Genomic DNA, 233,199 nt, shown 5'->3' on the forward strand with positions numbered 1-233,199 from the left:
AATGGATTCATCTTGCTTCCTCGTCTAAGATGGCCGTCTCCTTCTCCCATCTGGTCAGTTGTCCTAGCGTCTTCATCCACGCCTCCTCCACGTTGGCCTGGTCTCCTGAGCTTCCTTCCTCGGTGCACTCCCGTTGGCTTTCTCTGGAGTCACTTATGCTCAGATGATGGGTGTGTTTATGATGAGAGATGAGCGAACTTACAGTAAATTCGATTTGTCACGAACTTCTCGGCTCGGCAGTTGATGACTTATCCTGCGTAAATAAGTTCAGCCTTCAGGTGCTCCGGTGGTCTGGAAAAGGTGGATACATTCCTAGGAAAGAGTCTCCTAGGACTGTATCCACCTGTTCCAGCCCACCGGAGCACCGGAATGCTGAACTAATTTATGCAGGAAAAGTCATCAACCGCCGAGCCGAGAAGTTTGTGACGAATCGAATTTACTGTAAGTTCGCTCATCTCTATTTATGATGACTGAAGGACTGTCCTTTATAAATGTGGGCGTGTTTATCCTAATTCAGGATGTATTCCCTATCTATAAATATACATACCATATTTTTCACCGTATAAGACGCACTTTTTCTTCCCCAAAACTGGGGGGGGGAAAGTCGGTGCGTCTTATACGGCGAATACACACACCTATCACGGCGGTCCCTGCGGCCATCAACGGCCGGGACCCGCAGCTAATACAGGACATCACTGATCGCAGTGATGCCCTGTATTAACCCTTCAGATGCGGCGATCAAAGCTGAACACCGTGTCTGAAGCGAAAGTGACACTAACCCGGCTGTTCAGTCGGGCTGTTCGGGACCGCCGCGGTGAAATCGCAGCATCCCGAAGAGCTTACAGGACACCGGGAGGGACCTTACCTGCCTCCTCGGTATCTGTTCTGTGCCGGGATCCCCTGCATGGCGGAGCTCTCCTTCGACGTCATCACGTCGTCGAGCACGCCGTCCCGTCATCCAATAGGAGCGGCGTGCGTAGCGACATGATGACGGCGACAGAGAGCGTGGATCCCGGGGAAGAAGATGTCCGGAGCATCGGGGACGCGGCGACAGCGATGGAGCGACATCCAGGGCAGTGGTGACGGGTCCGGAGCGGCGGGGACACGTGAGTACTACCTCCTATCCAGTGGTCTTCAACCTGTCCGGGCATGCTGGGAGTTTTAGTTTTGCAACATCTGGAGGTCCGCAGGTTGAAGATCACTGTTGGGTGCAGAATCTTTTTTTTCTAGATTTTGCACCTTTAAAATTGGGTGCGTCTTATATGCCGGTGCGTCCTATAGGGCGAAAAATACGGTATACGGTTTACCTTGTAGGTTGGTTGAATATGCATTAACTCATGGGTGTATGCATTATGTACTCGTTCCTGATTGGAAATTACCACCCATCCACATATGGCCTTGTTCTTCCTCACACTACATGAGTACTTGAAATAGAATGGCAATATGTCATAGATTCCATATCTATATATACTATACTGTGATATTCTTGAAACAACTGCTGGTGAGCTTGTTATTTCAACACGTGGTTACCATTACTTTAATACATATATATTCAATGATATTGTATATTAAAAAATAAATACATCTCATGATATTTTACAGTTACCATCGCAGAAAATATATGTATCTTCTTTAAGGGACAAGGAGACCCTGGCAGTTCAGTAGAATAATAAAGAGAAAAGGATGGGCGATATACGTTAGGAAGGCCGGTCTACGAGAACTCATCTGGCAGGGCATAATTATGTCTTATACACAGAGAACTCACATGGAAAAAACACAAGATCAGATTACTCGTCTTCCCAGTAATTACACATCCCTTAAGTGATTTAGCGCACATAACATCTGAATAAAGACCTGATCATTCTGATTGCAATTTAACGGGAAAATCCTCGAAGAAAATATTGTAGAAACCTTAACCCATCTTTATTCTGTTTTCCCATCAAACAGCTGATTATTCTAACAGTTACATGTGTTCTGCTCATCAATTATTCTAAGAATTCCATGTATAGGTAGAATATATCTCCCCCCCCCCCCTTTAAAGGGGTATTCCTACCTGATATGTATGTCTCTTGTGACCCTTGTGTTGTCTTCTCTGCTTGATATTCTTTGCCATCCTTTCCTCCCCTTACCTACATCTCCCAGAAATCATTGCAGCCTCTGCTCTGCCAGCCAGCTCACTCTCTGAGAGCAGCCCCCACCCTCCTGCTCTAAGCAGTAGAGAGAGGTTCAGTGTCTGATTGGCTTAGGCTGCACACACCTCCCAGTTTTCACCACTAAAGGTAGCATGATTCATCAGCGCAGAGCAGAAACCACATGGTCTCTCTCTCTCTCTCTCTCTCTCAGGAGGGTGGGGTCTGCTTTCAGAGAGGGATTCAGAGACAGACTGGATGGATGGATGATGTCATTCCCCCACTTCATCCATGTATGTGACAACCAGAGGGGAAACTGCTCTATATAGCTAATAAATTATATTCATTATTTATGGCTGTTTAAATAGGTTGATGAGAGGGAAAGGATGGGCTATGGGTGAAGTTCCCTGGAAATACCCTGTTAATCACAGTTTGTCAATGCTATAGATTTTATGCTTTCCTTATAATTGCAGTTGTCCTAGACTCACGTCAGTACAATAAACTTCATTGCTTTTTTTTCCAGTCCCAGGACATATTGTGGTGACATGTTACCCATAATCGTATTGCATGGTCAAGTTTAATCTTCAATAAAATGTTTGTTTAGTGACAAGATTAGGATTCTAATGTTGATAAAAAAAAAAATCTCCACTTACAAGGAGAATCACTAGATTAGACTCTATGGTATACACCCAGCTCATATTCCATGGAAGCTTAGAAGGCTGTTGCTCCCCCCCAACCATAGATAAGTACGTACAGAACATTTTTCACATGCCTTTATTTGAGAGCCCTTAAGTGCCCCTCAAGTTGCAACATCCTAATAGCTGACCAACTTACCTTTATAAAAGTCTCCAAGGGTCAGCTTGACATGCAGCTTTTTAGAATGCCACACGGGACTGAGCTTTCAGAGTTTGTACTGTTCTTCACGGTGACTGACTAAAATGAAGAAAAAGTTAAAAAGGATTTTTACCTAATAGATTTAACGCCAACATTTGTACATATATGGTGGATGGGCACTTGGGAAATAAGGCTTGGGTTCAGGAGCTATGTCAACTACATATGGTGCTGGCTGTTTATCCCCTAGATGCTAAAGTCAATAGTAATCACTGCATCTAGGCTGTTAAACAGAAAACGGGGCTACCCAGGTCAACCAATCACAGCTGGGGGGTTAAGTAAAGGCCTCTAGACCCGACATGGTAATACAACCTGCCAGAGGCCTCTGACCTCCCATTACACCCCGCTAAAGGCAGGGTGTAATGTTAGATTGCTAAAACAATACAGTGCAATACATTAGTATTGCAGTGTACCATACAAGTGATCAGATGTTTAAGTGTGCCTAAAATAGTGCAATATTTCAGGATTTAAAAAAAAATCTTTCTATTTAAAAATCTTAATCCTTCCAGTACTTATCAGCTGCTGTATACTACAGAGGAAGTTCTTTTCTTTTTGAATTGCTTTTCTGTCTGACCACAGTGTTCTCTTCGGACACCTCTGTCCATGTCAGGAACTGTCCAGAGCTGGATAGGTTTGCTATGGGGATTTGCTTGTACTCTGGACAGTTCCTGACATGGACAGAGGTGTCATCAGAGAGCACTGTGGTCAGACAGAAAGGAAATTCAAAAAGAAAAGAACTTCCTCTGTACTATACAGCAGCTGATAAGTACTGTAATGATTAAGATTTTTCAATAGAAGTAATTTACAAATGTAACACTTACGTTTCTGAAGACAGGACTCCGGTGTATGTGGTCCGCTGGACCTGTGTAGCAGATGACTCGGACCATACCAGGGAGCAGAGTCGAAGGTGCCGCTGGTCTTCACCAGAGCCTGACGCAAAGCAGGATGGGCTTGCAGCTGCAGGCGACACCCAGGTCGCTACCCCTGGCACGGCTCGACCACACAGGCGGCCGAGGAGATGCGAGGCACAGGAGGAATGAGGCAACTTGTAGTCTGGATAGCAGTAGGTCAGGGCAGGCGACACGGTAGCATAGTCAGGACGTAGCAGGAGTTCAGTAGTCAGGCAGGAGAGGGACAAGGTCAAGTCACAAGAGCAGGAGATCTGGTACACGGCAAGGCAATACAAGGGAAAGCTTTCTCTAGAGCACAAGGCAACAAAGATCCGGCAGAGGGTGGTGGAATTTATAAACGTACTGGCACTTTAAATCTTAAAGCTCCGGTGCACGCATGCCCTAAGGGACGGGGACACGCGTGCCGGAGAGAGGTGGCGGCAGAGGCAGGAGAAACACCCGGAGAGTGACGGACTGGGGCTCGCATGCGGGCGCGTCCCACGATGTGAGTCCCAGCCCCGTCGGCAGCAGAAGGTAAGGGGACAATGTGCTCACGGCCAGTGTGTGAGGCCGGGGCGCATAGTGTAACAACAAATCAGTTTAACTTTCTGGGCCAAGTTGATTTAAAAAAAAAATAGTTTTCCATTGGAGTACCCCTTTAACCTAGTAAAATATAATGGTATTTATACCACACAGGGCACACCAAAAATAATGCCTAATGCCAGAATTAGGGTATTTTTTTGGGTCACCTTGCCTCAAAAACATGACAGATTAGAAGATAATCAAAAACTTGAAGGTAACCTAAACCATTATAACAAAATCACGCTGACTGGGAAAATATTCTGACCGGCAGAATAAAATAAACATGTCGTTTTTGTGCTATGTTGATTGTACCCCTTGATTTCTGTGAGCTTCTGTGGCATGACCATGGCCACTTTACCCTCAACCTGCAACGTCATAAAAGAAAATAAAAAAAGTTATGACTTTTGCAAGGCAAAGATGAAAGAAAAAATATCCATGAAAATAGCCTGGTCCTTAAAAGGTTAATTCCTTAAACGCATGTAGGAAACAAGTCGCAGTCTGATTGGCTTTTAGGGTAACAAGGCCGGTCTTACTATTAGACCATTTAACAAATATATTGGGCCTCATTTATGCAGTGATCTATTAAAAAGCAAGATCTGTTGTACCCACTGGGTGTGTGAAAAACTTTAAAAACACAGTTCAGATCATAACCTCAATCCATCCCTAAATAAACCTGTTAAAGAATATACACTGTAAACTGATGGTTATAGAGGATACATATGGTGTGAGTTTTGCACACTGACAGTAATACGGCTGCAAATTAAAATCATTCCGTTAGCCACTTGCATCCCAAATGGGGGGGGGGGATCTCTAGTTTAGGGCTAGACCCTTGGGGAGGGGGTGACCCCTAAAGGTTGTTTGTACAGTGGTCCCTCAAGTTACAATATTAATTGGTTCCAGGACGACCAGTGTATGTTGAAACCATTGTATGTTGAGACCAGAACTCTATAGAAACCTGGTAATTGGTTCTAAAGCCCCAAAATGTCATCCAAAAATAGGGAAAAGGGAGGATGAAAGAAAAATAAGTAGATAACTAATATAGATAAAGCAAATCCTTACATATAAAAGTAAGAAAGATCTGCTGGGAGCTGTAAATCACTGTCTATGTCAGTGTTTCCCAAGCAGGGAGCCTCCAGCTGTTGCAAAACTACAACTCCCAGCATGCCCGGACAGCCAAAGGCTGTCCGGGCATGCTGGGAGTTGTAGTTTTGCAACAGCTGGGGGCACCCTGCTTGGGAAACACTGGTCCATGTAGAGGACAGGAGCTTATTTGGGGTCCTGTACAGTACACACAATGTCCTAAAAAAGTAACATGGAGTCTCCCTCACCTGGTGTCCAAAGGAGCAGGTAACCCTGGCACAGGTAAAGAGTACAGAACATGTAATACCTCTCTGTACTGTAGGGGGCGCAACCAGACATCAGTCAGTGCATACGCTTCAGTAATACAGGTGTTTTACCAGTAAATTGCCCATTCCGATTGGTCAGTTCTCTTGGCCATTGACAAGCTTCACAGATCTGGACTGTTTTCGTCCAGATTGGCATTGTATGTTGAGTCTGGTTTCAAGTTACAATGGTCCAGAAAAGACCATTGTATGTTGAAACTATTGTATGTTGAGGCCATTGTAAGTTGAGGGATCACTGTATTGTTATTGTGTCCTGGAATTCCCTAGGGATTTTGTATGTATGTATGTATGTATGTATGTATGTATGTATATATGTGTGTGTGTGTGTGTGTGTGTGTGTGTGTGTGTGTGTGTGTATATATATATATATATATATATATATATATATAAATTTATTTATGACCTGAGGAAGTTGCCGGAGCAGCTTTAAAACGCGTTGTACGCACTAAACAGTAATTTTAATGTTTTACAAGTTTGCTCTACGGCCATTTGTTATGCTGGCAGAGCTTCTTGAATCCCCAAGAGGAGTGGTCCAAGTATTTCTTATTATTTCTTTAGTGAGGTATTGCCATTTTTGCCCCCTGTATTGAGAATGTTTTGTTTTTTTAACAGTTAAAGGTATACCAACATATATTATCCCCAATATATTCTATAAGGATGCTCTATTGACATTTGTCCATTACCAATTATGGCTTGTGGACACATAACGGGAGATTTATCAAAACCTGTCCAGAGGAAAAGTTGCCCGGTTGCCCATAGCAACCAATCAGCTCGCTTCTTTCATTTTTAACAAGCCCTCTGAAAAATGAAAGAAGCGATCTGATTGGTTGCTATGGGCAACTGGGCAACTTTTCCTTTGCACAGGTTTTGATAAATCTCCCCCATAATGGGATATTTATCAATACCTGTGCAGAATAAAGGTTGCCCAGTTGCCCATAGCAACCAATCAGATCGCTTCTTTGATTTTTCAAAGGCCTTGTTAAAAATGAAAGAAGAAATCTGATTGGTCGCTATGGGCAACTGCACCACTCTTCCTCTACACTGGTTTTGATGACTCTCCCCCATTGGGTGTATACAGCAAATGTGTGGTGTGACCATAACCTAACACAGCTTTTCTAGCTCCTGGACTGACTATATAAACCTATCACTCTTTCATAAAGAAGCAGACATTTGTGTTTTCTTTCCTGAAGACTCTTATCTCAGCAGCTTAATCTCCCATGTCAAAACAGTTTATATATTCAAGAGTTGGCAGAACATTTTCTTCTTGTAGTCTATAGAAGACCACGGCAGTACCTTGAATATTTCTGCATCTACAAGCGAGACCTTCACATACTAAACCAGCAACAACAACAACAACAAAATCAATTCTTCCTTTAGGCAAAATAAATAAATGAGGGAGGGAATTGTTGGGTGTTGGGATTTACTCCCATTGGGGGAGATTTATCAAAACCTGTGCAGAGGAAGAGTGGTGTAGTTGCCCATAGCAACCAATCAGATTGCTACTTTCATTTTCCACAGGCCTCTTTAGAGGCCTGTGGAAAATGAAAGAAGCGATCTGATTGGTTGCTATGGGCAACTGCACCACTCTTCCTCTGCACAGGTTTTGATAAATCTCCCCCATTATGTTTGTTTAATGAATTATTTCTCCTCGGCATTGTTAGTAAATCCAGGATGGTATTTTATGTGAATGCTCATTTTTGTCACTGACTTATTATTTGTTTTGCTTTATTTCCGATTAATAACATAAATAAATAAATAAATAAATAAATGCACGTAAAGCAGAATAACAATGTAGCTAAGAAAAGCAGAATCTTTCACGTGTTCACGTTTCTCCTGCTCAGTGATTCGTGCTGGACTTTCTCCTATTTCCAAGCCTGGCAGGAGGTATCATGGTTTGATGCTCTGTTTTGATATTCACATCTACAATTATACTTTTAGAATCCTTTTTTATCTCAAGGATGTTATTCTTTGAATACAAACTTGTCAATGGTTTCCCACACACAGCGCCTCCTGAAAGTATTTTAACAAGGAACCATTTCCCTCTATGCCTGAGCACACAGTCCTCCTAAAGTGCTTTTAACTCAGAAAAATATTTCCCAGCCCCCTTGCTCATGATAACATGGCATACTTAAAATTCCCCAGTGCACATACAGCGTAACACTAGAAGTATTATATACAGTGACATGCTCTGCCCTGAGGTGAAGGCATATATATGCACATGACAAGTAACCACGGTTGGCACTGAAGCTTATTGTGTAATTACGCGAATCATATTAAAGGGGTACTCCGGCCCTGAGACATCTTATCCCCTATCCAAAGGATAAGATGTCTGATCGCGGGGGACTCGCCACCCACCTGTTTGAGCTGCACGCCGCGGTGCCAACTCACAAACAGCCGGGTGGCGACCACAGGGCCGGAGTATCGACGTCACCCCCCCCCCCTGCCCCCGCTATGCAAGTCTATGGGACGTCATGCCCCCTCCCATAGACTTGCATAGCGGGGGCGGTGGGTGATATCACACGGGGGCGGAGTCCAGAGACTTTACGACGTCTATGGGACGGCATGTCACGCCCCCTCCCATAGACTTGCATAGCGGGGGGGTGACGTCACACGGGGGCGGAGTCGTGACATCACAATGTCTATGGGACGGCATGTCACACCGCCTCCCATAGACTTGCATAGCGGGGGCGGGGGGTGACGTCACACGGGGGCAGAGTCGTGACGTCACGACGTCTATGGGACGGCACGCCACGCCCCCTCCCATAGACTTGCATAGCGGGGGCGGGGGGGTGACGTCACACGGGGGCAGAGTCGTGACATCACAACGTCTATGGGACGGCACGTCATGCCCCCTCCCATAGACTTGCATAACGGGGGCGGGGGGTGATATCACACGGGGGCGGAGTCCTGACTTTACGACGTCTATGGGACGGCATTTCATGCCCCCTCCCATAGACTTGCATAGCGGGGGCGGGGGGTGACGTCACACAGGGGCAGAGTCGTGACGTCACGATACTCCGGCTCCATGGTCGCCACCCGGCTGTTTGTGAGCTGGCACCGCGGCGTGATGGGTGGCGAATACAAGATTGCGGGGGTCCCCAGCGGTGAGACATCTTATCCCCTATCTTTTGGATAGGGGATAAGATGTCTCAGGGCCGGAGTACCCATTTAACCCAACTGGGTTTTAAGCAGATATAAATCTAAGTTTAACCCCTTAAGGACGCAGCTCTTTTTCACCTTAAGGACTGAGCCCTTTTTCACAATTCTGACCACCGTCGCTTTATGAATTAATAACGCGAAAACGCTTTTACCAAATACTCTGATTCTGAGACATATTCTACTTTATTTTGGTGGTAAATTTTCGGCGCTACTTGCCTCCTTTTTTGGTGAAAAATCCCAAAATTTCATGTGCCGGGATGCCTGCTGAATGATTTCAGCAGGCATCCGACTCCGGTCCCCAGCCGGCTAGCGGCGGGGACCGGAATTCCCACGGGCGTATCCATATGCCCTCAGTCCTTAAGGACTCGGGATGCAGGGCGTATGCATACGCCCTGTGTCCTGAACAGGTTAAGGTGGCCATCTATTATTTCACAGATGCATGTGTAATATTAAACTTAGAATTTATTACGGAACCAGAAAACTGCCCATAAAGTCTGAATTCATATATAACATTTTGAAGGAGATTTATCATGCTCCGTAGTAGATTTTTTTTTTGCGTCAAAAAGTCGCACATACGACTTTTCCATACATGCTGTGACTTTTAGATTTTTGCTTATTCCAAAGCACATTTCTGAAATCTGCTCACATAGTAATTTTTTTTTTTTTTTACTTTGCAGTGGCAATTTATGAAGAAAAAAGTTGCATCTCCATTTAAAAGTCGCATATGTATTCCAGGTCCAACCTGGCTTACAGAAAGTGCATACGTCCGCAGAAAAGGACATTAACACCCACTTTAACAACTGTTCTTGTTCTGCATCATGAAACAAAGCTACTACATTAATGTTAATTATAAAAAAATGAATTATATAACTAATAACACCTTGTTAATTTTAGGACACGTACATGCTGGCATACTCAAAACATTTTTAAATGAATGTTGTGTTAAAATAGAATAAGGCACAAAATAATTGTGTTAGAATTTTTACAGACTACGTAAATAACCCATATGTGGCACTAAAATCTTTCCTTAAAAAAAACAGAAACATCCATAGTGAATACAGCTTTATGAACATTTTGGGTAAAGTACCGAGCTGTTTTTTTTTGTGGCTTCACTATTGTTTATGTGCCTGTTGGTGCTGCACTGTCTTCCTTCCTGACGTAAACTCCGGCCTCAGCGCAGCAACGCAAGACTCCACCCACCGACGTCACAAAATGTGGGCTCAAGACTTAAAAAAAAGCCTCCAGAATAAGGATATTCATGGTGCGGCATAGTATGTTTTTAATATTTTTATTATTTCTGAGGAGGGTGGATGTGTTGTTGTGGGATAGTTGGAGTGCAGCTATTTAGTGCCAGACCGGCCAGTCAGGGTGTCGCCCGATGCGGTACGCCCCCCACCCCTCCCAGTCATTCTCTAGTAATGATACTGGTAATAAAGGGTAGATAAAGAACTTTGGCTACTAACATAAGGGAAAACTTTTCTACTTTAAAAAATGCTTATGTCAGCGGGTTTCGCAGGTTTCCCGGGTTTTGCTTACGTGCGATTTATTTATCAAGGTCATGCGACTATTTGATAAATAGGACGCATGTAAGCAAAAGTAAGTAAAATAAATTGTCATATAAAAGCCATACGATTGAAAAGAATGATAAATCTCCTTCTTTGTCTTTACATTGTAGGCACATGAAAGGATAATGGCAAAAAATGATGCTGATATCTACCTCAGTGGGTCTATTTACCTAAATGGATTGAATGTCGTCTACTAGTGAGGACATTCAGTCCATTCTCTAAATGTATATATTTATTATTTGGAACTCAAAAACCCAACCGACCACAAGTCGCACAAAGAAGAAGTACATGTTTGGGAATGGGCCAAGAGTAATTATTAGTAGAGTACATTCAGTCAACTAAAGTGAATAGGCCTACATGGTATAAGTCGGCACACCTTTATCTCAATGTACACCTCAGACGTACTGCCCGAGCAGGATGTGAATCCAGCCTAAGCTTGAAAATGGTGCCACATGATGGAACTATTCTCACTATTTCTATCAATTTTCCATTATTCAATTCAGTAAGTAAACCTCAGTAAGATATCAGAGACAGACAGAGGCCCCCACTGGAGTCTATCACATCACTCTGATATCTGGTTGTATGTTTATTGTGTATTTACCTCATCTAGACTTGAAGACCATCCAGCACTAAATTTCTTTCTAAGAAGATATACTCCTTAAGATCATTTTCCAAGGTTCCAGTGAGGTAGCTGCAGCCTTATCGGGTTCTATACTGCCAATTAACTAAATCCCAGCTAAACGTCAAAGGGGTATTCCAGGATTTTTTTTTTATTTGACTATGCTACAGGGGCTGTAAAGTTAGTGTAGTTCCTAATATAGTGTCTTTACCTGTGTGTGACGGCTTTCTCACAATTCTTCTGTGATTATCGCCCCAATATTTATTTTTAACAGCATACAAAATTACTGCTGTCTCGGATTTTTCCCAGCTTGCAATGCGGTCGAGACCTGACTCACTAGTCAGCTGATGACAGGGAGCCTGTCTGCTTCAATGGGTGAAGAGAGCAATCTGCAAGTAATGCAACAGCTGGAGGCACCCTGATTGAAAACCACAGGTCTGCAGCTCATTTATGTTTCAATGGGTGGGGTAGCTGATGTGTAGGAAGGAGGAAAATATAATTCTGGGATTTGTAGGCAAACAAGAAAACTGAAAACAGGAAATACTCACAGCATAGCCATTTAGCCCAAGACAAGCGCAAATCCTTCCTAAGCATGTCCATTACTGTCTGCCAAGTACGTACTAAAATCTCCTTATGCTGGCTAACCCCTTTAAGAAACGTCTACCATCAAGAACAAAACATAAAATTATCTGGATACAGCGCTGTAACCCTCAGAGGATGAAAATCTGCAGAAGCCGATGTTAGGTTATCCAGGACTATTTATTATGTTTGGGGATGTGTCCCCCCTTTTTATGTGAGAGACAGAGGAGACACTACGGACTCACATGGTAAAGGGTTGACACACCCCTGAAATGTGATGTGTTTGAGATAATAAATATTCTATATTATAATAATATTCTAAATATTATTTATTGATAATAAATATTCTTGGATAACCCAACAACAGCTTCTGCAGAACTTCATCCATGCAGGATCACAGCACTTTATCTGGGTAATTCTTTGTCCTTTATGGTAAAAGCAGGTGCTCATAAAAAGCCAAAGTAAGGAAACTGGTAGCAGCGTAAACAGAAGATAGAACCAGGGAACCAGGATCAGGAACCAGAGTGAATGTTGGCTTAGTCAGGAACACATTTGGAGATTAGAGACCATGCAAGAGCAGAGACAGCATAAACTGTGTGCAGTTAAGTAGCCAGGCCCCAGCATGGAAGGGGCCATCTGTTTAGCAGGTAGCCAAGGAAACATGGAGCTGCTCATTATAATCAGCTAAGGTGTTGCTGTCTGCTGAGAAGCAAAAAATAAAAAAATTGCACAATGGCTGACTGTAGTGGGCAGGCAAAAATTCATAAAAAAATTAAAAAATAAAATTAATATAGAATTTGTGAATTAAAGTCAGTCTTATACTATATGCCCACCCTTAATCTAATGTAGGATTAATGGACTATTAAACAGTGGTAACTAGTGTTGAGCGTGAATATTTGAAATGTAAATTTTAACCACGAATATCGGCACTTCGCGATTTCGCAAATATTTAGAATATAGCGCTATATATTCGTAATGTCGAATATTACACTTGTCCCGGATCCCCAGGCGAGCGAGCACCGCTTTGTGATATAGGTGAGGCGAGTAAAAGTTTTTTTTTTAAATCATCCTGGCATTAGCAGAGCAAGGGAGGGAAGGTGACAGGAGGGGCAAGAGGGGGTGCAAGTGATGATGAGGGGGGGGGGGGGGGTGCAAGTGATGATGAGGGGTGGGTGTGTGTGTGTGCAAGTGATGATGAGGGGGTGCAAGTGATGGGGGGGTTGCAAGTGAAGGGGGGGGGGGGTTCAAGTGATGCGGGGGTGCAGGGAAGGGGGATGGAGGTGACAGGGAGGGGGATGATGATTTGGATGTTTAGGAGAACTGGCTACTTTCCCTACCTGGCTACCTACACAATTACCAGCCTGGCTACTTCCCTACCTGGCTACCTACCTTATTAATTTCCTGGCTACATACCCACCTACTTAGCCATCTGGCTACCTACCTACATAGTTACTTACCTACATAGCAACCTAATTACCTAACTACCTACATACATAAATAGCTACCCACTTACCTACCTATGAACTTACCTACCTGCATAGCTACCTACCTACTTATACCCAAGGAAAATCGCAGCACACCAAAGTAAAAAGTGCAGAATTCAGTGCAGTTTATTCCATTTCACCTCTCATGCTTGACAAAAGCGAAGAGAGGTCGCTGAAACGTAGCCTGCTCTCTAACACTGTTTGATATGGAATAATTCTGGGGGTGCACTGTAAAAATGCAGAAACTAAGATGTTTATCTTGCAGATGCTGCAGTGATGGGTTTTGGCTGGGAGAAGTCATCATGGTGGTCTGAGCCAGATGGAAAACAGAAGGAAAGAGGACGCCGCCGACCGTAAAAGCCGTTAATTGTTAGTCACTTAATGTAAATGTATATTATTGTGCAACATGACTGGGGTCTGATTCTGGGGTCTGTATTATGGTGGGGTCTGATTCTGGGGTCTGTATTATTGTGGGTGGTGATTCTGGGGTCTGTATAATAGTGGGGTCTGATTCTGGGGGTCTGTATTATGGTGGGTGGTGATTCTGAGGTCTGTATTATGGTGGGTGGTGATTCAGGGGTCTGTATTATATAGGGACTTCTGATTCTGGGGTCTGTATTATGGTGGGTAGTGATTCTGGGGTCTGTATTATGGTGGGTGGTGATTCTGGGGTCTGTATTATGGTGGGTGGTGATTCTGAGGTCTGTATTATGGTGGGTGGTGATTCTGAGGTCTGTATTATGGTGGGTGGTGATTCTGAGGTCTGTATTATGGTGGGTGGTGATTCTGGGGTCTGTATTAAGGTGGGTGATTATTCTACGGTCTGTATTATGGTGGGTGGTGATTCTGGGGTCTGTATTATGGTGGGTGGTGATTCTGGGGTCTGTATTATGGTGGGTGGTGATTCTGGGGTCTGTATTAAGGTGGGTGATTATTCTACGGTCTGTATTATGGCGGGTGGTGATTCTGGGGTCTGTATTATGGTGGGTGGTGATTCTGGGGTCTGTATTAAGGTGGATGATTATTCTATGGTCTGTATTATGGTGGGGACTGATTCTGGGGTCTGTATTATGGTGGGTGGTGATTCTGGGGTCTGTATTATATAGGGACTTCTGATTCTGGGGTCTGTATTATGGTGGGTAGTGATTCTGGGGTCTGTATTATGGTGGGTGGTGATTCTGGGGTCTGTATTATGGTGGGTGGTGATTCTGAGGTCTGTATTATGGTGGGTGGTGATTCTGAGGTCTGTATTATGGTGGGTGGTGATTCTGAGGTCTGTATTATGGTGGGTGGTGATTCTGGGGTCTGTATTATGGTGGGGTCTGATTCTGGGGTCTGTATTATGGTTGGTGGTGATTCTGGGGTCTGTATTATGGTGGGTGGTGATTCTGGGGTCTGTATTATGGCTGGTGGTGATTCTGGGGGTCTGTATTATGGTGGGTGGTGATTATGGGTCTGTATTATGGTGGGTGGTGATTCTGGGGTCTGTATTATGGTGGGTGGTGATTCTGGGTTCTGTATTATGATGGGTGGCGATTCTGGGGTCTGTATTATGGTGGGTGGTGATTCTGGGGTCTGTATTATGGTGGGTGGTGATTCTGGGTTCTGTATTATGGTGGGTGGTGATTCTGGGGTCTGTATTATGGTGGGTGATTATTCCATGGTCTGTATTATGGTGGGTGGTGATTCTGGGGTCTGTATTATGGTGGGTGATGATTCTAGGGTCTATTATAATGGGGTCTGATTCTGGGGTCTGTATTATGGTGGGTGATTATTCTATGGTCTGTATTATGGTGGGTGGTGATTCTGGGGGGTCTGTATTATAGTGGGTGGTGATTCTGGGGAGTCTGTATTATGATGCGTTAGTCCATTGGCTGTCCGGGCATGCTGGGAGTTGTAGGTTTGCAACAGCTGGAGGCACACTGGTTGGGAAACACTGATCTAAGGGAATGATCTGACATTCTCTATGCTATTCTCTAAGTTTCAGCTCAGGAATCTGCACTCAGGACTTTCACGCCTCCACCTACGTGTCGCTCCCTGATCGGCTTTATGTAAGTGTTTGTAATTATTTTACAAGGGCTTAAAATTAAAGTGAGAAGCAACACATTAGAAAATGGCTCTGTGCATAACAATGTGGAGCCAGAGGTGAATCTCACATCAATTCTTCACAGCTGAATTAATGTCCTTCAGTCAGTGAAGCAGGAAATACATTCACAATGAATTAAATTTCTTTTTGGACTGGGTAGGTACAAACACTGGATTTCTGCCAAAAAATCCATGTGAGCTCATGCACCAAAATAGAGCCAACAAGAGGCTGAGCAATTTAAATTCTTGGGGCAGACTGGGGACGATGCACGGCTTCAAATAGTCGTCTCATTCAGACTCCACCATCATTCCGTTAATGTATTCGATCTACTCCGATGGATTCCTTCCCTTATAGGCATCAGAGGAGCTTTGTTTCAAAGTGATTGCTTGTAAAAGGACACTTACATGTGACGTACGTTCATATGCGGACATGTTGTAACATAAAAACTGCAAACCAGATTTTTCTTTTCTGCTCATATAATGCTAACTCGCCAGGAGTATTCTAGCGGTGAAACATTTGTTTAATTTCACTCACTTGTATCCATACATTTCAAACCCCTAGCTGAGTCATGTGATCCCTAGTCTGACAACCAGTAAATGACATTCTCTAATGTGTACACAAGATGTTAATCTATCCTTTGAACTACAGGGCAACAGCTATCAGACCCCTTTCCATCCAGCTCCACCATTCTTGTTTCTCTGTATGTTCCTCTAAGCATAGAGTTCTGATGAAGCGATAAATTCTGCCTTAGGGTGCATTCCCACACGGCGTATACGCAGCGTATTTCACGCTGCGCAAAATTTACGGCAGCAGCAGCAGGAAATACGCTGCATATTCCTTGCTCACTATACACGCAGGGCTTTCCGCCGGCAGCCCTACGTGTGTAGTGAGTTTTGGAGGCGGAACCGCGCGTCACAGACACGCCGGCGTGTCTGTGAAGTGCGGTTCCGCCTCCAAAACTCCCTACACACGCAGGGCTGCCGCCGGAATGCCCTGTGTGTATAGTGAGCAAGGAATATGCAGCGTATTTCCCGCTGCTGCCATAAATTTTGCGCAGCGTTAAATACGCTGAGTATACACCCTGTGGGACCGCTTAGGGTGCGTTCACACGGAGTAAATGAAGAGTAGTTCACGCCGAAAAATTTATCGGCGGAAAAAATAATTTTATTTTTGCGGGAAATTCGCGCAGAATTGCAGGGTTTTTCACTGAAGGGGTTTTTCAGCCATTTCCGCACAAATTGCCCGCAAATTGCGCAAACGATGTCAGGCGGAATTTTTTTTTTTATCATTGACTTCAATTAATTTCTGCTAACGGATTCCGCTTGAAGAATGAACATGCTCTTTCATCAAGCGGAAAGGAATTCAGCGTCGGAATTCTGCTCGCAGAATTTACGCAGTGTGAACAGGACAGCGGCAAAAACATTAAAGTCAATGGGCAGAGGAGATGTGCATTAATTTGGAGCGGAGAATTCAAGAGGAATTTCTTGAGTAAATTCCTCTTGAATTACTCAGTGTGAACGAACCCTTATCTGAAGAGACCAGGAGTACAGTCATTTAGTAGGTGATACATCTACAATGATTAGCTACAGAGTTACACAACTCCCCTGGTTACACTGTCTGCCTCTTCTGTGTGCAGATGCTCTAGTGCCATGGTCTTCAACCTGCGGACCTCCAGATGTTGCAAAACTACAACGCCCAGCATGCCCGGACAGCCGTTGGCTGTCCGGGCATGCTGGGAGTTGTAGTTTTGCAACATCTGGAGGTCCGCAGGTTGAAGACCACTGCTCTAGTGTATACTATGTCACTATTCTCCTGCTAGTAAGAAATAACACAATGGGACAGTCTGAAGTTGTATACACAAGAATATTCAGGAGAATGCAGTGTGAGTAGAAGGGCAAAAGTGCTCTGTATTTATCACTTGTTGCACTAGGACTCAAAACAAAGTGCAGAGATGAGATTTCACAGTCTTTGTCAAGCCAGGGGCATCATGGGGAATATACCAGCAATAAGAGAAAGAACCTGCATAGCCTCTCAAGTAGATATAAGATCTGGGTCTTTGGGTTACACCCTAGGGTAGCAAGGCGATAGGTGGGGTGCTCTGCCCTGAATGAGCACAAGTCCATAAAGCAAACTATTAAGGAGAGTAGCGTCTCTCACAGTCTAAGGGTTCTAAAACCAATGTTTATTGAAGCATAATGCACATATGCTGTACTAAATTACAAAAAAAAATTTGCTTCCTTAAGGACATTTGGTGGATTTAAAGGGGTACTCCACTTGAAAAAAAAATTTTTAATCAACTGGTGCCAGAAAGTTAAACAGATTTGTAAATTACTTCCATTTAAAAATCTTAATCCTTCCAGTACTTATTAGCTGCTATATGTTCCACAGGAAATTCTTTTCTTTTTGAATTTCCTTTCTGTCTAACCACAATGCTCTCTACTGACACCTCTGTCCATGTCAGGAACTGGCGAGAAGCAGGAGCAAATCCCCATAACAAACCTATCAGTTCCTGACATGGACAGAGGTGTCAGCAGAGAGCACTGTGGTCAGACAGATAGGAAATTCAAAAAAGAAAAGAACTTCCCCTGGAGCTTACAGTAGCTAATAAGTACTGGAAGAATGCATTTTTTTTCCACTTAAAAGGCTTCCCCCCCTCTCCTTCTAAATGTATTCACTGTGCAAAAAATGCTTACATCTGCCTGGAGATGGATCAGCTCTCTGAAGTATCAGGTTAAAGCTGCCCATAGAAGTCTATAGGACGGGAGGATAGTGGCTGAAGGGAGACAAATGCAGATATGCAGACCCAGAAGACGAACTAGAAAGTGTTATGTCTCATCCTAGTGCTGGAGTCACAGCTGCACAGTGCTGCTCTATAATGTCATCTACACTGCTGCTGCCTATGAGGGTGTGCTGTAAAGATATATGGGAGCAGAATCTCTTCTTACACATGTACTGTATTGTAGCCATCATAGCAGCTAGTGAATGGGTGAAGTGATGAAAAATGCCATTTATAAGGTGGCTAGAAATAATGCTGCACCTTGTGAACACACAACTGCTTATCCTGAAAAGTTAACTGAAAGTGTATATACACTTTCTTGTAAGAAGGCTGTGGCACACCAAATTCCTATTTCTATTTAAAAATCTTAATTTTTCGCCAAGATAAATTACATTGTTTCTTACATTCACCAGTACTCTCTGTGCAAAGTATGTTGAAAGCATGGTGTCCATTCAAGTGTACATTCAAATGGTGCTGTTAAATCTCAGATTTTCCTATCACAAATCTGTTAAAAGGGAATATACAAGTTAAAGTTCAGTAGTTTAATTCAATAGCCCCATCTGGTGGAAACCACCGATAAAGACATTTCCATTGGACATTTTAGTGCATCTGATGATTCCTAAAACTGAAAGTGGATTCATCAGCATGGCCTCACCCATTTCTCATTTATTTTCTCTTCATGCGGCCAATTGAATTTTCTGGCTATTAAGCCCCTAAAAAAAACATCAAAAATGCAACTTTCTAGCTCCCATTGACTACATATGAACCCAGCATAACAAACCTTAGGTAAGGTCTAGTGCTCTACAACTATTCACAAGTGTTTACTTCTTGCACAAGAAATAATCTGACTGACACACACACACACAAATATATATATATATATATATATATATATATATATATATATATATATGTATATATATATATATATATATAGACACACACACACATACACACACAAATACATACACGAGCATACGCACAGTAGTTGGCAACAAAATAATTCTGTGTAAATGGAAAATAAATGATTTGGAAACCAAATACAATACATACAGACCAGTGTAAAAGAAAAAAATGTAAGGAAAATACACACTTACTCAATTTTCCATAACATCTTCGAATGAAAGAACTCAATAAACTAAGCTTCATGTCCTGCACATTGAAAGGCTCCACATTAATGTTTGTAAAACCAACGAAACTTAGTGGGGAAAAAGAAACCAGAATGTTAAAGCATTACTTTTTATCTAACATGATGTACCTCACGCTATTACTTTGTTATGCCTTTACTTTTTACCAGTTTTTTTTGGGTAATAGGTTTTCACTCTCATACAGCATGGCACAGAAACCCCTCCACATTGGTACAAAACCTGATGGTAGGAGTCATAATGAGAGATCAGGAACGACTCATTTCTATGTGCTGACTAGAGACCAGACCTTCAGAGACCCTCAGCTGTTAAACACAGCTTGTTATTTACTGGACAAAGAAAGCTACAAGAAAAAGAGGATATTTAATCCTTTAAAGGGGTACTCCACCCCTAGACATCTTATCCCCTATCCAAAGGATAGGGGATAAGATGTCTGATCGCGGGGGTCCCGCCGCTGGGGACCCCCTGCAATATAGCACGAAGCACCCACCTGTTACTGCTCTAGAAGCTCCCGACCACGGGGACAGAAGATCGTGACATCACAACTCCGCCCCGTGTGACATCACGTCCCGCCTCCTCAATGGAAGTCAATGGGAGGGGGCGTGACGGCTGTTGTAGACTATATTCTTGCTGTACAGTGACAAACAAGGAGTAAGAGAGAAGAACACATCTCTGTAAATTGATGTGATGAGTAGAGAAATTTTCTAGCCTTGTTGTGTGTAAAAACATCAATTAGGTTCTACCAGTCAACACATTTTGTACCACTGCCCTTGTACCGCAGGACGACCCCAGGATAAGCTTTCAGGTATACACAGTGTACCATATTTTTCAGCCTGCAAGATGCAGCTGACTATAGGAAGCAGCCCTGGTTTAGATTTAAAAAAAAGTTCATTATAATGAAACTTTTTTTTTGCTGGTCTAAGGCAGCGGAGGGGTCAGTTTTGGTGGGAATATTGATTACATTTGTAAATTTGGATTAAATTTGGAATTTTTGCTTAGTGCATCGTCCTCATCCTCTGACCTGCATCATGCTGGGACTGGCTGCTGTAAGACAGACACAGAAATGTGGCCGCATTACGTTTGTGCGAATCTGTCCTAAATGTTGATACACCACGCTTGGATATTGTTCTAAATTTTAGTGTTTATCCTGTTTGTAGACTTGGCAGGGAGTGAGACAGGTTCTGCAGCGCCTGACACAACCTTAGCCACAAGTTGGACTGATTTTAGTGTTGGCTTATCCAGTATAATATGCGAGTGCACCTGGGGAAATACCAAAGTTGATTTTAAGTTCCTGAGAGGTTTTGCACTGTGGCATTGGGTACTGTAGGAATGCATAATATATGGCAGCAGAATATATCTGTATTCTATAGGGAGACCTTCATTTCATAGTGTATATTGTTACTAAATTCCCCAGGGCTTAATTATCGCTTTAGGAACACAACAGGTTTTGGCTTTGTGGACACAGCCAATATTCATTTTTGCATTAATTATTTCTTCCTCGCCTTAAGGACCAGGCCAATTTTGTTTTTGCACTTTTGTTATTTCCTCCTCCCCTTCCAAAAATCATACATTTTGCACCTACAGACCCATATAAAAGTTTATTTTTTTGTGTTTCCAATTGTACTTTGTAATGACATCACTTAATTTATAACAAAATTTGCAGCAAAAACACAATTTTGTAGAGGGCTTCTGTTTGTACGCAGTGCAGTTTTCGGTAAAAAATAACACCTTACACCTTATCTTTATTCTGTAGGTCCATACGTTTACAAGGATACCCAATTTATGTATTTTTTTTCTGCATATGGGGCTATATGAGAGCTAATTTTTTGCGCCGTGATCTGTAGTTTTTTTTTTATCGGTACCATGTGTGTTTTGATGGGACTTTTGGATCACTTTTTATTAATTATTTTTATGGTATATGAAGTGACCAAAAATGCACAATTTTGGACTTTGCACGGTCGATAGCGTACACATAAAAAAAATACCAATTTACTTTACATTATATTTTAATAGCTTGAGCATTTACGCACGAGGCAGTACCACACAATTTTTTATTTTTGATTACATTAATTTAAAAATTGGAAAAGGGGGGTGATCCAAACTTTTATAAGGGGAGGGGCTTATTCACATTTACTAACTTTTTTTTTTTTAGTCCCCAGAGGGGGCTATAACATACAATCTTGTGATTGCATACACTGTTCAATGCTGAGCTTTGGCTCAGCATTTATTAGTGTTATTGGGGCTCTGCTGCTCTAGCCTGCCATGGCTGGCTGCAGCATCAAAGCACCGATCGGACGGCGAGGAGGCAGGTAAGGGCCCTCCTGCTGTCCACTCAGCTGAGTACCATTATGCAAGGACATATCTATCTATACACCATTCATCCTTAAAGGAGATCTGCAGCCATAGAACACTTTTCCCGTATACGCAGGATAGGGGATAAGTGTCTGATCGTGGTGGGTCCAAACGCAGGAGCCAACCGCGATCTCCTGTACAGGGCTCAGGCTCTGCTGTGGCTCTCCAGTGCACGAGGCGTGTCGCCCGCAGCAAGACGCAGCAGCTGACACGCCCCCTCTATGTATCTTTATGAGAGAGGCGCAGATGAAGCATTTGTGCAACCCGCCTCTCCCATAGAGCTGTATGGAGGCGTATCGTCGACCTCACTGAGGTAGACGACACGCGCAATAGCCGCACAGAGGCTAGCGGTCGGAGCCCCCTCGATCAGACACTTATCCCCTATCTTGCATATAGGGGATAAGTGTCTGTGGCTGCAGTACTCCTTTAAGAGGTTAAAAAATAAACTCATTGGGGGACATGTATCATTATTTGTGTATGGTAGAAGCATTTTACCCCTTTTCCCGAATTCTAAATTATGTGCAGAAGCGCTAAATTTATCAATCAAGTGCAATGAGCTTCATAAATTGCTGGTAAATATAGTCATCTCCTAAATCCACTCTTTGGAACATAGAATCAATGATTTAGAGCATCTTGCTACGTTAAGTCCAAGATGGCTTATATTTGCGCAAAAAAAACAGCTCTTGCGGCAAAATTTTTGGTGTAAAAAAAAAAGTACGCAGTTAATAAATCCATGTGTACTATAGATGTCACTCCAAGGTACCCTGATTCAGCCACATCTGGAGGACATGCTCTAAAAAAACGTGCGCAAAAAAAGGGCTTGCGCAAAATTTTGTGCAAAAAAATACACACAAAACAGGGGTAAAATCTTTGATACATGTCCCCCATTGTTACTATTCACAGAACTATGTGCAACTTTGCAATTACACCTTCTATTTGACTATAAAATGTTTGAAAAAAAAAACAATAAAAATATTGGTGGGGAAAATTGAAAAAACCCAAACCCAGTTATTTGCTCTTTTGCAAAATGTCCACAAAAAGAAAACTAATATAGTGGCACCGATACCTGAATGATTCCAGCTCCACGAGATGGATAGTATCACACCCGAACGCGCACCAGAATAAGTCAGCTGACGGCGGTGCTAGGACGATAGGAAACCCAATCAGTGTAATAAATAATACAAAGAAAAACAGGCGTCCTGCACTCACCGTCCAAATTCTGATCAAACAGCTCCTATCTCGGGCTGGTCCGTCCGGCACATCAGGCAAAGATAGAGTGGGGCGCTCAGAGCGCCCCACTCTATCTTTGCCTGATGTGCCGGACGGACCATCCCGAGATGGGAGCTGTTTGATCAGAATTTGGACGGTGAGTGCAGGACGCCTGTTTTTTTCTTTGTATTATTTTGCAAAATGTGATTGCTAATTTGCTTTCTACACAGCACACTTTACAGTAAAACTGACATGTTATCTTGATTCTGTGGGTCAACACGATTACACAGATACCTATAGTTGCATAGCATTTCCATCATATAAAAAAAAAAATTGACTTTTGCTTTTTTTTTTTTTTGGTAACAAAATAAGTGTGTTTAAAATTAGCCTATCATGAGCCCTATAACCAATTTTTCTGCTATGTGAGTGTTCACTTTCTGCACTGCAATCTGTAGTTTTTATGGTACAATTTTGGTTTAGAGGGAAATAACTCTGCATGCAGCGATACCAATATTTGTCCGCAGCCAGCAGGCTAAGTAGAACGTAGTAATGGAGAAAGGCTTTAGCGAGATCGTCGGCTTTGGAATGGCGCAGGACCTGGTCCTGCGCCATTCCAAAGCCGGCGCTCTCGCTGAAGCCTTTCTCCATTACTATATATGTATCAGGGCTGCCGACCAGGCACCGAGACCAGACATTCAGGCTCTCATTTAGTCATACAGGCAGTCATTCAATCCCCCCCTATCCGGAACAGATTTTGTATGACAGATTTTCAACTTCACCAGATATTTGAGAAGACAATACTCACATTTCAATGTCATTTTGCCTCAAAGAAGTTTCACTGTAAACCAATACAAAGGAGAAGATGGTACTTTAATAACCCAGCAGTGAAGTGTTGTAAATAGGCTGTGAACTTGACTGGTGCATGTACAGGACAATACCCACTGCCATCCGGGTAATCATCACATCAATACCTCTGTGCAGTATTTACTGCCTAAGGGTACGTTCCCACACGGCGTATTTGCTGCGTATTTGCTGCTGCGTATTTTATTTTCCCTGTTGAAGTCAATGGGTAGGAAAATACGCAGCACCAAATACGCAGCAAATACGCAGCAAAATACGCCATGTGGGAATGCATCCTAAGACAAGATCAGTTCCCATTCTGCAAGCAAAAAAGCTTTAGTCAAAGTTAGATTTGGGGAAGCCTCAGTTACGTACAGTATATGTAAGGATCGCAAAGCACATCATTTTAGATTGGTTTATCGCAAATTATTTAAATGTTGTCACACCATTAACTCTTATGTTTAGGAGAAGGGGGGTCCCAAGTATCCTGTCAGAATGGAGCAATTGATGTCGAGTACAGAACTTAAGCCCCTCTGGATAAGAGCTATTGGTGGGGCAACCCCTTTAAAGTTTGGGCTTAAAGGGAATGTGTTCGTTCCAAATCATGCTCACAACTCAAGTGACGTTTTTCTCCCATAGAAGTCTATAAGAGTAAAAAAAATAAAATAAAATAAAAAAAAAAAAACAGCCAAGAAAAACGATATGTGGGTTTTAACTTTGGTGTTTTTTGCAGGCGGTTTTTATTCTTTTTTTTTTTTACTTTAGCGATCAAAAAAAGTGATGGCGATACCTTTTTTAAAAAAAATAAAATTTCATAGGGTACCATAAAAAAAAACATAAAAAATACAGTAGTGATGGAAAAAATTGTATTTATTTGAAATTTATCTTTTTTATAATGAAATTTTTATACATTTTTAAACAGGGATCAATTTATGTGTGCGGGCAGAACACTAAAAATGTAGCAGACAATAATAAAAGTGTAGTGTGTGGTTTTTCACTTTTTTCCTTTCCTTTTTACATTTTTTAGGTAGTACTACTACTCCCAGCATGGAACACACTGTTCCATGATGGGAGTTGTAGTACCTGTACTAATTGATAGATCGCCCCGGGTCCATTGCGATCCTCCTGTATAATGTATAGATGCAGCCGCTCTTCTATGGTCCCCTCTACTGCCGTATATATGCACCTATTCATATTTCCCGCAGAGAGTTGTGATTGGCCAGATGATTCCAGACAATCACAACTCTCTGTGGGAAATAAGAATAGGTGTATATATACGGCAGTACAGGGGACCAAAGAAGAGCAGCCGGCCGCATCTATACATTATACAGGAGGATCGCATTGGGTGTCAGAAGTGACATCCGCTGTGAACTTTCCTTAACTGCAGGTACTATAGCTCCCAGCATGGAGCACACTCTGCTCCATGTTGGTAGCAGTAGTACCTGCAGTTAAGGACTGACCACAGCGGATGTCACTCCTGACACCCCCTGCGATCATCCTTCATCCCTGAGATGCGGATCGGCTTTCTCCTGCGCTCACATCTTTGCTCTGTACTCTCACCACTCACCATTCATATTTCCCTATGAGAGCGGTGATAGGCTGCCACCATCCGGCCAATCCCCAATCTGGGTGGAAAATATGAATGAGTGATGTGAATTTCTACTCACATCACTGGCCGGCCCAGAGTATAGTGCAGAGATGTGAGCACTGTATAGAGCCACTCAGCATCTCTGCTATATTACGTGCGATCGCATCAGGTGTCAGGAGTGACACCCGGGGCGATCTGTCTATTAATACAGGAACTACTACTGCCATCATGGAACAGTGTGTTCAATTCTAGGAGTAGTAGTACTACTACTACCTAAAAATATAAAAAATAAGAGCCCAAAAAAAAAAGTTAAAAACATACTCTACATTTTTATTATTGTCAGCTACATTTTGTGCCCTGCCCGCCCACATAAATTGATCCCTGTTTAAAAATTAATTAAAATTTCATTATAAAAAAATATACATATCTTCCATCACTACTGCATTCTATTTTATTTTATTTTTTGGTACCCAACAAATTTTTAAAAAAACAAAGGGGCCAAAAATGCAATTTCCACTCAAAGGCAAAAAACGCCAGAAAAAATGCAAGAAAAAAAAATGCCAAACACAGGAAAATGCTGTGTCGTGTTTTTTCTTGCGTTTTTTTGGCCCACAAAAAACCAAGTTGAAACTTAACCTTAATGAGTTACTGCCTTATGACAAGTCTTCTAAACATGTCAAAAGTTTAGATCTCACTCAGTCCTGAGACCCACTGCAATAGAGGGCTTTACTCCACCACCTGCCGTTTAAATCAGACTCATTCACTTTATTAGTCTATGAAGTAAATAAGTTGGACAGAGTGGCCGGCCGGGTAGTGAAGAGTGCTGCTGTGCACTTCTCTGGCTTTTAACCCATGGTTACATCAGTTTAAGCAGTCAATGATGAGTCAAATTATTATTATTATTTTTTTAACACTTTAAGGCCATATTCACACACACAAAAAAAAAAAAAGAAAAAAAAAAAGGCCTACATCTGTCTCCAGGTTGCGTGTGGTATTACAGCCGAGTACTATTGCCATGAATGGAGCCAAGTTCAAGTTGTAATACCACACACACAACATGAGGAGCTGTGGTGCTGCTTATGGAAGAAATTAGCCGTTTTTCTATTCCTGGAGAATGCCTTTAAAGGAGAAGTCCCATGTAGAAAAAGTATTGTGTTTTAAATGCAGAAGCAAAAGTTATATCACTTTGTAAATCACTGACTTCACCCATCTTGTAAGTAAAACCTGTTTTTCTAGCTTCTTTGTTCAGAGAGGAAGTTCAGCAGCTCCCTGTTCTGATGACTTGCGACCCCCCATTGAGCTGCATTATGCTGGGGGCCGTGATGTCACAATTTCCCATAGTTCTGCAGCTTAGCCAGCTCTGTGCACGGCCAGGGCACCTCCCATGTGCAGCTTCAGCCAATCATAGAAGCCCCAGTGAGCTGAGCACATGTCTTCATCTCCTCGGCAGGGAAGCATCTGACAGCCAGCTCAGTGTTTATAACAGCAAGAACGATGTCCCAATGTCCCAAGAAGAAGCAGAGGGGGAGGGGGAGATCCCTGCTTTCCCCTGCACTGATTACAATCTGACAGCAGGTCAGTCTGAAAGAAGGATGTCCTGAGAATAGAAGCAGGGGAAGGGAAACACTGAGCCTGCTGTTAGGAAAGTGATCAGTGTCTAGGTCAGTGTATCCCAACCAGGGTGCCTCCAGCTGTTGCAAAACTAAAACTCCCAGGCATGCTGGGAGTTGTAGTTTCACAACAGCTGGAGGCACCCTGGTTAGGAAGCACTGGTCTAGGCTGGGCTACTTCTATGATGAACTGAAAGGCATTATGGGAGACAGGAAGTCAGGGACCTCCATGGACCAGGAAGTACTGATCTTTCAGAGGGGATTGCAGGAGAAGGGAGAGGGTGAGATACATGAGGAGCAGATTGTCAGCATGGTGAGCTGATGCACTTTCACATGATAGAAAAAAAAAATTGTGACTTGGTCCATGATACTTCTTCTTTAATGCTACATCTAATACAAAAGCTACTACAGTAGCATTACACAGCAGCCGTTCAGATGAACAGTTTAGGTCTGCCAAAACAAGAGCTGCTCATACAGCGTGGCTCCGTTTTGCCTCAAAGAGGGGGTGATTTCACACATATCTATGTATCCTAAGAGAGAGTGTATGTGTGTATATATTTATTTATCTTGGAGTAGTATAAGACACCTACCTTCAAGAAATTTTTTTTCCATGGGCAAAAATATATTTATAAATAGGGATGCACCGAAATTTCCCCTTATTGCATTTTCACCTAATGGAATTCCGGGTCAAAAATTCTGGGGGGCGTGGCCTAACCCCTAAATGACACAGGTACGCCCTGGGCGCCAGGGACTTCGCGCACCAGGACATGCCTGTATGCTCTGAGTCCCGCTGTGGCTATGACACGAGTGCTGGAGCTGCGCTAGCAGAGACCGCGGATCCCGACTGTTTTCAGCAGCCAAGGACCCGCTGGTAATGCCGGACATCAGCGATCGTGCCGATTTCCGGCATTAACCCCTCAGATGCCGTGATCATTATTGATCACGTGGATGTGGAAGATAAAAAGGACTCGCGGTGGCGCTGCCTTGGAAGTCGAGGAATCAGATTCGGATGCAGTAGGTATTTTTAGGTACCATGTATTTTATTCATACCATTATCGATCACAATATCTGTGGTGGTTCCGGTGGCTGATGTGATCGCCCACAGCATGGGCGCGGGGATCAGATCAGCTAAAATGGTGGCCGGAGGTCTCCTCAGCTGCCTCCTGCTGACATTGTAGGGTCTTCTTCTCTGGCCTGCCATCTAGTAGACCAGAGAAGTAGATCACAGATAACGCTGATCTGTATTTGCAATCTAAAGATTGCAATATATAGTCTAGGACAGTGTTTCCTACCAGGGTGCCTCCAGTGGTTGCAATACTACAACTCCCAGCATGCCAGGAGTTGTAGTTTTGAAACAGCTGGAGGCACCTTGGTTGGGAAATACTTGTCTAGGACTAGAAAAGTGTAAGAAAAAAAAAAAGTTTTAATAAAAGTGAATAAGCAAAAAATAAGCCCTCAAACATTCCTGCATACAGAAAAATAAAAGTTAGAGGTCAAAGTTCTGCAAAAAAAAAAGTGGGCGGGGCAATGCATTTTTGGTTTCGGTTTTCGGCCAAGCATAGCCAAAATTTTCGGTTTCGGACAAAAATTTCCCTTACGGTGCATCCCTATTTATAAAACTTATATTCTTTAGATGCCCTCTTGAATCCCCAATGTAAATAGGACAGCTAAGGGTGAATCCATACAGAATAATGAATATAGAGCGTTCCAAACATGCACTGCAGAAGGCCACCTATAGGGTACCCCATGGTGGCCAATAGGAACAATTCATATGAACTTACTACAAACCATTTGTCATCACTTAAAGTCAGAACCTTCTTTTTTTTCGAGAGACTTTGGCTTGTCAATGACATCATTCAGGAAATGTGAGGTCACAGTTGGAGATTTGAATGTTTATATAATTTTGTATCCAAAGCACTTCGCTTGTACAAACTCAAAAAACGATTGATAAAGTTAACACAATGAACACAAGCAACAAATTAAATAAATATTAACGCACGGTCACGTAGTGTTCAGTTTTTTTTTCTTTTAAATTAAATATTTTGTAATCAACTGATAACATTCCAATATTCGGCATGTCGCCCAAGTTTCTAAACAGCACAAGAAACATAGCAAAATGATCAATACACACAGCTTTTCCTGAGCTTCTATACCTAACTGAATACAAAATGAAAATGTTCCAAATAAATAAGAATATTTCAAGGATTTGAAAAAATGGAAAGTAAAGGCAATGTAAAAAATAAAAAATATCCAAAACATTCATATTAAAATGGGCCGTTCTTGTGTCGACCACATTTTCTGGAGGCCAATTAACTCAAAAGCATCAATTTATATAGAAAAATTGAGGCAAGGGGGTATAAGAATCGTATTAAAACACATGGCTACAAGGTATTCTCACATCCTGAAAATCGATATCAATCTAATAAACCAACATATTTGACAACACATGTATAATTCATTGTCACAGTTATAAATACTCAAAACGTCCATTTTATATAGAAGGAAGTAACGAGGAGGAGGGGAATAGGAAAGAAGAAGAAGTCTGGATATGTTTACATAGCGACAGAAGTGTTCCTCAGATTAAAGGCTTCTTTTTTTTCTTCCAAAGCAACAAGAAGTATGGCCTTTGTTTGTATAATAAACTGATGTGCCTGGAGTCAAAATACTATAGATTTCATGGATTAGATGAAACTTTGCATCCAAGAGGTCATGGAATATGTATGTTTTCAATGTACCCAAGAAAATTGGACTCAAAACCCAATGATCCAATCATTTTCATAACTTTAACAATGTGCGAACGTTTGTTATTAGGACTATAGTCACAGGGGTTCAGGGTATGTTCACACTGCAGAATCTTCGCGAGTGTTGATTCAGTCAGGCGACCGCCACCGCTTTTGGTGGTAGGACCACGGGGCACTGACCACCATTGACGGCTATGCAGTACTCGCGGAATTCCGCGCAAAGAATGAACATGTTCTTTCTTTGCACGGAACAATTTCAGCTGTGGAATTGTCCGCCGCTGAAATTCCGCAGTGTGAACGGTTCTCGCAGAAGACCCATTCACACTGATGATAATTTTCACAGCACGGAATTCTACTCACCTAATTCTGCAGTGTGAACATACCCTTATACTAAAATGAAACTTCTCCAGGATGATCCTTTCAAACTACTTCCAATATCCCCTCTGATATGGAGAAAGTAGCATGTTCGGGTTCAATAGTATGTTCTGGTTTTTAGTAAAGGACTATAACTGTATATATGGATGCATGTCTAGTGCTGAAGGTGTACAACATTTGCACCCTTTCCTGAAAGTAAGACATACACATACAATGTGATGCAGCAGATTACAAGCAGGCATTTTCTGGGAATACTGCATTTTATTTTTAGGAAAACTGAAGGAATGGCTACAGTAAGCCACTGCTCGATGGCAAAAACCAGGTATAGGAACGATTCTTAGGACAAGGGGGAGGAAAAAGGGTCAGGAGGGCTTAAATTCCATAAAAATCAATTTAAATTATGTTATTTTTGTATATTTATATATATTTATATATTTATAAATAAACACTGACAAATATCAGATTTCTTTTCTCTTAGTGCACTGTTGTACGAAAAATGGTTTTAGTGCAGTTTCCTAAATAAAAAAAATAAGGGAACAAAAAAAAACAAAAAACAATGCAGCGTACAAAATAAATGAAAAAACAAAATCCGAACATTTGAAGGAAATGTAATGTGGGAAAAAAAAAAGGCAACATGCTACAGTATGAGACATGGTAATAGTTTTTGGCAAATAAATTAGAAAAATATGAAGATCATATTCTGCATGGAGAAATTCAATAGGTTTCCGACTTAAAGCATATGAAATGCATAGCATTATTTCATTGTACATATAAGATAATGGTCTTATAGTTATTTTTTTTTCGGTTTAAACTCTTTATGCAGGTGAACATCTGTAGGTTATTAAAACAAAATGCTGAAAAAGTATAATTTTACACGTTTGGGCTATGTCAGAGCCCTTCTCCATCTTGAACTCTGTCCCCAAACAGTAAAAAGTTCATTACTGACTGAAAGCTTCAAAAGATGACTGAACTGCAGAATCACACTTCGGCCCCAAGCTCAAGCACCCCAGTCTCAATCACAGCAACATATTTGTCCTCAATCTTAATCAGCAGGATAGTTTTGTCAATGTGGGACCTATTACAAGGGTCTCTGCTGCAAGGCACCCAGCGGTGAATTACCTGTGGAAAGCGACACAAAAGAACAGAGCGAGAGAGAAAGAGGGGGAGGGGAAGAGATCAAGAGAGAGAGACACTAGCGTTAGATGGCGGTCTTATGAAGTTGCTCACATATCATTTGGTCCTTTTGACATGGAGATTCAATCAATACAATTGTTTTACTGTACATAGCTTATTATACATTGTTAAAGGATAACTCTGGGATGTACAATTTATACCCCCATCATAAGGATAGGGGATAAGTGTTAGGTTAGATCGAGGGGGGGGGTCCGACCGCTGGGGCCCCCTGCCATCTCCCGAACAGAGCCCCGACTCCCTGCATGAAACAAGCGTTTTCGACCATAGCATGAAGCTGCGGCAGACACGCCCCCTCCATGCAGTTCTATGGAAGAGCTCCGGCTCTGCCATAGAACTGTATGCAGGGGGGGTGTCTGTCGCCGCTTCCGGCCGTTGTCGAAAATGCCCGTTCCATGCAGGGAGTCGGGGCTCTGTTTGGGAGATCACGTTGGGCGCCAGCAGTCGGACCCCTCGCAATCTAACACTTATCCCCTATCCTTAGGATAGGGGATAAGTTGTACATCCCAGAGGTATCCTTTAACTTTATAAAATACTGGGATATATTATGTGATTATGTGTGTGTGTCTCTATATATATATATATATATATATATATATATATATAAAAAAAAACACACATTATATATATAAATAAAATTTTTATTGACTATAACAAAAACAGGCATCGATATTTGCCTGTTAGGGCTTGCCGCAAAGTATACATTGCCTTTACTTTCCCTTTTCTAACCTGAATTAGGAGATCGAAGTCCTAAGTGTTATGACAAGCTATCTGCAGCTCTGCAAAAACTCTGTCCCAATTGAAGTCTGCAGATCTTATGCAAACCTATACATCTCCATGGTAACAGACTAAAATCTAACTGTGTAATCCTGACCACGCACACATATTCCCTTTCAGGCTGCCACTACCTTCCTGCTAACAAACATTTGGTAGGTTCACAAATAGTAGGTGGCAGAAGGAAAGGATTATTAGTATGACTGCAAGACCAGAGGACGCAGAGTTTGTATGTGGTCTGTAACCACATCCTAAAGCACAGGTAATTAAAAATAAAGGGGTACTCCGGTGGAAAACATTTTATATTAAATGAACTGGTGCCAGAAAGTTAAACAGATTTGTCTATTAAAAAAGATTACTTCTATTAAAAAAAATCTTACTTCCAGTACTAATTAGCAACTGTATTCTACAGAGGAAATTATTTTATTTTTGAATTTCTTTTTTGTCTTGTCCACAGTGCTCTCTGCTGACACCTGATGCCCGTTATCAGGAGCTGTCCAGAACAGGAGAAAATCCCCATAGCAAACCTATGCTACTCTGAACAATTCCTGACACGGACAGAGGTGTCAGCAGAGAGCACTGTGGACAAGACAAAAAAAAGAAATTAAAAAAAGAATAGAATTTCCTCTGTAGCATACAGCTAATAAGTACTGAAAGGATTAAGATTTAATTTACAAATCTGTTTAACTTTCTGGCACCAGTTCATTTAAAGAAAATGTTTTTTTTTCCCCCACCGGAGTTCCCCTTTAATAAAGTGTCTTTACTTGAGATACATGGGGTCAAATAATAAGGTTGGCTGGAAAGGGTAGACATAACTTAAAAGTTGCAGAAAATTCAAGAACAAAGAAGATACCATACAAATGTGCACACCCAAAATGAGAGAAGATAGATAAAATTATTTTATGCCATAAAATGATTTATTTTGTCTAATTTTGGGTGTGCACATTTGTATGTTATCTTCTTTGTTCTTGGATTTTCTGTAGTATGTTTTATATACCATTGTAGCACCCTGCATCACATATTAGGGTATGTTCACACTGGGGAATTACCCACGGAATTCCGCGAGTAAAATTCCTCACAGTGAACGTTAGCATCTGTGTGAATGGGTCTTCCGCGAGACCCGTTCACACTGCGGAATTTCAGCGGCAGACAATTGCGCCGCTGAAATTGTTCCGCGCAAAGAAAGAACATGTTCATTCTTTGCGTGGAAGTCCGTGAGCACTGCATAGCCGTCAATGGTGAAGGCGCAGTGCCACACGGTCCTTCCGCCGCCGCCGGCTGCCAGGCTGAATCTCCGCTCGCTGAATTCCGCGAACGGAGATTCAGCTACAGTTCCGCAGTGTGAACATACCCTTAGGCTGAGCCCCCCTTTTTTTATTTGTTATAACTTTAAAGTTGTCATTTTGTCTCTAATCTTCAGCGTATATTTGCACAGGGCAGATTGTGTGGCATAAAAATGCACTGGTACTACCGCACCAGAGGTGCAGCTGAGTACACCATGCAAATATACCCTATGGGTGCCCATACACACAGCTATCCATATGCAGTAGCTCTGTGCTTCATTTGTACTTGGTAAATATGATGCTTTATATGATTCAAGTAACAATGATTCTAAGATTCAATACACAGTGTAACAAGCTATACTAGTCCACAAGGGAGGTGGAGACACTGCATGGGTCTAATACAGTATTTTCCAACCAGGGTGCCTACAGCTGCTGCAAAACTACAACACCCAGCATGCCCGGACAGCCTTCGGCTGTCCGGGCATGCTGGGATTTGTAGTTTGGCAGCAGCTGGAGGCACCCTGGTTGGGAATCAATGGTCTAATACTTGTAGTCTGTCACAAAAACATCTGGTCAGCAAACACACGCCTTTAGGAGTCATCATTTTAGTACAGTGGTCCCTCAACATACAATGGTAATCCGTTCCAAATGATCGATCATTAGTTGAAACCATCGTATGTTGAGGGATCCGTGCAATGTAAAGTATAGGACAGTGGTCTCCAACCTGCGGATCTCCAGATGTTGCAAAACTACAACTCCCAGCATGCCCGGACAAGCAACGGCTGTCCGGACAAGCAACGGCTGTCCGGGCATGCTGGGAGTTGTAGTTTTGCAACATCTGGAGGTCCGCAGGTTGAAGACCACTGGTATAGGAGGTTATTACTCACCTGTCCCCGCCGCTCACCGCTGCCCTGGATGTCGCCCTCCATCGCTGTCGCTGCGTCCCCCGGACCGTCTCTGCTGCGTCTCTTCATCGCCGTCATCCCGTTGCTGTGCACGCCGCTCCTATTGGATGACGAGACGGCGAGCGCGATGACGACGATGGAGAGCACCGGCGATGCAGAGGATCCCAAAGAGGATGGTCTGGAGCGCCGGTACAGGTGAGTGACACCCACCGGACCACACGGGGCACCTTAAACGGCTATCTGGCAGTAGCTGAAGCAGTCTGCGCTGCCGGATAACCATTTATGCGATGGCCCCCGACATAAACAGCATCGTATGTTGATGCTGCCTTCAACATGCGATGGCCTCTGAGAGGCCATCGTATGTTGAAATGATCATATGTCGGGGCCATCGTAGGTCGGCGGGTCACTGTATATTGTATATAAGACACACACATACAAGACAGACAGATGAAGGGACATGAAGAAACATAGATAAAAGCCATGTACTATGACATAATAAAGATATTGGGTGGGGGGCTTAACCTAGCCGGACCCAGGGGTCTACCGTACAGATACACAGTGTCCCATTTATGGACTTAATGACAAGACAAGAGACATGGCAAGTAAGGGATGGGGGGATAATTATTTGATCGTGAGGGGTCCGACCGCTGAGACCCCCCCCATCTCCTGAACAGGACACCATCTCTCAGAGGAGCATGTGCTGTCTGATCGTAGGGGGTCCAATAGAAATGAATGCAGACACTTATCCCCTATCCTGTGGACGGGAGATATGTTGTCGTTCACCCTTTAATTGTGAGATCTTCTACAACAAAGGGGAAGTATATTAAGATATTTAGCTTTTTATTTTTTATAGAAGCATTTTACATTTCAAGGAATACACTTTACAACACTTCCTTTAAAAACTGCCTTATTGCACATTTTACCAAGAACAAGGCGAAGAACAGAGTTACCGCATGTGTCTACCGCAATGTGTACCGGCGCCCTAAGATTATATAACTAGGTTTATATTTGACCCTTGTAATAGAACCCAAGGTGTATGCGAGATGTCAAGCAGCCTGTAAACATTTCCTGGAAATTATATGTATAGATTAGAAAAGGCGACTCTTCATATAGGAATCCCCCCCCCCCCCCCCCAAACTTCTGGCAAAATAATGTGGGACTGAAAACTCAGATGTACAAGTAATCCCTGTTTATTAAAGCAGCAGTGCAACAATCTGTCCCACCTAAGACAAATTTGAGTAAAACCCAAGATTTGTGGAACAGGAATTAAGAGTCTGATGAGCAAAAACCTCCATCTTTAGCAACTATTCAACAACAAACAAAAAGAAAAATACTTTATTAATTTAAAATATCCTGACAGATGGAACAATGTAAATTTGTCATCAAGGATAAGAACAAAAAGAAAAAATATATATATATGAGTTTCTCCCTTGGAGATATTAATAGTAATCACAATGACTGCAGCAACCTACATGGCCTTCCATGCCTTCCTGAGGGCTCCAGTCTTTCCAGCTGTTTTTCCCGGCTTTTAGCCGCACTAGCTCATCTGGCCATTGCAGCTCTTTTCTTTTGGATATATTTACCCCTTCAAGCACCTGGCTTGGATCCACGATCTATGAAGGGTAAAAATACAACATTAATTTACATTTCAGAATACTGAAAAAACAAGACAACAGTTATGTGCGCCTCGATAAGGTGAGTAAGGCTCTGTTTATGACACGGCAGCGTGCCAGGGAGAATAGCGGGTAAAAAAATACTGCTTGTGCCGTCTTTTTCTCCAGCTATTCCCGACGGACCCCATAATAGTAAATGGGATCCATCAGGACCAGTTGTTGCCCCGTCATGAGAACGGCCGTTAAAGGCACAAAAAATAATAAGATAAACAAATTATACTTTAACGGCAGTTCTAGATGGGGCACAATGGCATTGTGAAAGGGGCCTAAGAGAGAAAATGGTTGGAGAAGGCAAGCTGCTCATAATCCACTAGCCTAAAGGAGGCCATATAAATCCAATAGCTGTTGACCAACGCTTGTTTGACAGCTATTCCTAATAATCTCCCCATACACATGTAAGCTTGGTTCATTAAGATTCTCAAGGTATCTCAACCATGGAGGAAGTAGACTCAGAGTCTAAACTGCAGGCTCTGGACAAAAATCTGTGTTAGGGTAGGGTCACACGGGCTGTGTGTGTCAGCTGGTGACTGCCGGTGAGAGTCACAAATGGACACACAGAGTGACGGCAGTAGCAGGGAGCTCGCGCTGTCGTAGCTCTGACTGCTGGCTGCCCATCCGAAGCGGATGCGCTCCCATGTGACCCTACCCTTAGAGTGTATTCACACGTACTGTATCCTGCGCTATTTGATGGGCAGGATTTGAAGGTGCAGATTTAAAAAAATGACTGAACACGGCTTCAAATCTTGTGCATCAAATATGCGCAGAATACGGTGCGTGTAAAATACAACCGTAGGGTGTATTCACACATATGGTATTCTGCACATATTTTATGCACAGGATTTGAAGCTGCAGATTTCCTACTATGTGCAGTCATTTAGTTTACACTGAACTCTGCATCTTTAAATCCTGGTCATCAAATATGAGCAGGATACTGTATATGTGAATACACCCTTAAGAGTCTAGGTAAGAATGGAATGGCCAGATTGGTTCAGGCCAACAGTGATTACAATGCTCACACTGTGTTTCAGCGTTATGTTCAACATGTTTGTGGGAAATCTCCTGAGGGTAATAGAACACTTCTCTATATGGAATTAATGTACATGCTCATTTTCATAAGGTATTTTCTACATGGTAGGACCAAAAACTCCAATGCATTAGAATGGGTGCAGAATCTAAGCCCGAATCCTTAATACACCTGTGACATCCACTCCCCAGTATTAGGAAAATGTAGTTCCGAACTCTGGGAGCGGGCTTTGGGGGTCGCCACACTCCCTTGTGACGTCATGCTCTGGCCCCTCAATGCAAGTCTATCAGAGGGGGTGTCACACCCCCTCCCATAGACTTGCATTGAGGGGGTGTGCCGACCTCCGAAGCCCGCTTCCGGCATTCGGAACTAAAGGTTATGAAAGCTGGGGAGTGGAGTACCCCTTTAAGGCTTTTAAATAGAAGTAATTAAGAAATCTGTTTATCTTTCTGCCACCGAAGTACCCGTTTAATGCCGGGTACACACATGCGGAAATTCTGATTCCGGCATTCGCAGAAAGAATTCTGCAAGGAAATGAATTGCCATCTATGAGACTGCGCATTTCAGAGCGGTCCTAGCGCCCGTGGGATTTTTCAGATGTGCAAAATGTCTGCCGGTATTTTCCTGCGGAAATTCTGCACATTTTACGTTTGTGTGAACATGGCCAAGATCACACTGGATTCTTACATTTACAACTGGAACAATGTCACATGGCCACTGACAAACACAGCTCTGTGACTACTATAAGGGCTTGTTCACACAGCAAAATAGTGCCACCTTAAAATCAGTGCTGACTTTGATCCAGATTTACACCACAGCGTTTATTAAAGGCTCCCTTTGATTTCAATGAAAGCTTCAAGGCAGAACAAGGGGGTATTTATTTTTCTGCCCCACAAATCAGGAGAATGAGCAGGACAAGGCTGTGGCAGTGCACTTCACTCCTCAACTTGCAGCAGTCTCCGTCCTTAGGCCCCATAACCTTACATTGGAGCCGCAGAATATAGATCACAGAGCTACTGCACACTTCTCGCTCACTCTCCTGATCGGTGGGAGTGTCAGCACGGAGACTCCAATTGATTAAAAAAAATTGACATACGCAGACATGTCAATAGTTTTGATGACCAGGACACTAAGATAAGGCTGCACTGATTTTGATGCATAAATTGTTATGTTTTCCACAGGAAAAATCTACCTTTTTTTAAAAAAATTTTTTTTTACCTGTGTGAACAAACTCCGAAGCACATGTCCATTTCCAGAGGAAGAGTAAGTGAAGTGTAACTGCAGATACACAGAAAAACTAATCTATCGGTTGTAATGAGCAGAGTGGCCACGGTGGTCTGTGCTGCTCTTATCAATATATTAGGAGACAGCTCTGCTTCTTAGACTCCCATTTTCAGTATGGCAGCTAGCCCTGAAGCAATAATGTGCCATTGGAAGCTACAGCCAGCAGCATGGATGAAGGCCAGAGCTGCTCATTAGAAGGCTAATAGAGTTTAAGAGACAACAAATATTTTGCACAATCCTCCATTATAATAGTATTTCTACATTATACTGAAGTCCTAGTCCTTAATTTAATATTCATGTGGTCCTGGAATAACCCTTCTAAAACAAATAACTGTACAGCTGAGGCTGAAGAATACGTTGCTTGGAAATCTAGCCTTGGGCAAAAATAGGCAGATTCTGATAGGTTAAGGAAATAACCCTAGAAATAAATAGCAGGATCTCAGAGTTAAAGGGGTTATCCAGGAAAAAACTTTTTTTTTTTTTATCTATCAACTGGCTCCAGAAAGTTAAACAGATTTGTAAATTACTTCTATTAAAAAAATCTTAATCCTTTCAGTACTTATGAGCTTCTGAAGTGAAGTTAAGTCCTCTCTGATGACACCTGTCTCGGGAAACGCCCAGTTTAGAAGCAAATCCCCATAGCAAACCTCTTCTAAACTGGGCGGTTCCCGAGACACGTGTCATCAGAGAGCACTTCGACAGAAAAGAACAACCTTAACTTCAGAAGCTCATAAGTACTGAAAGGATTAAGATTTTTTAATAGAAGGAATTTACAAATCTGTTTAACTTTCTGGAGCCAGTTGATTTATATAAAAACATTTTTTCCTGGAATACCCCTTTAAGACTAACAGGAAACCTCTGAAGGCTCCCACTACCCTAAAACCAAAATTGGAGTGGCTAGGCAGCATGATATATATATATTATATATATATATATATATATATATATATATATATGGAAGTATCATATAATGCACAAACATATTACATCAAAACTGTCCATACCTGTACTCTGTACATGACGTCTTCTTTTTTGGCTCTTGAGTGTGTTGCTGGACTAGAATTGCCACATGACTGTGTTTCAATAAGATTTCCCCCTTCAGTTCCCAAAAACCCCACTAAAGTGTGCCGCTTGCATGCAGGTATACTCTGGCTGGAGCTGCTAGAAGAAGGAAGGCCAATCACAACTGATTGGCTGGTGGGGTCTGCTTGGTTTGCTATGGATAAACGTGACTGGATGGATGTTGGGAGATTTCGAAGAGAGATCTGGCTGGTAGAGGAGCGCCTGCAAGGCACAAATCCTGTGTTGGACGTCCGGAGGGATGAATGACGGCTGTTGTAGCAATAAGATGACTGACTGGCTACAGAGCCACGAGCGGGGGAATGTCGGACAAGGCTTGATTGCATGGAGTGAGAACTGTGGCTGGTTCCTAAAACACATACACACACAAAAATAAAAACATCCAAATATAAATAAATAATGTCTTCTTTCAAATCAACACTGTCACTTTAGAAAAAACAAACAAACAAAAAAAAAAACTTCTGACATGTCATAGAGCTAGAACAAGCTAGAGGAAGTTCACACCAAGAGTGCCATCGCCTGGCTCTATGCCACATGACAGAGGTAATCCCCTAAAACCAGTGGTCTTCAACCCGCGGACCTCCAGATGTTGCAAAACTACAACTCCCAGCATGCCCGGACAGCCAACGGCTGTCCGGGCATGCTGGGAGTTGTAGTTTTGCAACATCTGGAGGTCCGCAGGTTGAAGACCACTGGTCTAGACTTTAGGAGTCTCTCACTCTTCTCTCCTCATTCTTTCTTGTGATTCGTCAGGGGTCTGAAGACTCAGAACCCAATTAATCAAAACTCTTGACATGTCTCTACGACACTTCAAAAGTTTTCAAAATAACAGTTGTGCTTATAAGAACTTACGGCTACTATGCGCATGAATTTGTTTAATTAATTAATACAAATTATCTATCTATCTATATATATATGGGAATATGCAAATCAGCTAATTACATCACCTTTTCAAGGCGATGTTCCCTGGTATCAGCTTAGCTCCAGTTACGGAATATAAAAAGCTAATCGGGATTAATGCCAAGCCAGAACTCTCTCTCCAGAAGGAAAGAGCACCCATCTGCAGACAGCTGTATCAGGGTACCCCGAAACCCCTTGCTTCAACTGATCCGTGTCATATTGTATGTGTCACAATCATACTTTAAACAGTGCTCATCCTTACCTAGTGTTGATAGATGAGGGACTCCTGGAGGTTGGAGGCGTGAAGTCTGTACATGTCCTGTACCCCCAGGAATTCCCCCTTGTGATACACTGATTTGAGCATCATTTGCATTAGGAGGGTTGTTACTGTTTATGGAGGTCCCGCCTCCAGCATCAGAGTCCTCTATATTTCCTCCACTATTACATCCTGCTCCACAGCCTTTCCTTAACCTAGATGTCAATAACATGAACAAAAAATGTCAAGATAAAAGATGACAAATCATACATACTAAAAGGAGACCTATCAGTTATCTGGACAAGTCTGTTTTAGTAAAATGTACCCAGTTCTCCAACAATAAGCATAAAAACTGTCCATTTAAAAGAAACATAAGAATTTACTAAACCAGACATACCAAGATGGCCGACAGTTCCTCTATAACAACTGCAAGGATTTCTATGGATCAAACTTATAAAACAGACTCCCTTTACCTGTGCCATGTAGAAACAATAAAATTCCTGATATTTGCCACACTTATTGGCCCTCCAAGAATTTCCTTGAGCTGATCATGGCTGTCAGAGTAAGAAGTTGTTAGTGGTGAGACATAGATGGGATATCCAATAGGCTGGTCACAAGAAGAGTTGATCATGTTCCTTAGAGCCTGTTTAGCATTTTGTATGCTTCCTCTCTCGGGGTTACGGTTCCGAAGAAAAACTAGCTCCTGCTGTTGGCCGGCCCACAGTCCACGGACACATTCTTTGTTTACCTGTAAGGAAAGGGCACATTGGTTTTTATGAAGCATTTATACCGAGTAGAGAGGTCTGCAGGTTACAATGACAATATACAAAATAAGCCAAATCATTCATCATGAATGTTACTGAACAGCGGAACGTAAAAAGGGTAAGACAAATTGGTCACCTTGATAACCCGGAAACTGAGATAGCGCTTATTTAACATAATGATCTTGTATTCGTTTGTTCCGTCATCCATGACATGGCGCAGGGCCAGCAGTGAAGGAGAGTTTGAGAGAACTGCACTTCTCCATGCTGGATCGCCCTCATGGGCAATGACTAAATTTTGCTCATGGGACATGATGGCTTCATACAACACTGCTGGGTCATCATACTCATCTGGAGATGTAAAATGATCCTAAAGTGGAGAATCAAAAACAATGGAAAAAAAAACTATTATTGGCAACATACAACTCTCCTAGTAAAAACATTATGGTCTGATGGAAGCAATAAAAGACACTTTTAGAGATGAGCGAACTTACAGTAAATTCGATTCGTCACGAACTTCTCAGCTCGGCAGTTGACGACTTATCCTGCATAAATTAGTTCAGCCTTGAGGTGCTCCGGTGGGCTGGAAAAGGTGGATACAGTCCTAGGAAAGAGTCTCCTAGGAATGTATCCACCTTTTCCAGCCCACTGGAGCACCTGAAAGCTGAACTAATTTATGCGGGAAAAGTCATCAACTGCCGAGCCGAGAAGTTCGTGACGAATCGAATTTACTGTAAGTTCGCTCATCTCTAGACACTTTTTCACCTCTATTAAGTAAATAGCGCACATGGCAAACATACATTGGAAATAGTGAGAAAGTAGATTTACTGTAGCTCTGCACACTTTCAATACTTTACAGAAAATCCTCTGAACAAACCTGGTGAAGTTTTAGTGACATTCGGATTCCAGGGACTACAACTTTTCTAAGTAATTCCATATCTGCAAAAATCCACTCATCACGAATGGAGGAGATGCGAAAATCTCCCTTAAACAAGGCATGTAGACCGTAGAGGAAAGACTCCAAGTTACTAATAGTAGAAAAAGAAAAAATATATATATTAAAAGGTCAATCTCATAACTAGGGCTGGGCGGTATACCGGTTCATACCGAATACCGAAATTTTTGTGCTGCACGATATGAATTTTAACCCATACCGCAATACCGGTTTGGCCCCTCCCCCTCGGGAATGAATGAATCAGCCCAGCGCTGCGCTGTCCCCATCGGGGAACTAATCCTATGTGACCTGTGAGCGCTGTTCTGCCCCCCCCCCCCCCAATTATTAGCCCAGCCCAACGCTGTCCCCATCAGGGTACTACTCACATGTCACCCGCATGCGCTGCCCTCCTCGTCCTGTTTGTTGCGGCCGCCGGTGCTGACACACTATACCAGTGGTCTCCAACTAGCGGACCTCCAGATGTTGCAAAACTACAACTCCCAGCATGCCCAGACAAGCAACAGCTGTCTGGGCATGCTGGGAGTTGTAGTTTTGCAACATCTGGAGGTCCGCAGGTTGAAGACCACTGGTATAGGAGGTTATTACTCACCTGTCCCCGCCACTCACCGCTGCCCTGGATGTCGCCCTCCATCGCTGTCGCTGCATCCCCGGACCGTCTTCGCGAGCGCGATGATGACGATGGAGAGCACCGGCGATGCAGAGAGTTGTAGTTTTGCAACATCTAGAGGGACGCATGTTGGAGACCACTGCTCTATACAGTACGCTGTATCCCTATGCCCGGGCTGCAAAAATGTAACAAAAATGTAACAAAATAAACTTTAACTCACCTCCCGTTAGTCCGGTACCGGCCTCACTTGTTTCCTGGGGACGGGAACGTCGGACAGCTGTCAGCCTATCACCAGCCGTAACGATGTTCCGCCTCGGCCGGTGATAGGCTGAGCCCACTGTCATATAAGAAGCAGTCTTCTTACATAACAGTGGGCTCAGCCTATCACCAGCCGAGGTGGAACATCGTTACGGCTGGTGATAGGCTGACGGCTGTCCGACGTTCCTGTCCCCAGCGTAAGGCCGACATAGGTGCGTTAAAGTTTATTTTGTTTACGTTTTGCTGCCCGGGCATAGGGATACCGCACAGTATAGAACGTCAGCGCCGGCGGCCGCAACAAACAGGACGAGGAGGGCAGCACATGCGGGTGATATATGTGAGTATTTACCCCGATGGGGATGTGGGCTGATAATATGGGGGGGGGGGGGGGGAGGGCTAGGAAATACCGTTATTTAACGTGGAATCGCCAAAAGTTTAAAAAATACCGTGATACACACATTTGGTCATACCGCCCAGCCCTACTCATAAATTCATAGCAAAGAATAGGCAGGAACTGTATGTAAATAATAGTGTAGGTATCATACAATACAGCAAGAATTGTGGCAACACTGCATTAGGAAAACAGCAACAAAAACAGTGACTAAAGTGAGTAAGAATAAAATATAAATAAAATGGTGCATAGAGCAAAACTAAAAATCACCAATTATGACTTTCAAAAGTAACACAATAGGCTGACAAAGTCTAGAATCTACTGTGCAGGGATGTCAATTGTACTTTTATACATTTGCAATTAGTCATACAATGATTTAAAATGTAGTTTTTTTTTGTTTTTGTTTTTTATGTTGAATTGCAGCATGGTGGGGAAAAAAAATGGATAATAAATATCCAGTCCACTTTACCTAGACATATGATGAGATGCTGTCCCGAGAGCTCTTCTCCCCAAAATACAAAGTCCATAACAAAGTGTCACCAGAGGGGAATCTTTTTCTGCTTCAATAGGCTGTGAGGAAAACAAATATATTATTGTCCATATTAAAAGGAAAGGAATGAATGTAGTGTTCATGCAGGCTGCTGCCCCATTTAAAGTCCAAGTTATCATCATTCCTGGACCTAAAAAGGAGTGCAATGCACTTTCTTGCCAAAATGGGGGGACACCAGACCCTTCGTAATTAAATACTTATAACCCATCATGTGGCTATAAGCAATAAGTGTTGATTTTAAATAAGAATAAGAAAATAAATGTACATCTCCACAGTGTAATACAATAAGGGGGCTGAAACAACTAATCGATTAATCAGCAACTAATTGATTATAAAAATAGTTGCCAAACGGTTGGTTGATTATTTAGTCATTTTCTACTCTTACCTAAGTATGGGTAACGTAATGCCTTATCATGTATAGACTTCGCTTATGGTAACCCGCCTCTATTGAGTCTTTTCTCAGAGATCTCTTATAAGCCAAGGGCGATCTCAGATCACTCCCCCCACTGACTATTATTCTCTCTCTTACCTCTTCCACCTCCCCCCATTTTGGCTGTAACTTCTGGTCCCTGTATATAGGATTCCCGACCAGTTACAGGCATTTTTAGGTGCTCATGTTGATCATAGGGACCAGAGTATCTTATGGGTGAGACTGAAGGCTTACTTACCGGGATGTCTCAAGTCTAGTATTACCTATCTAAAATGGGAATCCTCTCGTACTGAGGAGGACCTGGCATCTAGATGCTCGTAATTGGAGGCTAGGTATATTGCTGACTCCTCGGATGCCAATAGAGATGCGTGGTTGTCAATGGGTAGATTATATATGCAACACTTAAGTGAGAGGATGAACAGGAAACTTTTTCACCAAACAGTTTTATTTTGAAAATGGAAACCAAAACAATGCCTTGCCCCCCATTCTGAAGATTCATTCAAAAACAGGCGAGATATTGACTGCTACTGATGCCATAGCTCGCTGTTTTACTCAATTCTATAGCGACCTATATGAATCCAGTGTCCGCTATGATTCAGAGGAACTGGAGTTATATATGAATGATATTCAATTTCCTTCCTTGTCTGTAGAAGATAGGGATTTTTTAGTTGGGGATCTCCTGGTGGAGGAGCTCCTTAGGGACATAGCGAAAGGTAAAGCTTCTGGCCCTGATGGCCTCCCACTGGAGGTTTATCTTAAATATCTTCCTCCTCTCTTTGGTCCTTTGCAATCCATGTCCAGAGAGTCCTTTCGGTCTGGTTCCTTGCCTAGGTCCCTCTATGAGGCCACCATCGTGGTCTTGTTGAAACCTGAAAAGGACCCCCTAGAATGCGGTTCTTACCACCCGATATCACTTCTGAACATGGATTACAAAATCCTGACAAAAGTCTTAGCTAACAGGCTAAATAAAGTCACACTCTATTGTCCATGTTGACCAGTTAGGATTTATACCTGGCTGTTCTACCACTGAAAATATTAGACGTGTTCAGACGATTGTGCAGCTAGGATCTGCCCTTGGCGTGGACTGGGCCTTTGCCTCGCTGGACGCGGCCAAGGCATTCGACTCCGTCGAATGGCCATACCTTATGTCTGCTTTGAGGAGCTTTGGCGAGCGCTTCATGCGTTGGATTTCTTTTTTATATGCTGCCCTTACAGCCCAGGTGTTTGTGAACATGACTTGCTCTCCTTCCTTTCTCCATGGGCACGGCACCAGACAGGGGTGTCCTTTGTCACCGCTCCTGTTTGCAGTGGAGCCCCTGAAAATATTAGGTCTGATGTGCCTCTGTAAGTGTTGTACCTGAATTCGCACAACCTGTCCAGGTGAGCACGTCCCCACTCTCCAAAGATCTTCCATCCTAGGTTTGATGATCCTGCACAAGGAAGCGCGTTTTTGTCTTTTTCTCTTTCTAGATTCTATTTGTGGCCTACAGGTGGTTGATCATTTTAAATATTTGGGTGTGGTAATTCATAGAGATTCTAGTTATGACTTTTCCTTAAATGTATCCCCTCTCCTGACTCTGGTCAGATAAGTTCAAAGTCTGCAGCTCCCTCCGTCTGTCTCTGGCTGGATTAACTTAGTTAAAATGATTATTTTGCTTAAATGCTTTTTAGTTTTGGAACACTCATCTACTCTGGTGCCTACTTCCTTCTTTAAGTCCCTGCACAACTGCTGCCTTCTTTCATATGGGGTAATTGTAGATCTAAACTGAAAAGGTCTACAGAGGCTGAAAGATATGGCGGGTTACGCTTTACCCGACTTTCATGTATATTACTTGGCGGGACAGCAACGCCTCTTGCGTTGCTGGTTTTGCCCACTGCATTACCAAACTCTGAACATCATTTGGCCCATTATGTTAAGGCGGCTGACCTGCGGGTTTGGCTGGAGTCTCCGTCCAATGCGGGGAGAATAATATTCTCAAGTCGTTCTCTCAATTGCAGGATGAGTTCGGCCTCCCTAGAACTTCCTTCTTTAAATATTTACAACTGCGGCATGCCCTTGCTAGCCAGTTCCCTAGTCTAGGTACCTCGATTTCGGAGTATCCTTTGATTGGAGTCTTATGGTTTCAGGGCCCTAGGGGGCTCATTTCTGTGTTGTATACCCACTTGATAACCACTAAACACTCCAATATTCATCTTGTGTCCGGGGACTACTGGAAATCCCGCCTGTCCTCTTTATCATCTGAGGAGTGGCAGGAGGTGATCTCCTCTCACACTTCAGTGTCACTGGCAGCTAACAACTAAATGGTTCAGCTCTATATCATTAATCCTAGCTATCCAACTCCCATTCGGTTGCATCGTATGGGTAGGATGCCAGATTATCATTGTCACCGCTGCCACTCATCCCGTGCAGATTTCTGGCATCTTATGTGGGATTGCCCCTATGTCTCCGCATTTTGGCAGGATGTGGTTAGGGCTGGGCGGTATACCGGTTCATACCAAATACTGAATTTTTTGGGCTGCACGATATGAATTTTCCCCCATACCGCAATACCGGTTGGGCCCCTCCACCTCGGGAATGTATTATCAGCCCAGCGCAGCGCTGTCCTCACATCAGGGAACTAATCCTATGTGACCCGCCAGCACTGTTCTGCCCCCCCCCCCCAATTCATTATCAGCCCAGCGGGGTACTACTCACATATATCACCCGCAAGCACTGCCCTCCTCCTCTTTGTTGGGGGCCGCCGGGCGCTAGAACTCTATACTGTACGCCAGTGGTCTCCAACCTGCAGACCTCCAGATGTTGGGAGTTGTAGTTTTGCAACAGCTGGAGGTCCGCAGGTTTGAGACCACTGATGTGCGCTGTATCCCTATGCGCGGGCTGCAAAAGATAAAAAATATAAACTGTAACTCACCTACGTCGGCCACACGCTGGGGACGGGAATGTCGGACAGCCGTCAGCCTATCACTGGCCGCAGCGATGTCCCGCCCCGGCCAGTGATAGGCTGAGCCCACTGTCATGTAAGGAGCTCTGGCCCGCCTCTTACATGACAGTGCGCTCAGCCTGTCACTGGCTGGGGCGGGACATCGCTGCCATTGGCTGTCCGGGCATGCTGGGAGTTGTAGTTTTGCAACAACTGGAGGTCCGCAGGTTTGAGATCACTGGCGTACAGTGAGTTCCATCGCCGGCGGCCCCCAACAAAGAGGAGGAGGGCAGTGCTTAAAGGTGACATATGTGAGTAGTACCCTGATGGGCTGATCATTAATTGGGGGGAGCAGAACAGTGCTGGCGGGTAACATGATTTGGGGGGAAGCCGAACACCGCGCGCGGGTCACATGATTGTGGCGGGGGGGGGGGGGGGGCAGAACAGCGCCGGTGGGTCACATGTTTGGGGGGGGGGGGGGGTGAAAATACCACTATATACCGTGGAACCGCCGTAAGTTAAAAAAAAATACTGTGATACACATATTTGGTCATACCGCCCAGCCCTAGATGTGGTTGCATTATCGACCACAGTACTCTCTGTCCCCCTACAACCCCTTGTGTGTCTGTTTGGGGTACTTTCTGAGGAACAGTGGATGCACCATGTGCGTAACTTTTTGAGGGAGTCCCTTTTCCTTGCTCGGAAAACTACAGCCATGAGATGGATGGACCTCCTACTCTATCCAGTTGGAAACGATCAGTTAATGCAATTATTCCTTATGAACAGATGATATTTAAACATAGAGGCTGCCCTGGGAAGTTTGATGTGGGGTGTGTGGTGCTCCTCTATCTTGACACAGTACACAGTGCTAACCTTTAGAGCCACTTGAGATGTCCTAGTAGCTCAGTTTATAAGAAAATGCTGAATTGCTTAGACCCCCCCACTGTATGCTGTTCTTCTACCACTCCTATCCCCCATCCATTGCCTGCTTATCCATTGCCAGGTGTTATATGCTCATTTGTATGTATGTTTTAGTGACCTCCACTTCTAGTGCTCTTTTTAGTCATCACCTGATATTTTGGCTCGATGAGCCCTATGCCTGAGTACTTGATAAAAAAAAATAAGGATACACAGCAAACCAAGGAATAAAAGCAATAAGAAAATATTTAAATGGCCAAGGCCATTTTGCTAAACTTTTTACATGTCCTAGCAAGGAGGGGAACATGCAGCAGCGCAGACTCAGCCGGCTCCCAGTTCTGAACAGCCCCAAATCAAAACTTTTGACATGTTGCTAGTACATGTGAAAAATGTTGCATAATGACAGGTGCACTTTAAGCTGTTACGCCCAAGCACTTTCTACCTATTCATTTACCTTTTCTCTGCGTGAGGAACAGTACTTGATCCAGTTCAGATAGCTTGCACAGAAGCTCTCTCTGGAAATGCCAGCCAAGCGAAGGTCATAGTCTTCATCAATGTTTGGATTAAATGTAGGGTCCACATCCACATAGCAGTGATCTGAACATGGTCTGAGTCCTTCCTGCATAGTTTCATTGGCCAACCACTCCTCCAGCTTCGCAGAGGTGGTCACATAATAAATAATGCCCTAGTAGAACATACAGACACCAGTTAACACATCATTGAGCTATAAGAGAAGCAAAACAGACTGCAATCTATAACAAAAGAGGCAATACTGGCACTGAGCATTGGCGAGTCACAGATTTCAGATAGAACCATATAGGTTTAGTCTGGGTAGTGCTCAGCTATATAAGTCCAGGGTTTAAACAATATAATAGAAGAGAATTCCAAAGCAGCACTCACCCTTGATGTTAATATAAAATCCTTTATTGGGGTTTTCTTTAAAAAAGGCATGGAAGCAAACCGGTTGGCAACGAATGTTTAAGCTGCCAGGTAGCTTTAACCCCTTAAGGACTCAGCCCATTTTGGCCTTAAGGACTCAGACAATTTAATTTTTACGTTTTCATTTTTTCCTCCTCGCCTTCTAAAAATCATAACTCTTTTATATTTTCATCCACAGACTAGTATGAGGGCTTGTTTTTTGCGCGACCAGTTGTCCTTTGTAATGACATCACTCATTATATCATAAAATGTATGGCGCAACCAAAAACACTATTTTTGTGGGGAAATTAAAACGAAAAACGCAATTTTGCTAATTTTGGAAGGTTTTGTTTTCACGCCGTACAATTTATGGTAAAAATGACGTGTGTTCTTTATTCTGAGGGTCAATACGATTAAAATGATACCCATTATTATATACTTTTATATTATTGTTGCGCTTAAAAAAAATCACAAACTTTTTAACCAAATTAGTACGTTTATAATCCCTTTATTTTGATGACCTATAACTTTTTTATTTTTCCGTATAAGCGGCGGGATGGGGGCTCATTTTTTGCGCCATGATCCGTACTTTTTTTTGATACCACATTTGTATATAAAAAAACTTTTAATACATTTTTTATAATTTTTTTTTTAATAAAATGTATTAAAAAAGTAGGAATTTTTGACTTTTTTAATTTTTTTTCGTTCACGCCGTTCACCGTACGGGATCATTAACATTTTATTTTAATAGTTCGGACATTTACGCACGCGGCGATACCAAATAGGTCTATAAAAAATGTTTTTTACGCTTTTTGGGGGTAAAATAGGAAAAAACGGACGTTTTACTTTTTTATTGGGGGAGGGGATTTTTCACTTTTTTTTTACTTTTACTTTTACATTTTTTTACATTTTTTTTTACACTTGAATAGTCCCCATAGGGGACTATTCATAGCAATACCATGATTGCTAATACTGATCTGTTCTATGTATAGGACATAGAACAGATCAGTATTATCGGTCATCTCCTGCTCTGGTCTGCTCGATCACAGACCAGAGCAGGAGACGCCGGGAGCCGCACGGAGGAAGGAGAGGGGACCTCCGTGCGGCGTTATGAATGATCGGATCCCCACAGCAGCGCTGCGGGCGATCCGATCGTTCATTTTAATCGCGAACTGCCGCAGATGCCGGGATCTGTATTGATCCCGGCACCTGAGGGGTTAATGGCGGACGCCCGCGAGATCGCGGGCGTCGGCCATTGCCGGCGGGTCCCTGGCTGCGATCAGCAGCCGGGATCAGCCGCGCATGACACGGGCATCGCTCCGATGCCCGCGGTTATGCTTAGGACGTAAATGTACGTCCTGGTGCGTTAAGTACCACCTCACCAGGACGTACATTTACGTCCTGCGTCCTTAAGGGGTTAAAGCACCTAGCTGTTATGCCAGTGTTTTCCAACCAGGGTGCCTCCAGCTGTTGCAAAACAACAACTCCCAGCATGCTGGGAGTTGTAGTTTTGCAACAGTTGAAGGCACCCTGGTTGGGAAACACTGTTTTATGCTAATATTTTCATTGTTAACCAGTTTTCAGCCTCTGTATATGCCAAACTCTGCCATGCCGTTTTAAAGAAACTCTGATAAAGAATCTTTTTAATTTAATGTCAAAGGTGAGTTCTGCTTTTGGACTCTCCTCTTATACGGGTTAAACATTAGACTTACATAGCTAAGCACCACCCAGACTAAACCAATGCATTAAGGGGTACTCTGGTGGAAAACTTTTTTTTTTATTTATTTATTTTTTTAAATGAACTGATGCCAGAGAGTTAAACAGATTTGTAAATGACTTCTATTAAAAAAATCTTTAACCTTCCAGTACTTTTTAGCAGCTGTATGCTACAGAGGGAATTATTTTCTTTTTGAATTTCTTTTTTGTCTTGTCCACAGTGCTCTCTGCTGACACCTCTGTCCATGTCAGGAACTGTCCAGAGCAGCATAGGTTTACAATGGGGATTGGAAGGGTAAAGGTTTTTTTAATAGAAGTAATTTACAAATCTGTTTAACTTTCTGGCACCAGTTGATTTAAAAAAAATATATATATTTTCCAGAGTACCCCCTTTAAGTCTGTGACTAGTCAATGCTCTGATTTATTGCAGTATTTGCCAGTATTGCCTCTTTCCTGATATAGAGTGCAGTCTGCTTTATTAAACACTCTTCTATTATACTGTTATAAAATTGCACTCTATGGTGAAGAAAGCCCAGGACATAGATATAAATAAATGGTACAGTGATCCCTCAACCTACAATGGCCTCAACATACAATAGTTTCAACATACAATGGCCTTTTCTGGACCATTGTAAGTTGAAACCAGACTCAACATACAATGCTACGGACAATCCAAATCTGTGCGTGTCAATGGATGGAAGAACTGACTGATGATGCACTGACTGATGTCTGGTAGCGCCTCCTACAGTACAGGGAGATATTACATGTTCTGTACTCTTTACCTGTACCAGGGTTACCTGCTCCTTTGGACACCAGGTGAGGGCGACTCAATTTTACATTTTCAGGACATTGCATGTACTGTACAGGACCCTGAAGAAGCTCCTGTCTTCTACATAGACCAGTGTTTCCCAAGCAGCGTACCCCCAGCTGTTGCAAAACTACAACTCCCAGCATGCCCGGACAGCCTTTGGCTGTCCGGGCATGCTGGGAGTTGTAGTTTTGCAACAGCTGGAGGCTCCCTGCTTGGGAAACACTGACATAGACAGTGATTTACAGCTCCCGGCAGATCTTTCTTTCTTTTATATGTAAGGATTTGCTTTATCTATATTAGTTATCTACCTATTTTTCTTTAATCCTCACTTTTTCCTATTTTCGGATGACATTTTGGTGACTTCAGAAACAATTACAAGGTTTCCATAGAGTTCTGGTCTCAACATACAATGGTTTCAACATACAATGGTCGTCCTGGAACCAATTAATATTGCAACTTGAGGGACCACTGTAATTAGGTGCTCACTATTGCTGTTCTATAGTTAAGGCAAAACACTGGGAACCGCTTGTAATAATAACAAAAAGGTGTCAGCAACTGCAGCCCTTTGGTCTGGACTTGTATAGAATACACCAGCAATGCAGAACCAGAATTAGGAATAGGATGCATATGAACTACTACTGTCACTGCTTCTCTGTCTATTTCATACCTTAACATAGTAGGTAGTTAGAATCCGACGAAGGTCAAAAACCTGAAGCATGGAGGCTGCACTGTTATCTGTAATGCTGTAACCTTCTAAAACATACTTGGTCACCAAGACCTCCCATGCCAGCCACCGCTGACCAAAGGCGGCATTGAAAGAGAGCATGTGAGGGACATGTCCAGGTTCACAGCAACAAAATCCCTCATCCTCTTCAACGCCTTCTGTGATCGCCTCTACTTCACGTTGCTGACAATATGTGCCTAGTTTTAGAAGAGAAAGGAAATAAATGCATGAATTTATTGCAGTAAAATATCCAGGAGAAATATTAACCCCTTGAGGACACAATCATCTTTCAAACCAGACCTGTATTAGTTAAAATATTAATTAATATTTGGGATGCTTTTACCCATCGTACTGATTCTGAGAGTTTTTTTTTTTGTTTTTTTGGTGACATTCTCATTTATAAAATAAAGATGAAGTTGATTTGGCAATCAATTCAAAAGAGCAGTCCTCAAAGATACATATAGAAAAAAGTGGATAGAGAAGGATCCAATAAAAGTCATGCAATGTATTCAATACAATAAAATACAATAAAGATAAAAATGAATCAATAAGTCTCCCGCCGCCCTAGCAGGGCCCGTGCATCGGGCGAAGGAGCTTAGGAGTTATAAAAACAATATGAAACAATGTAAGGGTGGATAACAACAAATGTATCAATTGCAGTGTGTATACCAACTGGATATTATATCCAAAAAAATAGATGCCGGCTGGGTTATGCCGAGATTAGTTCAGTGCGTTATTGCTGGATTGAGTTAATTGGAGGCAAAGTGAAAAGGTTCAGCAGTAGAAGTACAATATAAATCCATTCCAGCAATGGAAGTGTAATATAGGACAGTTCAACAATTGTGCAAGAGTTAAAGGGTTAAAATTTTCAACTCCTTAAAGGGGTACTCCGCCCCTAGACATCTTATCCCCTATCCAAAGGATAGGGGATAAGATGTCAGATTGCTGCGGTCCTGCTGCTGGGGAGCCCCGGGGATCTCTGCTGCAGCACTGCGCTATCATTACTGCACAGAGCGAGATCGCTCTGCACGTAATGACGGGCAATACAGGGGCTGGAGCATTGTTACGTCACGGCTCCGCCCCTCGTGACGTCACAGCCCGCCCCTTTCAATACAAGTCTATGGGAGGGGGCGTGGCGGTTGTCACACCCCCTGCCATAGACTTGCATTAAGGGGACGGGCCGTGATGTCACGAGGGGCGGAGCCATGATGTCACGCTGCTCCGTCCCCTGTATCACCCATCATTACGCACAGAGCGAACTCTCTCTGTGCTGTAATGATAGCGCGGTGCCACAGCGGGGATCCCGGGGCTCCCCAGGAGCGGGACCGCGCCGATCTGACAACTTATCCCCTATCCTTTGGATAGGGGATAAGATGTCTAGGGGCGGAATACCCCTTTAAGGACACAGAGCTTTGCCCTAACACTTATAATTCTCTACCTGCAGACCCAGATAAGTGCTTGATCTTTGCACAATCAGTTGTATTTTGTAATGACACCACTCATATTACCAAAAAGTTTTAGGGGAAAAAAAAAAAAAAAAACAACTCTTGGGGGTTCTGTTTCCACTCGGTGCGCTTTTCTGTAAAAATGACACATTCAGGGAGGTTTATCAACCCCTGTGTAGAGGAAGAGTTGTCCAGTTGCCCATAGCAACTAGATTGCTTTTTTTTTTTTAATAAAAAAAAGTCCTTTAAAAAATGAAAGACACAATCTGATTGGTCGCTATAGACAACCGCACCACTCTTCCTCTACACAGGTTTTGATAAATCTCCATTATCTTTATTCTGTAGGTCTGTATAATTCCATTCATACCCAATTTACAAAGGGGTTTTGTGTTATTTTACTGATTTAAAAAAAATTACAACTTTTTGTAATGTTATATTTTAATAGTTCAGATATTTCCGCACGTGGAAATACCACATACGTTTAGGTTTATTTTAATTTTCATAATTTTATTTTAAAAATGCGAAAAAGTGGGGTGAGACTTTTAGCTGCAATCTTCACCTGCTCTGAGATCAGACAACACAAAGCGAGGTATGGGACCTCCAGCTGTCCCCTAAACTGATCAGGACCCTGCAATTTTGCTCTGGTGGTCCTGATCAGCAACCACAGCTAACTGGCTGAGCAAATTTGCCACTTTTTATCCTGGCATCTAAAAGGATTAATGCCGTACATCATGTACGCAGATGTCTGGCACCAGCCATGGGTTCCAGCTGCTGATACCAGCCAGAACCAACGGGGTATGAAGCGCACTTAGCTTCTGAGCATGCTTCATAGACTGGGAGCAGGCACAAAGCATACATGTAAGCCCTGTGACATCTAGGGATTAAAAAGCTAAAACTCCATCCAGTTAAACAGATTTTAAAACTGATTTGGGTTAAACAATAGGGTATTCCAGTGAAGTCCCTCAGAAAACGAATAGAGCGCCAATTAAGAATGTGCACAGACACTCCCCTCTATTAACTTCTCTGGTGATTGGTGAGGGGGTTGCAAACAGCCGGACCACTGGTTAGTTAGCCCTTACCCAGTGGATAGAGGATAACTTTACATTAGGAGTATATACTGTGTTTAGTCAGAGCATAATTTAACACTAACTACTAATGAAAACTTTTTTTTTTTTTTTTTTTTTTAAATCAACTGGTGCCAGAAAGTTAAACAGATTTGTAAATCACTTCTATTAAAAAAATCTTAATCCTTCCAGTACTTTTTAGGGGTTGTATACTAAAGAGAAATCCAAAAAAGAAATGCATTTCCTCTGATGTCATGACCACAGTGCTCTCTGCTGACCTCTGCTGTCCATTTTAGGAACTGTCCACAGCAGCATATGTTTGCTATGGGGTTTTTCTCCTGCTCTGGACAGTTCCTAAAATGGACAGCAGAGGTCAGCAGAGAGCACTGTGGTCATGACATTTAATTTTCATCACATCTGGGTACCTCTGAATTCTAAGCCTCGAAGCTGAAAGGTGACAAGTCCATTGCCAATTTCTATAAGGTGGACGAGAGCATTGAGATAATCTGAGGCGAGGATAAAACAGTCTCCTGTATTGTAATTGCCCCAGCGTCCAAGCAGAAGGTCCCCACAAAGACTGTGCTGTAATGAGCGTGTCAGATGCTCATAAAATATTGAGTTCAGATTGTTGTCATCTGACCCTATAAAGTAAGAAAAGAAAGGACAAAATTATACTCAACTTATTTGAATTTACTTTTTCAAAAGAATCCTATCAGAATGGATACGACGCCTTGCATAATATTCTTCTTATTTCATAGATTTTTGAAGGTTTCATATAAATGTGGCATAGTAACATGGTTCAACAATGTTTCAAAAAAAACTTTTCATAGAAGGTCCTAAAATTGTACTTGCATTTGGGCCGTGGATGTGCTATAGCAAATGCCTTTAAAATTTTGGTGCATAATTGCAACTTAAAGGGGTTATCCAGGAAAAACTTTTTTTTCTATATCAACTGGCTCCAGAAAGGTAAACAGATTTGTAAATTACTTCTATTAAAAAATCATAATCCTTTCAGTACTTATGAGCTTCTGAAGTTAAGGTTGTTCTTTTCTGTCTAAGTGCTCTCTGATGACACGTGTCTGGGGAACCGCCCAGTTTAGAAGCAAATCCCCATAGAAAATCTCTTCCAAGACAGGTGTCATCAGAGAGCACTTAGACAGAAAAGAACAACCTTAACTTCAGAAGCTCATAAGTACTAGGGGTGTGAATCACCAAGAATTTGGCGATACGATTCGAATCGCGATACCAGTGTGGCCATTCGATATATCCAGATATATTGCGATACCGTCTAGGTGACGATATATCATGATATATCCCGATACATCGCCCACCAGGGAGCGTTCACAGATCCCTATAGACACCGCTGTCAGTTTTGACAGCGGCGATCTAGTAGTCCAACGCGCACTTTTCTCATTTTATCCCGTCCGGGCTGCAAAATAAAAGAAAACACACTTTCTCTTACCTGCCAAAGAGCCCCCGGAGCTCCGGTACAGGTGTTCGGTCCCCGGCTGTATTCTTCTTACTTCCTGTTAGCCCGGCATGTCACCCGGAGCTTCAGCCTATCACTGGCCAAGGCGGGACATCCGGGACATCGCTGCGGCCGGTCATAGGCTGAAGCTCCGTGTGACGTGCCGGGCTAACAGGAAGAAGAATACAGCCCGGGGACCGAACACCTGTACCGGAGTGTACAGGAGCTCCGGGGGCTCGTTGGCAGGTAAGAGCAAGTGTGTTTTCTTTTATTTTGCAGCCCGGACGGGATAAAATGAGAAAAGTGCGCGCCGGACTACTCCTTTAATAGCCAGCCGCGGCGATCGCCGCATGCTGGCTATTAGCGGCGGCCCCCGGCTACTGAGAACTGCCGGGGGCTGCAGAGTATGGAGCGGGCACGAGTCAGAGCCCGCTCCGTACACCCCGAGCGCCGCCGCGTCAGATCCGGCCTGCCCGGCTCCACAAATGTGGAACTTGTATCTCTGCGCTCGAGCTACATGATTTTGTATGTTTTGCTTATTTTATTTCCCGAAAAAGTTATAAATAAATACTTTAAAAAAAAAAACAAAAACAATAAAAAGTCAACTTATAAAAGCTTTATATATAACCTAGACAATATTCTGACACACAAATTTTAGCAAACAGCCTGATCCAGTTTGATAAATAAATTGATAAATAGATAAATAGATTGATAAATAAATTTGGCACATTAAAACTGTAAGAATTAGACTGTTTTAGGAAGTCCGGGCCCATTGCGCACCATGCTGTACTACTGTAGTCTAGGATCATTTTGCTGTCCTGTGACATAATTGTGAATTTTTTTTTGTACGGTGTTGTCATCATTTCGGTATTGTGATGTCTGTGTGGTCATTTTCCATTATTACAGCACTGACAGAAGCTTAACACTCCCAGAACAATAGTGGGGTGGTGAAAATTCTCTCTAGTATCACCACCTATGGGTAGAGAGTAGGAAGGCTGCCATACAACTTAGACCAGTGTTTTTTTTTCCAACCAGTGTGCCTCCAGCTGTAGCAAAACTACAACTCCCAGCATGCACGGACAGCCAACGGCTGTCCGGGCATGCTGGGAGTTGTAGTTTTGCAACAGCTGGAGGCACCCTGGCTGGGAAACACTGCCTGAGACAGTTGGCCCGAAGCTGTATTGGCACCTTAATACCAATGTGTTATTTATCTTTGCCCTGAGAGTTAGTTTTATAATTTTTGTGGTAAGAGGTCTGTATATCACAGTAAGAATACGGCACAGTAATATCAAAATGCATTTTTACAGGTATACAGAGTAGTAATTGCTGAAACCTGTGCTTAGTAGGAATGCTGTACTATATGACATGTAGAATAGTGGGATTGTGTTACGCCTCTGCCCCATTGACCTAATTATCTATAATTATTATTATTTTTTTTCCATATTTCATTTTACTTCATGGAAATTAGTATATACCTGGATTTCGGTCAAGTTGAGAGGCTAGCCTTGTATTTGAATGATCCACACGCTTTGTGCTGCAAGAAATAAAAATATTGTTTACAAACCATAAAATATTTAATTTACTAATCAAAGGATTATACACAAACTTTAAAATTAAAAGTATACTACATCTTGAACACTAAAGCTAAGTAGGGGTGGTCTTTTTACAGGGGAAGATAGCTGCTCGATACAAGCACTGATCAACGATGTACTAGTCAATTAGTTATTGAAAAGTGGAGCGCCGATAACACTGATCATGTGCTAAGGCAGAGCATTGATTAGTGTTTCCAATAGTGTATGCAATAGGGTGAGAACATAAAGCCTCACATGCATCATGAGGACTAAAATTGGTGAAAATTAGGTTTACATTTTTCTTTTTATAACTTTATATATAAGCCCCTTCTATATTAACCCCTTAAAGGGGTACTCCGCCCCTGGCATCTTATCCCCTATTCAAAGGATAGGGGATAAGATGTTAGATCGCCACGGTCCCGCTGCTGGGGACCCCGGGGATCCCCGCTGCGGCACCCCGCTATCATTACTGCACAGAGCGAGTTCGCTCTGTGCGTAATGACGGGCGATACAGGTGCCGGAGCAGCGTGACGTCATGGCTCCGGCCCTCATGACATCACGGCCCGTCCCCTTAATGCAAGTCTATGGCAGGGGGCGTGACGACCGCCACACCCCCTTCCCATAGACTTGTAATGACGGGGGCGGGCCATGATGTCACGAGGGGCGGAGCCATGACGTAACTATGCTCCAGCCCCTGTATTGCCCGTCATTACGTGCAGAGCGATCTCGCTCTGTGCAGTAATGATGGCAGGGTGCTGCAGGAGCGATCCCCGGGGTCCCCAGCAGCGAGACCCCGGCGATCTGACATCTTATCCCCTATCCTTTGGATAGGGGATAAGATGTCTAGTGGCGGAATACCCCTTTAAGGACCAAGCCCCAGGCCAATTTTATTTTTGCATTTTCGTTTTTTTCCTCCTCTTCTTCTAAAAATCTTAACTCTTATATTTTCATCCACAGACTAGTATGAGGGCTTGTTTTTTGCGCAACCAGTTGTCCTTTGTAATGACATCACTCATTTTACCATAACATGTATAGCACAACCAAAAAAATACAATTTGTGTGTGAAAATTAAAAAGAAAACTGCAATTTAGCAAATTTTGGAAGGTTTTGTTTTTATGCCATACAGTTTACAGTAAAAATTACGTGTTCTTTATTCTGAGGGTCAAAACAATTAAAATGATACCCATGATTTCATACTTTTCTATTATTGTTGCACTTAAAAAAAATCGCAAACTTTTTAACCAAATTGGTATGTTTAAAATCCTTTTATTTTGACGACCTATAACTTTTTCATTTTTCCATATAAGCAGCGGTATGAGGGCTCATTTTTTGCGCCGTGATCTGTACTTTTTATTGATACCACATTTGTATATATAAAACTTTAAATTTTATTTATTTATTTTTTTTACACTTTATGGGTGTAAAATGGGAAAAAGGGACATTTAACATTTTTATAGGGTGAGGGGATTTTTCAATTTAAAAAAAAAAAAAATTTAGTTTTTACTTTCCTTTTTACACTTTAATAGTCCCCATAGGGAACTATTTATAGCAATCATTCGATTGCTAATACTGTTCAGTGCTATGTATAGGACATAGCACTGATCAGTATTATCGGTCATCTTCTGCTCTGGTCTGCTCGATCTCAGACCAGAGCAGAAGACCCGTGGAAGGCAGCGGAGGCAGGTGAGGGGACCTCCGTGTGCTGTTCTGGATGATCGGATCTCTGCGGTAGCTCTGCGGGAGATCCAATCATCCATATTTCTGACCGCACTCCCGCAGATGCCGTGATTTGTATTGACAACGCCATCTGAGGGGTTAATGGCAGACATCCGCGCGATCGCGGATGTGGGCCATTACCGGCGGGTTCCTGGCTACGATCAGCAGCCGGGACCAGCTGTGCATAATCCGGGCATCGCTCCGATGCTCACTGTCATGTATAGGACGTAAATATACGTCCTAGTGCACTAAGTACCCCGGCACCAGGACGTAAATTTACGTCCTTGGTCGTTAAGGGGTTAAAAGTTTACAGAAAAATGCTAAACAATAAAACAATACATTACCTTTAACTATGGAACCCAATTCAACCAACCAAAATGTGATACATTTAAACCAACTAAGAATTGCTATACTTATTAGGACCTATAATAAACAAAAAACTATAGCTTCTAATGGGTAACATAAGTGCATATTCGAGATGAGCGAACTTACAGTAAATTCGATTCGTCACGAACTTCTCGGCTCGGCAGTTGATAACTTATTCTGCATAAATTAGTTCAGCTTTCAGGTGCTCCCGTGGGCTGGAAAAGGTGGATACAGTCCTAGGAGACTCTTTCCTAGGACTGTATCCACCTTTTTCAGCCCACCGGAGCACCTGAAAGCTGAACTTATTTATGCAGGATAAGTCATCAACTGCTGAGCCGAGAAGTTTGTGACGAATCGAATTTACTGTAAATTCGCTCATCTCTAGTGCATATCATGACTAGTTTGTGACAAGTAATGCTAATGATAATCTAGGAATTGACTATTTAGACTTCATTCACTCTTCTATGTTACGACTAGGTGTGAAAGAACTATATTCTACAACAACAGCAGAAGCGGATGAACAGAACCCTTTCCTAAAAAAGGATTAACCTGAAAAGATGGAACATGGAACAACAACAATTAAAAAAATTTAAGTGAGGAGAGCAAGGTAAGTGAGCCATTACACCTTGTTCACACTGGTGTGGTGCGGGGCGGCGTCCGTTGCTGCCGTGGCGCCGTGTCTGCGGGCGGGTGCGGCCCATAGACTGGTTTGAGAGGCATTGGGGCCGCTCTGCCAGTGGGTCGCAAGCCCCCCCCCCCCCCCCGTGGGCGCCTGTGTCGCGGCGGTGGTGGTCGCCGCCCGGTGCTACACCATTTTATGCTAGGGACGTTAGGGACCCACTCTAAATAGGTGGCCTTGACGTGGCGAGTTGGCTTGTACTTTTTGATCAAAAATGTATACTAACAACCTGTTAGTTTTTGATATTATGCTGAGAAGCAATCAGATCATTATACAAGATTGTAGACTGTATTCTACTCGAATTAAAAAAAAATTTAAGTGGTAGACAAAGTGAAATGTTGACACAAATATGTTTAATGATGATGGCAGTGTAATGCACTAATAGTCTCATTTTACAATTACTTACTTGTAGTCTCTTTCCCAGAACTTTACAGGCCTCACATATGAAGTGATGAATATTGCACTACCAAGGAAAGGGTTCAAAGGGGTTGAAAACAACGCAGACACAATTGCCTGGACAAACAGCATAGCGGAATCTAAAGAACGTGGTTAAGGAATCAGATCTTTTCATGAGATATTGCGTCACATATGGAACACGGACATGAACAAATTGTAACATTTTAAGAACTCTTAAAACCATAAAAGATACGAGGTACGGCGAACGGCTGGGCAAAGGCATGGAATGCTGATCCCCATGTAATCTGCCACGGAGCAATGTATGTGTAGACAAAGCGTAACTTGTAAAACAGCTCCCAAAGCTGAAACAAAAAAGTAAGAGAGTGCCATTGTATTCTTTATACAAAATCATCTATACTGTCTTCTGCCATAAAGTACAAGTACTTGACACTAAGGCCATGTTCACACGGAAAATCTCTGTGCGGACATTCCAGAGACTGCGGGCACCGGTATAATATGACGATGCTAGGATCACACAGGAATGTGCTGTCTTATAGACCGTAATGCATTCCGTGCGGTGTCTGCAGAAAGAATGAACAGGTACATTCTATCTGCGGACACGGAAAACGGAATTTCCATGCCGGAAAAATCTGGCATAGAAATTCTGCGGTGTGCACAGCGCAGCGGAATCAGCTTGGATTCAACAGGACTCTGCTGCAGAAATTCCAAGGTGTGAACATAGTCTCACATGCATCATGTGCCCCATCTGTGATTCAAATAAATGCAAATTGGAAACCACTTGCCAGACAAGATGCATCAACACAACCATACAGAGTTTTCCAGGGAAGGCTTTTTTGTTTATTGTTTATTTTAAAGATGGTTAGGTCGATCCCTCGCCATTGCTGTTTCGACAGTGCTTGGGTCCCTGCTGCTCACCGCTTCCTAACATCGAATGTCAAAAATGTCAGCTCTGCCAAACATTGGCCACAATGGTTAACTAAGCAGGTATTTCCCAAATGTCTACATTACCAGGAAGTGGTGAACTGAAGTGAGTTTTGAGCTTTTATTCATTCACTTACCCAGACCCTGACAGATGAAAACTTTTGACATGTCTCTGTGTAATGTCAAACTTTGTAAACTATATTCATAGATAAAATAACCCAGTAGAAAATTGTAAGGTTTTTCTGGGGGATTATTTTGCCGCACATTTCACAAGCAGCAACAACTACAGAAGACTTGTAATATTATTGGCACCCATTCAAACTTGTCTGGACAAGCAGTATACATAAAGTAAGAATGTATCTTGCAATGTTTAAGTATATACCTTGCTGAAGAGGATGGACATAAAGAACAGGTCTAGGAGGAGTTTCTCTGAGCAATCCTTATAATCAAATGTGAAGAAAAGTACAGTGAAGATGAAGGTGGCATACTGGCATGTAGGGCTACTGTAAGACGACCTTAGCAGCTTCATTCCAGCAATAGTGATCAACAATGCACCAATCCTGTGGATAAAAAAATATTTGATAATTAGCCTTATAGAAAGGGTAAAAAGGTCAAAAGGGGCTTTTCAGGCTTTAAAAAATAATGTCTTAGCCTCAGGATAGCCATCCATACAGGAAGGGAGGGGGTCTGACTCTGGGAACCCTTATTAATCAGCTGTTTGAAGTAGTCCTGGGCTTGGGCAAGCTCCAAGCCTCTTTATTGCTTACATTCAGTTTTGCACATTATTGTTAAATTATTATACAAAGACCTTATGAGCAGAACCTGATACACTATAAAAAAGGCACAGTATCAAAACCCTTCAATGTTTGATCATCAGGGTGTCCATCAATGTCATACTGAATGTTTATCCTGCAGAGGGCCATCAATTTTGCCATCTAAAATAAAGTCAACTGGTCAGTGTATGGCTAACTTAGTATACATATGGGTAGAATGGATAATATTCTAAGAAATTTGCTGGTTCCCATGTACCATTTTCTATGTTAGTACAAAGACATTTATATACTGTGGTTAAAGCTGTAGTTCAAATATACTCACTCTGCACCAAGCTTCTTAGGGCTACCTATATCCTTGGCACCATTGCTGAGTTCATTAAGAACTATGAGTGGATAAATAACATTCTTCTCCACAAAGAGCAGCCAGACATGAGCCTTTTCGAACCACATCATATAAGCAGCATCTTGGAAGGCAAAATAAATGTTTATTTTTACCAGATAAATTTCACTGGAACAAACTTGCACACATCCATAACATTAAACACCTGTTTCATTGAGCAAGCAAACACTATAAATGCAGCTTATAATTATTACTTTTTATATATATGTATGGAGATATAACCTGATGCGGTTGTGTGATCTGTCAAAGGCCCAAAGAACAGCTACTTGTTATATTTATGTACAATATTTATAATTTGTGCACGACTATAACATAAGTGTCATAGATGGACAACTGACTATGGAGAAGAAAATTTATGATTTGCCTCGTCTCCATCAAGCATCCTTGCATGAGGTGACAGACAAGTGTTCAGCTAAACAGCTCTCTCTCCATTCACTCCTGCACTAAGGCTTCTACATCCTTCACTATGTTAGTGGTGCAGGACCTTTTCCTGAGCTGTGCAGGACCTTGCCACGTGATAAAAAGATGTTATCGTGCAGGAGACTTTGCACTACTCCAGACAATGTAGTGAAGGATAAAGAGGCCTTAGTGCAGGAGTGTATTCAAATTGAGAGGGATTTTCTTCTTTTATGGTCTGCAGGTATCGGGATGGGTTTTGGGTAAATTTGCTTGAGTACATGTATAGTTTTGACAAGCCTAGTCATAGTGCTGACTACATGGTTCATAGTCCTGCTATCTCTGCAACTTCTTGCTGGATTCTAGTTTGCTCCCAGAGGAATAATTTGCCACATTGCACATTTAATGATATCATTAAAGTCATATTACCCTTAAACTACTTACTTCGAACTTCAAACTGGTAATATTCCTTTGTTTTTAGCAGCGGGTGTGAGAAGCAGTGCCAGGGAAGCTGTTTGCGTACTTGTGGTAAAACGTAGTGAGTAAGGAATCCAACTGAACCAACTACTGCATAGAGAACGTAACTCAGAACAGGCTGTAAAACAAAGAGTTTAATGCATCAGTAGAGATTCAAAGTGCTATTTATTTTCTTAATGAAAACTTAAATGCCCAAACCAAAGGCAGCATAAAACACTGTCAGGCTTTGCTACCACAACAATCTACTGTGAAAGGCTGTGCCGCTTCAGAGTAACTATGATTGTATCTCTACCTATCTACGTATTGGGAGGGATCTGTCGATCAGAGCAGGGGACTGCCCCGACAACACTGAGCGTCATGAATACAAAGTGAATCATAAATGGTTGTGATAGGGAATCGGGAAAGTGTTTAAAGGGGTACTCCGCCCCTAGACATCTTATCCCCTATCCAAAGGATAGGGGATAAGATGTCAGATCGCCGGGGTCCTGCTGCTGGGGACCCCGGGGATCGCTGCTGCAGCACCCCGCTATCATTACTGCGCAGAGCGAGATCGCTCTGCACGTAATGACGGGCAATACAGGGGCCGGAGCATCGGTACGCCACGGCTCCGCCCCTCCTGCCGTGACGGGCCGCCCCGTCAATACAAGTTTATGGCAGGGGGCGTGGCGGTCATCACTTGCATTAAGGGGACGGGCCGTGATGTCATGAGGGGCGGAGCCATGATGTCACGCTGCTCCGGCCCCTGTATCGCTCGTCATTACGCACAGAGCGAACTCGCTCTGTGCAGTAATGATGGCGGGGTGCCGCAGTGGCGATCCCCGGGGTCCCCAGCAGCGGGACCACGGCGATCTAACATCTTATCCCCTATCCTTTGGATAGGGGATAAGATGCCAGGGGCAGAGTACCCCTTTAATGCTACTTGTGGTTCAGGCCACATGAAACTAGTGACCGCTTCATAGATACAAAAACGCTACACATGTATACATATGGCAAAACACACGCATACATACACATTATATATATATATATATATATATATATATATATATATATATATATATATATATGTTAACAAAAATAGAGTATAAATATTTTACCTGTAATGCTGTAAACACAGTGCTGACGTGAATTGCAAAATAGAGAACTGCTATGACCACACAGACAACCAAGTCAGACTGAAGCCGTTCATTCTACGAAAGGATACACAAAAAATTTTTACTATAAAAACGGTACTGCATTTAAGATGGATAAGCCTACTGAAATAAAATAAAATATATATATTAAAACTAGACGACAAGTTAAAAGAGATATTCCGAGCCTCTAGGAAAGCGTTTCCCAACCAGGTTGCCTACAGCTGTGGCAAAACTCCAAATCCCAGCATGCCCGGACAGCCAACGGCTGTCCGGGCATGCTGGGAGTTGGAGTTTTGCCACAGCTGGAGGCACCCTGGTTGGGAAACACTGCTCTAGGATCTGCACCAACGTGGGTAACAGGGGGTCCCCTGGCATGACTGCTTGGCCTGAACTGTTACTCCCAAAAAAGTGAATTCAGGAGACACACACATGCAGCTCCGGTGATCCCAGTTCTCCACATGGGTTCTGGTCCTAGATTCAGTCATAAGTGGGAATTCCCCCTTGAGCATCCTACAAGCTCTGGGAATTGTTACAGGCGTTGTCCTAAAAATATTTTTTACGGTCCTAGAGATAAGATGTCTAATAGATGTGTCCGCACTCATCAGATATTCCCCGTATAGGACCATCAATGTCTACAATGGGAATACCGCTTGAATTTCCGCAGCTGTGCCCCTTCGTTTCTGATCGGCTTTCCTCAGAAAGCTGAGTATGCAGTGTATGCATTTCACAATGAGCCTGTAAACCGCACACTCAGCTTTTCAAACAGAGTCAACAGAAACAAAGAGTAACATCTCTCAGCTGAGTAATTCTGCCCTTTCCTTTTAGAGATCAGTGAAGCTCTTAGCAGAACCACGACAGTAAAAACTTCTGACATGTCACTATGACACATTAGAAGTTTGTAAAACTTTAAGAGCTGTATGAAAGTTTCCTTTTATTATTGTGACAGCCCAATGCAGACGCATTAATAGCTGTCAGATGATCACACATCACTAAAATACGAAAAGAAAGCTGAACTGCAAGAGACAAAAAAAGGTATTGCCTACTTATAGTGGTCTCGATTATGAAGTCCTACTATTTTAACTATTTGAAATTTTCTCATTCCATCACTTGATGCTATTTACTAGAGATGAGCGAACTTACAGTAAATTCGATTGGTCATGAACTTCTCGGCTCGGCAGTTGATGACTTATCCTGCATAAATTAGTTCAGCTTTCAGGTGCTCCCGTGGGCAGGAAAAGGTGGATACAGTCCTAGGAGACTCTTTCCTAGGACTGTATCCACCTTTTCCAGCCCACCGGAGCACCTGAAAGCTGAACTCATTTATGCAGGATAAGTCATCAACTGCCGAGCCGAGAAGTTCGTGACGAATCGAATTTACTGTAAGTCCGCTCATCTCTACTATTTACTTTTTCACTGAATAAAACTTTGCCAAATAAGAGCTCATACTTAAAAAGCTACTTACAACAGAATTTCTTAACTTCTCAGGAAGGGGGTCTTTCACTTCTGACAGAGGGTCCTCTGGATTTTTGTCCTCATTGTTTGGAAAGAGTTTTGATTGCACCAATGAGCTAAAACAAACCAAGATAATATATATAGAGAGTTGAGCGAAGTTACAATAATTTGATTTGTTACGAACATCGCGGCTTGACTATTGATTTCTTTGGTCTGCATAAATTATTTCAGCTTTCCAAGTGCTCCGGTTGCCTGGAATAGGTGGATACAGTCCTAGGAGACCTAAGATTGCAGTCCCGGACTTTTACAGGCAAACAAAGCACTTGGAAAGCTGAAGTCATTTTTTTTTTTTCACAGACTAAAGTAATCAAAGGCCGAGCCATAATAAACCAAAATTACTGTAATATCGCTCAACTCTAATAATAAATACATTATTGGAAGGTGAACAAGAATACTTTTTGTAACACAGAGGTCAGTAATGTGATGCACAGACACTTGGCTGTCCACATGACTGCACTATGGTCCAGTTGTGATGCTTTTATGTGTGGAGTAATTGTTAATATTGGTGGTGGGGTCAGCACAGGTACCATGACCGGTCTGTGCAATTTCTGCTACAGTAGCTCATATGTGAGATTGGACCTGGCCAGCTAGACTTTACTACCCATGCCTTGGGCTCCGTGACCCTGTGGCTCGTACCGCTGTACATTCTTGGGCCATTTTATATAGTTAATAACCACTGCATACTGGGAACAACCCACAAGACTTGACTTTTTAGTGACGCTCTGATTCAACAACAATTTCTCTAAAATCAGAAATTGCTTCTTGTCAAAGTCCTTTGGATCTTTATATTTGCCCATTTATTCGACTTCCTATACATCAACTTTAAGTACTAACTGTTTTTAATGGCTGCTCTAAAGTCACATTTAAAGGAGTAGTCCAGTGGTGAACAACTTATCCCCTATCCTAAGGATAGGGGATAAGTTTGAGATCGCGGGGGGTCCGACCGCTGGGGCCCCCTGCGATCTCCTGTACGGAGCCCCGACAGCCCGCGGGAAGGGGGCATGTCAACCTCCGCACGAAGCGGCAGCCGACACGCCCCCTCAATACAACTCTATGGCAGAGCTGAAGCACTGCCTTCGACAATCTCCAGCTGTGCCATACAGATGTATTGAGGGGGCGTGTCGGCCGCCGCTTCGTGCGGGGGTCGACACCCGCTATCTGGCCGGAGAGCCTGGCCCCCGTACAGAGAGATCGCAGGGGGCCCCAGCGGTCTCAAACTTATCCCCTATCCTTAGGATAGGGGATAAGTTTTTCACCACTGGACTACCCCTTTAAACTTAGGACCAGAGTGCTGCAAGGCTACAGTGTTAACCCCAAAATTGCTGAGTTGCCTGTCTGTAGAGAAATATAGCCCACAAGTGTGTATAAGATACTATAGCTGTCACAGGTAAGAAATCCTGCATCAGCCATGTTTGGGTTCGCCCAGCTTTTACTATAACCTTTTCTTATTTTATAATCATGCCAGATAATGATTTTTTTTCCCCATTTTATGTTTAAGAGTAAAATCACATCGATCTGTCTTCATCAGTATACACTGCAAAATGTATGTTCACCAACTTACATGAGGACAGAGGGATCGCTGCTCTGTCTGCTGAGATGGTAAGAAACTGCCACTAGTACACCACAAAAAATAGAGAACAATACAGGAACATGCGGGGCGTCCCAGGGATCCTGAAGAGGAATATAAAAAGTCTTAAATATTCTTTCTGTATTTACTCATCCTAGATACATGTAACACAATCTAAAAGTTCTAGACACTTATCACATTAGCAAAAGCACATTTTTGAGGCTCAGAGGCATACCTAACAAAAGATGAAAAATTAAGGGTTAAAAACAATGCCGACAGTTACTATAAATAAAACATTACAATGACAGACAAGATGGAGAAATGTGAAACACATCAGCTATTTAATATTTATTATTTGCTGTACTAAAGGAACACAGACTGTGCTCCATGTATTACCCCTAGTGGTTAACAAAAAGGTAATAAGAAGGCACCTGATTCAATTTAAAGGGGTACTCCGCTGCTCAACGTTTGGAAGAAACTGTTCCGAATGCTGGAGCTCGTGACATCATAGCCCCACCCCCTCATGACATCACACCCCGCCCCCTCAATGCAAGTCTATGGCAGGGGGCGTGACAGCGTTGCATTGAGGGGGCGGGGAGTGATGTCATGAGGGGGCGGGAAAATGACATGACTAGCTCCCGCCGCCGGCTCCAGTGGTCGGAACAGTTTGTTCCAAACGCTGAGCAGCAGAGTACCCATTTAAAGGGGTATTCCAGGAAAAAACTTTTTTATATACATCAACTGGCTCCAGAAAGTTAAACAGATTTGTAAATTACTTCTATTAAAAAATCTTAATCCTTTCAGTACTTATGACCTTCTGAAGTTAAGGTTGTTCTTTTCTGTCTAAATCCTCTCTGATGACACCTGTCTCGGGAAACGCCCAGTTTAGAAGAGGTTTGCTATGGGGATTTGCTTCTAAACTGGGCGTTTCCAGAGACAGGTGTCATCAGAGAGGATTTAGACAGAAAAGAACAACCTTAACTTCAGAAGCTCATAAGTACTGAAAAGATTAAGATTTTTTAATAGATGTAATTTACAAATCTGTTTAACTTTCTGGAGCCAGTTGATATATTAAAAAAATTTTTTTTCCTGGATAACCCCTTTAAGTACCACACCAACTGCAAACTGAGGAACTATGTAATCTTCAGTTCATCTGATGTGTTTTGCACAGCTATGTCATTGCAGTTCAATTTTGACTAGTATCGGCAACATATAGTGCAATTATCCACATCCTAACCTTAACCAAACTAGCCAAGATGAACCTAAAACTCAAATTGGGAGAAATATTATTTATTAGAACTTATTTTAAGGGTCTCAGTCTCGAAGAAACTTCTGACATGCCCTAGTGACAGGTCAGATGTTTTGATCAATGGCCGTCATGATGCAGACACCACTGATCCCTGAAATGGGCTCTGTGCCCTTGAAGAGCATCATAAAGAAGTTTTTAGTATTGACAGTTAAAATACAACCTAAACTAAATACAGCAAACCAAAATAACTGGGGTAAGACTAAGGGTGGATTCACACCATGTTTTTGCAATACAGTTTTTTTCAGGTTTTTGATAAAAAAACAGATTCCTCAAAACCTGACTAAACTGTATATCAAAACGTGTGTACAAAGTTTTATCTGTATACTGTTGAAAAGTGATGTCCGGTTGAATCCGTTTTTTAAGAAAAAAAATGCATACGTTTTGAACTTTTCACTCCATTATGAATAAAGTTTCACTTGTTTGATTGAAATTCCAAGAAAAAAAAACTGTGGGAAGTCAAAAACCGTATGGTAAAAACTGGATGGAACCGTACACGCATACAGTCCTGTACGGTTCCCATTGACTCCCATGTTTAAAAAAAAAAAAAAAACTTATACGGGTCAATACGGTTTTTCACCTGGACCAAAAGGCCACGGTTTTCTGTAAAAAAAATAATAATAATAAAGGAAAAAACTGTGTGGTGTGAAAAACGGAGACAACTGTATGCAATATGGTGCATACTGTTTTGAATGGAAAGTCTATGGGCACGGTTTTCTGTACAGTTGCATACGTTTTTTTTTTTGTTTTTTGTTTTTTTAAACCGTATCCAAAAACTGTATAGAAAATCGTGGTGTGAACCCACCCTTACAAGGATAAAACTTTACTTTTAATGCAAAGTTATCCGATAAAAACATATAACCTCGACAAACAAGATACTTCCAGTGAAAGATAACCCGCAGTCCTAAAAAATCCATAACCCGCAAGTGTCTTGTATCCACAAGTGGAGAATAATGCTCCACCCTCACAGATATCTTATTACACACGATCACAATTATTCCACTATATCTGTCACAGATAATCCAATATTCTACAATGATGTCTAGTATTGCATCAGTAAGGCAAACTATTGTTACATATGATCATCCCACAATATATAAACACATATACACCAACAAAGGAAAACCAGTAATGAACAATATACTTTAACACATATGTAATTCAACATACATTTAAAATATAAAGAGATATAAAATCAAGGCACCACAGGAACAACTGCAGAAAAGTGGAGAGGGTACGGTAAGTACAGATACATGGAGTACAGGGAAAAGTACACTTCTAAGCAGAGAGGAGATCACAAGGAACATGTACAGAACCAAATTATACATTAAGTCAATTAGTATACAAGAGAAATGTTACAAGGGTATAAAAAATTAGCATAGGAACACAAAAGATAAGTAGCATCCTGCCGTGCACTGCCTACCTACCACCTATATGCGTTTTATGCCTGATGAAGCTGCAAACTTGCAGTGAAACGCGGTGCATCTAAGGATTAAACTATCTTTGATTTTACCTTGTTCCCACTGAGTTTATCCTGCGCCTCCTTGATCCCTTGATCAAGCCTCCTTGATCCCTCACTACTACTATGTGCTTACCATTGTTGTGTATGTTGGTACACAACTATTTGGGGTGAGCCGCTTTTATGCCTCTGTTTTATTCATTTATATCTCTTATCACACCAAGGAGTAGGGATTAGGGATCGACCGATATAGTTTTTTTTTAGGGCCGATACCGATAATCGGTGGAGGTTAGGGCCGATAGCCGATAACTTATACCGATATTTCGGTATAAGTTATCGGCTATTTATCCTTCCGCGACACCGCTGCAGGTCATTGATTTAAAGCGGGCGCTTTAAATCAATGCACTGCAGTGGCTTTTGCGGTGCCATAGGCCGCCGCCACCCGCTTCTCTCCCCCTACCTGTCAGGGTGGTCCGGGCCATCCATCCTTCCTGTAGTGTCCGGCGGCATTCCGGGCAGGCTCCGGCCTAGAAACGCAGCATAGACGCCGCTACGCAGTGACGCCCGTGCGCAGCGACGCACCTGACGTCACGGCGTAGCGGAGTCTATGCAGCGTACTAGGCCGGAGCCTGCCAGGAGTGGAGAAGAGGACCCCCGGAGAAGAAGGACAGCCCGGACCGGTTCACCCTCCACCCGGAATGCCGTCGGACACTACAGGAAGGATGGATGGCCCGGACCACCCCCATTACGGGTAAGTTTAATTATTTTTATTGACTCGGAGGGTGGGGGAGGGGCCCGACCGGTATAGCGGTATGGGCAAAAATCCATACCGTGGGAAAAAAAAAAACGGTATCTGGTATACCGTCCAGCACTACGGTGGGGGGTGCAACGCGGTGCGTGGGGGGGGCGTTCGCGGTGCGGCGGTGGCGGTGCGCGGGGCATTATCGGCTTATCGGCAAGGTAATTGCCGATAATGCCCAAAATCGGGATTATCGGCCGATAATATCGGCCATACCGATAATTGGTCGATCCCTAGTAGGGATCGACCGTTATTGATTTTTTTAGGGTCGATACAGATAATCTGTGGCCTTTCAGGCCGATAGCCGATAATTTATACCGATATTCCGGTATAAATTACCGGCTACCAAAAGTAGAGCGGACCCCGGGAACAGGTAATTATAAAACCGGGGATGGGGGAGGCAATGGGGCACGGCGGTGGTCTCTGGCCGGGGCGGAGCATTATCGGCAAGGTAATTGCCAATACCGATAATGTCTAAAATCGTGAATATCAGTGATAATATCAGCCAAACCGATGATCGGTCGATCCCTACCAAGGAGCGCTCTTTTCTTATTTATAGATCATACTGTATATGGTATATCTGACTGTTAGGTGTCCCTTCCTTTACGTATAATCCCTGATGATGTTATGCATTTTTTTTGCCTTCCTGATGCAGTATCAGACATCTTTATGCAATATTAACTAAACTTTATAAAAGCAGAATGAAGAAGTAAAGCAGTCGCACTCCCCACTCTGTAGCAGCAATATTTATTCATGCATGTTCAGCGGGTACAGTCATACAGGGGCGCCGCATTAACTAAACTGTGTTTACATATTGTGGCATGATCATATGTACATGTAACAATAGTTTGTCTTACTGATGCAATACTAGACATCATTGTAGAATATTGGATTATCTGTGACAGAGATGAGCGAACGTACAGTAAATTCGATTCGTCACGAACTTCTCGGCTCGGCAGTTGATGACTTATCCTGCGTAAATTAGTTCAGCCTTCAGGTGCTCCGGTGGGCTGGAAAAGGTGGATACAGTCCTAAGAAAGAGTCTCCTAGGACTGTAACCACCTTTTCCAGCCCATGGGAGCACCTGAAAGCTGAACTAATTTATGCAGGAAAAGCCATCAACTGCCGAGCTGAGAAGTTCGTGACGAATCAAATTTACTGTAAGTTCACTCATCTCTAGTGACAGATATAGTGGAATAATTGTGATAGTGTGCAATAAGATATCTGTGAGGGTGGAGCATTATTCTCCACTTGTGGATACAAGACACTTGCGGGTTATGGATTTATGACTGCGGGTTACCTTTCACTTGAAATATCTTGTTTTTCGGGGTTATATGTTTATATCAGATTAGTTTGCATTAAAAGTTAAGTTTTATCCTTGTTAGTTTTACCCCAGTTATCTTGGTTTGCTGAATTTATATGGTGGGGAATGGTCAAGCTCAGTGGTCTCCAACCTGCGGGCCTTCGGATGTTGCAAAACTACAACTCCCAGCGTGCCCGGACAGCCAACGGCTGTCCGGGCACGCTGGGACTTGTAGTTTTGCAACATCTGGAAGTCCGCAAGTTGGAGACCACTGGTCTAGCTTATAATATACTCCATTGTAATAAGCGAACAGGTTTTGGTTATGATTAACTAAATAAAGTGAATGAAATAAGGAGAACATATTGAAGCAAACAATAATACAAAACATTAAAATCAGTCGAAATTTCTATAACTGTAGTCCAGGTGATACGCATTCGCTAGTTGATCATAGGACCCCTGTATATTTGCACAAAACTATTTTTTGAGCCGTTTGCTAATCATTCTCCTATGCTGTAGTGGACTGCCATTAGAGATAAGCGAACTTACAGTAAATTCGATTCGTCACGAACTTCTCGGCTCGGCAGTTGATGACTTATCCTGCATAAATTAGTTCAGCTTTCAGGTGCTCCCGTGGGCTGGAAAAAGTGGATACAGTCCTAGGAGACTCTTTCCTAGGACTGTATCCACCTTTTCCAGCCCACCGGAAAGCTGAACTAATTTATGCAGGAAAAGTCAGCAACCGCCGGAACTGAGAAGTTCGTGACAAATCGAATTTACTGTAAGTTCACTCATCTTTAACTGCCATACCTAATGGCTTTGTAATTACTTACCTTAAGAGCACCATAACACAGTCCATAGAGTAAAGCTACTGCCACAATGCTACGAATAAAGCTGTAAAGTGCTGCAAGCAGGCTGGTGGTAGCTGAAAAATAAAATTACGAGTTGAAATTTAGTAACAATTTGTAGAACAATGAGAATTATTGAAACCTAACACTGGGAATTCCATGCAGTAAAAAGTTCAGATAACTGTTGCTTCCTGCGGTGCACCATGACACAGTCTGTTACTTTCCCTTGCAGGAGGCAGGCTGTGTTGGCCTTGTATAGTGATCACTGCAAACAGGTAAACCACCCCCATAATGCGGTGTCCAATGGGCACACAATGTCGCCACAACATCATACAGCCAGTGACCATGCTTGAGGTTTCACCATCATGTGGCGATTGCAATACAGACCATCCCTGGACAAACATAGCCACTTCCTGCAAGCAGAGAAAGTAACCGGCTGTATTGTCGTGCTCCTTGCCGCTGGGTCTGTTTGGGTCTTAAAAAGGTTGTCCAATCACCCAAGCTTAGGCTGGGTTCACACTACGTTTTTACCATACTGTTTTCAATCCGTTTTTTTCTAAAGAAAACCGTATGGCAAAAAAAAAACGGATGGAACAGTATGGTAAAAGTAAACCGTATGCGTTTTTAAACAATATACTGTTTTTAAAAGTGCATACAGTTCCATCAGTTTTTATAAAAAAAAAAAATAAACATACGTTTTTGAAAATGTTCTCCATTTTTAATGGGAGGGGTCTTGGGTGGGGACTTTAGGATTCAAATGCGCATTTGCAAAGTAAAAACGTATACGTTTTTCCCGTATGGAACCGTATACATGTGCGTTTCTCATTGATGTCGATGTTAAAAAAAAAACGTATGCGGTTGCAGTACGGTTTTTAAACCGGAGACAAAATCGTGGTCAACCACGGTTTTGTCTCCGGTTTAAAAACCGTACTGCAACCGCATACATTTTTTTTTAACATGGACTTCAATGGCAAACGCGAATGTATGCGGTTCCATACGGGGAAAACGTATACGTTTTTACTTTGCACATGCGCATTTGAATCCTAAAGTCCCCACCCAAGACCCCTCCCATTAAAAATGGACAACATTTTCAAAAACGTATGTTTAAAAAAAAAAAAAAAAAAAAAAAACTGACGGAACTGTATGCACTTTTAAAAACAGTATATTGTTTAAAAACGCATACGGTTTACTTTTTTTCCATACTGTTCCATCTGTTTTTTTGCCATACGGTTTTCTTTAGAAAAACGGATTAAAAACAGTATGGCACAAACGTAGTGTGAACCCAGCCTTATCCTGTATCCACAGGATGGCGATAAGGGGGTGGGTTGGTTGGTTTGACTGCTGTGATCCCTTGTCATCATGAGAATGGGACTTCTCCTACAGAAAGTGAACGTAACAGCAGCATAAACACATCCTGTGCTCCATTTCAAGGGAAGACCAACTCCTTTGAATAAGGAATCAGTGTTAATTTTGGGCAATCCTAACTTATTGTTCTTTCTTAATGTTTATAATGTTACCGGTAGCTGTCAGTTTAGGTCATCATACACATGGTCAGACTGGGTCTTGCATCTGTATCGAACTCATATTAAACCATCCTTAGGGGGGATACCTTTACTATGCCTGATAAAGTTATGTTCACACTGCGGAATCTCCACTGGCGCAAAAAATACTTTGGTGGTAGGACCGCTGGGCACTGTGCAGTCACCATTGACGGCTATGCAGTACTCGTGGAATTCTGCGCAAAGAATGAACATGTTCTTTCTTTGCACAGAACTATTTCAGGGGCGGAATCGTCCGCCGCTGAAATTCTGTAGTGTGAATGGGTCTTGCGGAAGACCCATTCACACTGATAGTACTGTTCACTGTGCGGAATTCCGCAGCGTTAACGTACCCTAAGCCAGAATCCTGGCTCTACCTGTACCTAAATGGTAGTGCACAGCAAGTAAGACATTGACTATGCTGTATGCACCAAAAATGTTGCCAGCTGCAAAAGTAATAGTTGGTGTAAACTAAAACTCAACAGTGCAAACAGCTTAGACCAGGCTTAGGCAACCTTTGGCACCCAAGCATCATGGGAGATGTAGTCCAAAACATCTGCAGTGCTGAAGGTTGCCTATGCCTGGCCTAGACAGTCTACAGATGCATCAGATTTATCAATCGGACGGAGCTTCAGTGATAAATTTGGCACGTTTGACATCAGTCTACGTTTTCATGAAAACATGCTGAAGTTTAGTGGTCAGGGAGATGTACACTGAAAGGGATTGTCTATAATGTGGTAACCTCTAAAGTATATAACACTAAACTTTATAACTGTCATAGAAAGCAGCTCTTACCATTTCCACCAAATACATGTATATCCACTTGTTCACATAGGTACATAACAAATGTGTTCACCTGAGGCAGAAGACCAATAAAAAACACAATTGGGAAACATAGAGTGAACACTGTGAAAAGAAAAAAAGAAAACATATGGAAATCCACACGGTTATGTATAAGAGGCATTGTATTTTACAACTAGTTCTAGCTTTCAATTATTAGCACTGTAACTGAATTAAAAGGGATTGTCTGGTGGCAGAAAAAAAAACAAAAAACAACCCCCCCCCCCCCCCCCCCCCAAAAAAAAAGCTACCTTCGCCATTACATGTGTTATTAAAGCAAGTTTTAGCAACGCACAGGACCTAAATGTCAGAGCAACATACAAATATCTCTGCTAGACCACTGCAGAGAAAACCATGACAAAGAAGGGCTGGCACAGGTATTGCACCGCGGCGCCCCCCTAGCACATGTCCCGCACGGCACGACTACAACTTCCAGCATGTCCTTACTATAAGGGGCACGCTGGGAGTTGTAGTCGTGCGGGGCGGGCAGTAGATGTGCTGGCGGGTGACAAGCTTCCCTGGCTTGCTTGTTACCCTCCTGCACATCTCCCACCAGCCCCCCGTCGCATGACTAGAACTCCCAGCATGCCAAAGGCTGTCTGGAAATGAGGGGGGTTGTAGTTTAGCAACAGCTGGAGGCTCCCTGTTTGTACACGCTGCTTTATGGGCCCTCTCTCCAGGGGAGAGCGCCATAAATGTACGAACCTATTTTCCGTGTTTTTTCTTCTCATTTCAGATCCATGTATCCTGTGGACTACTTCGGATTCGGTGGACTACGTCGATTGCCAGAGTTTTTTTTAAATAAAAGTTTTTTAAACGTGTTGTGTTTTTAAAAATTTACTTTACAGGCTCAGTAGTGGAGGCCGTCTTATAGACCGGGTCCATTACTAAGTCGGGGCTTAGTGTTAGCCCCAAAAACAACTAGCGCTAACCCCCAATTATTACCCTCATAACAACCGAGACAGGGGTACCGGGAAGAGCCGGTACCAACAGGCCCAAAGCGTCAAAAATGGCGCTCCTGAGCATAGGTGGTAACAAGCTGGCATTATTTAGGCTGGGGAGGGCCAGTAATAATGGTCCTCGCCCATCCTGGTAATATCAGGCTGTTGCTGCTAGGTTGATATCTGGCCGAGAATGAAAATACGGGGTACCCAATGAGTTTTTTTTTATAAAAAAAATAGAGTTCCACCTGTTTTTTATTCTCAGCCAGATACCAACCAAGTAGCAATAGCCTGACCTTACCAGGGTGGGCGAGGACCATTGTTACTCCCTCCTCAGCCAAAAAAAAAAAAAATCGCCAGCCTGTTACCTCCTAGGTCCAGGAGCAACATTTTTGACACTCCAGGCCTGTTAGTATCGGCTCTTCCCCCACAAGCCCTAGTTAAACATTTTTTTATTTTTATTATTAAACCATAAAACCGCTGGTCATCGTAGTCCACTGAATCCGAAGTAGTCTTCTGCATACACGGATCTGAGATGAGAAAAAAAAAACACAAAAGAATGGGTTAGTACATTTAGGTGGAAAATTGTGGTTACAAAAATGTAATAAACAAATATACTTTTTTTTATGCTTATGTGTGCTAATAAAATGGTATTCCAAAATGATTTATTGTTTTTATGCTAATGTGAGCCAAATTCATCAACCCCGTGATAGTATGATAAATATGTCACACAACGGCAAAACCAAGGCAAAAAAATGACTACAGAACTCGCTCACCAAAGCAACAATGATAAATGTCCCCCATGGTTTATTGGAAGGATTTGTCATTACTTTAAATCAGTGTGAACAGAACCTAATGCTCTAAACATCAAATGACTGGTAAGGTAACGTAAGACACACTTACCAATAACTAAGTCCCTTGCTGAGATGAGGAGCACAGGATTGGTGAAGGCCATTCCATATAATTTGTATTTGGTGGCAGACAGGTTTTTGCTTCCATAGTCCAGTAACCAAATAAGGCCACAACAGGCACAGAAGTAAACAGGCCTACTATAGGCTATGATACGGTTATGGCCCTGAAATAAACAATTACATATACTTTTGTCATGCTAGGAATAAGAACCACAGTGGCATAACATTGTGTCTATTATTTATTCTTATTTTTTTGTCTTAAAACTGAATACTTACATGTCTAGGTGAAGAAGAATCAGGTTGAACACTCTATAATAAAGAGAAAACAAATGTAGATTTTTAATCTTAATCACTTTATGTGGTGTTTCCCAACCAGTGGCTCAGGAGAAATATGTAGCTATCTTGCACAAAATGACCACAAGGTCAAGTAGACGATGACTGCTCAATGGGATTCAAGTTATAGGCTCACCTTGAGAAGGGAGTACTGACAGCTGGCAATAACAAGACAAAACTGGAAGACCCAGATATCTTTGAAGAAGCCTTCTGTGAGAAGAATGGAGCCCAAAAAGGCAACGAGAATTGCAAGGATGATAGACAGGACATTTTCTAGGATCTCTCTATTCCTGAAAAGGATTTATGGCACGTTAGTACCTCAAAAGATTAGTATTACTACATTATACGTATTATATTAATTTGGGAATGAAACAACATCACAATCAGAAGCAGTTCACTTTTTACCTCCTTTTGACTGAGCACAACTCAATTTTAACAAAACGCAATTACACAAAATGCCGTTAACAGTAAATTGCATTTTCACATCTTAATTAAAATTATAATAAAAATTTGTATCAACCCTAATATTTTGCTTAAAGGGGTACTCCGGCCCTAAGATGTCTTACCCCAAGGGTCCCGCCGCTAGGGACCCCCGCAATCTTGCATTCAGCACCCACCTCGGGGAGCTGCACGCCGCGCTGCCAGCGCAGAATCTGCCATGTGATGACCATGGGGCCGGAGTATCATGACTAGAGATGAGCAAACTTACAGTAAATTCGATTCGTCAAGAACTTCTCGGCTCGGCAGTTGATGACTTATCCTGCATAAATGAGTTCAGCTTTCAGGTGCTCCGGTGGGCTGGAAAAGGTGGATACAGTCCTAGGAGACTCTTTCCTAGGACTGTATCCACCTTTTCCAGCCCACCGGAGCACCGGAAAGCTGAACTAATTTATGCAGGATAAGTCATCAACTGCCGAGCCGAGAAGTTCGTGACGAATCGAATTTACTGTAAGTTCGCTCATCTCTAATCCTGACTACCACGGGGCCGGAGTATTGTGACGTCACGCCCCGCCCCGCGCTATGCAAGTCTATGGGAGGGGGCATGACGGCAGTCATGCCCCCTCCCATAGACTTGCATAGCGGGGGCAGGGTGTGACGTCACACGGGGGTGGATTCGTGACGTCACTATACTCCTATACTCCCGTGGTCGTCACGCGGCAGATTCCGAGCTGGCAGCGCGGCGTGCAGCTCCCCGAGGTGGGTAGTGAATGCAAGATTGCGGGGGCCCCAGCGGTCAGACATCTTATCCCCTATCCTTTGGATATGGGATGAGATGTCTTCGGGCCGGAGTACCCCTTTATAATCAGTCTTCATTATAAAAAAAAAAAGTGCAAAAAAATAAAAATAAAATTACAAGTAAAGTAACATGTACCACTTGCTGTCTTTACCTGTCAAACAAGGCCAAGAGTGTCAACCTGTCAAAATTGATGCCAACCCAGAGATTGGGCAGAACCCAGAAGCGGTAGTAGTGTTTCACTTTGTGGGATGCCTGCTCCTGGGGCTGCATCTGGTCCTGCAGGTCAGGGCTTAGGTCAATATCTGGCTGCTCTAGCAAATCTGTGTCTATGGTCAGCAGCCGGTTTAATCGAATCTGAGGAAGAGAGAGCTACCAGAGAGTTAGGAGGAGACACCTCATGATGCAACTTCATAAAGACATAAGACGACTATTAATACAATATTAGCTAGACTGGCACCAAACAAGGAAAGATATTTCTGCTTTCACTTTAAACAGTAAGGCCAGAAGAAATTTCCTTGGAGTGTCTATTTTATTGCACCATATAAATCTTTGCCAGGGAAAAGCATTTTCCATTTACCAGTGCACATTGTTAAATAGGACTAAAATGATTGTGTGTAAATAATTCATGGCCTTTGTTATGTCTTATTTGCGCTCACAGCAAACAATGTTTTGTCATCGTAAATCATCTGTTCTGGCTCCAGCGATCGTCGGTTTCAACCATTAAGCAGGAAGCTCGGAAAGTATAAATATACAAGACGGAGAACAGGGTTACCCTGCTAGAACTAAAAGCAAGTGTCTTCTAACGTGCACAAGAGTCTGGGCCATAGGGCACGGAACAGAGGATGACAAGGTTGTAAAGAAGACCCAGGAAATATTTTTACATCCAGGATAATAGAATTGGGGGGAGCAAAATGAAAATAATCTTACTAGATCGTGTGGGTAGAATCGAACTGAGGTAGAACTTGATACATGGGAATCTGTGTCACTGTAAAAGAAACACAAAAAAGTCAATTGTGACAATAATTTACTATTATTAATATACTGAATATGAAAAAATAATCAATACAGCACACATTACATAATAAATTAAGCATCAACGATGTACTAAGATACCGGGCCCCTGTCTTTAACCCCTTAAGGACGCAGGACGTAAATGTACGTCCTGGTGAGGTGGTACTTAACGCACCAGGACGTACATTTACGTCCTAAGCATAACCGCGGGCATCGGAGCGATGCCCGTGTCATGCGCGGCTGATCCCGGCTGCTGATCGCAGCCAGGGACCCGCCGGCAATGGCCGACGCCCGCGATCTCGCGGGCGTCCGCCATTAACCCCTCAGGTGCCGGGATCAATACAGATCCCGGCATCTGCGGCGGTTCGCGATTTAAATGAACGATCGGATCGCCCGCAGCGCTGCTGCGGGGATCCGATCATTCATAACGCCACACGGAGGTCCCCTCACCTTCCTCCGTGCGGCTCCCGGCGTCTCCTGCTCTGGTCTGTGATCGAGCAGACCAGAGCAGGAGATGACCGATAATACTGATCTGTTCTATGTCCTATACATAGAACAGATCAGTATTAGCAATCATGGTATTGCTATGAATAGTCCCCTATGGGGACTATTCAAGTGTAAAAAAAAATTTAAAAAAATGTAAAAGTAAAAGTAAAAAAAAAAGTGAAAAATCCCCTCCCCCAATAAAAAAGTAAAACGTCCGTTTTTTCCTATTTTACCCCCAAAAAGCGTAAAAATTTTTTTTTATAGACATATTTGGTATCGCCGCGTGCGTAAATGTCCGAACTATTAAAATAAAATGTTAATGATCCCGTACGGTGAATGGCGTGAACGAAAAAAAATTAAAAAAAAGTCCAAAATTCCTACTTTTTTAATACATTTTATAAAAAAAAAAATTATAAAAAATGTATTAAAAGCTTTTTATATGCAAATGTGGTATCAAAAAAAAGTACAGATCATGGCGCAAAAAATAAGCCCTCATACCGCCGCTTATACGGAAAAATAAAAAAGTTAGAGGTCATCAAAATAAAGGGATTATAAACGTACTAATTTGGTTAAAAAGTTTGTGATTTTTTTTAAGCGCAACAATAATATAAAAGTATATAATAATGGGTATCATTTTAATCGTATTGACCCTCAGAATAAAGAACACGCGTCACTTTTACCATAAATTGTACGGCGTGAAAACAAAACCTTCCAAAATTAGCAAAATTGCGTTTTTCGTTTTAATTTCCCCACAAAAATAGTGTTTTTTGGTTGCGCCATACATTTTATGATATAATGAGTGATGTCATTACAAAGGACAACTGGTCGCGCAAAAAACAAGCCCTCATACTAGTCTGTGGATGAAAATATAAAAGAGTTATGATTTTTAGAAGGCGAGGAGGAAAAAATGAAAACGTAAAAATTAAATTGTCCTTAAGGCCAAAATGGGCTGAGTCCTTAAGGGGTTAAAGGGGTACTCCGGCGCTAAGACATCTTATCCCCTATCCAAAGATGTCATAATGGAGCATGGCGACCCCCAAAGCCAGCACCCAGCGTTCGGAACTAAAAGTCACTGTGATCCCATCACTTGATTAGAGGGAGTTCGCATGGATTGGACCAGCACCAATAAAAAGTGGTGGATTTATAAGATGGGAATGCCCCTTTAAATTTTTCTACAGTTGCATTACATAACTGATCTAGATGAGATGTAAAAGGACATGGAGAACTTTGCTCTTCTGCAATCAAATATACTGAGATAAAACTGATAAGCTGAGAGGAGATAGAGCTCTAGTTACCGGCAAATATCTGCCTGTTATCCTTGGTTTACTGCTGAAGAAGAGTGCAGAGATAAATGTATACTTTTTTTAACCATAGGTCTGTATACATTTACAGGGAATTTCAATTCTATAGGGTATAACCTCTTGAAACAATCAACATACGGGACTAATCAACGTAACAATTTGAGTAACTTTGTAGATACATTTGATCAGTACAAAAAACACAATACAGAGTTGCAGCCTCTAGTTAGGACTAGAGATGAGCGAACTTACAGTAAATTTGATTCGTCACGAACTTCTCAGCTCGGCAGTTGATGACTTTTCCTTCATAAATTAGTTCAGCTTTCCGGTGCTCCGGTGGGCTGGAAAAGGTGGATACAGTCCTAGGAAAGAGTCTCCTAGGACTGTATCCACCTTTTCCAGCCCACCGGAGCACCTGAAAGCTGAACTAATTTAGGCAGGATAAGTCATCAACTGCCGAGCCGAGAAGTTCGTGACGAATCGAATTTACTGTAAGTTCGCTCATCTCTAGTTAGGACCAATCCTGCTGGTTTAGGGTAGAACTGCACAGCAAACTATACGCCCAGAAGTGATATTTTGTGTGCGGCAGGTGCAACTGAATCAGTCAGTGCTAGGACTGCTCAGACATGCGCAGTCATTTTTACGATGTATTTCTGCTACCGTGTTAATGGGTCCTTAACCCCTTAAGGACCAAGCCCATTTTGACCTTAAGGACCAGGCCAATATTTTTGCGTTTTCGTTTTTTCCTCGCCTTCTAATATCCATAACTCTTTTATATTACCAGCCCCAGGCCCATATGAGGACTTTATTTTTGCATGACTAATTGTAATTTGTAATGACTCCTCATTTTACCATAAAATGTACCGTGAACCCCAAAAAACATTTTTTGTGAGGAAATTTAAATAAAAACCACAATGTAGCAAATTTTGGAGGGTTTCGTTTTCACACTGTACACACTACGGTAAAAATGATATGTTTTCTTCTAATCAATACGATTAAAATTATACCCATCTTTACACACTTTTCTATTATTGTACTGCTTTTAAAAAATATTAAAGTTTTAGTACAATCAGTATGTTTAAAATCGCCCTATTTTGACCCCCTATAACTTTCACTTTTCCGTATACGGGGCTGTATGAGGGCTCATTTTTTTGTGCCGTGATCTGTACTTTTTATCAATAGCACATTTGCGTATATGAAACTTTGAAATCACGTAAAACATTTTTAGAAAATGTGACAAAAAGCAGCATTTTTCAACTTTATTTTTTTACGTTTACGTCGTTCACCGTACGGGATCATTATATTTTGATAGTTCGGACATTGGCGCATGCGGTAATACCAAATATGTTAATTTTTTTTTCTTATGCTTTTTGGGGGTAAACTGGGAAAAAAAGGGACAATTAACATTTTTATTGGGGGAGGGTATTTTTAACTTTTATTTTATTTATTTTTTTTTTTACACTTTTTATGTCCACATAAGGGTCTATTTATAACAATCATTCGACTGCTAATACTGTTCACTGCTATGCATAGGCATAGCACTGATCAGTGTTATCGGTCGTCTTCTGCTCTGGCCTGCTCGATCTCAGACCAGAGCAGAAGACCCCAGGAGATGGCCGGAGGCAGCGCTGCGGGCGTTGCCATCATCCACTTAAAGTACCGCACTGTGGCAGATGCCATGATCTGTATTGATCACGGCATCAGAGGGGTAAGTGGCAAACATCAGCGCGATTGCGGATGTTCGCCATTACCGGCAGGTCCCTGGCTGCTGATAGCAGCCGGGACCTGCCGTGCATGACGCGAGCACCGGTCTGGTGCCCGCGGTCATGACGGCGCGTAAATGTATGTCAAGGTGTGTTAAGTACCAATGCACCATGACGTACATTTAAATCAATTGTCGTTAAGGGGTTAAGGTACAGTCACACAGAGGATCTGCTGCAGTGTAAGTAAATGACTCAACACTGCATCAAAACTGCAGCAGATGCTGCACTACTTTCTCGTGAATATAAATAATCCACAGGATAGGGGATGGGGGTCCAAGCACTGGGCTTCACTCTGTTATCTTTATCTGGTTCATAGAGGTGAATGGAGCAGCTTTAATCACATGCAGAAACATAAGTTCTTTACACTGAAGACTCTACAGTATTCCGATGTAGGAATTAAGAAAATGTTTGTTTACTTGGCCATTAGATTAAGGTCAGCTTAACCAGATTTTGGAGGGATAAGCCAATCACCGGATGTGTATAGGGGCTCCTCGCCTCTCTCTTCTGTCCACAGATGAGCTGGGTGAGAAAATGGTCGGCATGCTGGATTATAACATGTATGATCCTTTTGTTTTCAGGAAGATAATCAGGATACATGCATGCTCAGGTGTGCATGTGGAGACCTAAAGAGACTGCTGTCTGCCAAACAGCTATCTGCAATGTAGGGCCAGATTTTAGGGTTGTTTCATAGATGCCCTCAAATGCTTTAACGGCAGGGGTCCAAATGCTGTCACCCACACTGATCATTAGAGCGTAGTGGGAGCAGCACTAGGAAAGAATAGTAACACTTTGTGTCCTTACGTGTCTGCTGTTTCCAGTGATGCAACAGGAGGGACCTATGAGTGGAGGGTAAATCCAATATTATTAACATTTGACCGCTAAGCGGTCACTAAGACCCTAAATTTCCCACCCAATATAAAACTTAACGTTTAATGAGCCAAGATTAAAATAACCTCACACATATTGATCCATAGTGCATTGATTGGCATGACACTGCATGCTATAGAAGTGAATTGAAAAATTAGACTGTGGCTGCAGTCCACAGTCTATAGTGTGAGACAATTAAAAATCTAAAAATCTAACACATTGCCCGCCCGCCCGTGAGGGTGTGAGGTTATTTTAATCTTGGCTCATTAAACGTTAAGTTTTATATTGGGTGGGAAATTTAGGGTCTTAGTGACCGCTTAGCGGTCAAATGCTGTTTCCAGTGGTCACACAGCTGGCTCATATAGTGAAGAGTTAACTATGCCAGTGTTTCCCAACCAGGGTGCCTCCAGATGTTGCAAAACTACAACTCCCAGCATGCCTGGTTGGGAAACACTGAACTATGCCACTTTTTGAAAACATACAGATCGTTCACCCAAATGTCCATGATGAGACAGTTTAAAGGGTGCCTCTCATCAAAAAAAACTTTTGATATATTATAGATTAATGTATGCAGAATAACTTTACAATTGCATGTTATTAAACAATATGCTTCTTTCTATTTAATTTTCCACTTTGAAGAAATGACCACTAGGGGTCTCCCTACCAGTCCTGGCAGCAAGCATTTCAGACTCATGCTGGAGTCCTAAACACTACGAGCTGCCAGTCTGCTTTGTTCACAAAGGAGAACACTCAGAGCTGCCAGCCTGCTTTGTTCACAGCCTGTTTGGCTGTGAACAAAGCAGGCTGGCCGCTCTGAGTGTTTAGGACTCCAGCATGAGTCAGAAATGCTTGCTGACAGGACTGAACGGGAAAAATACAATAAAAAGAAGCATATTTTTCATTAACATGCTATTGGAAAGTTATTCAACATTCATTAATCTAAAATATATCAAAAAAAGTTTATTTGATGAGAGGTACCCTTTAATTTCTATTTACATTTCATTAAGTAATTGAAAAGGTTTTCCAATCTGAGACCACAGGCAAGGTAGGTCTGGATCCCAATCTGTCTGACATTTATGGCATATCCTGTACACATGACAAAAATGTCCCAGATGGGAATACCCCTTTAAATAGACAGACTGATAGAACTTCTGTATGATATGTTATGTTTTAACACCAACCAGAGGTTATTGGATGTTCTTCTTGCAGCTGGCTCAAAGTTCACCAGCGACATGTCACAGCCACCAGTTTCATAGAGTGATGGGGTGAATTTACCTGGAGGTGATGGAGAAAATAAGAGAACACAGGACTGGTTAAACAACTTTACACAAGTGAACACAGGATTTATGTTGATAATAACATTAATGCATTTTTCCCACCTTATGTTATGCTAAAAAAGATGCCCTCAGACACAAAGCTGTTCAGACACAAATCCAAAAGACAAGCTAAATATTCCAATTTAGGATCGCATCACAAACGCATGGCTGCAGTGCTGCGTTGGGGCCAATGTATGACAGAGTTGCTGTACAACCAAGCAAAACACTGATAAAACAGGGTTCCGATCACTTTCCATGGCAAAAAAAAAAAACGCAGCACAAAAAAACTGCAAGAAGGCTTTTTATGCAACATTATTTTCTATAAAATTCTTAAACATTTATAATATCCCAAAAAAATTAAAATAGTCTTTGTGAGTGTGGGCACCTTTACACGTAAAAACATCAACAAAGAATATCAGCATTGAAGTCTTACAACGTGAGGAAGGAACAGAGTCACTCTTAAAGGGGTGTTCCAGGCAAAAACTTTTTATATTATATTATATTATATTATATTATATATATTATATTATATATATTATATTATATATATTATATATATTATATTATATATATTTATATATATATATATATTTATATATATATATTTATATATATTTATATATATATATATATATATATATATATATATATCTATCTATCTCAACTGGCTCCGGAAAGTTAAACAGATTTGTAAATTACTTCTATTAAAAAATCTTAATCCTTCCAATAGTTATTAGCTTCTGAAGTTGAGTTGCTGTTTTCTGTCTAACTGCCTTCTGATGACTCACGTCCCGGGAGCTGTCCAGCTCCGATGGGGATATTCTCCCATCATGCACAGCTCCCGGGACGTGACATCATCATTGAGCAGTTAGACAGAAAACTTCAGAAGCTGATAACTATTGGAAGGATTAAGATTTTTTAATAGAAGTAATTTACAAATCTGTTTAACTTTCCGGAGCCAGTTGATATACAAAAAAAAAGTTTTTGCCTGGAATACCCCTTTAACCTTTCCAGGATCACCATTCAACACCACACACTTCAATTACACAGCGAAAAAAATCACACAAGAAGACAAAAAGCAGAAGGTAAAAGGAGGAAATAGAAAATATTACGGATTACTCAAACTAAGGTGATCTTTATGGAGTGTTAAGTAGGGAATACGTGAATTAGGATTCACTAAAGGTTAATAGGATGTAAGAGGACAAAATGGTAGGGCAAATGTATAGTGCAATGGCAGGGCAATATTAATTTGTGCAATTTTCTAATATACTTTGTGTGTCAGCTCCTCACCATATCCAAGATCTGTGGGATGCCACAAATATTTTATTTTAAAACAACAAAGTGAATGAATGAATGAATGAATAAATAAATAAAATAAACAAAAATAGCTGGAAAGCTACTATTTAAAGAGGACCTGTGGTCAACCCCAAAAAATTAGATTTCATGAAACAGCTGAGGGTGATCAGGGCACCCTAAGATATTTAAATGACAGTATAAGGCTTTAAAAAGGGTTACCCAGGAATTTATTTATATATATATATATATATATATATATATATATATATATATATATCTACTGGCTCCAGAAAGTTAAACAGATTTGTAAATTACTTCTATTAAAAAATCTTCATCCTTTCAGTACTTATGAGCTTCTGAAGTTGAGTTGTTCTTTTCTGTCTAAGTGCTCTCTGATGACACCTGTCTCGGGAACCACCCAGTTTAGAGGCAAATTCCCATAGCAAACCTCTTCTACTCTGTGTAGTTCCCGAGACCAGCAGAGATGTCAGCAGAGAGCACTGTTGCCAGACAGAAAACAACAACGCAACTTCAGCAGCTGATAATTATTGAAAGGATTAAGATTTTTTAATAGAAGTAATTTACAAATCTGTTGAACTTTCTGGAGCCAGTTGATTATTATATATATATATATATATATATATATATATATATATATATATATATATATATATATATATAAAGTTTTTTTCCTGGAACACCCCTTTAAGATCTCCTTCATACACCGAATAGGTCTGCAAATATTTGAAAACTCAATTTTATACAGTAATTTTAAGCCTTTTTCATAGCTTTAACGAAAAAGTTTTTACTTTTTTTTAGCTACATTTGTAACCAGTTTTTTTTATATTTGGAGAAAAACTTCAGCAAAACTAATGTGTGAAGCTTATGTGTGAGATCGGCTGGTTTCTCCGTTTCACTGTTTCCGCCCCAGTCTGTTTAATTTTGCTGCATGCAAAACGTAGCCAACCAGGTTACTGTGTATGCCAAAAATAATGTATAATGTAAGTCAATGGGAATCAGATTATGTGGTTCGGCATAAAGCAGCATCAGTTTTTAGCATGCGTTAACATATTGGTTTTATTTTCCTATAGAACAAATATGCTAAACGGACAGCAATAACGCAGTGTGAACGCTTTCCAAGCAGCATTTTAAAAGTAGGATCTTAAAAGGTGTACTACGGCGCTAAGACATCTTATCCTCTATCCTTTGGATAAGGGATAAGATGCCTGATCGCGGGGGTCCCGCGATCAGGCATCTTATCCCCTATCCAAAGGATAGGGGATAAGATGTCTTAGCACCGGAGTACCCCTTTAAAATGGTACTCCGCTGCTCAGCGTTTGGAACAAAATGTTCCGAATGCTTAGATCCGGCACCGGGAGCTCGTGACGTTATAGCCCCGCCCCTCATGATGTCACACCCCGCCGACTCAATGCAAGTCTATGGGAGGTGGCGTGACGGGCTGTCACATCCCCTCCTATAGACTTGCCTTGAGGGGGCGGGACGTGACGTCATGAGGGGCGGGGCTATAATGTCACGAGCTCCCGGCGCCAGATCTAATCATTCGGCACATTCTGTTCCAAACGCTGAGCAGCGGAGTACCCCTTTAAGTTCTGAATGCAAACTGACAGCAAACAAAACTTAAAAAACTGTGAGAAATTTGGATGGAAAGTATGTAAGAAAATGTCATAACATTATAAAAAAGGGGATCTAAAACTGTCCATCAAGATGTTTTTCCTTAGGGCTTTAGAAACCTGATGCGGTGTTGCACATAAAGTCAACATACTTTAGCCAAGCTGTTCTTTAGCCAAGTTTCATATCACGGGTGAGAATGACATTGCCTTGCATTAGGGTTAAGCAGGCCACATAAATAAAGCATTACTATCATTTAAAAAAATAATAATAATTTGATGCGCCATGTAAAAATTTTTGATCAGCGCTGAGACCCCGCCAAAAGCAAGAAACCGCTGGGAGATGCCCGCTCCCTGGCTTGGCACTCGATGCAGGAGACTGGCTTCATTATGGTCTATGAAGCCTGTCAACTAGAGACTGGTGGGGTTCTCAGCACTGATCTAAACTTCGGATGAGTGAAAAGTTTTTTTTAGAAATAGTAACACTTTAAAGTCAGCCGACCCACCGAGTTTGGTAGGATCAGCCATTAATCTCATGTACACGGTGGCCTCACTACTATCCTACAATGGCACATGTCAGGGATAAAGTAGGGTAAGGCATGTGGAATTTCGACCTGATCTTTTCGTTCTCAATGAAACATGCTGCTGCCAAAGGGATTTAGCAAGTGCCATCTCCCCATACACAATGCATGCATGAACAGCTGAACTGAGCACGCTTTTGTATGTGGTGATCAGGAGAGATAGCAATCTGACCATCTTTAGACTCATGATAGCAAAAGTTCTTCTGCCCTAATCTCACCTTAAAAAGGGTACTCCATTGGCAAACTTTATTTATTTTTTATTAGCTGGTGTCAGAAAGTTAAACCGATTTGTAAATTTCTTCTTTTCTCTTTACATTTCCTTTCTGTGTCTGACCACAGTGCTCTCTGCTGACACCTCTGTCCGTGTCAGGAACTGAGCAGCATAGGTTTTCTATGGGGATTTGCTCCTACTCTAGACAGTTCCTGACACAGACACAGTCAGCAGAGAGCACTGTGGTCAGACAGAAAGGAAATTCAAAAAGAAAAGAACTTCCCGTGGATCATAACAGCAGCTGATAAGTACTGGAAGGATTAAGATTTTTTTTTTTTTTTTTTTTTTTTTTTAATAGAAGTAATTTACAAATCTGTTTAAACTTTCTGGCACCAGTTGATTTAAAAAAATATATATATGTTTCCCAGTGGAGTACCCCTTTAAATGCATTTTAAAGTTAGTAGGAATGATCCATACTGTGTATATAAAAATGTGTTCTAGACAGTTTAGAAAAAAGATGGGATCCAAAAAAGAGAATGGATCACAGAAATACAGATTTACAGAAAGAATTAAGACTCCATTCCCGTTTCCCCAACCAGATTTATCTATTCGTTAAAGTGATTTATAGATTAAAACACATTCAGCAAATGTTTATATGGCACCAACATAGTTAGCAAGACATGAAACAAGCACGAACAGAAGACGTAAAGTAGACATGTTTTACTCCGAGGAGAAATGATGGCATTAAAAGGAAAGATTAAAATAACCAACAAATGGTAAAACAGAATACAAAAAAACAAAGTTAGACTATGTAATAGAATAAGAAGAACCTGCAAACTAAAAGTCTATAAAAAAAAAAATATATATAAATGGTTAACAACAAAAAGTAAATCCAAATCTCTCATATCAAAATGCGCAGTCAGTCCTCGTAAAAAATGCTGTAGAAATAAAATATGTCAGCAATCGATTTAAAACTTTGGAGAGAATATACAAAAAGGTACCTGAAAAGCAAATTTAATAGTGAAACTAAATAGGGGTCATGTATAAAAGTAAAAAAAAAAAATCTTTTAGTATGAAAATGTTGCGAATCTGTATCTCCAGTGCGGACACAGCACCTACAGGGACCTATAAGATGACCTACACACTATATAGGGGGAGATTTATCAAAACCTGTGTAAAGGAAATGTTGCCCAGTTGCCCATAGCAACCAATCAGATCTCTTCTTTCATTTTGCAGAGGCCTTGTTAAAAATGAAAGTAGCGATCTGATTGGTTGCTATGGGCAAGTGGGTAACTTTTCCTCTGGACAGGTTTTGATACATCTCCCCCTATGTACTGTTAAAACATTTTGTATTATTTTTTCTTTTGTAAGATTATAGGGGCTGTGCCACCATTAAGTCCTATCCACAGACCTTGCGAACATAAGGGGGTCCAAAGTCTCTTGATTTAAAAAAGTCGGGGTCACACGTCCGCACTACTGCTCCATTCATTGTCTAGGGCAGAAGATAACAGTACAGTGCTTAGCAATCTCCCCCACCAAACATGAACGGAGCGTGTGACCACTGCGCCTTTCCAATGGAAAACTCGGGACCCCCAATTCTCACAGGGGTGTTGCAGAAGACTGATCACACATTAATCCCTTATCCCAGTGTTTCCCAACCAGGGTGCCTCCAGCTGTTGCAAAACTGCAACTCCCAGCATGCCCGGACAGCCTTTGGCTGTCCGGGCATGCTGGGAGTTGTAGTTTTGCAATAGCTGGAGGCACCCTGGTTGGGAAAAACTGCTTCACAGCCCGTTGGCAAAAACAGCTACTGTACAGGGATAAATACCAGTGGTGCGCTCTTCTCATTCTTACAATTGGTGAGAGTCCTAGATCAGACAAGCACCAGTTATAGTATGGTTCTATCACTTTAGGAAATGGTAATGCACCATTATATTAGGGTGGGGTCACACATGCCATATTTTACTGAATATTTTCTGCAGTAGGATTCAATAGGTAGGAAAAGACATAGTAGAGGAGTATAGGTAGCTCAAATATTACATTGTGTGTGATAGACCGAATATATATATATATGTCCACACACACACACACATATATACATATATATATATATATATATATATATATATATATACACATATACACAAAGAGGCTCATTTTGCAGATGGGTAGAAACTTCCCTTTTGGGGAGTAGTCTGGCTTGGCATAAATCCCGATCAGCTTTTTATATTCCTTAACAGGAGCCAAGCTGATACCAGGGAACACTACCTGAAAAGGTGATGTAATGAGCTGCTTTGCATATTCCCCTACCCAGAATGCCTGCGGAGTGCTAATTGGCCTAACCTGAATCTCTGTTAAACCTGAAGAGGTGTCCTCTCCCTGAGGAAAGTACTGACCCCGTATATATAAATATATATATTATATATATATATATATATATATATATATATATATATATATATATATCTCTATCTATCACACACACTATATATAATATATATATATATATATATATATATATATATATATAAAAATATAAAACACACACATATATATATATATATACACACATACACACACACACATATATAATATATATATATACACATACATACATACATATATGAAATAAAGTTGTCCCACAGAACTCTAATAAGTGGAAAAATGCAAAAGATGCAACGCTTCGACAGTCTGCAGTGTCTTTATAAAGCATCATGCTTGATAAAGACTGTGCAGACAGTCGAGACGTTGCATCTTTTCCACGAGGAAATAAATATCACATTGATTTTTCCACTTTTTGGAGTGCTGTGGGACAACTTTATTTCGTGTACCTACTACTGCTGCCAGTGACCAGGGCTGCGACAGGGCCCGCTTGCAACCGCTCCATTGGGACACTTTGGTTGTGCTGCTTCCTTTGCTATATACACATACACACACACACCCCATATACGGTATATACATATTTAAAAATATAAAAAATATTTAATATTAATATTAAAAAAATATATATATATTATTATATATATATATTTCATTTTTTTTAAAGCCCCACTATGGAGGTAACCTGCACGGGCCCTGCAGCTAGCTCATAGTGAGTTTAATAAGATTTTATAAAAATTGCATTGTTTTATCCCGGGAAATAAACACTTTGTTTTACACACTAAATCTCCAGAGCTTACTGATTGGATACTCACCACATGTATATATTCTACCTCAAAGACAGGATCCTTTTTGAAAACAATTCATACACCTACAGGGACCTCACTTGAGAACAGTATAAACCCTTCTTGTACAGGTAGGAAGATACGCAGCAGCAAATAGACAGCAAGATACGGCACATGTGACCCTACCCTTATGAGTTATGGCACTGAAGCATCATGTTCACTACACCTTTATACATGATCCCCATTGTGTATGGTGGTAGAGTCCCACGTATGTTCAGTGAGCTGTCAGGAGAGAGGTCATCGGTAAGTTTATTACAAATAATACTAATCATAAAAAAAATGTAAAATGTTAAAATGTCATCAACCAGAAAATCTTCACATCTCCACATTCACACAGGGTTCTGGAATGGAAAAAGAATAGAAGTGAACGGCATCATTACCCAAAATGTGCTGCATTAAAACTTCCATGTCCCCAAGGTTACATAAGGCCTGCATACCAAGTTCATCGTGCAAACTGCTATTGCCTACGGCAGATGCATTGTCATGTGATGCCTCTAAGTGGACACTCCCATTTCTCACCAGCAAGGAGGCGCTAGCGCTGAGCACTGCAGCCTGGGAAGGGGGGCGGGACTGGACTTTGACCTGTGTTGATGGCTGCTGGCCTTGATGACCATCTTGAAGGCTACAAGAAAACAGTCATTGGGTAGACATTAAAGGGGGAAGTGAAACAAGACCTGACCAGTTCCTAACATTACTATGAAAACGTATGGATGCTGTCATAACCAAACCAATTCTGCAATGTGGATAGTTAAAGAGGAGAGGAAAATGCAAAAAAAAGGTAAATGTAAAACAAAAAAATAAAATAAATAAATAAAGAAAGTTAAAAAGGTACTTGTTCTATCCTACAATGACACCGATAAGATTGTTCTCCTACTGTATAAGGGTACATTCACACACGTCATTTGTTGCAAACTTGACACTGTGTAAATAATAGTAAAAAAAGAAATAAAGACAGCATAAATGGTATGTGTGAATGCACCCTTTCAAGTTTTATTTTAAAGAACGGATTAGTCAATTTTTTTCATCTATTTCCCAATTTCTAAGCTTCCAGCCTGTGGAGGCAAGCTTCATTGTTTACAACCAGAGACTAAAAAAAAAAAAAACCTTGTACTGAAAAAAAGCTAAGCTAAGGCTTTACATCTGCATTGGATGTTCTGTCACGGCACAGTCACAAGTGGCAAAAAGTGGAAAATCCATAAAAAGTGTGCAGAATTTCTGTTGATAAATTTTAAGAAATATTCTGGCCAGTATTTTTTTTTTTCCTTAATAAATAGAAAAACAATCTTTACTCGTCTTCCTTCGCCTCATTGAGCCAAATCATGCAGCACCTAGGGTTGGTGTGGCACAAGAAACTGCCCACACAACCAATGGTCGCAGCAGTGCCCGGTCTCCGAGTGAATGGCTGAGCAGCGAAAATGGCAATCATTGCTATTATTATTATTATTATTTTTACATTTTCTACCAGTCCTAGTCTAATTATTTTGAAACATAAAAATGCTGCTCGGTATAACCTTTTCTGGGTTTGTAACATTTAAAAAGTGTAATACAGAGATTTACTATGTGAATTAGGTGAATCAGGTAAATAATGTAAATTTTGTTTAGGTGAATATTGTGTAGACAAACAACAGAGCAATTCTTGGGTAAGTGATAGTTATGATTTTTGTGTGAATGGAGGTGTGTGTCTTGTGAGGTCTTTTTTTTTTTTTTGTTCGGATAAAGCTGTTTGCATATCATTTTTGTAATGTTATTTTCCTAAATGCAAAACTTAAAAAGGGGTACTCCGCTGCTCAGCGTTTGGAACAAACTGTTCCAAAAGCTGGAGTCGTCGCGGGGCGCTTGTGGCGTCATAGCCCCGTCCTCTCAATGCAAATCTATGGGAGGTGGTGTGACAGCCCTCCCATAGACTTGCATTGAGGGGGTGGGGTGTGATGGCATGAGGGGGCGGGGCTATGACGTCACAAGCTCCTGGCGCCAGCTCCAGCGTTCGGAACAGTTTGTTCCAAATGCTGAGCAGCAGAATACCCCTTTAAGATGTTGATTTTACCAGAACAAAAATAAATAAATAAATAAATAAAGTTGCACGTTTTGGCACACACCATATTTACCATATTTGTGTTTATTACTCTTTTCCCAATTTAAAAAGTGGTAAAAGTGGGGAGAACAGAAGATGCTGGACAGAAGCTTCCTTCACACATTAAAAATGCTGGACAAAAATATCACGGCATGCCAAGTTTTTTCTTTTCTGGTAAAATAATGGAAACCAGAAGGAATCTCCATTACAGTCAAAGTGTCTCTGGCAGGTGCCACTGGTGTCTGTCATGTTACAGAACTGGCAATGCAGTCATTTTAGCTGTTCTGCTTCAATGAAGGAGCAGAACCCTTTAAACAAAAAAAAAAAGCAGGTGTAAAGCTAGCATTAGGGTCCATTCACACAGCAGAATTTCCGATCCAAATTAAAGCCCATAGACTTCTATGGGATTCTGCACTCACATTCACACAATTTCCGCTTTTGGTATTCCGCCTCAAATTAAAGCCCATAGACTTCTATGGGATTCCGCACTCCCATTCACACTTCTGAATTTCCGCAAGCGGAAATTCAGAAGTGTGAATGGGAGTGCGGAATCCCATAGAAGTCTATGGGCTTTAATTTGAGGCTGAAGTCCACGAGCGGAAATTTTGCGGTGTGAATAGACCCTTAGCCTGGTCATACATTTTGAACACCTGTCAGTCAAGCAATTATACATTTACTCATTTTTTTAGCCTCTGGATGTCAATCAAAAACTTGCATAAAGGATATGGCTGCACAGTAGCTGAAGGTGTTCAGATGGTCTACTGTTGGTAGTTCTGATGCTCACCTATCTTCTATTCTCACTTGTAACCATGAGCGTTAACAATTACTTACACTTGATCTATAACTGGAATGAAATTTATCTAAAAAAAATAAAAAAACATAACAGCTGAAATAATCTAGTCTCCCCACGCTCAGTCACGATTCTGACTAACTTCTAAATAATGCAGACTCTTTCACATTCCTGATCTACATGCTTTATGTTCATTAAAGATGCAAGGAACAGCCTGGAAACCTATGGCTGGGCTCACACCTAGAATTCTGGTCAGTGTTTTTATCCAAAACCAGGCTTGGGTCCAAAACACAGAAAAAAGTTCAAGTCTTTTTCTGTATATCGGTTCCACTCCTGGCTTTAGCTAACATACTAAGAAAAATAATAAGTGTGAACTTGGCCTATATCCCAAGAACCAACTACATTAGCACATTGTATATCATATTAATCATGTTAAAGGGTTACTCCGCACCCCTAGACATCTTATCCCCTATCCAAAGGATAGGGGATAAGATGTCAGATCGCGGGGTTTGCGTTGCTGGGGACCCCCGGGATCTCGGCTGCAGCACCCACCTGTACGGCTTCCACCCCACACCGGCAACGCTGGAGGCTTCGGATCCCGACCACAATGCCGGAAGATCGTGACGTCACGACTCTGCCCCGTGTGACGTCACGCCCCGCCCCATCAATGGAAGTCTATGGGAGGTCCGTCACGCCCCCTCCCATAGACTTGCATTGAGGGGGTGGGGCGTGACGTCACACGGGGCGGAGTCGTGACGGGACGCTCTTCCGCCATTGTGGTCAGGATCCGAAGCCTCCACCGTTGCCGGTGTGAGGTGGAAGCCGTACAGGTGGGTGCTGAAGCCAAGATCCCGGGGGTCCCCAGCAGCGAGACCCCTGCGATCTGACATCTTATCCCCTATCCTTTGGATAGGGGATAAGATGTCTAGGGGTACGGAGTACCCCTTTAATAGACTTGTGTGGACGTGATTGATCACAGCTCACCTCACTATTCTGGATCAGTGCACAACTCCCTAACAATGCATTAGGGTAATATACATCTGCCATAAGGGCATGTTAAAATACAACCTGTCTAGATCAAGTCCACAGTGCAAGAGTTACTATCCCAAGTGAAATGACTCCAACAGACTATTAAAGGGGTATTCCGGCTAAAGACCTCTTATCCCCTATCCAAAGGATCCAATTCTATGCGGGGCTGCTGCTCCAGTCTCAGAAGCCTCTGTGTTTCCGGGACTGGAGACGCGACGCCACGCTACGCCTGCTCCATTCATGCCTATGGGATGGAGCATGAAGGCCGTCACACCCCCTCCCATAGACATGAATGAAGGGGAGCGAGGCGTGAGGAGGGGGTGTGGTGTTACGTCCCGTCTCCAGTCCTGGAAACACAGAGGTTTCTGAGACTGGAGCAGCAGCCCCGCATAGAATGGATTCTTTGGATAGGGGATAAGATGTCTTTGGCCGCAAAACCCCTTAAAACCTCTTTTAAAACCCCCCCAAAAAATGCTGCAATGTTCAGTTATGTAAATTTATCTTCATACCTTGTAGAAAAAACAAAACAAAAAAAAACTAACTCTAAACTCCCACACAACACAGTATATACTAAAAAAAATAAAATAAAATGGAGTCACTGATCAATAAAAAAAAAAATAAAATCGTATATATTTATATTACACAAAAACACATTTAGGGTACGTTCACACGGCAACTCTCATCACACATCGCATTGTGTCTGCTCGTAGTGGCGGATTGCCGCTCCGAGCAGGCACCTGTAAAGGCAGCATACAGCAGTCCTTTAGCGTAATACGCACTGGGGATCCGCTCGTGTGAACGTACCCTAAAAATCTATCTTTTTAATACCTCATATTTTGCAATTGATTTTTTAATGGGTTTTTGAGTAATAATAAAATAAATGATATTTTGTATATATTTAGAGATAAGCGAACTTAAAGTAAATTCGATTCGTCACGAACTTCTCAGCTCGGCAGTTGATGACTTATCCTGCATAAATTAGTTCAGCTTTCAGGTGCTCCGGTGGGATGGAAAAGGTGGATACAGTCCTAGGAAAGAGTCTCCTAGGACTGTATCCACCTTTTCCAGCCCACCGGAGCACCGGAAAGCTGAACTAATTTATGCAGGAAAAGTCATCAACTGCCGAGCCGAGAAGTTCGTGACAAATCGAATTTACTTTAAGTTCGCTCATCTCTATATATATTTCACATAATTGACTCCATTTTTTTTTTAGTACATACCAGTGGTCTCCAACCTGCGGACCTCCAGATGTTGCAAAACTACAACTCCCAGCATGTCCGGACAGCCGTTGGCTGTCCGGGCATGCTGGGAGTTGTAGTTTTGCAACATCTGGAGGTCCGCAGGATGGAGACCACTGGTATATACTATCCCAAGTAGACCATCTTGAAGGGTTGCTTCAATTTGACCAGAATACATAAGTCTGTTGCTCTAGTTTATAATGGTTATGAGAAATTCTTAGAGCTGCCTAAAACAAATAAAGACAACATCTAGAAAATACATTTCATTGGCTGCTCAGATTCTTATTTCAGGGTGTTTAACTGTAGCATGGCAGGAATAATTTAAGAATGGCAAAACGGCAAGAAGTGTAAAGCTAGAGAGAGAGAGATCAGGAGAGCGACATAACTCTGCACGTGTGATGTAGTCTGAGACAGAGGCTAAAGCAGGCTGGAGATTATCCACCATTCTGGGACTGCCTGATGGTGGTAAGATGTGCACAGGTATTTCAATTCAGTTTAAGAATTGGTGCTAAATATTTTTTTTACATATTACAGTGAATCTGTCAGCTGATTATCCTGTCCTAGTCCTATGTAAATACAGAATATTACAGCTACAGATGCATAGTGGGTAAAAAAAGGCAAAAAGATTTGGCTAACTGGAGTACCATGAGTCCACGGTATTTGTTCAGCATTTACATTACCTAAATGGCACAATTTTGGGGGGTCAATTTGGACATGTAACTAATATTTGGCCTTTAAAGGAGTACTCCGGCGCGCATTTTTTTCCTTTTTATCCAGTCCGGGCTGCAAAATAAAAGAAAACACACTTTCTCTTACCTGCCAACGAGCCCCCGGAGTTCCGGTACACTCCGGTACAGGTGTTTGGTCCCTGGGCTGTATTCTTCTTACTTCCTGTTAGCCCGGCACGTCACACGGAGCTTCAGCCTATCACTGGCCGCAGCGATGTCCCGCCTCTGCCAGTGATAGGCTGAAGCTCCATGTGACGTGCCGGGCTAACAGGAAGTAAGAAGAATACAGCCCGGGGACCGAACGCCTGTACCGGAGTGTACCGGAACTCCGGGGGCTCGTTGGCAGGTAAGAGAAAGTGTGTTTTCTTTTATTTTGCAGCCCGGACGGGATAAAAGGAAAAAAGTGCGCGCCGGAGTACTCCTTTAACATAGGAAAGAATATTTAGTCTACAGATCTGCTTTAGGTTGGGCTCACACTGGCATAATATAGATGCCTTTTTGTCCGTATTGGGTGCATTCACATCACAATTTTGCTATACAGTTCCTGTATATGGTTTTGTATAGGAAAACCGTATTTAACCGCATTCAAAGACATCCCATGCAAAAATGTATGCAACAAGAAGCATCCAGTTGTGTACGGTTTTGTGTGTATTTACCGTACACAAAACTGCAGTCCACTATGGTTTTGCGTCCTGTTTAACCGTAAACGTTTTTTGGTTTTGTTTTTTTAACATTTAAGTCAATGAAAAAATGATTGGTCTATGGTGGCATACGGGATACATTTTTTTTTTCTTGCACATGGCAAACCACACCTACTTTTCTTGGGATTTCAATTCAATTTTTTTGCAGAAACTGATGCAACTGGACATCTAAACTAAAAACGCATACGGTTTAAAACTGTATGCAGTATAAATTTATAGCAAATGTTTTGTCAGTTTTTAAAGGGGTTATCCAGGAAAAAAACTTTTTTTTATATATCAACTGGCTCCAGAAAGTTAAACAGATTTGTAAATCACTTCTATTTAAAAATCGTAATCCTTTCAGTACTTATGAGCTGCTGAAGTTGAGTTGTTCTTTTCCGTCTAAGTGCTCTCTGATGACACGTGTCTCGGGAACTGCCCAGTTTAGAATCAAATCCCCATAGAAAACCTCTTCTACTCTGTGCAGTTCCTGAGACAAGCAGAGATGTCAGCAGAGAGCACTGTTGCCAGACAGAAGAAAACTCAGCTTCAGCTGCTGATAATTATTGAAAGGATTAAGATTTTTTTAATTGAAGTCATTTACAAATCTGTTTAACTTTCTGGAGCCAGTTGTGAGGCATATATTTTACAAAAAAAAAAAAAAACTGATGCAAAACAGTATGTAAATCATGATGGGAATACACACTTAGGATGCATTCACATCAGGTTTTTGCTATACAGTTGCCGTATACATTTTCTGTTTAAAAAATGGAGACAACTGTATAGCAAACCATATTTATTGACCACCAATAGAACAACTTACACAAATAGATGTTTCCAGTTGTGTAAGTTTTTGTACAGTTAAATTTTTTTTGTGGCCAGCATTGTACGCAGTTCCCTGGACGGCCGGCTTCGTAGAATGAAACAACATTACTCTAATTTCTAATTCCCGGCCAGTCGGTAGCGGCCAATCAGGGCTCCTGCGCAGGGACGTTCTATTCTTCTTATCACCGACCAGCTTGTCTGCTACCCTGGTTTATCAGCTTGGATGACAATGGGTCTCAGGAGTGATCGGTCACTCAGCCCCTGCACTATTACACCCAACATGAAACAGACTCTTCCCTGTTGGGAGTAGTAGTACAAACGCTACTGCGGAGTCACCACGGTCGCCCGAAGGCTCCCCCAGGCGGGGGGGGAACTACTACTCAAATCATGAAGCAGAGTCTGCTCCATGATGGGTGTAGTAGTACCCTTCCGGCTGCAGGTGTCTGCGGGGGCTGTGAAATGGCTTTTTCCCCATTATAAAAACGGTATACGTTTTTTTTTTTATAGTATACAATTTTGCATACGGTTTTCTCAATTTTTTGTTTCCCGTTTTTGAAAAAAAAAAATGATACAAAACCACATTGCTAAATCATGATGTGAATGTAGCCTTACAGATGCACAGACCCAACTGCAGGTCTGATGGCCAGTACTAAGGCTGCATTCACACCACGTTTTTGCCATACAGTTCCCGTATCAGGTTTTTGAGGAAAAACGGATTCCTCAAAACCTGACTTAGGCTGGGTTCACACCACGTTTAGTTAAATACGGTTCCCGTATACGGCTGGGAGGAGGGGGGCGGGTCTTAATCGCGGCGCCCGCACTCAACCGTATTCGGGAACCGTATTTAATGTATGTCTATGAGCCGACCGGAGTGAACCGCAGTCTCCGGTCGGCTTAGTTTCCGGCCGTATGCGGTGTCCCGACCGCAGGCAAAAATGTGGTCGACCGCGTTTTTGCCTGTGGTCGGGAAACCGCATATGGCCGAAAACGAAGCCGACCGGAAGCTGCGGTTCACTCCGGTCGGCCCATAGACATGCATTAAATACGGTGCGGGCGCCGCATTTAAGCCCCGCCCCCATCCTCCCAGCAGTATACGGGAACCGTATTTAACAAAACGTGGTGTGAACCCAGCCTAAACTGTATCAAAACGTGTGTACAAATTTTAACCCGTATACGGTTTGAAAACTGACATCCGGTTGCATCCGTTTAAGAAAAAAACGTATACGTTTTTAACTTTTCACTCCATTTTGAATAAAGTTTTACTTGTTTGATTGAAATTCCAAGAAAAAAAATTGTGCAAAGTCAAAAACGGTATGGTGAAAACCGTATGGAACTGTATACACATTTAATACAGTTTTTCAACCGGACCTAAAACCGTGGTAGACTACGGTTTTGGGTACAGGAAGAAAAACCTGACAAAACCGTACAGGATGCAAAACGGACACAACCTGATGCATCTTTTAGCATACGGTTTTCAATGGTGAGTCAATGCATACGTTATCCAATACGGTTCCGTACGGTTTTCACATAGAAAACGTATACGGGAACTGTATTGCAAAAACGTGGTGTGAATGCACCCTAACATTTGTCCGGTCAGGTTAGTAGATGCACTGTCAGGTGGGGATGTGCAGCCATAATACAGAAAACAATACAGGCCATAAGCTACCAAATGACTCTATTACACTACCACTTGAATAAAGTGACAGCGGTGGCAGGATAGCGCTTTGCTGCGTTGTCTCCCATCACATCTTATTTCTTCCCCTAGAGGCTGCATTGCCAACTACTGACTATACCAGTGGTCTCCAACCTGCGGACCTCCAGATGTTGCAAAAACTACAACTCCCAGCATGCCCGGACAGCCAACGGCTGTCCGGGCATGCTGGGAGTTGTAGTTTTGCACCATCTGGAGGTCCGCAGGTTGGAGACCACTGGACTATACTATATAAAAAGCCAAACACTTGTGCAGTTGTGCAGCACTCTCCTGCATACACAGTTAAATCGTTCAGCTATTGTCAGTGGTCACAGCCATCAGGATCTCCCTACCCTTAAAAGGATATAGATGGTATGTTCTAGCACTAAGGTTTTAAAAGGGGTATTCCAGGAAAAAAAAATTGTTTTCATATCAACTGGCTCAAGAAAGTTAAACAGATTTGTAAATTACATCTATAAAAAAAAAAATATATATATATATATATATATATATATATATATATATATATATATATATATATATATATATATATTAATCCTTCCAGTACTTATTAGCTTCTGAAGTTGGGTTGTTCTTTTCTGACAACAGTGCTCTCTGCTGACACCTCTGCTTGTCTCAGGAACTGCCCAGGGTAGGAGCAAATCCCCATAGCAAACCTCTAATGCTTCAGACAGTTCCCGAGACAAGCAGATAGAAAAGAACAACTAAACTTCAGCAGCTGATAACCACTGGAAGGATTAAGATTTTTTTTAATAGAAGTAATTTACAAATCTGTTTAACTTTCTGGAGCCAGTTGATATAAAAAAAAAAAATTCCTGGATAACCCCTTTAATGTCTGTACTGAGGAGAAAAAAAACATCTTAAACCAATTATTAAAAAGGATAAAATATATGACCAGTAACCAAACATGTGCCATCCACCCTCCCCGTGCCCCTTAACTGGGCAGAGAAACCAATTTTGGCGGCCACAATAGTATTAAAGGGGTACTTTTTTTTCTTTTTTTAAATCAACTGGTGCCAGAAAGTTAAACAGATTTGTAAATTACTTCTAAAAAAAAATCTTAATCCTTCCTGTACTTATTAGCTGCTGAATACTACAGTGAAAATTCTTTTCAGTTTGAAACAGAGCTCTCTGCTGACATCATGAGCACAGTGCTCTCTGCTGACATCTCTGTCCATTTTAGGAACTGTCCAGAGTAAAAGGAAATCCCCATAGCAAACATATGCTGTTCTGGACAGAGATGTCAGCAGAGAGCACTGTGGTCATGATGTCAGCAAAGAGCTCTGTGTTTTAAAAAGAAAAGAATTTCCGCTGTAGTATTCAGCAGCTAATAAGTACAGGAAGGATTAAGATTTTTTTTTAATATAAGTAATTTACAAATCTGTTTAACTTTCTGGCACCAGTTGATTAAAAAAAAAATAACACGTTTTTCACCGGAGTACCCCTTTAACTATTAATTAAGCTGGGAAAGATACTATCCAGTTAAAAGGAAGAGGACAACTGAAGGATTTATTTTCGTTGGTGATATTTTTTTTATTTTTATTTTTTTATAATTTAGAGGTTAGGAAGGAACTGCAAACCCATGCAGATCACATGCTCATTGTGTCATGCAGAGAAAGCCAAAAGAGATAGGGAGAAGGGTTCAAAGCAAGACATATATATTTTACGGTATTAGGAAGACAGGTAAGAGGGGGGGGGGGGATGGGGGAGCAAGCTCACGGTAATGGTTAAAAGCCTGCAGCATGCCGTATGATGGAACTTGGAATACCATACCTGAGGGGTGATCCAATGAGCGATGCGGGAGGAGTGGGATTACTCCCTGCATTGTGCCTGCGCCGAACAGCCTGGCGCCTAAATGTGCTGCGTTCACGACGAAATGTTACAGTCTCCTCACTGGTGTGTGCTGCAGCAGCAAGACAGAGACTTTAGGTGAAAAATCAAACAACTAGCTGATATAACTATCCAATATATTAACTCTAGGACCCATGATTTCAGAGACCCTTCCCATCTCTAGGTGTTTCTAATTCCCTGTGCACTAGACTTTAGTTAAGGAATAACAAAGATAAAATGACATCAAAAGAAGAAATAAAAATGAACATGAGGTAGAAAGGACAAAACATAAATGGCACCTACACTGGAGGTTTACAGGAGTTAAAGGGGTATTCCAGGAAAAAAAACTTTATATATATATCAACTGGCTCCAGAAAGTTCAACAGATTGTAAATTACTTCTATTAAAAAATTCTTAATCCTTTCAGTACTTATGAGCTGCTGAAGTTGAGTTGTTCTTTTCTGTCTAAGGCTAGGTTCAGACTACGGAATTTCCGCCTGCAATTCCTCTTTGAAATTGCAGGCGGAAATTCCGCTTGCTAAAATTTATAGTGTAGTGAATGGGTTTCCGTTCACAAATTCACACTTCGGAATTTGTGAAGCGGAATTTGTGAACGGAAAATCCGCTTGGAAATTTCCGCCTGAAGAAAGGGGTTGCTCTTTCCTCAGGCGGAAATCCGCGCGGTACACATTGCAGTCTATTGGAGACTGCAGTGTCCGCGCGGTCCTAGCGCCGACTGATTCAGTCAGCGCCGGCCACACTCTGACTCAGAAATTCCGTAGTCTGAACCTAGCCTTAGTGCTCCCTGATGACACCTGTCTCGGGAACCGCCCAGTTTAGAAGAAAATCCCCATAGAAAACCTCTTCTACTCTGTGCAGTTCCCAAGACAAGCAGAGATGTCAGCAGAGAGCACTGTTGCCAGACAGAAAAGAACAACTCCACTTCAGCAGCTGATAATTATTGGAAGGATTAAGATTTTTAAATAGAAGTAATTTACAAATCTGTTTAACTTTCTGGAGCAAGCGAATATTTTTTAAAAAAATAAGTTTTTTTTCCTGGAATACCCCTTTAAAAGGGGTAATCCCATCTCAACTGTACTTTAATATTTTTGCAAATACATTAATGTAGCAAACTTGCCTCCTTCCGCTGACATTCCCGCTCCTTTTCTCCCCTTCTTGACAGCTAGATGTCTAGGTTACCGAGCACCGCCCCACTCCTGAAGCTGTAATCAGCAACCTAGACAACAAGCTCTCAACAGGGGAGGAAAGGAGAAGGAACATCGGGGGGACACAGGCACGCATGCTAAATGAATGTATTCGCAAAAATATTCAACTGGACATGCTTTACGAGTTTAACTACTCAAGTTGAGATGGGGATATCCCTTTAAGAAATCTTCTTTGATCTAACATGCGGTAATACTCTAAGAAACATTATGACTGGCACAAGCATGTACGGAGCAAGCAGGAAAATCATTTGGAAATCGTGTCACTATTTAAAGGAAACTTCTCCTGTAAGAAAAATGTAGTCTAGTCTGCAGGCATCGTGTAATAGAGCAGGAGGAACTGAACAGGTTAATAAATAGCTTTGTTCTAGTAAAATATGACATTAAAGGGGTTATCCAGAAAAAACTTTTTTTTATATATATCAACTGGCTCCAGAAAGTTAAACAGATTTTGTAAATTACTTCTATTAAAAAAATCTTAATCCTTTCAGTAATTATGAGCTTCTGAAGTTAAGGTTGTTCTTTTCTGTCTAAGTGCTCTCTGATGACACCTGTCTCGGGAACTGCCCACTTTAGAAGAGGTTTGCTATGGGGATTTGCTTCTCAACTAGGCGGTTCCCGAGACACGTGTCATCAGAGAGCACTTAGAAAGAAAAGAACAACTCAACTTCAGAAGCTCATTAGTACTGAAAGGATTAAGATTTTTTTAATAGAAGTAATTTACAAATCTGTTTATCTTTCTGGAGCCAGTTGAGATATATATATATATATATATATTTATTATAAAAAGTTTTTTCCTGGAATACCCCTTTAATTCATGCACATTTATAATAATTCTGGGTTAGGCTGGGTTCACACTACGTTTTGTCCCATACGAGAGCGCATACGGCAGGGGGGAGCTAAAAGCTCGCGCTCCCGTATGCGCTCCCGTATGCCATTCATTTCAATGAGCCTACCGGAGTGAAACGTTCGGTCCGGTCGGCTCATTTTTGCGCCGTATGCGCTTTTACAACCGGACCTAAAACCGTGGTTGACCACAGTTTTAGGTCCGGTTGTAAAAGCGCATACGGCGCAAAAATGAGCCGACCGGACCGAACGTTTCACTCCGGTCAGCTCATTGAAATGAATGGCATACGGGAGCGCATACGGTCACATACGGGAGCGCGAGCTTTTAGCTCCCCCCTGCCGTATGCGCTCCCGTATGGGACAAAACGTAGTGTGAACCCAGCCTTAGGTAGTCAAGTAGGTGGTGCTTGTCAGTGACTGACAGTTGTCTTTATATAGAGAGAAAGCTGTCACCAAGTAGGAACACCTACTTGACTAACCAGAGATTCCTGTGACTAAATTACTAGTTATCTTGGGACTATATATAAATCTGCTCAGGTCCTTAGGCTCTATACCAGTGGTCTTCAACCTGCGGACCTCCAGATGTTGCAAAACTACAACTCCCAGCATGCCCGGACAGCCAACGGCTGTCCGGGCATGCTGGGAGTTGTAGTTTTGCAACATCTGGAGGTCTGCCGGTTGGAGCCCACTGCTCTATACCATGATGCCCGCAGATTAGACCAAATTTTAGTGAGACAAATTTCCTTTCCTGTAAATAACATAAGAACTTGACTGCTGCAGTTCTATACATTAAAGGAGTACTCCGGAGGATGTAAAAAGGCTTTCGAATCAACTGGTGCCAGAAAGTTATACAGATTTGTATAACTTTTATACTTCTATTTAAAATTGTAAGCCTTCCAGTACTTATTAGTTGCTGTATGCTACAGAGGAAGTTGCGTTGTTCTTTCCAGCCTGACCACACTGCTCTCTGCTGACACCTCTGTCCGTTTCTGGAACTGCCCAGAGCAGGTGCAAATCCTCATAGTAGGGATCGACTTATCGATCATCGGTTTGGCTGATATTAATCGGCAGATATTCACGATTTTGGACGTTATCGGCAATTACCTTGCCAATAATCCCATAATGCCCCGGCATCGCTGTGGGGGGTGGGTGGATAAATAGCCGATAAATTATACCGGAAAATCGGTATAAATTATCGGCCTTAAAGGGGTACTCCAGTGCTTAGACATCTTATCCCCTATCCAAAGGATAGGGGATAAGATGCCTGATCGCGGGAGTCCTGCCACTGGGGACCCCGGGGATCATGCACGCAGCACCCCGTTTGTAATCAGGCCCCGGAGCGTTTTCACTCCGGGATTGATTACCGGCGACTACAGGGCGGGCGGCGTGTGACGTCACGCCTCCGCCCCCGTGTGATGTCACGCTCCGCCCCTCAATGCAAGCCTATGGGAGGGGGCGAGATAGCTGTCGGTATCGGCCCTAAAAAAATCGGTATCGGTCTATCCCTACCTCATAGCAAACCTCTCCTGTTCTGACAGTTCCTGACACAGACTGAGGTGGCAGCAGAGAGCACTGTGGTCAGACTGGAAAGGACCACACAACTTCCTCTGGAGCATACAGCAGCTGAAAAGTACTAAAAAGGTTTAAGATTTTTGAATAAATATAATATACCAGTTACCTGTTGATTTGAAAACTTTTTTTCTTCCTCCAGAGTACCCCTTTAAATCATGTGTTCAATGCAACATATTAATACAAAGTAAACATAAAGTGTGATAAAATAATGTGACTGGGTAGGGGAAGCAGCAGGGGATCAAAAACAGACTGTACAAGTGAACATGTACCACACTAGACAAGTGCCACATGTGAACGAGCCCCAATTTATACCTGTATTGGTGAAAGATCTGTTTTGCTCCAAATGGCCGGGTGCCTGCAGCTATAACTAGTAGGAATATGGGAGATTACCGTATACTGTTTATACACAGAACTCAATATATAACAGTATACAGTAACATCCTGAACTCACTCTAGTGGCGACTGTAGGAAATTTGTAATTCTCATTAAAAACACTTATTTTTTCTAATAACGGAATCCAAACTTTCCTATGGCACAAAGGATACAGCTTTTAAATGCTCTGTTCAACCAGCCCAAAGAAAGCAACATCTTTGAATATGTAAAAACTAAAAAGTACAGGCATTTAAAGGGGTACTCTCGTGGAAATTTTTTATTTATTTTTTGTTTAAATCAACTGGTGCCAGAAAGTTATACAGATTTGTAAATCACTTCTATTAAAAAAATCTTAATCCTTCCAGTACTTTTTAGGGGCTGTATACTAAAGAGAAATCCAAAATAGAAATGCATTTTCTCTGATGTCATGACCACAGTGCTCTCTGCTGACCTCTGCTGTCCATAGCAGCATATGTTTGCTATGGGGATTTTTTTTTTTCCCTGTCCTGGACAGTTCCTAAAATGGACAACAGAGGTCAAAAGAGAGCACTGTGGTCATGACATCAGAGGAAATGCATTTTTTTTTTTAAATTTCTCTTTAACTTAAAGCCCCTAAAAAGTACTGGAAGGATTAAGATTTTTTAATAGAAGTGATTTACAAATCTGTTTAACTTTCTGGCACCAGTTGATTTAAAAAATAAAATAAAAAAACACGTTTTCCACAGGAGTACCCCTTTAACAAGGTAAAATTGCATTACTTAGGTTTTCACACTAAAATAATTTATCACGTATTTGCCCCCCCCCCCCCCCCAAGTAATCACATGCCCCGTGTATGACCACTTCCAGTACACTGCCACTCGTCATGAAACCACTAGGGCAGTGGTCTCCTACCTGCGGACCTCCAGAAGTTGCAAAACTACAACTCCCAGCATGCCCGGACAGCCAACGGCTGTCCGGGCATGCTGGGAGTTGTAGTTTTGCAACATCTGGAGGTCAGCAGGTTGGAGACCACCGCACTAGGGGGTAGGACAGTTGGAATCTAAATATATGCAATACATGACTTTAGTGGGAAAACCCTGTTTAAAAAGGAAAAAATGTACATTTAAGTAGAAGTTATGCTCTTTGTGAGGGTTTGACTAGGATAAATTTAGTCGTTTTCCAATCACTGTAAATCATTGTGGAACACAGCAAAGCTGGCCCTGACTAGATTAAAGGGGTATTCCAGGAGAAAACTTTTTTTATATATCAACTGACTCCAGAAAGTTTAACAGATTTGTAAATTACTTCTATTAAAAAAAATCTTAATCCTTCCAATAATTACCAGCTGCTGAAGTGGAGTTGTTCTTTTCTGTCTGGCAACAGTGCTCTCTGCTGACATCTCTGCTTGTCTCGGGAACTGCACAGAGTAGAAGAGGTTTGCTATGGGGATTTGCTTTTACTCTGGACAGTTCCCGCGACAGGTGTCATCATAGAGCACTTAGACAGAAAAGAACAACTCAACTTCAGCAGCTCATAAGTACTGAAAGGATTAAGATTTTTTTTTTAATAGAAGTAATTTACAAATCTGTTTAACTTTCTGGAGCCAGTTGATATATAAATGTATTTATTTTTTTCCTGGATAACCCCTTTAAACTACAAGGCAAAATGGAAATCATAGCATATATAATTATATGCTGCAGATTAATCAGCATGTTTCTCTACATAAAATATGCATCCAGTACTGTGGATTGTATGCTGTGTCCATGTGTTATATTAAAAAAATTAAAATAAAGTGAATATAAAAAGTTGTGATAACCCACAATTTCTTAATGTGGAAGCCAAAGCATTTACGCTACTTGAAGTAGGAAACCAGGGTAAAAAGAGTCAAATCAAAAATAAATAAATACCGCCTACACAACACAATGCCCTGGTATTGTAATTAGAGATGAGCAAACTTACAGTAAATTTGATTCGTCACGAACTTCTCGGCTCGGCAGTTGACTTATCCTGCATAAATTAGTTCAGCCTTCAGGTGCTCCGGTGGGCTGGAAAAGGTGGATACAGTCCTAGGAAAGAGTCTCCTAGGACTGTATCCACCTTTTCCAGCCAACGGGAGCACCTGAAAGCTGAACTCATTTATGCAGGATAAGTCATCAACTGCCGAGCCGAGAAGTTTGTGACGAATCGAATTTACTGTAAATTCGCTCATCGCTACTGGGCGGTATACCGGTTCATACCGAATACTGAAATTTCTGTGCTGCACAATATGAATTTTAACCTATACCGCAATACCGGTTTGGCCCCTCCCCCTCCGGAATGAATGAATTATCAGCCGCAGCATGCTGTCCCCACATCGGGGAACAAATCATATGTGACCCGCGAGCGCTGTTCTGCCCCCCCCTCCCCCAATTAATTATTAGCCCAGCGCTGTCCCCATCGGTATACTACTCACATATGTCACCTGCAAGCGTCTTCCTGTTTGTTGCGGCCGAAGGTGCTGACACTCTATACCAGTGGTCTTCAACCTCCAGATGTTGCAAAACTACAACTCCCAGCATGCCCGGACAGCCGTTGGCTGTCCGGGCATGCTGGGAGTTGTAGTTTTGCAACATCTGGAGATCTGCAGGTTGAAGACCACTGTTCTATACTGTTTCCCTATGCCCGGGCTGCAAAAGGTAAACAAAATAAACTAACTCACCTTCCCCGTCGGTCCGGACCTGCTTCCTAGGGAATGGAATGTCGGACAGCCGTCAGCCTATCACCGGCCGCAGCGATGTTCCGCCTCGGCCGGTGATGGGCTGAGCCCACTGTCATTTAAGAAGCCAGCTTCTTACATGACAGTGGGCTCAGCCCATCACCGGCCGAGGCGGAACATCGCTGCGGCCGGTGATAGGCTGACGGCTGTCCGACATTCCCATCCCCAGCAAGAGCGTAAGGCCGACGTAGGAACATGCGTCACAGTTTATTTTTGTTTACCTTTTGCAGCCCGGGAATTGGGATACAGCTATAGAGTGTCAGTGCTGGCAGCCGCAACAAACAGGAGGACGAGGAGGGCAGCGCTTGGGGGTCACGTGAGTATTTACCCTGAAGGGGACAGCGCAGCGCTGGGCTAATAATAATTAAAAAAAAAATAATAATTTTTGTGGGGGGGGGGGGGGGTGGTGGTTAGGGTTGAGTGTCTGATCGTGGGGGCTCCGACCCCCCCCCCCCATCTCTTGCTTGGCGCCCCAGCTCTCTGCATAAACGGTGCAGTGGTTGACACGCTCCCTCCTTGCATCTCGATGTGAGAGGCAGAGATACAGCATTCATGTATCTCTGGCTCTCCCATAGAAATACATGAAGGGGGATTGTGGACAACCGATTCACGCAGGGGTCGACAGTCTCCTTGCACATAGCGGAGGTCGCTCAGTGGACAAGGAGAGCTGGGCACCCTGCAGGAGATCGCAGGGGGTCCCAGAGGTCTGACCCCCACGATCAGACACTTATCCTGTGGATAAGGGATAAGCGGTCCTGCTCGGTATACGAATAGTCAATTAACGCATGTACAGTTTTTATGGGACTTGCTCTTGTTTAGGATTAACCCAATATCGAAACATGGGAAGGTCAAACATCATGAGACTGCCTTTTATCTGATTTCCCCCCCCCCCCATAAAAAACCAAAAAATAAAAAACACAGTCATCGCACGTACATAAAACAAAAATATGATTATTTGACATAAAACTGATTTAAGAATCAAACAGGAGACATATCTTAAAATAGAATTGTCAAAGGGGTTTTTATGGAATTTCTTATTGATGGCCTATGGTAAGGACTTGTGGTAATATAGAGAAAAAGAGAAGACCGCGAACGGCGCCTCGTGTATTACCCTTGGGATAGATGAAGAATAGTGTAGCACCTTATAGGTGGCCGCTCACCTTGAAGTAGAAGATTTATAGCATATCACCTCTGATAGAGGTATAGATACTGATCTGATGAAGAGGGGGTTACCCTCGAAACGCGTCATCTGTAATTTTATTATTTTTAAATATGATCCCTGCAAGGATCTTTTACTATTAATCTCTGCTTATGGTGTTTGAGCAAGCAGCGCCTGGAATCTGCTGGTCCCTTTTCTTCTATACTCTTCGTATGGTAAGGACTGGCCATCAGTATCTGATAAGTGGGAGTACTTTCACTTCAATAATAGCCGAGGTGTATCCCAGCACTGCCACATGGCTACTATGTATGTTGTCGTTTGCAATTTTTGTTTTTGTTGAATAGTGTAGGTGTATAAGGCTACTATTTTAGCCAACAGCTGTTTGCTGGGGGTGCCATGTACAGTGTTCCCACCAGTCAGATACGGATGGCCTACCCTGAAGATAGGCCATCATTTAAAACTTCTAAAAAACCCTTTTATTAAAGAGTGAACCAAACAAACATACTTGAGCTCAGTGTAGAGGTAAACCAAGCAAGCAAAACGTCAGCAAAGTTTGAAACAAGAGCTATGTAGAAAATGTCTACATATTGTACAGCCATCTATTTTTTATAAATATTGTGATACAGTGGTCCCTCAAGTTACAATATTAATCGGTTCCAGGATGACCATTGTATGTTGAAACCATTGTATGTTGAGACCAGAACTCTATGGAAACCTGGTAATTGGTTCTGAAGCCACCAAAATGTCATCCGAAAATAGGAAAAAGTGAGAATTAAAGAAAAATAAGTAGATAACTAATATAGATAAAGCAAATTCTTACATATAAAAGTAAGAAAGATCTGCTGGGAGCTGTAAATCACTGTCTATGTCAGTGTTTCCCAAGCAGGGAGCCTCCAGCTGTTACAAAACTACGACTCCCAGCATGCCCGGACAGCCAAAGGCTGTCCGGGCATGCTGGGAATTGTCGTTTTGCAACCGCTGGGGGCACCCTGCTTGGGAAACACTGGTCTATGTAGAGGACAGGAGCTTCTTCAGGGTCCTGTACAGAACACGCAATGTCCTAAAAAGGTAACATGGAGTCGCCCTCACCTGGTGTCCAAAGGAGCAGGTAACCCTGGTACAGGTAAAAAGTACAGAACATGTAATACCAGCCTGTACTGTAGGGAGGCGCTACCAGACATCAGTCAGTGCATACGCTTCAGTAATACAGGTGTTTTACCAGTAAATTGCCCATTCTGATTGGTCAGTTCTTCCGGCCATTGACACGTTTCACAGATCTGGACTGTCCGTAACATTGTATGTTGAGTCTGGTTTCAACTTACAATGGTCTTTTCTGGACCACTGTATGTTGAAACTATTGTATGTTGAGGCCATTGTAAGTTGAGGGATCACTGTACATTAAAAACCTTGCAGATTCCAAATTTGTTCTTTTGGCTTTTAGGGCTCGTCCACACTGCAAACATTCAACTAGCGGAATTCTGCTTTCTGCATAGTCTCGTTGTTTTCAATAGGATTCTGGTGCTCTGTACATACTGCTGAATTTACTTGCGTCCGCCCACAGAACGAACACGTTCATTGTTGTCTATGAGAGAGAGAGCGCCTGAGCGGTCCTACAGCTGATTATTTCGGCGGCGCCTGCTGCAAGCGGAATTCTGACAGCTGAATGTCCACAGTGTAGAAGAGGCCTTTTCCTTCAGAGGTATTCCAGACTTAAAAAAAAAAAAAAAATCAACAATAATAAGGCTAAGTATCCACTTGGTTTTTTTCTGGCAGTTTTTGAGCCAAAGTCAGAAGTGGATCCATAAGTGAGGAGAAGTATAAGTTTTTCCTTTAAATGTCCTATTCCTTTTGAATACACTTCTGGCTGTGGCTCAAAAACTGCAGTGGCAGTTAGAGATGAGCGAACTTACAGTAAATTCGAATCGTCACGAACTTCTCCGCTCGGCAGTTGATGACTTTTCCTGCATAAATTAGTTCAGCTTTCCGGTGCTCCGGTGGGCTGGAAAAGGTGGATACATTCCTAGGAAAGAGTCTCCTAGGACTGTATCCACCTTTTCCAGCCCACCGGAGCACCTGAAAGCTGAACTCATTTATGCAGGAAAAGTCATCAACTGCCGAGCCGAGAAGTTCGTGTCGAATCTAATTTACCATACGTTCGCTCATCTCTAGTGGCAGCATTCCAAAAACTGCCAGAAAAAAAAAAAAAACAAGTGGAAACTAAGCCTTAATCATATTATTTTTATTATAAATAATAAATAATAGAAATGTTAATAAGAACAATCATTTTTATTAAGTGGAAATAAAATAGGGAAACCTAACCCAACCTCCTGGGTGCTAGGATAGTATAGGTTTTTTTTTTAATGTTTTTTTTAAATTTTCTCCCAGCTATTTTTTTTAAAAGCCTGGAATACCCCTTTAACTTCTTCATATAAAAAGCATTTGTCAACCTATTTCTATTGTCAGATAGCCGTAATACTAGTGCTATGAACACTATTGAAATGGTGCAAAAACACTATTTCTTTTCTAGGTTTTCATTCCAAATTGTGTTTTTGTTTCTACAACCTCTACAAAGCGTTGTATGAGCGGTATTTTTCTTATATATACTTCTAGTACTAACACAGAGAGCAGAAAGTCCATAAGATGAACTTTTAATGACTGAAATTTTTAATGAAAACTTTCCATAAAGTTGCTCAATTTTGCATTCAAGAAATAAACTAACGATATTGCAAGGTTGTCCATAGCCTGTACCATATTCTGGCCCCAATACCCAGAATCCCCCCCCCCCCCCCACCTTGTGCTACTGGACTAGACTTGGGGTCTATTCACATTGCAATTAGTATAGGGATGTGTATTCCTATTCAATCAGTTTTAAAAAAAACTAAAAATTAAACACAATAGCAAAAAAAATAAAAAAATAAAAATAAAAACTATGTAAAATCAAAATAATATCCTCAGTCCAGTTAAATATAATCTCCGGAAGATCAGGTATTGCGGCTGTAATATGGATAAAATGCACTTTTATAAGGATCCTCCGAATTCGGCCTAAATGATCTTATATGTTCACTGATTTAAGAAGGAGAAGTTTGCAGATAAACATATCACTGTAACAAGCGGACTCATTTTACAGGGTAAACCACATACAAAGAACACGAAGATTATAACAAACATGCGACCATAGGAGACAAAAAAAATAACGAAATCACAGTTGATCAATAAGTCTATGTTGGTGCCATGTAAACATTAACATATAAATTAAAATCAGAAAAAAAAATTACGCTACACACTTTCCTGTTCCAATAGGCCACATTTTCTTATAGAGGAGCATAAAATCGGGAGCAATACAGCATCACATCATAGGAAAAATAATAATGGTCCGGGGGTCCGGTCGCTGGGGACCCCCGCGATCTCAGCTGCAGCACCCCAGACATGTCACGAGCCTCCGGGGATAATATGTCTAGGGGCAGAGTACCCCTTTAAAGGGGTTATCCAGGAAAAAAAACACTTTTTTTTCTCTATATATCAACTGGCTCCAGAAAGTTAAACATATTTGTAAATTACTTCTATTAAAAAAATCTTAATCCTTTCAGTACTTATGAGCTTCTGAAGTTAAGGTTGTTTTTTTTCTGTCTGTCTAAGTCCTCTCTGATGACACCTGTCTTGGGAACCGCCCAGTTTAGAAGCAAATCCCCATAGCAAACCTCTTCTAAACTGGGCGGTTCCCGAGACACGTGTCATCAGAGAGCACTTAGACAGAAAAGAACAACCTTAACTTCAGAAGCTCAAAAGTACTGAAAGGATTAAGATTTTTTAATAGAAGTAATTTACAAATCTGTTTAACTTTCTGGAGCCAGTTGATATATATATTAAAAAAAAATTGTTTTTTCCTGGATAACCCCTTTAAAAGGTACCAGCACCAATTATTATTTATATATATTATATATATATATATATATACACATACATATATATGTAAGAGCTTTACAGCTACATATGAAATGTAAGTAGTAACCTCTACTTTAGATGTGCAGTCCTATGTAAGGTCATTCCCTAAAAAGGCAACAGTATACTGTTATTTCATTCTGCAGCCTGTACTCCAGTGTTTTCCAAACAGTGTGTCGCCAGCTGTTGCAAAACTACAACTCCCAGCAAGCCCGGACAGCCAAAGGCTGTCCGGGCATGCTGGGAGTTGTAGTTTTGCAACAGCTGGAGACACACCGTTTGGAAAAAAAACAGCTGTACACCAAAGATACATAAAAGGACATCTATAAACAGCAGTCTGCTTTAGTAGATCATCTCCTGGGGAAAAACCATGAGGAATTCATTTTCCCTGCAGTAGCAGTTCTTCCACAGAAATATAAGGGAATGACAACAATGCAACTACTAAACATATCAGCGTCATGTTCTTCTGAAGCAAAGGCACTCTGACCCGGTAACAGGTCTGCAATTTATAACCACAAAACCCATAGTAGCTTTTCCCACCGACAAAAGCAATACAATGACTATTTTAATACTTAGTAACACGTACCTGCAATGGCGCATTCTCTCTCTTCTACGTCCTGAAACGTAACCTGACTGGGCAAACTATTTCTTGAACGAGTTACCGATTCTAACTGCGACGCGCGACCTAGTAAAGACAACTGATCTAGAACTTCCCCCTCTTTGGCCTCTAGATCTGATTTTGAAGTGGTTAATGGTTTGATACTCTCGGGGGCTGCCAGTCTGTTTGGGTCACCCAAGCTAACTACAGTGCCACTGTCCAGGCTTAATACCCTGGCACGACTTTTTGTACCACTTGTACTTGAAGTCCTACGGTTGGCTCGTTTTCTGCCACTTCCTTCACAACTTAAGTGAGTTCGATGAGAGTCTGCTCCTTTTTCTTTGATGTGATATTTTGTCCTTAGAGCAGTGTACCTAGCCTCGGGAGACTGGCATGAGTGTGAAGTAGTGCTGGAAGAGCTGTCGCTGCTAAAACGGTGGGCCGACTGCACACTTGAGGTCCTGCTCAAGTCGCTTTGGTCGCTAGAATCCTCGTCGTGACAAAAACCAGTGCTGTGAGGTTTGGTATCAGCTATGCCTTGAAACGAGACGTATTCTTTGTGTCTACTGGCATCAAAACTGCTGGCTCTTTTTTTACCTGTTCGCCTCCTACATGACTTATGAGAGGAGGATGTTCTGTGTATTAAACTGGATGATTTGGGTCGCACATCGCTATCCCGATGTTTCATACCCGTTTCCTTAAAGGATCTCAAGTCTACTAAAATCACTGGTTTTTCACCCAGGTCATCGTGATTAACCGAAAGCTTCCCAGGCAGCCAGTCAACTTGCGCAGTTAGTTCATTTGCATGGGGGTTCTTGTTGGTTTCTTCAGATGCCGACGAGCTAAGACCCCTTGGACTTTGCACATCATCAGATGTGTTGGCATCCTTGGCTTCCTGAGCTGAATTTCTTTCTACAGCAGTCCTTACACTACTAGTCCTTTTGTCAGTAGCTGAACTATGCTCCTCCTCTGGGTCACTACAAAGGCCTCTCTTTACAGCACTTGCCTCCTCATGTTCGGATAAAATGCTCTCTACATGAGTTGAGCTTGTCTGTTCACTTTTATAGCTGCTAATGGTGCTATTTGTGTCCCTGTCTGTCCCACTACAGTAGCTTTCCGTAGATCCACTACTCCTCGTGCTAAGGCTCCTTAAGCTATCCATGCTTTTGTCAGACTTCATGTGTTTCACGCTACCATTCCTTGAAAGCTGCTGGGCTCCTTTGCTTTTGAGACAGTCTAATTGAAAAATCCCTGAAGCACAAGCATTTTCTACAAGAGAATCTTTGGACCCAGAATGTGGTTTGGAAGCTTCAAGTTCACTAACAGGATCCAGCCCGCGCCTTTGTTGATAGAGTGGAAAGTCAGTGAGGGAAGTGTCTGGAAAAGCGACAGCAGAGCTTGAAGTCCTCGGGACACCCCTTGGTCTATGTTCTTTTCTATATGAATGTGAATGCAATGGAACAAGTGAAGCTATTTCTGTGTCACATGCGTTGGACAGAGACAGTTCCACATGGTGATGGTGGCTGTGTGTGGAAATTGAACCTTTGTCGCTGTAGTCCCTATTTAAGTCCTTGCCCCCAGATGATATAGAAGGCTGGATGGAGACAAAGGAGTCGTTGGAGACCAGACGAAAAAGTTTCTGATCCACAGTTAAATCTGCAAAAGAAGACATGAAAATTTAGCAAAATATACGTTCTACAGAAAGGAAACTGTATGTAGCTGTATGCAAAGGGCACTGCTGTAGGATATGCATCTTGAACTGTAGATTAATGTATTGAATTACTATAAAGCTGACAACACATATAAGATAGCCATCAGCCAAATTTGATCTGAAGCTATCTCTCCCGATCCCTCCATATACATGCACATTCAGCCAAAACGTTCATGTGTTTAGAATGGAGAGCTGCAGAGTACAAAAAGATCAGGAGTTTAAGTTCAACAAGTCCAAACCTTTTTTTTTACTCCTGTTGACGGAAAATTAAGAGTCCTCCACCCCAATACACATTATAGGGTCGGCAGGATCAGCAGACACATGTCTAATATCTATGCCAAGAGGATAAAAACTTAATATGTCCAAACAAAGCAAACTGCACTTCATATGAACTACCTTTCAAATGAAATGTATGAATTTAAAGAAACAGAGCACTTGCAGTTTTTATGCAGTATTCAGATGACCATTTTACTGGGTTTCGCTTTTAATGTTTTCCATCACTGTTTATGGCTGGAATATTCATATGATTGGGTAGGTTGTGTGTAAATGCAGCCTGATGTCATTATGTATATTCCAAAATATGTATGACCATATGTTGGGACCTGAAAAAGTCTGTACCACATACTGTTGCCCTTCTGCAAGAGCAGCCCTTGCTAAGCTACACCCTGGCCTACATGTTTTCTCTGCAATAATTGACTGTTCAATTGTGTAACAATGTCAAAGGGGATGGTAACATCTGCCAATTTATTTACCCATTTGCATGAGTAATATCAAGAGATCTCTATATAAAATTGATCCAAAATAATAACACTTTATAGGGGAACAACAGGATTTTCTAGAAACATCAATATATTTGACCAGTCAACATTAGAAGCATGCTTTCCTATGTAAGGACACCATATTACAACTAAAGATCCATACTCCATATTACAGGAGCAAATGCAGCAAACTTATGAATTTACTGTATTTATGAAGTGCTCAAACCCCCCTAAAGGGTTATTTTGGCCATACCAAAAGTTTTACAGTGGGCTCAGAGTGCTTTCAAAATAAAACAAGAATACTCACTTGCCCCAAGACAGCTTTGACCATTGAAAAACTATGGATTTAAAAAAATAAAAAAAAAATCATAGACCTCAACTAAGAATCCAAAAAGGGGCCTTTGTGCCTCTGTATTTTTAATGAGGATGACCTGCCACAACTATGAGCTGGATGCATGGTAAATACAAGAGGTGGTAAAAAAAAGCGAAGGCATCTTGTATTCATGGATTATTTTACCTTGGTCTTCACTTCCCTCTTTACACAAACTATAGCTCTGGCCAAGGCTCAGACTGATATCATCTGATGTCTTTGCATCTGTATCCCCTGCTAAGAAAAGAAGTGTCTTATGTCAGTGATCACTGGATATAGCACATATCTGGGCATCAAAAATGTTAAATGTGTGCAAAAATAATCAGGGACAATGACATTGTTCACATATTTGGAAAAACAAATTGTGTGTTTATACATTGTGGTTTTATTGCAAACATTTCTACAACTGAAATCTATCCTATTTACCGTATTTATCGGGGTATACCACGCACCGGCCTATAACACGCACCCTCATTTTACCAAGGATATTTGGGTAAAAAAAGTTTTTTACCCAAATATCCTTGGTAAAATGAGGGTGCGTGTGTGTGCGCATGTGTATACCCCGATACACTGTTTCTGACCCTGCAGAAGCCCCCAGGAAAGGCAGGGGGAGAGAGGCAGTCGCTGCCCGCTTCTCTCCCCCTGCCTTTCCTGGGGTCTAGAGCCCTGCTGCTACCGCTTCTCTCCTCCTGGCTATCGGCACCCATTGCCAGCGCCGCTGCCCCGTTGCCTCCCCGGTTGTATAATTACCTGTTGCCGGGGTCGGGTCCGCGCTGCTTCTGGCCTCCGGTGTGGCGTCCCCTGCTTCGTTGCTATGCGCTGCACGGCGCAATGACTTGTGACGTCACTCGTCATTGCGTCGTGCAGCGCATAGCAACGACGCAGGGAACGCCACACCAGAGGCCAGAAGCAGCGCGGACCCGACCCCGGCAACAGGTAATTATACAACCGGGGATGGGGGAGGCAACGGGGCAGCGGCGCCGGCAATGGGTGCCGCTGCCCCTTCTCTCCCCCTGGCTATCGGCGCTGCTGCCCCATTGCCGGCGCCACTTCTCTCCCCCTGGCTATCGGCGCCGGCAATGGGGCAGCGGCACCGATAGCCAGGGGGAGAGAAGGGGCAGCGGCGCCGATAGCCAGGGAGAGAGAAACGGCGGCAGCAGGGCTCTAGACCCCAGGACAGCCAGGGGCAGAGAAGCGGGCAGCAACGGCAGGTCTCTGCACATACAAAAGCCGCTGCAGTTCATTGATTTAAAGCGCCCGCTTTAAATAATTGAACTGCAGCGGCTTATCGGCGTATAACACGCAGATAGACTTTAGGCTAAAAATTTTGCATGCGTGTTATACGCCGATAAATACGGTATCAGAACGGACTACAATTCAGGACTACAATAAAATAGTAAAATAAAGGATTGATTTTGTAATCTGCCACTTTATATTGGCATATTACAAAAGCAATCCTTTAATTTTACTATTTTATTCTGTTTTAAGCATCTTATTGAAATATTTTTCTATCCTATATTTAATTTAATTAGTGTACTGGATCTGTTGCAAGGGCCCTGACCAGTCCAACACTACTATTACAATTAATAAAGTACATTTTTACTATTATCGGTATCGGGCCCATACTGGCCATTTCCATGGTATAGGGGACTTGTTCAATGACCCCGATACCATGTCCGATACCTGCTGCCGCTCCGCTGACAGGTGTAGTGAAGAAAACTGTCTTGAAGCGTTGTGTGTCCCGATCTTCACTAACACCGTCCTCCCTGCTCCGTCCTCCCGTCTGCATCATGGCGATCTATGGAGGAGCATGTGACACACACGTCACTCCCCCTCCCCTGCGCCAAGCGTAACGCTACGGAGGAAGCAGAGTGACGTGTATGTCACATGCTCCTCCATAGATCGCCATGATGCGGACGGGAGGACGGAGCAGCAGAGCGGCAGCACCCGACAGAGGACAGCTGCAGGTGAGCTGTCTACAAGGGTGAGGTCTGCGGTCTAAAGGGGGGTCCTGCTAATGTCTAAAGGGGGGGGGCCTGCTAATGTCTAAAGGGGGGGGGGGGCTGCTAATGTCTAAAGGGGGGGGGCTGCTAATGTCTAAAGGGGGGGGGCCTGCTAATGTCTAAAGGGGGGGGGCCTGCTAATGTCTAAAGGGGGGGGGGCCTGCTAATGTCTAAAGGGGGGGGGGGCCTGCTAATGTCTAAAGGGGGGGGGGCCTGCTAATGTCTAAAGGGGGGGGCCTGCTAATGTCTAAAGGGGGGGGCCTGCTAATGTCTAAAGGGGGGGGCCTGCTAATGTCTAAAGGGGGGGCCTGCTAATGTCTAAAGGGGGGGCCTGCTAATGTCTAAAGGGGGGGGGCCTGCTAATGTCTAAAGGGGGGGGGGGGCCTGCTAATGTCTAAAGGGGGGGGCCTGCTAATGTCTAAAGGGGGGGGGGCCTGCTAATGTCTAAAGGGGAGGCATGTTGTCTAAAGGGGGGAGGGGGGCTGCTAATGTCTAAAGGTGGGCCCCTGCTAATGTCTAAAGGGGGGGAATAATTATTAATAATTTTAGTGTGCAGCCACCCATATTCCAAGTTATTGTTTCCATACTATGTAGACACACAAGAGGAAATCACGCTCCTCTATAGCACACCATCAAAACCAGCTGCAGCAGGAGTGACATTATTGAGCAGTCTAAGCTGTGAATCAAGCACTAATGTCTTGTGTACTCTCTTTGCAGCCTCACTGTTTGCTTCCGAGTCTCTCCAATCACTTCCCCTCCCATCTCCCTACAGTCTCCATAGACTTGTATAGGCAGCATGCAACCTGGACCTTCAGAGAACCTCTAATCTATTTTCTAAACACAATGGAATTTAGTTGTGTTTTCAGAGGGAATGAAAGTTTCATAGGAGTAAAGCAGTAAAGTAACCTGATACTAAGAAAAAAAAAAAAAAGGCATTTTTCTTTGATAAGATGTATTACAAAGTCTCTTACATTCAGTTGTACTATTTATTTTAGCAAAGTAAAGCTGAGAGCAAATCTGCATTGAAGCTCCATCACAGAGTAAGCTTGTGACAAAAGAAAAAACTGAGCCGGATGGTCGGTTGCACAATGGACAATATTGGATTTTGGCGGATCCCATTTACTTATAATGGGGTCCATCTGGTTTTCATTTATTTGCAGAATTTGGAGGGGGGGGGGGGGGGGAACTACTTGCAGTGTTTTTTTCTCTGCTCACATGTCACTACTTGGATTCTGCAATGGAGCGCTGACCCAGATGTGAACTTAGTTGAAATGACGGTGTCCATTCAATTGTAGCCCCCTATATAAACCCCTGCAATAAGTGTTTCTCATGTTTTAAATTTGCAATGTTTTCCAAATATAGTTATAGCGCAAAATGTTCTAAATTAAAATGCACAATGCTTTGCCCATATTATCTCTGGAATGGTTTATACTTACCTTTACTTGTTGATGCAGCGCCATATCTAGACATTCCAATCTGAAGGGCGATGGGAGAAGGGAAAAACACAATAGAAAGTTAGAAGGTATCTGGTAAGATTAAAGGGGTTATTCAGGATTATAAAGACACAGCTGCTTTCTTCCACACTGACACTTTTCCTCAGTTTGTGTGGTATTGCAGCTCAGTTCCATTGAAGTGAATGGAGCAGAGATGTAAAACCAAATACAACCTTAGTACAGAGGTGGTGCTGTTTTTTGGAAGAAAAATATTTTTGTAATCATGGATAAACCTATTTAATATAGCTCGACTGGAAAACCCACACAGTCATACGCAATCAGCACATATTACACAAATGGGCAGAGCTGGGGTAAAGGGGTGCAGCTTAATATTCCAGGTCTGCATAGCACGAGGTCACGAGATTGTGCAGCATACCTGATCCCCAATCAGTGTGCCTCCAGCTGTTGCAAAACAACAACTCTGAGCATGCTGTGAGTTGTTTTGCAATAGCTGGAGGTGCATTTGGGAAACACTTTGGGAATGCAACACTGGCTACAAAACAATGATGTTGTAGTGCACAAAAATACATACATTAATAAATACATCCCACAACAATGTTGCATTGGTGACCTCCGATACTCCATTCCCACTTAAAATTAAGGCAAAATGACACAGTAAATGTATTATTGTTTCTTTGAATACATCTCAGAAGTTTGTTTATATGACAGATACTCTTGAACTTTTCAGGACTAGGTTGTTTTGTTTAATAATTTGGTCCTATACCTGGTTACTTGGATCCAACCCAGAATAGGAATTGCGTGAGCTGCATCCAACAGGAGGTGTGGCTTCTCTTACAAACTCCGACATCTCAATCCCTCCACCAGGGTCACTGACCGGGGAAATAAAAATGTATTACAAGAACATGATCAACTCTGATTAGGAAATTGTGAACATGTGAACATAATCAATAACCTCAGAAGTAAAGGGATTTACAGGGTGATTAAAAAAAGATGGTGCAAGAGCCAAATGTGAAATGTGCTCACATAGTATGACTATGATGGAAACATCAAAGCAAGCAAGATTTTTTTTTCACAATGTAGCAAGATGAATACACCGGCACCGCCAAAGAAATAGATCTCCTGCCGTAATGATCAACCTTCAGGTTTAGAGCACCTGTGTGCACAGACTACCCCTTTCCAGGCAATGTTTGGCAGTGCTCACGCCTATGAACTAGGGATCGACCGATATCGTTTTTTTTTAGGGCCGATACCGATATTCTGTGGAGGTTAGGGCCGATAGCCGATAACTTATACCGATATTCCGGTATAAGTTAACGGCTATTTATCCCCCCGGCAACACCACCCGGCGCACCGCATCGTCCAGCCCCCCCCCCCCGCACCGGCCAGAGACCGCCACCGCTGCCCCATTGCCTCCCCCATTCCCGGTTTTATAATTACCTGTTGCCGGAGCCCGGGGTCCGCTCTACTTCTGTCTCCGGCACCGTCCTCCTGAGCTGTCACTGTGCGCAATTACGGTGACGTTGCATTGCGGACGTCACTCGTCATTGCGCTGCGCAGCGCACAGCCTAATACAGGACGCGCAGAAGCCAGAAATAGCGTGGACCCCAGGCACAGGTAATTATAAAACCGGGCATGGGGAAGGCAATGGGGCAGCGGCCGGGGGGGCGGTGGTGGGGGGGCGCGGTGGTGCGGGGTGCGGTGCATTATTGGATTATTGGCAAGGTAATTGCCGATACCGATAACGTCCAAAATCATGAATATCGGCTAAACCGATAATCGGTCGATCCCTACTATGAACAGTTCCATATAGACCAAACAACTTCAAAGAAATGAAGAAAGAAATGGAGCACATACCATGTTTAAGATGCCTTTTTCGTTTTCTTTATTGCTTCATATCAGGGTGAGTGGTACAGGGGTTGGGAGGGTGGACGGGTGCTACAGGGGAACCACGGGCAACGGTCCATATCACACTGGATCGCGCTTCATCTGGCCCCCGATGGGGGCCTGATGAAGCAATATCCAGTGTGATACGGACCGTTGCCCGTGGTTCCCCCGTAGCACCCGTCCACCCTCCCAAACCCTGTTACGCTCACCCCGATATGAAGAAATAAAGAAAAAGGAGGCATCTTAAACATGGTATGTGCTCCGTTTCTTTCTTCATTTCTGTGAAGTTGTTAAGAATTATTATTTTTTTGCTCGATAGAATTTGCAAGAACGAGGTCTGATGTGACAGCACAGCGAAACTGTCAGAATTTGGTAAACGTTCCCTGCATAGAAACTGCATAGTGTTCGGTGAAGCAATTCAACACCACTGGGGCTTTTTGTTACAAAAAGGGGAATATCTTCTGAAATGTCCATTGTAAACCATACAGATACATCTTCTTCAGGTTAGGAAACCAGGCAACAAACCGAAAGTCCAGAATTTAGCAATGACTTGCAGGGGGCGATTGAAAGAAGACAAAGTTGTCAACAGACTGGTGATCAGCGATGAGGTGACCTTTTACCTCAATAGGAAGGTCAACCACCACAATGTTAGAATTTGGGGTTCAGAAAAACAATGTGTCCTTATGAAGCAAACAAGGGACTCGTGCAAATCAAATGGCAGAGACAGCCAAACAATTGTTCAGCCAACAGTGGTCTTATATGTATGGCTACATTAATCATTTTCCCCACAGGACAGGGCTTATAATAAAGAGACCAACATTTCCATCACTATTTGCATCCTCCTCCTTTGACCGATAGCCTCTGTGGTGTAAGGAAAATGTATGTTGTATCTGCAGAAATGCCCACTTACCCAGGTCCACTGCTATCTTCTCTTCTAGCTGAGCTGTCATTACGTTCCGCCTTTGCCACCCTCTCCGTTAACTCGCTGGCACTCCTCTCCACAACTTCTCCTTCATCCAGGGCCCTGTGCAGTCGGTAGTTTACAAGCTTTAACGCTATGAAAACAGCTGCTACCACGGGGCAATACACAGCTACAATCACCAGAGAAGAGGGAAGTGCCTGGGAAGAATAAAAAAGAGTTAACATGTAAAATACATGAATTGGAAAGCTACACAATAAATTTGTATAGAAAATCTTACATCTCTATGCTTCCGTAAATTAAAACAATCTGCCTTGTCCCGTCCGTGCCCTGGGTCTGGGCTTCTATTAATGGGATGCAGATTGGTTGTATGGCATTAACAACTTTACAATGACTGCGCCTGATGTCAGACAAAAAAAAAAAAAGGCAGATCAACTTTTCCACATACCGTATATACTCGAGTATAAGCCGACCCGAATATAAGCCGGGGCCCCTAATTTCACCCCAAAAACCCAGGAAAAGTTATTGACTCATCACCGCCTGTCAATCCCTTCAATCAGTAGTCTTCAACCTGCGGACCTACAGATGTTGCAAAACTACAACTCCCAGCATGCCCGGACAGCCATCGGCTGTCCGGGCATGCTGGGAGTTGTAGTTTTGAAACATCTAGAGGTCCGCAGGTTCAAGACCACTGCCAGGCCTTAGTCATCATCCAGACCCCCCCCCCCCCCCTTTAGTTTTCTACTCACCTTCCCTCGGTGGGAAGGAAGGGTGAGCTGGTCCGGGCCATCTATGCTGCAGGGACCGTCCGGTGGGGAGGGTTAGTCGTTCCGGGCGGTCCATCTTCACCGCGAGGCCCTCTTCTCAGCTCCGGCCCCTGACTAGTGACATTGCCTTGACAACTATGCACAGGGACGTTAATGCGCAGGGATGTCTCTGTGCGTCGTCGTCAAGGCAACGTCACTTGTCCGGGGCCGGAGCGGAGAAGAGGGCCTCCCGGTGAAGATGGACAGCCCGGAATGACTAACCCTCCCCACCGGACGATCCCTGCAGTATAGATGGCCCGGACCAGCTCACCCTTCCTTCCCACCGAGGGGAGGTGAGTAGAAAACTAAAGGGGGGGGGTCTGGATGACAACAAAGGCTGCAGTGGTCTTCAACCTGCGGACCTCCAGATGTTTCAAAGCTACAACCCCCAGCATGCTGAGAACTGTAGTTTTGCAACATCTGGAGGTCCGCAGGTTGAAGACTACTGATTGAAGGGATTGACAGGCGGAGAGTTCACTCGAGTACAAGCCGAGGGGGGCGTTTTCTGCAAGAAAAATCATGCTGAAAAACTCGGCTTATATTCGAGAATATACAGTATATCTGCCTTTAATCAGCGTCTTTCATGCTAATTTGGGTCATTAAAAGATATTAGAGAATAGCCTTAACTGGCCTGTGTGGCCGCTCCAAAATCTCTAATGTATGACCGACAATCTTTGAATTAGTCAGAGGCTTCCAAGGACATGTCGGTAATTCAACATGACATGCATGAGAAAATAAAAACAGTCTGAGAATGCACTTAGAAAGTCCATAAAACATATTGTTTACTAGCAAGGACGTCCTCCGTACACCAAAGGATAGCCATTTCATTAGTAGGAATGAACTTTTCACCCATCGTGCAGACAGCAGTTCTTCATTCTTTACTCGCTATGACATGAAACGTCTTTCAGGACAACATTATCACAACAAGATTTCCTACACGTCTCTGTTCCCTTATACACGGTAAGCTCCCCAGTGCACCTGAGAAGAATAGGTGTTAAGGGAAATGAGCCAACTCATTGTGATCAGGAAGCCATTGATGTAATAGAGGCCGAGCAGCGAGCACAGCCAGGCATGTGCATCAGACAGTCAGTCCCCTCCAGCACATAGAGGCGGCTGCAAATAAAGCTTACGCTTTCACAAGACGCATTGTGCAAAACCACACATTCATTTCTGTCTAAGAACAACCGCTAACTATATCGTTCTGTTATGACTGACTCATTTCCTTTCCAGGCAAAGAAGAAGAAGAACAGTGTGACGCATACTCCGGGACTAAATCATAACTCATCGCCTAAAAACAATCTTACTTCTCAATGGGCAATGTACTAACATTTTTTTAAATGAAGCCAACAATAATTCAAAACAAATTTCAAATATGATGTTTCCTTACACCAGGACAGGCACGGAAAATGAAGTTTTATTTGGGTGTTCCTAAGGGAAATGCTGCTTGGGCCTCAAACAATCAAGGTACAAGGCTGTAAGGCGGCATTCACACGCCGTTTTTTGCAATACAGTTCCCGTATACGTTTTCAATGTGAAAACTGTACTTAAAGGAGTAGTCCAGTGGTGAACAACTTATCCCCTATCCTAAGGATAGGGGATAAGTTGCAGATCGCGGGGGGTCCGAACGCTGGGGCCCCCTGCGATCTCCTGTACGGAGCCCCGACAGCCCGCGGGAAGGGGGCGTGTGGACCTGCGCACGAAGCGGCGGCCGACACGCCCCCTCAATATGGCAGAGCCGAAGCGCTGCCTTCCGCAATCTCCGGCTCTGCCATAGAGATGTATTGAGGGGGCGTGTCGGCCGCCGCTTCGTGCGGAGGTCGACACCCGCTATCTGGCCAGAGAGCCTGGCCCCCGTACAGAGAGATCGCAGGGGGCCCCAGCGGTCGGAACCCCCCGCAATCTCAAACTTATCCCCTATCCTTAGGATAGGGGATAAGGCAGTGATCCCCAAACTGTGGCCCTCCAGATGTTGCAAAACTACAATTTCCAGCATGCCTGGACAGCCGTTGGCTGTCCAGGCATGCTGGGAGTTGTAGTTTTGCAACATCTGGAGGGCCACAGTTTGAGGACCACTGGGATAAGTTTTTCACCACTGGACTACCCCTTTAAACCATATGCACTGACTCTCCATTGAAAACCGTATGCCAAACGATGTATCTGGTTGCATCCGTTTTGCGTCTTGTACGGTTTTGCCCTTTTTTTCCCCCCCATAACCAAAACCGTAGCCTACCACGGTTTATCATCCAGGTGAAAAACCTTATTTTTTTTAAACATGGGATTCAACGGGAACCGTACAGAACCATATGTGCGTACGGATCCATCCGGTTTGCACCATACGGTTTTTGACTTTGCACAGTTTTTTTCCTTGGAATTTCAATCAAACAAGTGAAACTTTATTCATAACGGAGTGAAAAGTTAATAACGTACACGTTTTAGGATGCAACCAGACAATATTTTTCAAACCGTACACTGTTTTTAACCGTATACGGGTTAAAATTTGTACCCATGTTTTGATACAGTTTAGTCAGGTTTTGAGGAATCTGTTTTTCATCAAAAACCTGATACGGGAACTGTACTGCAAAAACGGGGTGTGAATGCAGCCTAAGGCCGGGTTCACACTACGGTTTGTAACTACGGTTCCCGTATACGGCTGGGAGGAGGGGTGGCCGGGGCTTAATCGCGGCGCCCGCACTCAGCCGTATTCGGGAACCGTAGTTAATGTATGTCTATGAGCCGACCGGAGTGAACCGCAGCCTCCGGTCGGCTGCGTTTTCGGCCGTATGCGGTTTCCTGACCGCAGGCAAAAACGTGGTCGAGCGTAGTTTTAGACAGACAAGTGAGGTAGACCAGTGTAGACTTACAGTAAACTATTACATCGCCCTCACTGTCTACAACTATGCGCCATCTACACTAAGTACGCCGACTATGCTACGCTGCTCCCTGAGCTGGGCCGAGAGGGTGTACAGGCCAGCCAATCAGTGAGCAGCCACGAGGTTCGTAGTAAACTGCGCATGCAGCTCCCTTAGGCTGGGTTCACACCACGTTTTTGCAATACAGTTCCCCTATACGTTTTCAATTTGAAAACCGTACGGAACAGTATTGAAAACCGTATGCATTGACTCTCCATTGAAAACCGTATGTCAAACGATGCATCCGGTTGTGTCCATTTTGCATCCTGTACGGTTTTGTCCATTTTTTCCTGTACCCAAATTCGTAGCCTACCACAGTTTTTGGTGAAAAACCGTATTGAAACATATACTTTTTTTTTTTTTTTTTTTTTTTTTTTAACATGGGAGTCAATGGGAACCGAACAGAACCGTATGTGCGTATGGAAAAAAAAAAAAAAGGTGGTGTGAACCCAGCCTTGGCACACTCTTCCCCCAGCTAGTTCTAGCTATTGGTCACAGTCTGTATGCTCAGATCCCGACAGTACAAAACTTTTGACATGTCTCTACAGCATGTCAAAAGTTTTTTTTTGTTTTTTTTTTAAGTGGCAGGGCTTATTTAAAAGCAATTTGAAAGATCTTTTAGTGTATACATTCAGGTGCGGTTCTTTCAAATGCGCACTCCGTTGATGAATGATCCATCACTTAGACCCATAACTGTAAATACTCTGAAGCTAGAAGATGACTACAAACACCATGGTCCCTGTCATCAGTCCTCTCGCCTTCACCTTATGGGGTTGTATATGAGCTACATTATATATTTAGCGCACAAGAAGAGATTAAACCAGTGTTTCCCAACCAAAGTGAATCCAGCTGTTGCAAAACTACAACCCCCAGCATGCCCGGACAGCCGTTGGCTGTCCGGGCATGCTGGGAGTTGTAGTTTTGCAACAGCTGGAGGCACCCTGATTGGGAAACAATGGATTAAACCTTGTCCTGTGAGATCAGGAACACTTTTTCCAAGCTATTCATTGGCACCATATAAACAGTCCATGCACAGAACCATAAAACGTAATGGCCCTCATTTACTTAGAAAATCGGGTTGTAAGTCTATGTTGCTTTCTTACCCGACTGCTTTTTTCCCCTGGTATTTATTATTATGTCGCATCCTGTTTGTCGCACGTGGGTTTTGTTAGTTTTGGTTTCCAACTCCTCTGAGCTGTCGGGAAAAAATCCACAACAATTCAACAAATTCGGGTTGGAAACCTTTATAAATACGTGGGAAAGCTCAGAAATGTCGGGTTACGCCCCTTTTTCGGGGTTTGGGAGAATCCACATCGGGTCCGTCGGGAAAAAATGTCGCGTCGTGTCGCAGACTGGTGCACGATGTCTGCGACATGTCGCAGACAAAGATGCGCCAAAAAAAATCAGACAAAACAAGTCGGGTTTAGAATAGTAAATGAGGGCCAATGGGGGGACATGTATGAAAGATTTTACTCCTGTTTTGTGTGTATTTTTTTGCGCAAAATTTTGCGCAAGCCCTTTTTTTTGCGCATTTTTTTGAACACGTTTTATTAGGAGCATGTCCTCCAGATGTGGCCGAATCAGGGTAACTTGGAGTGACATCTATAGTACACATGGATTTATTAACTGCGTACTTTTCCTTTACACCAAAAATTTTGCCGCAAGAGCTGTTTTTTTTGCGCAAATATAAGCCATATTGGACTTAACGTAGCAAGATGCTCTAAATCATCAATTCTATTTTCCAAAGAGTGGATTTAGGAGATTACTATATTTACCCGCAATTTATGAAGCTCATTGCGCTTGATTGATAAATTTAGCGCTTCTGCACATAATTTAGAATTCGGGAAAAGGGGTAAACTGCTTCTACCATACACAAATAATGATACATGTCACCCAATGTGTCTTTAGATATACACCTATAAATAGAATAACCCTGTTTGCCTCAAGATCGTCTCAATCTACCATAGATTCTCCAGCATGCTGCAATAAAATGTTCCTCCTCCATGGTAGTTGGAGGAATGGATTTTTCTCTGGGAAACGAAATCTATTTCACAAGAAGAGACTCGTTTCTGAAAAGCTTCCTGGCGACTATATTTAAACAATGGCTTGTTATGAATGGAACTTCGAAACAATAGCTACAGCTGTTCAGACTGCTAGGAAATCTACCAGCAACATGGTCTTCGTTGCGCTTCGGAAAAGAAACAGAGGAAAAGCATGGCACTCAGCTTGTTTGTTACACACATGCAGTAAGGAAGCTCCATGACTACAAATTCCAGACAACAATACAATCTCCGAGATATGCATGCTACATCACACACAAGGTAGTGGTCAACCATATATTCTGCAAGACCTTATGGAAACACCAGAGAGCTGATATGTTCACCCTAAGATTTCTCGTTTTTATATCTGCAAACTAAGAGCTTCCGCGCAAAGAAAATCCATGTGGGCAGGGTCTGTATGGCCAGGCACGTTAGGCTGGGTTCACATTAGGGATCGACCGATTATCGGTTTGGCCTATATTATAAGCTGATATTCATGATTTTGGACGTTATCGGCATCGGCAATTACCTTGCCGATAATCCGATAATTCCCCTCCCTCCGCCCCGGCGAGAGACCGCCGCTGCCTGATTGCCTCCCCCATCCCCGGTTTTATAATTACCTGTTCCCGGGGCCCACGCTACTTCTGGCTCCTGTGTTACTCTGTGCGCTGCGCGATGACGAGTGACGTCCTTAACGCGACGTCACCGTCAGTGCGCACAGTGACAGCTCAGGACGCCGCTGGAGCCAGAAGTAGCGCGGACCCCGGGAACAGGTAATTATAAAACAGGGGATGGGGGAGGCAATGGGGCAGCGGCGGTGGTTGGACTAAGGACCAGCAGGGGGAAAGAAGTGGGTGGCGGCGGCGGTCTCCGGCAGCCACTGCAGTTCATTGCAGCGGCGTCGCCGGGGGGGATAAATAGCCGATAGCTTATACTGGAATATCGGTCTAAGTTATCGGCTATCAACCTTAACATAAAATAATCATATGTGACCCACCAGCGCTGTTCTGCTCCCCGTCTCCCCCCCCAAATGATGTGACCTGCCAGCGCTGTTCTGCTCCCCGTCTCCCCCCCCCCCAATCATGTGACACGCCAACGCTGTTATGCTCCCCCCATATCATGTTACCCGCCAGCGCTGTTCTGCTCCCCCCAAATCATGTTACCCGCCAGCGCTGTTCTGCTCCCCCCAAATCATGTTACCCGCCAGCGCTGTTCTGCTCCCCCCAAATCATGTTACCCGCCAGCGCTGTTCTGCTCCCCCCAAATCATGTTACCCGCCAGCGCTGTTCTGCTCTCCCCAAATCATGTTACCCGCCAGCACTGTTCTGCTCCCCCCCCCCCTCCAATAAATTATCAGCCCAGCGGGGTACTACTCAAATATGTCACCCGCAAGCACTGCCCTCCTCCTCTTTTTTGCGGGCACCGGCGCTGGAACTCTATACTGTATGCCAGTGGTCTCCAACCGGTGGACCTCCAGCTGTTGCAAAACTACAACTCCCATCATGCCCGGACAGCCAACGGCCGTCCGGGCATGCTTGGATTTGTAGTTTTGCAACAGCTGGAGGACCGAAGGTTTGAGACCACTGCTGTATGCTGTATCCCTATGCCCGGGCTGCAAAAGATAAAGAAAATAAACTTTAACTTACCTACGACGGCCTTACGCTGGGGACGGGAACGTCTGAGAACTGTCAGCCTATCACCGGCCGGAGCGAAGTCCCGCCACGGCCAGTGATAGGCTGAGCCCACTGTAATGTATGAAGCCGGCCAGAGCCAGGGATACGGCGTAAAGCAGTGGTCTCAAACTTGCGGACCTCCAGCTGTTGCAAAACTACAAATCCCAGCATGCCCGGACAGCCATTGGCTGTCCGTGCATGCTGGGAGTTGTAGTTTTGCAGCATCTGGAGGTCCGCAGGTTGGAGACCACTGGCGTACAGTATAGAGTTCCAGCGCCGGTGGCCCACAACAAAGAGAAGGAGGGCAGTGCTTGCGGGTGACATATGTGTGAGTAGTACCCCGCTGGGCTGATAATTTATTGGGGGGGGGGGAGCAGAACAGCGCTGGCGGGTCACATGATTGGGGGGGGGGGGAAGAAATACCGTTCTCTACCGTGGAACCGCCATAAGTTACAAAAATACCGTGATACACATTTTTGGTCATACCGCCCAGCTCTAGACAAACTATTTAGAAAGCGACTTCTGTATTTAGGAAACAAATAATTGATAAATAATTGCAGTGCAAGGGCGTCTATAGTTTAACTCTATGAATAGAATAAACCTTTACCCTCAATAAAGTAATAACAGTAAAATCAGACTGTGCCCTCTGTTTCTGGAGAACACAAGGTGTATGTGTTTATTACACCTGAGAAATGACTCAGTGTTTTTAGTGTTTGTTAGATAAATGCTTTATAAGGTATTCTTATACTGTCTACCACGTAACAAACACAAATTGGTCCGCACTTACCAGTATTTGCCTGGATATTCCTATCAGATCTACTATTTTTTTTTTTTATTATTGCATTAAAAGGGTATTCAGACTGCTTTTTTTTTCAATGTTTTAATTGTATATAAAAAAAAAAAAAAAAATAAAATAAAAACCACAACAGAACACTACTATACTCACCTTCCCCACTCCCAGGCTACTAATGTTTTTACAGGGTCGATCCTCGCTGTCAGCGCTTCCTGAGGTCTGAGTTAAATTACATATATAAAAATAGTCCCCAGATTTCTCCTTAAAGGAAATGTGTCATCAGAAAGTTACCTATTGTTTTAATCAACTTTTTATGCTAAACATATTTTTAAGAATTTTTCATTTTTTCCCATTGTCCATTTTTCAATCTATATTTTAAGGACCAAGCCCATTTTGACCTTAAAGGGGTACTCCGGGCAAAAACATTTTATCCCCTATGCAAAGGATAGGGGATAAGATGTCTGATTGCGGGGGACCTGCTGCTGAAACCCCCTCCCCCTCCCCCCCCCCCCCCCCCCCGGAGGTTTCCGAAACTGGAGATTCAACACCCGCATAGAATGCGGGTGCTCAGCAGCAGGACCCCTGCGATCAGACACCTCATCCCCTATCCTTTGGATAGGGGCTAAAATATTTTTGCCCGGAATACCCCTTTAAAGGTGTTCTCCCTTGTTTATACTGTTTTTTTGTGTTTTATGTGTGTATAAGTATGTGTTTTTTTATGTGTGTTGTGATTATGTATATATGTATTTTCTTACCTTTTGTGAAGATCCGGAAGCTGGCCCCTTTTTCTTCCAGTGGCTTGCTGTGTAACCTCGGCCTCCACCATGTTGTGTTTGGTAAGTGGGATGTCGGGGGGTGTGTTCTTGCTTCTGTCCTTCCTATCTTCTGACGTCCGAGGCAAATCTTTTCTTCCTGTTTCTTCCGTGGCTCAGCGACGAATCTGCAGCCTCTTCCGGCCCATGCGCAGGTAGTTTGTTTTTTTACCAATAAAGTTTTTTTGTCTAATTGACAAACTGTCTGCGCATGCGCGAGTACGCAAGCGTACGCTAGGTCTACGCTAATAGCTTAGCTTCGCGCAAGCGCAGACAGTTTGTCAATTAGACAAAAAAACTTTATTGGTTAAAAAAAAAACTACCTGCGCATGCGCCGGAAGAGGCCGCAGATTCGTCGCTGAGCCACGGAAGACACAGAAAGAAAAGATTTGCGTCGGACATCAGAAGATAGGAAGGACAGAAGCAAGAACACACCCCCCGACATCCCACTTACCGAACACAACATGGCGGAGGCCGAGGTAACATAGCAAGCTACTGGAAGAAAAAGGGGCCAGCTTCCGGATCTTCACAAAAGGTAAGAAAATACATATATACATAATCACAACACACAAAAAAAACACATACTTATACACACATAACACACAAACATAATAACAAAAAACAGTATAAACAAGGGAGAACCCCTTTAAGGATCAGGCCAATTTTATTTTAGCATTTTCGTTTTTTCCTCCTCATCTTCTAAAAATCTTAACTCTTTTATATTTTCATTCACAGACTAGTATGAGGGCTTGTTTTTTTTGCGCGACCAGTTGTCCTTCGTAATGACATCACTCATTTTACCACAAAATGTATGGCGCAACCAAAAAAATACAATTTGTGTGGGGAAATTAAAAAGAAAACCGCAATTTAGCAAATTTTGGAAGGTTTTGTTTTAACGCTGTATAATTTACGGTAAAAAAAACATGTGTTCTTTATTCTGTGGGTCAATACGATTAAAATGATACCCATGATAACATACTTTTCTATTACTGTTACGCTTAAAAAAAAAAAAAAAATCGCAAACTTTTTAACCAAATTAGTATGTTTAAAATCCCCCTATTTTGACAACCTATAACTTTTTCATTTTTCTGTATAAGCGGCGGTATGAGGGCTCATTTTTTAAGCCGTGATCTGTACTTTATTGATACCACATTTGTGTATATAAAACCTTAAATTTTTTTTAGGAATTATTATTATTTTTTTTTATAAAATGTGACAAAAAATCTGCAATTTTAAACTTTTATTTACGTTCACAGTAAGGGATCAATAACATTATATTTTAATAGTTCGGACATTTACACAGGTGGCGATACCAAACATGTTTATTATTTATTTCAATTTTTTTTTTTTTTTTTTTTTTTTTTTTTTACACTTTATGGGGGTTAAATGGGAAAAAAAAGGACATTTTACATTTTTATTGGGGGAGGGGATTTTTCAAAAATGTTTAACTTTTCTTCATAACTTTTTTTTTTTTTTTTTTTTAACACTTTAATATATTCCCCATAGGGGACCATTTACAGCAATCCTTTGATTGCTAATACTGTTCAGTGCTATGCATAGGACATAGCACTGATCAGTGTTATCGGTCATCATCTGCTCTGGTCTGCTCGATCTCAGACCAGAGCAGAAGACCCGTGGAAGGCAGCGGAGGCAGGTGAGGGGACCTCAGTGCGCCGTTCTGGATGATCGGATCCCCGCGGCAGCGCTGCGGGCGATCCGACCATCCATATTTCTGACCGCACTCCCGCAGATGCCGTTATCTGTATTGAACACGGCATCGGAGGGGTTAATGGCCCACATCAGTGCAATCGCATTACCGGCGGGTCCCTGGCTGCGTTCAGCAGCCGGGACCAGCCACGCATGACCAGAGCATCGCTCCGATGCTCGCGGTCACGTACAGGACGTAAATGTACGTCCTGGTGCGCTAAGTACTGCTGCACCAGGAGATCTTGTTCACCGCCTCCTTCACAGACTCTTTTTGGGGCCAGAAAACAGAGCTGGACGGTCAGCTGCACAATGGACACCAACAGATCCCATTGACTTTAATAGTCCGTTTGTTTAGCATGATCCGACGGGACAAAAGATTACGGCTTGCATGCTTAAGTAAGATGGCTGCCCCATTATGCGCTTAAAATTTAATTAAAAAAAATTACAAAGCGAAAAACAAAGATTAGAAAAAAAGAATGCTTTAGTACCATCCTATTAGAATTGGTGGTGCAAAGTAGAGCAGCATTGTCCATTCCTGCAAAATGGGACAACATTGCATGATATTGTACTACTGCTACTTTTAGTACTGTGATTAGCAGTACAGTGATCCCTCAACTTACAATGGCCTCAACATACAATAGTTTCAACATACAATGGTCTTTTCTGGACCATTGTAACTTGAAACCAGACTCAACATATAATGCTATGGAATCTGCTAAACATGTCAATGGCCGGAAGAACCGACCAATCAGAATGGACATTTCACTGGTGAAACTCTTGTATTCCTGAAGTGCATGCACTGACTGGTGCCTGGTAGCGCCCCCTATAGTACAGGGAGGTATTACATGTTCTGTACTCTTTACCTGTGCCAGGGTTAGCTGCTCCTTTGGACACCAGGTGAGGGCGGCTCCATTTTCCTTTTTTTTTTTAAAGGACATTGCGTGTTCTGTAAAAGACCCTGAAGAAGCTTCTGTCCTCTACACAGACTAGTGTTTCCCAAAGAGGGTGCCTCCAGCTGCTGCAAAACTACAACTCCCAGCATGCCCGGACAGCCGAAGGCTGTCCGGGCATGCTGGGAGTTGTAGTTTTGTAACAGCTGGAGGCACACTGGTTGAGAAACAATGACATAGACAGTGATTTACAGCTTCCAGCAGATCTTTATTACTTTTATATGTAAGGATTTGCTTTATCTATATTAGTATATACTTATTTATCTTTAATCCTCACTTTTTCCTATTTTTGGATGACATTTTGGGGCTTCAGAACCAATTACCAGGTTTCCATAGAGTACTGGTCTCAACATACAATGGTTTCAACATACAATGGTCGCCCTGGAACCAATTAATATTGTAACTTGAGGGAACACTGTACAAGTAACAGAGGTAAACAAGTGAGTCCAGCCAGTAATGATAGAGCAGAAAAGCGGAACCTCCAACACAGGTGTGAACCCAGCCTTAGCAGAGAAGCCGGGAGTGACTGGCCAAAGAGATTCATCACAGTCAGGGACACAAGAGGAACGGACCCCCAGATAACCGTGCATTACACTACCAGCAGATATTCCAAGTCTGCATCATGTAATCTAATGGTCTGGACCAAGAAGTGCACAGGAAAAAGACTAACAAAGAAAACAACTATACTACAGAAGAGGGAGAATGTGTTAGATGGGTGAAATAAAAAAAAGCAGGTCACAGTTGCCAACTCTTTTAGAGATTAAAGTATTTATATAGATTAACATTCTTCTGGCTGCATGTGACCACCAGCTTCTACCTCCATTCCAAAATTTGGCAATGAAGTGACTTAACACAAAGTGACAAATTATTCAACACATACAATAACAAAGATGGCGACATAAGGCTCTGTTCCCACTGACTGGGTTCACACTACGTTTTTGCCATACTGTTTTCAATCAGTTGACCACGATTTTGTCTCCGGTTTAAAAACCGTACTGCAACCGCATACTTTTTTTTAACATGGACGTCAATGGGAAACGCACATGTATACGGTTCCATACGGGAAAAACGTGTACGTTTTTACTTTGCACATGCGCATTTGAATCCTAAAGTCCCCACCCAAGACCCCTCCCATTAAAAATGGACAAAATTTTCAAAAACTTTTGGGTTTTTATCTATAAAAACTGACGGAACTGTATGCACTTTTAAAAACAGTATACTGTTTAAAAACGCATGCGGTTTACTTTTTTTCCATACTGTTCCATCCGTTTTTTTTGCCATACGGTTTTCTTTAGAAAAACGGATTGAAAACAGTATGGCAAAAACGTAGTGTGAACCCAGCCCAATACCAGGTCCACTTGATATTTCTTCCTTTTACTTGATAAGAATGCGGCAGCCAGTTAAACCCAGACCGACTGATGCATTAAAGGAAAACTGTCCCCCGTTCACCTGCACTATAACCTGATACACCGGATTATAGTGCAGGTGAACAAGAGACCGATGCGGGGTCTCGGACTGCAATATCTACCTGCAGTCTGGAGCCCAAATCCTCCAAAGGTCCCCATCAGCACTGACTTGCACTTTAAGGCGGGCCCGCTGGCTAGATTTAAATATTCATAAGCGCTTCAGGGGGATCTGGGCTCTGAACTGCAGGTAGACCTGAATGGAGGGGGCATGGCGTGACGTCACGTCCCTGTCTCGGAGGCAGTGCCCGGCACAGAATCTTGCGGGCTGCACAGAGATCACAGGGGTACCGCCACTGGAATTCGGGGGTTAAAAGGGGTATTCCGGCTTTATACATATAAGATGCATAAAGCCGGAATACCCCTTTTAACCCCCGAATTCCTCTGGCCAACTAACCCCTTAAAGAAAACACCTGTATTAATGAAGGGCATGCAATGACTGGCTGTCTGGTAGCATCTCCTTACTGTACAGGGAAGTAGTTCAGGGTAGTGCTGGGCGGTATACCGGTTCATACCGTTTTTACTATATACATTTTTCATATATCGCAATATTGGTGCCCCCCGCATGAATTATCAGCCGCAGCGCATTGTCCCCACATCAGGGAACTAATCATATATGACCCGCTCTGCTTCTCCTCCTGTGATCCTCCCCACATTGGTAAATAAATGATTTGTGAGCCACGGCGCAGGGCTTTTGTTCTGATCGGAGAACGGAAGCTGTCACCTCCCCCTGCAAGCGCTAAAAGCCAGAGAGCCGTGGGTGCAGGGCTTCTGTTCTGATCATAAGCTCAGAAGCTCTGCAGCACCCGTGGCTCACTAGCTTTCAGCGCTTGCAGGGGGAGGTGACAGCTTCCGTTCTCCGATCAGAACAAAAGCCCTGCGCCCGCGGCTCACAAATAATTAAATTTCCCGACGTAGGGAGGATGTGCAGCGCTCACAGGAGAAGCAGAGCAGCGCCCGCCGGTCATATATGATTAGTTCCCCAGGACCTGATAACTCATTCGAAAGGGGGTGGGGGGGAAATGAGTGGAAAAAAAACTTTAAATACACTGAAACTGCCCTAATTTTGAAAAATACCGTAATATACATTTTTGGTCACACCGCCCAGCATTAGTTCATGGTCCTGTACGGTACATACAATGTAACAAAAAAGGTAAGTGGAACCGCTCCATCTGGTGTCTAAAGGAGCAGGTAACTGTGGCCCAGGTAAAGAGTAGTACAGAGCATGTAGTACCTCCCTGTACTGTAGGGAGGCGCTAACAAACAGCCACTCAGTACATGATTAGTCAGTTCTTCCATACATTACCAGTGAAATGCGCATACTGATTGGTCAGTTAATCCATACATTTACATGTTTCACAGATCTGGACTGTCCGTAGCATTGCATGTTGAATATGGTTTCGATTTCAAGAGTTGTCCAGAAAAGAACATTATATGTCGACAATATTGTATGTTGAGGCCATTGTTACCACTGTATACATAACACTGTATATTGTCATCCCAAACATTGTTCTCAGGGACCATCACTGCAGTAGACAGGAAGGGGAACCATTTCTTAACATATAAATTTTTTGCATATTGTGTTATAACAAATAATTTTATACAAACATCAATTCTCATTTCTGCTTTCTAGTGATTAGTAACAGACTCACGGAGAGCCGGTCAGATCAGCCGCAGCCTTACAAACCGGAAATCAACAATGCTAGCCAGTACCGAAGACAAGACGACATGTGACAGGGGATGGGAAGGAGAAGAGGGTTCCCTCACATCGAAAATGACACTGCATTACTGTACTGTATAGCCAATGTCTAACACACAGACAATACAGCACTTTTCAGCTGAATACCATTTTCCCCCAAAGTCTGTGCACCCAGAATATACCAGCAGACGAGCATTGTGATTATTCTCCAGCGCCTCCCTGTAACTAGTCGCAGCTTGCCTGTTTGCTTATATAATTATAGTCAGTCATTCTTTTAAACTCCAGAAAAATTGGGATGAAGTTTTTTTTTCCTCTTGTTTTACAACATTCTCTTAAGACCTACAAAATGCCATGAAACTGGTTGGCTCCAACACTGGAGGTGTAATCAGATCAGGACATACCCAATGACATTTCATTCTGTACTTTCTCTTAACTTCACATAGACCACCTAAGGTCCGATGAAGAGCATTATGGCACGAAACGGCTGTCAGATTCCACCGCTCTATAGCCTCCCTCGTCTGTCTCTCCACGATACATCCTACGACCTGTACATATCTTCTTTTTAGAGATGAGCAACGTAACAGTGATTCGACTGTATCCACCATTTCCAGACCACCAGAGCACATGAAAGCTTTACTAATTTATGCAGGCTAAAGTCAGCAACCGCCGAGCCGAGACGTTCGTGAGGAATCAAATCGCTGTAACTTCGCTCATCTCTACTTCTTCTATGTGCTTGAAATAAAGAAGTTATCATTTCGGATCATCTACATCTGACATTTGCTGTGTTATGCTTCTTCGTAGTGAGGATTTACAGTCATTAGAATACTCGGTGTTCAGCAGTGGATGTCTTCAGTCAGCTATCATGTATAGCAGCAATCTTTAGGTGATCAGTAGTGGATGTCACGTGACCACCACAGCCAATCAGCAGGCTTGGCGGTCACATTCGGTATTCATAAATACGGAGTGTGACCGCAAGGGTCACCTATTATCTGCTGCCCCTGTAACACTAGAGCGCTGACCAGAGGCCAAATGATGGATTCTTCCAGCCTAGATATAGGTAGGTCTGCAAATCTGGTTGTTGGCTCTACAGAACCATCTAACAGAGATGAAAGTATCTGAAGATCTGCAACAAGGTTGCATGACAAATCTAAAATGGGCATTTTTTCTTTGGGTTCCTTTTACTTTTGGACATACAATTTGGCTGGGTTCACACGGAGCAATTTTTCACATTTTCATTGCTTTTTGAAGGCCGGAAGGGAGATTCATAGCAAAAAACAACATGCATTTTTGCAGCTGCAAAGATGTGTTTTACCTTTTAGAACAGCAAAAGGATTTTGTATTCTAATTTTGACTGCCTGAAGGGTTGCATGGAAATGTTTACTCATTGTAATGCTCATGTTAGTCCAATTTTCCCCATCGTGTAAGGTCACAGGATATCTGCAGAACACAGCTTCCCAAACAGTATGCCTCCAGTTATTGCAAAATTACAACTCCCAGCCCGGGCATGCTGGGAGTTGTGGTTTTGCAACAGCTGCAGGCACACTGATTGGGAAACACTGCTCTATAATATGCCACCACTTCATGAACAGTGGGGGTCTGACCTCCAGAACCCCTACGAAAGCTAAAAATGTATTTTCACACTGCTTCTCCTTCAGCTATTTCCCTGTAAGCTCTGCAAGGAACTGCAGTCAGCCCTATTCAGTCTATAAAGGCTATGGATATAGTACACAAACACACTGAACTGTATTAAGTATTGCTAGATGGAATTTCCAATATCTTAGGAGCCTGGTCAATCGATTGGCGGCTCATGGGGTCAGAAGCTTGAACAATCCACAGTCTGCTATCAATGGAAACTGTACATTTAGAGAAACAAAAGTCAACAAGGTTCTAGCTGCAAAACATATCGTAACTTTAGCTGTAAATGTATCAGTGATGGAATTATAGCAAGTACATAAATGCAGATCATAACCCAGTTCTTTCCCGCTAATGAGTCACAGTGAAGTCATCATTCCAGAAAGGTGACATGTTCAAGAAAAGAGCATTAAGATTTGTTAGGCAACTACAGATCAATAAACTGGTAAATGCACACAATTCAATTGATGTACTAGTACAAGAGGATTACCCAGCCTGCTTCAAATGGTTATCTGCAGATATATAGGTATATAAAGGGGTTCCAAGTAACAAAACTTTGGCACCGAATCATCATTTTTGGTCATTGGCAAAAAGAAAAAACATTACTACTTGTAAAATAAAATAGTTATACTAGACTAGGGACTGAGCAGTGGCAACCTTTACACTAAGATGGGGGCTGAGCAGCAGGAGCCTTTACACTAGAATGGGGGGCTGAGCAGCAGGAGCCGTTACACTAGAATGGGGGGCTGAGCAGCAGGAGCCGTTACACTAGAATGGGGGCTGAGCGGCAGGAGCCGTTACACTAGAATGGGGGGGGGGGCTGGGTGGCAGGAGCCGTTACACTAGAATGGGGAGGGGGGCTGGGTGGCAGCAGTCTTTACACTAGAATGAGGGGCTGAGTGGGGGCAGCCTTTACACTAGAATGAGGGGCTGAGTGGGGGCAGCCTTTACACTAGAATGAGGGGCTGAGTGGGGGCAGCCTTTACACTAGAATGAGGGGCTGAGTGGGGGCAGCCTTTACACTAGAATGAGGGGCTGAGTGGGGGCAGCCTTTACACTAGAATGAGGGGCTGAGTGGGGGCAGCCTTTACACTAGAATGAGGGGCTGAGTGGGGGCAGCCTTTACACTAGAATGAGGGGCTGAGTGGGGGCAGCCTTTACACTAGAATCAGGGGCTGAGTGGGGGCAGCCTTTACACTAGAATGAGGGGCTGAGTGGGGGCAGCCTTTACACTAGAATGAGGGGCTGAGTGGGGGCAGCCTTTACACTAGACTAGGGGCTGAGCTGCGGGAGCTTTTACACTAGAATTGGGGCTGAGTGGGGGCAGCCTTTACACTAGACTAGGGGCTGAGCTGCGGGAGCTTTTACACTAGAATTGGGGCTGAGCGGCAAAAGCCTTTACACTAGGCTGGGGGCTGAGCTGCAAGAACCTCTACACTAGAATTGGGGTTGAGGGGCGGGAGCCTTTACATTAGAATTGGGGCTGAGCAGCGGAAGCCTTTACACTAGGCTGGGGGCTGAGTGGCGGGAGCCTTTACACTAGAATTGGGGCAGAGCAGCAGGAGCCTTTTTTTTACACTAGGCTGGGGTCTGAGTGGTGGGAGTCTTTACACTAGGCTGGGGTCTGAGTGGTGGGAGTCTTTACACTAGGCTGGGGGCTGAGTGACTGGTATCGGCAGCCTTTACACTAAAATAGGGGCTGACCGTCATTGGCGGCTTTTACACTAGACTGGAGGCTGACTGGCATCGGTGGCCTTTACACTAGGCTGGGGGTGGAATTTACAACAGGCTGAAGAAGGGGGGGGGTCAGCTTTTACACTAGACTTGGGGTTGACCAGCGGCAGCCTTTACACTAGACCGGGAGCTGACTAGTAGCAGGCTATACAACATTGAATAGTTAAAAATGTTGCAAATATTCCATAGATTTTATATAGTCTATTATTTATTGTGTGGTTACATTCCAAGTATAACAGGCTTGTTCTAGACTCCAAGCTCTTGTGGTTTGTATATAACTGTAATGACGAGGCAGGGACGGTTATTTCCATGCTGATGCAGCTCATTTTCACCCTCAGCATCTCTGAACCAGCAGTGATATCCTATTTTGTACCTAATGTTTCTACCCAGGTGAACCCCAGGAACAATGTAGAAAATCAAATCACCCTTAAAACCAAACATAACTTTGTTCCCATTCCAGAGCAATAAGGTAAAATCCTGTATACTGAATATTCACATCAGCTAAAACTTAAGGTTACTGATTAAAGGAGTTACAATTGTTTAGTCTTGAGAAGAGACGTTTAAGGGGGGATATGATAAACGTATATAAGTATATTAATGGCCCATACAAAAAATATGGAGAAAAACTGTTCCAGGTTAAACCCCCCCCAAAGGACGAGGGGGGCACTCCCTCCGTCTGGAGAAGAAAAAGTTTAGTCTCAAGGGGCGACACGCCTTCTTTACCGTGAGGACTGTGAATTTATGGAACGGTCTACCTCAGGAACTGGTCACAGCAGGAACAATTAACAGCTTTAAAACAGGATTAGATACATTTATGGAACAAAATAACATTAATGCTTATGAAGAAATATAAAATCCCATCCCTTCCCCAATATCGCGCCACACCCCTACCCCTTAATTCCCTGGTTGAACTTGATGGACATATGTCTTTTTTCGACCGTACTAACTATGTAACTATGATTGCACTAGAAAAAAAGTTAGCCGCCATCACCAAAGCTCTAGATTATCTGGGAAACTTTTCAACACTGGTGCAAAAAAAAAAAAAAAAAAAAAGGACCACAGAATACAATAGAGTGGCAATCACCTTATCTTTCCTTGGCACCAATTTTGATATATCTAACCCATTGCCTAAAAATATCCATATACCCGCTGCCATCACACGCATGAAATAGACATGGGATGAATGTGGGCCCACCAAAACAATGTTACAAAAGCTAAACTGTCAAAACATTACCTAGTAAATATCATTACTATATTTACAAGATCATGTAAGCTCCTTTTGCTTAAATCCCCAGATTTAGCTGTAGTTCTCTTAGTTCATATAAATGAATGGCTTGTTCCTCCATGTTTGCATTGATGTCTAAAGTGGGTTAAGCTGTAACACTGAAGGTGCCTTGTATTTAGGGCCAAGCAAATCATTTGATCTAGTCAACACAAATGCAAGAAACCTTCCCCAAGGCCCCTTTCATGCACTCTATTTTTTCAACATTTTACAAACCTTAAAATGGGCACTGTCAGATACAAAAACTTTTGATATGTTGTAAAGCTGGCAAAACCAATAGGTTTTGCAATTGCTTTCATTAGAAAATTTTCAGTATTTCATACTGAAAAAGACAGTCAAACAACTGCCCCCCTGCCTGCTTGGACATACTAGTCCTGCTGTGTCCATGTGTCATCACCTATGTCATGGACACACTTCCTTGATTGACAGCTGTGAGTTCATGGCTCAGAGCTGGAGGAAAAATCCTCCCACTGTCAGCTTGTGTCCCGCTACTGTCAGTGAGGACAAGATGGGAGTTGTAGTTTTGCTAATGCTAGGGGAGATGTGAGCAGACAGCATACTGAGGGAGGGGGGCGGAGACCTGCACAGTGAGGCCATGCCCCCTCCCTTTGAGAGGAATTCAGACTAGAGAGCTAAATTAAAAGTGTAATAAAAAAATATATAAATAAAAAGGTGCTTGACACATAAATTAGATGTACATGGTCAGGATTAGGTACTGAATGATCTATTTAAAAAATTGTTGGATCTGACGGGTACGCTTTAAAAACATTCTAAAAATAAGTTTCAGGGAGGTTTTGTGGCATTTTTTGCGTGGCATTTAAAAAATGCATTTTTTTCTGCCATTTCTTCAAATAATATATTGGAAGATAGGATATGTTTAAACAGGGTGGATATGCTGGGGGTGTCCATAGCACATGTGGAAATTCTTTAGCACACTACAGTAGCGCAAAATGAATGAGATTTGTAGAAATCTTGTCTAAAAAAAAACTCCACAACATTCATGCATAAACTGACCTATGGGGCGGATTTAACACTCCATTACATGTCAACTTGACTTCCAACGGGAAAGTCAAAATTCACAATAAATCTGCAGAAGTCATTGAATTTGCTGCGGAAATGCTGCAGATCCAAAGCAAAATCCACAACTGTGGGTTTCAAATACATTAGGTTTTTTCTTCTTCTACAATATTAATAGAAACCCCTTGGATTTGGATGCAGAAGTGCAGTGGATTTTCTACTGCCTCTTTGACAATAAACATAAAATGCAGCAAAAAACACTGCAAAATGCTGTGTGTAATTCCAGCCCAAAGGTATTGTTTGGGAAGGATTTCCTTGCTTCGTCCTCTTGGGAAATTATTGTAAAATATTCTATCATGCTCAAGAGGGATGACACTACTCTGACTGAAAGATTATTATCAGAATATTCCAATCTCCAGGATAGAAGTGACTAAGCAATATAGATCAAGCTCAATAGACATTGTATATAAAGTAAAGATCACTCAGTAACAATCACAGTCCTGTGATGATCTCTATGACTCCTCTCTTTGGCTTGGCTCTCTCATTAGCTGTACCCCGCAGGCAATGGTAACAGACAATAACTGGATGTGACAGCAATATGCCCATAGGTCAAGCAGGGCGAAAAATATCACTGGAAACGTCAGCAGGTCATTGAACATGGCTGACCATTGTCTATGGGTAATGACTTAACAGGTACCGACTTCTAAAAGCTAGCCATGTGTATAACATAGCTGTCATTTCCCCCAAACTCAAGGGTACCACTTCTAAGAAGGGCGTACAAGCTGTCACAAAGACACTTCAGGTGGCAGCTCATGAGTATGCAGAACAAACATGTTTGGACCAAACACCCCCACCCCGAACTCAACCTGCCATTGTGGGACAGTCAAAAGTCCTCCATAGAGAAGAGAATCTCATTCTGCCAAGATTTATCTACAGTATGGAGAGGTTAAATATTCTCACTCATTGACTATTTCACTCACTCTCTATCCATTGATCTGTCATAACAATAAAACCACTCCCGTGTGGTGAAAACCAGTATCTCGTGACAGTGGCGCCTGTCAAGGGGTAAGATGTATCAGGCAGTCATTTACAACCAGTCTTAAAGTTGATAAGTTGAAAGCAGTGAAAACAGACAAGTGTAAGGAACTGAGTGACTTTGACAAAAGTTAATTGTAAAGGAACCTCTAAAACAACAGGTCTGTGGGGTAATCCTGGTATGCAGTGGTTAGTACCTACTAAAAGGTCACTGTGCCAGCGCACAGTCAAGATGATGTACACTTACAGCAGAGGGAGGAGTCAGGAGGAACATATCTAAGCATCGGACACTAGAGGAGGACTCTAGTCTCAGACTGGTACCAATGAGCTTCCCGTGCACTGGACATTGTGTAACATGAATTTTAGTGAAAAACCACAGACAATGAAGGTGGCCTTAATCTGATGGATTAAGGTCGGGTGCATGTGCATCACTTCCATGGGGTATAGGCGACACCAAGATGCAGTATGGGAAATAGACAAGCCAGGGAGAGCATTGCGTTGCTCCGTCGTGCAATGTTCTTCCTGTCATGTGCATTTTTTGACATGTACCAACTACCTTAAAAGTGTACAGAACAAGTACACCCAGAGCTCTCTATACATACACGGGAAGATTTATAAAAAGTTGTGCAGAGAAAGAGTTGACCAGTGGCCCATAGGAACCAGATTGCTTCTTTGATTTTGTTTTCTATTTTTCAGTGGCTTTGTATCTGATTGGTTGCATTGGGCAACTGGTCACCTTTTCCTCTGCATAAATTTGAATAAAATCCACTACTGTAAATGTGACTCAAGAAAGATATCAACATAACACTGTAATACTAGGTGAAAAAAAAAACAATAGCTGAAGCATCACCATCATTGTTTCACTTGGTGTCCATAGACACAAAACAACTAGGGCTTAAAAACAAACAGCAGCAAATAGCTTAAACTTTATTAATGACGTTGTGCAAAAATAGTAAAACATATGGCATTGCCATAACACACATATACATTTTTAAAATTACAGTTTTGGCATATGTGATGCCCTTAAAAGGGGTACTCTACCCCTAGACATCTTATCCCCTATATAAAGGATAGGGGATAAGATGTCTGACCGCCGCTGGGAACCCCCACGATCTCTCCTGCAGCACCCCTGTCATCTGGTGCACGGATTACTGGCAATGCAGGGACCGGAGGATCGTGATTTCACGCCCCACCCCCCTTTAATGCAAGTCTATGGGAGGGGGATTAGAATAGATAATGTGTCATTTTAGAGACATGCTGACAGCTGATTGGCTGTCATGTACCATTAAACAACAACCATAGGTGTGTGGACAGATTATATACAAACATGCCTAAGTGAATTTTCATGCAAAACACTCAATAGCTCACTATTTCCATGCTGGCAGCAAACCAGTCTGAAACATTTCATCTTCCAATTGATATCTTTCTGATTTCACCAATCTCATGATATAGTAATGCCAGTAACATAAGGTTTAGGCCTAAACACTTACACCCCACATTGGCATCACGGCAGCAGCTGCTGCACTGCATCTTGCATTATGCAATACAGAAAGGGACAATCTGATAAGTGTTGCTTTGGCTACCACAACACAGTAGTCTCCAACCAGTGGAGACTATGACAGCCACCTGAATACTACATGTAAAATACACATAAAAAGGTTTTACTGTAACCTGTACAATCTGATAACCCCTGGAATAAAACAAATAAAATGTTTGGCCATGCGTTTAACTACTTCAAACTCTACGAGGACATGTCTGGGGGAGGCACTTCCACCACGGCAATGCCCCCGGGCACAAAATTATTTCCAAAGAAAATTGTCTGGTATGTATGATGTCGTAAAAACATCCCTGACCTAAACCCCAGCAAATACCTTCGGGATGAATGAGAACAGCAAGTGCCAAGCACACATTATCAGCAGACACTAGTGCCTGACCTCACTGATAATATTATCATGGATGAATAGACCAGGACCCTACAGCCATGTTATAACATCAGGGGAAGAATTCCAGAAGGGGCTATGGTAGGGAGATATATACAGTGTATACCATGCTTTACTGTCAAAAGACATTTTATCTACTTTTCATGCAGGACAGTGCGCAGGCTGAGGATCTGCATTCTCTTCTGTCCAGGTTTTATTTTTTGGTTCAGACCATCAGCTCTCTTCTCTATCCCAGTGTTATTCCTCATGTATGAACATCAGCTCTCTTCTCTATCCCAGTGTTATTCCTCAGGTCAGACCATCAGCTCTCTTCTCTATCCTGGTGTTATTCCTCAGGTCAGACCATCAGCTCTCTTCTCTATCCCAGTGTTATTCCTCATGTATGAACATCAGCTCTCTTCTCTATCCCGGTGTTATTCCTCATGTATGAACATCAGCTCTCTTCTCTATCCCGGTGTTATTCCTCATGTATGAACATCAGCTCTCTTCTCTATCCCGGTGTTATTCCTCATGTATGAACATCAGCTCTCTTCTCTATCCCCGTGTTATTCCTCATGTATGAACATCAGCTCTCCTCTCTATCCCCGTGTTATTCCTCAGGTCAGACCATCAGCTCTCTTCTCTATCCCGGTGTTTTTCCTCAGGTCAGACCATCAGCTCTCTTCTCTATCCTGGTGTTATTCCTCAGGTCAGAACATCAGCTCTCTTCTCTATCCGTGTGTTATTCCTCATGTATGAACATCAGCTCTCTTCTCTATCCCAGTGTTATTCCTCAGGTCAGACCATCAGCTCTCTTCTCTATCCCAGTGTTATTCCTCAGGTCAGACCATCAGCTCTCTTCTCTATCCCGGTGTTATTCCTCATGTATGAACATCAGCTCTCTTCTCTATCCCGGTGTTATTCCTCAGGTCAGACCATCAGCTCTCTTCTCTATCCTGGTGTTATTCCTCAGGTCAGAACATCAGCTCTCTTCTCTATCCCGGTGTTATTCCTCATGTATGAACATCAGCTCTCTTCTCTATCCCGGTGTTATTCCTCATGTATAAACATCAGCTCTCTTCTCTATCCCGGTGTTATTCCTCAGGTCAGACCATCAGCTCTCTTCTCTATCCTGGTGTTATTCCTCAGGTCAGACCATCAGCTCTCTTCTCTATCCTGGTGTTATTCCTCAGGTCAGACCATCAGCTCTCTTCTCTATCCTGGTGTTATTCCTCAAGTCAGACCATCAGCTCTCTTCTCTATCCCGGTGTTATTCCTCAGGTCAGACCATCAGCTCTCTTCTCTATCCCGGTGTTATTCCTCATGTATGAACATCAGCTCTCTTCTCTATCCCGGTGTTATTCCTCATGTATGAACATCAGCTCTCTTCTCTATCCCCGGTGTAATTCCTCAGGTCAGAACATCAGCTCTCTTCTCTATCCGTGTGTTCTTCCTCAGGTCAGACCATCAGCTCTCTTCTCTATCTCGGTGTTATTCCTCAGGTCAGACCATCAGCTCTCTTCTCTATCCCAGTGTTATTCCTCAGGTCAGACCATCAGCTCTCTTCTCTATCCGTGTGTTCTTCCTCAGGTCAGACCATCAGCTCTCTTCTCTATCCCAGTGTTATTCCTCAGGTCAGACCATCAGCTCTCTTCTCTATCCCGGTGTTATTCCTCATGTATGAACATCAGCTCTCTTCTCTATCCCGGTGTTATTCCTCATGTATGAACATCAGCTCTCTTCTCTATCCCCGGTGTAATTCCTCAGGTCAGAACATCAGCTCTCTTCTCTATCCGTGTGTTCTTCCTCAGGTCAGACCATCAGCTCTCTTCTCTATCTCGGTGTTATTCCTCAGGTCAGACCATCAGCTCTCTTCTCTATCCCAGTGTTATTCCTCAGGTCAGACCATCAGCTCTCTTCTCTATCCGTGTGTTCTTCCTCAGGTCAGACCATCAGCTCTCTTCTCTATCCCAGTGTTATTCCTCAGGTCAGACCATCAGCTCTCTTCTCTATCCGTGTGTTCTTCCTCAGGTCAGACCATCAGCTCTCTTCTCTATCCCAGTGTTATTCCTCAGGTCAGACCATCAGCTCTCTTCTCTATCCTGGTGTTATTCCTCATGTATGAACATCAGCTCTCTTCTCTATCCCGGTGTTATTCCTCAGGTCAGACATCAGCTCTCTTCTCTATCCCGGTGTTATTCAGAATGTCAGAATATCAGCTATTTGTTTCTCAATCAAACCATGAAGCTTTCATTAAATCTTTTATTAAGCTTTTATTAAATTCTCTTCAGCTCTTTTATATACCTATGTCATTCGTCAGTCTAGAGATCAGCTCTCTTTTATCCCTAAGCTATTCCTCTGGTCAAAAGATCAGCTTTCTATTCTTTTCCTATGTTATTCAGTGGTTCTGGAGATCAGCTCTATACTATTTCTGTGTCCATCATCATTCCTTTATAGCTCTATGTTATTCCCCTTGTCAAAATATTAACCCTCCCTTCTATCCCAACATTATTACTTGGATCAGAATATTTCTCTCTTACATTGTGTTTTATCAGCTCACTACTAGCCATAGGGGATCCCTTGGATCTTAAGATCAACTCGCTTTTTATCAACATGCCATTAGTTTGTTCTAAAGATCTCTCCCTTCTACCCCTATGTTATACCTTGGCTCTGGAGGTCGCTCTTCTACCCCTATGTTATACCTTGGCTCTGGAGGTCGCTCTTCTACCCCTATGTTATACCTTGGCTCTGGAGGTCGCTCTTCTACCTCTATAATATATTGATGTTCTGGAGATCGCTCTTCTACCCCTATAATATAGTGATGTTCTGGAGGTCGCTCTTCTACCCCTATAATATATTGATGTTCTGGAGATCGCTCTTCTACTCCTATAATATATTGATGTTCTGGAGATCGCTCTTCTACCCCTATAATATATTGATGTTCTGGAGATCGATCTTCTACCCCTATAATATATTGATGTTCTGGAGATCGCTCTTCCACCCCTATAACATATTGAGGCTCTGGAAATCACTCTTCTATTCCTATAATATATTGATGTTCTGGAGATCACTCTTCTACCCCTATAATATATTGATGTTCTGGAGATCGCTCTTCTACCCCTATAACATATTGATGTTCTGGAGATCGCTCTTCTATCCCTATAACATATTGATGTTCTGGAGATCGCTCTTCTATCCCTATAACATATTGAGGCTCTGGAGATCGCTCTTCTATTCCTATAATATATTGAGGCTCTGGAGATCGCTCTTCTATCCCTATAATATATTGATGTTCTGGAGATCGCTCTTCTATCCCTATAATATATTGATGTTCTGGAGATCGCTCTTCTACCCCTATAATATATTGATGTTCTGGAGATCGCTCTTCTATCCCTATAACATATTGAGGCTCTGGAGATCGCTCTTCTATTCCTATAATATATTGAGGCTCTGGAGATCGCTCTTCTATCCCTATAATATATTGATGTTCTGGAGATCGCTCTTCTACCCCTATAATATATTGATGTTCTGGAGATCGCTCTTCTACTCCTATAATATATTGATGTTCTGGAGATCGCTCTTCTATTCCTATAATATATTGATATTCTGGAGATCGCTCTTCTATTCCTATAATATATTGAGGCTCTGGAGATCGCTCTTCTACCCCTATAATATATTGATGTTCTGGAGATCGCTCTTCTACCCCTATAATATATTGATGTTCTGGAGATCGCTCTTCTACCCCTATAATATATTGATGTTCTGGAGATCGCTCTTCTATTCCTATAATATATTGAGGCTCTGGAGATCGCTCTTCTACTCCTATAATATATTGATGTTCTGGAGATCGCTCTTCTACCCCTATAATATATTGATGTTCTGGAGATCGCTCTTCTACCCCTATAATATATTGATGTTCTGGAGATCGCTCTTCTATTCCTATAATATATTGATGTTCTGGCGATCGCTCTTCTACCCCTATAATATATTGAGGCTCTGGAGATCGCTCTTCTATCCCTATAATATATTGATGTTCTGGAGATCGCTCTTCTATTCCTATAATATATTGATGTTCTGGAGATCGCTCTTCTACCCCTATAATATATTGAGGCTCTGGAGATCGCTCTTCTATCCCTATAATATATTGATGTTCTGGAGATCGCTCTTCTATTCCTATAATATATTGATGTTCTGGAGATCGCTCTTCTACCCCTATAATATATTGAGGCTCTGGAGATCGCTCTTCTACCGCTATAATATTGATGTTCTGGAGATCTCTCTTCTACCCCTATAATATATTGATGTTCTGGAGATCGCTCTTCTATTCCTATAATATATTGATATTCTGGAGATCGCTCTTCTACCCCTATAACATATTGAGGCTCTGGAAATCGCTCTTCTATTCCTATAACATATTGATATTCTGGAGATCGCTCTTCTACCCCTATAATATATTGAGGCTCTGGCGATCGCTCTTCTATTCCTATAATATATTGAGGCTCTGGAGATCTCTCTTCTACCCCTATAATATATTGATGTTCTGGAGATCGCTCTTCTATTCCTATAATATATTGATATTCTGGAGATCGCTCTTCTACCCCTATAACATATTGAGGCTCTGGAAATCGCTCTTCTATTCCTATAATATATTGATGTTCTGGAGATCGCTCTTCTATCCCTATAATATATTGATGTTCTGGAGATCGCACTTTTTAACCCTGTGTTATTCAGAGGTTCTGATAATCTCTTCTATTCTTCTTTGGTTCAGAAAATTAGGTCTCTCTATTAGTTGATAGATATGTACAGTGGATGCTAAAGTTACATAGTGTTCCATGTATACCTTCCTGTATCACAGATAAAAGCTCTGTAAAGAAACCCACCACAGACTGGCAGTACCCTATACCAGTGGTTCTCAACCTTTTTTGCCTGAGTATGCCTTGACTGCCCATTCCCAAAAAATTGTACCCCCCATATTTGAGACATTTTGTAATGATTATAGTATAATTCATATGCTTTACTTTCCTCTATAACAGAGAGTTCCTCTCCCTATTTCCCCAGTCCCCAGATTTACAGGTGACGTCTTCTCTAATCGGAGTTGTTCACTTTTCTTTTTCTTCACTATCTGGCCTAGACCGCCATTAAGACTTCTCCACAGAACCAGACAAACAAACATTTTAGGCTTCTTTCTGCAGTACAAGTACCCATAAAGTTGCTAGGCCCCCTCTGTGCTACCCAAATATAGCTGTAGGCCCCCAAACTGCCCCCATATATAGTTGTAGGCCGCCATACTGTCCCGCTTTGGTGTTACCCTGCTTCTCTGGTCTGGGGACCTATTCCTATGGCTCATAGCAGTAGGTCCCCGGTCTGCAGGGGCAGTGGAGCAACAAAGCTGATGGTAGTTCCTGCCCACAGCAGCCCAGTGCCCGCGCTTACCCTTCGCTGTCCTCCTGCTCCGCTCCTCGGTGCACTGACGTCAACCGACCATTTCTTTCAAAGTGGCCCAGACCAGTAACCAGTGGCTGTGGCTAGGGATCAACCGATTATCGGTTTGGCCGATATTATCGGCCGATAATCCCGATTTTGGACATTATCGGTATCGGCAATTACCTTGCCGATAATGCCCCGCCCCCCTGGCCAGAGACCACAGCCGCCGCCGCATTGCCTCCCCCATCTCCGTTTTATAATTACCTGTTCCTGGGGCCCAGGGTCCGCACTACTTCTGGCTCCTGCGACATTCTGCGGCGTCCTGTGCGCTGCGCAATGACAAGTGACGTCCTCAACGCGACATCACCGTCAGTGCGCACAGTGACAGCTCAGGACGACGCCGGAGCCAGAAGTAGGACCCCAGGAACAGGTAATTATAAAACCGGAGATAGGGGAGGCAATGGGGCAGGGGTTGGACTAGGGAGGACCCCAGGACAGGCATGGGAAGAGAATCAAAAGCCGCTGCAGTTCACTGATTTAAAGCGCCCGCTTTAAATCATTGATCTGCTGGGCTATCGGCCTGAAAGGTCGCAGATTATCGATATTGGCCCTAAAAAAAAAAATGTCAAAAAAACCTTATCAGTCGATCCCTAGCTGTGGCTGCCATTACTGTTTTTTAATTTACTTGCACCCCAGGATGAGAACCACTGCCCTAGAATAAGGGACTCCCTGACACTACCAGGATGTCCACCACAGCTTGGCAGCGCTCTAGAGTGAGGGTCTTTCTGACAGCTCTATAGAGATGCCCAGCACAGCCTGGCGCTACCACAGAGATGCCCAGCACAGCCTGGCGCTACCACAGAGATGCCCAGCACAGCCTGGCGCTACCACAGAGATGCCCAGCACAGCCTGGCGCTACCACAGAGATGCCCAGCACAGCCTGGCGCTACCACAGAGATGCCCAGCACAGCCTGGCGCTACCACAGAGATGCCCAGCACAGCCTGGCGCTACCAGAGATGCCCAGCACAGCCTGGCGCTACCACAGAGATGCCCAGCACAGCCTGGCGCTACCACAGAGATGCCCAGCACAGCCTGGCGCTACCACAGAGATGCCCAGCACAGCCTGGCGCTACCACAGAGATGCCCAGCACAGCCTGGTGCTACCACAGAGATGCCCAGCACAGCCTGGCGCTACCACAGAGATGCCCAGCACAGCCTGGCGCTACCACGGAGATGCCCAGCACAGCCTGGCACCACCACAGAGATGCCCAGCACAGCTTGCAATTACCACAGAGATGCCCAGCACAGTCTGGCACTAGCAAAGAGATGCCAGGCACAGCTTACCATTACCATAGGGATGCCCAGCACAGCCTGGTGCTACCATGGAGATTCTCACCACAGCCTGGTACTACCATATAGATGGCCAGCACAGCCTGTCACTAACACAGAGATGCTCAGCACAGTTTGCCATTACCACAGAGATGCTCAGCACAGTTTGCCATTACCACAGAGATGCTCAGCACAGTTTGCCATTACCACAGAGATGCTCAGCACAGTTTGCCATTACCACAGAGATGCTCAGCACAGTTTGCCATTACCATAGAGATGCTCAGCACAGTTTGCCATTACCATAGTGATGCCCAGCAAATCCTGGTGCTAACATGGAGATTCTCACCACAGCCTGGCAGTGCCCTATAGTGAGGGTCTGGCAGCTCCAGTAGAAGACAAGGCCTGCACAGCACACAAGATGGAGGAGGCAGGAGACACATACTCACCATGTACAGGGTGAAGGGGAAGCAGAGCAGGAAAAGCCATATGTAGAGGTGCAGGGTGTTCACAAAGGTGCTCTGGTGAGGGTCGTAGTACCAGCCCCCGGTGATGGAAGCCCAGACTCCCTGCCGGAGGATCTGCAGCGTCTGAGACCCCATGGTCCCCCGTCAACCCCCCTCCTCCTCCTCCGGGCCGCTGCCGCTGCCGCCTTCACCTTCCCGTCCGCAAAAGGATAGGGACACAACGACTGGAGACAGGCCCGGGCGGCCTCACGGCGGCCATTTTATCCCCTCTCACCCCCGGAGGAAACTCTGGTCCTCCAGCGACGAGCGGCCTGCCTTCTACGTTCGTTCTCCCTTCAGTCCAACCATAGAGTCCTGTGTAGAACGTCTCCTACAGCTGCTGGCGGACATGTTATCGCCACCTAGCGACCGCTCCGAGGATTGCAGGAACCACATCTGTATTACGCTAAAGGTGCGTTTCCTAACGTGTGGCTTCTCCAGGCTCTGTCAGGTGTGATGATCCAGTCAGTGGGGGGTATACAGTATATGTAGTGGGGCATTGGGGGTATACAGTATATGTAGTGGGGCATTGGGGGTATACAGTATATGTAGTGGGGCATTGGGGGTATACAGTATATGTAGTGGGGCAGTCAGTGGGGGTATACAGTATATGTAGTGGGCCAGTCAGTGGGGGTATACAGTATATGTAGTGGGGCAGTCAGTAGGGGTATACAGTATATGTAGTGGGGCAGTCAGGGCGGGTATACAGTATATGTAGTGGTGCAGTCAGTGGGGGTATACAGTATATGTAGTGGGGCATTGGGGGTATACAGTATATGTAGTGGGGCATTGGGGGTATACAGTATATGTAGTGGGGCATTGGGGGTATACAGTATATGTAGTGGGGCATTGGGGGTATACAGTATATGTAGTGGGGCAGTCAGTGGGGGTATACAGTATATGTAGTGGGCCAGTCAGTGGGGGTATACAGTATATGTAGTGGGGCAGTCAGTAGGGGTATACAGTATATGTAGTGGGGCAGTCAGTGGGGGTATACAGTATATGTAGTGGTGCAGTCAGTGGGGGGTATACAGTATATGTAGTGGTGCAGTCAGTGGGGGTATACAGTATATGTAGTGGTGCAGTCAGTGGGGGTATACAGTATATGTAGTGGTGCAGTCAGTGGGGGTATACAGTATATGTAGTGGTGCAGTCAGTGGGGGTATACAGTATATGTAGTGGGGCAGTCAGTAGGGGTATACAGTATATGTAGTGGTGCAGTCAGTGGGGGTATACAGTATATGTAGTGGTGCAGTCAGTGGGGGTATACAGTATATGTAGTGGTGCAGTCAGTGGGGGTATACAGTATATGTAGTGGGGCAGTCAGTAGGGGTATACAGTATATGTAGTGGTGCAGTCAGTGGGGGTATACAGTATATGTAGTGGGGCAGTCAGTGGGGGTATACAGTATATGTAGTGGGGCAGTCAGTAGGGGTATACAGTCTATGTAGTGGTGCAGTCAGTGGGGGTATACAGTATATGTAGTGGTGCAGTCAGTGGGGGTATACAGTATATGTAGTGGTGCAGTCAGTGGGGGTATACAGTATATGTAGTGGTGCAGTCAGGGCGGGTATACAGTATATGTAGTGGTGCAGTCAGTGGGGCATTTGGGGTATACAGTATATGTAGTGGGGCATTGGGGGTATACAGTATATGTAGTGGGGCATTGGGGGTATACAGTATATGTAGTGGGGCAGTCAGTGGGGCATTGCGGGTACAGATGTGATGCTGCAATAGAACAATGATTCCCAACCAGTGATCCCATCTTTAGTTGTCCGGACATGCTGGGAGTTGTAGTCTTGCAACGACTGGAGGCACTCTGATTGGGAAACTCTGCTTTAGGCTAAGTTTCTGTTTGTTTTCTGTTTTTTTTGTCCTGCGTTTTTTTGTTTGAAAAAAAAAGACGCAAGAAAAAAAGCCAGTGCATTTTCCTGCATCTGGCGTTTTTTCATTTGTGTGGAAATTGCATTTTTGGCAACTTGGCCTTTTTCCAGCCTTTCCAAGTTGGATTTTTTTAAACTTTTTGGTTGACTCCGGAGAAAATGGCTGCTGTTCCTCTTCCTGGGAACAGCCCTTTTTTCACAGGTGAAAAAACGCCAAAGAAAAACGCCAAATGCAAAACATGCATGGCGTTTTTAATGGCGTTTTTTCACTCTCATAGACTTCTATGGGAGAAAAACGCTACGATTTTGACTAAAAAAAACTCCAGTGGCTCAACATGCTGCGACTTTGGAAAACCGCCAAGGAGCTGAAAAACGCAAAAAAAAAGAGAGAAAAAACGCCAAAATGAAAAACGCCACGTGGAAAAAGAATTTTGCGATTTCTAATTGATTTACAGCTAACATCTGGCCGCAGTATTTTTTGGCCGAAAAAACGCCATGTGGCAGATTTGGCGTTTTTATCTGCATTTTTTCCCCCCAAAAAAAGTAGAAACTTAGCCTTAAAGGAGAACTCCAGAATAGAAAAATTGTCCTCCATACTGCCAGCAGTAAAAAAAATAAATAGGCACATACCTTCCTTCGCTCCCCCCGGTGCCTCCAGTAACCCGCTCCGGTCTCTGCCACGATCCTCTTCCTGATTGCCGGTGGTCGGCGAGTCATACTGCACTCAGCCAATCACCGGCCGCAACGAAGTCCCGACTCGGCCGGCGATAGGCTGAGCAGCAGTGTGACGTTTTCGGCCCCGCAGCGTATTTGTCATAATATGACACCACAGCGCTATATGTGAAAAGTATTTCTAACAGCGGCCGGCCAGCCCGATGATGCTGATACAATACTTTTCATTCATAATGCTGCAGGGGCATATGTATATAGAAGTGCTGTGGGGGGCAGATAACCGCTATATGTCTGCCCCCCCCCCCCAGTGCTTCTATATACATATACCCCTGCAGCGCTATGAATGAAAAGTATTGCATCAGCATCATCTGGCTGGCCGGCTGCTGTTAGAAATACTTTTCAGATATAGCGCTGTGGTGGCATATTATGACAAATACGCTGCGGGGGTATATATTTATAAATGCGCTGGCAGGGGGTATATATTTATAAATGCGCCGGCGGGGTCATATCTTTATTAATGCGTTGCAGGGGGCATATTATAAATGCGCTGGGGGCTACATATATAGGCTATTTGATTGCCCCCCCTGCAGTGCTATATATCCTGCCCCCCACAGCGCTTTTAATATAGATATGGCCCCTGCTGCCACTCACAATGTTCATTTTAAAAACCCCGCTGGGAGCCCTGAATGGCTCCTCAGTACCCGCCATTCAGGGCTCCCCGCAGGAGATTTAAAAATTAAAGTTAAAACAAACCAAACATCACAGGGTTGTGGAGCATGCCGCCCGCTCCCCTGCTTAATAACTTCTGATCGCATGGGGTCTCAGAAGTGAGACCCGGTGCGATCAATCCCTCAGCCCCTGTACTACAACCCCCATCATGGAACATAGTCTGTTCCATGATGAGGGTAGCAGTACAAACACTAATGTAGCCTCCCCAGCTGTCTGCAGACTCCCGCAGCCAGGGAATTACTACTCCCATCATGGAATCAAGTCTATTCCATGATGGGAGTAGTAGTAATCCCTCAGCACTGCAGGAGTCTGCTGATGTCACCTCTTCTGAGCATGCTCAGAAGTAATAGCGGATATTATAAACCAGGTGGAAACGGATGACATGAAGGCTCATCTGTTTGCCATAGACTTCAATGTTAAAAATAACGGCCGTTAATTTACCCGTTTCTTGTGACGGAACAAAATTTCTTGTGACGGAAGAAAAATTAGTGCATGTGCCGTTATTTCTTCCGCCACAACTAACGGCCGTTATTCATGACGGACTATAACGGGTCATAACAGATAATCAAAAAATCCCATAGACATGAATGGGATTGTGTAACGGACGTTTAACATCCGTTATTAAGGCTTTTCTAACAGATGTTTATAACGGATCTTTTAATTGAACAACTTTATAGTGTGAAAGGGGCCTTACAGACCCATACAAGAGCTTGTTATGGTGAGGTCTGATTCTGGGGTCTGTATTATGGTGGGTGGTGATTCTGGGGTCTGTATTATGGTGGGTGGTGATTCTGTGCTCTGTATTATGGTGAGTGGTGATTCTGGGGTCTGTATTATGGTGGGTGGTGATTCTGGGGTCTGTATTATGGTGGGTGGTGATTCTGGGGTCTGTATTATGGTGGGGTCTGATTCTGGGGTCTGTATTATGGTGGGTGGTGATTCTGTGGTCTGTATTATGGTGGGGTCTGATTCTGGAGTCTGTATTATGGTGGGTGGTGATTCTGGGGTCTGTATTATGGTGGGTGGTGATTCTGGTGTCTGTATTATGGTGGGTGGTGATTCTGGTGTCTGTATTATGGTGGGTGGTGATTCTGGGGTCTGTATTATGGTGGGTGGTGATTCTGGGGTCTGTATTATGGTGGGTGGTGATTCTGGGGTCTGTATTATGTTGGGTGGTGATTCTGGGGTCTGTATTATGGTGGGTGATGATTCTGGGGTATTATGTTGGGGTCTGATTCTGGGGTCTGTATTATGGTGGGTGGTGATTCTGGGGTTTGTATTATAGTGGGTGGTGATTCTGGGGTCTGTATTATGTTGGGTGGTGATTCTGGGGTCTGTATTATGGTGGGTGGTGATTCTGGGGTCTGTATTATGGTGGGTGGTGATTCTGGGGTCTGTATTATGGTGGGGGGTGATTCTGGGGTCTGTATTATGGTGGATGGTGATTCTGGGGTCTGTATTATGGTGGGTGGTGATTCTGGGGTCTGTATTATGGAGGGTGGTGATTTTGGGTCTGTATTATGGTGGGTGGTTCTGGGGTCTGTATTATGGTGGGTGGTGATTCTGGGGTCTGTATTATGGTGGGTGGTGATTCTGGTGTTTGTATTATGGAGGGTGGTGATTCTGGGTCTGTATTATGGTGGGTGGTTCTGGGGTCTGTATTATGGTGGGTGGTGATTCTGGGGTCTGTATTAATGTAGGTGGTGACTCTGGGGTCTCTATTATGGTGGGTGGTGATTCTGGGGTCTGTATTATGGTTGGTGATGATTCTGGGGTCTGTATTATGGTGGGGGGTGATTCTGGGGTGTGTATTATGGTGGGTAGTGATTCTGGTGTCTGTATTATGGTGGGGGGTGATTCTGGGGTCTGTATTATGGTGGGTGGTTCTGGGGTCTGTATTATGGTGGGTGGTGATTCTGGGGTCTGTATTATGGAGGGATCTGATTCTGAGGTCTGTATTATGGTGGGTGGTGATTCTGGGGTCTGTATTATGGTGGAGACTGATTCTGGGGTCTGTATTATGGTGGGTGGCGATTCTGGGCTCTGTATTATGTTGGGGTCTGATTCTGGGGTCTGTATTATGGTGGGTGGTGATTCTGGGGTCTGTATTATGGTGGGTGATGATTCTGGGGTCTGTATTATGTTGGGGTCTGATTCTGGGGTCTGTATTATGGTGGGTGGTGATTCTGGGGTCTGTATTATGGCTGGTGGTGATTCTGGGATCTGTATTATGGTGGGGGGTGATTCTGGGGTCTGTATTATGGTGGGTGGTGATTCTGGGGTCTGTATTATGGCTGGTGGTGATTCTGGGGTCTGTATTATGGTGGGTGGTGATTCTGGGGTCTGTATTATGGTGGGTGGTGATTCTGGGGTCTGTATTATGGTGGGTGATGATTCTGGGGTCTGTATTATGGTGGGTGGTGATTCTGGGGTCTGTATTATGGTGGGTGGTGATTCTGGGGTCTGTATTATGGTGGGTGATGATTCTGGGGTCTGTATTATGGTGGGGACTGATTCTGGGGTCTGTATTATGGTGGGAACTGATTCTGGGGTCTGTATTATGGTGGGTACTGATTCTGGAGTCTGTATTATGGCGGGTGGTGATTCTGTGGTCTGTATTATGGTGGGGTATGATTCTGGGGTCTGTATTATGATGGGTGGCGATTCTGGGGTCTGTATTATGGTGGGTGGTGATTCTGGGGTCTGTATTATGGTGGGTGGTGATTCTGGGGTCTGTATTATGATGGGGACTGATTCTGGGGTCTGTATTATGGTGGGAACTGATTCTGGGGTCTGTATTATGGTGGGTACTGATTCTGGAGTCTGTATTATGGTGGGGACTGATTCTGGGGTCTGTATTATGATGGGTGGCGATTCTGGGGTCTGTATTATGGTGGGTGGTGATTCTGGGGTCTGTATTATGGTGGGTGGTGATTCTGGGGTCTGTATTATGGTGGGTGGTGATCCTGGGGTCTGTATTATGGTGGGTGGTGATTCTGGGGTCTGTATTATGGTGGGTGGTGATTCTGGGGTCTGTATTATGGTGGGTGGTGATTCTGTGGCCTGTATTATGGCGGGTGGTGATTCTGGGGTCTGTATTATGGTGGGTGGTGATTCTGGGGTCTGTATTATGGTGGGGTCTGTGTTATGGTGGGTCTGATTCTGGGGTCTTTATTATGGTGGGGACTGATTCTGGGGTCTGTATTATGGTGAGGTCTGATTCTGGGGTCTGTATTATGGTGGGGACTGATTCTGGGGTCTGTATTATGGTGGGGACTGATTCTGGGGTCTGTATTATGGTGGGGACTGATTCTGGGGTCTGTATTATGGTGGGGACTGATTCTGGGGTCTGTATTATGGTGGGGTATGATTCTGGGGTCTGTATTATGGTGGGTGGTGATTCTGGGGTCTGTATTATGGTGGGGACTGATTCTGGGGTCTGTATTATGGTGATGACTGATTCTGGGGTCTGTATTATAGTGGGTGGTGATTCTGGGGTCTGTATTATGGTCGGTGGTGATTCTGGGGTCTGTATTATGGTGGGTGGTGATTCTGGGGTCTGTATTATGGTGGGTTGTGATTCTGGGGTTTGTATTATAGTGGGTGGTGATTCTGGGGTTTGTATTATAGTGGGTGGTGATTCTGGGGTCTGTATTATGGTGGGTGGTGATACTGGGGTCTGTATTATGGTGGGTGGTGATTCTGGGGTCTGTATTATGGTGGGTGGTGATTCTGGGGTCTGTATTATGGTGGGGTCTGATTCTGAGGTCTGTATTTTGGTGAGGACTAATTCTGGGGATTGTATTATACAGGTCTGAGTTAAAATGGTTGTTCTCACTGTAAGGTCCTTGCAGCTAGAACAATAGATAGGGACAATTCTGAAAAGAAAAAAAAACATGTGACAAGCCAGACCCCACCCACAAACCCCACCAACAAACCCCACCAACAGCAAGCCACGCTCACAATAAGCCACATCCACAACAAGCCACACCCATATTGCCGACACACCAAGCGACTTTGAAAGAAATTTAGGCACAGCACTACCAAACGGTTGCCTACCTCTGGTTTACAGGCTTGCATGAGCTGGATTTGTTCACGTAAATGGGCCTTAAAGGGATTGTCCAGTTTTACAAAAATGCTTGTGTAAAAGGGTTGTGTGTATTACTGCAGCCCCATTTACTTTAAAAGGGTATTCCACTGGCCAGCGTTCAGAACATTTAATTCCGAAAGCTGTGTGCGCGTTGCGGGGGTCGGTCACACCCCCTCGGGATGTCACGTCACACACCCTCAATGCAAGTCTATGGGAGGGGACGTGACGGCCGTCACGCCCCCTCCCATAGACTTGCATTGAGGGGGCGTGGTGTGACGTCATGAGGTGGTGTGACCGACCCCCCAGCGCGCACACAGTATTCGGAACTAAATGCTCCTAATGCTGGCCAGTGGAATACCCCTTTAATGGAGCTGAGCTTCAATACCAGATGCCACCTGTGAACAGGAGTGGTGCTAATTTTGCTAAAAAAAAAAAGCAGCGTTTTATTAAAGGGTACTCCGGCGCTAAGACATCTTATCCCCTATCCAAAGGATAGGGGATAAGATGCCTGATCACGGGGGTCCCGCCGCTGGGGACCCCCGTGATCTTGCACGCAGCACCCTGTTATAATCATTCCCCAGAGCATGTTCGCTCCTGGTCTGATTACTGGCGATCACGGGAGCCAGAGCATTGTGACGTCACACCCCCGCCGCCGTGTGACGCCATGCTCTGCCCCCTCAATGCAAGCCTATGGGAGGGTGCGTGACAGCTGTCACGCCCCCTCCCATAGGCTTGCATTGAGGGGGTGCTGCGTGCAAGATCATGGGGGTCCCCAGCGGCAGGACCCCCATGATCAGGTATCTTATTCCCTATCCTTTGGATAGGGGATAAGATTTCTTAGTGCCGGGGGGGGGGGGGGGCGTGGCTAGCTACGCATGACGGCGGTCGCTTGAAAGCAAAGCTCCGTCTGTAACTGGCATCTACACCGGCACACTGCGGCTAATTGACCGACTGAAGGGACTGTACTAGTCCAAAATATCCCTGGCATCCACCGCCAAGGCAACGGATATGACCCGCACAAGGAGTAAGAAGAAAAGCCCTCTTAAACTTACTACCTTCTTCCCGGCGGCGAACAAGTCCCAAGATGGCGCTGGCCTTCCCGGGCTTTCTCCTGCGCTGAACCCGCTGCGCTGTCCGCCTCTCCACAGTCTGCGGCGGTGAGTCCCTCTTCCCGATCATCTCCTGCTCTGTCCACCTCCTCTATGAGCTCTGGGCCACCTGGCACACCCGGGTACCTCTCTGGGCAGCCTGTAGTATCCTCTGGGGGCTCCGGCGCCACTAATCAAGGACGCTCTCCTGCACTAATGTCGGGCACTCTGCAAAGCAGCCAGGCTCCGGCTGCTGGAGACCCTGCAGCACCCATAACAGTGGCGGCCATGAAGCTGCTGCTGGCCGATCTACACACCTCATTCCAGCTTACCCTCCAGACGGCTGTTGCCAGTATCCAGCAGGAAGTACAAGCGCTGGGGTCCAGAACCTCTCATATTGAGCACAAGATGGCGAAAGTCACTAACTCTCATAATGATATGGCTGATATGGTTAACTCTATGGAGGAAGAGCTGACTGCGCTTAAACTGAAGGTGGCAGATATGGAGGACAGATATCGCAGGAACAACCTCAGGGTTAGAGGGATCCCTGAGTCCATTAAGACAGAGGACCTGCGGGACTTTCTCACTGATTACTTTTCTGCTGTTCTGCCACATGCATCGTCTCAGGATCTCCTAATCGACAGGGTGCACAGGCTTCCTAAGCCTAAGTCGGTCCCTACCTCATCTCCCAGGGACACTATTCTCCGCATGCATTTCTTCCATGTTAAGGAGCAGATCATCCTTAAAGCTCGGGACTCAGCTAACTTACCTGAAAGGTTTGCCTCCCTCTACATCTTTGCTGATCTCTCTGCAGCTACCCTGGCCCCGAGGAGGGAGTTTACAGTCGGCACCCGCATTTTGAGGGACAAGTCCATCAGCTATAAGTGGGGCTTTCCTGTCAAGGGGATTGTGACCTATGAAGGATCTAAACATGTCACCTCATCACCCCAAGCACTGCTCCGACTTTGCCAGGAATGGGGCCTATGCTTGGAGACTCCCGCCTGACCGAGGGGAACCTGCCCGCATACAAGAGGAATGGATCACGGTCACTAAGAAAAAGAGAAGAACCCCCTGATTCCTGTCGTCCTTTTTGTAATGTATATTCAGGGTTGCTGACTCTTACTGTCCTCTCATTACGGTTATTTGCAGGGCCTGTTTCTTCTTTTTTTTTTGTGGTCCTTGTGTGTCCCTTATTTTTACTTTGCTGTGATGCCAATGTACAGCTTACTTATTCCCTTTGTTTGCAAAGCATACTGCCGGTTTAGCCACGGTTAATTATATTGCCTGTCTTTTCTGATGTATCCCCCAAGAACGTACTCCAAGCGCTCTTCTCCTTTGCTCTGTACATTTTCCTTTTTTATGTTGTTGCTCCTACCGTTCCTTATGTCGGTTAGTCTTCTGTTTCATGTTCAGTGCGTGATACCTTCCTACCTCTGCTCTCTTTACTCTCTGCTCACCAGGTATTTAGTACCAGTGGTTGGATCTCGGGTACGGTCTTCTCGTGGGTCCACGGCACTTGTACTCACTCAGCCACACCTTTGCATCCCTTAATTGTAGGGGACTCAATTCACCCTTTAACCCCTTAAGGACCAGGTTTTTTTTCCGTTTTTGCATTTTCGTTTTTTGCTCCTTGCCTTTAAAAAATCATAACTCTTTCAATTTTGCACCTAAAAATCCATATGATTGCTTATTTTTTGCGCCACCAATTCTGCTTTGTAATGACGTCAGTCATTTTGCCCAAAAATCTACGGGGAAACGGGAAAAAAAATCATTGTGCGACAAAATTGAAAAAAAAAAGTTTTGTAAATTTTGGGGGCTTCCGTTTCTACGTAGTACATGTTTCAGTAAAAATGACACCTTATCTTTATTCTGTAGGTCCATACGATTAAAATGATACCCTACTTATATAGGTTTGATTTTGTTGTACTAATGGAAAAAATCATAACTACATGCAGGAAAATTAATACGTTTAAAATTGTCATCTTCTGACCCCTATAACTGTGTATGGGGCGGTATGAGGGCTCATTTTTTGCGCCGTAATCTAAAGTTTTTAACGGTACCATTTTTGCATTGATAGGACTTATTGATCGCTTTTTATTCATTTTTAAATGATATAAAAAGTGACCAAAAATGATATTCATTCACTTTTTTTTTCACTTTTTTTTTGCACTGTTATAGGTCCTATAGGGACCTATAACACTGCACACACTGATCTTTATCATTGATCACTGGTTTCTCATAGGAAACCAGTGATCGATGATTCTGCCGCTTGACTGCCCATGCCTGGATCTCAGGCACTGAGCAGTCATTCGGCGATCGGACAGCGAGGAGGCAGATAGGGGCCCTCCCGCTGTCCTGTAAGCTGTTCGGGATGCCGCGGCTATCCCGAACAGCCCACTGAGTTAACCGGCACTTTTTACTTTCGCTTTTAGCCGCTGAGCGCGCGGCTAAAGGGTTAATAGCGTGCGGCGCCACGAGCGGCGCTGCGCGCTATTAGCGGCGGGTCCCGGCTTCACTATGAAGCCGGGCCCGCCGTGATATCATGCGGGGTTACTGTGTAACACCGCGTTATATCACGGGAGCAGGACCAAGGACGTACCGGTACGTCCTTGGTCCTTGTTACGCCGAGCGCTCCGGGTCCCCGCTCCTCCCCGGAGCGCTCGCTACACTCCTCTCACTGCAGCGCTCCGGTCGGTTCCACGGACCCGGGGCGCTGCGATACCGCCTCTGGCCGGGATGCGATTCGCGATGCGGGTAGCGCCCGCTCGCGATGCGCACCCCGGCTCCCGTACCTGACTCGCTCTCCGTCAGTTCTGTCCCGGCGCGCGCGGCCCCGCTCCCTAGGGCGCGCGCGCGCCGGGTCTTTGCGATTTAAAGGGCCACTGCGCCGCTGATTGGCGCAGTGGTTCCAATTAGTGTTTACACCTGTGCACTTCCCTATATCACCTCACTTCCCCTTCACTCCCTCGCCGGATCTTGTTGCCTTAGTGCCAGTGAAAGCGTTTCCTTGTGTGTTCCTAGCCTGTGTTCCAGACCTCCTGCCGTTGCCCCTGACTACGATCCTTGCTGCCTGCCCCGACCTTCTGCTACGTCCGACCTTGCTTCTGTCTACTCCCTTGTACCGCGCCTATCTTCAGCAGCCAGAGAGGTTGAGCCGTTGCTAGGGGATACGACCTGGTCACTACCGCCGCAGCAAGACCATCCCGCTTTGCGGCGGGCTCTGGTGAAAACCAGTAGTGACTTAGAACCGATCCTCTAGCACGGTCCACGCCAATCCCTCTCTGGCACAGAGGATCCACTACCTGCCAGCCGGCATCGTGACAGTAGATCCGGCCATGGATCCCGCTGAAGTTCCTCTGCCAGTTGTCGCTGACCTCACCACGGTGGTCGCCCAGCAGTCACAACAGATAGCGCAACAAGGCCAACAGCTGTCTCAACTGACTGTTATGCTACAACAGTTACTACCACAGCTCCAGCAATCATCTCCTCCGCCAGCTCCTGTACCTCCTCCGCAGCGAGTGGCCGCTTCTGGACTACGACTATCCTTGCCGGATAAATTTGATGGGGACTCTAAGTTTTGCCGTGGCTTCCTTTCCCAATGTTCATTACACTTGGAGATGATGTCGGACCAGTTCCCCACTGAAAGGTCTAAGGTGGCTTTCGTAGTCAGCCTGCTGTCTGGAAAAGCCCTGGCTTGGGCCACGCCGCTCTGGGACCGCAATGACCCCGTCACTGCCTCTGTACACTCCTTCTTCTCGGAAATTCGAAGTGTCTTTGAGGAACCTGCCCGAGCCTCTTCTGCTGAGACTGCCCTGTTGAACCTGGTCCAGGGTAATTCTTCCGTTGGCGAGTATGCCGTACAATTCCGTACACTTGCTTCTGAATTACCCTGGAACAATGAGGCCCTCTGCGCGACCTTTAAAAAAGGCCTATCCAGCAACATTAAAGATGTTCTGGCCGCACGAGAAATGCCTGCTAATCTTCATGAACTTATTCACCTAGCCACTCGCATTGACATGCGTTTTTCCGAAAGGCGTCAGGAGCTCCGCCAAGATATGGACTCTGTTCGCACGAGGCGTTTCTTCTCCTCGGCTCCTCTCTCCTCTGGTTCCCTGCAATCTGTTCCTGTGCCTCCCGCCGTGGAGGCTATGCAGGTCGACCGGTCTCGCCTGACATCTCAAGAGAGGACACGACGCCGCATGGAGAACCTCTGCCTGTACTGTGCTAGTACCGAACACTTCCTGAGGGATTGTCCTATCCGCCCTCCCCGCCTGGAAAAACGTACGCTGACTCCGCACAAAGGTGAGACAATCCTTGATGTCTACTCTGCTTCTCCACGTCTTACTGTGCCTGTGCGGATGTCTGCCTCTGCCTTCTCCTTCTCTTCTGTGGCCTTATTGGACTCTGGATCTGCAGGAAATTTTATTTTGGCCTCGCTCGTCAACAGGTTCAACATCCCAGTGACCAGTCTCACCAGACCCCTTTACATCAATTGTATAAACAATGAAAGATTGGACTGTTCCATACGTTTCCGCACGGAGCCCCTTCTAATGAGCATCGGATCTCATCAAGAGAGGATTGAACTTTTGGTCCTCCCCAATTGCTCCTCGGAAATTCTCCTTGGACTTCCCTGGCTTCAACTTCATTCCCCAACCCTGGATTGGTCCACTGGGGAGATCAAGAGTTGGGGGCCCTCTTGTTCCAAGGACTGTCTAAAACCGGTTCCCAGTAACCCTTGCCGTGACTCTGTGCTTCCTCCAGTAACCGGTCTCCCTAAGGCCTATATGGACTTCGCGGATGTTTTCTGCAAAAAACAAGCGGAGACTCTACCTCCTCACAGGCCTTATGATTGTCCTATCGACCTCCTCCCGGGCACTACTCCACCCCGGGGCAGAATTTATCCTCTCTCTGCCCCAGAGACTCTTGCCATGTCTGAATACGTCCAGGAGAATCTAAAAAAGGGCTTTATCCGTAAATCCTCCTCTCCTGCCGGAGCCGGATTTTTCTTTGTGTCCAAAAAAGATGGCTCTCTACGTCCTTGCATTGACTACCGCGGACTTAATAAAATCACGGTTAAGAACCGCTACCCCTTACCCCTCATCTCTGAACTCTTTGATCGCCTCCAAGGTGCCCACATCTTTACTAAATTGGACTTAAGAGGCGCCTATAACCTCATCCGCATCAGAGAGGGGGATGAGTGGAAAACAGCATTTAACACCAGAGATGGACACTTTGAGTATCTGGTCATGCCCTTTGGCCTGTGCAACGCCCCTGCTGTCTTCCAAGACTTTGTTAATGAAATTTTTCGTGATCTGTTATACTCCTGTGTTGTTGTATATCTTGATGATATCCTAATTTTTTCGGCCAATCTAGAAGAACACCGCCAGCATGTCCGTATGGTTCTTCAGAGACTTCGTGACAATCAACTCTATGCTAAAATTGAGAAATGTCTGTTTGAGTGCCAATCTCTTCCTTTTCTAGGATACTTGGTATCTGGCCAGGGACTACAAATGGACCCAGATAAACTTTCTGCCGTCTTAGATTGGCCACGCCCCTCCGGACTCCGTGCCATCCAACGTTTTTTGGGGTTCGCCAATTATTACAGGCAATTTATTCCACATTTTTCTACCATTGTGGCTCCTATTGTGGCTTTAACCAAAAAAAATGCCGATCCCAAGTCTTGGCCTCCTCAAGCGGAAGACGCCTTTAAACGACTCAAGTCTGCCTTCTCTTCGGCTCCCGTGCTCTCCAGACCTGACCCATCTAAACCCTTCCTATTGGAGGTTGATGCCTCCTCAGTGGGAGCTGGAGCTGTCCTTCTACAAAAAAACTCTTCCGGGCATGCTGTTACTTGTGGTTTTTTTTCTAGGACCTTCTCTCCGGCGGAGAGGAACTACTCCATCGGGGATAGAGAGCTTCTAGCCATTAAATTAGCACTTGAGGAATGGAGACATCTGCTGGAGGGATCAAGATTCCCAGTTATTATTTACACCGATCACAAGAACCTCTCCTACCTCCAGTCTGCCCAACGGCTGAATCCTCGTCAGGCCAGGTGGTCTCTGTTCTTTGCCCGATTTAATTTTGAAATTCACTTTCGGCCTGCTGATAAGAACATTAGGGCCGATGCTCTCTCTCGTTCCTCGGATGCTTCTGAAATTGAACTCTCTCCTCAACACATCATTCCTCCTGACTGCCTGATTTCCACTTCTCTAGCCTCCATCAGGCAAACTCCTCCAGGAAAGACCTTTGTTTCTCCACGCCAACGTCTCGGAATCCTCAAATGGGGTCACTCCTCCCATCTCGCAGGTCATGCGGGCATCAAGAAATCTGTGCAACTCATCTCTCGCTTCTATTGGTGGCCGACTCTAGAGACTGATGTGGTGGACTTTGTGCGAGCCTGCACTATCTGTGCCCGGGATAAGACTCCTCGCCAGAAGCCCGCTGGTTTTCTTCTTCCTCTGCCTGTCCCCGAACAACCTTGGTCTCTGATTGGTATGGATTTTATTACTGACTTACCCCCATCCCATGGCAACACTGTTATTTGGGTGGTCGTTGATCGATTCTCCAAAATGGCACATTTCATCCCTCTTCCTGGTCTTCCTTCAGCGCCTCAGTTGGCTAAACAATTTTTTGTACACATTTTTCGTCTTCACGGGTTGCCTACGCAGATCGTCTCGGATAGAGGCGTCCAATTTGTGTCTAAATTCTGGAGGGCTCTCTGTAAACAACTCAAGATTAAATTAAATTTTTCTTCTGCATACCATCCTCAATCCAATGGACAAGTAGAAAGAATTAACCAGATCTTGGGTGACTATTTACGACATTTTGTTTCCTCCCGCCAGGATGACTGGGCAGATCTTCTACCTTGGGCCGAATTCTCGTATAATTTCAGAATCTCTGAATCTTCCTCCAAATCCCCGTTTTTCGTGGTGTACGGCCGTCACCCTCTTCCCCCCCTCCCTACCCCCTTGCCCTCTGGTCTGCCCGCTGTGGATGAAATTTCTCGTGATCTCTCCATCATATGGAGAGAGACCCAAAATTCTCTCTTACAGGCTTCTTCACGCATGAAGAGATTCGCGGATAAGAAAAGAAGAGCTCCTCCCATTTTTTCCCCTGGAGACAAGGTATGGCTCTCCGCCAAATATGTCCGCTTCCGTGTCCCTAGCTATAAGTTGGGACCACGCTATCTTGGTCCTTTTAAGGTTTTGCGCCAGATTAATCCTGTCTCTTACAAACTTCTTCTTCCTCCTTCTCTTCGTATTCCTAATGCCTTTCATGTTTCTCTTCTTAAACCACTTATCATTAACCGTTTCTCTCCCAAATCTGTTCCCCCCACTCCTGTCTCCGGCTCCTCGGACATCTTCTCCGTTAAAGAAATTTTAGCATCTAAAAAGGTCAGAGGGAAAACCTTCTTTTTAGTGGATTGGGAGGGTTGTGGTCCAGAAGAGAGGTCCTGGGAACCTGAGGACAATATCTTGGACAAAAGTCTGGTCCTCAGGTTCTCAGGCTCCAAGAAGAGGGGGAGACCCAAGGGGGGGGGTACTGTTACGCCGAGCGCTCCGGGTCCCCGCTCCTCCCCGGAGCGCTCGCTACACTCCTCTCACTGCAGCGCTCCGGTCGGTTCCACGGACCCGGGGCGCTGCGATACCGCCTCTGGCCGGGATGCGATTCGCGATGCGGGTAGCGCCCGCTCGCGATGCGCACCCCGGCTCCCGTACCTGACTCGCTCTCCGTCAGTTCTGTCCCGGCGCGCGCGGCCCCGCTCCCTAGGGCGCGCGCGCGCCGGGTCTTTGCGATTTAAAGGGCCACTGCGCCGCTGATTGGCGCAGTGGTTCCAATTAGTGTTTACACCTGTGCACTTCCCTATATCACCTCACTTCCCCTTCACTCCCTCGCCGGATCTTGTTGCCTTAGTGCCAGTGAAAGCGTTTCCTTGTGTGTTCCTAGCCTGTGTTCCAGACCTCCTGCCGTTGCCCCTGACTACGATCCTTGCTGCCTGCCCCGACCTTCTGCTACGTCCGACCTTGCTTCTGTCTACTCCCTTGTACCGCGCCTATCTTCAGCAGCCAGAGAGGTTGAGCCGTTGCTAGGGGATACGACCTGGTCACTACCGCCGCAGCAAGACCATCCCGCTTTGCGGCGGGCTCTGGTGAAAACCAGTAGTGACTTAGAACCGATCCTCTAGCACGGTCCACGCCAATCCCTCTCTGGCACAGAGGATCCACTACCTGCCAGCCGGCATCGTGACAGTCCTTAAGGGGTTAAGAGGTCTATGGTTTGGAGAGAGGCAGCCCACCTGGGAGCTGATGTAATCTGCCTCCAAGAAACTCATCTACGCCCTGAGGAAACCCACAGGCTCTCCCACAAATCATATCCTACTATATTACATGCCCCTGCTCCACGTAAAAGGGGGGGTGTATCTTTAATATTTAATAATTCTGTTGCACTGTCCAATGTAGTAGCAGACGTGGATTCGGGCGGACGCTACCTAATTGTTAGGTGCTCTATGAATAATGTCTCTTATGTGTTAATTGGTGTATATGCTCTTATGTTAAGCAAGTTGGTTTTCTGCGCACAGTTCTGCGCAGGTCGGCAATCACTCCTTCTGAGAGAGTTATAGTGATGGGGGACTTTAATTGCCCCATTTGGCCCTCTGCTGAGCCTACTCCCATGTTTCAGACCATTCATCAGTATGGCCTTTTTGACGCATGGCGGCTCATGCATGCCACCGAATCTGATTTCACGTTTTTTTCCCACCCCCACAAAATTTACTCCAGGATCGATTACTTTTTAGTTAGCAACCCTCTTCTAGATGTTTTATGTCACGCCTCAATTAATACTATTACTTGGTCGGACCATGCGCCTGTTGTACTGTCCATTCAAGACTCCCTAGCTGCGCCCAAGGACAGATTGTGGCGTGCAAGTCCATATGTGATCAAATCCCCTGAATACCAACCTAAATTGGCCTCCTCTATCTCTAATTATTTTGATATAGACCGGGGCTCTGTCCCGCTGCATTCCACCTTATGGTGCGACTTTAAAGCTGTGGTGTGAGGCCAGTTGATTAGTCAGACCTCCCATCTTAAGAAATCTACAGCCGCTAAACGACTGTCTATTAACACAGAGATTGCCGACCTGCACAGACGCAACAAGGCCAAGGTGTCTCCTGACGTCACGGCCCGCATCTCCTCCCTCACTGAGGAGCTGCGGAAATTGGATCTCTACCGCTTTGAACTGGCTTTGCGCCGTATGAAAATGAATTTCTACTGGCAGGCCAATAAGCCAGGGGCCTTGCTTGCTCGTCAAATTAAGAAAAGGCAGCAGCACAATAGAATAGCATATCTCGATACCGCAAATGGTTCGAAAATTACGGACCCTAGGGGGATTGCAGACTCCTTCGCTGAGTACTATACTGACCTCTACAATCTTTCTTCTTCTCCTACCACTGTTCAGCCTACTTCCTGTTCTATTTCTGCTTTTTTTTCTTCTATCAATCTCCCTACCCTCTCCCAGGAACAGATCTCTGTGCTGTCGGTGCCATTTACCAATTAAGGAAGTGTTATCCACAATTAAATCCCTAAAACCTACCAAGTCACCTGGTCCTGACGGACTTACTAATGAATTTTACCTGACACATGCCCCTCTTCTATCCCCCCATTTACTTAATATGTTCAACGAAATAGCTGAAACAGGCAACGTTCCAAGTGAGATGTTGTCAGCCACCATTATTACCCTGCCCAAACCGGGGAAGAGCCCCACCACCCCTGCTATCTTCCGCCCTATATCCCTCTTAAACGGGGATGTAAAATTGTACGCTAAGCTATAGGCTCTCCGTTTAGCAGAGCTCCTCCCCTCTTTGGTGTCTATGGACCAGGTGGGATTTGTCAAGAGGAGGCAGACGGTGGATGGGACTAGACGAATCCTGGATCTGATATCCGTGGTCAACAGGGGTCAGACGCCTTCTCTGCTCCTCTCTTTAGACGCGGAGAAGGCATTCGACCGCGTGCATAGGGGTTATCTAGGGGGGGTGATGCGGAAGTTTGGCTTCCCAGAACATTTGGTGAGAGCCTTGATGGCTCTTTACACGAAACCCTCTACGAGAGTTTACACGGGGAGGGGGGCATAAGGTTTTCTCAATAACCAACAGTACCCGTCAGGGGTGCCCTTTATCGCCCCTGATATTTGCACTGGTCATGGAGCCCCTAGCCCAACACATCAGGGAATCTACCACTGTGGCAGGAATAACAGTGGGGGACCAGGATCACCGCATCAGGCTTTTTGCTGATGACGTGGTCCTGTCACTAACGAACCCCACCTCGTCCCTGGTTGCAGTTATGTCTATTCTCTCCTCTTTTAGTGAAGTAAGCTACTATAAATTGAACTCTACTAAATCTGTAGTCCTCCCCTTTAATTTGGACCCTGCCACGACTCACTCTCTGAAATCCCAGTACCCATTTGCATGGTCAGAAGATAGTATTACCTACCTGGGTATCCAGTTAACACCTTCTGTCTCTGCCCTTATACCCACTAATGTGCAGCATCTCACTAGACAACTAAACTCCGAAATTGCCAGGTATGCCAAGATTCCCATGTCCTGGATGGGTCGTGTGGCGGTGGCTAAAATGTTCCTGCTTCCAAAGATCCTGTACTTATTCCGGAACCTCCCTATCCCTTTCTCTCTCTCTCTGTACTTTGCCGTCTGCAATCCCTGATAATGGGCTTTATATGGAATCATGCCAGACCCAGAGTCTCCGCGAAAATATTATACAGACCGGTCAGACATGGTGGTTTAGGTTGTCCCGATTTAGTGAACTATTACAGGGCCGCTATCCTTGCACAAGTTAAGCAGTGGTGGGACACGGAGGTCACAGCTCATTGGGTCAATATAGAACGCTACGCTCTCAATGTCACATCCCTGAGGTCCCTATTATGGTCTGTATACCTACAGCAAGAAGCACATCCGAGTTCTCTACCTACAATACAAGCTGGTCTCTTGGTCTGGCTCCAATCTATCAGAAACAATATAGTTTCCTTGGGCCCCTATAGTGCCACACCTCTGGCAGCCATTCAATTTATCTTACCTAACACTAACCTGTCCTCTTGGATGGCGGCTGGAGTGCAAACTTTGAGGGATATCAGCCGAGACAACAGTCTTTTGGAGTTCAGTGCGATATCTACCACTTTCCACATACCCAACAAAGACTTTTACAAGTTTTTGCAAATCAGACATCTTTTACCATGCCTTCGTTGGCACACTGCATCCCTTTCTACCCCATATAACTATTATTTCACTGGAACATCTTCCACCAGGGGTGGGGTATCTAGATCCTATGTCACTCTAACGACTCAATCGGGCCCTACTGTATTGCCATACCAATCAGCATGGGAGCGGGACCTTGGGGTCTCCATCTCCCGGGAACAGTGGGAAAACACTATATGCACTCCCTTCTAGGCTGTCTCACAATGTCACTCACCTGGAATCGGCTAGGAAACTATTGTACCGCTGGTACATGGTCCCCACCCGCCTAGCGAAGATTTACCCACACTCATCCCCCCTCTGTTGGAGGTGTGGGGGAGCAATAGGGTCTTTTTTACATGTCTGGTGGTCGTTCCCGGGTTTACAGGGGTTTTGGAGTAATACTCACGACTTATTGAAGTCACTAGTTTCTGAACCCTTTCCCTGGGATCCCGGAGTGGCCCTCCTTTCTTATCACCTAGACACACTTTCATTCTCGAATCGGCTAATTAGCTTCCACGTTTTGTCCATAGCAAGGGTCTCTATAGCTAAAAATTGGAAATCTACAGATACAGCTTCCATGGCCGAAATCCAACACCACCTCATACACACTAGCACAATGGAAATTATGATTCTCGACAGGTTGAAAATGACTAGATCAAACACAGCCGTGTATCTTGTATGGTCTGAATTGAGGAAAAACTTTATTAGAGGACCGAGGAGTGGTGGTGGGGGTCTAGACATTGACTCACGGCACTACCAACAACTGGTCTTCCTGTGCTGATCCTCCGCCTAGCCTCATTATAGTACATTATATATACCTGATGTCCATTATGATTTTCTATATTCCATATGCGATTATTTGTAAATTATCGCGTACTATGTTGTCGTTAGCGCATGTTGCGCTGTGTCTTTCCTTATACTGTTTCTGACCTTTGGGGCCTGCGTGTCCGCTATGTTTTGTACATTATTCTCATAATTTTTTCTAAATAAAGTGTTGAATAAAAAAGATGTCTTAGCGCTGGAGTACCCTTTAATGCTGGATATTTACTCCACTATCAGGGCTTATTGCAACAAATCTGCAGCATTTTAGTTATGTGTGATAGCATCGAGATGCAGTCAATATGTGGCAGGAGATTTGCGCAGGTAGCATAGAAGTTCAGCAATTAGGTGTGCTTATCTAAGAAAACCGTGGCATTCAATATTCAAAATAAGAGAATCTTATACCAGCACAGTTGCATAATATATAGTGGGGGGTCCCTACTGCATTATGACATCTCCAACATTGATTTGTAACAAAGGGTGAACTTGTATTGAAGAAGAGGCAGCAGTAGTAGACAAAAGCATAACAATGGGATGGAGAAATTTACAAGTTTCTTTATTATACATATATAATGATGCCCAAGACCAAATAATAGCGATATATGTCATATACAACAAAGTTTTAGCCAACAAGACCCATTTTGGAATGTGCCAAAAGGAATTGCGCACACCAAGGTAGAGCCGTGCGGGGGGCTGTTTTCTCAATCTCGCTCCCACTGTATTTCCCGCTAACCTATCATTACCCCCTTGGGCCATTTCATCACCTCCTTGTGCTATGCTATCATCCCTCTGTGGCATTTCAGAGGTTTGCGGCCCCACGCGTGATTTTGTTGGACCCGCTGTATGTTTTGTGAGTCTCCATCCCCCCCTCCACCATGTCCACGGCCTCCTCAACACCCCCGTCCCCCCGCACCCACAAGATCTCAATCCCAATGCAGGACTCTACACCAAGGTTTACGATGCCGTTGCTGGATGGTTAGGTCAAAGTTCATATGTTAGAACAAACAACTGCACACCAAATATTTTTATGGAAAATTTATTTTTTTCTTTTATTTGTTCCATGTACAAAATATATCTATGTAGCTTTCAGTGTTTAATTTTTAGAGTTTTAAGATATGGGAACCACAATTAATTGAATGCATATAAGAAGAACTTGGAATCCATTAATGATACCCTTGATATATGGACTTTTTGATCTCTGGGACCTTTCTCAACAGGCATCAATATGACAAGAATAAAGAAAGAACAGCGTGTGTCCCCATAGTCTTCTGTTCTGTGTGTGGTACCCATGGGAACTTCTGCAGAAGAGAAGACTATGGCGACACCCATTGTTCTTTCTTTATCTCTATTCTCAGGAGGGTATAATGATCCGGAGAGGTGCATAGTGGAGAGAAAGCAGCATTTGCTTGAGAGTCATCGGTCTGGATACTTCATCCTCCACTGTCTGTGGGGAACATTGTGGAAACAATTTGCATCGGCTTAAATAGTTTTCCACCAAAGAACCCCTTTAAAGGGGTATTCCAGGAAAAAAAAATATTTTTTTATTTTTTTTTATATCAACTGGCTCCAGAAAAAAAATCTTAATCCTTCCAATAATTATCAGCTGCTGAAGTTGAGTTGTTCTTTTCTGTCTGGCAACAGTGCTCTCTGCTGACATCTCTGCTTGTCTCGAGAACTGCACAGAGTAGAGGAGGTTTGCTATGGGGATTTGCTTCTATTCTGGACAGTTCCCAAGACAGGTGTCATCAGAGAGCACTTAGACAGAAAACAACTCAACTTCAGCAGCTCATATGTACTGAAAGGATTAAGATTTTTTGATAGAAGTAATTTACAAATCTGTTTAACTTTCTGGAGCCAGTTGATATATATATATATAAAAAAAATTTTTTCCTGGATAACCCCTTTAAAGTGGGTGTGTTGGAAGCAGAAAATTTGTGTGAGGGTAAATTCAGGGCCATCCAGGGTCTTTGGGTTTCCCTGCTTGAGTTTTTCTTAAGAAGGTTCTGCATCTTCTGGTAAGAAAAGCAAGTTACTCCAACAATGTAAACAACAAAGTCTAAAATAACAGTCAAAAGAACGTGGTTCCTGTTACATGTCGTATAACTGAGAGTCTGGTTTAAAACAATGAACTGAAATGCCAATATGATTTCTAAAGAAAAAGCAGAGGAAAGGGAATAAAACAAACAAAAAAAACTGGGACTGAAAAGAAGAATTTTGTGCCAGGACAATGCACGGGCTGTTTTCTGTCCAGCTCTAGATAGGTGTAAAGTAAGTGTGAGAAAAGGATGGAAGAGACACCTGATCCCCGCACTCACACTTTCTCTGACCCGGGAAAGAGCAGGTGTTCACATCCCGCTACCATCTGTTCGTGTCTTGGGAAGTGAAGTCTTTCCAGACGACGTTGGCTGTATTTCTTCTAATTGTATTTAAAAAAATAAATAAAAAAAATAAAAAAAAAGGACAGGATCTACAAAATCCACATCCATTAGTACTTCTTAGTAGGGCTGCACGATATATATCGGGATTTTTGTGAATTGCGATATGTCGATATGGACCCCCGGAAAATGTGCAATTACCTTCCTCAGCCTGGCACCATATCATGCACGTAAGGTCTGGGGCTGTGCCGCCGCCAAAATTCAAATTCTAAGTCAGTGTTTCCCAGCCAGGGTGCCTCTAGCTGTTGCAAACTACAACTCCCAGCATGCCCGGACAGCCAACGGCTGTCCGGGCATGTTGGGAGTTGTAGTTTTGCCACAGTTGGAGGCACCCTGGTTGGGAAACACTGTTCAAAGTAATATGTTTACCTATCCCTGGTCCCCGTAGATCTGCCACAGATCCCATTTTCCTCCGGACAGTCCTGATATCTCCCAACAATCAGCTGGTTCCAGGACCTTCCCTGCTTAGCCAATCAGTGGCTCAGCCAATCAATATCAGGCCAGTGATTGGCTGAGCAGGAAGGTCCTGTAAGTTCCATAAGACACTGGACTGCATGGAGGAGAACGGGATTTGTAGCAGACCTACAGGGAACAGGGCTAGGTAAGCATCAGGTGTTTTTTTTGTTTTTTTCCCCGTACCCCGGTACAACTTTAATGGGGGAGATGTGACATGGGGGGGGGGCTGACATGGGGATGTGGACATGAAATGGGGGTGTATACATGTAGGGATATGTGAAAAGGGGGTCATGTGACTAGGGGGGATGTGACAAGGGGGAAGATTTGGAGATTTGAGAGATGTAACACGGGGAGAAGGGACATGGGGGGGATGTGACCTTGGGGGATTGACATGAAATGGGTGATTTGACGTGGGGAGGGATAGACGTGAAATGGGGGGGTGTGCATGAAATAGGATAGATGTAAAATGGGGGGTATGGACATGAAATGGGAGGATAGAAATTAAATAGGAGGAATGTAAAATGGGGAATGAACATGAAATGGGGGGGATAGAAATGAAATGGGGGGGGGGATTGGGAATGAAATTGGAAGATTTCACCATTTGTTTATTATATCGCATTTCGAAATCGCAATACTTACCTCTATAATTGCAATTGTAGATTTTCCCCAAATCCTGCAGCCCTATTTCTTTGTAACTATAGGGGCTCGTTCACACTGCGGAATCTTCGCTCACTGAATTCAGCGAGCGGAGATTCCGCCTGGCCGAATACTTTGGCGCTAGTGCTAAGGGGCACTGAGCCGTCACCATTGACGGCTATGCAGTGCTCGCGGATTCGGCACAAAAAATGAACATGTTCTTTCTTTGCGCGGAACACTTTCAGTTGCGGAAATGTCCGCCGCTGAAATTCCGCAGTGTGAACGAGTCTCGCGGAAGACCCGTTCACACTAATGTTAAAGTTCACACCGCGGAATTGCGCCCGCGGAATTCCGCCTGGAAATTCCGCGGCAATTCCGTAGTGTGAACGTACCCTTACTACTATTACTACTACTATATTACTACTACTATATTACTAGTTTTATTTAGAAGCATCTTATCTACTTCACACTTAATAATTAAGACAATCAATTAAAATATCATTAAGCTCATAAAGAGATGGTAGGAATGTATAGAAAGCGCTGCACATGTTTCCTTGTCGTGCTTAGTCATGGCTGACTTGCTTCTTTTTGATAGCTACATTCATAAAAGTGATTTGTGAAAGAATCATTTAGCAGTACCGGGGCATATATTTCATTCAGCATAAAGACTTTTTGTGTCCCCTGTAGGTTCAGGAGGAGGTGGCGGGGGAGCTCCTTAGGAAATGACCTGACTTGACATAGAACAAGCACGTAGTGTTGTCTGAGAGGAATTTATACAGACTGTCAGCTCTTTTATTAACTACTCTCATGGTTTCCAGTACCTGTTATTTCTCTGCTTATTTTGTAGACATTATGGGGGAGATTTATCGAGCTGCATCACAGGGCAAACTAGGGCTGTGCGGTATACCGGTTCATACCGAATACCGAAATCTTTGTGCTGCACGATATGAATTGTAACCCATACCGCAATACCGGTTTGGCCCCTCCCCCTCGGGTATGAATGAATTATCAGCCCAGCGCTACGCTGTCCCCATCGGGGAACTAATCATATGTGGCCCGCGAGCGCTGTTCTGCCTCCCCCCCCCCCCAATTAATTATCAGCCCAGCGCTACTACTCACATGTCACCCACAAGCGCTTCCCTTCCTGGTCCTCCTGTTTGCTGCGGCTGCCGGCGCTGACACTCTATACCAGTGGTCTTCAACCTCCAGATGTTGCAAAACTACAGCTCCCAGCATGCCCGGACAGCCGTTGGCTGTCCAGGCATGCTGGGAGTTGTAGTTTTGCAACATTTGGAGGTCCGCAGATTGCAAACCACTGCTCTATCCTGTGTCCCTATGCCCGGGCTGCAAGAGGTAAACAAAATAAACTTTTACTCACCTACCCCGTTGGTCCGGAGTTGCCTCCCTGGGAATGTAACGTCGGAGAGCCGTCAACCTATCACCGGCCGCAGCAATGTTTCGCCTCGGCCGGTGATAGGTTGAACCCACTGTCATGTAAGAAGCCGGCTTCTTACATGACAGTGGGCTCAGCCTATCACCGGCCGAGGCGAAACACCGCTGCGGCCGGTGATAGGCTGATGGCTGTCCAACGTTCACGTCCCCAGCGTAAGGCCGACGTCGGAACATGCGTTAGTTTTATTTTGTTTACCTTTTGCAGCCCGGGCAAAGGGATACAGCATAGGGATACCGAACAGTATAATGTCAGTGCCGGTGGCCGCAATAAACAGGAGGACGAGGAGAGCAGTGCTTGCGGGTGACGTGAGTAGTGGGTATGGGGACAGTGCAGCGCTGGGCTAATAATTTTATTAAATTTTTTGGGTGGGAGTATACCGTTATATACCATGGAACCGCCATAAGTTACAAAAATACCGCAATACACATATTTGGCCATACTGCCCAGCCCTAGGGCAAACCTTTTAAAGTCACATATTTTTGTGCAGAAATGGAACTGTTTCATTTCTTATACTTTTTTAGTGGCTACCCCTTACCTTTCTCTACCAGTATTGAGCCACGTATAATAAGGGTCAGTGGACATTTTACTTTATGTCAACCCCTATTAGCTGGTGTACTGTGTATTTATATATTAATAGTTGGAGTGCTTTTTTCATCTTTACCGCTAGTAGACATAACTGATTGTGTCCCACATAACCTCCAGTTAGTTATGTATTACTGTGTTGCCTATGGTGGTTTTCCAATAACTCATTACCTTCTGTACTTGTGTTCGGACATTGCCACCACTAACTGTGTTGTTCTGTTTATTGCTCACACCCGAAGCCATTTTCCCCTGAGGAAGTCATGAGACATATTGTAACAGAAACTCGTTGGGTGGTCTGGGGGTATTTGCTTTTCACGAGCTCCTTATTCCAGAGGTTTTTGTGTTCACTACACTTTACTGATCCCTTCTGTCTATATTATTGCAGTATCTTGGTTGACCCGGTCGACATGCCTGTAGGGTATATACCCCACCTCACATTGACAGGTGACCTCTTTGTTGGATCTTATTTCATATTTTGGTTTAATTTTTTTAATTGAGTATATTAAATGTTAAATCTTGAAGGCAATTAAAAAATATAGTGTATAAACTTAAAACTTAACATTTAGGTCATCAGATTGCCTTCATTTATCTGGGTCTTCAGTACATATTGCCATTAGTGGTGTCCGAAGGCATCCTCAGGGGAAATTACCTCCTGGATGCTGCTTCTCCCTTTTACGTGCAATACTCTGGCTTCTAAAGAAGCTACTGAATAACAGAAATGTATAAAGGTATTTGTATTAATTAATAGTAATAATTATGAAATTCTGTAATCTATACAATAAAATGGTTTCTGATGTCGAAAATCAAATGGGTTTCCCAAAACCTTTAAATGTCCCTGGCTAAGGTCTGCTGATACAGTCGGAGAAGGCAAATCTGTTCTCATATCGTGGAGCAGATTGTCAGAGAGACAAACATTTTCTAATACTTGTAAAGTGCAGAGTTGTTTCCATTGCTTTTTTTTTTTAGAAGCTGAGGTTACAGCGGTCATTGATTTATGATCTTCATTTTGTATGTTATGAACAGATTTTGTATACGCAGCAGTAATTCTCTCAGATTCACAAAGGTAATAAACCAAGCCATATGTGCTTCATTGCCTTCTATGTGAAAAAAGAGGATACTATTTCACCAAGTTTTCCACATCTGAGAAATTCGATCGACAAAGAAAATTAAAGATTAACAACTGCAAGGGCCAAATAAACAGTTCTGAATCATTTCAGATTCCAAGATCAATAAAACCTAACATTTTTATTTAAAAATATTGTTTTGTATATACATTTAAACATATTGGCCAACATTTATCATCTATGTATTTTGTGTCTAGAAAAGGCGCAAAAAAGGCGCAAGTAGAGCTGGGCGCTTCGACCAAAAATGTGTATCACGGTATTTTTGTAAATCATGGCGGTTCCACGATATTTAACGGTATTTACCCCTCATGTGATGGGCGCAGCTCCCCCCCCCCCCCCCCGGTTTATCAGCCCAGCACTGCGCTACTAATCATATGTCACCCGCAAGTGCTTCTTCTCTCCCCCCCCCTGCCAAATAATTATCAGCTGCTGCACTGTACTGTACGCTGTATTCCTGTGCCCGGGCTTCAAATATTAAAAAACAAACTTTAACTCTCCTTCTTCTCCGGAATTGGCCTCACAGGCCTCCGCTGCTCTTGCTGCTTCCTGGGGATGGGAACGTCACAGAGCTGTCAGCCTATCACTGGCCGCAGCCCTGTCCCGCCTCGGCCCGTGATAGGCTGCGCGCACTGTCATGTAAGGAGCCGGCCAGCTTCTTACATGACAGTGGGCTCAGCCTATCACCGGCCGAGGGGGGACATCGCTGCGGCCTGTGATAGGCTGACAGCTCTGTGACGTTCCCATCCCCAGGAAGCAGCAAGAGGATCATGAGGCCGGAGCAACGGGGGAACATAGGAAGAAAGTGAGTTAAAGTTTATATTGTTTATTTGAAGCGCTCGCAGGTCACATATGATTAGTCCCCCGATGTGGGGGACAGCGCAGCACTGGGCTGATAAACCGGGGGGGAGAGAAGCAGAACAGCGCCTGCGGGTGACACATGATAAGTTGCCCGATGTGGGGACAGCGCGCTGCGGCTGATAATTCATTAATTCAAGGGGGGAGAGGCCCAGCCGCTATTGCGGTATGGGAAAAATTCATATTGTGCAGGAAAATAATTTTGGCGCAACAGGCCTTTTAGAGCAAAAATGTACACCAGGTACAGGGAGGTGTGAGTTTAAAGAGGTACTCCGGTGGAATTTTTTTTTTTTTTTTTAATCAACTGGTGCCAGAAAGTTAAACAGATTTGTAAATGACTACTATTAAAAAATCTTTACCCTTCCAGTACTTGTTAGCAGCTGTATGCTACAGAGGAAATTCTTTTCTTTTTGAATTTCTTTTTTGCCTTGTCCACAGTGCTCTCTGCTGACACCTCTGTCCGTGTCAGGAACTGTCCAGAGCAGCATAGGTTTGCAATGGGTATTTACTCCTGCTCTGGATAGTTCCTGATACGGGCATCAGGTGTCAGCAGAGAGCACTGTGGACAAGACAAAAAAAAATAATTCAAAAAGAAAAGAATTTCCTCTGTAGCATACAGCTGCTGAAATGTACTGGAAGGGTAGGATTTTTTAATAGAAGTCATTTACAAATCAGATTAACTTTCTGGCACCAGTTGATAAAAAAAAATGTTTTCCACCGTGGTACCCCTTTAAGTTCTACAACCAGTTTGGCTTCATAAAGTTCTGTACTGCACCAAATTCACCACATAGCGTGCACCTTTTTGATAAATAAGGCGCAAGCAAGTCAAACTTCACACTGAAAATAAAGGGTAACAAAAAAGTCTTAAAAAAAAAAAGACTTACAGGCCCGCATTTATCATTGTGTTTACACTTCTTTTTCTGTCTATATTTGGAGCTAATTTGGCGCAATCGTCCTTTTTTGCGCCTTTTGGTTTACACATTTCTGCTAATTTTGAGTTGCAATCCACAGCTATATTGGCAATACACATGATATGGACATGTTTTATGAACTGCGCCTTTTTGTGAAAACATGCAAAAAAGGCGCAAAACCACCAAAAACCTACACCAGCCCAGACTTAGCTTAGCTTTTTGGTGTATGTGAAGAGTGAAATTTCAGAAAATGTGACCTGCACAAAATTTATCAAATGCTCTGCGAACATTTTAATAAATTTGGTGCTCCTACACATCACCAGCACACAAAAAAAGGTGTAGAAAAATGCTTCACTTACTCCTACAAAGATAAATGTCAGCCATTGTGTAAAAAAAAGAATGTACTATTTCTTCCTATGTAAGCATATTCTGCAAAGCTAATAGAATCAACTGGAATGAGATTGATAAAGTTCCTGGTATGCCCAGACATGCCTTTCTTCTCTGTGGCTAATTTGCAGTTGGGACCAGTGGCATACCCACCATAGAGGTATGTTGTGATGCAAGGCAAATAGGGGTGGGGGAGGGGGGGTCCAGTCAGGGAACGGATAGCATCACACAAATTTAACCAGCAGAATATAATGCGGGTGGTTTTGTTGGCTATCCAGGGTGAAGGCTCCTGTGAGGGGGTGGGGGGATGCAATGGACATCCAAACTGCCAAATTTATAATCTACATACTTGCTCACTAACTGGGGAATCCAAGACACTTGCACCAGATCCCCAGGTGAGCAAACACACACATGTGCATAGAGTTTAAAGCTGTGGGTGTATGCTGCAGGAACATTTAGGCTGTGGCCGACATTTGGGAGTGCATCATGACCTCTGCGCAGTCGTGTGGTGACATCATTAGTCATGGGCAACTGTGGAAGAGTGGAAGAAGGATGAGGCCCGGCAGCTGCTTTGTGCAGGAGGGGAGATAAGTATGATTTATTTTTGTATATATGATATTGGAACAATGGCTGGAACTTCCTGCCTGCCTATTGGAGTGGCTACCTGGCTAATAGGGAGACTACCTGCCTAATGGAGGAACTGCCTGTCTAGTGGAGGGGCTACCTAGCTAATGGGTGGACCACCTGCCTAATGGGGAGAACTGCCTGTCTAGTGGAGGGGCTACCTAGCTAATGGGTGGACTACCTTCCTAATGGGGAGAACTGCCTGTCTAATGGAGGGGTTACCTGGCTAACGGGAGAACTACTTGCCTAATGGGGAAAACTGCATGCCTTCTGGGGGGGACTTCTTGCCTACTGGGGGACTGCCTGCCTACAAGGAGACATACATGCCTGCTGCGAGGGGGGGGCATAGCAACTGGGAGACTACCTGCCTACTATGTGACTACCTGCCTTCTGGAGAGTGGCTACCTGAATACTGCTGACAAGACATACCTAATGGGGGACTCCCTTAGAATTAGGGGATTACCTACCTAAATAATAGGGAAATTATCTGCTGTGGGAGAGATACTGAATGGGGAACCTATCTCCATAGTGATGGGCAAACTTTTTCGGGCGAGAAACCAAGGGGGGGGGGGGGGCGTTATTTCTGTATGGGGACTATAGATGAGAAGATTGCATAATGGTGGGAAGTTGAAATAGTTAGGAGCATTAAAAAAAAAATTCTGTCAGATTCTGAAGTAAAGAATATTGCCTGGAAAAATTCATCATGGGGGTTTGAGAAGAAAAACTATAAAGAACGACTCTAAGAAGAGGTTACCTGTGAGTCACAGTAATTGCTTATATGGTCTGTAGGACTGGCATCTATAGCTATATAGGGGAGATCTATCAAAACCTGTGTAGAGGAAGAGTAGTGCAGTTGCCCATAGCAACCAATCAGATTGCTTCTTTCATTTTTCACAGGCCTCTTTAAAAAAGAAGCGAGCTGATTGGTCGCTATGGGCAACTGCACCACTCTTCCTTTATACAGGTTTTGGTAAATCTCCCCCATAGTCCCTATATTAGGGAATAATAAGCTGTATATATAGTGTTTCATTCAGTAACAGGCAGTATTATTCAGTCGCTATACGATTTGTGATGCCTTTTTCTGTGATGCTGTATTGTTGTCCCTTGTATAGTGGTATTATTAGTACTATATACAGTGATAAATATATATATATATATATATATATATATATATATATATATACCGTATATATATATATATATAAATATAAAATAAAATATAGCTGGTTTCTTCCACTAACAGTCCTCAGTCTTCCTGTCCTTAGGTCGTCTCTGATGCTGCAGCTGAGTTCCATTGAAGCGAATGGAACCGAGTTTTAATTCCACAAACAACCGAAGGACAGGTGTGGTGCTGTTTTTGGAAAAAGGCAGCTGTGTTTTAAAAATAGGTATTCCCATCTCACGAAATTGTCCCCTAGCACAGGGTTTTCCAACGAGGGTGCCTCCAGCTGTTGCAAAACTACAACTCCCAGCATGCCCGGACAGCCGGGCATGCTGGGAGTTGCAGTTTTGCAACAGCTGGAGGCACCCTGGTTGGTAAACACTGCCCTAGCCACAGGATCCCCAGTGATCCTTAGTATGGGAAGATAATTTTCACCAGAATGAGCCAGCGCCAGTTCTCCATTCATTCTTTATGGGTGTTCCGAAGACAAATAAAAATATATAGAGAATTAATGGAGCAATGGCCATGCATGAGCGGTCCGCTTTGTTCATTTTGGCGGACATTCCACCTAGGTTTCACCTCTGTCATTTGCTAATTCAACGCCGTATTATTCAAGTCCTGAATATGACAAACGGGACCAGCACAAGCTCTTTTTGTGCATTGTCTCAGACGCAGAACCTGTTTATCCGCATAGTAGACTTGTCAGAATGGCCGCAGCATACTTCATGTTCGTAGGCATCACACTGTAAAGAGTCACACAGCTCAACACGATTGCTACACAGAAATATAAATATAGAACTGGGTTTGCCTAGAAAGTGTTACAGCGCAACAACAGGGGAGTGACTGCATTTCTCAAAGGTGTATTAGACAAGGAAAAACAGAGATCGTCGCTACACCCTGACAATTACAGATAATATGAAGAAGCGAGAAAGTGCAAAATTACATGTCACCTGTTCTGACATAATTATTAGTGTTGAGCGTGAATATTCGAAATGCAATTTTTTTTAATGCAAATTCATGCGAATATTTATGTGAATATCGGCAATTCCAGACTGGAAAATGATCCTTCCCTTCTTTCAGGAGAAATATAGAATTTTGCATGCGCACTATGGGAATTTCATTCCGAATTTTCGCATGGGAAAAAAAAAAGAGAACGAACATAGTGAGAATTCAAGTTTCGTGAACGTAGGACTGTTATGCCCTGCGCTATGGCCGCATGCACCGGCCGTGAGCGCATTGTTCATCTGTCCCCATCTGGACGCGCCTGCATGCGAATCCCGGCCCGTCACTCACCCTGTACTGCTGCCGCCTCCACTTCTGTGTCTCAGCCCCAGCGCGCGCGTCCCTGTCCCCTAGGGCACGCGCGCGCGCTGGAGCTCTAAAATTTTAAGTGCCAGTATGCCCATAATTACTGTTTGCACCTGACACTACCTTATAAAGTCCCTGCACCTCCCACACTTCCCTGCCGGATCTTCAGTGCCCCTAGCCTGAGATTAAGCGTTCCCTATAGCCTGTTTGCCTTGCCTGTGTACCCAGACCTTCTGCTACGTTATTTGACTCTGCACCTTTGCCGCCTGCCTTGACCTTCTGCTACATTGACTACGCTACTGCCTTATCCTCTGGTACCTCGCCTTGCCTAGTTACCTGTGTGGTCGAGCCGTGTCGGGGGTAGCGGCCTGGGTGTCGCCTGCCGCAGCAAGCCCATCCTGTGCTTCCCGATACGGTCTGAGTCATCAGCCACACAGGTTAGAGGATCCACATCCAGCTACGTTACAAGGACGAATATTCCTCCATAGATTCGCAAAATATCCTGAATTCGAATAAGGCCCCTGCCGCTCATCACTAAAAATTATAAGGGAATGCGAGAGGCTCCTGAATCCCATTATCACTAAGAGTAGAAAGTATGATGAATGAACAAAGTTATGTAAGCCACAAAATAACCAGTTAGGAATGAAATCATACCCTTCATATTTTTAATTTCCAGGAATTAAAGACTATATGGTTATTTTGTAGCCATGCAAGAATCCACTATTTCTGATTCTCAACATTAAAGGAGTACAGGAATACAGAAAGGAAAAAAAAATTAAGATTTGTAAATTGCTTCTATTTAAAAATCTTAAGCCTTCCAGTACTTGTGAGCTGCTGTATACTACAGAGGAAATTATGTAGTTTTTTTCCAGTCTGTCCACAGTGCTCTCTGCTGCTACCTCTGTACGTGTCAGGAACTGTCCAGAGCAGGAGCAAATCCCCATAGCAAACATCTCCTGTTCTGGTCAGTTCATGACATGTACAGAGGTGGCTGCAGAGAGCAATGTGTTTAGACTGGAAAGAACTACACAACTTCCTCTGGAGCATACAGCAGCTGATAAGTACTGGAAGGATTAAGATTTTTTTTTAAATAGAAGTATGTTACAAAGCTGAAAAACTTTCTGGAGCCAATTAAATAAAGGGGTTATCCACCATAAGGTGATTTTAGTACTTAGCTGGCGGACAGTAATGGACATGCTTAGGAAGGATGTGTGCTTGTCTTGGAGCTAAATGTTGTGAGATTACCATAACGCTGTGGCTATCTTTTTGTGAAATGGCTATTTCCTGTTGGAGTTCCCTACCTCCAACTACAAGTCCCATGATTTCTTGTTTGTAAGTGTGAGGTTGGTTTTCTCCCTCTCATTCATCAGCCACTCCACTCATTGAAACACAACTTTACTCCAATCTATGCAATAGACCAGTATTTTCTATCCAGGGTTCCTTCAGCTGTTGCAAAGCTACAATTCCTTGCAGAACGATCTCCCTCCCACCTAGCAGTTGCTCCACACATTAAAGCAAAGACAGGCTCCCTGTTATTACCTGACCAGTGATGTAATGTCTCGGACCGCACTGCAACCTGGTAAATGAATGCTGTTAAGTAAGCACTGAGACAAAAATCACAGAAGAATTGCGAGACCACCTTCAAACACAGGAACAGACACTATACTATGAACTATACTAACTTTACAGGCCCTGTAGCATAGTCCAAAAAATCCTGGAATACTTCCCTCTGGAGTACCCTTTATACCATAAGGATTGACAGGCCCATATGTTTGCATCATTGGGTTGGTGGTTTGCTTCCTGTAAGTAAAGTTTTTGTTAGCTTGAGTTCCTTGCAGTGTGCGTGTTAGGAACAAGATGGTACATTCTGTTGCAACCGAATGAAAAAACTGGTTTCTTTGTTGTATCACAAGATTATTGATCAAGATAAGGAATTGGAAAAAAAAAACATGTTACGCTGTGTTCTTATCCATAAAGAACCGAAATACGTGGCATACATTGGCAAACCAGCAGCCAGTTTGCCAATGTAAACTGAGGTGTACCCATGCTGGATCCACTGATTTTAAAGGGGTATTCCAGTAAAAAAAAAAAAATTTTTTTTTTACTGGAATACCCCTTTAGAGATTTGTAAATTACTTCTTTTAAAAAATCTTAATCCTTCCAATAGTTATCATCTGCGGAAGTTGAGTTGTTCTGTCTGACCACAGTGCTCTCTGCTGACACCTCTTTCTGTCTCAGGAACTGTCCGGAGCATAACAGGTTTGCTATGGGGATTTGCTCCTACTCTGGACAGCTCCCGAGACAGGTGTCATCAGAGAGAAGTTAGACAAAAAAGAACAACTCAAATTCAGCAGCTGATAAGTACTGGAAGGATTAAGATTTTTTAAATATAAGTAATTCACAAATCTGTTTAACTTTCTGGAGCCAGTTGATCTTAAAAAAGTTTTTTTTTCCTGCAATACCCCTTTAATGGACTAAATATAGTCAAGTAGTGACTATGTTTGGTCAATGTCAGAGTGTTAACAGTTTACATGAGGCACCCAAAAGCACGGCCGCCTGCCACAAACATAGGCTTCTTTCATAGTATATTACCTTGGATGAGTTAACCATCAATGGAACCACCAATTGCTAAAATGGAGGGCCTAAGTCTCCCACTCCTTCTCACGCATATCACCATGGTGAAGAAGAGTTTGCAAGAGATGAGCCATCATTCAATGTGTAAAGGGAATGCAGTGATCCATCTTTAAAGAGAATAGCAGTGTTCATGCTGACTGCCGCACCTTTCAAATGTTTCCTCACAATGCTATCACAGACCGTCGTTATTTAGGGGTAAATTGTGGAGCCTGCAACAATAATATCACAGAAAACAAATATCTCCACTAAAACATAACCTTTAATGAGATCTATTAAAATAATAAATCCTCCAGCAAACTTATGTGCTAGTACGAAAAAACATAGACTTTACATGACCGACAAAGAAAATTGGGGTCAGTGTGTTCATAGATAGACAAGGGGTGTAAGATCCAGCAAATATGGTCAATAAAATCACCCCACAAATCAAAGAATAAATGAAGGAATTCCTGCTCGTAAAACTCAGAACATTACTGAATCTGTCCCAATTGTCCCAACATGTTTCCCCCCCTTGAATAAATAGTATTAATAATGGTGTTCATCAGGGGACCTTAACAGCAAGATAACAGTATCATCAAAAGTATGGCAACATGATAACCATTTTGCCAAGCAAGGATAAATATCTAGGCCCAAATATGGACCACTCACTCAGATCCTATAAATATAGAGGAGTGAATGGAGAGGGATCATACAATTCTGGAGACTCCTCTCCAGTACCAGCAACATGTCAGTTTGCTCCTTGGCAGATGATCGCAATTCTTACGTATTTTTGACTGCTTTGTAAAATCTGAAATTGCAGATCTAATGTGTGTGGGAATACAGCCTTAAGGGGTGATTGATGGTATATCCTCACACAAGGGCATTAATATATGATCAGTGGGACACCGACACCCAGTGCCACCTATGTCTGGCTGTTTGCCAGAACCCCGGCATGTGCAGTACACAATGAGGAGAATAAAGAGCAGACATCTCCATCCCTTTAGGTAGGAACCAGTTGAAGCGGTGTTCAACCGCGAAACGGACATTGTACCATTTGTCTGCTCCCTCTCTTGGATCCATGTAACCCGCCGACTCTTGTAAGTTAATAAATCTGCATTATTTGTATCCACATTGCGAAGTGCCATCCTTTCATCTTTGATGTCAAGTGTTGAATATCGTGCATTGTTGTTGGATTGAGCACCGCTACCATTGGACAGTATATAGCTGAGCTTACACGTCATTACCACCCATCTACTACTGTCCGTGCTGGAGTTAGTAGTGCCGACCCCCATGTCTATTCTGTGTACCTGACTGAACAGTAACAGAAGCCCAAGTGTTTTGCTATAATGCCTGATGGTTAGCAGACAGCAGAGAAAGGTGAATTTACAAAACAATTGGGGACATTTTATATAAGCCTTCCTCAATAACACTTTTGACAACCTCTCATATATTATGATGTGTATGTAGCGCTGGATGTCCTGTTGCTGTTTAGCTATCTCTGCCAAAGAAGTCATTTACAGGCACCTTAGATGGATGTGGAGTTTTGTACAGATTCTCACATTTGAATTGTGTTCTTGTTCTGGAAAATATTACAAAAGTGCATGTTCTGTATCAGAAATTTTTCGGGTACTCACCAGTTGATCATTTCTCCCAGCACTATGCATGCAATTTTTGCGGGTGCGCAACACTTAATACATTTCCTCCTCAGTGATAAGAGGGCACAATTAGACTGATTTTCAGTACATTTCAGCACAATTTGTATACAGTTTTTGACATAAACTGGTAAGAATGTAAGTGTTACATTTCTAAGGGAATGACTGGGTATAGCCACAGTATTAATGTGCTATCATAATCTGGGAACAGGATCAGACTGTGCTTGGATGACACACATTCCAATATTTAGGCCAGCTGAAACATGACCAGTATGTGTGCCAACTTGGTTACACAAATCCAGAAGTACAATGGGAATCAGAAGGAAACATATTAAGTAACAGGCGGGTTCGTTTCACAGATCAGCAACAGAAATAAACAAGGCAGTCAACTGTGCTTCTACAAACCAGGCGAGACAGTGGAGCCCTGGCCATCCAGTGTTGGGACCCCATTAATCTAGACCTGGAGAACATAAACATGAATCTAGACAACACGAATGGACCCATTAACATATGTTTGTTTTGAATCTTCAATACCTTTTGTTTTGTTTTTCTTTTAAAAAAATGATCTTGTTGCAAGGGGCATTAGGGAAATCAATTTTTATTTGTCCAGCACCTCTGCACCCTGTTGACAGCTTCCTCCCACCTCTTTTCATCGACGCTACCGCCTCCATAAATGATGTCTGAAAATTCTTATGGATTGCCTTTTCAGGGCCATGTCAGATAAGTTGTTTTTGTACTCCCTGTTATTGATCTTAGTTTAATTTTATGACTACAGCTGGATCATCCCTGGTACTTTTAGCCTTTCCAGTATTGGTTCTTCTATAGTGACGGACAGGCATCTATTATGCCTTGCTTGGGTAGGCCTGATGTATTGGGGATATTGGCCTGTGGGGGCCCCAGTGGTCAAATCTCCTACGTGATCAGACACTTATCCCCATTCCTATGGATAAGTTCCTCATAGTACCCCTTTCATTTTTGCCACGTGATGGTCACAAGGAAAAGTTTCAAGTAAGGAAGCATCTGCTATAGATTCTGTAACATCCCCTTTCCACACTTTATTCTACTGAATCCTGATATCCTTTAGGGTTTGTTCACACAGCCAAATGTCAGACTGAAAAAAATCCAGGTGGACATCCTGCAGGCACTGGCCAAATAAACTTGTTCAAGTGAGCCTCCATAAGCCAATGAGCCCAGTAGAAGGGGTGGACACAACCTGTTAGTATGAGTCTGGTTCAGGCCATCAAAGTGGGCACATCACCTAGCTCTGTTCATGCTAGGCCCACATACACCGAGGCACCAACAAGTCACTGTTCTGTTCCAGTCCATGCAATGAGAATGAAGTGCTCAAAGTCTTTATCTCCAAGTTTTTCAGCTTAGTCAGGGGAGAAAAACAAGGCTTAACAAGAGTTCCTCTGCAATACTCTAATTTCTTCAGTGACCTACAGTCAAAGTTAATACTTAGCTGTCACATCATTGTAAGATTTCCTACATCCCTCCAGGTAGCATGCTGTAAACCGAAGTTTGTTAGTAAAAGAATAAATATTGCAAGCTATGGAATGTATTTATTGTGCACAGCAGGTCAGATCTAATTTTCCTGTCGCACACTAACATTAGCAGGCATGTATAAAGAGGTGCACGGCTTATCATATATGTGACAGGTACACAACAGGTACACGACAGGTACACGTTGTGTGGTATCCCAGCACCGGCAGCTGTCCCGTGGTTTTAGACTGTCTCGGGCAGCCTGGCAGCACAAGGTGTTGGGCCTTCTAAAGTTCTGTTAATGGAATAATGATGTATTTATTGTAATATAAGAATAAAATATTTTCCTAAATTCATTTTGTTACTGTTCTATGTATATATGTTTAATATGTTATTGTGCCTTTAGAGTGCTACCCATGAACCCCATGTGACCGTGCCTGCCAATGAGACCCCAAAAATCTCCCTTGTATAGTAAGGTACAGTAGTGGAGTTAGCTAGAGTGGCTCCTGAACAACAGCTTGGCTCAGGTGTGCTGTGTGTCGTGTGCTCTGAGGAGAGGCCTACCCTAATCTCTATCCTCATCATCCTGCAAGAAAATACACACGTGTGGGAAATTCATGCCCCTGCGTAGAAAGCCACAGTATATTGGCAGGACCCTAGCTACCAGAATTTATTCATTCAACTACTAAAAGTCTCAGAAAGGCAACAGGGCTCCCAAGGGGTTGCGCTGCACTCTTGCACCAAAGGCCATTTGTCGATGCAATTCCACCTGCATCTGCTCAGTAAAGACAATTATCCGTAATTCCGGTGTGTTTATTTGCTCATCATGTCTGGCCCAGGAGAAGCTGCCTCGGACCGTGTATAGGATAATGGTGCCCTGGAGTCACGACTTGAACAGGTACACTTACTAACACCCCGTGGCTGGCACATAGATTTGACATCACAAACAGGATAATTCCATCAGCGTGCGCCGACGCTACACTTCTCATTGAAACCGACGTCTCATTCAAACCGGCCTGATAATACATAAATTTAGCATCTAGTTTTGGTGCTTGTCCCATTCACTTCAATGAGATGAGCTGCAATACCTGATATGGCCCCTAACCAATGTGCCTGGTAGGAAGTGTCCTCCCAAACCACAGCAGCCTTTTTAATCAGCTGATCGGCAGTGATCTCAGTTGTCAGACCCTACGGATCAGATGCTAATGGCCTAAGCCTATCCTAAAGATGAGCCATGAACAAAAAAAAAATCAGCTGGTATGTGGACACAAGCAGAGGTGTAGCATGTAGCTTCTGGACCCAAATGCAAAATCTGCAACAGGGCCCCATATGACAATTATAATGATGGTCTCTTATGGGGCAGATGTGCTTTGGGGCCCCCTTAGGCACCAGGGCCCCGGACTGCTACCTCTGATTCCTCTATAGCTACGCCCCTGCACACAAGGGGGGAGGAAGATCAGTGCAGTATAATTTCTACACAGCCTCTACAAGCCCTGAAAATACACAGAAACATCCTGCTATCGAAATAGAAAAAATTCCCCTATACCTAACTTGAAAAAATACTGAAACCAATTACACAAATGTGTAAACCAGTGCAGCTATGTTCTTTCCATTTTGTGTTCTTTTGCAAGACCCAATAATGTTTTTGTGTGTGAAGTCAGCTCAGTCTATTATCTGCTAGTGCTGACAGCACAGTTTTTTGTTTCAAGCGCAACTTCGACAGCCACATGCACTGGCACTATACACATATTGGTAGAATAGACTCAGTTTTACACAGAATTATAAGATACTGTGGTATATATGTATATATATATATATATATATATATATATATATATATATATACATATATATATGTGTGTGTGTAAAATTAAATGTATGTATGTGTGTATGTTTCTGCATTGCTTCAAAATGAATGGAGATATTTCAATAAAACTTGGTACACATGTTACTATTATGTCAACTAAAAATATAGAAAAATATAGAATAGTTAAATTAACCTTAACCCCTCCTCATTTGCGAGGGTTGGGGGGTTTTGACCCATACAAGTGTGGTACTCGGGTGGTGTAGTGCAGGTAGTAGTAGGGGAAGGTGGTAATAGCCCTGGGACAGATGGTAGTATAATCCCTTGTAGTGTTTGTGACGCCAGGATGTGGTTGTACGGTGTAGGGCACCGCCGACAACCAACCCAGAAACGGCATATATTAAATGAGATTCCAAAGCAGGTATTGATGCAACTGGAAGTTTACTGAAGAAGGCCGTATAACAGTCCTTACAGATAGCCAACTTCCACAGAGGTGAACAGGACACAGGGAACCTCTCAGGCTTTCTTGGACTTTTAGTAGTAATAATGATGATGCAGCCACTGTGCTACTGTTATGACTTTGGTAGGGACAGTAGAGACTTGACCTGAAGACATAAATGAGATTTATAGATTACATGTGGCTGTAGACTTGTAGGCTTTGGCCTAGCTGGACTGGACTGAACTTGTACAGGACTGGTGCTTGCTTTAGTGTCCAGGAAGTAAGAGCAGAAACCAAGAGAACTAGTGTGGAGACTACCGCCCTTTATATATCAGGGGGCCGGACTAAAGCCCATTGGTAGCTGGTTGCCTAGGGTTACCTGTGCCTCTGGAACTGTGAGTATAAGGTGATCACATATCACATGACCATATCACATGACCTTAGGAAGGTCCTATACAGTTTAAACATCCTAATAACCTGTGAACATAGCTTATCTTCACTGTACAATACCTAAAATAAACATACATTATTAATGTACAATAGAAATCATAATAATGACCTAGGGGGAAACCCTGCAGGAGAGCCCTGTGGACTTGAGGAACTCTACCTGAGGGGACTTTAGGAACTGTACAGAACCACGTTCTGTACCGGGACACGACACAAGTCTATGGGACTTCCAATACCTTACTCCACGATCTTTACTCTGTATCTCCTGGTAAGTGTGTCCGTGTCCCTCCTGCAACCCTCGCCCCTCTTACGAACCAGGCCCCCTTCTATTTCTATTTTCCTTTTTTGATTTTTGCCAGAATGTATCGGCCCGGCTTTCAAGCCATGCCCCCTCCCACAAGATACACACATACAAAGCCATGCCCCCTCCCACAAGATACACACACACAAAGCTATGCACCCTTCTGTTTTCGGCCTACAATCTGGATATGAGATCGGATATGAGGTCGGAATATGAGGTTAGGATATGAGGACAAGAGCTTCATTGTTGCTTTTCCTCTCCCACAAGGTTTAGGCAAGAAACCACACCCCCACTAAAAGCTATGCCCCTTCTATTTTTGGCCCTTTCTTTTGTTTCGGCTCAAGGTGATAACATCATTTTTACCCGATACACCTACATGAAAGGTCCTTCAACCAAAATTTCTTCATTACAGTTCAGCCCCACCTGAGGACAGGATATGAGGACCGGATATAAGAAGAGATATGGGGACAGGATATGAGGTCAGGAAATGATGCAAAATGAGGATAGGGTATGATGGTGGGATATGAGGACGGGGTAGGACGGTGAGATATGAGGTCTGGATATGAGGAAGGCACATGAGGTCAGGATATATGGACGGGATATTAAGTTGGGATATAAGGTCGGGATATAAGGACAGTATATGAGGACAAGGTTGTCCTCACATGTTGCTTTTCCTCTTCCAAAAGGTTTAGGTAGGAAGACTGGGCAACGCATAATGATAAATAATGATGCAAGTTGAATTATATGTTCTTTATATCATGTTGCAAGGCATTATTACAATTACAGGTAGTGGACCTTTTATTACCATAATGAAATTAGTGCACTCCAGGGTGTGTGTCTTTTTCTTAACCACAAGATGGAGGTATAGTCCTTTTTGCTAGGTAATTTTCAGGTCATGGTCCACAGAATAGTGGCCATTACTATACAAAAACCAGCATGCAAAGGCATGCTTGGAGCATAACCTACAGGAATTGAAACTCTGATTGCAATTCATACTAGTACTACAGTGCTAGTATTGAACGAACCAAACCTAAAGAACCCTGTTTCGGTCAAAAATTTGACGAAAAGGTGAACGTTAGCCGGTTTGCTTCAACAGAACCCAATAAGATAGTGCCATGCCATGTCCGAATAGGAACTGAAATAAAAAGGATGGAGAAGCGCTCCACTGTGAAGGACAATAGACAAAAGAAAGTGAGCCCCTAATAATAGAGAGACTCACCAGATGATGTTGTGCTATAGAGGCACAACGCTCTAGCAGGCATGTAATCCTTTCGGATGGTTGGGATGGAGACTCCACCTGGATATCCACCTAGGACTGCAGCTTATCCCGCCCTTGGCTAGGCATAGGGAACATGAAGTGAAAAATGTGCACTTTTTGTGGTGCACAGGTAATAGGGATATTACAGCGCTGTCCACAACCAAGGTATAAGATGAAAGTATTTATTACATGTAACGCGTTTCAAGGATGCTCCGTCCTCTTCCTCTGAGGAAGAGGACGGAGCGTCCTTGAAACGCGTTACATGTAATAAATACTTTCATCTTATACCTTGGTTGGGGACAGCGCTGTAATATCCCTATTACCTGTGCACCACAAAAAGTGCACATTTTTCACTTCATGTCAGAATAGGGGAAGGAATAAGGAATACATGGCATTGGCACTATTAGAGCATAGCATCAGAAAGTAGTAACACACATATGGCATCAGGGAATCCTAGAATACTTTGAAACTAGAAAGATTACATGACCTCAGGTTAGCCAATTATGGCTTGTAAACGGCTTCCAGCCAATTAGGAGGCAGTATAGGTGTGGGTTAAAGGCATATAGTGGCCATGTTAGGAAGAGTAGCTAATAGGAGAAAATCTCTGTGAGAGACAGTTGGAGAGAGTTATCACAAATTGTGCTGCGGAAAAGGGAACCAGTTGCCCATAGCAACCAATCAGATCACTTCTTTAATTTTTAAAAAGGCCTCTGAAAAATAACACAAGCAATCTGATTGGTTACTATGGGTAGCTTGTTCTTTGCGCAGGTTTTGATAAAAGCATTTGATGAAGTGTTCAGAGCATTAAGAAACACTGTACTTCATGTCTGCACTAAATCAAAGCATTGTAGCAGCTGCATTGTGATAGGCTTGTGGGCTGCATTTGCTTTGTCTGTGTAAAGTGTGCCAGTTTTTGTGTGGCACACTGAGGGGAATAAAGTGTCACACTTGCGCACAGCTGTAAAAGTACAAATTCAAGTGCTAATGCTTGCTAGTGGCACACATGTAAAGGTGTACAAAAACACATTGGCCGACATTTAATCATTGTCTTTAGACTGTTTTTTGTGTCTAGAAAAGGCGCAAGAAGGGTTTATTTGGGCCTTTTTTGCGCTTTTTGGTTTACACATTTCTGCTGATTTTGAGTTGCAATCCACTGATTTTGGCAATACACATGATATGGAAAGGTTTTACGTACTGCGCCTTTTTGTGAAAAGGCGCAAAGCCACTGAAAAGTCTCTAAAACTACACCAGCCCAGACTTAACTTAGCTTTTTGGTGTATGTGTGGTAGACTTGGGGAATAAAGCCTTGTGGGGGTGTAGGGTAGTTGGGGTGTTGCTGTTCAGTATTATAAAGGGTGCTGTTAACCCTTGTCACTCGTGATGCCAGGGTGAGGGTTAAAACTCTGTAGTGATGCTGGGCCACCCTTCCCAAAAGCGATAGGTGAGTGTGAAATAAATGGATTGTCCACTGCAGTGCTGAACTTAAAACTTGTAGGAACTTTACTGAAGATTTTCTGTACATGCAGTATCGGTAACAGTCCAGATAACAAAGTCTATATAGACAGCACAGCAGTGACTGACAGTTGCTTAGGACCGGAAAGTTCTCTTAAGATTAGGAGGATTAGATTGGCATAGATCCGCTGGATTTAGGGGTTGGATTAGGTCCAGAGATATTGCGGAGATAGCGGGGAATTGTAAGAACTATCCGTCTCTAGCGCAGGCTTTGGCCTAGTAATTGTCTTGTAAGCTGCGGAGGTCCTACCTTTGTTCAGAATCAGCAACCCAAGAAAATGGCGCAGCTCCCTTATATGGCCAGGGGCTGGCCATTTTTGATTGGTCCATATCAGATATCACTCACCGTTACAATGGATTGTGGGTGATCATCTGACCAGAACCACCAAAGGTCCTTTAGCAAAACCATAGAGTTCTGTAACCCGGTCACATGACCCGCAGGTCCTGCGACGCAAACATGGTAGGAATATTAAATATACATCTTTACATTTATATTTACATAAATTCTAGCTAATTGAGGGGTGACGAGGGGTTAACTAAGGAAGAGGACCCCCACTGTTTCTAGAGACTCTGACTTTGGGGACCTCACCACAAGGTAACGTATGGAATACGGTACCGGGACACCACATATGTAAAGAGAGAAATTTCAGAAAATGTGACGTGCACAAAATTTATCAACTGCTCTACAACCATTTAATAAATCTTGTGCTCCTACACATTACAGCACACAAAAAAAGGTGTGGAAAAATGCTTCACTTACACCTACAATGATAAATGCCGGCAAGTAGTTTTGCAACAGCTGAAGGCACACTGTTTGGAAAACACTGCCCTGCATTTTAAATAACTATGGGGAGAATTCATCAAAGGTTACATCAGAAAGTCATTATATAAGTAGTTTCTTTTTTGCTTTGGTTTTACTTTCTTGCTCAAAATTTATCAAAATGTCGCACGGCAGTGGTAAATTTTGCACACGAAAGCCAAACTTTGAAAATCACCTCACAAAGCAAGTTTCAAAAGACAGGATTTTATTTGCTTTGCTGTGCGGTATCGCCTAGATCTCGACACAACTGATGCCATAACTGATAACGTACATCAGTTGTATGGCATCCTGCGTCTATTGTTTCTGGATGCCGGACAGAGGTGTCCGATGCCGCCTGACGTGTCCAACCATCCGGGGTCAAAATTGAGACGCTGGATGATTGTGAACTGTCCCATTCAAATGAATGGGATCAGTTCTAGCATCAGTTTCATGCCGGATATATGTGAACCCAGCATAAATAAGTTGCTGTTCAAACCTAGTAATGGTAATGAATGAATTGCTATTAAACTAAGACCGTGTTTCAAAGAATAATGTTTTTTTTATTATTAAAAAATAAATTAAAAACAATAATACATATAGTGCATTGAACTCCCCTCACAGGGCCCTTGTGGGCAGAATATAGATAAAATCCGTTAACAGTGGAATTAAAACGTACAGAGTAGTGGAGTATTTACATCAGCATAACCATCTGATAGTCCGGCAAAGATAATATGACGTTCAATCAAAATGCTATAGCAGTAGTAAAACAATGGTATAATGTCATGGACAGAATTCCTATAATGATGTTACCGCTATGTCATAGTGCTCTATATTACCAGCTCCAGAGGCCGTCTCCTTTCGTTGCGATGGTGGTGCTCAGCGGAGCACGAGCTGACCTTTGGGCGTGGCAGGCGTCCAGACTGCGCTGGACCTTATCTAAGTCACTCGGCAATTCCAGGGACTGACACGAATGGCAAACCCCTGTGGTAGTGGCGTCTGACGTCAGCAGGAGAATAGCACGGTGGTTGGATTTCAGGAGCGGCAATGGTCAGCGGAGAGCAGAGACAATCAAAGGCGGCCGATGGGTTTCAGGAACAGCAGCTATGGCTCTTGAAACAGGTAGATGGATCACATATATGGATCATAGATATGAAGGATCCACAATCAATAGCAGATGCAAATGTAAAAGTGCTGTATATCAGCTATAGATAATAATAATCGGTGGCTTGCAGTCCACAGAACTCACAATGCGTTTTTTTTCCAGCTAAACGTGTTTCAGGGTATTCGACCCCTTCCTCACTAGCTGTATGAGATGCTGTATAATTGGAGATTTTCCTATCCTTGGTGAAGGAAAATATAGATTTTATTAAAGACAAAACGCGAGTATTATGCTTTTAAAACTTCATTTACTGATCAGCAGCAAAAGAATATTAAAATGATTACAGAAGAAAAAACTTTAAATATAATAAATGATGTAGCCAAACATGCTGGCATCTAATACCAGCCAATCAGAATATAGTGCTGGATATAACATTGGCAGTTATCAGGAACACTTCCTTCTTCTTTGCAGCGAAGGTAAAACAGTTCACAACTTGAGGAAATAGTAGACCGGAAAACTCAGGATTAACTTCTTAACAGAGGAAGATCTTCTGGAACATCGTAGAGACCACCAGGCGTGAAGCTTTGTCAGGAGGCTGAAAATATAAGCAAGAAAAATAATAATTACAGGGATGGGATCTTAGGGTGGGATAATACTCGCGTTTTGTCTTTAATAAAATCTATATTTTCCTTCACCAAGGATAGGAAAATCTCCAATTTTATAAAAAGACAAAACGCTCCTATTATGCTAGTTTAAAGCTAAGCGTAACATATGGTATAAGTTAACATTAAATGCATTACCATGGAGATATAAAACATGCATTACAGAAGTGTCATAGAGACATGAGATTGGGGTTTAAAATAGAAAGTTTTAAACGTAGAGTCAGATGACCAATTAGCCGCTTTAAGAATATCCGAGAGAGTAGCACCCGATTGAAATAACTTAGTGGATACGGCTCCTCTGGTAGAATGAGCGCCAAAAGTAGATATATCAATGTCGGCCATTCCCATAGTTAATTTAACCCAGCGGGCTAAAGTAGTGGAGGAGACAGGTCTGTGGGGTCTGCAAAAGGAAATAAGAAGCTGAGAAGATGAAGAAGATCTTAAGGATTGAGTCCTTAATTCATAAGAACGTAGACAACGGACCACACAGAGTTTGTGTTGATGAGGAAATGCAGGATAGAAGACCGAATGAAGATTAGTCTTGGTGCGACGATAAACAGTGAATATTACACCTTCGGGTGAATATTGCATCCTAGATATATCTAAAGCCCTAACATCGGAAATGCGTTTGATAGATATAAGACAAAGAAGAACAGTGAGTTTGAAGGAGAGAAATTTTAAGGATAGGGAATCATTATCTTCCCAGGATACAAATAGATCAAGTATGAGATTGACATCCCAGGTGGAATTGTATTTGGGTAAAGGAGGGCGACGGAAACGTATGCCCTTCAAAAGTCTACACACAAGAGGGTGTTTACCTGCTGGGATGAAGTCAATGAGAGGATGTGTGGCAGAAATAGCTGAACGATAAAGATTAATCGTTCTATACGCCTTTCCCGAATCAAAGGAAGCAGAAAGAAAATTTAAGATGTCAGATACAGATGCTTGTAAGGGATCCAGATCCCGTTGAGAGCACCAACGAACCCAAACTTTCCAGGCTGATCTGTAAGCAGATCTGGTACCTGGAGCCCAAGCGTCTGATAGGAGTTCCCTAGTTGTGAAAGAAAATGAAGAGGTCGTTCCGGAATTCCCGATATTAGCCAAGCAATAAGGATGAGTTGATCTGATAAGATCAGAGGGTGGGAATTGCCAAGAGGATCTTGGAGAAGATCTGGAAAGGACGGAAGAATCCGGGGGTAATCTATTAAGAGACGTAGAAGTTGAGGGAACCATGATTGAGTGGGCCACCAAGGTGTGATGAGGACCATAGTTGACTTCCGTAGCGAAGTTTGAAGAAGAACTCGAGGAATAAGATTGAAAGGAGGAAAGGCATAGAGTATTTGTGGAGGCCAAAATTGGAGGAAAGCATCTACCCCCAGAGCCTCTGGATCTGGTTTCCAACTGAAAAATTGTGGTATTTGGTAATTCAGACGTGAAGCGAACATGTCGAGGAAGAGAGGGCCCCATAGTAGGTTGACATGTTTGAAAACTTCTGGATGAAGTTTCCAATCGCTGAAGTCCGTAAGATATCGGGAGTTCCAGTCTGCGATGGAATTGGAGATTCCCGGAAGGTATTCCGCCTTCAAAGTAATGTGTCTGTCGAGACAAAAATGCCAGAAATCTTTGGCAATATCGGCAAGGGCTTTGGAAGTTGTACCACCTAACCGATTTATATATTGGACCGCTGATATATTGTCCATGCGAAGTAAAACACAGCAATGAGATAAATTCTTCGCAAAGCTCTTTAGAGCGAAGGACCCAGCTAAAAGTTCTAAGCAGTTGATGTGTAGAGTGGCTTCGGAAGGAGACCATTTCCCTCCAGTAGAGAGGGAGTCGCATCGAGCTCCCCATCCTGACAGACTCGCATCTGATTCTATAATGATGTCTGGATTGGGGTTGAATATTGTTTTCCCATTCCATATCTGGATGTGAGAGAGCCACCAAAGGAGTTCTTCTCTGGCATCCGGGGATAGACGAATCTCGTCTGAATATCCTAGGCCTTCTCTCAGGTGCTGAATTTTTAGGCGTTGAAGGGCTCGATAATGCAGAGGAGCCGGAAAAACCGCCTGAATTGAAGCTGAAAGAAGACCTACTATCCGAGCAATAGCTCTCAAAGAAATCAGATCCTTCTGAAGAAGTTGACGAATTTCTTTCCTTATAGTCTTCAATCTCTTGGGAGGAAGACTCAACGTGGTTGACTGAGTGTCGACCAGAAATCCCAGGAATTCTATTTCTTGAGAAGGTTGAAGAATGGATTTCGTATGGTTGATAAGAAAACCCAGGTTGGTGAGGAGAGACAGAGTCCAATCCCTGTGAGAAAGAAGAAGGGATTTGGATTGCGCCATGAGGAGAATGTCGTCTAGATAGATGATGAGACGGACACCTCGACTCCTGAGCAGAGCGACAATAGGTTTCAGAAGTTTGGTGAAACACCATGGGGCCGAGGATAGGCCGAACGGAAGGCAAGTGAATTGCCACTTCTGATGGTTCCAAAGAAATTGAAGAAAGACTTGAGAGGAAGGGTGAATTGGAACTGTTAAGTAAGCGTCTTTCAGGTCTATCTTGATTAACCAATCGTCTTTTAACAGCATGTCTCTTAAGAGATGAATGCCTTCCATTTTGAAATGTCTGTACACAACAAAATTGTTGAGTAGTCTCAGATTGATTACAGGTCTGTGACCTCCGTCTTTCTTTTTTACAAGAAATAAATTGCTGAGGAAACCCGGAGCATGTACCGGAACAGACATGATAGCCTTTTTTACAATAAGATCTTTTACCTCTGAATCGATCAGAATTTGATCTGAGGTTGAAAACGTGATGGGATGTGGAAGTGCAATTTGTACAGGTGGATACACAAATTCTATTAGAAAACCCGAGACAGTATTTAGGATCCATGAGTCGGAAGTAATCATAGTCCAATTTTTTAAAAAATGGATGATTCTTCCGCCTAATGGAATGTCTGGGAAAGAAACAGGACGGCTTACCTGAAGATGTCTTCGCACGGGGTACTCCACGCTGTCCTCTAGCACGCCATGGTCTTGCACGATAGGGGAAGAAGGGGGTAGGGATGGATGGTGTGTTTGTATACGGTTGGTTATATTGGTTGAATTGATAGGAGCCTCTGGACATAGTCCTGGATGGGTGAGAACGGCCGGGGAAGCGGCTCCTTCCTTTCCCGGCCCTATTGAAAACCCGTTGGGAAAAAACTTTTTTAAGAGAACTTTGGGCCTTGGTAATGGAGGAGAAAAGGCCCACATATTTCCCCATGTGGTGTATAAAATCTTCCCCAAATAGCATGCCTTCAGTGGGCTTTTCAGGGTCGTTTGAGGCAAGATTTGTAAGTTGGGGGTCAATTTTTAATAGAATTGAGCGTTTTCGCTCCGTGGTTAAAGAAGAATTTGCGTTTCCGAAGAAACAAATGGCACGTTGTGCCCATCCCAATAACACCTCCGTATTAACGGGTATATTAGAAGCAGAGGCTTCTTCTGCCAGGTCCAATATTTTGGTAAGAGGGCCAAGGAGGTCCATAAGTTTGTCTTGGCACGAACGAAAACTCCGGTCTACCCCTTTTTTGGGGTTCTTTCCCGATTTCATCAGGAATTTTGTTAGGATTGGGTCAAGTTCCGGAGTGAGGGATGAATTATGGGGAAGAGTTGGCCTTGGGCATTCTGATTTCAATTTATTTCTGGTGGATTTGTCCAGACCTTTATTAACCCTGCCCGAGAGGAATTTAGCCACCTTAGGTAAAGGAAGCCATTCTCCCGATCTTGGATGGTGAATCAAAGAGGGGTCAAAATAAGTCGGGTCTGAGTCTATGGCAATAAAATCATCCTGATTATCAGGGTCATCGGCAATTTCCCCACTTTCTGCCGAGGAAGAATCTGATTCTTCAATAATATTAATAACTTCTTGAGACTCATCTGAGTCATCTGAATGGGATTCGACAAAAGAGTCTGGTTTTGTCCGCTTAGCGGATTTTCTAGCCCTTTTATAAGAAACTTCCTCTTGGGCAGAGGGTATGTTGTGTTTGCTAGGAACACTGTCATGATGACCTTTTTTAGGTCTAGTTTGGTGAGTGTCTTGGCGGGCTCCTTTAGACGATTTTTTATAAGGAGCTTTGCCGTCTGAAACATGATGGCGTTTAGATATCGCTTTCTTTGGTGCCTGAAAGCCTTTGGCCAATTTAGAAACAGAGGTGACAGGGGACCAATATACCTCTGACGGAGTAGTAGGTCCCGGATTTGTGGAAGGACCGGCTTGAGACAGGACCATGGCTAGTGATTTAGAAAAACTATCCTGAAGGACCGCAACAGCAGATTGGACCGCTGATTGTACCGAGCGGGATACAGAATTATCCACCATGGATTGAAAAATATCATGGTTAACATTTTCAGAGAGTACAGATGGTGGGCGAACTTCTCTAACAGTGTTTCCTTCAGAAACATCCATTATGAGATAATAGTGGTAAAAATGCAAAATTTTTTTAGGACAGGAGGTTAAAATATATATATAACCTGAGGGAAATAGGTAGTGGAAAATTATATATATATATCTATATATATATATACAGATAGTTATATCTTAATACCCACTAGAATTGGAAACACTGAGGTGAAATTATGTGTAAGATATATAAACTGGCCAGAAAATGGCAGTAGATGATATAGTAATTAAATATATTGTGAAAGAATAACTAAATATATGTTTTCATGTATGAAAAGACCGGGATATGCGGAGAGTACAATTGCCTGACGGGAATCCGACTGTCGCCTCAAACGAGTGACAGGATTCCCGCCAGACGCAACAGGTGAGGACCACTCTGCTGCAGATCTCGCGAGACTCGTAGCCGAAATCCCGGAAGAGACAAGATGTCGGCTGTGGCGCAGTTGAAATAAGGTGTCCGCGCGCAGGAGACTGGAGCTGATCGTGGGGAGAGGATCGGAAGAGAAGGTGGATCGGAAGAGAAGGTAATCAAAATAAGTAGGGTATGAACATAAACGTATGTTAATAGCCTGGGGGGATAAACGGAACGGCGAAATGCGCAATTAAAGGAAAAAGTATGTAAGGGACAACGGAGGCACGGATAAAGGAGTAATAGACTAGCAATATTGAAAGAAATATATATATGGATAAAACTAAATACCTAAAGGGGGTATATAGGGAATAAAAGAGAAAGAAAAAATAATAATAAATGAATGAAATATAATTTATTAAAGGAAATAAACAGTATATAATTAAGATAAATAAAGGTAATACAATTCTATATATAAGTATACAGAATTAATTGAAACAAGGGTAAAATAATAATATTAAAGGAGAAAATTTTTTACTCATCTGTGTGTACTGCTGAGCAGCAAAAGAAGAAGGAAGTGTTCCTGATAACTGCCAATGTTATATCCAGCACTATATTCTGATTGGCTGGTATTAGATGCCAGCATGTTTGGCTACATCATTTATTATATTTAAAGTTTTTTCTTCTGTAATCATTTTAATATTCTTTTGCTGCTGATCAGTAAATGAAGTTTTAAAAGCATAATAGGAGCGTTTTGTCTTTTTATAAAATTGTGAACTGTCTTGTTAAAAAGGAATGGGATCAGTTCTAGCATCAGTTCACCTCTGCACGCCAGAGGGAAACTATGCCGGAGATATGTGAACCCAGCCTTACCACTGTCGGTCACTTGGTGGCAGGCTTTTACTTGAGCAGCATTTCCACTGCAGATCAGTCGAAACAATAACAACGCCAAAGCCCAATTGAGTCAGCAGTTTGCTCTTGGTACACATCTCAGATTCAGGTATGCTGGAATTCATTAGGCACATTGCCACATACATGAGGAAGTAGAGGGCTGCAGTACTCAGAAGCATTTCCAATACCCTAGAGCAATGGGAATACATTTAAGATGCTGTTTATCAGCCTTTTTCCAGCTACAAAATTTAGTGTGGTGAATTTACTATTATGATTTATTTATGAAGAGTCTGCAAAGACTGCCGGGTAGCGCAACTGCAAAATAAGAACATAACTAAACTTACCAAGTTTAAGATTGCACAGTGACAGTCTCCATACACACGCACAGTGTTATTATAGTCCATATTCGATCATGTTTTTAGGAGGCAACATACTGGTAGTATAGACAAAATATTTAAATCTGGTTTTATATGTGTGTTTATTTCCATGTCCTTATTACAGTGGTCCCTCAAGTTACAATATTAATTGGTTCCAGGACGACCATTGTATGTTGAAACCATTGTATGTTGAGACCAGAACTCTATGGAAACCTGGTAATTGGTTCTGAAGCCACCAAAATGTGAGGATTAAAGATAAATAAGAAGATAACTAATATAGATAAAGCAAATCCTTACATATAAAAGTAATAAAGATCTGCTGGGAGCTGTAAATCACTGTCTATTTCAGCGTTTCCCAACCAGAGTGCCTCCAGCTGTTGCAAAACTACAACTCCCAGCATGCCCGGACAGCCTTTCCTCCAGCTGTTGCAAAACTACAACTCCCAGCATGCCCGGACAGCCAAAGGCTGTCCGGGCATGCTGGGAGTTGTAGTTTTGCAACAGCTGGAGGCAACCTCTTTGGGAAACACTGGTCTATGTAGAGGACAGAAGCTTCTTCAGGGTCCTGTAGAGAACACGCAATGTCCTAAAAAAAAGGAAAATGGGGCCGCCCTCACCTGATGTCCAAAGGAGCAGCTAACCCTGGCACAGGTAAAGAGTACAGAACATGTAATACCTCCCTGTACTGTAGGGGGCGCTACAAGACACCAGTCAGTGCATGCACAGGGGTTTTGCCAGTGAAATATCCATTCTGATTGGTCGGTTCTTCCAGCCATTGACACGTTTCGCAGATTCCAAAGCATTGTATGTTGAGTCTGGTTTCAAGTTACAATGGTCCAGAAAAGACCATTGTATGTTGAAACTATTGTATGTTGCGGCCATTGTAAGTTGAGGGATCACTGTATTGATTTACTGGACTAGGTTCACACTACGGGATCTCCGGTCAGAGATTCTGGGTGCGCCCAGCACCGTCTGTGGAGTGGATTCCGCCTGGAGAATGAACAAGATGATTATTTTGGAATTTCAGTGGCAGAACGTTCGTTGCTGAAATTCCGTAGTGTGCACTGTGCAGCGTCATCCCATTGCCAGCAATGGGACTCTGATGCACCAGAATTTCCTATTTTGAAATTCCTTAGCGGAATTCGGGTGTGAAATTCTGTAGTGTAAACCTAGCCTTACTGTTTCACATTTAGATGATTACACTCAATGGGGGAGATTTATCAAAACCTGTCCAGAGGAAAAGATGCCCAGTTGCCCATAGCAACCAATCAGATCGCTTCTTTCATTTTGCAGAGGCCTTGTTAAAAATGAAAGAAGGGAGCTGATTGGTTGCTATGGGCAACTGGGCAACATTTCCTCTGGGCAGGTTTTGATAAATCTCCCCCAATATGTAGCATCCTGTAACTATTTGATATATCACAGTGGAGCAAAAGAGCAATTGGCCCTTATAGATGTGCATGTCAGGGATGAAAGATGGAGACTGTTCATAGATATTGAGGGAGATTTATCAAAACCTGTCCGGAGGAAAAGTTGCTGAGTTGCCCATAGCAACCAATCAGATCGCTTCTTTCATTTTTCACAGGCCTTTTTAAAAATGAAAGAAGCGATCTGATTGGTTGCTATGGGCAAGTCAGCAACTTTTCCTCTGGACAGGTTTTGTTAAATCTCACCCATTGACTATTAGGGTATGTTCACACGTGCATATTTTCTACTACAGGGTTAAGAAAGAAGATTATGCTCCCCACTGAAGTCAATGTGCAGCAAAAACTGCTGAAGCAAATCTGCAGGAGAAAAACACAGGCGGACATTCTACACATGGATTTCCGAGTGGATTCCACTAAAAGAATTGATAAGTCTATTCTTTGTGCAGATGCCGGAATCACGATTTCTGCTGTAGATGTTCTGCCATCTGCACAGTGCACCAGAATCCCAATTGAAATCAATGGGACTCTGCTGCAGGCTTAATTTCCTTCCGAGCAGAATTTTTCAGAAGAACTCCGCTTGGAAATAAACTGTGTGAACATAGTCTAAGGCTGTGTTGCCACATGTTTTTTAGTCCAAATACGCCAGTATTTTTTTGGTAGAAACACCACAGCCAGACATTAGTTGAAAGATTTTATGAAATGCCAAATCTACTTGGCATTTTAGTCTTTAGTGTTTTCCTCTTTGGTGTTGTTCATTTTTTTTTTGGCTCAGTGTGCAATTTGTAAGATTGCAACATGTTCAGACTATGACTTTTTTCTATAAAAGTTTTTTTTTTTTAAATGACATTAAAAACGCAAAGTGGGCTTTGCATTGGCGTTTTGTTTTTTTTCTGGCGTTTCTACATCTTTAAATTAAGAGTTAAAAAAAGAGGGGTAGACGCAGAAACATGAAAAACTTTCACACTATTTCCACACAAAAGAAAATATGCTAGGATCAGCCTCTTGACAACGCCTTTTTACGGCGAAACATGTTGAGGATGGCAAGCAAGTGTATATTTTAAAAGGCACTCTGTGATGGTGCATAGTATGGGGTACTGCAGCACCTAATACTTGCATACATAGAGGACAGCGTTCCTCTCTATAACGTGGCGCTTTTTGTTACAGCACCATCACGGCAATATATATTTTATTTTTTCACGAGGGATTTTTATTTTAATAACTGAAATACATTTTTTAGAAAAAAAATTGGAAAAAAAGATGGCAGCGATGCAAGCTGAAATTAAAGTTACAAAACACAACAAATGTATGCACGATAAGTATAACTATGATAATTTGATGACTTTTACATGGAGTATGAAACAAATTACATAAAGGGACAGAAGAGCACAATTCAGACGCAACCAGAGTCCAAGACCAGCTGCTCACACGACACTAATAACACCAGAAAATCCATGAGTCAACTTCAACTCTCAGGTCAACCCCCTTTAGGAAATGGACCAGATGGGGCAGGAAAAAGTCAAGGAGGAATATGAAGAAACAAATGAAAAAACGGAAGGAAGTTACCTGGAGACAGGAGCAAAATTAAACAATGTTATCAATTTGACAGAAGACCCATCTGGAGACTGTATTGCTGTATTATCAAGAGGACTTAATTTTGGACTTTGCGACTTTTTTGATTACGCACAATCTGAAATTGATTTATATGAATCTATTCGCAAAATTAATGTATTAAAGTTTTTTTTCTTTAAAAAAAAAAAAACTGTGGATACTAGAACAGATAGCGCTAAAGAAGGGATAACCCCAGTTGTTATTGGCCCTTTGGAGTTCAGTACAGTAAGCACGGTCACAGCCGAAGAAAATGCCATTGTTAGAATGTTAGCCACCTCTGTTAGTGATGTACCCTCTGAGGGCTATGAGAGTAGTGAGGAATTGGTTCCCTTTAAAGGTGGGAAGCAGTCACGGTTCTCCCCTCCGGTTACGCCTGGCATTTCATTAGATCTGTTCAAAGAAGTGGTTTGTAGGGAGGTAAAATACCTAGTTTACCCTGCCACTAGGAGTAACCTATCCCCCCGTGAAGAAAAGGCCCTCAAATGGTTATCTTCACGGAATGACCTCAGAATAAGCAGAGCCGCCAAGGGTGGCAGTGTTGTGGTATTGACTAAGGAGTATTACAATTATGAAGAATCTAGGCAATTACAGAATAAAGAAGTATATCCCCAGTTGTCAGCTAATTCCACACATAACACTGTCACAAAACTCCAGTACTTTCTTAGATCGCAAATAGAGAAGTGCGTTCTATCTAAAAAAAACTGATGCGTTCTAATCATTGAACATCCTTAGTATTCCAAATGGTATTTTCTCCCCAAAATACATAAGTCGCGACTCCTTGAAATTTATCCTGGCAAATAATTCATTTCATTTTGATGGGTATTGGTACAGGCAGGAGATCGGCACGGCCATGGGCACGCCGGTCTCCTGCACGTATGCTAATCTCTTTTTATCAGTATTTGAGAGAAATTACCAATCCTTACATAAGCCACAATAAATTATTTATCAGATATGTAGAAAAGGTGTTGATCATCTGGGAGGGGAACAAAAATCTGTTTGAACAATTCATTAGTTACCTGAATTTTAATAACGTTAACATGTTATTCACACACGTATTTGGTGAAAATTCACTAGAATTCCTGGATGTTCCCATTAACATAGTCGATGGTCTGATCCAAACTAAGGGCTTTTGAAAAAGTACAGCTCGTAATACTCTGTTAGAATATAATAGCTCTCATCCATACCATGTCATACAAAGTGTACCCTATTCTCAGGCCGAAGAGAATCAATAGTTGTACCGATACATACCTTACATAAGCAGAGGAGCTGAAATATCGGGAACGAAATTACCCAGAGCATATTATTGAATCCTCCTTTTAAGAAAGCCAATTCTGTCCCATGTCATACTTTATTTCAGTCAAAAAAAGAAATGAAAAGCCGTTCAACAGGTAATATTCAGAACCAATCAAATAAGAAACCATTTACCTTCTCTTTTTCCAATTCTAACCTGAACTCGATCATATCATCTGCCATCCGAAAGAGCTGGCATATGATAGAAGCAGATTCGGATCTGCACGAAATTGCCATCAGAAAACCACTTCTGGGAGACGTTGTTTCAAAGCCACATATGGATATTTTTTTTAAAAACGTGGCTGAAAGGATCGGCCCCCAGAGGTAATTTTCCATGCAGACACTGCAGTTTTTGTTCTCACAACATAAAAATCTGCATTGTAAAACTAGGTGCATATACCCCATGTAGTCAACCAAATGATTACTTGTCGATCATCATTTGTAGTGTATGCCCTTATATACCCTTGCGGTTTTTATTATGTGGGCAAAACGGTTAGAAAACTATTCACCAGGGTACGGGAACACTTTTACTCTGTCGGCTCGGGACATGGTGCTCCTTATTTCATTGCTCACATACAGGAGAAGCATAATGGTGACTGTAGTAGCATGAAGTTTGCCAGACTCCAAGTGGTTAATCCACCTTGAAATGGGGGAGACAGACACATCAGTCTCCTACAGTGTGAGGCAAGATGGATAACTAAACTAGAAGCACTGGGACCACTTGGACTCAATGATAGGAATGGTTTTAGTTCATTCTTATAAGGGTTTGTTCTGTCAATGTAATGTTATTATTTTTCCCTTTCTCCAGTAGTAAAGGTGTGGATTGCGCTAATTGGGGGACCTGTAATTGCATGCTGATATTCTCTGCCTCCAAACTCACTCAGTGAGCGTTGTCTAGACGAAGTGTGCTTGCCACACGAAATGGATACCGTCCCATGGATGCACCCCCGCATCTGAGATCTCTGTACTTGCCGAGCATGTCTTAATAAAGAATCACTGGCTTATGTGGTGGGTGCGATCTTCTGTACTTTATCTTCATACAGACTGTGAAATAAATTTTAGGGGAGAGCATCTAATAGAGGTATTAGTGATTCCGAAAAAAATCCCCAATTTAAGTTTTTACTCTCGCATAGACTTCAATGGGAGAGAAAAGCCAAGATTTCATTGAAAAAAAAGGCCATAGTCTCAACATGCTGCGAAATTAGAAATTGCACACTGAGCCCAAAAACACTTAAAATGCCAAAGAGGAATGAAAAACTGTCAAAGACACCAAGAGGTTATGGTGTTTCATGAATCTCTATGTACTTGAAGCTAGCATCCAGCCTAAGGGTAGGGTCACACGTAGCATATACGCTTAGTATTTCACACTGCAGGAAATCTGCCAGAAAGGGAATACAATAGTATTTTTCTACAAGCAGACGCACAGGGCTTCCCCGACACAGCCAGTTGTGCATAGTAAGGTTTTGAGGCGGACCCAGCACGCTGGCATGTCTGTGATGTGCAGGGCCACCTCCAAACCTCACTGCCCTGTGCACACAGGGCTTCTTTTACTTTTCAGAGGTCTTTTTAAGGGTATGTTCACACTGGCGTATTTCTTTTTTCAAACGTGCAGCGGATGTCATCTTTCCATGAGCTCTTTTTATGGTTATAAATCCTATGAGGGGAAGGTGGTGGTGGGAGGGGCGTGTCCCTACTTTGTGGTGGTGGGAGGTGATTGGTGCACCTGCTCATGCAGCCTTGTCCATGAGTCATCTCTTGTCAATGACTCATGAACAAGCCTGAGGCTGCTGCAGGACTGGTAAGTGTCCCAGTAGGTATGGCGACCCCTAGTGGTGGGATTCTGATGAGTCGTTTTCTTGATAAACTGCTCTTAGCTGATTACTTTTTTAGCTGGCACCTGGACAGTGTTATAATTGTGCCCTCTGTTTCCTTCTTCTATATCGATAAGATGTAAACAAGTATACTTGTAAACTTAATTGTACAAAATATCCAGACTTTTAAAGGGGTTCTCCGATGCTTAGACATCTTATCCGCTATCACGCCCCCTCCCGTAGGCTTGCATTGAAGGGCGGAGCGTGACGTCACACGGCGCCGGCCTTGTGGTCGTCGGTAATCAGACCCGGAGCAAACACGCTTAGGGAATGATTACAAACGGGGTGCCACGTGCAAGATCACGGGGGTCCCAAGCAGCGGGACTCCCGCGATCAGGCATCTTATCCCCTATCCTTCAGATAGGGGATAAGATGTGTAAGCACCGAAGAACCCCTTTAAACATGTCTATCCTAACCATATTGAAAAATGTTTAAAAATTTACAAAAAACAAAATAAGTGAAAAAAGTTCTATATTTTTTTTTTAGGGGAAAAAAAAAATAATATATATATATATATATATATATATATATATATATATATTTCAAATAACAAGGTGATCTGATTATATTAATGAGTAATCTCAACAATTTTTTGTAATGTGTTTTTTTATGCCACTTTTTTTATGGTGGTGATTTTTTGCCTTTTTAAAGGGGTTGCGCCAAATTTTGCGCCTATTTAAAAAAAGTCGCATTTTCATAAATTCCTGACCACTGCGAAAACCCGACTCAAAACACGCGTACCACAGCCAAACACAGGAATGCGCGTATATGAAAAGTCGCAACAAAAGTCGCAAAAAACACACTGCGATAAAATCTTGCAACAATTTTACCCAATAAAACAAGGGTAAAATGCTTCATAAATACCCCCCAATGTGTTTTACCAATTTACAATCCGTAATTTTTATCTGCAAATGGAGAAGGAAGCATTCACACTGTCAGATATTTCAGAATCTTCTTTTTTGTGGAAGGGGATCTCAGGGTGAATGAAAAGATAAGAGAGTATTTTAGGGTTAACAAACACAAATGATCAGGTTGGTCAGTCAAAATGGGCGATTTTGGCCAACCATGGTCTGTAAATCAGTTTACGATTGCCGATGGCAGACTTTTGTCATCCCAAAATATAATTCCCCCTGATTCACCCATTGTCAGCTGTAAAAAAACATGGTCATATGTTTTCCATCCACATAAATATGTGACGGAAAAAAATACATTTCTATATACAGTGCCCCCCCCCCGACCTACGATGGCCCCGACATACGAAAATTTCAACATGCGATCACCTCTCAGAGGCCATCGCATGTTGAAGGCAGCATCAACATACGATGCTTTTGTATGTCGGGTCCATTGCATAAACGGCTTTCCGGCATGGTAGACCGCTTCAGCTGCCGCCGGATAGCCGTTTACGGTGCCCCGTGTGCTCCGGTGATGGTCTCTTACCTGTCCTCGGGGCTCCGGAACGTCCTCTTCGGGATCCCCTGCATGGCCGGCGCTCTCCTTCGTCATCATCACGTTGCCGCGCACGCCGTCCCGTCATCCAATAGGAGCGGCGTGGCTAGTGACGTGATGGCGGCAACTGAGAACGAGGATCCCGGGGAATCAGAGACGTCCGGAGCAGCGGGGACACCCCCGGGAACGCGGCGACAGCGATGGAGGGCGACATCCAGGGCAGCGGTGACGAGCGTTGACTGGCCCGGAACAGCGGGGACAGGTGAGTATAACTTCCTATACTTTACATTGCACGGATCCCTCAACATACGATGGTTTCAACAAACGATGGTTCATTTGGAACGGATTACCATCTTATGTTGAGGGACCACTGTACTGTATGCACAGGTAATCAATTTCCCATAGTCTTACATAAAAAACACCAATATTGCAAATAACTTTCCAATGATTTTATTAATTTTATTTAAAGGGTAGCTCTCACCATCCAATTTTTTTTTTTTTTGCTAGCCCGTTCCACCCCCCCCCCCCCCCCCGCTACGGCACTAGCCCGTTCCCTACCCCCCCCCCACCCCGCCAGTGGCCGGGGAGCCAATGCGCTCGCTCCCGCCTGTCTGATTGACAGGCAGGGAGCGAGTGCAGCCTAACTGAAAAAGGACTGATTGCCACTCCAAAATCAGTCCTTTTTCAGTGGCCGGTTTTTAAATGTAAATTAAACCTTTTTTAATGAAAAAAAAATAATAATAAAAGTATATTAGAGATATGTTGTAGTACATAAGTCAGTGCCCATTTAATTATTTATTTAAAATAAAACAGGCATGAAAATACACTGTGTGAACACAGCCTTAGGCCAAAATCTAAAACAAAACCATAAGCAGAACTAAAAATGTTTATTATGTACGACACCGTGATTATGTGGAACATCTTGTGGGAGATTCACACAATACTCAATAGGAAACCTTTTTTTTCCATTAACAATGGGACATTTCCTGCACCCAATGAATTCTGCAAGCCTAAAGTGAAGCTCGGCTTCCTGGTTTAGCATGACAACTATAAACCCAGTAAAGAAGAGGACACTCAAAACATATAAACATGTTTTCCTTTCAGCGCAGAATGATACTCCTCCATATAATAGGAAAGGCAAGCTTGTGACCTGCGGCTTTCTTTCTTTCTTTTATTTATTTATTTTTTTTAAAGCACGAAAACGATGCTCTTAGAAATACGTTTACAGACATATATAGACTGTCACAAAATCAGTACATTATTTTATATTAAAAAGGTCTTCTTCATCAATAATATCCTAAGGCCATGTTTACACAGCAGAATGTCCGTGCAGGATTCCGCATGAATATTCTGCACGAACATTCCGCAGCAGCAGAGTTCCATTGATTTCTATGGGATTCTGCTGCACTCTTCACATCTGGCATGAAAAATTCTGAATCCGGCATCCACAGAAAGAATAGTCATGTCTGAGAGACGGCGCATTTCCCGAGCGGTCGTAGCGCCTGCATTTCCTCGCAGTCCAATCCGGTGTCAGGGTACGTTCACATGAGCGGATTACCTGCAGAATTTCAGCAGCAGATTTTGCTACCATTGACTTCAATGGGTCCAAAGGGAAACCTGCAGATCTGTGTCTATTGTGGATTTTCTGCTGACCCATTGAAGTCAATTGTAGCAAAATCCGCTGCCGATTTTTCACAGCAGATACACTGCGGAAATTCCGCAGGTAATCCGCCCATGTGAACGTACCCTAAAGGGTACGTTCACACGGGCGGATTACCTGCGGAATTTTCGCAGCGGATTTGCTGCTGAAAATCCACAACGGATTTTGCAACCATTATCTTCAATGGGTCAGCAGAAAATCTGCCTCTGCCTGGGCTCAAGTTCTTTACACTCACTAGAGGAAAATATTCACAAGAGCCATGCATATGCCAACTTTAAATTGTATTGTAATCCTGGTACACAGTCAATGAGATCCAGTTGTGAATAGTGTTGGGCGCGAATATTCGCATTTCAAATTTTTATCCCGAATATCGCAAATTGGTGAATATTGCGAATATATTCGCTATATATATAAAATTCCGAATATTCACTTTTTTCTGCATATTTGCATATGTGAATATTTGCAAATTCCTTCTTTTCACTTGTGGGCCATTTAGAATGATTCAAATACACTTGTCAGAAGTTATCAACAACATCTCTAGCAACCAATAGTAAAGGTGCCCACCCCCTCACTGTGTGAATATAACGAATACGCAAAATTTGCGAATATATAGGACGAATATCCGTCTATATATTTGCGAAATATCGCAAATTCGAATATGGCCAATGCCGCTCATCACTAGTTGTGAATCCTTATTGCTTTACATTTTTGGCCCACAAGAGAGTTCTCTGTAGCAATCAGTCGGTGGCTGCCCGATGTGCATTGCTGCCATCCTCTGCTCTTCTGACAATATACCATTTGGACCTGGAGGTCTATGGAAGACACTAGAGATGAGCGAACTTACAGTAAATTCGATTCGTCACGAACTTCTCAGCTCGGCGGTTGCTGACTTTTCCTGCATAAATTAGTTCAGCTTTCCGGTGCTCCGGTGGGCTGGAAAAGGTGGATACAGTCCTAGGAAAAAGTCTCCTAGGACTGTATCCACTTTTTCCAGCCCACGGGAGCACCGGAAAGCTGAACTAATTTATGCAGGAAAAGTCATCAACTGCCGAGCCGAGATGTTCGTGACGAATCGAATTTACTGTAAGTTCGCTCATCTCTACAAGACACCACTGCTTCAGCAAAGCATGGTTACCTGTCTATGTTTTCCAGGCTTCACTCAGCCGTCTCATATGACTTAGGGCGCTTGCAGCAGAGTCCCATTATTTTGAATAGGATTCTGCTGCTCTGTACATACTGAGGAACCGTTGCAGCGGAATTCCAATGTCGAAATGGAAATGAACATGTTTATTCTTTGGGAGGAATTCCGCCAGTCTGCATTGCCATTTATGAGACGGGGCTTGTTCATGCAGTCCTACCATGGCACCCGCTGCAAATTGACATTCAGCTGGCAGAACTCCACCTCCTGAATATCCGCAGTGTGAATTAGCCCTTAGATTCTGTTATAACCCCCCCCCCCTGCTTCAGAACATGCTTGAATCCCCTCTAAGGCTGGGTTCACACCACGTTTTGTTAAATACGGCTGGGAGGAGGGGGGGGCGGGGATTAATCGTGGCGCCCGTACTCAGCCGTATTCAGGAACCGTATTTAATGTATGTCTATGAGCCGACTGGAGTGAACCACAGCCTCCGGTCGGCTTCGTTTTCGTCCGTATGCGGTTTCCCGACCGCAGGCAAAAACGTGGTCGACCACGTTTTTGCCTGCGGTCGGGAAACCGCATACAGACGAAAAAGCAGCCGACCGGAGGCTGTGGTTCACTCCAGTCGGCTCATAGACATACATTAAATACGGTTCCTGAATACGGCTGAGTGCAGGCGCCATTAATAAGCCCCGCCCCCCTCCTCCCAGCCGTATACGGGAGCCGTATTTAACAAAATGTGGTGTGAACCCAGCATAAGTCCCCTTCCCTCACCTGTTTCCAAGCCTGCTCCAAGTTGTCTTCTGGTTCTGACCCAGCCTATACCTAGATTCTTCTCTCACCTAGCTTTTTGAATTCCACATCTGGCATTTCTATTCTCATTCTTAGGGTACGTTCACACGCGCAATTTTTTTTGCAGGTTTTCCACTGCGTATTTGAAAGTGGGCGGGCTCTTCTCGGCTGTCCGCAGCCGATTTTCCACGGCGGAGTGTACACTGCGGAAAATCCGCCGCAAGCCCCATTGAAGTCAGTAGGGACTGTAGCGTCTTTTCTGCAGCGTAAATTCCGCCACGGAAAATCTGCTGCGGACAGCCGAGAAGAGCCCGCCCACTTTCAAATATGCAGCAGAAAACCCGCTAAAAAATCCGCACGTGTAAACGTACCCTAAAGGTTTTGCCAGAATAGCCCAGAATACAAAAAGACCAGACATTCTATATCTGTCTCAAGACCTGTCATGTCAATCATATTGAAGGACTTTGGCTATAAATGTGGCAAATTAAAGCTTTTTAGGGAACCATAGAAAGCAGAACAGAAGAATTACAATATTATTTTTTTTATAGCTTTTATGTAGATAAAAAGGACAAGATATAGCAGCACTTACCTGCTGTATTCTTACTCATAATGATCATTTTCAAAAGTCCTTGGAATACTCAAGTGCAGCTAATTGTAATGCCTAGATTGACAGGATTTGTGACTTAGGGGGCATTTGCATTGCATTATGTTTGTACGTATTAGTCAAAATACCTTCAAACATGTATACTGCAGTGTGACCATATACAGTCCAGTGATCCCTCAACTTACAATGGCCTCAACATACAATAGTTTCAACATACAATGGTCTTTTCTGGACCATTGTAAGTTGAAACCAGATTCAACATACAATGTTACGGACAGTCCAGATCTGTGAAACGCGTCAATGGCCGGAAGAACTGACCAATCGGAATGGGCAATTTACTGGTAAAACCCCTGTATTACTGAAGTGCGTGCACTGACTGATGTCTGATAGTGCCCCCTACAGTACAGGGAGGTATTACATGTTCTGTACACTTTACCTGTACCAGGTTTACCTGCTCCTTTGGACACCAGGTGAGGGCGACTCCATTACTTTTTTAGGACATTGCCTGTACTGTACAGGACCTCGAAGAAGCTGCTGTCCTGTAAATAGACCAGTGTTTCCCAAGCAGGGTGCCCCCAGCTGTTGCAAAACTATAACTCCCAGCATGCCCGGACAGCCTTTGGCTGTCCGGGCATGCTGGGAGTTGTAGTTTTGCAACAGCTGGAGGCACCCTGCTTGGGAAACACTGACATAGACAGTGATTTACAGCTCCCAGCAGATCTTTCTTACTTTTATATGTAAGGATTTGCTTTATCTATATTAGTTATCTACTTATTTTTCTTTAATCCTCACTTTTTCTTATTTTTGGATGACATTTTGGTGGCTTCAGAACCAATTACCAGGTTTCCATAGAGTTCTGGTCTCAACATACAATGGTTTCAACCTACAATGGTCGTCCTGGAACCAATTAATATTGTAACTTGAGGGACCACTGTACATTATTAATAGTTAAAACTGAGTCTATTTGAGACAATGGTATGGTCTGTTTTACTGGTAAATGTTTTATATGCAAAAAAAAGTTTTCTAACATTTTTTTTATATATAGGATAATCTGGAAGGCTTGCCCAATTTCTTTCGGAGGTCACTTCATGCTTTGTTTCCATAAAATGCTTTCTTGACTTAGCTCAGAAGACCTTTTGATGGAAGAGGAAGCCTCACATTGCTTTTCCTTCACACAGTACAATGCTCACTTGTCAGAACTTCTCTAAGGACCTTCAAGGACTGTGAAAATCAGCCGAAAAATAGTTTCTCTTTGGAGTGGGGTACAGTGGTCCCTCAAGTTACAATATTAATTGGTTCCAGGACGACCATTGTATGTTGAAACCATTGTATGTTGAGACCAGAACTCTATGGAAACCTGGTAATTGGTTCTGAAGCCACCAAAATATCATCCAAAAATAGGAAAAAGTGAGAATTAAAGAAAAATAAGTAGATAACTAATATAGATAAAGCAAATCCTTACATATAAAAGTAGGAAAGATCAGCTGGAAGCTGTAAATCACTGTCTATGTCAGTGTTTCCCAAGCAGGGAGCCTCCAGCTGTTGCAAAACTACTACTCCCAGCATGCCCGGACAGCCAAAGGCTGTCCGGGCATGCTGGGAGTTCTAGTTTTGCAACCGCTGGGGGCACCCTGCTTGGGAAACACTGGTCTATTTAGAGGACAGGAGCTTCTTTAAGGTCCTGTACAGTACAGGCAATGTCCTAAAAAAGTAACATGGAGTCGTCCTCACCTGGTGTCCAAAGGAGCAGGTAACCCTGGTACAGGTAAAGTGTACAGAACATGTAATACCTCCTGTACTGTAGGGGGCGCTACCAGACATCAGTCAGTGCATACGCTTCAGTAATACAGGTGTTTTACCAGTGAAATGTCCATTCTGATTGGTCAGTTCTTCCGGCCATTGACACGTTTCACAGATCTGGACTGTCCGTAACATTGTATGTTGAGTCTGGTTTCAACTTACAAAGACCATTGTATGTTGAAACTATTGTATGTTGAGGCCATTGTAAGTTAAGGGACCACTGTATTTTATAATCCTTGATATTTTCTGCACAGACACTTGCAGGATATTCATCTGGTTAAGACTGTTGAAAATGAAGGTACAACTTCTGCCTAAATTTCCTATTCCTTTTCCCCTTACTCTAGAAAAGTGTTCAGACTTTTAAAAGGATGTAGCACATGTATAGTAAACAAAAAGCAATCTACAACCTCTAACTGTCCATGAAGTACTCCGGCAAAATAGCCTAAACAACAGACCAAAAGAAGGGCAAAAATAAAGGACAAATAGTTTTGAACAGTAGTTATCCTTAGCTGGTTTTCTGGATGCTGAGGGAGTCACAAGTACACAGATAACATAAGTTTTTTATTTTAATATATATCATATTATCCTTGAAACATATTGTGCAAAGTGTCACGTGCTGCGCTCCAGCCGCAAGCTCCAGCCGTGAGCGCAGTATCCCGGGGTCCCCGTCTGCCGTCGGGGCTAGGATTCGCATCGCGGGACGCGCCCGGCCAGCATCCCAGCCCGTCACTCACCCTGCTCCGCTGCTTCTGTGTCTCAGCTCCGGCGCGCGCTCTCGTCTCCTAGGGCGTGCGCGAGCCGGAGCTCTGAAATTTTAAGGGCCAGTGCGCCCATAATTAGTGTTTGCACCTGACACCACATTATAAGTCCCTGTACCTCCCACACTTCCCTGCCGGATCTTCAGTGCCTGAGATTAAGTGTTCCTTATTGCCTGTTTGCCTTACCCGTTTATCCAGACCTTCCTGCTACGTTATTTGACTCCGCACCTTTGCCGCCTGCCTTGACCTTCTGGTACGTTTGACTATGCTACTGCCTTATCCTCTGGCACCTCGCCTTGCCCAATTACCTGTGTGATTGAGCTGTGTCGGGGGTAGCGACCTGGGTGTCGCCTGCCGCAGCAAGCCCATCCTGCCTTGGTCTCTGGTGAAGACCAGCGGCACCTTAAACTCCGCTCCCCAATACAGTCTGAGTCATCAGGCACACAGGCAAGAGGATCCACATCCAGCTCCGCTACACAAAGCCAATAAAGCTACTTTTTTTTTTAATTTTGTATCACGTTCAGGTATTATTCTTCTTCTGCACCAGCATCGCGCCAAAAAATGCTTCTGGTTTTCAGTCAGGTGTTTCCCTGTGACATTACCAATAGGTTTCAGTAAGGCATTCCCCTGTTACATCATATGTAGGTTTCAGTAAGGTAATTTCCTGTTACATCACAAGTGGGTTTTGTTCTCCTGTGACATCACACATGGGTCTCAGTCAGGTGTTCTGCTGTGACATCACTCATGGGTTTCAGTAAGGCATTCCCCTCTGACATCACATGTGGACTTCAGTAAGGCATTCCCCTGTGACATCACATGTGGGCTTCAGTAAGGCATTCCCCTGTGACATCACATGTGGGCTTCAGTAAGGCATTCCCCTGTGACATCACATGTGGGCTTCAGTAAGGCATTCCCCTGTGACATCACATGTGGACTTCAGTAAGGCATTCCCCTGTGACATCACATGTGGACTTCAGTAAGGCATTCCCCTGTGACATCACATGTGGACTTCAGTAAGGCATTCCCCTGTGACATCACATGTGGGCTTCAGTAAGGCATTCCCCTGTGACATCACATGTGGACTTCAGTAAGGCATTCCCCTGTGACATCACATGTGGACTTCAATAAGGCATTCCCCTGTGACATCACATGTGGGCTTCAGTAAGGCATTCCCCTGTGACATCACATGTGGACTTCAGTAAGGCATTCCCCTGTGACATCACATGTGGACTTCAGTAAGGCATTCCCCTGTGACATCACATGTGGGCTTCAGTAGGGCATTCCCCTGTGACATCACATGTGGACTTCAGTAAGGCATTCCCCTGTGACATCACATGTGGACTTCAGTAAGGCATTCCCCTGTGACATCACATGTGGACTTCAGTAAGGCATTCCCCTGTGACATCACATGTGGGCTTCAGTAAGGCATTCCCCTGTGACATCACATGTGGACTTCAGTAAGGCATTCCCCTGTGACATCACATGTGGGCTTCAGTAAGGCATTCCCCTGTGACATCACATGTGGACTTCAGTAAGGCATTCCCCTGTGACATCACATGTGGACTTCAGTAAGGCATTCCCCTGTGACAGCAAATGTGGGTTTCAGTAAGGTATTCTCCTGTGACATCACAAGTGGGTTTCAGTCAAGTCAGCTACTGTGACATCATCATAAATGTGCTTCTGTCAGATAAATTACTGTAACATCAAACGCAGGTTGTAAGTAAGCTGTATTGACAACACAAATGGGTTTCTATTAGGTATACAGCTGTGATATCACAAGTGGGTTTTGGTCAAGTGTTTTCTTTTGAGTAAGGTGTTTTTCTCTGACATCACAAGTAGGTTTTAGTCAGGTAAGCTGCTTTGACATCACAACTGTATTTCTGTCAGGTAAGCTACTATGACATCACAAATTTGTTTCTGTCAGATAAGTTACTGTAACATTAAACGCAGGTTGTAAATAAGCTGTGGTGGCAATGTAAATGCATTTCTATTAGGTATGCAGCTGTGATATCACAAGTGGATTTTATTCCAGTGTTCTCCTGTGACATCATAGGTAGGTTTCAGCTAGACAAGCTGCTGTGACATCATAAGCAGACTTCAGTCAGGTAATCCACTGTGACATCACGAGTTGTTATAGTCACTTAAGCTGATGTGACATCACAACGGTATCTCTTTCAGGTAAACTACTGTGACTTCACAAGTGGTTTTTAGTTTGGTAAGATGCAGCCACAACTATCACCATCAGTGAACTGCTAGGACATTACAAGTGGGTTTTAGTCACTGTGAGTTAAGCTGTTATGACATCACAAGTATGTTTATACAGGTAACATGCTGTGACATCACAATTCCCCTTCCTTTAGGGAAGCTGATGTGACATCATATGTTTGTTTCTGTTATATAAACCACAGTGACATCAAAACTAGTGTCAGTCAGGAATCTCATAGATACGATATGTCAACCAGCCTATACACTCATATATATGGGGGAGATTTATCAAAACCTGTGTAGAGGAAAAGTAGTTGAGTTGCCCATAGCAACCAATCAGATTGCTTCTTTCATTTTTGCAAAGGCCTCTGAAAAATGAAAGAAGTGATCTGATTGGTTGCTATGGGCAACTCAGCTACTTTTCCTCTGGACAGGTTTAGATAAATCTCCCCAATACAGTGACCCCCCCGACCTACGATGGCCCGACATACGATCATTTCAACATACGATGGTCTCTCAGAGGCAGCATCAACATACGATGCTGTTGTATGTCGGGCCATCGCATAAACGGCTATCCGGCAGCACAGACTGCTTCAGCTGCCACCGGATAGCCATTTACAGTGCCCCGTGTGGTCCGCTAATGATCACTTACCTGTCCTCGGGGCTCCGGTGCGTCCTCTTCGGGATCCCCTGCATCGTCGGCGCTCTCCATCGTTGTCATCACGTCGCTGCGCACGCCATCCCGTCATCCAATAGGAGCGGCGTGCGTAGCGATGTGATGGCGGCGACGGAGAGCGAGGATGCCAAGGAAGCAGAGGCCTTGCCGGAGCATCAGGGACACCCCGGGGACGCGGCGACAGCAATGGAAGGCGACATCCAGGGCAGCGGTGACGGTTGGAGTGGTGGAGACACGTGAGTATAACCTCCAATACCAGTGGTCTTCAACCTGCGGACCTCCAGATGTTGCAAAACTGCAACTCCCAGCGTGCTGGGTGTTGTAGTTTTGCAACATCTGGAGGTCCGCAGGTTGTAGACCACTGTCCTATACTTTACATTGCACGGATCCCTCAACATACGATGGTTTCAACAAACGATGGTCCATTTGGAACGGATTACCATCGTATGTTGAGAGACCACTGTATAGTCATATTTTGGACATTTATAAATGTTTGCTTATGTATTCCTTTTTTTAGTTCTTTTTTTCTTACAATTTTTTATTTTTTTTTGCTTATGTGCGACTTATTTATCAACTGCTTTCAGCCTGTTGATAAATTTCTTTCAGGTAAGCAAATTTTTTATATTTTTTTTGCTTTGGTAGTGGCTTTTTCTGCTCCATGTCTGTGCTGGAGTAAATTTTGTAGGTTTTTTCATGTGATGCGACTTTCGCACTTGATAAATATCTGACCGCTGCAAGTCAAAAAATCACTATTTCCTTTGGTAAGCACTTTTCTTTCTTTCTTTTTTTTTTTTTTTGCTTAGGGCACTGCACAATCAAAAAGTCGCACATAAAATAGATTAGTCACACATGTGACTTTTTTGCGACAATTTTAAGTAATTTTAGTCCGTAAGGTTCCTATGGATCAAGTAGATATTTGAAAAATTCTCAAAATCTGTTTATAAGACTTGTTATAGAGTTTGAGGGAGGAAAAGCATAATGCAGTATAAGAAAAAACATGGCTGCTTTGTTTTTTCCAAGTTGTCTACTCCTTTACTTATTTGGATCACAAGAATGCATTCCCTTTACTAAGCATGGAATTTGTTAGTGCTATGGAAGCTGCCGATTTTCTAGCCATTTTTTTGCTTTTGGTTAGTTTTTTTTTAATTCTTTTAAGGCTCAAAATGAGGCTCATAAATAGTGTGTGAGCTTTACCGAAGTATTGAGAAGATAAGCTTACTTACACAGATCATTCCTCTAGAGCCAGGGTAGACTTTATGTTAAATTGTAGGCATTTCAAGGTTAGTTTTTAAAGGATGATGTAGGTAAACGGTTTTTCTACACCTTTCATTTGTGTGGTGGCAATGTGTATGTACGCCAAATTTATTATGTGGTTGGATGGCACATGATAAATATGGTGATATTACACAATTTTTTTTATAAATTACACTTCAGTCCATCACTTTGTACACTTTGCACCACCCCTCTGCAACTTTTTAGCCTGTTGCGACAATTTGTGTGACTTTTTTCTCTTTTGCTGTCGACAGCCAGTTTTGTATCCCAGGTCTGGTGTAGATTTGTGACAAATTGAGGGCTTTGAGACTTTTTTTTTAACTTTTCACCAAAAGTCACACATGAAAAATTCATGATCACTGCAGAAAAAAAAACTTGATTTTGAAATAACTAAACAATAATGAAAAAAAATAATTGTCAAAGTAAGTGCAATCTTAATAAATGAGCTATTGAAAATCTTGGTGACTTTTTAGGTTTTCATAATAAAACTGGCCACTATCCATTTCTTCAAGTTAAATATTTGGATCTTTTTGCATGTTCACACAAGTTGGAGAGATGAAGTACCGCACAGCACCAACAATAGAAAACTTTTGAAGCCTGTTAAGAAAATGAATTCACTTTCCTGGCAATCCCATATTAAGGGTTATCTCTGGATGAACAGTCTGTACTGTTCTGTGACTGTTCTGGTTTAAAGGGGTAGTCCAGGGACCTAAACCGCTGGGACACCATTTGACGATCTCAGGTTGTATGTACAAACAACCTGTTAGTTTTTGTAATTATGATGAGAATCAATTACATCATAATACAAAATTGTGGATGTGCGGCCATGTCTGTTTTTTCTACCAGGATTCACATTGTGTATTCTATCCCCTCCTTTTTTTTTGTTCCACTTGGCCTGCACTCCTCCCCACCCCCTCAGCCCAACCCTATATAAGTAGCAGGTAGCTACACCTGGGCCCTTTCATTTTCTAGCAGTCTCCCAGTTTGACTGGGAGCACATGGTAAGTGAGCTGTTACACCTTGTTCACACTGGTGTGGTGCTGTGCGGCGTCCGTTGCTGCTGCGTCGCCGTGTCTGCGGGGGGTGCGGCCCGGAGACTGGTTTGGATGGCACTGGGGCTGCTCTGCCAGTGGGTCGTTCCCCCTGTGGGCACTGGTGTCCCGGCGGTGGTGGGCGCCGCCCGGTGCTACACCATTTTATGCTAGGGACGTTAGGGACCCACTCTCAATAGGTGGCCTTGACGTGGCGAGTGGGCTTTGTACCTTTTGATCAAAACGTATACTAACAACCTGTTAGTTTTTGTAATTATGCTGAGAAGCAATTAGATCATAATACAAAATTGTGGATGTGCGGCCATGTCTGTTTTTTCTGCCAGGATTCATAATAAAGAAAAAAATGTCAGATTAAGTGCAATCTTAATAAATGAGCTATTGAAAATCTTGGTGACTTTTTAGGTTTTCATAATAAAACTGGCCACTATCCATTTCTTCAAGTTAAATATTTGGATCTTTTTGCATGTTCACACAAGTTGGAGAGATGAAGTACCGCACAGCGCCAACAATAGAAAACTTTTGAAGCCTGTTAAGAAAATGAATTCACTTTCCTGGCAACCCCATATTAAGGGTTATCTCTGGATGAACAGTCTGTACTGTTCTGTGACTGTTCTGGTTTAAAGGGGTAGTCCAGGGACCTAAACCGCTGGGACACCATTTGACGATCTCCCTACTGGGCCCAACAACTTAGCTGTCCTCGGATTGCTCCTGCACCTACCTTCCAAGACAAGCAGACTCAGGGCCCTATCTAAGCCTGGTTATTAAAAGAAAAGAGAAGAAAAGTGCGCCATAGTTTAACTCAGAGGTGTGAACAGGCGCCAATGTAATGGTTGCACTTACCCCAAAAGGTTGAGTAGAACATACACAACACTGGTATAAGGTGTATAAGATATTGGTCTCTCTGCAGCCTTCCTGCCTGGACAACACGACAAAGAAAGGATACTTCTACCAAAAAGACAGAATTCTAGGGCCCTGAACAGACCAAACAGACATGTAAAAAGGGAAGTGATGTTTATTAACCTAAATGCAACGTGTTTCACAGAGCTATGGCCAATAAACATTCCTTCCCTTTTTACCTTTCCATTTGGTCTGCTCAGTGCCCTGGAATCCCGTCATTTTAGTAAAAGTATCCTTCCTAAGCCTGGTGATTGGCTGAGTGGGCCGTCACTAATACTTGTCTCTGAGAATGGGGGCAGAGGGCCAGGATATGGGATCAGTTTATTTTCCCAGGACTACCCCTTTGTTCAAAAACTTTTATATGTTGTACATCTTGATAAAACATTAACCTTTCTAATATACTTTATTAAAAAAAAATATTATCGATTATTGTTATCTCCTTTTTATAGAAATCATGGCTTCAGGCTGGGACAAAGTCCAGAGAGCGGGACTAGCACTCCTCTGTGCTCAATCCTATCCTGTCTATCAGACTCCTGTCTGAAAATAGAGAAGAGGAGGTTACAGAGCAGCCTGCAGTGATTGGCTGAAGAGACCCAGCACAGCAGACTCAGGGAGGAAGTAAATGCATGGTAAATGGGGAGAACTTAGTGCTTGCTTCGGACACGCCCCTTCCTGAGCAGTGGATAGCGAGCAGCAGTACAGAGGAATTTGTGAGCTCAATACAGAAGTTAGACACATAAAAAAGACATTTAAACAATCTACATAATCTAGTAGGCATTATTTTTTCTGTATTTTGACAAGTAAGCTTTACGAAAGTATTCTTTTTTCTTTGTTTAATAAAAAATAACATATTTTTAATGTGCCATTTTCCAATATATATATATATATATATATATATATATATATATATATATATTATATTATAAAAAAAAAAAATTTTCAAGTAATTGTGTGGTTATGTTTAGATCTATGATCTAATTGCGTTCAATAGGAGCCTTCATTTTTTTACTTCCAGGTAATAGAAATCTGTCCTAATTATGTGACACACAGATACCGGACTGTGGGCAGGGCCCTTACTTCACTTTGAGTAATTAGTACTTTATATTATAATGGCTAATATTAATTTTTTACAGCCAAATCTCAACTGTGATGAAGTCACATTTGAATTGCAGGGGCAAATTCTGCACAAAATTAACCCTTGCTATTCAAAGTTGCATTGATAATTCTTTTGGTGGAATCCTGATCTGTGCACTGAGAAGAAGAATCCCGTTGAGATCAATGGGATTCTACGGCAAACAGAATTATTCAAAGAGGAAAATCTTGTGACTTGCTGTCGCATGAGCAAAGTCGCTGTGTAGCCCTTGCTGCAATACTAACATAGGACTTTAAAGGACATCTGCAGCAAAAAACAACTTATCCTTTATTCACAGCATAAGGGATGTGTCTGATCGCTGGGTGTCCAACAGCTGGGACCCCCTGCGATCTCCCAAACGGGGCCCCACATTGACGCTCTATGTGAGCAGCTAATGCGCGTAGCGTCGACCTCTCAGAGAGGTCGACGGTACGCCACCTACAGTTCTATGGGAGAGGCGGGGAGGCACAAACGCTGCCTCCCCGCCTCTCCCATAAAGATAAATGGTGCGGCCGGCACGCCTCCTGCACTGGATGAGCCTTGGCAGAACCGTTGCCCCCGTGCAGGTGATTGCGGGGGCTCCCAGTGGTCGGAGCCCTCCGCGATCAAACACTTGCAAGTCATGGCCGTGAATGTTGGCACCCCTGAAATTTTTCAAGAAAATTAAGTATTTCTCACAGAATAGGATTGCAGTAACACGTTTTGCTATACACATGTTTATTCCCTTTGTGTGTATTGGAACTAAACCAAAAAAGGAAGAGGAAGAAAAGCAAATTGGACATAATGTCACCAAACTCCAAAAATGGGCTGGACAAAATTATTGGCACCCTTAATTTAATATCTGGTTGCACACCCTTTGGAAAAAAATAACTGAAATCTGTTGCTTCATAACCATCAATAAGCTTCTTACACCTCTCAGCCGGAATGTTGGACCACTCTTCCTTTGCAAACTGCTCCAGGTGTCTCTTATTGGAAGGCGCCTTTTTCCAACAGCAATTTTAAGATCTCTCCACAGGTGTTCAGTGGGATTTAGATTTGGACTCATTGCTGCCACTTCAGAACTCTCCAGCGCTTTGTTGCCATCCATCTCTGGGTGCTTTTTGATGTATGTTTGGGGTCATTGTCCTGCTGGAAGACGCAAGATCTTGGACTCAAACCCTTCTTTCTGACACTGGGTTGTACAGTGCGGCCCAAAATCCGTTAATAATCCTCAGATTTCATGATGCCTTGTACACATTCAAGGCACCCAGTGCCAGAGGCAGCATAACAACCCCAAAACATCATTGAACCTCCACCATATTTCACTGTAGGTACTGTGTTCTTTTCTTTGTAGGCCTCATTCCGTTTTCGGTAAACAGAAGAATGATGTGCTTTACCAAAAAGCTCTATCTTGGTCTCATCTGTCCACAAGATGTTTTCCCAGAAGGATTTTGGCTTACTTAAGTTTATTTTGGAAAAATGTAGTCTAGCTTTTTTCTGTCTCTGTGTCAGCAGTGGGGTCCTCCTGGGTCTCCTGCCATAGAGTTTCATTTAAATGTCGACGGATAGTTCGTGCTGACACTGATGCTCCCTCAGCCTGCAGGACTGCTTGAATATCTTTGGAACTTGTTTGGGGCTGCTTATCCACCATCTGGACTATCCTACGCTGACACCTTTCATCAATTTTTCTCTTCCGTCCATGCCCAGGGAGATTAGCTACAGTGCCATGGGTTGCAAACTTCTTGATAATGTTGCGCACTGTCGACAAAGGCAAATCTAGATCTCTGGAGATGGACTTGTAACCTTGAGATTGTTGATATTTTTTTCACAATTATGGTTCTCAAGTCCTCAGACAGTTCTCTTCTCCTCTTTCTGTTGTCCATGCTTAGTGTGGCACACACAGACACACAATGCAAAGACAAAGTCAACTTCTCTCCTTTTTATCTGCTTTCAGGTGTGATTTTTATATTGCCCACACCTGTTACTTTTCCCAGGTGAGTTTAAAGGAACATCACATGCTTGAAACAATCTTATTTATCCACAATTTTGAAAGGGTGCCAGTAATTTTGTCCAGCCCATTTTTGGAGTTTGGTGTTACATTATGTCCAATTTGCTTTTTTTCCTCCCTTTTTTGGTTTCGTTCCAGTACACACAAAGGGAATAAACATGTGTTACTGCAATCCTTTTCTGTGAGAAATACTACATTTTCTAGAAATATTTCAAGGGTGCCAACATTTACTGCCAGGACTGTGGATAGGGGATAAGTTGTATTTTGCTGCAAATGTCCTTTAAGAGGTTGTCCAGAATTTAATAAACATAGCTACGTTGTTTCAGAGCTTGCGCCACAACTATCCTCAGGTTATGTCTGTTATCACAGCTCAGGGTAGGTCCACAC

The 233,199-nt window shown here is 43.3% G+C and overlaps 1 protein-coding gene across 8 annotated transcripts; it reads right to left on the minus strand.

Annotated features, from left to right (window-relative positions):
- Positions 1 to 28,765: 28,765 nt before the first annotated feature.
- Positions 28,766 to 156,977, minus strand: PCNX1 (pecanex 1). Of its 8 annotated transcripts, none has more exons than XM_056546967.1 (36): positions 156,858 to 156,977; positions 125,887 to 126,095; positions 123,856 to 123,961; positions 123,075 to 123,114; positions 119,783 to 119,872; positions 116,785 to 118,452; positions 104,297 to 104,426; positions 93,832 to 94,073; positions 86,377 to 86,470; positions 80,698 to 80,755; positions 79,922 to 80,139; positions 78,670 to 78,823; positions 78,477 to 78,509; positions 78,193 to 78,364; positions 76,304 to 76,414; positions 73,956 to 74,047; positions 68,253 to 68,362; positions 66,642 to 66,747; positions 65,144 to 65,236; positions 64,014 to 64,164; positions 63,096 to 63,237; positions 62,383 to 62,560; positions 61,312 to 61,420; positions 61,069 to 61,198; positions 57,806 to 57,864; positions 55,288 to 55,503; positions 52,297 to 52,550; positions 48,639 to 48,869; positions 43,835 to 43,935; positions 42,032 to 42,182; positions 41,294 to 41,524; positions 40,867 to 41,141; positions 40,400 to 40,608; positions 39,162 to 39,586; positions 35,649 to 35,789; positions 28,766 to 31,142 (listed from the first exon to the last, which is right to left on the minus strand). In XM_056546967.1, exons 3-36 carry the CDS (start codon positions 123,937 to 123,939, stop codon positions 31,002 to 31,004), a joined length of 6,639 nt encoding a protein of 2,212 aa, XP_056402942.1. In that variant the 5' UTR covers positions 123,940 to 123,961; positions 125,887 to 126,095; positions 156,858 to 156,977; the 3' UTR covers positions 28,766 to 31,001. The 8 variants fall into 8 exon arrangements, with proteins under 8 accessions (XP_056402942.1, XP_056402944.1, XP_056402936.1 ...); XM_056546969.1 differs by lacking the exon at positions 156,858 to 156,977 and adding an exon at positions 156,566 to 156,840 and having other exon boundaries at positions 93,889 to 94,073; positions 119,783 to 119,869; XM_056546961.1 differs by lacking the exon at positions 156,858 to 156,977 and adding an exon at positions 156,566 to 156,840 and having other exon boundaries at positions 119,783 to 119,869.
- Between the last annotated feature and the right edge of the window lie 76,222 nt (positions 156,978 to 233,199).

The sequence above is a fragment of the Hyla sarda genome, chromosome 11 (genome assembly GCF_029499605.1).
Source record: "Hyla sarda isolate aHylSar1 chromosome 11, aHylSar1.hap1, whole genome shotgun sequence".
Taxonomy (NCBI): Eukaryota; Metazoa; Chordata; class Amphibia; order Anura; family Hylidae; genus Hyla; species Hyla sarda.

Excerpts from the sequence above, each read along its gene's own strand:
- PCNX1 (XM_056546960.1), bottom strand. The coding sequence starts at position 156,718 with ATGGGGTCTCAGACGCTGCAGATCCTCCGGCAGGGAGTCTGGGCTTCC. Across the intron at positions 104,427-116,784 it reads GAGAGAATGCGCCATTGCAG|CACACACCAGTGAGGAGACT; the intron begins GTACGTGTTACT and ends TTGCTGCTGCAG. Across the intron at positions 78,365-78,476 it reads ATTCTTCTTCACCTAGACAT|GGCCATAACCGTATCATAGC; the intron begins GTAAGTATTCAG and ends TGTTTATTTCAG.